The sequence below is a fragment of the Silurus aristotelis genome, assembly GCF_946808225.1.
Source record: "Silurus aristotelis genome assembly, chromosome: 6".
Lineage (NCBI taxonomy): Eukaryota > Metazoa > Chordata > Actinopteri > Siluriformes > Siluridae > Silurus > Silurus aristotelis.
In genome coordinates this window covers 12,241,230-12,529,587 of record NC_139579.1, presented here as the reverse complement: position 1 = coordinate 12,529,587, position 288,358 = coordinate 12,241,230, and the positions used below count along the sequence as shown (strand labels likewise).

The 288,358-nt window shown below is 38.7% G+C and overlaps 5 protein-coding genes across 34 annotated transcripts in view; 3 read left to right on the top strand and 2 right to left on the bottom strand.

Moving 5' to 3' along the window:
- adgrb2 (adhesion G protein-coupled receptor B2) overlaps window positions 1-38,192 on the top strand; it is a 345,493-nt gene extending 307,301 nt beyond the window's left edge. For 11 of the 26 annotated variants that reach the window (XM_083543184.1, XM_083543172.1, XM_083543171.1 and 8 more), the window contains 5 exons: window positions 1,837-1,876; window positions 3,742-4,472; window positions 9,337-9,372; window positions 10,419-10,532; window positions 37,298-38,192. In XM_083543184.1, coding sequence (XP_083399310.1) covers window positions 1,837-1,876; window positions 3,742-4,472; window positions 9,337-9,372; window positions 10,419-10,532; window positions 37,298-37,477 — 1,101 coding nt within the window. In that variant the 3' untranslated portion in view covers window positions 37,478-38,192. Of the gene's footprint in view, window positions 1-1,836; window positions 1,877-2,139; window positions 2,155-3,741; window positions 4,473-9,336; window positions 9,373-10,418; window positions 10,533-37,297 lie in introns of all 26 variants that reach the window. The other 15 variants (XM_083543174.1, XM_083543169.1, XM_083543189.1 and 12 more) reach the window with 3 other exon arrangements.
- Window positions 38,193-110,032: 71,840 nt separating this feature from the next.
- col16a1 (collagen, type XVI, alpha 1) lies at window positions 110,033-212,453 on the top strand. 4 transcript variants are annotated; one of them, XM_083543196.1, is made up of 69 exons: window positions 110,033-110,295; window positions 121,047-121,144; window positions 129,534-129,602; window positions 132,319-132,436; window positions 139,411-139,534; window positions 141,880-142,161; window positions 145,149-145,229; window positions 151,475-151,549; window positions 161,094-161,126; window positions 162,338-162,373; window positions 162,711-162,767; window positions 163,201-163,236; window positions 163,351-163,395; window positions 163,493-163,531; window positions 163,606-163,668; window positions 164,268-164,312; window positions 164,425-164,520; window positions 165,397-165,432; window positions 165,580-165,624; window positions 165,877-165,912; window positions 167,850-167,972; window positions 169,019-169,054; window positions 170,523-170,558; window positions 170,699-170,803; window positions 171,172-171,216; window positions 173,339-173,374; window positions 173,475-173,528; window positions 174,366-174,410; window positions 174,488-174,571; window positions 174,813-174,839; window positions 175,041-175,139; window positions 178,886-179,008; window positions 179,388-179,423; window positions 179,524-179,577; window positions 179,650-179,718; window positions 180,583-180,636; window positions 182,821-182,847; window positions 184,054-184,110; window positions 186,293-186,340; window positions 187,267-187,338; window positions 188,385-188,438; window positions 191,725-191,760; window positions 193,916-194,032; window positions 194,419-194,457; window positions 194,560-194,637; window positions 198,415-198,459; window positions 198,977-199,021; window positions 199,861-199,914; window positions 200,058-200,111; window positions 202,616-202,669; window positions 203,365-203,409; window positions 203,516-203,569; window positions 203,684-203,719; window positions 203,817-203,879; window positions 204,728-204,799; window positions 205,071-205,124; window positions 205,743-205,787; window positions 205,976-206,020; window positions 206,145-206,198; window positions 207,046-207,099; window positions 207,202-207,252; window positions 207,354-207,443; window positions 207,525-207,560; window positions 207,680-207,724; window positions 208,217-208,414; window positions 208,512-208,575; window positions 209,431-209,607; window positions 209,706-209,783; window positions 210,087-212,453. In XM_083543196.1, exons 2-69 carry the CDS (start codon window positions 121,069-121,071, stop codon window positions 210,281-210,283), a joined length of 4,656 nt encoding a protein of 1,551 aa, XP_083399322.1. In that variant the 5' UTR covers window positions 110,033-110,295; window positions 121,047-121,068; the 3' UTR covers window positions 210,284-212,453. The 4 variants fall into 4 exon arrangements, with proteins under 4 accessions (XP_083399322.1, XP_083399323.1, XP_083399324.1 ...); XM_083543197.1 differs by lacking the exon at window positions 162,338-162,373; XM_083543198.1 differs by lacking the exon at window positions 188,385-188,438.
- A 1,486-nt stretch (window positions 212,454-213,939) lies between these two features.
- Window positions 213,940-242,297, bottom strand: col9a2 (procollagen, type IX, alpha 2). The gene is made up of 32 exons (XM_083543291.1): window positions 242,015-242,297; window positions 241,113-241,187; window positions 238,502-238,537; window positions 238,255-238,317; window positions 236,322-236,375; window positions 236,001-236,036; window positions 233,765-233,788; window positions 233,104-233,157; window positions 231,440-231,493; window positions 231,027-231,077; window positions 228,666-228,722; window positions 228,502-228,555; window positions 226,061-226,114; window positions 225,905-225,958; window positions 224,847-224,900; window positions 224,710-224,763; window positions 224,583-224,636; window positions 224,243-224,296; window positions 224,096-224,149; window positions 222,637-222,681; window positions 222,488-222,541; window positions 222,353-222,406; window positions 222,161-222,214; window positions 221,511-221,582; window positions 221,085-221,120; window positions 220,915-220,959; window positions 220,795-220,827; window positions 219,100-219,246; window positions 218,114-218,168; window positions 215,619-215,807; window positions 215,127-215,204; window positions 213,940-214,932 (listed from the first exon to the last, which is right to left on the bottom strand). The coding sequence occupies exons 1-32, from the start codon at window positions 242,084-242,086 to the stop codon at window positions 214,727-214,729; spliced, it is 2,076 nt and encodes a 691-aa protein (XP_083399417.1). The 5' UTR covers window positions 242,087-242,297; the 3' UTR covers window positions 213,940-214,726.
- Window positions 242,298-245,352: 3,055 nt separating this feature from the next.
- smap2 (small ArfGAP2) lies at window positions 245,353-259,877 on the top strand. Its single transcript, XM_083544182.1, has 10 exons — window positions 245,353-245,855; window positions 253,777-253,910; window positions 254,068-254,153; window positions 254,256-254,334; window positions 254,422-254,481; window positions 254,558-254,633; window positions 254,729-254,832; window positions 255,888-256,071; window positions 256,572-256,864; window positions 257,508-259,877. The coding sequence occupies exons 1-10, from the start codon at window positions 245,753-245,755 to the stop codon at window positions 257,631-257,633; spliced, it is 1,245 nt and encodes a 414-aa protein (XP_083400308.1). The 5' UTR covers window positions 245,353-245,752; the 3' UTR covers window positions 257,634-259,877.
- Window positions 259,878-287,354: 27,477 nt separating this feature from the next.
- Window positions 287,355-288,358, bottom strand: part of phf14 (PHD finger protein 14) — a 78,090-nt gene continuing 77,086 nt past the window's right edge. For both annotated transcript variants that reach the window (XM_083543264.1, XM_083543265.1), the window contains one exon: window positions 287,355-288,358. This exon is cut by the window's right edge and continues 14 nt beyond it. In XM_083543264.1, coding sequence (XP_083399390.1) covers window positions 288,301-288,358 — 58 coding nt within the window. In that variant the 3' untranslated portion in view covers window positions 287,355-288,300.

Genomic DNA, 288,358 nt, shown 5'->3' with positions numbered 1-288,358 from the left:
AACTTTGAGGTAAAATGGAAGGAGGGAAAATGTGAGCGTCCCAATACTTTTGGTAATATCGCGCATGGGAGACATGCAGATGAATGCGAACGTAGGTAACATTACACCATGTATATATGTGTGTGTGTGTGTGTGTGTGTGTGTGTGTGTGTGTGTGTGTGTGTGTGTGTGTGTGTGTGTGTGTGTTTACTGTAGTAGCAGATCTCCGAGCACAATCAATGCCATAGTGTGAACGGATTAGCCGCTAATTAGATAACTAGCTTGCAGTCAGCAGGCTTTTACTTCAAGATTGTCAAATGTCAGGTTAAATAATCGCCGATCGATGTGAATTTAAGTGCATTTTTTTTGTAACTCTCACAAATTTGCTGCAACAAGTCATGTTCGTACAGTATTACTGAACCTTAGCGTTAGCATCAATCCCGCGGGTTCCTAGCGCTCTGGCTTTCAAACAGAATCCGGTCTGTTTCCATACACCACTCTAAGGTAAGACTAAGTGTGTGATTACCTTTGCAAATAAACCCGTTGGAAATGTAAAACGTGCGCTAATCGGCACGTACGTTGTGCCCCCCGGCCATATGCTTGTACGCTCGACGTATTCCACACGTATTACTAAAACGATCCTTTCTGATGGAGATCAATATTTTTCTCAATTTTTTTTGTTTCCCTCCTCGCAGGTATTGCAGTCGATTGTGGAGGTGTTGCGATAGACTTTCATTCTCGTGAAAGAGTCGTTTACGCTACCCACATTTTTCGTTTAAATATGCTCGCTAGTGCTCCGCCAAGGCGCCAGCTGCCTTTGTGCTCTCGATCCGCCTCTCATGCAACACAGAAAATCGCTAATTTCTGCATGCAAGCGGTGTATGGAGCTCATCTATGGAGTACACAAATATTACTCAGATTCATATCTCATTTATAACAACAGCACTAACATCTATAGAGTATGATCAAAGGTTTATGGACACCTGGGTATTCGTATAGGGATCGTTTCGAAAATCCCAATTCACATTGAGTCTCTTTTTTTAATTATATAATAATTTCAATAATTCTGGAACGATGTGATTTTGAGTTTGCTTGTAGAGATTTCAGCCAGATAGCAAAGTCAGGTCCTGATGTAGGTGAAGTGAAGAGGCCTGGGTGCAGTCAGCATTAAATAGGGTGTTTAATAGGGTTACAGAGCTCTAAAGCAAGAGATCTTTCACTCCAGACCATATAAAGCAAATCTTAATTTTTGTGCTGGAACAGCTTTGGGTCTCCTAGCTCAGGTGAAGAGAATGTTTCATGCTACGCAATTGTGAGCTAGCGATTTTCCGGGTCAGATGTCCCAATACTTTTGGAATGACATCTCACTGGTATGCTTCATGTACGGAAATTATTTGTTTTCCAGCAAGATTCCGTCGCACCCATCCTTGCAGCTCTCATGTTGCTTACATAATCGCCAAAAATTGCCAAGAGTCAAAGCGGAAAAAGAAACCAGAGGGGGCACTACAGAGGCAGGAATTCCTCAACAAGTGACAGTCCTTTGATTATGCAAACTATGTATATTTCAGTATATGCGACTTCTGTTTTTGTGTAGCGATCCCAATATCTCGATATCTGTATCTCCCAGAGTGGGCGTGGCCTAACGTGGAAAAAGAAATTCAATACAGTATGGAAATACGATTTGTACCCGCCTGTCTTTTGTAGTCCTGTAAGCTTTGTCTTCAATTTGTCATTGCATTAATAAATCAAAAAAAATTTATAATAAATAAATAAATAAATAATATGTGGATTATGTTATGGTATGTTCTATATTATATAATGTAATTATATGTCTCTCTTTACTTCACTCCCACGCAGGCCGATTTTGAGAAAGACGTGGACCTGGCATGTCAAACAGGTATGGATTTCTTTTCCTTTCGATTTTTTTTTCTCTTTGCTTCTTTTTTTTAATATCTCGTTCTCTCACACACCCACTATCTTATCTGTTGCTTTTCAGTTCCTTTGTCAGTTTGCACTAATTTATTTATTTATTTATTTATTTATTTATTTATTTATTTATTTATTTATTTATTTATTTATTTTTACGAACACCCCGGCATGGTCAATTTGTATGATACTGAACAGTGACGTTGCCTAACCTTGTCTTCCTGTCGTTTGCAGAAAGAGGACATCCATGTAAGTTTGATTTAAAAAATTGTTCTTGTTTTTTTTTTTTTTTCTCCTTTTGTTTTCCATTTCAACGCTTTATTTTTGCATCGAGATCACATAATTTTTGGATCGGATTCGACGCAGGTGCAGTAAATTATGGTCAATTTTGAAACGAACAAAAAAAAAACCTTTACAATTAAAATACTTTCGAAAGACGGCGCGTGATTTGCGTGGATGGTAAAGCCTAGAGACGTGCACCTTTATTACTTGGGTGGGATGTTAGATTTGTTTCTCAGGCTCAGCTTCGATTGGTTTAAGCGCGGGCTGCAATGAACAATCGAAACTATTGGCTTGCACTTTTTCTTGTACCAAAGAATTACGGGTATAAACCGATACCAAAAAACGTAATCGTTTAATCTAAACACTGTTTCATGAGATAAACTGAGGGGATCATCAGAAGGGATTTGATTAGAGTGGATCCGGAACTTACACTTTAATTTTCAGAATAGAGCAGATTTGTAATATTAATTTAAGAAAAATGGTAGAAATGATATAATGATCATTACTGCTTTTAGTTTTATTCATCTTCAAATACACTATATAGACAAAAGCATTGGGACACCTGACTTTTCCAGCCATTTGTGGTTTTCCCCACATGGTTCCCTTCACATTTACTAGGAGATCCAAACCTTTTCCAGCATGACACTGCCCTTTACATGGATTGTGTTAAGTGGGAGATCTGAAGTAGCTTCTTACACACATCTGACCTCAACCCTATTGTACACTGGTATGAATTGGAACTCATTCTGCCTTCTCGCCTTCTCACCTACACTTGACTTTACAAAAATCCTTGCAAATTAACGAGCCCAAATATCCAAAAGCACACTTCAGAATCGAGTGGAACATCTTCCCAGAAGAGTTTAGGAGCAAATGGGGACTAAATGTGGAATCAGATGTTTAAAAAGTGTCTCCCGCACATCTTATGGTCAGGTGTCTACAAAGTTTTTGTCCATAATCTATATAATTAAAATATCCATCACCATTCTTTTAGTATTTGCCTTATTTGGAGTCGTGTCTGATAGTAAGTTATTACGATGTTGAATGCTTCACCTCCAGGAGGATTATTGACTTTTTTTGTCCTGTGGAAAACTTCCTCGACACTCTGCCTCACTTCATACTCGCATACGTGCATGCTACAAATCCAACACGCTGTGGGGGGGAAATATGGCGTCCTTTCTTCTTTCATCACCCTGTGATTTCTTGGTGCTCAATGTACTCATTTCCTTTCTCTTATCTTTTCCTATCATCTTCCCATCATCATTATTTTTTCTTTCCTCACCGGCCTCTATCTACTCACCCGGGCTAACGTTGTGACCTTTGTGAACTTCTGTTTATCATACACATCTCCCTATCTATCCTTTTCCCTTTTTTTTCTTCCATCGTCCACTTTTTGCTGTTGCGCTTTTTTTGCGGTCTTTGTCTTGTGCACTCGACCATTGCTTCTGTCTCTTCCTCTCTTCCTGCCTTGTGTGCACTTTCTCTTTCTTGTCCCCCTCTTTCTCTTTCTGGGCTCTCTCTTTTTTCTGTCTCTCTTTCTTGCTATCGCTCCCTCAGTCATCTTCAAGGAGGTGAACACATGCAACCCGGCCAGCATCACGGGCACTCTGTCGCGCATTTCCCTGGACGACGAGGACGATCTGAAGTTAGCCACGCACCAAGAAGGTCTCAACTTTAGCAGTTTGCCTGGCAACATCCCCCCACCCAACCTTCTGGCACAAGTGTCCACTCTGGGGGCGTTAAACGAGCTTAACGAGACACCCCGCAAAAAGGAGATCAACGTGGAACAGGGCCAGCATCAACGCTCAGCACCGGTCTACCTGTGCACTGAGAGTGCACTAAGTTGGGCACGGTCGTCTACTGCTGCAACTGATCCAGCAAGCAGTGTAGGTGGGGGTGAAGAGGACTACATGGTACTACCACGGCGGACGGTGAGCCTCATACCCAATCCCATTCCGAAAGAGGAAAAACCGCTCAATATTAGTGTGGATGACCCACCTTTTCCTCCACCCCCTTCACCCATGACTCTTCACCCAGCTGAGAGTGAGCCATATCCAGCGGACTTTGCTAATGTGGACCACGTTAGTGTCAGTCTTAACCGATCCTATGGGACTATCAAGCAGGTCCCTGGTCTCTCCAGTGCCCACACGCTGCAGGTGAAGCAAAGTCGGCCCTCCATCAGGCAGATCTTCACTTCTGGCAAGGCAGAACGCACCAGGACCCTGCCCCGCAATTTGCGTGCCAACAATGCCAACACCAACACCAACGTCTCAGCTGGCTCCCTGGAAGTAAGTACCCCATTTTCTTGCCACTTTGGTGTCCTCTTTAAATTGGGACAAGGCCAGCTTTAATTACAGGTTTGCCTTACAGGTGATTTTGCGAATCAAAGATTAGTTCAAAGGGGGGGTTAAAGACCCTTTGGCTGCAATCGATGATACATCCCGTAGCAAAAACAAGAGCTACAGTCAATGCTATATAAGTCAATGAAAGCTAGCATTTAATAGAGTGGCAATTATCATAAAGTTTTATGGACAAATTACACAACCACATAGAGGACTTGTCTGGATTTTGGCTCTTTTCAGTTCATCCACCTTTAGTGTGCCTTTGTAGGGGAGAAACGGGTTGCAAGTACACATGTTTGGTGCTTGCATGGGTGCAAACATGGGGTATATGCAGTGCAAAGGGGCACCATGCATTGAGTGGATTTCTTTTTTGTAAAGGGATCAGGAAGGGGGGAGCCAACTGTAAGCTATCTTGTATACCCCTCAGCAAATATGGAGGTGGTACTTTAGTTTAGTGGTTAAGGAATTTAACTTTGGCTCCAATAGGTGTGAGTTCAAGTCCCAGCCAAAACAAAGATGGGCCCCTGAGCAAGGCCCTTAACCCTAAAGCTGCTCAGTTGTATGAATGAGACAAATGTAAATCGCTCTGTTTTATTTTCAAGCCCAAGCTTGAATCATCATTGAATTCAATGGCCAATAGGGTCAAAAATAATAATCCCTGATCATGATCCTGGATTAGGTTTGAAACCAGGAATCGTGGTAGTCATCCCAAGCTTCAAGACGTACAGTGAGTAAGAATTCTGGCATTTTATGATTTATTACATTTACAAGAAATTGAAGGCACAAAGATAAAGATCATTCAACAATAAATAAATAGTACTTAGACACCACAAATTACCGAAGTACAAACGCCGGTAATTTGTGGTGTCTAAATCTTTGTGCCTCCTTGGCAATTACAGCTTTGAGACATCTACAGTAACAAGTAATTAGGTTTTTTGCAGCACTGTGGTTCAATTTTGGATAATTCCTTTTTGGCAAACTGTCTTCAATTCCCCAAGGTTACAAAAGGGCTCTCTGATTAATGCGCAGTTTCAAAAATCCTCCATTTCTTTTTTTCTGTGCAGAATTCATTCCTGCAAGCTTTTTCTTGACTTATTTGTCTTGTAGAAATGCCCATATTCTCCCCAGAGTTTTGACTGATGAGATGACTCAGTCTTCTCTAGTTTCCATTCTAATCATCTGTTTCTATTTTCTATGATGGGTGTAATGCCATAGAATTGTTTCCATAGAAGCAGTCCTACTGTATATCATGATGCTACCACCACCATGCTTCTCTGTGTGGTCTGATGTTCTTTCCAACTGGTCAGAGGATACGTTTCAAAACAAGTTCTGATTTGTTTAAAATGATTGAAGACAGTTTTTTTGTAGCTATATGTAGCTATATATGTAACTATACAAGCAAAAGTTTGTGGAGACTTGACCATAAGATAGGTATGTGATTAATGAGCATCAGGTTCTATATTTGCTCTTGTAATAATCTACACTTCTCTGGGCAGATGTTTCAGTACATTTTAGTGCGTATCTAAAGATTTGTGCTCATCAGGAACTGATGCTGTTTAACAGGGTTGAAATTTATATCTAACTGTTACCACAAAGTTCATGGCACACAAGTAAACAGTATGTCTTTGGAGAATTAAATCCACTGGAACATCTTCCCAGAAGACTGGAACTTACTATAACTGCAAATGGGGATTAAAAACAACACTGAAACGTCTGAAAACGCTTGGATTAATGGCCAAAAGGGGATTCTTTCATGGATTTAGGAGCAAAATCCTACATAGATTCAAGATTTCCAATGCCAAACGCAGCCCTAAAACACAGAAGATGTTTTATTTACTTTTAATATAATCGAGTTGATGTGCCTTGTTGAAAAAGTTCCAATGTCGTCTCATCTGTCATTTTCCTGGAAGCACTGTGGCTTGTCAGTTTGCATTGCAACGAGTTTAAAGCATTACTATAATCCGGTTATTTCTTTTTTCTTGTATTTTGTTTTCTAGGGGTGGCAACACATTTGTCTATATCTGTAATTAAATATATTTCAATACACATAAAAGCAAAGAGGTATAAGTAGACAAACCAATATATGTTGTGAGGAATGGGTCAGGGATTTGATACAGGATCCAAAACAGAAACCAACCGTATGATTCTTGCCTCTGTGGAAACCACAACATGTGACAATTAGTTAGTTTTTTTTAGCTGAAGTCAATTATTGTGCATTAGGAGTTGGGTAAGAAAAAAAAACAATAGTGGACTCTAGTGTTGAACTCTTGTGTACAGGAATGCAGAGACTGGAATGGCAGAAAGGTGACAGGTAGTAGGGACAACAGGCATGGAGCGAGAGATTATTCGATATGACAGGACAGGAATAATGAGGCAAAAATAGTATTGTGAGACACAACCGAACAGTAACTTATGGAATAGTTTTAAACAGAAATGGAGAAAATGTCCGGTACATACAAACTGGTTTGGTACTGTAGCAGCAGCCTTGTATATGAATATATTGATTAATTATTTAGATTCTTAAGTGAACTTTTAATAGAATTAAATCTTAAACCATCATATTGTTATCTGTTTAATAACCCAGACAGATAGTTGGGTAGATCTTTGTACTTCTCACCTGGCTACTGTTATAACCTCCCCTGGCCTCCAAAATAGCCCTGTCCGGTCCTGAATTGTGTATTTCTTCATTCATGTGTGTTATATATATATATATATATATATATATATATATATATATATATATATATATATATATATATATATATATAAATGCCAAAAGATGTACCTGGTGTTCACCAAGTATATTTTGTTTAACATGGGATGCTAACACTTTTTTTACTTGAAAAATATCATGTTGTGTAAGAGACATTAATTAAAGAGCATCCCACAGTGGGAATTCAGAAAGTTGAAACAAAAATATGCTTTTAGCCTTTTGGGTGCATTAAAATATAAAAGTAAAGGTCATTTGTCATTTAGAAAAAAATCTGCTTATTTTAGTTTGAGCTTTTTTATTACATTTTCTGAGAATCATCATAAGTAAAATATATTTTTTATTTCAAAATTCTGTTGCAAATGAATACCCGCCAATCCGGCACACGCCCACCTCGTTTTCTGCTGGTGCGTGTCTAATGGCTGTTAGTGCACTTTGATCAATTAAATTAATTGCCATGACCGGTTTAACAAATATATATATATATATATATATATATATATATATATATATATATATATATATATATATATATATATATATATATATATATATATTCATTAAGGTTGAAGGAAAATTTCAGTGCGATATATACATTAAGATTATATTTAGGTGGGCTGAGGAGGAAAAATACCGGTTTACTTACTCATCACAGATGATCAGATGCTGTTCTTGGCACGTTTAGTCAATAAACAATTCGAATGTCTTCCAGCATGGTGTGGAATTTGTGCACTTTGTGGTGCTGAAATAATTTTTCTATGTAATTTAAACTGCTATGCTTCGGAAATGATGGAACCCCAAAACTGAGGACAATAAAACAATGAAATTCTGATAACTAAAATATAAATCTTAAAAAAGTATTAGCCTGGTCTATTAAATACGTATATAGTGGATATTTGGTATTTAGAGCTCTCTGATATATGGCAGACGTGGTGGTTCTGGTTTCCAATCATAAGGTTATAAGTTTTAAGCCTCAGCACTGCCAAACAGCCACAGTTGGACCTCTAAAGCAAGGGATTTATCCCTATCTGCTTCAAGGGTGATGTAGCCCATATGACTGACCCTGCACTCTGCTTCCAGCTCCCTGATAAACTAGGATATGCAAAACACTGCAGTTTATTGATACTCTGCACAATAAAACATAAAATTTAATTTAATATAAACTGCCCTATTTCCGGGTTTTACTTTATTTTAAGGCCTTCCTGAGAAGTTGCAGCTCTTTTAAAGGTAAGCTTTGAGAGTCATTCATGAAAAAAATCAAAATCAATCCATGTGCATGGACTCGTTATTTGACCGATTTCTTTACAAACCTGGCAACCGTTTCTGGCAAAGTCTATAGGTACAGACAAAATGTTACCAGATGCTACTCTGTGGTAACTAAGTCATTAAAATTTTGAATCTGAAGGTTGTGTGTTCAAATCCCAGCCACACAAACTGCCACTACCGGGTCCCCAAGCAAGACTCTTAACACCATACCTGCTAAGACGTATGAATAAGTGCTTCTGCCAGATGCTTGATGGTAAATGTGGACATATACTCATAAAGAGAGAGAGAGAGAGAGAGAGAGAGAGAGAGAGACAGAGAGAGAGAGAGAGAGAGAGAGAGAGAGCTGTGGTATGAAGCGTCTCTTGGAATATCCAAAGAACCTTCGAAGAGCGCTTTATTATAAGTGTAGAAGTATTATTTGCACAAATGCATCGCCCCAGCTTACATTAAAAGTAAATTAAAATGCAAGTCTTGCATTGGTTAAGGTAAATACGGGGTTGTGTATGAACAGCTACACAAACTAAGCTTTTTCTAACAAATATCCAGGATTACTGAGATAATTCCAGACCTAATCTCCGGTAAACAGCGCTCTTTATTCACAAATTATATTATAAACTGAAATGTAGGTAAACACTGCTAACACACAGCATAATTAGTTTACCTTGTCTCATTTGACACTTTGTAATATGTATTTTGAATTAATGAACTGCCATTATGTGAGTATTAGCGATTAGTGTAATGTACATTCACCCGGGTTTGGTTATTTTCCTAGGTTATTTCCTGACATACTGCTGTAATTTATCATGTCTTTTCTCCACTTCCCGTCTTTCCCAGAGGAAAAGAGTACGGTACTCTGAGCTGGACTTTGAGGTAAGATCTCGTACCCCCCCCTGTTACCCCAGCTTAGTGTTTGTGCTTCTTTTTTTTGGTTCGATTGCTGTCTAGAGGACCCGATGGCCTTGCTGCTTTAGTGCTTGTAACCTCTTTTTGCATTTTGTCATTCAGAGTAGTAGCCATTTAATTTATGGTAGAGTCGCTCAGTGTTTCATCAGCCTCGATTCCAATCTCCTGGAATTAAAAACGAAACTGAGGCGGCGTTTTCATGCGCCAGACAAACCCTGGATTTGCTGTAAAAAGTCAAGGCCGCGGAAACACTGGGCTACGAGTTCGTGATTAGTAAGAGTGTGCAAATAAGCCGCCCAGAAAATGACTAATGCTCTGGAATGTAGCAAACCTCTAGTCAATATCAGATTGAACGCTGCTTGCGTTGTAACCATGCAAAGGACTTCTGAAAATCAAGATTTTTTTTTTTAAACCAATGGCTGGAGTTTTGCTTTTCCAAAATGGAGGCATCCTCTCGAGCAAAAGGTATGTTACTAACAAAGCCAGTCGCTTTTAGTTGCATTACTTCTTCCATCGCGGACGGTGCTGCATGGTGTTTCTGCCTGCAAAGGAAAAAGATAATTGGTGCATAATACCTGGCAACCCTTGCCGTATCAGTATCCATTGGCAAGATATTGTTACGAGGTCACGGTGTTAAACTTTATTGGCGTCTGAAATCATAGCAAGATTTGACCCAGGTTGATCTAAATTTTATGGCAAACAGCCATGTCTATTAGCTGTAAAACCAAATCTAATCAAATCACGACTATTGGGGGGGGGGGGGGGGGGGGGATATTGTGCCCCCCTATAGAGAATGCCGCTGTCCAAGGAAACCCTGCTGTGGCCCTGACTCCATTGCCATTTACTCAGTGTTTCAGAAAACAACAAAACATTGTACTTTTTGAACAGTTGGCCAATCGTGCCAGCTCCATACCCCGCCTCCCAGTCTGTCTCTCCACCACCATCACCCCCTTCTTTGCTTTTTATTCTGTTTATTTTTTGTTTTGTTGCTTTTTTTTGTACCTTCCTTCCAGAAAGTGATGCACACTCGCAAAAGACACTCAGAGCTCTACCATGAACTCAACCACTCCACCAAGTTCCACACCATAGATAGGTATAGCAGGGACCCTGCCACAGCCATGTTCAAGGTAAGAGTCTAAACCATTAGGTTTTTGGGGGCAGGGAATACCTAGGGAAGGGATGGAAAGAGGGGGGTGGGTAAAGTGGCACTTGGGAAGTGTGGTCCTTTTTCACTTGTTGCATTGGCATTTCAGGGTCACATGTTCCCAGCAATTAATTATAAAAATTTTGATCTATAGGCAAAATAAATACATATATTTACACACTATATTATTAAAAGAATTGGGACACCTGACTTTAATGGTAATATGTGGTTCTTTTCCTAACTGTTCCCACAAACATCTTTTAGATGCGCTCTAATAAAATTTTGCATTCACTTGAACTTAAAAACCCAAACATGTTCCAGCATGGCAATGCCCCTGTGCACAAAGTGAGCTCCTTGAAGACCTGGTTTACATGCTTTGGAGAGGAAGATATTGAGTGGCCTGCTATAGAGCTCTGATCTCATCTCTACTGAACACCTTTGGGATGAATGTGAATGCTGACTGCACCCCCAGGCCTCCTCACCTACATCAGTACCTGCCTTTCATAACACTGTTGTGGCTGATGAACACAAATATAAATAAGCACACTCCAAAATCTGGTGGAACATCTTCCCAGAGGAGTGGAGGAAAATATAAAAGCAACTTGGAACTAAATATGGAATGCAATACTCAAAAACCACATATCGTACTTATGACCAGGTGACCCAATACTTTTACAAGCATTATATTAATAAACAAGTTACACGAATGGCCAATTTGTGGATTGTAAATAGACATAAATAACATTTACATCCTTTCATTTAAAATCTTTGATCTGATCATACGTTTTTTCCTGTGCCTTTTTTTTTCAGTTAAATTGGAACAACAATCTGATATACATAAAATTGCATTTTTGGTACAAGTTTGATCTGCATTTCATTCCACATATTTGCATCACTAAAAATGTATTTATTTATGTCTAATTTTGAGTCGATGCACTATACTTTTATTACATTTATTAATTACTTAATATTGCAAATATTGAGCAATATTTGATATGTAGATTGATTTATTCTTGCTCAACTGTTTCTCGAGCGCGTTCTCTCAGCACCACTTTTGCTACGTGAATAGGACGTATCACAACATCAAGGAGACCAAGGCGTGTCCTGAGAGTCACATAGAATACAGATTAACATGGCAGAGGTAGAGCTGTGACTTCCTGGAGACAGAACAGGAAAAGAACACTGGTTTACAGAGGTTAGAAGTCAGAACGCGCTTAATTAAATTGATGATTTGCTGTGTGTCTGAACCAAAGACATAAAAGCGATCTATCTGTACTATTTTCCCCTTTGCACTGTATTGCATTGAATCGTACTGAATCGCTTCGGTAGCTGCTTCATATATATATATATATATATATATATATATATATATATATATATATATATATATATATATATATATATATTTAATGTATCTTTAATGCATGTAAATTAGATCAGAACATTGTTCCTTTACCCTAGCAACATTTAGTTAACTGTCAAATTGTGTTTCCATAGCAACTGCATTCATTCTTAAACGTTCAAACTATGTCAATAATGAGCCGAACCTGTTCCGAGTGTGGAAATGTCGTTTTCTGTAATCGTAGCCTATGTTAATTTCTAGTAACTTGGTATCTACTTCTCCAGGGTCCCAATGGTTGTGGACTTCTCTTTCAGGCTTTTCAAGGCTGTAATAATGTCTACTAAATGTTATTAAAGTTCATCGTTCTATATCGTCATTTTGCCCTTTTTTTTTTTTTTTTTTTACCTGAATTAGATCCTAGATTAGAATTAGAATCAATTAGATCCTGATTATCCAAAATGAACAACATATATATATATATATATATATATATATATATATATATATATATATATATATATATATATATATATATATATATATATATATCCTGAAGATTTGTTGTCCTATTTGGACAATCTAAATCTAATTTAATCAGGCTTTAGCCAAAGGCAAAAATCTTTACACCCGAATTTGTTGAACGGAACATATTTATGTTTATGAGTCTTCTATCTACGTGTTAAAGTGTTTACTCCGGAGTGCGTCCGCCTTTAATAAAGTGTGCATTTAGAGTCCCATTAGGATCTCAAAGCAACCAGTTAATAAGTTCCTCAAAGATTTAGGTTTCTTATTTAATTGTTTCTTCTGCATCGTTTTCTCTGGTCGGTGGCAACGCTGGTGATTAAGGAGGGAATAAAACACAACATGGCTTGCCGTTATAGGAAAATTAGCAAGACAAGGTGGTAGGAGTGATTCTTACCACCCCAGAAGCTGATTATTTTCGAATAAAAGTGCATCCTGAAGTTTTTTTTTCTCCATTTTCGTATTCATAAGAGAACTTTTCTATCCTTTATATTTCAATAAAACGATGTAGGACATCCAAGGAAGTTAGTTTCTGGTTCTCAGAAGATGTAGCAGAAAAATGCTGGTCAGAAAGCGTGAATTCCTCAAAATAGAATAATTCAGAGTTCAGAGAAGAAATACTGACACTGACACATGCAAAATACATCCGATAGCAATGGTTTTAATCTACATCCTCGGAAGACGGAGATTGGTGCTCCTTCCTGTTTGAAAAGCTGCTGAATCTTTTACGGTCTGTTAAAAAAAGGAGCGAGAGACGTCATGCGCAATTCTCACATTCTTGTTTCCAGAGGGGATTTCCGTCATTAAGCTTTAAAAACAATTACCGACTCCCAGGGTTAATCTTCCCGAGCACTTCACACACGTTCACTCCTAGTTGGTTCGCGGCATGCTGGCTGCGCCGTATCTCATTTCCAAGCGAGTGACTTAGATTTGAACATTTTTTAGAAGCCTTGCCTGGACCGTGCCACCCTGAAACTCACGTCGCGACCGAGCGATCGCGATCCTTGATCCCGTTCGCGAATGTCTAATGACGTCCACGTCCGGGTCCTTAATGAGGGCGAAGTAGCAGAGTCCTGGCTTTCAGCGAAAATATCAGGCACGTCCTGTAATCTCTCACACGGGTAACTCTGACAAAGCAGTAATTGCGGTTCTAATGGCGCCTGAGAAACTGCAGAGGATAGAGATTATGCTTTGGTAATTACTATAATAATCCTGAGCCTACGCCTTGTGACAGTCGGGCATTTTGATGTTATCCTTAACTTCACTAGGTTCCTGGAGAAGACAGGAACGGAATAGATTCCGTATCCGAGATCGCGCTAATCCTTTGTAATTCTGACCAGGATTACACCACGTATTCATTTAATATAACACACACATGACTAGACTATGCACTAGGGGCGGGAAATTTCCAGTTAATTTTCAGGAAACATTCTATGAGAACTTCATCTAGGGAATTTGGGAAACGTTCCAGGAATGTTCCAGGAACTGTATATAAACTGTCATGTTCAAACATAATCATTTTGTTTGGTCATAAGTAGGGTTGCAAAGGGGTGGAAAATGTCCAGAAACTTTCTATGGAAATTTCATCTGGGGAGTTTGGGTAATATAACCAATAACCCAGCAATTTTGTAAATTCACAGTTGATTCTACTACCTTCAGAATGTGTAGCTCAGTGAATAAGGCTTTGGGGGTTGCTGTTCAGAAGGTTGGCGGTTCAAGCCCTGATTTTGCCAAGCTACCAATCGTGGGCCCTTGAGCAAGGCCCTTAACCTCTATGTGTGCTCGAGGGGTACTGTAACATGGCTGACTTAAAAGAATCGCTGGGATATGTGAGCAATTTCACTGTAACGTATATGTTACAAAAAGGGCTATTCTTAAAAAGATACAGTAGCTGATCAGGTGGTCATGTGGTGGTGGTCTTTAGACACTACACCATAAACTATATGTAGCTCACCAGCCCTCACTGGCAGAGCACCGGGTTCTAACTGTGTGCCTCTCGACTTAATATTAGTCCCCCCACTATTACCCCATTTAGTTACCATAACCCCAGCGTGTGAATTTACCCAGTAACCCTACAGATAATAACTTCAATCAACACATACTGTAAGTGAGTTTAAGCAAAATACTAATTTATTTATACTAAAATTCATATGAATTCCACAAAAGACAAAATCAATCGACAGGAATGAAATGACACCAATATCTAGGGTGTAATTCTTCCTTTGGAAAAACCCCAGTTAAGTAACTGTGCTGTACTTCACCTCGTCGAGTGTTGAGGGGAACCGACAATTAAATAATCTGAGGTTAATCGGCACTTGAACACAATCAGAAGCAACAAAACCTAATTTAAATTTACAAACAAACAAAAAAAGGGGAAATCAGGTCCCTACATTTATCTCAGGTCCTTTTCACAACACATATAATAATAAAAAAAACAACAAACTTCACTTGATGGTCAATAAAACTAATGAGATATTACAACAGCCAATGTACCAGTATGGGCCCACTTCGCATTCAAGTCTCGCTCGAACCTGTTGCAATCGTTGCTTGGGCGCATTGGGGCCATGAAACAACAAATGGCCTCTTCACTCATATGAGCAAAACAAAAGCAAACCGATCACCTGAACGCCATTCATGGCAAATGAAATCCGTGATTTCCTACTAGGAAGCGACACGAATCTCCCGGCCCCTTGGCCAAACACCCGCACCATCCTCTCTCACCATGCCGACGATACTCCAAGCCTTGTGGGGTGCAGAGTCATATCTACTACCGGTTCTGCTTAGCCAAGTCCTCCAATAAACTAAATGCAGTGACTGTGATAATCAGTGAAACCGAATGCTCTCGACAATAAATGTTTCATGCTGCGTTTAGCAACAAGCAAATCACAAAACAACTCTTATACAGAGTCTTACCCGAAAAAATCTAAACTGAACCCTTTTTGTGCCCGGAGGTGTCTTTCCAGCAGACTGCGACTCAAACCTGCTAGAAACAGACGCATTGTAAACCAATGCGTCACTGCCAAACTTTATAATTGAACTCTTAAAGGGGAAATACGAATAGTATAAGAATAGGGCACACGTATATCGTTTAACCCTGTTTGCTTCAAACCCTTATACAGTAAATACCCCTGTAAATAGGAAATAAGTGTACTAGAACATATTAATAACCTTAGCTGGGCTACACATATATACCAAAGACAATAGTTTCTTTAACCGTACCTGCTATGAAGTGTGCGATGAAACCGCAAGCAGCAGATGGCATTTGCATTCCTCCTGTTGCCGACTAGGTGCTGGTTTGTATTGGCTGCTTCCAGATTTCCGTTAGATTTGCCTCCAGATAGCTACAGAATACACATATGGGAAGATGCAGCCTTGTGCATTTCTTTATAATGATCAAAAAAGCTTTTAGCTTGCAATCTGTTGTATTTATAAATGTTGCCACCGTGCTCAGTATAGCTCACAAGGGAACACTGTGTACGCTTTGTATTAACCTCGGTGTCCCTCAGGAGGTTCAATTCCCCAGATTCAACTAAGAAGGATTGCTGGAGTGGCTGGTTAAGGCAGAAGAAGATCTCCCTGCTCAAACATGCACAAGATTCACATATATATAGGAAATGTATTGTCAGAGGTTTTTCTATCATCCAGGATGAATGAAATATAAAATACACTATATGGAAAAAATTGTGGACACCTGACCATTAGGTTTGTATGTACCTTTTGAACATCCCAGTCCCTATTAAGTTCCCATTGAGTTCCCATTACCTCTTAAAATAACCTTCAGGGAAGATCTTCCACCAGATTTTACCGTGTGCTTGTGGATTTGAGCTTATTCAGAAACAAGAGTACTGATGTAGGTGATGAGGCCTGGGGTGCAGTCAGCATTCATATTGATCCCAGAAAATGTCCAACAGCGTTAAGGTGAAAGCTCTATACCAGCAGATCTTCCACTCCAACTCATGGAGCTGGCTTTGTGCACAGTCATGCTGGAACATGTCTGGGACTTCTAGTTCATTTGAGAGGAAAATGTCATGCTAGCACATCCACAGATGTCCTATTTAATTGTGTGCCCCCAAACTTCACTATATGGGCAAAGGATTGTGGACACCTGACCATAAGATAATAGATCAGTATGTGAACATACATCCCAATCCATAGTTAGTTCCCATTTGATCTTATAATAAGCTCCACTCATCTGGGAAGCAGATTTGTGCAGATTTCTAAAATTGTATTTAACCAGTTAGTAAAGTCAGATACTGATGTAGGTGAGAAGGAGAGAAGGCCTGGGGTGCTAAGAACGTTCACATTTATCCCAAAAGATGTTCAATGAGGTAAGAGCTTTGTAGCCACTTAAAATCTTTCACACCATCCCTTATAAATGTTTTAAAGGAGCTTCAGCAGCTCGATAGTTCACATGTGATTCTGATTAATAACCTAAACATAAGGTAATATAGTAAAGAAACAATGTTGAATTTCCTACATGACCTCAATGGATGAAATTCTGTTCTGAAGGTCTCGCATTGATGCAATACGTTTTATTGCGATTTAGTATTGTTGTTATTGTCAGTGCATTCCACCTGGATTATCTGTCTATGATTGTTTTGTTTGTCAATACTTTACAATTGCTGTAGTATTCATAAGTATGTCTTAGGCTCATTCTGGAATTTGCATTGGTACATATGCTCACATTAAATATCCGTTTAACACCCTGTTTGACTTCTTATTCAATAGATGACAAGAATATTTGGCTTTGCGTCCTGTCCAGTTTTCTTCATCCATTTTTTCGTTGCACTTTCAACAACTGACATTGTCTCAAAGCCAGTGTGTGAGCCAGTGGCAACTGTGGCAAAGAAAAATCTCCCTGACGTGGCATACGGAAAAAACTTTGAGAGGAACCTGTCCTCATCCTCAGCATTAATTTTAGTTCCAACATTGTTGAGGTGCTGTTCAGTGATAGGAGCTTAAATGTGGAACTGTTCATCCAACCTGTGGTGCTAAACCATTATAGCAGACTGTTGATATTATTTCCAGTCCAAATCCCTATTCAAAGTTCTCAAGTTGGTTAGTAGCTTCATGGATCTTTAGGCTGTTGATGTGGAACAATTTCTAATTAAAAAGAACTTCATCTGGAGGGATGAATCTGGTGGCTCCAAAGAGAAGAAAAAGAGAGGAAAACTGGTCACGGGTACCTCAGGAGCATTTTTAACTGCACAAAGATGGATAGAGAGAGCGGGAGAGTGTCAGGTTAACAGAGAGAAAGAGAGAGAGAGAAAGAAGGATTATTAAGCTCTTTTTGCTTAGTTTATTTGTTTTTCCAGCAAGACGATAAGAGCAGATACCTCATAACTGGTTCATCAAAATATTAGCATTAATATTAAAAGAAATGCATAAAATAAACGCAGAACATTCCTGCTACTTAAATCTAAGTGGTCCATGGTACCCATGAGTACCTTTTCTTTAAATCCAAATTCAGTACTCATACTTTTTTCTGATTTGTGTAATACTGTTTACACCAGGGTCGTGCTTTCGGATGGACTTTCTCTAGATAACCACTCGATTTCTGTGTACTTCAAGTCTATTTTCTCCTCTATTCATTTTGTTCGCTGTCCCTTTCTATCCATTTGGTTCCCCCTTTTTCTTCTTGTACAAGCCATGTCATTATCTCCCCTATCTCTATTTTCTCCCATAACACATGGACGGATCCGTTGATGCCCTGCACGTTAGAGATGCTCTTTGAAAAGGCGTTTAACCTCTAAGCGATGATGCTGGATGCTGATAGCTTTAGTGGAGGCGGCCCTCATGTACGCCTCTAAATGGATGAAGAATCCAAAACCTTGCGTTCAATCTAGTCGTGGCAATCCAAGCGCAAATGAACACAGCAGGAGAGGCGGGCTAGTGAGGAAGCGAAACGGTCCGACTCCTGAAATATGGAGAGAATTGGCTATAACTTGTGCCCCATATCCTAGTTTATTGTGTACAATTTCTCTTTGCACGAACAATAATCAGCTCCTTGTCACTTGGTTTTTAAGGCAGGCAGAGGTGGCGAGTAACGTGTCACATTCCTCTTTTTTTAATAAATTAATAAAAACTATTTTATTTTGATACACATTCTACTCATTTAATTTGCGTTTTTTGTTTCTCTATGGACAATCACATCCTCATGATAAGGTCAAGTCTTATTTAATCTGGAATTAAGATTAAAGCAGAGACGGATTAACCAGATTCATTCCCAAGATGCGTAGCAGCTCCGTATTTTACATGGATTTCCGATTAATAACCTCAACAATAGGTAATATATTAAAAATACAAGACCTCAGTGTATAAAATCTAATTAAGCTTTTTAATAGGCACTTTTCTTACTAATGTTGATCTGTAGATTTATGAATTACATAAAATGCGTTTAAAAATATCGGATTTTTTTATATTATTCATTGTGATGTTAATATGAAAAGGATTTTCATAAAAATGAATACTGTAGGAAACACACTATATGGACAAACGTTTTCCATTGTATATTGTATATTATAATAATATAAAATATACTATATATTGATGGGTTAATAAAGTCAGGATTCAAACCCTATTCAACACTTTTGGGATGACACCGACTGCACCCCAGACCTCCACACATCACCTAAATCAGTACCTGACTTTACTCACTGGCTGAAATCTCTACAACCACACGTCAAAATCTAGAGGAAGATCTTCCCAGAAGAGTGGAGTTTATTACACGATGAAATGGGGACCAAAACGTGTTAACACTAGCAACCCAGAATATGTTTTGCATGCTAGATTGGAAAAAACTACATTTATTTTGATGCCATTATGGCAAACTCATGGCATTCTCTAATTCAGATTCATGAGGTAGTCACCTCAAATGGTTTTAAAGTCACAGGAGTTAATTTTTGACATTTCTTAGCTTATTAATGTGCTTTAGACCATCAATTTCTGCAAAGGAAGGGTGGGTACAATTGCTCTATTAACTTTTGTACAAATCCATATTATTTCGAGAAATGCTCAGTTAAGTCAAGAGAAAAGATGGCCTATTATTACTTTAGGAAAGACTCTTTTTTAAATATATCCCCAAATGCTGTTGCCCAAAAACTTCCAACTTTATGATGAAACAGTTTCTCATTAGGACCATCCCAGGAAAGAAAGACCAGGAGCTACCTCTGCTGCATAAGATACGCTTATTTGAATTCCCAGCATTCAAATTCATATTTAAATGACAATTTAATCCTTATAGCAACTAAAGTGATTCGTACCAGATTTCTACTGTATATCTAGGAGTTCATGCGTTTTCTTTACTGTTTAGAAAAAGAGCATATTTTCATAGACAAATTATGATTTCATGAAAAATATTTAAGGAAATATCTTTCTGCATGTTTTTTATTTAATTTAAGCATTAAATGCTAATCTACTGGTCTACACAGTGTTATGGCAACAGAAGAGATTGTAAGCTTCTGTATGGCTAAATTGTTGTATATTTGTTAAACAATAATCTTAGGATAAAAAGAGTATTTTCCTTCAATTCATAACTGAGTCTTTTTTATTTTAGATTTGTTTACAGTATATGGATACAAAGTAAATTAATGAAACCTGACTTTTCCAGGTATTATTTGGCTCTTCTTCAAACTGTTACCACAATACTGAAGCCACACAGTTTGAATAACTTTTCCCATCACTTGAACTAGGAGATTCAAACCTGTTCCATCATGACAATGCTCCTGTGCATGAAGATATGCTTTCATGGGTTGAAGCTCTCCAGCAATAGAACCCAAACCCTATTGGGATGAAGTTGAGTGCACTCCAGGACTCCTCACATTCTCCCCCTTGTCAGTACCTGGCTTTACTAACTGGCTGAATGTGTTTAAATCTCTAATAAAAGACTTCAAAATCTAGTGGAACATCCTCACCGAAGAGTGGAGGTTATTACATTATAAGACAAAATGGGAACCAAATGTGGAATGAGACAAATCTTGGTCAGGTCTACAATTACTTGTTTATATAAGGTATTTGGTTAGTTTTTAAAAGTGCATGTCCTTCCCATCTTCATTGATACATTTTACAATATGAGAACGTCCTGAAGTGTGTCTGGTGTTTTTGTATTTTTATTTTTTTATTTTGTATGTTTCTTAATTAATGCAGGGCATTGAGAGCACTGGATCCGGCTTTACGTTGATAATAGCTTGCAAAGGAAATCGTTTTCAGGGCAAACAAAGAAAGTTTTTTTTAATTTGCACGGATTAGTTATTTTGGGTCCTTCTAGTGGCTTTATCGGCTGGTTAAGATTTATTATTTAAGACATAATATTTTCAAATTTATGCAAACCTTAACCAACCTTTCTTATTATAACTTGTTCAAAACGGTCCTCCTGCTTTCACTTAATTGTGTGATTATAAGGGGAAAAATGTTTTTGTTTTTAAGAGTCTGGAAGTGGAAAACTGCATAAAAATTCGTAAAGCTTTTCTTCGTCTCATCCGAAGATTTATCCCAGGAGATCATACGGAATATCCCTTTTAACATGCTGGTATTTATTGATTTATTCTACGAAAGTACTTTGCTCACCCAGACAAGCGTTCCCCTTTGAGTTTGCTTCCTGTCGAATTTACTTCCTCCAATTTCCCCTCAATTCTTTCTCTTTTTTCGCTCATTAGGCATGCAAATCCACAGCCGGATTTCTGTGAAGCCGCGTTGTGCTCGTGACAATGTCTCCTGCTAAAAGCTCTATACAAATTGAAATTTAAACCATTATTCCTTAAATTTATATAAGCCACAGAAGGTGTGTTTACTGACAAGTCTATACTAATTCGAACTTACACAGACATTCTTCTGATATTATGATATCATTATTATGATTGTTAAATGGTTAATGTTTAACACCTGTACTGCAGCTCATTAGAACCAACAAGCGTACGTCCAAGCTCTGTAAGCGTTATCTAGTGAGCAAACAATCGTCTGGAGTGTTATCTATCACGCCCAGTCATCACACCTAAATCCTACTGAACTGCTCTAGGATAAACTGGATAATATAGAAATCTTCAACTAGTGAAGAACATCTTTGGCATGTTTTCCAAGAGGCACATCAGAGTATTTCAGCTGAATGTTTTTGGAGAAAAGAACTGTCCAGGTGCTGAAAGTGTATAAAGCTGGTAATTCATGCTCAAAAAGGATTTGAAAATTTTGTATGAACATTTATATATTTGGTAAGAAAATATATATATATATATATATATATATATATATATATATATATATATATATATATATATATATATATATATATATATATATATATATATATATATACACTTGACAAACTGCTAAATTTACAGCTACATGTTCATAAGTTTGTATTGACCATAGAATGTGTGTATAAAGAAGTAATCACCATCATCTCTATAATTGCTACTGTGTGGATGTATAGTACAATGTTCAATCCATATAACGAATTAAAAAAAATAACACAACTCCCATATGATTAGGTAAATTGCATGGTAAAGTTTTTTAACAATGTGCCTCAATGGGGCCACAAGGTGCTTTTTCACCAATTTGTCCTCTCATTTCCTATCCTTTAGCGGGCGTTGATCTTTTAAACCGAGCGCTTGGCAGCATAATCAAGCCATTAATTGAATAATTGATTTGGCTCATTAGCACGTTTCCCCTATGACACCGCACCCTCTGTCGTCCGAGCATGTCTCCGTTTTCGAGTTCACGCAAATTAGCCGTTAAATTGTGTTTTCTTACTGGGCTAGCTTAATGAGCAAACCGAGAGGAAAACTGGACTAAATTACACAAAAAAGAGGCGACAAAATGTTGTTAATGTAGACTACAGGCTCGTGCCAATTAAGAGGTAAAAACGCTTGGACTGAAAAATATATATAGAGCTGTTTACCATATTCTGCTGCCCCATTAATTTCATTTATCAGTGCTGGCTAGTTTTCTTATTATACGTGTTATTGAGATTAGACTGACATTCATAAGCCTTTGGGGGATTTTTTTTTTCTTCTGTCTCTCCTTTTTTATATGCTCTCTCTCTCAATCTAGTGCAAAAAGCAAAGAAAAAAGAATTGTGTGTATTTTATAAACTGAGAAGGTCAAAAAGTTAAATAGGTTCTGGGGTTTCCATTATTCTTTCCTGAGTATACATATAAAGATCATTTTTATCACTTACGTCCACTTGAAGCTCCTTGGTTTATTCTGAACAGCTTTCCCCTCAGAAGATTCCGATATTTCCCATTCGAATTCCGTTTTTTCAGGGTTTGCTTTATGTCCATTGTGCATTAATGAAATGTTTTTGGAATTCCTCAATTGTGAACCCACTTATATATACGTTGTAAAAATAGTCTTGGACTATGACTTGGTCTATGAATTTTGGTGGACCAATGAAGTCCAACATTTAACACAGTTAATTTACTGTTTAGTGAACTAAACCCAATACTGCAGGTGCCTTTTTCCAGGTTTCAGGAGATTAACCAGGGTTGCCAGGTCTCGGCAACATCCCCACCCAATTCCAAGCCTGAAGGGTGCTAGTTTCTGTCAGTCCCCATAGTCATTTAAAAAAATTGTAGGACATGCGCACTATTGAGAATGTTCACCAAAATTGACAGCAAAAAAAAACTTTTTTCCAAGCAAGATGTGAAACAGATTATCTTTTTACCGAGTTTAAGGAGGCACTTGACATTGATTTAATTGTGCACCAGCAGGAGAAGCCACAGGTTTCTTATTGAGACATTTTGGTAGTAGGAATGCTATCTGAAATGATCTATAAATAAATAAGGAAATTTATGCACTGAATATGTATTATTTTATTAATGTATACATTTTTTTAAAGGGATAGTTCACTCAAAAAGGAAACTTCTTAACAGTTAAAGGCTATTTGAATGTTCATTGAATTCATTGTACACGGAGTTCCCTCAATAAAGAGTAAATTAAGAAATTACATAAAACATGTTAGTCAGAATTAATCTGCCCCCTGGTATGAGGGAAACAAAAATAATACTGGCCCTCATCACTATGAAAGTTCCATCCTTGATCTATGCATTTGAGCGTTAAGGTGCTTGATTAAGCAGTGGTAAGTGCTTGGATTTGAACTCAAAAGCATCCGAGAAAACACCTTAACCACTGATATACCAGTTCCAGTACCATTTTGGACCTTTCTACTTATTCATTATTTAGGGATCGTTAAAAATCGGACATTTAAAAATAAAAATTTTATGCCCCAAAAACTTAAATTCGCTTTTCTAGGTCTTAAATAATTTAAAGCAGGTATTCATTGTCCGATGTCCACATTACACTAGCTTTAATGCTTGTTGAAATGCTCCTGTGCCACTTTAAAATGTTCCTTTTTTTCGCTAGTCTAAATATAATTTGCTGTATTATGACTACAAATGAGATCAACAAGCAACGGCCAATCAGCCTTCTGTTATTGACGGAAATCTCCCTTCCGATTGTACCAAAGTATTTGATTTTTCAGCTATGAATTTAATTGGTTAAGGTCAGTTTCTAACAACGTAATTGTAATTGTTATTATAACTGTTATATTACTACTTGTCCAAATGTCTGCTGTAAATGCCCGATTTGCGCTTTAGATCCAACGGATCTGTTTTTTACTCTATAGTTTTTCACTATCCAAGCAGACAGCATATCCGAAGGGCATTCAACAATCGGAGGTAAAAAACAAAAGTCAAATAAAAAATGCTTATCTAGAGAGCAGCAGGTTTGTCGTGACCCACCTCTGTAGTTCATTCGCTTGTTCTTTTTTTCCCTCTCTCCACTCAACAGTCTCACCCAGACAAACACAGATCTGAAAATAACTCCCTCACCTCTCTTTCTCCAGATAAACAGAATGCAGCTGTGATTGCTACTTTCAGCTTTATCTCTGCTATTTTTTTCCCCTCTGCCATTATATACTTGCTTCAGTCTCCCGTGTATTTAGTAATGACCTCTCTTTCCTTTGGGTTCGGGAAGAATCCAAAAAAAGCTGTACTTGTTCCCTTGCTTCTTTTCCCTCCATTTGCTTTCACTCAAATGCAGAGATTTTGGAGGGTTGGTTATTTTCCCTGTTGATATCTACAGTGGCAAAAAATAATGAACCAAAACATACCATGCTATTTGCTTAGCAATCATATGAGTAATAATACGCATCTGCATACGTTTGCATACAGCTAGCAAACTAGATAGCAGGTTTTGCTCTATAGCTAGCATAAACACAATGTACAGAGCACACCTCTTTGGGTTGTTTGCATTGTTTCCAGTGGGTTTTTCTAACTCAACCCGGGCTCTTTTTATGGTCTGGTTCATGTCTATGATTGTACAGACTTACAAAGTGCTTAGCATGAGGCAAGTATGGTTAGCTAACAAAAAATGACAAAATAAGATGTTATAAAGTTCTATATCCAGATTAACAACTTTGACTTTCCACTGACATTGAGAACAAAAAATAATAATAAACGCTTTACCTGCTCATGAAGGAACCCGATTTCTTGATTTCCTGATGGACTGCTGGCTCATGCCTCTCAGGAGACCTAAAATTGGGCCATAATTACACGATGATTCTCCATCCATTCACATTTTGTACTTCAGAGCTCACAGTAGGAGTCGGAAAATGGGAGCTCTAACTGTAACTATTGTAGTTTCCTTCTACCATTAAAAAAGTGTCACTGACACTGAGAAGATACCAATTATAATTCCTCAACCCTCTACCATACCGATTGCCATCAATATAGCTAGATATTAAAAGATATATATTGTATGATTATAATTTCTAGTACGTAAGCAAAAATTGAGCCTGGCACAAAAAATATACATGGAGATTGGAAAAATGCATTCTTTCTTTTCGGTAGTTTTTTTGCATAGATGTTAACATGGTGCTCGCGCATTTCTATTATACTGATTGGATTACCCGTTTCAATATATGTAAAAAAAAAAAAAATAAATTCTATGTTTTTATATGTCATTAAACACTGTTTTGTTTACATGCAGTCTATAGTGCAGCATGAGTCCTGCCCCAATGGACCTCTTTTGGCAGCTCTAATTCTTGTGCACTAGGTGCAATAAGAAATCTAATGGGGCAGTAATCTTAATACCCCACTGTACCGGCTGTACCGGCACTGTATAGAGTAACACCACCTTATTTCTTAAAGCATAATATTTGTTGAGCAGCAACTTGAAATGGCCTCCTGGACACCACTGGTGATAATTAGAGAAATCCCACTGTTGACTGAATAAACAGTCAAATTACAGTCAAAACAGAACCGTTGATTGTAGTCTAAACATCTAACGTGAAACACAATGAAACGATGTAAGAAGTTACTATTGAAATTACAGAATACCATAGGTAAACTAGTCAATAACTAGTTTCATCTATACCAGGGATGAGCAACTGGACATTCCACGTTTAATCCCTTTTTACTCCTATTATAGACTTTACTTCTTCTAGAAGATGTTCCACTAGATTTTGGAGATTCTGGAGATGCTTGGAAAAGATTTGTGCTCAGGAGGCCTGGGGTGCAGTCAGAATTCAGAATTAGGGTGCAGTAAGAAATTATGTATTCTTTCTGTGCGGCCCGGTACTAATTGACAGACGGACCGGTGCTGGGCGTTGGGGACCAAAGTCTTATACAATTGTAGAAGACAGTGGTCCTATAAGACAGAGGTTCCCAACGCCCGGCACTGGTCTGTAGGTCAATTGGTACTGGGGCGCACAGAAAGAATACATAATTCACATTATTTCCGTTTATTTATTACCTGATTCTGAACGATGTTTTATTTTGGAAAATGACTGGATTCTCTCCACCACATCTGTCTATGACTCACTCTTGATGCATGTCATGATGCCTCGGTCACATGTCTTACCTCCATCCGCTACCTTCTTAAATGGGCTGCTCCGGCTGCTAACACATAATACATCACCGCTAAATTTAAACCCCCAAGCGAACAAAATAACCAAAAAACAACACAGGGGATTTACTTTTTATTATTATATTTAGAAATACCAGTTTTTATGGTTGCATCATTTTATTTTGTTGTATTGATCCACCACTCCTTAAAGGCCGGTCCGTAAAAATATTGTCCGACATAAGATGTATACGCATTATCTATAATAGGACAGTACATAATTTTAGAAACTGGGAATCACCTGTTTGTACAGGAAGTTAAATACGGTTTGTGATTTATTCATTTTTCTATTGGAATCAGCAGGTTAACACTGCAGCGCTTAGGCCCGTCCTAATTTGTCATGCCTATAAATTAGTGTGCTCTCCACACTCGCACAAATGGCGACTTTTTCCCTTAATCCGTCGTTGCAGCGAGATTCATTTGAATCGGAAACGATGAGCTTCGGCGTCTCCCGAGATCTCCTCTTAGCACGTACCGCCGGGATAAGACAGCTAATTATTTTAACTTAACAACTAATTGTTTCGTTGCTGCTACCGAAGTTCACACAAAAGTCTTTTTTTTTTAAACTATGGTTTAAAATCCACATTTGCTGTAAACGTATCATTAAAAAAAGTGTCTCGTTTATTTTTACGACGCCGATGATACTATATAAAAGCAAAACAAATATATTTACAGAACAGTCAGCCAACAGCATTATCAGTCAATTAAGCACTTTACACAAGGTCAGAAATGTTCTCCGGGCCATTCTTTCTCTCGAACGGTCTCCTAATGATCGGAAGCAAATTTACATATTTACAGATAAATAAAACTGGGACTGTGTCTGGCACTTGAGTTACATTCTCCCTTTTGATTCCTTTCGCTTGGTCAGTATTTCAATTCTGTGTGTTTAATACCTTCTAAACTCCAATGCTATTGATAGACACTATATGGGTTTGTGGACACCTGAGCGGACACCTGAGATACATATGCATTTTTTTAACCATTTTGTTCTATACTTACTGTTATAATAATCTCTATACCTCTATGCAGATGTTCTTCTAGATGTTGAAATGTGCTAGTTTCTTAGCAATCATATAAGTAATAATAGAAGTATGTGTTATTAAGCTTGTGCAAAGGCTCACAACATCTACATATGTTTACATACAACTAGCAAACTAGCTCGCTAGCCAAAGGTGGTAGATTTTTCTGGTATCAGTATTTTACTCCACTATTTCTTTTTCAGACAACTTTTTACTTTTAATCATTACATTTTTATACAAATTTCTGTACTTTTTACTTCTTACATTTTCAAAACAGAATCGTTACTTTAGTTTTAATCCACTGATTTGGTGAAAATTTTTATTTTTTATTTTCACTGCGTGCCATTTTCAGCCGAACAACCGATTTCCTGCGTGTCTTTTTCAATCCACTGGTGTATAAAGTCCTGACTCTCACTCACCACAAATGTAAACTAGTTTATAGAGATAAGATTCAGCAGGCAGAAGGCAGTAAGAAGTCTGGGGTGAACGTGGATGAGACAGAGGGAGTCAGTAATGAGAACATGACTGAGAACAGACACATTCATGATCATCATCATCTTTTCTCTGCTTGTGTTCTATATGTGGATCTTCAGCCTGGACACATTCATTAGGTAACAACATTTTTAATTCGTTTTGTATTTATATATATACATATGTGTATGTATGTACAGTGGTACTCTTATTGCTATACGCTTATTGACTTTAATCCGTTCCTTAAAACCGGTCGAAAAGCAAAAAGGTCGAAGAGCGAATGTAATTATCCCATAAGAAATAATGGAAAAACAATTAACACACACACACACACACACACACACACACACACACACACACACACACACGGCAGTCCATAGAATCACGACAAAAGAGAGTGATATCCGTGGTACGCCCTGGAGGGTCGAGGTCCACATGCGAACGCACGGGAGGAAAAAGGTAATCCGGGGTGCCGTGGAGAGCGCGTGGAGTCCGGAAAGGAAGAAACGCATATGAATATGTGTGACAGTGAAACCACAGACAAACATGCACCAAACACCTTCACATACCAACAATAACCTACAAGGAGTGTGGCTGAATGAGGGGTTTATATAGGAGCTGGGGATGAGTGAATAATGAGCCTCTTTGAAGCCGGGGGTCTTCAGGGAAAGCGGAGGTTTTGAAAGCCACCGAAGGGGGCGTGGCAGGTGAATTTCTGACAATAATACAGTAAAAAGTATAAATTAAAAACATAAAAGTAAAAAAAAAAAATAAATGCTCCACGTGGGTCGGGGTGAAAAAAGGTCGATAAGCGGGCATTTGGTCATTCAGCGGGCGCAAATTTCGGACGAAAAACTGTTCGCTAAGCGAAAAGGTAAATGTTCGAACCGGTCGATAAGCGGGGGACCACTGTATATGTATATTTGACATTTAAACAATTTTAAACGACACGAAATTTTCTTAACGGCTATCAATTCAGCGCGCATTTCTGATTCACCATTTTTATAAAAAAAATTTAATACATAAATAAATAACTAAGAAAAAAGAGGCAAAATTTAAACCTTTGGCAAAAAATACATTTATCCACGACGTCCTTTCTTTACTTAGATCTAAAATAAATAAATAAACTCCAGATAAAATATTTGTAATCAGTAAACTTTTGTTTTATTTTTGCACCAAGTCTCAAATTAAACACCAAAATCCGCTAATCCATTAATCCTATAGGTGGCGTTTTGTGGGGTTTTCCCTCATAATGGCAACACAAACTTAAAATACTGTCTTTGTTGATCGTACAGATAAAAACAATACATCATTCAAATCTGTAAAATGTCTAATTTTATATATATATATATATATATATATATATATATATATATATATATATATATATATATATATATATATATATATATATATATATAAGCTTCCTGACTTGACTTGAAGAGGTGCAGTCTCTCCGGTGTCACCTCATTAACTGTCCGTGTGGAAACATAGCAAAGGCTCTTAATGATGTCCACACGTCTCTGCACTGTTATAGCCTTTATATTTAATCACTGTACATATGCTTCCATACAAATCACATGCTGTAAATATGATACATGTTTAACACCTCCAAGCTGCCAGTTTTGGGCACCTGAGCAAGCACTTAACTCACTACTGCTCATTTAGTAAATGAGATCATTAAGAGTCGCTCGGGATAAACACTTCCAACAGGAAGTGGCTATATCTCGCTATCTTTGTCTCTCTATTTTCTCTATCTAATTGTCTCTGTGTCTCTTTTAGTAAATGTCTCTGTCTCCCTGTATATGTCTCTCTCTTGCTGTCTCTCTATTTGTTTCTCAATCTTTCTAAAGCTGTGTCTGTGTCTCTTTGTCTTTGTCTCTGTCTTTCCTGCTTATTTACATGTCTAACAAAGTTTTGAGTTTTGAAGTAATGCCATTAGCGATCTATGATGAAAGACTTTCCTGGTTCGATTCTTACCTCTAGTTTCATATTGAACATTATAAGAAGTTTTTAATAACAGAACAATAAAAGGTCATTAAAATTGGTTGCTGGTAAATCATAGTATATCAGTGGTGCAGGTGTTGGAGATATGGTTCTTGTACCTGAGTCACTTCTTATCGACTTCCGGTTACTGAGAGAATGAACAGGAAGGAGAAGTTTTGACCCTCTACCATCATGATCTAAGAGAAAACACTGGTCTCCTAACTATAGAAAAGCCAAGAGTCCAATAAGCAAAGACTTGTTCGCCTCTCCTGTGTTGGTGTAATGGTCAGTGAAGTGGTCATTGCTATCTGACTCACCCAGTTCAATTCCTACCGCTTATTTTTCCTTTAAATTGTTTAAAAAGAACCAAAAAAGGTCCTAAAAATAAGGTCCTTGCAGGAGATCCTGTGGCTCAATTGGAAGAGCTTTGCCTCTGGGTTGAGAGGTTGCCGGTTCGAAACCCAGCCAGGGTTTAAAGTTAAGAGTGTGGAAGGTGTCAGGAATGGCTGCGTGGAAGGTTGGATGTGGACGGTTTTGACGGGCGTATCCTAAAACTGGGGTGCAATATCCGGGCATCTGCCCCCCCAGCGTCTGAGAAGCTGAAAACAGGGGGTAATGAAGCCAAAACGTCCAAAAAGTATCGACTTAGTTTTGCATATATAGGGAAAAATGCTGCCAAAAACCTATCACCCTCACTTTCTCTGAGGCTGTGAAGCAGCAGGTCTTCACAACCTTTGTTCACAATCACTCCATTGCTCACCACACACTACTTTCCACACAGCTTACCCAGAGTTTGGACAAGCCAGATTCGAAACAGCAACCTCTGAGCTCAGAGGCAAGGCTTTTATCACAAAGCCATTAAGTCCCACAACACATCTTCTTTTTTTGGGGGGTTTATCCTTCGTTTCATGAGGTCCCCTGGTGGTCTAGTGGTTAAGATGCAGCGCTCCCACTGCTGCGACCCGGGTTCGATTCCCGGTCAGGGAACCATCCCCAGCCACTCTTAGTGCCGGTCCCAAGCCCGGATAAATTGGGGAGGGTTGCGTTAGGAAGGGCATCCAGCGTAAAACATGTGCCAAATCAAAACGTGCGGAGGATCCGCTGTGGCGACCCCTAACGGGAGAAGCCGAAAAGAAAGTTTTAGGTCCCCTGGTGGTCTAGTGGTTAAGATGCAGCGCTCCCACGGCTGCGACCCGGGTTCGATTCCCGGTCAGGAAACCATCCCCAGCCACTCTTAGTGCCGGTCCCAAGCCCGGATAAATTGGGGAGGGTTGCGTTAGGAAGGGCATCCAGCGTAAAACATGTGCCAAATCAAACGTGCGGAGGATCCGCTGTGGCGACCCCTAACGGGAGAAGCCGAAAAGATCCTTCGTTTCATGCTTCAAAACAAGAAATTCAGACCAGACGGAAACACAGAATTCGAACCCTGAACCTCACCAACAGCGAAATACCAGTCTTAACCCACTGTACCATCAGGAAGGACCGGCTGTGACGATTGTTTAGAGCAGGTCTATCTTTTTGTTCAAACCATCAACACAAGAATATAATGCTAAAGACAGACGTAGGAAGCAAAACCATATCGTGACTAGCGGGGACAAAGCAGGATTCGAACCCTGATTCACACCATTAGCGACGCACCAGCATTAACCTACTGAACCATTAGGAAGGACAAGCTGGAAAGCTTGTTTAGAGCAGATCTTTTTTTTTGACCCATCAAAACAAGAATATGAAGATGTAGGTATCAGGAATTTAACCTACCTCATGACTAGCAGAGAGAAAGCCAGGTTTGAACACTGACCACCAACATTAGCAAAGTACCAGCCTTAACCCACTAAGCCATCAGGAAAAAACAGGATGGGAAGCTTGATTAGAGCAGGTCTATCATTCTTTTTAAACCATCAACACAAGAATTTAACGCTAAAGAAAGATGTAGGAAGCGAATACAGATGTAAGTAGCACAAGTTGAACCCACATTGTAACTAGCAGGAAGAAAGCAGGATTCGAACCATGATCCCCACCACCAGCTAAACACCTACGTTAACCCATAGAACTATCAGTGAGGACAGGCTTGGAAGCTTGTTTAGAGCAGGTCTATCTTTCTTTTCAACCCATTAAAAAACTAAAATATATTTATATTGGTAGAAAAATGCTGAAGATGGAGCCACCAGGTAGGAGGAAAAGAGGAAGGCCAAGGAGGAGGTTCATGGATGTGGTGAGGGAAGACATGCAGGTAGTTGGTGTGAAAGAGGCAGATATAGAGGACAGGGTGGTATGGAGACGGATGATCCGCTGTGGCGACCCCTAATGGGAGCAGCCGAAAGAAGAAGAAGAAAAACTAAAATATATCACTAAAGAAAGATGTAGGAAGTGAATCTTGATCGTGACCGGCAAGCAGAATTCGAACCCTGAACCCCACCAAAAGCAAGACACCTGATTTAACCCACTGAACCATCAGGGAAGACAGGCTAGGAAGTTTGTTTAAAGCAAGTCTATCTACCTTTAAACCATCAACACAAGAATATAAAGCTAAAGATTTAGGAAGCAGGAACATAACCTACATCGCAACTAATCCTTAATATCAAGTCAAGTCAAGTCAAGTCAAGAGGCTTTTATTGTCATTTCTACTATACACAGTGGTACACAGTACACAGTAAAAACGAGACAACGTTCCTCCGGAACCCTGGTGCTACCCTAAACAACAACAAGCTACATAAAGTGCATCGAGTGCAACCTAGTGCAAACAGTGCAGACAAAAAACAATACAGACAGACAGTGCAGACAGAAAACACAAGACAACATAAGACAAGACACAAAACCTGAGATAGCACCAGCTAGTAAATCTACTGTATACTCTGAATATACAGTACTGTATAAGGAGAAGTGTAAAAACTATACCCGGGACTGAATATAAACAGACACAATGTAGTGCAAAAAACAGCAGCAGTCAAGAGGTGCAAAAGACAGCATGTAAACGGTATAGTATAATAACAGTATAGTATAATAACAGTATGGTATAATAACAGTATAGTATAATAACAGTATAGGGTAATAAGAAACAGTAAAGGTGCAAAAAACAACATGTAAACAGTATAATAGAGCCTAAGGTGCAAAACAGCATGTAAACAGTGTAGTAGGGTAGAGTATAAATAATAATAAATAAATGATGGTGGAATGGGCTGAGATGAGTAATGAGTGTGTGTCGAGTGTTAAGTCTAGGACTTCAGTGAGGCACCAGCCTTAATCCACTGAACCATGGAAGAGATCAGACTGGGAAGCATGTTTAGATGAGGCACAAGCCTTAAACCACTGAGCGACCACTGCTGAAGAGCATGTGCTTTTTTGGAGGGTTCATACTTTGTTTCATGCCAGCGCAGTAAGAAAGAAGGCATGTAGGACTGGCTTTGAAACCTTATCACCGGCGTGGACTGTATTTTAAGGACCATGTTCAGGTACAAGCCTTAACCCACTGAGCTACCACAGAAGTGCTTGTTTTGTTTTGTTTTGGGTTTTTTTGTTTTTGTTTTTTGGGGGTTTTTTTTTTGGGGGGGGGGGGTTTGGTGGAGTTATCTTTCATTAAAGAGCAGGAAATCAAAAAAATAATCTAACACATAAAGGACAGAATTGAAATGTTTTCAGAGTGGACAAGGTCCAGAAGTTTTATTTACCAACACAGCAACCACCAGCTCGACCAGGAATCAAAGTCTGAAACTCATCCTCGTGGGGACCCTGACATTAACCCACTAGGCTATCACATCTATCGATCGATCGATTGATCTATCTATCTATCTATCTATCTATCTATCTATCTATCTATCTATCTATCTATCTATCTATCTATCTATCTATCTATCTATCTATCTATCTATCTATCTATCTATCTATCTATCTATCTATCTATCTTATATGGTGTGGGGTACAGTTAACAGCTAAAACAGGTAGAATAAATAACTACTTTTTACTTGTGTACATGTTGGAGCCAAGACTTCTTTACTTTCACTTGAGTAAAAAAGTATAATCAGTACTTCAACTTTTACCCGAGTATTTTAAAACATGAGTATCTGTACTTCTACTTAAGTAAATGATGTGTGTACTTTTGCCACCTCTGTCGCTAGCTCTACTTTAGCTAGCATAAACACAACGTAGAAAGAAAATTTTTTTCTTTTGGGTTGTTTGCATAGTTTCCAGAGGGATTTTATAATTGAACCTGGGTTCTGTGGACAGTTAATGGTTAATGTTATTATTTTTGATTCTCCAGACTGTAAACAAAAATAAAATAAAAACTTTTAGTATGAGGCAAATCTGGTTAGCTAGCGAATACGAGATGACAAAATGAGACGTGATGCAGTTCTATATCCAGCTGAACAACTTTGCACAAATAATCGATGTCCAAAAAAAAAACTCTTTTTGTTTATAAAGAAACCCGTTTTCTCGATTTCCCAGTAATTTTGTTAAATACATTTGAATTTACCATCAAATCTGTATACAGTATTCTCTCTGCTCTGAGAAATCGCGTACTCGATTTCATATTCGATCCAATTAGAATTTTTGATGAAATAAATGCATCATTTGAAGGACTTTTTGTGATTCAGGGCTTCCACTGTGCTTTTCAGAAACCTTAAACGAAAAAAAAAAAGAAATAAAAAAATCGAACTAGCACTTACATATGCTACTTATTCAAGTGGTGTTCAGAGCCCAGGGCTGTATACACGCTCCAGGGCTCGGGCTCAAGGGAATTCGGCAATCGAACCAAACCTAGCAAGGGGGCGCGTGAATGACAGCATAGTAAACGAAGCTGTTCGTAAGGACTTTCCTTGCCATAGCTGTTTACACAGGGATTATTCCTCTAATGATGCACAGCACACGCATCAATGTCATAAGGTCTCGCCGAGGACCACAGAGGCCTGGGTTGTTGTGCGGGTTAGATGCAGTCTGTACCAACATCTCAACCATCTTTTTTTTTCTTAGATATTACATTAAATACTGTGTTGCAAACAGTGTTCATGGAGAGCAAAATGAAATCCGTGCCCAGAGTAAACACGGGTACATGGTGAACGAAACAATCTGTCAGTCTGTCTGTCTGTCTGTCTGTCTGTCTATCTATCTATCTATCTATCTATCTATCTATCTATCTATCTATCTATCTATCTATCTATCTATCTATCTATCTATCTATCTATCTACACAACCATCCCTCTATCAATCCATCCATCCATCCATCCATCCATCCATCCATCCATCTATTCAGTTTCATCAGTTTTCATTGGTATGTTGCAGTCATGCTACACTAAAAAGCATTAATTGTTGGCTAAAAGATTTTATCTCTATGATTAATACCCCTGGAAAGTGATGGGAAGGTCATGAGTTCAAGTCCCCCCACCACTACTGGGCCCCTGAGCAAGGCCCTAAACCCTCAACTGCCCTGTATAAATACAAATATCCAAAGATAATTGTTGGATAAGGGCATCTGCCAATTGCCATAAATGTACTAAAGGTACCTTATGGAGTTATGTGAATTTTGTTTTTTTTAGGAATGTATCGTGTCATAATGACGTTCTCATGCTGATATTCTCTGTTTGCTTCTTCTTACACAACATATGTGCAGAGGTATTTGATTTTTTTGTGTCGTGCATGTAACACGTGTGGGAGTATGTTTCGCCACAGTGTATATATACAGAAGATCGGATTGCACAAGCAGCAAAAACCTCAAAAAGAGCAGCATGTAGGCTACAGGAAATGACTCCTCAATCAATCCTTCTTAAATCAATCCGGTTTAAAAAATGTTAGCAAAAACAAAAAGGTCATTCGATTTTAGTTTTTTAGGAAAAACGAATGGTGAAACGTATCGGTTTCTCTATAATATTGATGCTTTCTATGGCCGTGGCTTTATAATGACAGATTTAGAGGTGGATCAGATCAGGTAGGACACAGCTGAAGTGTTGGTTTCGAAACAGCAAAATAGACAAGAATGAAAAACGTCCTTGATGGAACTGCACCTTTTCTTCCATTCGATGCTTCCTCTGCACGGTCTTCTTTCTCCGGGTATCCGCAGCAAGTCTTTGCTTTTACAGTCTGTCGTTTTCTTTTACTGACTGAGAAAGAGACAGACAGAGAAACAGAGAAAGAACTGGTGAGAGCGATAGAGCCCTTGAAGACTCCACACTCATCAAGGTAGAAAGGGGCCACTGTGATTCCCCTATTTTTCTCGATCTCTCCCCTCTGTTTTCTTGCGACAGAGCGAAAAGCGACGGAGCATTTCATCTGCCAGAGGTGAAACGAACTAGCGGGGTGTAAGTAGTGAAAGAAGTGACAGCGAGAGATGGGCGGGAAACGATACGCAGAGTGGTTGGGAATCATTATGAAGCACAGGGAGACTTGAGAGAGAGAGAGAGAGAGAGAGAGAGAGAGAGAGAGAGAGAGAAAGGAAGATAAAAAGGGAAAAGAGAGAGAAAGAGGGGCGGCTGTGGCATGCCGCGTAATCACGTTAGCATGCTTCCCGGAATGAAGTTCCAACACTTTTCTGGAGTGCAAAATATTTCCTCTCCAACATTTAACATGCAAATCGTCTCCAGGATCTTGGCTTTTGTAATTTTTCCACCAACCGCAATGGCGGCACTCCCTGGTGGTTAGAAAGTAGAACAGCGCAGCAGGGTAGGATATCAAGCAACTCTTTTCCCGATTCTTCTGTATTCATTACTCTTTTTTTTTTTTTGGGCCGTGTTTTAATCCCTGTTGTTTTGTTCACACTCCTACTGCACTCCACGGCACACACTGATCTGCACCACGTGGCCTCAGCAGGGATGGAGGGAAATGATTCATAGTAAATGATAGTAAATCATCAATGACGTCAACGGACAGCAACTTTAAGACAGCTGGGGTATTAAATAAGGAAGTTGTGTGTGTGTCAGTGTGGGATAGAAGCCAATTCACCAATTATAGTATAGCATTTCCATAATTAATAGGACAAACATTGGTGGACACCTGACAATCTTTTTGAACATCCAATTCCACAACTAGTTCCCATTTCATGCTTCACTCATCTCTTCTGTGTAGATGTTCCACTAGATTTTGGATTTTGCTTGTGGAAAATTTTAGTCATTCTGCCACTCAGGTACTGATGTAGATGAGGAGGTCTGGGTTGCCATTCTAATTCAGGAACTATAGGCTCTATAGCAGGCCACTCAAGATCTTTTTCTCCAACCCATGTAAAGCAGATCTTTATAGAGATCACTTTTTTAATGCTGGACCATGACAAGATGGGTTCTCCTAGCTCAATGCGAAAGACATTATATACAATGGTGAATGCGGTGACATTTTGTAGAAATGGGTGGAAAACTCAGGTGTCCCAATTCTTTTGGGAAAAAAAAGATTTATTTTTCTATAATCAAAATACTGCAGATAGATTGGGGATGAAATCTGGCAACCCTACTGACAATGTGTAGTGCAAAATGCTATATTTTTTTCTAATGGATGCGTTTTTTTTTTCTGTGTGTACATGTGTATGTTCACACACAGGACAAGGCCACAGCAGACGATCAGCAATCCTGGGACAGCTTTAAGAAAATGATAACTGAGACATCATCTGTTTCGGGCGGACAGAAAGCGGATCGCGTCGAGCTGCACAGTAAAACCTGGGACGCTTCCACCGCAAACACTCCGGACACATCCGAGGGAGACTTCCAGACTGAAGTGTGAGGAAAAAAAACCCTTGCCAAAAAAAAAATACAAATAAAAACTGGAATGAGATGTACCAAAAGGAGAAACTACAAAAGAGGATTATACATTTGTTTACGAGAATAGACCATTCAAATACAAAAAAAAACAAAAACAAAAAAAAAACATATATTTTCACACGGACCCTTTCAGCCAATGAAAAAAAAGGGGCTCGGCGAGTATACGAGAGAATTTTTAATGAACTGTTTCTGAAAATGTCTTGATTTTACTCCGGAAAGGATTCTCTTTCACACATTTGGAAAATTTGGAAGAAAAAAAAATATTTCTGCACCATCGTTTTTTATAGAGATTTCAAAAAACAAAACAAAAAAAAAATATGAAACCCACCACCGTATTCATGTTTTCGCAACACATGACCGGCGCCGTAGTTATTTTTTTTCCTTTCCGCCTTTATGTCCTGTCTTTCCTAATAAATGACTTCTTTTGGAGGGGGGGGGGGGGGCAGGGAGAGGTTTAACACGATTCATTAATAGAATCAAGAAGAAAACCTCTTTTTGAACTTGTTTATTTCCATTTTCCTGATTCGTTTGCCAAAACAGTGGGAGATTAAACAAAAAAATCAGTGCAAGTACGTTTTTTTCCTGATGGATGGTTTTTTTTTTTTTTGGTATGTTCCTTTTTTAATTAAATAGCGATCGAATATTGTGTGTTATTCTAAGTCAATTGCATAAGAAAATAATCAAGGGGGGAAAAAAAGAAATATCGTTTCAATATACCCCAACGATTCTGTTCATCTTAACCGAAAACACTCATGAAGATCCCATTTCTGCGAGATAAAATGCAGTGCTCCTGCAGTATCTCTCTTTGCTCTGTGGTATCATTCACCCGCTGCTTGGAGTGCTTATTGATTCCGAGTTGATTCAGTGGCTGCTATCCACTTAAAATGGAGGAGAGAGGAAGGGAGGGGGGATAAAAAAGGCCGTTGCCAGTGACCCTAAACTATCCGTTAGCGAAAAGTCTATTTGTAATAGAGGCTCAATAAAGGAATTTGTAAAAGGCTAAGCAATGCCATAACACCAGAGCCTGCATCAGCATTGCTCAGAGAGATCTATTGCTCCTCATTTCTCTGTTGAAGTCGTACCGAAGTCATGGAAGTCGATACAAAAAAAGAGTGGTTTGTTCTTCCTGCACTTTGGGGGTTTCCTTAGGGTTCTCTGGTTTCCTTTGTCATTCCAAAAGAAGTGTGGCTGATTGCGCCATGTCCAAAGGGTCCCGAATGTGTGTGTATGAGTGTGTATGTAAAGACATGGCAACCCATCATGTCCTTAGGGAAGATAGATGGATGGATGGATGGATGGATGGATGGATGGATGGATGGATGGATGGATGGATGATCAAGTGCATCATTTTCTAATGCTCTATGGTACAAAACTGCACTGTTCCTTGTTGCAAAGTTGTTAAAAAATACTTGTACTATAACTATAAAGTAAACTACACCTAGAAAGGTATGCAGCTTTACTATAATCCAAGGTACACCATCAGCCCACTTTGGAGACACCCAATGCGATTTCTGAACATTCCATTCCATTTTGTCCCCATTTTCTCTTATAATAACCTTCAGTCTTCTGGAAAGATGTTCTACCAGTCATAGTTTTTGGAGATTTGGAGCCACAAGGGCATTAGTAAAGTCAAGGACTGATGTAGGTGAGGAGGTCTGGGGTTGTACGCAGCGTTCTAAATCATTCTAAAGGTGTTTGATAGGGTTTTTTAGCAGGTCATTGAAGATCTTCAACTCCAACTTATGTAAAACATATGAACACATGAACCAAATGTCTGCCTCCATATTGTTATTGTTTTCTTATCACAGACTTTTAATTAGAATCTTTGTTTTTTCAATGGAAAACACAAAAAAATACACAATTCAGATTCTAGCAATGGCCAATATTTGGAGAATATGGTTAAATACGTTCAAACTCACGTAAATGCTGAATCTTACACGCGGTTCAAAGATATTTGGCGGTCTGGGAAAACCGAGTTTGGTTTCGAAAGGTGCACATTAACAAAAAAAAAAATTCTAACAAACTTTATTATTATTTGTATTATTTAAGCTACGTTATAACCTTGTTTTGGCTGCCTGTCTAGAACGTTCAGAGCAGTTTAACAAACACCTAAATCTAAAATAAATCCTCGCTAGCGTGATTCCCTCACTGGTTGATCACATTGCATGGGGCACAGGAGTCCTCAAATAGATCAATGTCCTAATTAAAAGACATTGATTATACATTTTTTTCCAACAGAGCCACAAGATTCATTTTTCGATGCTATGAGTAGTATTTACCTCAGGTTGTGAGATAGGATGGGATGGGATGCTAACACAATCCCAAAAAGGAAAAATCTAGTGGAGTCGTGAATGAAATCTTGGAGATAACAATATACCATGTATAGTTTAGTGCATTCCTCTAGGATATTTTCCACAGGATAACACAAAGCTAGCTAAAACAAAGATAAACAGGATTTAGTGCAGCAAAAGGAACAGCTATTTGTGCAAAAAATGACTGCAATGATATGTATCAATCGAGCTTCTTAATGAGGAGAGTGACTGCCTGTGGGAAGGTTTAAAATGGTTGAAACTTGAAAAAGAAAACAGGACAAGAGATAGAAATGATTTTATAATAAAAATTGATTATGAAAAGAACCTGAAACGGGACTTGTGTTTCGATGTTGTGAGTAATTTTTACCTCATAAGATTCAAAAGTCTAGTGTAGGAGTGAATAAAGTCTTGGATATAACCCTATACAGTATAGTAGGGACCAGAACCAGGACTGGTGATGCTACATAAAACATAATTTACCACAGAATAACATAAGCTACATTTAGATGTGTACAAGAATTCAAAATTCATTCATTCATTTTCTCCCGCTTATCCGTAATTCGGGTCGCGGGGGCAGCAGTCTAAGCAGACCCCCGCCTTCGACTGCTGCCCAATCCTCACAGCACCATCCCTTACGGTCCCTCCTGCAGGTGGTGAGCCCACGGGAAGAAATTCAAAATTGGTCATCAAAAGTATAATTTTATAAGAATAACATGGTTTTCCCAAACCAGCAAATATTCTGGAACTATTTCTTTTTTTTTTTTTTTCAGCTATGTTTAGCCTGATCTTCTACGCTCTAGTGGAGCCGCTTTTAGTTAAAATGTCTCTTTGTGGCTTTCGTACTCATGCGCTAATATGCTTTGGTAAGCCGCAATGCTACGCCCCAAGGATTCGATCCTGGAGAATGTTTACAACAAAAGAAAAAGTACAATATTCTTGTTGGGTTCTTATAAACAAACACTTAAAAACAAACAACATAAAAAAAATCTATTTTTTTGTTTAATGCTAACACGCCACTGGCGAAGACTCGGGATGAATCCTGACGTCGCCTGAGTATCGAGGTCATTTTTGTTTCCTCCTTCCCAATGCAGCTCATACCAATTAGGCCAGTTGTGTAAGCTGACGTAACCGCACATGGAGGCTCGGCGAGAGAGAGAAAGAGCGATATAATTACCTTTAGGGCTGACAATTTGTCCTGACATTTTCCTGCCCGGTGCAACAACCATCTGCTCAAAGATCCCCGAAGTCACTACATCATATAGACACAGACCACAGTCCACGACGGCGCCCATTTTGACCTTAAGAACTCATCTGCAGTAATCGAGAACATGTCACTGGGAAACGACCCTTTTCCCTCCACTGTGATTAGAAGCGCTTTCCACTACAATTTGCTGACGGACGAGAAGCGAATAATTTTTATGCCCTCAGACGAACTATCGCTCGAGCCGCCGCCGTCTTTTGTCGAGTAACACCGCTTAGCTAGCGTTAGCGTCGCTTCGAATTGTAAGCGCGGCAGGTAAGTACGATTCACACGCTCCGTGTTTGCACTTGTTTGATTTAAATGCTCCTTCTACTTTTACTAACAGTGCCTGTGTTTTTTTTTTTCTTTTCTTTTTTTTTCATATTGTCACTCTGCTTTTTTACTTTTTTTTTGTTAAGTAATAAAATATTTTTGTTTTCATTTTCAAATTTTTTTTCGTGTCCAACAAACGTTTCCATGCGTTAAAACTTGTTTGCATCGACATTAAAAAAAAATTTCCGCCCCTCCCCTCCTCAATATATGCTTGTATTGATTTTTGCAAAAAAAAAAAAAAGAAAGAAAGAAAGAAAGAAAGAAAGAAAGAAAGAAAGAAAGAAAGAAAGAAAGAAAGAAAGAAAGAAAGAAAGAAAGAAAGAAAGAAAGAAAAGGAAAGAAAAACTTTGCCCTACATGACATTTCATTCGATTGCAAAATGTATGTGAAATTGTGTGCATATGCTTGTTGTGAATTGTATGATTGACAAAACAATGACAACCACACTTAATAACCCATCATGATTTTATAAATATATATAAATGATCCCCGCCACAAATCCCCCACCCCCCCTGATCCTCCATATTCCCCGAAACGTGTTTGAATCTCTTCCAAAACCAGCTGTTTTCCTCTAATCTGCAAATTGATGTCACAGAGCGTTCCCTTCGCCACATTTCTGTTTATTTTGTTGTTTTGCTTGTATTTTTTTTTCTTTTTTTTTTCTTTTTTTATACAACACACGATTGTACAAAGTAGTCCTTTACTGTTTTCATAGAGTGTCTTTTTATATGAAAATAAATTTTCAACCTGATGCATCTGTGCCTATTCGTATTCTCTTACACATAATCACAACAATGATGGTGATGATGCTGATGATTATGGCAACAGCAATAATAATTATAATTATCATAATGGTGATGAAAAGAAAAAAAAAGAAATAATGATCATAATGATCATGACAAGAACAACAATAATAATAATAATAATAATAATAATAATAATAATAATGAGTATACAAAAAGATTAAGAATTATGATAATCGTGATGATTGAAAAACGTGATGATGATTAATTATAATGATTAAAAAAAAGGAATGATGACCATGATATTGACGATGGCGATGGTGCTGATGATGGTAAAGTTGATGATTCTTATGATGATGAGAAAAAAAAAAGATTATAATGGTGGTGATGATCAAAAGAAGAAATGATGATATAAACAATAATAATAATGATGATGATGATGAAAAAAGGAAATGATGATGATGATGATGATAATGATGAGAAAAAGAAATGATGATGGTGATGATGATCAAAAGAAGAAATGATGATTATAACAACAACAACAACAACAACAACAATAATATCAATAGTAATAATATTATTAATAATAATAATTAATAATGAAAATACAAAAAAAGAAATAATGATGAAGAATACATATAAAGAACTGCAGTTTGCATGAACAGTTCTGTTTTTAAGAACCCATAAGTGAACAGTGCACCTGAACAGTGATGGAACGGTAATGAATGGACATCTGGTCCCACATACGGATGGGTTCCCTTTAAGTCTGGTGCCGCTCAAAAATGTCTTACTTATACCATCTCATGGGGGTTTTCACACTCCATTTCACTGATCTCTAATTTCAGCTACACACACACACACACACACACACACACACACACACACACACACACACACACACACACACACACACATATATATATAAATATATATATATGAGACTAAAATACATCTTTCCCCACAGAGTTCCATTTACACAGCATCCCCAATACACAGCATCCCCTTTACACAGCATCCCCAATACACAGCATCCCCAATACACAGCATCCCCTTTACACAGCATCCCCAATACACAGCATCCCCTTTACACAGCATCCCCTTTAAACAGCATCCCCAATACACAGCATCCCCTTTACACAGCATCCCCAATACACAGCATCCACTTTACACAGCATCCACTTTACACAGCATCCCTAATACACAGCATCCCCTTTACACAGCATCCCCAATACACAGCATCCCCAATACACAGCATCCACTTTACACAGCATCCCCTTTACACAGCATCCACTTTACACAGCATCCCCAATACACAGCATCCCCTTTACACAGCATCCCCAATACACAGCATCCACTTTACACAGCATCCACTTTACACAGCATCCCTAATACACAGCATCCCCTTTACACAGCATCCCCTTTAAACAGCATCCCCTTTAAACAGCATCCCCAATACACAGCATCCCCTTTACACAGCATCCCCAATACACAGCATCCACTTTACACAGCATCCCCTTTACACAGCATCCCCTTTAAACAGCATCCCCTTTACACAGCATCCCCAATACACAGCATCCCCTTTACACAGCATCCCCAATACACAGCATCCCCTTTACACAGCATCCCCTTTACACAGCATCCCCAATACACAGCATCCCCTTTACACAGCATCCCCAATACACAGCATCCCCTTTACACAGCATCCACTTTACACTGCATCCCCTTTAAACAGCATCCCCTTTAAACAGCATCCACTTTACAAAGCATCCCCTTTACACAGCATCCACTTTACACAGCATCCCCTTTACACAGCATCCACTTTACACTGCATCCCCTTTAAACAGCATCCACTTTACAAAGCATCCCCTTTACACAGCATCCCCTTTACACAGCCTCCCCTTTACACAGCATCCCCTTTACAAAGCATCCCCTTTACACAGCATCCCCTTTACACAGCATCCACTTTACACAGCATCCCCTTTACACAGCATCCACTTTACACAGTTTCCACCTTTACACAGCATCCCCTTTACACAGCATCCCCTTTACACAGCATCCCCTTTACACAGCATCCACTTTACACAGCATCCACTTTACACAGTTTCCACCTTTACACAGCATCCCCTTTACACAGCATCCCCTTTACACAGCATCCACTTTACACAGCATCCCCTTTACAAAGCATCCCCTTTACACAGCATCCACTTTACACAGCATCCCTTTTACACAGCATCCACTTTACACAACATCCCCTTTACACAGCATCCACTTTACACAGTTTCCACCTTTACACAGCATCCCCTTTACACAGCATTCCCTTTACACAGCATCCCCTTTACACAGCATCCCCTTTACACAGCATCCACTTTACACAGCATCCCCTTTACACAGCATCCCCTTTAGAAAACATTGTCTCAAAGCAGCTTTGCACAGATAATGTGGCGATTAAACGTAAATATGTTCTTTGTAAGTATGTTTGTCCCTGATGAGCAACTGTGGCAAGGAAAAACTCCCCGAGATGGCATAAGGAAGAAACCTTGAGAGGAACCAGACTCAAGAGGGAACCCATCCTCATCTGGGTTGCACCAAATGTCCATTTGAAGCAGATATACAATGATGCGGGGTACAGTGATGATGATCAGAAGCGAACTGTATTCCTGAGTCAGTGTAGCAGACTGTTGACATTAACTACAGTCCAGACCTGGACGAAGTGGGAAGATCCACTGAGGGGAGAGGGGCAGGAACAGTGGTCACTGGAGCCTCAGGAGCATGTTTGACTCGACCAAAAGAGAGAGAGAGAGAGAGAGAGAGAGAGAGAGAGAGAGAGAGAGAGAGAGAGAGAGAGAGAGAGAGAGAGAGAGAGAGAGAAGAGGGTGACAGGAAGAGAAGGATATGGATTATTAAGTGTCCTTATTGTTGTATGAAAGTTAATGTCACTGTGCAGTTTGGACTCCGGCAAGACTCGCTATGGCAGCATAACTAAAAGGGAGAACCAGAAGGTAACACAGACATGAGGGATCTCTGGGATAAGAGACGACCCACCACACCACTGTCAACAAACCCGAGTGAACGTGTGAATGTGAGGAGACGACAGCATACAAATATACCAGTTCACCAAACACTCTATATCCATGCTCCCTCCAGATCTGAGCCTTTACCTAAGAAAATAAATCTACTGATCAAAGGCTTGACTAAATAAATAGGTTTTCAACCTTGACTTGAACACTGAGACTGTGTCTGAGTCCCGAACACTGGTTGGAAGGCTGTTCCATAACTGTGGGGCTTTATAAGAGAAAGATCTGCCCCCTGCTGTAGTCTTTGGTATTTGAGGAACCAACAGATAGCCAGCGCCTTTTGATCTAAGTAGGCGTGGAGGATCATACTGGTACAGAAGTTCACTCAGATACTGCGGTGCGAGACCGTTAAGTGCTTTATACGTCAGTAGTAGTATTTTATAATCAATGCGAGATTTAATTGGGAGCCAGTGTAGACTGATTAAAACAGGGGTGATGTGGTCATATTTCCTTGATTTCCTTTACACAGCATCCCCTTTACACAACATCCCCTTTACACAACATCCACTTTACACAGCATTCCAATACACAACATCCCAATACACAGCATTGTATTGTGTATTGTGCCAATTGGATCCCACTGCATGTGTGGAGTTTGACATTGGATTTCCTGAAGTGTTTAAAAGCTCTGGCATGGAGAAGCTGATGCTGGATCTGTGATGATCACAAACATTGAGCTCAGTAGCTCCTACTTTTATACCAAAAACTGTTGAAAGAACATTTACTTATAATCTTATACTCCAGTACTCATGTTAGTTCTCACTCTCCAGTGTTCTGTATTGTTGAAAGATTTATGATCAAACTCTTGATGTCACCCAAATGAGGATGGGTTCCCCTTTTGAGTCTGGTTCCTCTTAAGGTTTCTTCCTCATTACATCCAAGGGAGTTTTCCTTGCCACAGTCGCCACTCATCAGGGATAAACACACGCCATTCACCTTGACTGTTGATTTCTGTTAAGCTGCTTTGAGACAATGTCTGTTGTAAAAAGCGCAATACAAATAAACTTGACTTGACAGCATCCACTTTACACAGCATCCACTTTACACAGCATCCCAATACACAACATCCCAATACACAGCATCCACTTTACACAGCATCCACTTTACACAGCATCCCAATACACAACATCCCAATACACAGCATCCACTTTACACAGCATCCACTTTACACAGCATCCCAATACACAACATCCCAATACACAGCATCCACTTTACACAGCATCCCAATACACAACATCCCAATACACAGCATCCACTTTACACAGCATCCACTTTACACAGCATCCCAATACACAACATCCCAATACACAGCATCCACTTTACACAACATCCACTTTACACAACATCCACTTTACAAAGCATCCCCTTTACACAACATCCACTTTACACAGCATCCCCTTTACACAACATCCACTTTACACAGCATCCACTTTACACAGCATCCCCTTTACACAGCATCCCAATAACCAACATCCCCTTTACACAGCATCCACTTTACACAGCATCCCCTTTACACAGCATCCACTTTACACAGTTTCCACCTTTACACAGCATCCCCTTTACACAGCATCCCCTTTACACAGCATCCCCTTTACACAGCATCCCCTTTACACAGCATCCCCTTTACACAGCATCCCCTTTACACAGCATCCACTTTACACAGCATCCCCTTTACACAGCATCCCCTTTACACAGCATCCCCTTTACACAGCATCCCCTTTACACAGTTTCCACCTTTACACAGCATCCCCTTTACACAGCATCCCCTTTACACAGTTTCCACCTTTACACAACTTTTCTACCTGTGATTATTTGACATAACCCACTTTCCTTTCTGTCCTTTAACGAACCAAAGCAGAGCCCAAACACTTTACAGTCAGCAAATGAATAAATATTCCGCTTGTCCGATGCTATAAAAAGGAATATTAAGAACATCCATAACAGTGATTCGAAAGGACAGCGTGCCGACGTCTTCCCAATTAAACAGCCACACGAGGCAACTCTGAGATGTAATTTGTACATGTTGAGCCGACCCTGGCTGGATACATGCGAGTGAGCGTGTGTGTGTGTGTGTGTGTGTGTGTGTGTGTGTGTGTGTGTGTGTGTGTGTTGTATTTAAAGACTAACAGCAGCATCAGCGTGTATATCATGTGTACTGGCTATAGCAAATATTACATTTTCGAAAATGAATTATGCATCCTAATTTAATTCGGCCTCACAGCAAACCTGTCGCAAATAGTTCTGATGAACTCATAAAAAAAAAAAAAAAAAAAAATGTGTTAATACACTATACGGACAAAAGTATTGGGACACCTGACTTTTTCAGCCATATGCTTCTTCTCCAAACTGTTACCAAAAGACTGGAGGCACCCAACTGTATCGGAGGTCTTTGGATTGCATACTATTTCCCCTTTACTTGAACTAGTAAACCCAAAATCAGAAAACGATGACATGATGATTTTGAAATAAGTCCAGTGTTTTTTGTGTTTTATTTCCAGCTTCTGTGTTGAATCAATTCTTTACAAAAGCGTCTCATTCCAAGGTCAGTTCTATAGTTTTATATATTTATTTGCATATACACTATGTACTATATAGAAAAACCAGTCTTTTCAAGCCATATATAGTTATTTCCCAAAATATACCATATACAGTATATACAGCCTAAATGAGATATTCCACCTACATTTATTCGTATATTCAGATGCTCTTATTGAAATTCCTTTAGCACCCTCTGGCTTTTTTTCACGTCCGATTCAGCCGAAATGAAGTCCACCGTGCTCTTGTGTTACTCAGGGTTTGACCTTAAAGAAGATAATGAGATTAAATTGACTTATTGATACTCGTAGGTTGCCTTGCTTCTTTCCTTAGACCACACTGAATAAATTTTTTAAGGTCAGACAATTTGTAAGTGTCAGCATGTTATTTATTTCTATCATGCCCTGCTTGACTTGGTGGATCTGCTTCATTATAGCTATAACGCATAAAAAAAAGAAAGAAAAAGAAACCAACCAGTACAATGTATTCAAGTTCTAAACATGGATTCCAGTGTGATGCGTTCTTGGGACCGGAAGAAATTAATGGACTGCGCTGGGAAGAAAACGAAATTCAAGAATCTCGACGCGCTTTCGGTTTGTTTCCCGCGTTATCGAAAGCAGCAGCCCTTCTTCAAACCTTCATCGCTTTGCGTTTTGAAGGAGGAAGTGAGCGGGGGCTCTCTTAGCACGAGGGAACCGGAGCGATTCGAGTGTGTTTGCATTTCATCGCGCTGTTAACTAGATGAGGTTTCTGCCGCCTGGAGGATGGCCAGGGATAAAAGCGAGCATGCCTCGCAAACTCGAGCCTTAGGGGTATGCTAACGTTCATCCGACTCAAAGAGCAACCCCTAGGCAAGACAAAAATAGATCTATAACAATAGAACACAAAGGCCCTGAAATGCGAAAAAGGGCGTTTGATATCTCGGAGCGAACGATGAAGCGAATTGGGGGACGTCTTACGGCAATTTGGCCTTCGGTTAATCCACGAACGACCGAAGACGACAACTTCAAATGACGATTTTGAACGACACGAGGCGTCGTTTTTAGTCTGGGGGTTTAGTCAAGTCGGCTTTGTAGGGTTCGAACCTATTCGACGCGGTCTTGTCCGAACGAGTGAAAGCCCTGACGCCTGAAAATCAAATCTGCTGTCTCTTATTATTATATTTTTGCAGAATTTGCACAAAAAAAAAATCCATTTTCTTTTTTCTCACATTCAAACCAAAAAAGCGGACATAAAAAGCACTCCAGGCTAAAAGAGATTTCTTCCACATTACTCTTGATGGAACGACATGAATCGTGGCACTTCCAAGTGATCAGAATAAATCTCGGAGAATAGGCAAATAGAGGGAGAGGGAGAGAAAGGAAAAAAAAAAAAGCTAATATGGAGTGGCCGGTCATCTTTCTTTCCGTTCTGCCTAGATTTGCTGAAAAGGGCTGCTGTCAGACTAAAGCTCAACTAATGGATTTGCTCGCAAAAGAGCTGTGTGCCTCTATATTGACAACTGTCCTCATTGCCCGTGGAGCATTCTTCAGAAAAGTCGGACACTCCAGGCGGTTCTTTCGAGCCCAAAGTAGTTTTTCATTACTTTTTTCTTTCTCGCGAAAATGAGTTTTCCGTAGACACCGGTGCACTTCAGTCCAGAAAAAAAAAAAAAAAAAAAAAAAAACAGAACGATATTATCGACAAGGGCCGCCATGAAAGATTATATCTGAAGGCAGCAGCTTATGATTACTGCCTGTTATAAAAGAGTAGGAGAGTGTAGAGGATATTAAACAAACAAACAAAAAAATCCTATGATTAGGATGGTTTGCTCCAATAGTGAGGGATTAATCGTATGTTATAACCAGGGCTGTAAACACGGCACATGACGCACTCACGACACATGAGCATTTATTCTCAATTCGCCCTTATCCAGAGTGACTTACAACAAAGCAGTTGAGGGTTAAGGTCCTTGCTCAAGGGCCCAGCAGCAACAAGGCTGCATGGTGGTGATCAGAGATGGGAAGTAACGAAGTACAAATACTTCGTTACTGTACTTAAGTAGATTTTTCTGGTATTACTTTTACTCATTACATTTTTACACAAATATCTGTACTTTTTACTTCTTACATTTTTAAAACAGACTCGTTACTTTACTTTTAATCCACTGATTTGGTGAAATATCAAATTTTTCCTTTCACTGCGTGCCGATTTCAGCCGAATAACCGATTTCCTGTTACTGCGCGTCTTTTTCAATCCGCTGCTGTATAAAGTCCTGACCCTCACTCACCACAGATGTAGACTAGTTTATGGAGATAAGATTCAGCAGGCAGAAGGCAGTAAGAAGTTTGGGGATAATGTGGATGAGACAGAGGGAGTCAGTGATGAGAACATGACTGAGAACAGATACATTCATGATCATCATCTTTTCTCTGCTTGTGTTCTATATGTGGATCTTCAACCTGGACACATTCATTAGGTAACAACATTTTTAATTCATTTTGTATTAATATATATATATATATATATAGCTGTCAAAATTAAAATATTTGTAAACAGCACTAGATGTTATTAACACGCTATCAATTCAGCGCGCATTTTTGTTTTTACCATTTTTATAAAAAAATGTAAATACATAAATAAATAACTAAATATAAAAGAGGCGAAATTAAAACCTCGGGCAAAACATACACTTATTCACGACGTCCCTTCTTTACTTAGATATACAATAAATAAATAAATTCCAGATAAAAATATTTTTTATCAGTAAACTTGTGTTTTATTTCTGCGCCAAGTCTCAAATCAAACACCAAATCCGCCATGTTTTACACAATTTACCCTCTAGGTAGCGTTTTGTGGGTTTTTCCCTCATAATGGCGACACGAACTTAAATGACTGTCTTTATTGATCGTACAGATAAAAACAATACATCATTCAAATCTGTAAAATGTCTATGATTATATATATATAAAAGCTACTTGACTTGACTTAAAGAGGTGCACTTTCTCCGGTATCACCTCATTAACGGTCCGTGTGGAAACATAGCAAAGGCTCTTAATGATGTCCACACGTCTCTGCACTGTTATAGCCTTTATAATTAATTACTGTACATATGCTTACATATATATCACATGCTGTACACATATGATACATGTTTATCTGCACTATTTGCACGATTGCTACTTTTTGCACTTCTGGTAGATGCCAAACTGCATTTCGTTGCTGTGTTCCTGTACTATGCAATGACAATAAAGATCTATCTATCTATCTATCTATCTATCTATCTATCTATCTATCTATCTATCTATCTATCTATCTATCTATCTATCTATCTATCTATCTATCTATCTATCTATCTATCTATCTATCTATCAAATATTAATATGGTGTGGGGTACAGTTAACAGCTAAAACAGGTAGAAGTAATAACTACTTTTTACTTAAGTACATGTTAGAGCCAAGACTTCTTTACTTTCACTTAAGTAAAAAGATATAATCAGTACTTCAACTTTTACCCGAGTATTTTTAAAACATGAGTATCTGTACTTCTACTTAAGTAATGGATGTGTGTACTTTTGCCACCTCTGGTGGTGATGGGGTTTGAGCTTGTGACCACTGATCCACTATCACCTATAGGAGATTAAGGCATTGAGAATTACATTGGAAGGTATTGGAATTCAAATCCCAGCATTGTTGTACATGCATGATTCCCACTTTGTCCAGGCCTGCCTCTGGATAGTGTTCTCTTCGATTGGAGGCCACTCTGTGCAGCTGGAAATGGTTTCTCATCAATGCCTTGGGTGGTACCATGAAATTTGAAAAAAAATTTTATTGTTAAAGTTTTTACCTCAGAAGTTTTAATCAGTATCAAAGAGATACTCGCTGCTCAAAAAAAGAGCAAGGCCCCTAATCCTCCATAAATTGCCAAATAACCAAGTAGCTAAAAATTGACTATTTACATTTACTCAACACCACTATTTCCATTTCTATGCAGTTCTACAATATTTGCATTGCAGAAATGTCCTTATTTGGACATTGGACATCTGTCTTTAAGACCCTGGTTAACACTCAGTCCACACGATGAGTTATCACGCTTCATTAAATGCTCAGAGGACTTCCTATACAGCATTTTTTTAATCCTATAATGTAATCCTACACTATTGGAGGCACCACGCGGTACGGTTTCATTCCTCGCCACGTCCTTTTAGCCTCTCGTCTCCCACTCAAGCTCTTTTGACCCATACACTGGCTGTTTTGGAGCTTCTGGAAGTGCCAAAAAAATAAAAAAGGATGTGTAACGGACAGGGACTTTCCAATCGAAAGCTATCTCCGAGCGCAGACGCTTGGCAGAGGCTAATGGTGCAGCATGGAAGCAAACCGAGTGCCTGCGGATGTGTGTAAACGCTGCCATCAGTGCATTCACACCACACACCACACACCTCATCCCTTTTTTTTTTCCCGTGAATAAACCCATAGGCTCGAAAATCTCTGCATGCTTCAGTCTGATTGAAAAAAAACCCAGATTTGCGCCGAAACCATTTGATTGGAGCGTCGGTTCTTTGACGACGTTCCAATTGAACTTCACCCCTTCAGAGTGTTAGGAAGCTTATGAAGGAGCGAGCGTTGAGATATCACGAAGCGGAAACCTCGGTTTAACATCGGAAAATGTGATCCTGTCTCTCTCTTTTATTTTTTTTCTCTCACACACACACCCATGCTGTTATCGGGACACCAGGAAGTGTTGCCATGACGCCGCAAACGAAACCGAATTCGATTCCCGAGAACGCAGAAAAAGGGATTAGAGACGCGTCGGGGGGAATTCAAAAGCGTTCGGTCTAAATGAAAAAGCATCAGGGTGTCATTTATATGCACCAATCGGAAGAATATTTCCAAAAGACCCTCTTTAGACGCCGCCCACCACAACAACCACCCCCCCGTTAATCTTTCACCCTGCTGCTCTGTCTGCCACATCACATTCCCTCTTTTTAAAATGGAGACGACATGATTAAATCTCACTGTCACGGTGACATTTATTACACACAGCGCATTGCGGACACACTCTTTGCTTCGGAGGATGCAGTTGGGTAATAGGCCTCATTTTTCTAGTTCAAGTGCCCAATTTTCGGCCAATGGGAGCTGATAAGGGCACGGACATAACGGCCAGGTGAAGAACACTTACAGCCAAATTGGAGCATGTTAAATATTCATGGGCAGCCAAACACGGTCAAGGCCCAATTATTATTCCTGGCTAGCGACTAATTAAAGTGAACTTTTCTTTCGTGTCTGTAAAAAAAACAGTCTATTGGAAAAAATCAAAGATTTTCCAGAAGTCATATCTTTCCTTTAGAACATTTTGATGTCAATTAAGGTTAAAGCTACGTAGCGTTCATGACCTTAGCAAGTAGCAGACGAGCACTGGATCAGCTCATCCTTCGAAATAGGGTAGGTTTTCTTTACTATAGGGAGCACATCTGAGTAAATCTAGATGTATATTTTGAATCTTTTAGCAAACAATCACATCACGGTAGTTATATTACGTTGCGACAATTAGAGCGATTCTTTAATTTGAAAATAAAAAAAAAAGCATCATAGCAATTGTAATTTTACCTTGCAATTCAAATCGCAACTTTATTTTAATAAATTTGCCGTTATACATTTTCCTTTTACTATCAGGTGGACTATTATACATTTACATGAACATTTGTTTTAAGATTAATAGAATTGTAATGTAATAATAATATTTATTATCATTTTATCATTATAAGTTTTTGTCTGTGTTCATTTCTGTTTTTTAACCAAAAATTATTTGTGATTCAACATTAATTAGCGGACCCCCCGCAGTACCAGTAGTTAAAGGTTGAAAGTATTCGAGCAAAAGTACTTTGTTACTGTATTTGTCATTTTCGGGCGACTTTATTATATTACTCAGTATGAATTTGAAATTCACAAACCCGCATCTGCTGCCCGTGAGTGACTTTTGTAGCACCGCTGGCTTCATTTTCAAGCCAAAAAAACGAGCTTGAATAAATTCCAAACACAAGAAACAGCTTTTGGTTGAAGTCGAATCAAATATCTCTGAGACTGCGAGGTGCATCAAATCACACAGCTTTGAATATTTGGTTTTTTCATTATCTAAAATGATTTTACTTAAGTTTTAATGAATACTAATGGTTTTTCTACATTCTGAGATGATGCTGTAATTTTATTGGTGCGTTGAAGATCCCTCCTTTTTGCAAGATAGCTTTAATGCTTTTTAGTGTTTTGCTCGATCTTGTCTTATTGATTTTATTGATTTTTATTGCAGTGTTGAGGTGTGCAATTTGATTTGTATTTAAGGAAATAACAAATAACTTCACAAATCAAAATTTTTATTAATTTTTTTTTACTAAAATGTCAAGTCAAGTTTATTTCTGTTGCACTTTTCACAACACGACATTGTCTCAAAGCAGCTTTACAGAAATCAACAGTTAAGGTGAATGGTGTGCATTTATCCCTGATGAGCAGCCATGGCGACTGTGACCAGGAAAAACTCCCTTAGATGTTATGAGGAAGAAACCTTGAGAGGAACCAGACTCAAAAGGGGAACCCATCCTCATATGGGTGACATCAAGAACAATACAGAACACTGGAGAGTGAGAACTAACATGAGTACAGGAGTGTAAGATTATAATTAATGTTCTTTCTACAGTCTTATACAGTCTTTATGGTTATAAAACTACATTTAACTAAAACTCAACATTTGTGATCATCACAGATCCAGCACCAACTTCTCCATGCCAAAGACTTTAAACACTCCAGGAGGTCCAATGTGAAAACTCCACACATGTAGTGGGATCTAATTGCCACTGGTACGTCCTACTGGTAAGTTTATCCCCAGTGGCGAGGAAGAAGCCTTGAGAGGAACCCGACTCACAATTGAACTTGTTCTCATCTGCAGCACCGCATATCTATTCATTACAGTTCCATCATTGTTGAGGTTATAGTTCAGCGATATCTAGACAAGGATAATTACATAATGGGATAACGCAAGGTAGAGATACACCAATACAAGCGGTTGTGAAAAAGATACGCTTAGAGATCACCAAGTGTTCAGCAGAAATCCGTATTGATTTTCCTTGAATGCCATTTTGGATTATTTTTCAATGTTTGCTTGTTCATCTCAGGCTCTATCATAAGGTCATAGGGTCAAGTTTCCTCAGAATGTTTTAATATTAATTTATGTCCCGTGTAATTTGACTGCATAATAAGTTTGAGCGAATAGTACATTCTGCTTATGTGCAACACAATGGGGTCTCTACATCCTTTTTTTAAGGTACAGTGACATCTGGCTGGAAAAGTCTCAATTCGTTTGTCCATAGAGTATAAATGTATCCTATCAACAGTACAGGATAGTGACATTATAGGATTACTCAGGTGAAGATACACCAAATACCATCAGAGGTCGTGTATAAGATAAGCTTACTGTTCAACAGAGCTCCGTATTGATTTTTTTCGAACGACATTTTGAGTTTATTTTTTTTCCAGTGTTTGCTTGTTGAGCTTGAGCTCTATCAAGAGATTCATTTATTTTATTACCATTTAAACCTCAGATCTCATCCTTTTACTCAACATCCATACCGAATAAATAAATAAATACAGGCACGAGTCAGGAGTCATGTCACGCTCGGAGGCACAACGGTATCTGTGTATCAGTTTGTTTGTGTGTGGCTGTTGCTCTCCGAGCCTTAATACTACCTATGATAACCGTCCTTGTAGAATAAGTGCCCGAGGCAAGACCCAATTCCGCTCTCGAAAATGGCGCCTGCGTTTTCTCCATTCCTGTCGCGATGTTACTTCAATTTTCTCATGCTGTAGCAATAACAGCCGTAAGCTTTCAAATCAACGTTGTACTTTTTTTACGAGGAGAGGACATGGAGGCTCGGGACAGGCGATGTTTCAGAAGAAAAGAAAACGGACATGCTAGCTCAGTGGATAAGATGTTCGACTGGACAATGGGACGGTCGTGGGCTCACATCCCAGTACCACCAAGTTGGATCCTTCAGCAAGGCCCTTAATAATGAATTTTTTTAGCTGTATATCTGAGATAACTGCAGGAAAAAGAGCGTCTGCAAAATGCCATAAACCGGCTTTCACGTTCATACAGGGAGGTATAAAAATATTTAACTGAAGCCTCTTCTGGTGTGAAACTTTAGCTTCCAGATGGCTCAAGCACCTATTTCGCTAATTAGCAAAAGGTTCTTTAGATCATATAACAATTTTTTCAATACTTTAACTTCTATTTATTTATATAGCACATTTAAATGCATCTTGGTTGCACAAAGTGCTTCACAAAATGTAAGAAAAATCTAAATACACACAAAACATTTAACACAAATAAATTAAGCTTATGTGAAAGTTCCCAAATCAACAATAAACTGTTATTTATAGCTTTAGACATGTTTTAATTCTTATAGAGCTGATCCAGGTGTGAATTAACTGACTAAACAGGAACGGACTAAATTCCTGGGGTTTTATTTACACGGTAAAAAGCCAGACTAGCTATTTTATTAAAAAATTATTCAAAGCTCTGTAGCATTCCCAACAAGATCTTCTACACCATCCCATGTAGACTATACAGGATTGAATCTGAAAAGAAAGTTTAATTCTGTCGCATTTAACGACAATTGTACAATTGTTTGCCTTAAATTTTGTGCTGACAGTTTACAGAAGAACCATGTATAGCCGGAAAAGTCGATTTTGTGATGCTAATATTGTGTGCAATGCAACGAACCTGAAACGTTCACTCACTGCGAAAATCATAAAGCATCTTTTTCTCCAGAGGGGAGATTTTAGGTACAGTAAGTAAATCTACTCCAAAAGCACTTTCATGCCTTTTGCACCGAATAGCAACAGAAGCCTTAAATACATCAGATTAAACAGTAAATCCTTCCGTCTGGTGGAATCATCTGGACGGCTGGGCGATTGATGCTATTTAAAGAACGATAGCTGTTGATCTGTTGCATAAACCTGTCCCTTGCCTGCAGTCATTTTCATTACCTTCATTACCACCTCCCACTCAGGTCCTGTTGGCTGCCTGAGTTGAGCCATGCTAACATTTTTACATTAAGTGACTATAAAGGAAATGAGAAATGACTTTTTTTTTTCATGATCTGATTCAGTATATTTCCCACTTACCAGCGAGGGGCTGAGAAGTTTAGTAGACTTTTAGCACTAAATGAATGGTTACAGTCATGGTGTCGAGAACATAAACTTCTCTTTGTTAATAACTGGAACTGTTTCTGGGAGCGTCCTAGGTTCTTCCGCCCTGATGGCCTGCACCCCAGCAGAGTTGGAGCAGCAGTGCTATCAGATAACATCTCTAGGATACTTCACACCATCTGACTGGTAAGACATCAAGAAATCTTCAACTATAAGAACACGCATACTACAGACCAAATAGTTACAAGTTCACACACAGCCCAGTTTATAGAAACCGTATCTATTCCTCGTGTAGTAAAACCAAGAATTACATACACAAGATCCAGAAATAATCTTATTGCAGTTAAAACTGAAAAATGCCAGATAAACAAACACAACAAAGTTCTAAAGTTCGGTCTTTTAAACATTAGATCACTTGCACCCAAAGCACTGATTGTAAATGAGATGATCACAGATAATAATCTCGATGCACTCTGTCTCACTGAGACCTGGATTAAACCAGGTGATTATATGGGTCTAAACGAGTCGACACCGTCAGGATATGTTTATAAGCATGAGCCCCGTCAGACTGGTCGTGGGGGGGGTGTAGGAACCATTTATAGTGCTTCTCTTAATGTTAGTCAGAGATTAGGATTCAGCTTTAAATCATTTGAAGTGCTTGTTCTTAAAATTGCACTTTCAGACATGCATAGAAAACTCGCTCTGGTCACCGTGTACAGACCCCCAGGACCCTACGCTGATTTTCTTCATGAGTTTGCTTGTTTTCTCTCAGACCTCCTGATCAGCTTTGATAAAGTGCTGCTTGTAGGAGATTTTAATATTCATGTAGATGATGAAAACGATGCCCTAGGATTATCATTTGTCGATTTACTAAACTCTTTTGGAGTTAAACAAAACGTCACCAGACCAACCCACCGTTTTAACCACACACTAGACTTAATAATATCCCACGGAGCAGACGTCACTGATATAAATATTTTACCTCAGAATGATGACATCACAGACCATTATCTCCTACTGTACACACTACCGGTAGAGCAGATTAACCGTGTTTCACCACGGTATCGACTTGGTAGGACTATTATTCCAACCACTAAGGACAGATTCATAAATAACCTGCCTGATTTATCTCAGTTTCACATTAAACCCATAACTGCTGATCATCTTGATGAGATGGCGAACAACATAGACCTTATCCTCACTAGCACTTTAGACACTGTTGCCCCCATCCGGTTAAAAAAGGTTCGAGAACAAGCACCTGCACCTTGGTATAATAGTCATACGCATGCCCTAAAGAGAACAACACGTAATCTGGAGAGAAAATGGAGGAAAACTAAATTGGAGGTATTTAGAATTGCGTATAAAGACAGTATGCTTAGCTACAGACAGGCGCTAAAAGCTGCTAGAGCTAAACACCTGAGCAAACTCATAGAAAATAACAAAAACAACCCCAGGTTCCTTTTCAGTACAGTCGCTAAATTAACAACAAATCAGGGATCTGAAAAATGTGTTCCATCACAGTTTAGTAGTGAAGACTTTATGAATTTCTTCACTGAAAAAATAGATAACATTCGAAAAACAATTGTGGCAGTTCAACCTCTGACAGCATCTCCCGACACAATCGTACTTACAACCCCACAACTACACTGTTTTACATGTATAGGACAGGAAGAGCTGTATGATGCTATTATGAAAGCTAAATCAACAACATGTCAGTTAGATCCAATTCCCACTAAACTACTGAAGGAAGTGTTATATACAGCTGGTGAGCCTCTTTTAAATATTATTAACTCCTCACTATCGTTAGGTCATGTCCCTAAATCCCTCAAGTTAGCAGTTATTAAGCCCCTCATTAAAAAACCTAATCTGGATCCAAACACGCTATCGAATTACAGACCAATTTCAAATCTCCCATTTATGTCTAAGATTTTAGAAAAGATTGTCGCTGCCCAGCTATGTAACCACTTGCAGGAGAACAATATCTTTGAAGAGTTTCAGTCAGGTTTTAGGCCCCATCATAGCACAGAAACTGCTCTAGTTAAAATCACTAACGACCTGTTTTTAGCTTCAGACCAAGGCTACATCTCCCTATTAGTTTTACTAGATCTTAGTGCTGCGTTCGACACTATAGATCATGATCTTCTCCTCGATCGCTTACAGAATTACATCGGTATTCAGGGACAGGCATTAAGCTGGTTTAAATCCTACCTGTCCAATCGTTACCATTTCGTAGATTTAAATGGAGAGCTATCCAGGATAATGCTAGTAAATTATGGCGTGCCACAAGGGTCAGTTCTGGGACCCCTGCTTTTTACAATATACATGCTTCCATTAGGAAATATTATTAGAAGGCATGGAATTAGCTTCCATTGTTATGCTGATGATACCCAGCTATATATTTCATCCAAACCAGGCGATACAGCTCAATTAGCTCGCATAACTGAGTGTGTTGAAGAAATAAGAGATTGGATGACCCATAACTTTCTGCTATTAAATTCTGATAAAACGGAGATTTTGCTCATCGGCCCAAAAAATAGTACACAGAAGCTCCAGCATCTCAGCCTGCATTTAGACGGTTGTTCTGTAACTACTAGTTCAACGATAAAAGACCTGGGAGTTATTTTAGACAGCAACTTATCTTTCAAAAATCACATCAATCAAGTTACAAAAAACAGCCTTCTTTCACCTTAGAAATATTTCTAAGTTAAGAAATATGTTATCTATATCTGATGCAGAGAAGCTCGTCCATGCGTTTATGACCTCTAGAATAGACTACTGTAATGCATTACTAGGTGGATGTCCTGCATCATTAATAAACAAGCTTCAGTTAGTTCAGAATGCCGCAGCAAGAGTTCTTACTAGGTCAAGAAAATACGATCATATAACCCCAATCTTATCGTCCCTACATTGGCTTCCTATTAAGTTTCGAATAGACTACAAACTACTGCTACTCACTTATAAAGCACTAAATGGTTTGGCTCCCATGTATCTATCCAGTCTCTTAACACGCTACAATCCGTCAAGCTCCCTGAGATCTCAAAACTCTGGGCTTCTAGTAGTTCCTAGAATAGCAAAGTCCACTAAAGGCGGTAGAGCATTTTCACATTTAGCTCCTAAACTCTGGAATAGTCTTCCTGACAGTGTTCGGGGTTCAGATACACTCTCCCAGTTTAAGTGCAGATTAAAAACATATCTTTTTAGCAAAGCCTACACATAACACACATCACACACATCACATCACAACCTTGTGCTCCAGAACATCTGATCACATGCACATTATCAACTTGTGCTGTTAATATCATGAACAGCAGCTACGCTAATTCCTCTCCACTGCTTCTCTTTCTCTCCCCATCCCGAGGCTTCCTGAGGTTTGGCCAGCTCCAGTCACGTCCCACCTCGTGAAGATTATGGACCTATGGATGATCATGGAGAAGTAGATGCCGAGTGTTTAAAGGCCCTGGCATGGAGAAGCTGATGCTGGATCTATGATGATCACAAATTGTTCTGTATTGTTGAAAGATTTATGACCAAACTCTTGATGTCACCCATATGAGGATGGGTTCCCCTTTGAGTCTGGTTCCTCTCAAGGTTTCTTCCTCATATCATCTAAGGGAGTTTTTCCTTGCCACTGTCGCCACGGCTGCTCATCAGGGACAAACGCACACCATTCACCTTCACTGTTGTTTTCTGTAAAGCTGCTTTGAGACAATGTCTGTTGTGAAAAGCGCTATACAAATAAACTTGACTTGACTTGACTTGAGTATATCCTGATATTTATATTGGCTTGTCTTTGTAAATATATTGTATTATAAAGCGTAGACAAAACACAGCCCAGCATCTGCCCAGCGCCGGGTGACTCCATCGCCTCTGGCTCATTTTCAGATAACGGCTGATTTATAACGGTTTTTTTAGTGCATTCCATCAATTCGACTGTGTTACAATACCATTCGTAAACACTCATATTCAGAGGAGCCTACTTTTTGATTTTTTATGTACATTTATCCAAAAATCAGGATTGTCATTTAATAGAATATACTATATTGACTAGGGATGTGAATATACATAACAAATCGCATCTGAATGCATAGCCAATGATACGAGTGCGATCCGATTTTGATTTGATTTAACTCAATGCGATATGATGCGATGGAAAAAAAATACGATGCTTTGCAATGCAATATTTATTTCTTTGGTTCAGACAGAAAGCAAGTCATAAATTTTCTGAAGTGCCCTCTGACTTTCAATACATGACCCCTTTCACAAAATAAAAAAAGATTAAATAAAAACAAAAATCCTGTTTTGCCTCTAAGAAGGTGCAGCTCTACCTCTGCCATGTTAATCTGTATTGTATGTGACTCTCAGGACACGCCTCGGTTTTCTTACTGTTGCGATACGTCATATGCATGTAGCAGCAGCGGGGCAAAGAGAACGAGCTCGAGAAACAAGGAGAAATTGATCTACATAAAAAAAAATTTGTCATATATTATTGGTCACTTTCTAAGTAATAAAAGTAAATCTTAACGCCTTGGGTGGTTCCATGAAATTCCGGAGTAGGAACGGGTGCTTTGAGGATGGATTGGACTGTAGTTAATGTCAACAGTCTGCTACACTGACTCAGGAATACAGTTTGCTTCTGATCATCATCACTGTACCCCGCAACATTGTATATTTGCTATAAATGGACATTCGATGCCACCCAGATAAGGATGGGTTCCTTCTTGAGTCTGGTTCCTCTTAAGGTTTCTTCCTTATGCCATCTCGGGGAGTTTTTCCTCGCCACATTCGCCAACAGCTCGCTCATCAGGGACAAACTTACTTATAAAGAACATATTCATTTTTAATCACCACATTATCTGTGTAAAGCTGCTTTGAGACAATGTTCATTGTTAAAAGCGCAATACAAATAAAAATGTATTGAGTTGACTTAAATTGCATCCACTAATATTTATATGTAAATTATTTTTAATTTTTTTTGTGAAGCAACTATGTAAAAACGATGCATCACGATATAAACATCCACACTTTTTCAAACTCTTAGAGGTAAGTGAAAAGCCAAAAACAGTTGATTTGCGAGGTTTTCGTTAAATATATATTATTCTTTAAAACTAATCTTCAATTAACAAATACAATTACAGCATCATGTCGCAATGTAGAAGAACTGTTAGTAGTAAACAAACAAATCAAATGACAGTGAATCATTTTAGAGGAAATAAAACCAAATATTCAGGACTGACTGTGAGTTGATGCACCTTGTCTCAGAGAGGGGCGATATTTTTATTAAACTTCGTTTTTGAAGTTTTGGGATTTTTTTTACTAGGTTTTATTGGACTACAATGGAAGCCAGCGGTGCTAAAATGAGGCCTATTGGCAATGACTTGAGGCTTAATGACATCTTCAACAAAATGTAATTGTGAGTTAGAATATAGTGAAGTAAAAAGAACATCTATTGAATCTTAAATGTAGTTGAATAAAGAGATTATATCTTTATTATATCTCTACTGATAAGTACAGTAACAAAGTACATTTTTCTCAAATACTTAACAAAACTAGATGCAAGTGCGACTTGTTAAAATGAGGGTGATTGCAAAGGTGCAGGTATGTGTTGAGATTTGGGGACCAGGGCAATCATTTTTAAAGGTTATGGTGGTAGAACATTGAGTTCAGCAATGACTCGACAATAGGGGGAGCAGGCTGTAGGTGGAAATTAGCAAGTGACCAAAATGTTGGTAAAATTAGCAAAAAAATAAAAACGGTTTGTATATACTGTATACATTGTACAGATGTATAAATATATGATCCTCATCTTTTTTTTCTATTGCCATCCATTATGTTTACTCAGTCCATCATCAGAGCTTGGGCATATTAGCCTTGTTGGAAAATAGTCACCCTGCTTGAGTCCCAAAGTCCCAAAGCAACGTCTCGCAGATTTGAGCTGCAGATTGATTCGATGAATCGTCTCTGAATGAAGACAAATTTTATTTAGGAATTTTATTGGACAACAATACGACATCACCAATGAACAAAAGGTCAGCTAGCCAGGGTCGTTAGGGATCACCGCTAGGGTGGAATTGTAACAATTGGAAGATGATTTTTGATGAACATTTGATGAGCCTGTCTGGCCTTCTGGAAAACTCTTCCAGACTTTGATAGATCTCTCTGGAATGTTATGACATTTTCCCTTGTAGCAAGAGTTGAACTTGAAATGTCAGACTGTCCCTTGTTTTTTTTGCTGCCCTACCTCTGGGCTTTTATTACTTTCGAGTGTCTCCCTGTTAAAAAAAACTAAACAAAACAAAATAAGATGAAGCACCAGAGTACCAAACTGACCTCCTGCTCCACCTTCTCACAGTTTCATTACACTGCTAGAAAGAAATGTCCCAGCCTAATTATACATGCTGCGATCATGGCCCGGTAAGGTCAATCTTTAGGGAAGGATTTACTTACCCAAAAACGTGAGAATTTGTTGTTGCTGTTGTTTTTTTCTCCTCAACAGTTTTGTATCGTAGTCTGGGAAAATAAGCCGAATCCACCGGCCATGTCTCGCTGCAGATGCTATCATATGGGATGATCGTGGTCATTTATTGCTGTGGTTCCACCCTGCTGACAGGGTTGAATCTTTGTCTAAAGCTCAATTAACCTTTGACTCATGATTAACTCAGCGGAGAAGTATGCAATTCCATTGTCAAGACCAGGCTCGAGTGGTTTGGACAGGCTGTTATTGCGAATTTTAAAATAAACCCAGCGTCTTGAAAGCTCTGGATGTGACACAAAACTTGTCATGTCCAAAGGCTGCATTGGGCATTTTTATTTATTTTTTTATAAGGGATGAGTCAGTGTGAAACAACTCCTTGGCAGGTGGACGATGGAATAATTATCAAGTAGGCACCCATGAGAGTTCTGTTGATCCTCGGAGTGGTTACACTGTAAAATTAAACATGTGTGAAATGCCTTGTGCAGCCGCCTCGCTGTCTGTCCGTCTCCAGTCCAGACTTTCGTGTCATTGTAAGTCATGAGTAAGAGCTCTGGCGACTGGCTTCACTTTTTCTTGTCGCTGGCGTGAAAAAGGGCAGAGTTCGGAGACACTTCCGTGTCATTTCCATTTCTTACATTCCAATTATTCCAGCTGTTATTCCAGCTTTAAACCATGAACTTCTTCATAGACACATGGATAGCTGAGGTAATAAGGGTGTTTAACAATAATAGAGTTGATTGGAATCATAAAATCAAACAACAAACAGCTATTTAACTGTTAAAATGAATCAGAAAAAGCTAATCTGACCAGATGTGTTTTGAGGCATGATTTAAAAGTGGTCAGACAGTCACAATCTCATATTGATTGTGGAAGGGGAATTCCTTAGATTTTGAATAGAGCAGCTAAATGCCCTAAAAACCCTATAGTGTCTAAACAGGAGGAAGGTACAGTGAGGGAAACAGATGAGGAAGATTTGAAAGTGCGCTTTGGGGTGTAGGTATGAAGTAAGCCAGAGATGTATGAGAGTGCATGATTATGGAGTGCTTTGAAAGTGAGAAGCAGAATCTTGTACTCTATTCGGAATTTGACAGGACGCCAGGGAAGATGATAAAGAACAGGGGAGATCTGCTCGATAGAGAAGGTTCTAGAAGTTATACGGGAAGCTGATTTCTGCACCAATTGACGTTTATGAAGGAGTTTGAGAGGTTACCAAAACAGAGGAGAGTTGCAATAGTCAATGCATGAGGTAACTAGTGCATGTACAAGAACAGCTGTGGAATTGGATGTGAGGAACGGACGAAGACGGGTGATGTTCGGAAGATGGAGGATCAGGGTGGATCAAAATGGAGCAAGGACAAAACCCAGACTCCTTAACACCCTGAGGAGATAAGGTGATTATAGAGTTATTAATAGAAAGTGAGAAACTATTGAATTGGTGCCAAAAAGAACCTCTTCATGTATCGTATCATTCCAAAGTTTGTGGTGGGTGAGCCCCAACAGCCAAAGACCAACACCTAGTTCCACTCAACTTCTAGTTTCAGTCATTTAAACTGGAAATTGAGACTACAGAAGGCATGGACTCGCTTAAACTGGAGAGCTAAAGATTGGAAAGGTGACATTGTTCCAATTTATGACATTATACTCCATTTATACCAATACACGTGTTTCTGAGGTCAGAGGAATTGATATATGCTGTATAAATGCTACTCTAGCCATCTCATCTCTGTCCTTCTGCTGTCATTTCCCATTGAACTCTTTCTACTGCCTACATTTGAGTCTGCACCAGGCACAAAATATAGAGATAAATGAGAATATTACTCATGCCGGTGCCAAAGGTAATGATGATAGGTGAAATGATAGTCGACAGTAAAAGTAGAGAAGCTGTCAGCGCAAATACGCTTGATTAAGGTTTAATCATTGTTTAAAATCTAACTCTCAAGTCCTTCACTGAAGTCCACTGAATTAACATTGACAGTAAGGCTGCCATTAGCACTGAAAGTCAAGCTGGCTTGCTTCAGGAGCTGCAATTATTACGAATATTGTCCAATAAAAGACCCTAATAAGTAGCGAACTAATTTATTTAACCAGGCTTTACCAAGGAGTGAGGATGATTTAGATGTAATGTCATGGACATTAAGCTTATCGTAAGCTGCAGCGCAGTTTTGGGACCCCTGACTTTTCCAGCCAAAATTTCATACAATGTCTTTTGATGTGGTGCATGACATTTTTCCTATACTTAAACTAGGAGATCTAGACTTGTTCTAACATGACAACAAGTTTTATGAAGATATGATTGGACGGGTATGTGTATATATTTGTAAGGGATTTCAAATGATGCATGATTTTATGCATAATAAACCAAAATCTACGCTAAGAAACATTGTGGCACATGCTAGATCATAAACTAGAACTATTTGGAAAAAGGACTTTTCCAGCTATACCTGGTTCCTCGTCAAACTCTGACTTGGAGACACGCAGGATGAATCTGGATGCTTCACGTCTAATAGGAGATCCAGATCTGTTCTAGCATGATGATGTCTTTGTGCACAAAGCAAGTTTCATGAAAATATGGTTTAATATAGGATGGAGTGAAAGTTCTTGAGTGGCTAAAGAGCTTGATAAGCATAAGGAACATATTTGTTTTGGACCCTAGGTCTCCTCACTTCACCTATATCAGTACCTGACATTACTATTTCCCCTCAATCAACAAAATCTAGTAAAAGATTTTTCCACAAGAGTGGAGGTTCTAATAACAATGAATGGGAACTACATGTAGAGATGTAGCAATTCTCATAAGGAATTAAATAAATGGTTGTTTTTCTTGTTGGAGATGGTGTGATGTAGCCTAAACAGAAGGGGGGAAAGCTATTTTTAGAATTATTTATTTCAGTTGTAGACCCTCTATTCATTAGGGTATGGCTCCTGGTGTGTTACTCAGTTGAGCTCTGATCAATGACCAGACTGCGATAGTAGAGTAAAAAACAGATGGCGAAAGGCCACAGTGATCCCTCTTTCCCATGACTCGGAGCATCGGTGTCCTCTCTGAGCTGTGCTAAATTAAAACAACCACCGTTTCATTGATTCCGGCACTGACAGACGTCATGCATCACCTGAGGGCTGAAGGAAAGAAAAAAACAGAAAGAGGGTCTAGCCTGGAGGAAAGCATTTGGGAAGGAGCATTCTATCCACAGGTACTACTAGATGTATATATCCGTTTAAACATGTAGGAAGTAGGATTAATCCAAAATAAACTACATTTCAACAGGCATGTTATTTGCCCTGCTCTTTTTCCCCACTGCTTCCTTTATTCCATTCAGTCTAAAGCTAGAAAAAGTAGGGCTACCATGGGAACAGAGGCATAGGAGCTGATTGGCCGGCTAATGACTGGCTGATCAGACAAATCACAAGGCTCCTGATTGAGCCTCTTTGATTTGAGCCAAGACGTTCAAATGGTCTAATGGAGCAATCGGAGTTTACAGAGTCTGTCATTAGCTCTTGCCCGGCAATCCGAAAGAGCTCTTCTGTACCCTTTTATTTGAATTTCTACATTCCCGCTTTTATTTATTTATTTTCTCGTCGAAGAAGGTGCACGAGTATGATTTTGAGTCAAGTGCTTATTTATTTTCAAAAATACATTCATACATACATTTATACATACATACATACATACAAATGCTTGTCAGTTGTCCAACTATAGACCAATATCAAATCTCCCCTTTATATCCAAAATTTTAGAAAAGGTTGTAGCACAGCAGCTCTGCTCACACCTACTTATGAATAACATTTTTTAAATGTATCAGTCAGAATTTCGGCCTCATCATAGCACAGAGACGGCGCTAGTTAAGGTGGTAAATGACCTGTTATTGATCAGGGTTTTGTCTCCTTACTTGTTTTGCTCGACCTTAGTGCAGCTTTTGACACCATTGATCACACTATACTACTTGCTAGACTTGAGAACGTTGTTGGAATAAAGGGAACAGCTCTCTCTTGGCTCAGGTCTTATTTGACTGATCGCTATCCGTTTGTTGATGTAAATGGTGAGTTCTCCACACTCTATTAAGGTAAAGTTTGGTGTTCCTTAAGGATCTGTCTTAGGCCCACTGCTTTTCTCTTTATATATGCTGCCTCTTGGTGAAATCATTCATAAACATGGGATTAGCTTCCATTGCTATGCTGATGACACACAGCTGTATATTTCAGCAAAGCCAGATGAGCGAGATCAGCTTAATAATGTTGAGAAGTGTGTAAAGGACATTAGACAGTGGATGCTTAATAACTTTCTTCTGCTCAACTCAGATAACACGGAAGTACTTTTACTAGGACCACATGCAGCTAGAAGTAAACTTTCCGATTACGTAGCATCTCTGGATGGTGTTTCTGTTTCAGCGTGTACGGCTGTCAAAGACCTTGGTGTGATTATTGACCTGAGTCTTTCCTTTGAGTCTCATGTGATTAATATCACCAGGATCGCCTTCTTTCACCTTAGAAATATTGCTAAAATTAGAAATATGATGTCATTACAGAATGCAGAAAAACTAGTTCATGCTTTTGTTACTTCTAGATTAGACTACTGTAATGCTTTACTGTCTGGTTGTGCGAGTAAGTGCATAAATAAGCTTCAGTTAGTTCAGAATGCAGCAGCAAGAGTCCTCACTAGATCTAGGAAATATGACCACATCACCCCTGTTTTAATCAGTCTACACTGGCTCCCAATTAAATCTCGCATTGATTATAAAATATTACTACTGACGTATAAAGCACTTAACGGTCTCGCACCGCAGTATCTGAGTGAACTTCTGTACCAGTATGATCCTCCACGCCTACTTAGATCAAAAGGCGCTGGCTATCTGTTGGTTCCTCAAATACCAAAGACTACAGCAGGGGGCAGATCTTTCTCTTATAAAGCCCCACAGTTATGGAACAACCTTCCAACCAGTGTTCGGGACTCAGACACAGTCTCAGTGTTCAAGTCAAGGTTGAAAACTTATTTATTTAGTCAAGCCTTTTATCAGTAGATTTTTTTTGTTAGGTAAAGGCTCAGATCTGGAGGGAGCATGGATATAGAGCGTTTGGTGAACTGGTATATTTAAATGCTGTCGTCCCCTCACATTCACACGTTCACTCAGGTTTGTTGACGGTGGTGTGGTGGGTCGTCTCTTATTCCAGAGATCCCTCATGTCTGTGTTACCTTCTGGTTCTCCCTTTTAGTTATGCTGCCATAGCGAGTCTTGCCGGAGTCCAAACTGCACAGTGACACTAACTTTCATACAACAATAAGGACACTTAATAATCCATATCCTCCTCTTCTCTCTCTCTCTCTCTCTCTCTCTCTCTCTCTCTCTCTCTCTCTCTTGGTCGAGTCAAACATGCTCCTAAGGCTCCAGTGACCACTGTTCCTGCCCCTCTCCCCTCAGTGGATCTTCCCACTTCGTCCAGGCCTGCCTCTGATAGTGTTTTCTTCGACTGGAGGCCACTCTGTGCAGCTCGGGACGGTCTCTCATCAACACCTTGGGTGGTTCCATGAAATTCCGAAGTAGAACGGGTGCTTTGAGGATGGATTGGACTGTAGTTAATGTCAACAGTCTGCTACACTGACTCAGGAATACAGTTCGCTTCTGATCATCATCACTGTACCCCGCAACATTGTATATCTGCTTCAAATGGACATTTGGTGCAACCCAGATGAGGATGGGTTCCCTCTTGAGTCTGGTTCCTCTCAAGGTTTCTTCCTTATGCCATCTCGGGGAGTTTTTCCTGGCCACAGTTGCTCATCAGGGACAAACATACTTACAAAGAACATATTTACGTTTAATCACCACATTATCTGTGTAAAGCTGCTTTGAGACAATGTTCATTGTTAAAAGCACTATACAAATAAAAATGAATTGAATTGAATTAATTTGAATTGAATTGATATGCACTGGATTTGCAATTTTGTGCTTTCAGTTCCAACCTAGAACGAGGATGATGTCATCCCCCACCCATTACTATTGTGAAAGCCCTAATTTAGTATCTAAAGCAACCTATTGCCATTAGAAGTCATGTGACCTCACTATACTTTAAATACACCTTTTCTTCGGATGTTACAGCATGACCTTGAAGTCTAAACTGTTCCAGAACAAAATTCTTGTCAGAAAAAGACAAGATCCATCATAAGTTCTTGGCTGAGAGGAACAAGATTTGGGTCCACTCCTGCTGTAGTCCATCTACCACTGAGCTTCGAGATGTTTTTCTGCTGCTCGTGTGTATAAAGAGTGTATTTGAGGCAATACGCAAGAGTTTTCCTGCCAGATTGAACTAATCAGCCGCAAACCCTTTTTTTCTTCAGATGTAGTAGTCTTGTGTACTTTCAGTATGTTCACATGGAAACATCCTTAGCATCAAGTGCTAATGTGACTCGTTTTTCTCGGTTCCTTCTCTACAACACCAGAAGGAATCAACCATTTCTATCCACACAGGCTGCTCAGCGCGGGTGCTTGTTCAGTCTCTTGTCATTTTGAGACTGGACTATTGCAGATCTCTGCTGCCAGGTTTACCTCTGGTACTTGTCTTCAACCTGCCCAAGTTCTCCCACACCACCCCACTGCTACACTTCCTCCCCTGGCTTCCAGTAGCTGCACGCATCACATTCAAAACACTGATGCTTGCCTACAAGACCAAAAATGGACCAGCACCTTCTTACCTCAGACCTCATAATCCTTGTACTGCACCACATTAGACCACATTAATTCTTTACAGATATTTTATAAAAGCTTGGGGCAAATGTGGCAAGGAAAAATCTCTCAGATGTTTAGATAGAACCATGAGAGGAACCAGACTCAAAAGGGGAACCCATCTATATACATTCAGTTGTGGAACCAGGAACTCCTGAGCAACTTGTACATAAGATCAACATCCAATAGATGACGGAGAAACAGCATATGTAGAAGTTTAAGGATTGATTAAATGGTTGTTTATCCTCAAAATTTAATGGAAATCCTCTGTAGATTGCTTGGGATGATTACGGGGTCTTTTTGAAGGTCTGAAATCTCAACCTCTAGATGCCTTGCGCTGGGTAGAAAAATAGAAGCAGTGGAGAGGAATTAGTGTAGCTACTGTTCATTATATTAAACAGCACAAGATCTAATGGAGCACAAGGTTATGATGTGATGTATGTGTTATGTGTATGCCTGGATAAGGAGATACGTCTTGAATCTCTGGTTACATTATTGCTCAGCTGTCCAGGAGTACAAGATTTCCTACTCGAGTTCATAATCGCAATTAAACCCACAGGTTGTAACGCTATAAAACGTGCCAAAGTTCAAACGAGTCCAAACCCCCTGTACGTACTCGCCGCTACATATGGTTTCATGAAGCAAGACAAGTAACAAGGCCCTGATAATCAGAGACACGCACAGGAGTCTTCGGCATGCATGTTAATGTGGGCGAGAATTAACATTTATCAGGTTTAAATACCTCTGGTAGCATGTAAACTCTCTGACAGAATTCAGCTCACTCAAACTCACACACTCACCCACAGAGGCAATTCAAAGCAGCAGGAAGTAGCTGACATAAGCAAGAGATCTCAAGAAAGACTAACCCCAGGGAGACAGAGGAACAGAAAGAGGCAGTGTCTGGGATTTCTGCATCTCCACCTACAATTAATTAAAGCAAGACCGCAGTTGAGTGACAGGTGGCCTCTGGGCTGAGCCTGGGTTAAGAACTTCAATGAATTATGAAGCAGCCGAGCGAGGCAGTGAATCATCGCGTCACGGTGTAATCGAAACAACATGGGTGCTCAGTTTTTGGCAGAGTTATCATGGAAAAAAATAAAACATACAATGTTTTTTATATAAATGTATTGTGCAGTTTGTTGCCTCATATATATTCTAAAAAGGGGAAAGAAAAAGCGCTTTCTTTCCATCTGCCTCTTGGATTACTTTGCTCTGCTCATGACCAATAATTTTTCTATGAACCTGATTTTCTTTCACAACCAGTAGGGGGTATGTGCTGAGGGGTATGCAAGATTATGGTTGGTGCATGGGGTGTATTCATAAATTTACCCCTATTTTTTAGACGTTTGTTCCTTAAATTACACTAAATGCAAGTGTGAAGATATCAGAGTTTATACGCATTTTAGTATGAAAGTATAAAAAAGTACAGAATTTAATGTGAGTGATTTCTAAGTCTTAATTATTATTGGGGGTGGGGGGGGGGACACTGTGTTGAAAAAACGTGCATTTTTTAAATATAAAATTAAGCATTTGTTAAAATATTTTTTTATAAAACTAAGGTTAAAACTACGCTAATCCGGATTTCACACTTTCGTTTAAACACGCTCCACATTCACACTTTGGTTTTCGATCATTTCCCCAAATTTGCTCATCCACACGGAAAGGTCTGAACGCAAAATATAAGATGCTTTGACCCGTGTTATTTTCGCCTGCTGTTTATTTACTATCTGGTTCGTTAAAAAAACGTCGCGGCGATGACAAAAAATGCGCCCTCGTTTTCTAATGCCTCCGTTTTCGCACGCAGTCCACGTTGTGATGGATGGATTTTGCAAAAACCGACGTTCTCGTTGACTGAAAACGCCGTCTCAGTGTTGCTCAAAGGGCCAAAACAAAGAGTATGCATTTTTAAACTAAAACATATTAATGTAAACATGACTAAAAGTGTTTTTGCTGTTAGGAGCAGATTCTCAGTGCTGCCAATAGATCGGCTCTTGACTGGATCTCCACAGCTATGATTAGTTGTGAGGCAGCAGTTGCCATGACGTTATAGCGCCCCCGACTGTGCAACTAAACCCATTGAAAACATCAGAGATTCTCACTTTGACATACATCAGTGAGTGTAGCATAATGTTTGCTATAGTTGGATTTTAAAATCATTATTTCAGATGTTATATATCCGCATATCTGCATACTGAAGACCTTTGGGATCAACTGGAACGCTGACCACATCAGCATTCTAATATACAGCAGTTAGAAAATAGGCTGAAGTAATTACAAAGAGCCGACGCTAACATTATCCTGAATACTGACAACAACAGATTAGCGACAAAGCAACAATCAGCTTCTGTTGTTGGTATTTAGATGACATGAGTCCACTTACTGCCTTACACAAAAGGGTCACTGCAAATCAATACAAAGTTTGTCCAGCTGATCACGTTTATCCTTTATCTTAAAGCTTTAAAATATACAGAGCTACACTAGCATCCTGCTCTTTCGTTCTCTCTCACTTTTACGCTGTTGCTCGACCTCTCTTTGGAGAAGCATTAATAAAAAAAAAATGCTTCGCCAATTTTCAGGACCATGAAAGAGCAGCCTTTGAGGGCCCTCCAGAGTGTGTGTGGCGCTCCACGAGGTGCTGGCCTTCATCTTGTCTTGCTTCACTTTAATTAGCCCGCAGAAAATTGGGCTTTTCTTCTTTCCACTCCTGGCTGACTCTTTTGTTCTGACGCGACGCTAATGATATAAAAAAAAATAAAATACAGATCTAAGGTTCCCTCAGATCCATAAAAGACGCTCGCTTTACATATGCTAGAGGGCAAATATGGAAGCGACAAGCAATTCCTTTATTTTTCTGGGGGAAAGTTAAAGTCGCGAAAGTGTCAATGAAAAAGACAATTTGTCAAATCTAATGCAACCCAACACGTTTATGGACATCGTTGGGTGGAAAATGTTTCGTCTTTGACAATGTCCGGTATTGTTTCCAATCTATGACATGAACCTGACAATAGACACAAGCGCTTTGAAACAATTTAATAAACGGATGCATCAAATAAACCAGACCGCTCCTCTAAGCCAAAGCAGGAGATGAATGAATGAATGGAGAACGTCAATCATTTGTATACTAACGTCATGGAAACCCTTTTAAAATGCTAATAAGCAAATAATTGTCCATTATCTCTCAAACGTTTCACAATAAATCAGGCGATGAACCGTATTAGTCGTAGAGCGCCGATCGCCTCGCTGTGACAGCATGGGGCATTTCGATCCAGAAAGTATAGCAATAATTATACAGGCACCAGAGCTGTGTCATGGCGTCTGGAAGATACCGGCTTTTCATTGTTTGTCTGAAAAATCGGTCTCCATTAGCCTTTCAGAGATATGCTGGATTTGCTTATAGATATGCTAACATCCTGGATTCAAGGATGTGTAGGAGCTGTTGGTGTTTTGCTGTTTTAAATCCATGTATAGGTTCAGATCTTTTAATGAGTAAGTCAGATGTGATATGACAATAGGAAGAAATCTTGAGCGGAAGCCAGAGCCTAATGGGGACATTTTAGTGATGAGACGATCGAATAATTTCAGTGACAGTTCTTTGAATCTTAAATCTCCTTCTTATCTGTAACCTTGAGCCTTCAGCATTGAGCTAGCACCTCCCCCAGCAGCTTGGTTTAGTGGTACTGGGATTTGAACTTGTGATCTTTTGGTCCAAAGTCTGTGGTACTTGGGTTTGAACTTGTGGTTTAAAGTTCAATGCCTTAACCAGTGAGCTACCACTTTCTGAATTGTTAAGATCCTTGCTCAAGGGCCCAAGAGTCTCACCTTGGCAAAATGGGGCCTAAACACTCAACCTTCTAGTCTGTAACCCAGAGCCTTAAACATTGAACTAGCACCTCCCCCAGCAGCCTGGTTTAGTAGTATTGGGATTTAAACTTGTGATCTTCTGGTCGAGAGGCCAATGCCTTAACCAGTGAGCTACCACTTCCCGAAAGGTTAAGACCCTTGCTCAAAGGCCCAAGAGTGTGACCTTGGCAAAATGGGGCTTGAACCCCCAATCTGCTAATCAGCAACCCAGAGCCTGAAGGAAAGTCCCAAGTGTAAAAGCTTGGGCAGAAGCATGAGCATCAGGATGAATCCGGTAGATCTGGAGCATAAGACAAGACACAGCAGTAAAAGTGTGTCATGAGCTGACGGCATCACATCCAGCAGCAGGAGTGCATGTAGAGCTTGACACAGAGAGAGCAGATTATTAGGTATGCTATTAACCTGCTGTGCTTCCAAATGATCTGCATTGTGGACCATGTGCAAGCAGGGATTCAGTGAGCTAATTGTATAGTACATCCAATTAGGTTTATTTATGGACAAGTTAATAATAGACCTAAATACTATCATAACAGTCATTCATGATGACCTTTTACAGTCCATTACCAAAAAAAAAAACCCTTTAAACACATAATTCACATAATAGAGACTCACACGTAGAGGACGCAATTACACAGAGCCACAATAGATGTTGCAGGATAATGGCAGAGATTTTGGAGTCACTTGATCATACAGAGGGGAACGACAAGACAAGCTGTTGAGAAGGCTAACCATTCTTTACAGCTGTGCTGAACATTAAAGCATGTCAGAGTGTGCGTTTGGTCCTGCGGGATCCCATGGCAGCCCTTTACTACAGATCAATCAAGTATTGGTGCTGACCATAATTGGCACAACGGATCCATTTAATAATGCATTTACATTTTTGGCAGCTGCAAGGAGATGCAGCTTGGTGTGGCTAGGATTCGGTGTCGCGACCTTTAGATCCAAAACCTTAAACACCCCATAATGCCTTCTTTTAACGTGCTAATGATGTCACAAGTGGCCTCTAACAGCTTCCTTGAACATGGCAGAGAGTTTGCTGAGTACTTCAATGACCTCCAGAGACTCCTAATAAAGCAAGCGTATGTGAGTGCGCTACTCCAGTGGGTTACTTTGTGTGGCGTGTGGTGACAATTTATATATTTTTTCCACCAAAGTCTCCAAGACTTGAGGCCAGTCCATTCTCCTTGTGACTTGACATTGTGCAGACTGCCTTGGGATCTGTGGTTAATTATTGCTAATGAACTGTTCCCTATAGCTTGTTCTTCTAATGTCTGGAGCATGGCCTGATTAAAATGTTCATTGTGTTCTGGAAGGATTTGACTTCATTATACCATGCCTAATGCCTAATAGGTCACCGGTTGATCAGGTTGATCCTACAGCAGGATCATGTAAATTTAATGAGTTTTACCCATAGCGCTGGGTTTCTACTTATAGTACAGCAGGATAACATCCAGTCTTTTTCCCCCCTGTAGACCAGCGTTGGCTTTGGGACAGACTGGAAATAAGACCGAGTGCAAGTAATACGATCATCACTCATAGTTAGCAATGGCCAAATAACATCAGAGCCATATCTGCTGCTTGCTTGGTTGACAGCCATTAATGGGTATCCATACAGCTGTTAATGACCAGTGATGGATGGATTGTTCCTCTGAGTCTGTTATTGTTTTCTGCTGTTTCCCTCTCTTTTTCTTTTTTTTTCTCCCCCTCCGCTCATTTCCCTCACGACCGCCTGTTGATGCTCAATGCAGCTGCTGGATAGTAAATGATTTCCTGTCTATGTTAAATACTCCAGGGGCTTTTTTGCCGAAATTTACTGCATCATTTGGCTCTATTGACTGACCAGCTGACTGCAGCTTTTCTTTTCTTTGTTTTTCATCTTTCAGCAAAAAAAAAGGGGGATGATCATCGATGTGCATTAAAAAAAATAACAAAATTTTTACCCTTAGAAGGTACCACAGGAGACACATGGGCCTGTATTGAATCCATGTGGTCCTGTATATGTATGGAAGAAAGATCCTTAAATAATAGAACTCTGGACATTTTAGGTCCAACAGCCTTTATAAACAGGAGATGAAAGATTTGAACATCCAAACAGAAGAAGTGACTAGTAGCTAAGAGTGTAAGAGTGTATATGTTAGGGGTGTGGCTAGGTATTTCATCATCAATACCTCTATCAGAACCTGAGCAGAAATGTTCACCAGGGTTTCACATTGGCCAGACCAACAGCCTAGTTGCCAATGGGCTGTTGGTCTGGCCAATGTAAAACCCTGGTCAAGATTAAACATTTTGTGGTGTTATGAATTGAATTAGACTTCAAGATTATGTCGTTCAAGCACATTTTCTGGAAGGCAATCTTATATATGTACACTGTTTAGGCTTAATGTTATACCGCCCTAATATTGTGTTGGTCCCCCTTTTGTGGCCAAAACATTCCTGACCTATCAAATATTACCAGCATTATCTTCATCAGCAATTTAAGCAGGTTCACCATTGTTCTTCCACATCTTCTTCCTTTATATGGTTTTCACTGGGTTCTCTGGTTTTCTCTTGCATTGTGACGAACTGGCTGTGCACCTTACTCCCAGTATGACCTGGATTAGACTTTGGATCTATCAGCTTTAGAGCACGAGCATGCTTGGATTTCTATAGTTCAAACCATACTATGGAAGGTAAATTATTTGAATTCGTAACAACATCGAAGCAAGAAAGCGACGGTTGAGTGTTAGTAGTGTTTCTGGTGTACTTTTGTGCTGTTTTGCATATATATTCTGATCTATTACTTCACAGCCAACAGAATAAGATTAAGTAGGTGGTCAAATTGCAGGTGCAAATTAAAAAAAGTATAATGATTACCAGGGTACATGGATATATCAGAATGTTATGCACTGAATGCAGGTCACAAGCTAGCATACCTTCACCCGATTTGCTTTTCTTTTTTTTTTCGGAGTAGCGACACAGTCATAAATCACTTGCCAATGAGCCCTATTTTACGGTTGGTGCAAATTATGCTGCTCGTATGTAAGCCATCAGCGCGTTGATGAATTAGCTGCCACGAATAAGTATTCCTGAATGACGCCATCACTGTGCATTAGCCCGCCACGCGGCGTGGCAAACTCAAGCCTCTGGATCATGCCCTTTTAGTTCGTATTCACATCATCAGATGTAAACCAGATGTTAAGAAAAATTTGTTTTTGGGGGCTTTTTTGTGATTTCGAGTCGAGCTGTAACAGGTAAAGATAATAAACACCACACAGGATTTTTTCTCCTCCTACGTTATTTGGTGAAGGGTAAAGAATTGGAGTTTGAAAGAGAAAAAGAGAGTTGGCTGCCTGATGGAACACATGTGGCCATGAAAGTTTATTATCTAATCATTCCAAGAAATGTGACGTAAATTAAGCCGTAAAAAGAATGTATACGCACAGTTTTCCAAGCAAACCTGGGCAGAGGAATAAACGTTGGCTCAAATCTGCATTAGCTGTCCGGTACCTCTGGAAAACTAGAGATAATAGACATATTCAGCTAACAAGCCATGGTTCATTGATATACATAGACTATCTGACCAAGTAGAGTGGCAAAGCTGATAAATACATAGGGAGAAAAAATTAATAAATACACCCTGGCTGTAGTTCAGTGACTCTCGTTTTGCTAAAACATGAACCAGTTCAGCTCCGGCAGCAAGCCTGCGTTTATGTAAATGATTTAGCCCAAGGCATCTAATTGGCCCATAGTCTAGATAGGTCAGAAAGCTTTCTTACCGTACATCTCAATCAACTCGCTAGTTCAACAGTCAGGGCACTGATTAGGGAGTTGGCCATTTAAAGAAAGGTATCAATCACAGAATACTTCCAGTGCAGTAGAACGTTCACTCATTTACACATCCCACAATGCACTGCAAAATAAATACAGGAAGGATCATTGCTCACTCTTTGTGTTCCTTTGGTGGAAATGGAGTAATTTTGTACAGTAGCTCTTAAAAGTTTACTTAGAGAAATTAGACACAAAAATAGGGAGCAGATTATTTTTCTGGAAGTACCTTGACTCAAACCTTTGTTTAAGAAATTCGATTGCGTAGTCATGTGACCGGAGTCATCATTAACTCAATATGTATTAAGACAAGGTCCAAACTCAAGGTTTGAGGACAAATGTCTGTTTACACCTCAACATGTGCATTTTGAACATCCCATTCAACATTTAGTCCCCTTTTGCTTTTCAGGGAAGGTGTTCCACTAGATTTAAGAGATTTGTGCTCATTCACCAACAAGGGCTTGTACTGATGAAGGGAAGATGTTAAGGAGGTCCAGGATGCTCTCAGCAGTCCAGTTTATCCCAAATGTGTTTAATAGGGTTCAATAGGGTTTAACGCTCTATAGCAGGTGACTCAAGATCTTCCACTCCATTTCCAACCATTTGGTTTGGGTCTGTGAAGAGAAGCTTTCATGAAACAGACATCCTATACAATTGTGTGCCTCCAATTTTGTGGTAACCATTTGAGGAAAATACCACATATGACTGGAACAGTCAAGTGCCTCGATATGTATCCATATAGTGTATACAAAATATAAATGGCTCATCTGTTTAAAGTCTGTCACAAGGTGGAAGCAAAATGATATTAGTAACTTTAAGTAACTACAATTATAAGCTTTACTAACTTAGTAAGAAAAGAAAAAAACAATCTTAAAACATTCGTAATAATTTTAGACAATCTGCTCTAGCATAGTATTTTATTCTTAAAATAAAATCATTTAATTTTATTCTAAAAAATAAGACTAGTCTTGACTGGATGAGAATTATTTTCAGTCTAAGATTAAACCAGGTATAAGGCAGCACTGGAATGACTAAAATAAGTACCAAAAAAAAAGAGTTCTTTTAAAAATAGTACCATAAAAACTCAAGCACAGCGTCATTTGCCTTTCGATCCCTTTTCATCAGTTGTGGCGTGTGGTAATATAGCTGTCAGGCTCAGCTAAGACTTGCACACTGAGTAGTAATGGCTAGTACTGAGCACACAGTGGCAGATCCCATGCTCCATTGACCAGCCAGCATCTGACAGTGGGCACCAGCCATCAGCTGTCTCTTTTTCTCCAAATCTGTTCTTTCATTCCCACAGCATGAAACCATGGCCTCCGGCTTGGCATATTTCCTCGTCCAGTCTCCTTCCCACTGGCTCCGAATTTGCAGGCCACGGCCTTGTCATGGTTGCTTTGAAAACCTGTTACGAACTCTAGATACAACATAATAACCTATAAAACCTTCCTCTTAAACACACACACACACACACACACACACACACACACACACACACACACACAAACACAAACACAACAGCAAATCCTCAAGTGTTTCTATTTCATTAAGGGTTAGAGTTTTTAACTAGGTGAACCATAAGCATTGACTAAACTCCCATTAAGCCATTAAGCTGTCATGTGAGCAGGGCTCAGGAATAAATCAACACACACCCCATTATTCAATCCCGCCCTTTTATTTGACCTACAATAAGGAACATTTCATCGAAATATTTTGCGACTTATTGTGGTAGTGTATGGACAGTCGAAGCTGGCAATCTTTCTAATGGCTTTGTCTTTTAAAAGGCTTTAATTACTCCAAAAAGCCTGGGGTTCTGAAAGAACAGCTCCGGGGCATGTCAAGGCAAGAGAACTGTGCAAGCAAAGCATGATTTATGACGGATGGAATGCAGCCATGCTTTTCTCCATGATCTTCACAAATCATGCCTTTTCCAACCTCATACAGTAAGTGAAGCAAAGTCATGGATTTGTCGTGGTTTTTATTTTTTTGCTCCCTGTGAAACCTCCTACCTGTCTCTGCCTCTTACCTCTTGCTTGTATCAGTAGTTGTTTGCTTACTCAGACTTTTTTCTTTTTATATATATATTCTTTTCCTCCTCCGCAACTCCCAGATCTCCAGCAACCCACTAGTGTTTTTAATCAATAGAGTTCAGTGGAGGCCCCAGGGGAGCGAGGCATGGTAGGTGAGGAGGTTAATGTGCTGGCAGTTTGAGATACGTCCGTGACATTTCAATCCAGCATCTGTTTTTATCAGGCCTGATTTAAAAGGTGGCTGACGGCGCCGCGTGGCTTCGGGAAAAAAAAAACTCAGAGCTCGCGCTAGGCGTGTGGTCCGGAGCGCCACATGCGTGTTTCGCTATGGAAATGTCACCTCCGAGTGGAGCAGGCGGGAACTGCAGAGCGAGAGCGCTAGCATCTAATCAGCCTGCTCAGTGTGAATCGTTTTGACACGTACTCTGTAGTAACATGTCCAACAAGCACCCAGACATACCATGGTTTCTATTCATTTTTTTTTTAACTCACAGTCAATAAATGACCTTAAATGTCCTATGTGCACGATTTCACTTAGGTTAGAATTGGAAGTCCTTATCAGGAACTCAAGAACCGCTTTTATCCATATACACTATATCACCAAAAGTATGTGGACACCTGGTTTTCAGTACAGTATGTGCTTTTTGAGCATTACACATTCAATCCCAATTTGCTCCACTCTTCTGGAAAGATGTTCCACTACATTTTGGATTGTGCTTGTGGACAAGGCCTGGGGTCTAGTCAGTGTTCTAATTCATCCCAAAGGTGTTCAGTAGGGTTGAGATCACTCAAGAATTTCTTGACGAAGCATGTAAACCAGATCCTTATGGAGCTCACTTTGTGCACAGGGGGCATTGTCATGCTGGAACAGGTTTTGGGTCTCCTAGTTCAAGTGAATGGAAAATTTAATGCTAGCACATGCAAAGACCTCCTATATAATTGTGTGCCTTCAATGTTGTGGTAAGAACCACATATGGCTGGGAAAGTCCGGTGTCTCAATATGCTTGTTCATATAGTGTATGTTCTATGAATGAGGAACTGATCCGTGTTTTTCTATATCATTTATTGGGGCATAGAGGTAGGGTTAATTATAGTTACCCCCACTCAAGTAAAAAAAAAAGACACAAAGTTTTGAAGAAACATACAGATTTACAGTATCATTTGTCTTAGATGTTTATTTTCTGAAGCGGAATGAATTAATACGCACATTGCATATAGCTAAGAACCATGTTATGACGATGAGAGAAAAATGTGTAGTGAGCGGAAGTAAAAGGACGATGGCGGCGGTAACTGGCCGGAGAGCTCAAAGAAAACAAGAGCGAGGATAAGAATAGCAAACGAACCGATAATTATTCGTTTCAGATTAGCAGCAGAGACACTCAGACCGCTCCTTAAAGTTCCGTTTGATATGATACGAAGCGCATTCGATACGATCTCTTTCACACCCACCGCAATTACCAGAGGAACAACAGGCACGGGGTAAATAGGCTGCAGCTCAAACGCTTTCTTTTCATTCGTCCTCGTTCAGCGCTGATATTGTCTGCAAATGTCAATTATCAAGAACAGAGAGGTGCCGTGGAGAAAGAGGACTGAGGACGTGGGGGGGGGGGGTTTCTATACTGAATACTAATGCAAATCGAAATTTCTTTCTTTTTATTATTCAGTAATAGAAGAAAGAACACTGACATTTTGAACTGCATTTGGACGTATAGATGTAGAAGGTTGAAGAATCTTCACAACCGCAACCTTTCGATTAGGTCCTTTACAGAAAGAATGATACTAGCTTAAAAAAAAAAAAAAAAGACATAATCATGTGGAACCAGAGATAATTTGCCTGATAGGAGAAAAAGCATGCTTTGAATCAGATGAGATGTCTCCAGAAAAAAAAAAGATACCATAATATTTGGATCCCATTCCAAATCTTTCGGCTTCTTCCATTAGGGGTTGCCACAGCGGATCATCCACATGTTTGATTTGGCACATGTTTTTACGCTGGATGCCCTTCCTAACGCAACCCTTCCCATTTATCCGGGTGGCTTGAGTTGGTTCCCTGACCGGGGATCGAATCTGGGCCGCCAAATCCCATTCCAAATCTAGTTCCCATTTTCTGTTTTCTCCTCTCACCTGGAAAGATGTTTTGCAAACTTTTGGAATGTGCTTGTGCAGATTTGTGCTCCTTTAGCCCGTTAGTAAATTCAGGTACTGATGTAGGTGAGGTGATGAAGCCTGGAGTTTTAGTTAATATTCCAATTCATCCTGAAGGTGTTCAATAGTAATTGAGAATTAAGATCTCAATTCTCAACAGGATCTTAAGATCTCAACAGGCCACAATCAAAATCTTCCACTCCAACCCATGTAAAGCATAACTTTATTGCACTGCCTTTGTGTAGAGGTGTGTTGCTCGAGAGGAAGAACCAAAGAGGAACCAAATACAGTATGGCTGGAAAAGTCAGGTGTCCAATGCTTTTGTCTATATTGTTTATATGTGTGTCCGAAAGTGGCTGGTTCTAGTTTCTGAAACCTACCACACTACCTATAGGAACAGAAAAAAAAAGTCTGAGGTAAAAATTCCATTCCTGTCAGCGTGATGTGTGGATTTCGGCTTTGGCAGTTCCTCATCCTCAAATACATCTCATGGATCGCAGTTGTTTTTCAATTTATCCTACAAAAAAAACCCAGTGTGTCCCACAGGATCTGAGTTCTAATGCACACCTCTAACTGCTCTGTAAACTTTTTCTTTGGCAACAAAGAAAAAGAATATAGGAAAAGTTTACCTCCTATAAATTGCTAACAATGCGTATTGCTTTTTGTTGAGGAAATTCAGACCCACCCCTAGGGTTCTGACTTATTAATGTCCGAGTAATATACGAACGTATCAACCGCTTTCGTTTACCGTTAAACTTTTTTTTTTTCCGGATAACAACCCCAACCCATCTCTGGGTAGAAAAAAGAAAAGGAGAGTAATAAATATTTCCAGCCTCCGTCAGAGCGCATTGCCTTAATCTTTCCCTAAAGGACAAAGAGCTGGGTAAACATCATGAAAAATTGAAGGGAGGAATCTCAGCTGACTTGCTAATGTAGCAGCTGCTGAGAGACCAAAAAAAAAAACGCAGCATGGGTCTCTGAGGGACTTTATCCCAATACGCCACTGCGATCTGCTCTGTATGAGTATGATGGACAATCTCCGAGACTAAAATGGATTTAAAAAAAAAAAAAAAAGTGATGGGATTGAAGTCAAACAGATGGTTTTGCGCCACCAAGCTGAACATGCTAGAACGTGCCAGAGCGCTGGTCAGAGAAGGCCTTTAAAAATTGGTATATTATTGCCTATAAGTAAAAAAAAATAATAATTTGCAGACTTTCAAGAAATAGAATGAAAGAGTGAGGTGAAAGGACCTATTTGTACCCTGGAAAATGTTGGAGCCATTCGAGGAACCTAGGAGTGTTAAAGACAAGTAACTGTGCTGCATTCTGGACCAGAGGAAGAGCTGCCAGGAATGAGTTGCAGTAGTCCAGTCTTGCAATGTTGAGGCACTGAACAAGCACCTGAGAGGCCATTTGTGGACAGAAAAGGGTGGGTCCTGAGATTTTGTAACGGCGAAATTTACAACAGTGTGTTAGATTAGCAATGAAAGAAGAAAAGTCTTTAATGAGTGTCTTAGAAATGTTGTGACCAGAGATTGAGGAACCTAGGAAGGTTGCAAACAGTCACAAGGCTGCATTCTGGACCATTTGCAGAGGTCTTTATGAGGCTGAACTGCAAGGAGTCAGTTGTAATAGTCCACCCTTGAGATGGTGAGGGACTGAACAAGCACCTGTGTGACTTTCTGTGGACAGAAATGGCTGTATTAAAAAGAAAAGTCTCAAAAAAGAAATTGTGGTAATGGATGGAAGGGTAAATGATCTATGGAACATTGGGGCAGTGGTAGAGGATGGAGGGAGCAGTGGGGCAGAGTTGATAGATGGAGGCGCAAAGGATGGAGATGGCAGTGGCGCAGTGGCAGTGGCTGAAAGGGTGAAGGATGGAGGGAGCAGTGGGGCAGTGATAGAGGATAGAGGTATAGGTAAGGCAATGGTAATGGCTAAAAAGGTAACTGATGGAGGGAGCAGCAGGGCAGAGATAGAGGAAGGGGGTGCAGTGGAGCAGTGGTAATGGCTGAAAGGGTAAAGGATAGAGGGAGCAGTGGGGCAGTGGTAGAGGATGGAGGGATCAGTGAGGCAATGGTAATGGCTGAAAGGGTAACTGATGGAGGGAGCAGTGGGGCAGAGGTAGAGGAAGGGGGGTGCAGTGGAGCAGTGGTAATGGCTGAAAGGGTAAAGGATAAAGGGAGCAGTGAGGCAGAGGTAGAGGAAGGGGGTTCCTCTCATTTCCCAGCTGTTATAAATTCTGTATATTTAGCCGCATAAATCTTAAGATCTTTTTAGGAAGTCCTTCAAATTCATTGAAATCAAGATCTACGTATCTGAAAATTTCCCTTTTATTACATTTCCCGCTCCTCCTTGAGCTATTTACATAGTTTTTGCTGAGAGGTTAGAGTGCGATGTAGTATTTACACTCACTTCGTATTTACATAACCATGTTCTCGTAATTTATTCCCCTCCACACACACACTCTCACACAAAACACAACCCACGGATCTTAAGCTTGTTTAATAAACAGGCTGATATCAAGTTGCTTGAAGTCTTCAGAAAAAGCCCCCAGCACTGGAATGAAGCGTGAATGCAGAAGTTTTCCATGTACGAGTGTGATGTTCAGCTCTCGCTTAACATTTGCAAACCAGATGCATTGCAAAGAAAAGGTGTTGTTATGAATTAAAGACCTTAATAATTCTCTCCTTTTTTAGAGACACTTTCAGCAAGTCACGCAAATATTTCATCGTTGCTGGCAACTCATCTACTGAAGCTTAAACCTAGCAAAACTGGCCTGCTGTCATCTCTATGTCAAGATCATGTAATCTCTATCAATAATTCTCTGATCGCGCCTTTGATTAACGGACACAACTTTGGGGAACCGTTTACAATCCATTGTCCATTTCTTCTTACATTGCTAGGAGTCTTGTCACATGTCCTTTCACTCCCCATCCCGAGGCATCCTGAGGTTGCTCCAGCCCCAGTCACGTCCCACCTCATGAAGATTATTGACCTTTAAAGCAGTAGTTGCCGACTCCGCAATCATCCCGTACCATCTAGAGATGTAGCAGTGCCAATTGGATCCCATTTTATGTGTGGAGTTTTGACATTGGACCTCCTGGAGTGTCTAAAGGCTCTGGCATGGGGAAGCTGGTGTTGGTTCTGTGATGATTGCAAATGTTGAGCAATTTTATGATTTGCTTAGTAGCTCCTAGTTTTATAACCACAATGACTGTATAAGACTGTAGAAAGAACATTACTTATAATCTTACATTCCAGTGCTCATGTTAGTTCTCACTCTCCAGTGTTGTGTATTGGTTTAAGACTATAATATCACTCTTGATGTCAACCGAATAACGATGAGGTTCCACTTTTGAGTCTGGTTTCTCTTAAGGTTTCTTCCTCATAACACCTAAGGGAGTTTTCCTGGTCACAGTCGCCATGGCTGCTCATCAGGGATAAATGCACACCATTCACCTTAACTGTTGATTTCTGTAAAGCTGCTTTGAGACAATGTCTGTTGTAAAAAGTGCTATAGAAATAAACTTGACTTGACTTGACTTGACGTCTAGCTTGTGACGGTTTCTCCTTTTTAACATGTAAGAAATCTGTATATTTCTCTATAATATCGATGCTTTCTTTAGCCACGTTGTCAAGCCGAGACTTTTATTCGTATAGTGAACATCCAGAAATCCGAATATTACTAATTCAATTCAACTCATGCAATGTCATGATCTCTATGTGATCTCATTTGCATTTAAAGCGCACGCCATTGATCATTTTATGTGTTATCAGCGTGAAGCTAGCTTACATTTTGACGTTCAGATTGCAGCATTGCACTTATTTAATTAGCATCTATCATTAACCCGTTGCCCATTTAGAATAGTAGAACTTGTGCATCCCCAGTGGCCTTTAATTAGCTTGAGCCAAAACCCAGGGAGAGCTGCTTAACCATCCACTCGATGCGATCGATAGCTGGGAGAAATTCAACGATGCCTTGATCCTGTGGAACTTGCGGCGAGATAAAGTGAGTAAATCTGTTCACTTCTGAAACCTGCGGCGTTGCAGTAAACTCAGCGGGAATAACAGCATTGTAAATCAGACGCTCTTACAGCAGTGATCAAGACAGCGATGTGTTTTTTAGCGCCTGGGTGCCAGTGTGTGTGTGTGTGTGTGTGTGTGTGCATGTGTGTGTGTTTGCCGTAAATAGTTCCGCATGTGAGTTATTAAGTGTTTTGCGACAATCTGCAGCAAAGTGGCGCTTAATGAAACGCGAGTTCATATCGTTCAAAACAATAAAAAAATACAGGAAAAGCATACATTCCAGGTTTTCCCGTCTCCGTCTCCATGGTCTTCTCCATGGTCCTGATTAAACGGACCGTTCTCCTGCAACCGCTCTCGCTTTTGTCACCTCCTTTTCCTTTGGTCTTTGATCAGAACCTGACAGGTGTAGCACCCGGGTCTGGGCTTATGTAGGTGTGTATGTGTGTGTGTGTGTGTGTGTGTGTGTGTGTGTGTGTGTGTGTGTGTGTGTGTGGGTCTCAGAACTAGGCCACTGTTGCATCTTGGTGCAGCGGAGCGTCCCAGATCCATCTCAAAGCCCATAAGGGAGCACCACAGTCATTTAAGAGACTTCCCTGTTTGTCGACTCGCACAGTCTATTGATATTGTGTAGCACGATGAGGGTTGAGCAATCAGGCCACGTTTAAAGGAAAAAGGTTTGATCCAAGATTGATTTAATCCTAAATTATTTGGACTCATTTGATTTAGACACAAAACAAAAAAGGAAACTGACACTGATCATTACAACAAATAGATTAAAACTAAAGCAAAAATATAATAAGTAAAAGTAAAAAGTTGTCCGAAAACTAAATAGTAAGGAACTGATACCAGAAAAATCTACTTAAGTACTGAAGGATGAAGTGTTTGTACTTCATTGCTTCCCATCTCTGATGTTTACTGAGCACAAATCTCCACAAGCACACTCCAAAATCTAGTGGAACATCTTCCCTGAAAAGTGGATGACATCTTATGGTGAGATGTCCACCAGCTTTTGTCCTTCTAGCAGAAAAACTTTATAATATTCATGACATTTCCTTTATAACCCTCAAACCTTTAAGTACATCAAACGAACGCATGTCTAATTATCACATAAATAATATTCTAATTACCAATTAATTGAATAATCTTTCAGAAATTGCAGAGAAAATTATTCCCCAAATAGCTATTAATACTGTACATTACTGTAATAATTATATTAGAATAAAGAGTATTGTATTTTAACTTACATTTTATTTTTTTAATTGAACAATTAAAAACGTGATTTTGCAGCAAGCCATTTTTTCTTTCTGTGTTTTTTTTACTTGAGAGTCTCTTCACAGTGGAATAGACATTTTAATTTGTTTCTTTTTTTTATAGTGTGAAAATCTATGCATAGTTAATTGAGCAAAGCTTCATTTGCATAAGTAAATGTCCTTTTCCGGAAAATTTGGTATTTTGGAAATTTTGCATTTCACAAAAAAAATTTGACTATCTATGGTATTAATTAGATAGATAGATAGATAGATAGATAGATAGATAGATAGATAGATAGATAGATAGATAGATAGATAGATAGATAGATAGATAGATAGATAGATAGATAGATAGATAGATAGATAGATATAAAAATAAAATAAATAAAAATATAAAGTAGAAATGTTTAACTGGAAAGTATAAAATATATAGTCATAATTTTTTTAACTTAAAAAAAAATATATATATACAACATGTTAATAGAAATATAACAGAATTGAAAAAATAAATATGACAACAACAAAAAAAATATATAAAAAATATATATAGCTCTATATTTATTTCTATAATCTCTATAAAACTGTTATACCGTCCTACCCAATCCATTAATATTTTAAATCTGATATAAACATTGTCAGGGTGCGCAGCTGTGACTGGAAATTCATGAATTCGAAATTAAGTTGACGTGGCCTAAAATTAGATGCCGCACTTCATAATGCTCTTCAAATGCGATGTCCATCTTCAAACCTTGACTTACATTAACTAAAGGTTTTTGGACACCTGACCCTAACCCTAACTGTATCACACGTGTGGATTTTTTTATACATCCAATTCCACAATTAGTCCATATTTGCTCCCATGATAACCTTTGAAGTATGGAAATTTTGGTTTATTTCAGGAAGTTAGAAAAGTCAGGTACTGATGTACACTGTATGAATAAAAGTTTTAGGGAAACCTGACTTTCCCAGCCATAGAACCCCAACCTCTACCCTTAATGAACACCTTTGGGATGATCCAGAACACTGACTGCACCCCAGGCCTTTTTACCTTCTCACTAATATTACATCAGCACTTTACTTTTGTGTCTGAATGACCACAAATGTCCACAAGCACACTCCGAAATCTAGTGGTACATCTTTCCTGAGGAGTAGCAGAAACTTTAAGAGCAAATTGGGGCTAAATGTGAAATGTGATACCATACTTATGACCAGGTGTCCTCAAACTTTTGCCAAAGTAGTGTAAGTGAGGTGAGGAAGTGTTGTGCAGTCAGTGTTCTAGATCATTTCAAAGGTGTTCATTAGGGGTTAAGTTCAGGGTTCTATAGCAGGACACTGAAGATCTTCATGGAGCTAGCTTTGTACACAAAGGAATTGTCACGCTAGAACAGGTTTGGGTCTCCTCCTATACAATTGTGTGCCTTCAAGTTTGTAGTAACAGTTTGGAGAAGAAACATATATGGCTGGAAAAGTCAGGTGTGCCAATACTTTTGTCCACATCATATACCAGTGTAATATTAGCAATGTTCCTTTGCTACATTTTGTTTGCTAAACTAAGAGTGAATGGTGCAACATTTCTTCTCCTAAACCACATACTCGTCTTTATAATATGACCAGACTCACCTTTAATATACAAAAAAAATCCGCTTCTGGTGTAACGTAAAGCCACTTGAGACGACGACATCATTTTTAATATCGCTTTTAATCACGCATCGCAATCAAAAGCTGCTCGTAGCCTTGTCGGAAAGGATACTTGATATTCAACGCGAAAAGTCTGTACATCTCTGAGGAGGAAGCCTCATTTGTATTTCGTTTTCATATAATTGTTTTATCTTCTCCGCCTGGTTGACCTTCGATTTATCTGTAGTGTAGTCCATCTTGCCTGGATTCCATCTTCTTTTGACCTCTTGATCTTCGAACTTGAGCGGTGGCCTGTTATTATATACAAAAATAAATATATATATATATATATATATATATATATATATATATATATATATATATATATATATATATATATATATACACACATACACACACATGCACTCACACACACACACACATTCACAAAACTGACGGGACATAAAATCTATCCCGCTGTGCTTTTGCATCTTCAGAAGCTGGGGTCAGAGCGCAGAGTGAGCTATGAGACAGCGCCCCTGGAGCAGAGAGAGCTAAGGGCCTTGCTCAAGGGCCCAATAGTGGCAGCTTGGTGATACTGAAGTTTAAACCTCCAACCTTTTAAACAGGAACCTTTGTGAACACCCCATTCCACATATATTCTGCATTTCCTGTTATAATATCCTCCATAGTTCTTTGAAGATATTTCACTAGATTTCAAACTGTGCTTCTGAAGATTCACTCAACCAGATACTGATGTAGGTGAGAAGAAAAGGAGGTCTGGGGTGCACTGATTCCATGTTTAGCTCTATAACAGGAGCTCTTCCACTTCAAACAATATCTTCATGGAGCTTGCTTTCAGGGGCATACCATGTCATGCTGGAACAGGTTCAGGTCTCCTAGTTATGGTCCACAAGATGTCCACAGAATGTTGTCCATATAGTGGGTTGAACAGTATATAGGTAAAGCAGATCTTCATGGAGCTGGATTTATGCACATGTTGGAACAGGTTTGGGGCTCCTAGTTCAAGAAAAATGAAAATGTTATGCTCTTACATCTAAATACGTTCTATACCAGGGTTTCTGAGGCGTCAAAGATATTAAAAAATAACAAATTTTCGGCCTTAAAAGGTTTGGTGTTCTAGATCTTAATCATTTTAAACAGGTTTTAATTTTCCAATGTCCGTGTTTTTGTTTGTTTGTTTTCCTTGATGATGCAGTTCTTTTAGCTTAGCGATACTTAGCTTTAAAAAAGTTTTGGTTAAGGCCAGTTGCTAACAATGTATTTGTGTGTTTTTGATGTTGTGATGTAGGTATTCAATTCAAGTCTTAAAATTGACTTTGTAAAACCTTAAGAAATCCTGTAATACAATTGCGTGCCTCCAAGTTTGGGGTAACACTTTGCAGAAGAACCACATATGGTTGAAAAAAACGAGAAAAAACCTTTTGGCATATAATGTATTTCCAGTGCAATCGTTTTTTTTGGTTTGGATTTGATTTCTTCGCTGAATTATCGATCGTTTACTCACATGAAAAAACGTATCAAAGTCGAAAGACCATTATTTTTTTCTCCTACTAATTGCCAAATACTCCTTTACTAAGACCGCTGTTTCCATGCTTGTGTTACGAATTAAAAGAAGAAAAAATTTCAGATGGTAAACTTTTATAAAAATGTAGACGAGGGTTCATCCAACGGCTGACCGAAGTCAAGGTGTGGATACAGAGGTGTTCCCGAGAAACAGATCGAGCATTTACGATAAAAAAATGACCTAAATACAATACGAAGCATTAATTAAACAGTTCAAAAGCATGGAACGTGAAGCGAGCTCAGCTTCGGGAGCGAATTCGCGCCTGTTACGGTTTAACCAATGCCATGCTTTTATGGAAATGCTTCGCTGAAGGCAACTCATTGGATCAGAAACTGAGCTAGAGGCCAAGAGTCATTAGCTCGGAACTTAATTCCGCAATTATGAAATATAATCCGAATCTGCAAAAGTCTCTCCTACAGCGTTGCCAGTATAGATGGAAGTCCTTGTATTAATTTTTTTGTTTGTTTGTTCACACCAAAATTACCATTGGTGCACAGTTATGTGTGCAGGTCATGTGACATGTAGCATTTGCCAACTTTATATAGAAATGGTTTGGGGCTCATAGGGCAAAATCAAATGACAATCCATATCTGTGTAAGAGGATCCGACCCACACTATTCCCCCATTCACCCATACAGGGTGGAAGGATCCTCTGGTAGATAACATTTCATAAAATGACATCTAAGGTGCTCTGACAAAGGAGGAAATAATGTAATAAAGTGTTCTACTAGCTATATATGAAAGAAATGCATGATTTTGCCTGCCTCCAGATGTGTTCTTTTTGATTGGTGGCCACTCTGTGCAGCTGGGGACGGTTTCTCATCAACGGCCTGGAGATCCATGAAATTACAGAGTAAAAACAGGAGCTTTGAGGATTTGGATTTAGACTATAGTTAATGTCAACAGTCTGCTACATTGACTCAGGACTACAGATTGCACTTGATCAGCATTACTGTACCCTGCAACATCGTTTATCTGTAATAACATTCGGTGCAACCCAGATGAGGACGGGTTTCTTTCTTGAGTCTGGTTCCTCTCAAGGTTTCTTCCTTATGCCGTCTCAGGGAGGTTTTCCTTCACCACAGTCACCACCGGCTCGTTTATCAGGGACAAACTTACACATAAAGAACATCTTATTTATTCCTTATCACCACGTTATCTGAGTAAAGCTGCTTTGAGACAATGTTCATTGTTCAAAGAGCAATACAAAAAAAAATTTATTGAATTGAATGATTTAAGAAGAAACAAACTAGAAACAAATTTTAATTTAACTGTATACTTTATGCACACAAGTTTGTTCACTCTAGATTTTGGAGTCAGAACGCTATAGCAAGGCCACTCAAGATCTTTCACTCCAAGCCACATAAAGCATATCTTCATAAAGCTGTCTTTGTGTTGTACCGTAATGTATATATATATATATATATATATATATATATATATATATATATATATATATATATATATATATATATATATATATATATATATATATATTGTATGGTCGTTTCACTTTCTTCTGATTCGAAGGGTTCCTTTTACGACTGTCAGAAAATCTAAAGACACACTTTTTTGACCCTTCACTAATCTGCTGAGTCAACCCCCTCTGCTCGAATCCCCACCGATCTCTTCATCTCTGGGCTTGAACCCTGAGCTGCTGTCTTCAGCAAAACCAAAAGGACAATCATAAGAATGTGGAGCGATGCTGAGAATGCTAATGAGCTGATTTAATAAGTTGTAATGAATGGACTTTCGGTGGCATACAGATGAGGATGAGTTTTGAGTCTGGTTCCTCTCTAGGTTTTTTATACCATCTGAGTAAGAACGTGGGGGAGGGGGCAGTGGCCACAGTTGCCACTGAAACAAACAGCCACTAAACTGATCATTTCTAATATTATAATTATTGGTTAAAGCAAATTAATCTGAATTGGATTGAAAGCTAATCAATTGTTTCGTCTATTTCATGGAAAACTTAGACGCCAAAAAACAGTGGTGCATCCAAGAAGAATCAACAATAATGAATGAGGTTCATTTGGCAAATAAAGGATCTTTCCTTTCCTTCCTCATTTGCACGATTTACCGCACTTGGCTGCATTTCCGATGTCGAGACTAATTTAGACACGAGACCCGACGTTGTCTCACCTGCTCTGTGCACGCCAAGGCTCCGATTGCTACTCGTCCTTCACTCTCGTTCGTTTAATGACGTTCTTTTGGACGGCTCGGCGTGAGCTGCCAAGCGGCGTCTCTTGGCACAAGGATAAACATGCACCAAAAACCTCCACCAATGTCTGCAGCTGCTCGCAATCAACGTTGTGTCTGATTCATGTCCTGGGTTTATTTACACTCGAGATCGTCTAATTAAACTGAAATTAACATTCGATCATTTGCTCGCACGCTTGAAACTGGGGAAGTCTTCCAGACAAACTCGGACACTTCGTGTTAAGTGTTTTACATCAAGACTCTTCTCTGTTCCGGCACCGAGGTGGTGGAATGAACTTCCCTTAGATGTCAGAACAACTGAGTCACTGGATATCTTCAAACGACGGGTGAAGACCTTCCAAATGTTTTGATGGCCACGGCATCAAGATTTCATTCATTGCAAGCAAACCAACATGAGGAACTATTTTCTTCAGCTATTTAAATTTTTATTTTTTTCAAAACTTAAAAAAATGTTTTATTAAAGGGAAGCAAAGACAACATGATAAATAACCTCATGTCTTTCGTATGTTCTTCAGCAAATCTATAAACTCGAAAAATGCTTGATTTATTTCTAGTCAAATCCTCAAAAAAAAAACTCCCTCCGCATTCTTGTGTTTTGGTCATCCAAAGAATGTATCGTTTTCCTAGAAACAAAACAGCACATACGATATGCATATGTTTTTCAAAGTCACATCCTACATGTGTATGCATTTATCTGTGTACCAGATTGATTATTCAAAACCCTCGCAACCGTCAATCAACAGTGTTCCTATTAAAGAGTCTACTTTGTGTTTGCATTGCTTGAAATTCTTTGATTAGTTGATCGACTTTTCATTTGTGTGCCGTTGTGAACGCCGTTTCACACCCGCGACAAAAAGGTTCCTCAAGGGTTCCTCGAGGGTTTATTGGATAATTGGTTCTTTGATTGCGTCGAGCCGTGACTGATACACTGTCATTGCATAAAAGCCTGTGAACATGACATCAATCATCACTCCATTTGCTCATATCATCCCACAGAGCATCTTGGATACAGATACAGTGTTTGCATTGGTTCCATTAACCTTTTAACATAAAGATCTAGCAAGGTGTAAGATCTGATCTAAGAATTTTAGCTGAGACACTCCTATTACTATCAATGACTCTATTTGGAAATCCATCACCATCTGACAAATACATGTCCCATTAGTAGATATTCTCTTTGATGATTCTAAAAAAAACCACATGGAAGAAAGTACAAAGTCTGTGGACAGAAAATTGTGACATAGAAACATCCTATATTTTAAGAAACCCAGAGTGACCCCAAGAAGCAGATGATGGTTGACCTGAGTGAGACTTAAAATCATATGACATTGTCTGTATGAGGTGGCATCAAATAACCATTTTGACCACATGCCTTACCACGTCTGCGATTTCATCACTGACAGCAAGTGCTAGTGAATTTGTACGTGAATTAGCCGAGATCGAGGTGTTTTAAATGTGGCTTTGAGAGCAGGAGAACGTCACTGGAAGACCATGAGAAATCAAAAAGACCTTAAAAACGTCTAAACTATTCGGCAACTTGTGCATGATGATCATCGGAGAACAATCAACATGATCTAACTTCCGTACCCACCCTACATGATTTCATTCCTGCAGACTTCGCCCTCTTCCCGAAGATGAAGATCTGGCTTGAAGGAAATATTTGTAGGAAATGAACAAGAAATGTTAAGTGCTTGCACTCAAGTGTCCATCATTAAAAAGCAATGATGGAATTCTGAGGAATGAAAATCGGGTATCACCCAGAGGAGGATGGGTTTCCTGGTTTCTCTCGAGGTTGCTTTCTCATTAAGTCTTTCCTTTACACCCTCACCTATGCTTTGCTAATTAGGGATAAATAATGATATAATAGATTTACAGGAACTTTTGGGAACACTAAAGAAGAAACAAAAATGGCGATACACGTATTAATACTTTTTCGCGAAATACCTCCTGGGTTCCTGGTTTGATCTTAAGCTCAAGTTACCTTCTATGTCTATCTGTTCATGTTCTCCATATGTTCCCATAGGTTTTCTCTCAATCTTCCGGTTTCCACCCACTGTCCTGTTTCAAAAAATGCAAAATCATCCCTCCAGTAGTGAATGAATGAAGGAATGTATGTCCTCAATGCGTCTTGCATCACAGACCTCATCCCTCATTCCATCATCCATTCCATTCTTTGCTATATGTAGAATCAATATCCTTGCTCAATACATCCTTTCTTCAAGGATTGCATCATCATTGTATCTTTGCTTCAGTTATAGTTTGTTTTATGACTTACTTACTTCATGTTAGATTTGAAGGACATTGTAGACCTGAGCTCCAACACACTCATTGAATCACGTTTCGCAGGTGATGGATTCTCCACAAGGGGGAGCTCTTACTTTAGCACATTTGTTTTGGAAAAAAAAGGGAATTAAGATGAACTTGCGTCAGAATGACCTGTCAAATGCACTTTTTTTTGCAAGCAGAGTGTGTATGAAGTAAAATACCTGCAATACACTCTATGCTAATTCAGATGAGGGTTTCACAGTACAACAGCAATTACTTTTTTTGTGTGATCGTTCTGACAATGCAGCCGACTAATAATAAAGAATTCACAAAGAGAATGTAAAGCAAACGTTGCTTAACTTGGCTCAGCTTGTTGCCAATCTATAACAGTTATAATATCTATAACAGAATGTTTGAGTAGTTATTATTATTATTAATATTTTGAGGAAAAAAGTCAAGCGCCGCTTTTAAACTCCTATCTTCCTGACAGTCACTTTAGAAACATCTCCTCTTCGAATCCTTGGTGTCGACAACTGGGTGCATTTCATACTGCACACAATTAGCAATTTCCTCAAAGTCTGTCTGATTTTATCTTCTGTTTTCTACAGTGCGTTGTCCGTTTACTAATTACAACTCTAAGCTGCTGCGACAAAAAACACAAGAAATGTTTCCAGCAATTAATGCTCTTAGACAGGTCTTCTTCAGAAAACAGTTTGTGGGTTTTCTTGTGAACCAGCTTCAGAAAAGGCTTCCTTCTGGGACGACGTTCACGCAAACCGACTTGTGGTGTGCGGCGTACATCTGAGCACTGACGAGCGGATCTCCTGCAACCTCTAAAGCAACGCTGCAGCACTCATGCGTCTGTTTTTTCAAGCAGCTTCTGCACCTGACTCACAGCACAAGGACTCAACAGCTTTGATGGACCCTTGCGAGGTCTGTTCCGAGTGGAACCCGTCCTGGAAAACCTCTGTATGACCCTGACCACTGTACTCCAAATCAATTTCAGGGTGATACCGATCATCTTATAGCCTTAGACATCTTTGTGGGAAGCAACAATTCTAATTCTCACATCCTCAGGAAGTCTTTTCCATGAGGTGCCAAGTTGAACATCCAGTGGTCAGTATGAGAGAATTGTACTCAAAGCACCACATTTGATCTGCTCGAATACAAGATACACATATTTGGATGGTCCTGTCAAGCAGACAAAAACATAAACATGATGAATAGGACATGTGGCTTTGCATGGTACATCATACAGCTCTTATCACTAAGGGTGTAGTCACTTTTGTTAAGTTCTTTTCAGAGGACAGTAAATCTGAACTGCTACGTTGACTACTCTAAAATGTATCCACGTCTTATTTCTATAGTATTGTCCCTCTAGAAGATACTGTATGTGTGTGTATATACACACACATACATATATATATATATATATATATATATATATATATATATATATATATACTGTATATATATTTCCACCCTCCAGTTGCTGAAGTAAATAAAAAATTCAAAATGTTACTGCATTACAATGGCTGCTGAAGTGGCACCACCAGGGTCATGTCCCCAGACTCAGACTGACTCCAGGCTATATCTTTGCTCTAAAGTCCATATAAATTATACACACAAGCAAAAGGAAGACATATAGTTCGAGGGCAGAAGGAACAGGGGATAGACCATTTGTGCACCTGCCATGTTGCTTTTGCAACATGTAGAATCCATTGTATAAAATTGTCAGCAGATAGAAAAATTTTCTCCTTTCAGACCTGATTAACGCATGCGAGTAAGCACCAAGTACCCATCACCCAAGTGACACCATTATCCACTCTCATTTGAGGGTAGAAAGGCAGATTTGTCTCTTGACTTACCGGGTATTTTGTTGCCGCAGCATGGTTTCTGCTTCATTTACATAACGCGTACTCAATGGTTGAACTTGAGATTAAATCATATCAGAAAATCTGAGGAAATACAGGACAGATTGATCACCGTTCAAAATGTGAATTGTCGAAGAGATTGTTTCAGGCAGTTAATTGAGCAATGCATCGGGGGCGGCGTCTGTTTCTGAAAAGCGGCGACGGCCAAATTTTGTTTACAAATGCGCTCCGATCGTACAGTGTGGGACGAGCTTCAAAGAATTTCGACGAATCCGTGATTTTTCAGGCCACCGACAAAAAAAACAAGCTGCCAAATATTATTAGTCCTGTTCCTGCAAGCCCAAGTGTTTAGGATTACTGTATAGGGTTCCTCCTGGAACAGAGACTCTATTTTAGAGACGACGTGGGAAGGCTTAATCCCGAATCATGTAAAGCACAGAAGTGGGTATCTGTCCTGCTTATTAAAGAGTGACATTAATATGTTATGACAGAGCATGACTTATTTTTATAACGAGTTTGGCAATTCTTCTGGAGAATTCTTCTAGGGAATGTTTGGACAGAGGGCTAATACGGGCTGGTTCAGTTTCTCAGCTCGTGGGCCAAGACGACATGGAGCTTTCTTGCTGCTAAGTCACAGCAGGGGTCCTCTTACAGAGACTTCTCTGATGGCGGTATCAGGAAGTTTTCGTACAAAACTTTTTCACTGAGCTCTCAAAATTTTGTTTGGATTATGATCCTGATTGCTATTATTAGTAGCCATTGAAGAAAAAATTTTTTTAAAGTTAATTTATAACCAAATCTAATAATAAATCAATATGGACACCATAAGATCCGTATGTGCTTTTTTGCACATCCCAGGCCTCATTTGCAGTATGGCATAAAAATCATATTATCGAATTGACCATGAAAGTAAGGAAGACGAGTCTTTATAAGTCTTTATAACCCTCGGATAAAAAAAATCTTCTTTCTAAAATGTTCACATGTTCTTAGAAACGCTACGCCGTCGAAAGGGATGCTGTGACAGCATTGCGGCTAATCGTTGAGCTTAAATCAAGGATTGCTTAGTACCCACCCAAGCAGCCAGGACCCATGGTCACATGATCAATAGGCTCAATCTATGCTTGTACTCAGAGGATTTGGACTCCATTAGCGACTCAGGCATTCAAAAATAAGGGGTCTAGCGGAAGGTGACTTCTTCTTGCCGATACAGTGACCTCGAATAATCTCCACAGGGGCCTGGTAAAGGGATAAGGTGTAAATATACTGCACATATAAAATGACACGAGTCCCTAAAGATCTTCCTGTAGCCTCGGTTATTCTGGAACATTCTGTCCTCCATGACCGTCTTCTTTATCTCAGTTTGATGGAGCATTTTCTTCCCTAAAGACACAAAATGCAATTTTTTTTTCAAATAGCTGCCATTTATTTATCAATGTATTTCATATTTTAGGATTAGTTGAGTCATGTCTGCTGGATGGCCGATTGCACTTCATCAGGAGGCCACTTTGTGCAGCTAGGGATGGTTAGAAACACAAACAATGAAGTTACTTGGTCACAAGAAAATTGAGAATAAATTTGGACTGTAAATAATATCAACAGTCTGATACAACGGTTCAGGACCACAGGTTGCATGAACAGCGCCCATCACTGGACAGTACACATCAACAATGATGGAACTGGTGTGAATGGACATTTGATGCCGAAGATGAGGACCACTGTGAGTCTGGTTCAGATTAAGGTTTTTTGTTTGTGCCATCTTACGGGACCACAGTCGCCACTGGAACAAACTTACAGGCACTGAGCTTATACATTATTTATACAACTTTTGGGTTTTTTTTTGTCAGACATAATAAAATTTCGTGGGAAGTGGTAGCTCAGTGGTTAAGATGTTTGACTTCTAAAAAAAAAAGGTTGTGTGTGCAAATCCCATCCTTTGAGCAAGGCTATTAACTGCTTAGTTGAATGAAATGACAAAATGTAAGTTGCTGTGAATAAGGGTGTCTGCCAAATACCATAAATTAAAGAATTTAGATTATTGCAGTGTGGGGTGAAAAGGCAAATGAAGGTCTGTTTTTTTATTTTTTATTTTTATTTTGGACTTTTTTCTTTTTGATAGCACAAAATCTTTAATATGGATGGTTCTGCGATGTCATTCATAGGTTTAAAAAAGCACGTTGGATAAAGTTGCCAATTGTATCACGATGCATCGTTTTTAACACATTTGCATTGGAAAAAAATATATATATTTTTTTATTAATAAATATTTATTAAAAATTAAATTATTCATTCATTCATTTTCTCCCGCTTATATGTAATTCGGTTCGCGGGGCAGCAGTCTAAGCAGGCCCCCGCCTTCGACTGCTGCCCAATCCTCACAGCACCGTCCCTTACGGTCCCTCCTGCAGGTGGTGAGCCCACGGGAAGGCTGCCACGTCACTCCGACGTCACGGACCTTGATATTTTCCTCCTAAGGGAAATTAAATTCATTAATAAAAAATTACAATAATGAATTAAAAATGTAATTAATTAATTGCAAATTAAATTTATTAATTGCAGATTAAATTAATTAATTACATTTAAAATTAATTTAAAAATTAATTTTAAATTAATGTTTAAATCATTTAAATGTTTTTATTAATTTAAAATAAATTATTATTTTATATTTATTAGTAGATAGTAGCTTTACTTTTATTATTTAGAAAATGACCAATGTTTAATGTGTAGATCGATTTCTCCTCGTTTCTCGAGCGTACAAATACGACGTATCGCAACACTATGGAGGCCGAGGCGTGTCCTGAGATTCACATAGAATGCAGATTAACATGGCAGAGGTAGAGCTGCATCTTCCTGGAGACAGGCCTGTTTGTTAAAGGGTCATGCGTTAGAGGTCAGAAGGCACTTAAATAAATGTATGATTCACAAACTATCTGTACCATGGATTTGAGAAAAGCAAACTTTAACTCAAAGCTACTCTGGTATTAAAGGCAACAATAGGTTTGGGCTCGACTTTAGAATGACATCCTGCAGCGTCTGCCATTAGAGTCAGGGTATTTTTTTTTTTTTGTGCGTCGCGTTTTGACTGCTTATCAGAAAAATGTTCGGTGTACTGAGAGCGTACTGTTACTGCCAGGCCTGAAAAAGCTGGACAAAAGAAAGAGGAAGAAAAAGGGACAAAACCTTCATGCTAGCGTAAGGCTAACTGCTGTGTACACATATTGATTTGATTACACCACAGACTCTATGCTTTATTGGCCATTAGACAGGGATGGATGGCGCCGGTCAGAGGAGAAGATTGCCTTTTGTCTTTCGCTTTTGGTAGCGTTTTATTACACCCGTTAATCTATTGCTTCATTTGGTTCTGTGGGTCTGTTTGGGCAAGATGGAGAACCTCTTTTTCTTCTGTGTGTGTGTGTGTGTGTGTGTTTGTGTGTGCAAGAGAGAGAGAGAGAGAGAGAGAGAGAGAGAGAGAGAGAGAGAGAGAGAGAGAGAGCGAGAGAGAGAATACTGTGACTGGCAAAGTATGCTTCATTTCTTTTTTCCTTGTGTGTGAGAGAGAAAAAGTGAGTAAAAAAAAGAAAGAAAGAAGATAGAGGGAGGGCATGAGAGTGTTTCGAGAAAGTGAGTCTCCAAAGGAGGTATGCTTTCTTTCTTTTTCTTCTTGTGTGAGAAAAAATAAGAGGAAAGAAAAAAAAGAAACAACAAACAAGACTGTGTTCTTTTTTTTTTCAATCTTTGAGATCATGTTTTTTTTTTCTCTCTACGTGTGTGTGAGTGAGAGATAGTGAGAGACAGAAATTAGAAAGATTGAAAGAGAGAAAGAGAGAGAGAAAGACAGATAGAGATGGGGGGGGTTAAGAAAATGTGCTTCCAATGAAGTATGTTTTCTTTCTTTTTCTTCTTGTGTGAGAGAGAAAAGAAAAAGAAAGAAAGCAAGAAAGAAAGAAAGCAAGCAAGCAAGCAAGAAAGAAAGCAAGCAAGAAAGAAAGAAAGAAAGAAAGAAAGAAAGAAAGAAAGAAAGAAAGAAAGAAAGAAAGAAAGAAAGAAAGAAAGAAAGAAAGAAAGAAAGAAAGAAAGAAAGAACCAGTGTGTTTTTCCCTATTTCTTTTTTACTGCTCTGAGAGACAGAGCATGCTTTCTTTCTCTTTTTATGCTTGAGGGTAAGTGTGAGAGAGAGAGAGAGAGAGAGAGAGAGAGAGAGAGAGAGAGAGAGAGAGAGAGAGAGAGAGAGAGAGAGATGAGTGTGTTACACCTTTTTTACTCCTCTTCAAAAGCATGCTTTCTTTCTTTCTTTCTTTCTTTTTTTCTTTCTTTATACTTCTGTGTGAGTGAAATGAAGATAGAAGATGAGAGAGAAAGAAAAAGTAATAGAGAGAAAATGTGTTGCAAAAAAAGTATGCTTTCTTTCTCTTTCTTCATGTGTGAGAAAGAGAAGAAAAAGTACATGTATTTATGAGAGCACATACAGTTTCACTCCTTATTCCTATTTGTGTGTGTGTGTGTGTGTGTGTGTGTGTGTGTGTGTGTGTGTGTGTGTGTGTGTGTGTGTGTGTGTGTGTGTGTGTAAGGAAGAGATTGGGAAAAGAAAGGTGGAGCGAGAGCAGCTGTGTTTAGGTCATAAGGGAATCCATGTGTCTCCCACTCTCTCTTTTAGACTCGACTTCCTGTGCATGTACAAGAGCGATGAGTTTTCCTTTCCATTCTGTGTGTCAGAGAGAAAGAGAGAGAGAGAGAGAGAGAGAGAGAGAGTGTAAGAGAGAGAGAGAGAGAGAGAGAGAGAGAGAGAGAGAGAGAGAGAGAGAGAGAGAGAGAGAAAAGGAGGGAGGAAGGGAGGGAGGGAGAAGAGAGCGAGAAGGGAGGGAGGGTTAGAAAGAGAGATATAAGGACAGAGAGAGAGAGGGAGAAGGGGGAATAGATAGAGAGAGGGAGGGACGAGAGGAAAGAGAGATATAACGACACAGAGAGGGAGGAAGGATCAGAAAGAGAAATATAAAGACGGACATACATAGAAAAAGATGAGAGGGAGAGGGAGAGAGAGAGAGAGAGAGAGAGAGAGAGAGAGAGAGAGAGAGAGAGAGAGAGAGAGAGAGATGGAGGGATGGAGGGAGGGAGTGGGAAGGAAAGAAAGAAAGAGAAGGAGAGAGAGGGAGGAAGGGAACCAGGAAGAGAGATCTAAAGACAGAGCGAGGGAGGGGGAGAGAAGTAGAGGGAGGGAGGGAATCAGAAACAGAGATATGTAGACAGACATACAATGAAAGAGGGGAGAGATTTAGAGTAAGAGAGAGGGGGAGAGAGGGAGAGAGAGGGAAAGAGAGAATGGAGGGGATCAGAAAGAGAGATATAAGGACAGACATATGCAGAGAGAAGGAGGAGAGGGAAAGAAAGAGGATTTAATCACTCCTTTTTCTTTATGTCAAGAGAAAAATAGTGAACTCTGTGCTTTTTCCTCACCTTTCTCACTCTCTCTCTCTCTCTCTCTCTCTCTCTCTCTCTCTCTCTCTCTCTCCGTCCATGTGTACTTGCCAAGTCCAGTCAATTTGATCTCATGACCTTCAGATCTGAAGAGCGTTTTACGTTTATCTCACTGAGGAGTGGCAGCTTGGTGGGATTTAAACTCATGACCTTCAGATGCAAAGTCCAATGTTTTATGCTCAGGTGTACAGCAGATTTCTTTAATATATTTCCTGTTTTGTTTTTGTTTTGTTGTTTATGCAAATAGATTTATTCGTCTGATAAAAAAAGACGAGCGGAAAAAAAAAACCTTTTTTTTAAAAGCACCATTTTTGCAAGTCAAAACAGATTTTCCGTAAAACCTTGCGGCGTGACACTTTTTCCCGACCCTTTTTTAAATCCCATTTTATTTTGTACCCGTACAGTGGGGTACAGGGGGCAACAAGTAAAGTAGATCATTTAGAGTCTAGCAGGATAAATCAAAAGCTAAATATGATCTTCTCAGCTTCTTTCCAACTCTTCATCGAAAAGTTTCCGAAACCGTTTTTTTTCCCCTTGTCTTTGTGTCTCTTGCTTTTTTATCAAGGGAACATTCCACGTCGATGTGCGGCTCTCAGCATTCACTCTATTTCTCTATTTATTTTCCTGAGGCGCACAAACCTACGATGGAAACAGGTCGGCTTCGGCACAACAGCCGAAGTACCTCCTTCGAAGTGCGTACGAACACGTTTGTGTGGCTGGTGCTGAAATTGGAAAATAACTGCCCTTCTTTTTCGGAAAAATGTATTCAGGTGGGACGCGTGTAAGAAAGTCATGGCGGGGAAAGATTGTTTGTAAGGCAAGCAGGCTGGAGTAGTGGGGCTTCATGTTCGGAACGTCATCGCGTTGCGTGTTTGGAGCGCTCGGTGGAAAATGGAGAAATTAGACCGAGGAAAGAATTCCCAGAGTGCCTGTGAGGTTTTTTTCTTTTCCTTTACTGGTCATGTGATTTGTTGCCCTGCATCTGTACTTTATTTTCTGGAGCCCATATGGTGAAATGCTTTAAACTGCAGATATTGTCGGTAAAGAAATTTTTTATTAACCTTCACGAGAACGACGGAGAGAGTGTTGAGGGTAAGAAGGGAAACATCTTCCCTGAAATGTTGATATCAAGAAGCAACCATGAGAATCACATTTACACCAGACAGTTTGATTATAAGTTTTTACAGCTGTATACAGTAATCCCCCGCTTTACCGCTGTTTGAATTTGTTTGGCTGGTTTTCCCGGTCTCTCGCGGATAGATCCATAGACCAAAAAACGTATAGGGAATTGTTTTAATGGAATTTTATGTCGAAATAATGTAATGTCTGAATAAAAATATAAGTAGTAATTATAAAACTAAGTAAAATGTTAATACAGTACAGTACCGTATACATAAAATAGCATTTTTTGGGGTCATTTATCGCGTTTTTCTGGGCGGTTTCGGAACGTAACTACGATAAACGGGGGATTACTGTACTATAAAGTTCTTCATCGGAAGCATGACCTTCAGGAAGAGTCCTGGGATTCCTGGGACGAATAACATTTACTCGCATTACTGTAATTGACGAGTTTTTTTTGTGTACTTCTACTTTTAATTTTACTTCAGAAAGATTTATTTGAAGTATTGTACTTAACTACATTTGAAATCATATCCAAATATATAAAATAAATGAGTTCATTATTTAAAATATTCCCTGGTAGTCTAGTGGTTAGGATGCGGCGCTCTCACCGCTGCGGTCCGGGTTTGATCCCCGGTCCGGGAACCAACCCCAGCCATTAGGGTTGCACTAGCTTTAGTGCCGGTCCCAAACCCCGGATAAATGGGGGGGGGGTTGCGTTAGGAAGGGCATCCAGCGTAAAAACATGTGCCAAATCAAACATGCGGATGGTCCGCTGTGGCGACCCCTAATGGGAGAAGCCAAAAGAAAGTTTTAAAATTTAAAATATTGCAACTTCAAAAAAAAAACGTGCCCCAGAAACGTATTGATCGGTGGGTGGAGAATAAACGTGTTCTCACATGAAAGAAAGATGGTGGCAAAACACACATTAGACTCATTGACTGTATTGTGTTTTTTTGTTTGTTTTTTTTTATTGCATTTTCATCTGTAAAGGTGTTTGTTTAATTAAAAACAACTTGCATTAAAGTAGCTTTTTTAGACTATAGACGGTATCTTGACTTGAACTTAAGTAATTTTACTTGAGTAGAATTTTTTAGTACTCTTTCCACCTCCGGTCCTCATTAACACAGAGGTCCTTTTTATGCACTGCACACGAAAGCGTCAATTTTAAATTCACGGAATTCTAATTGCACAATCAGCAATATTCAGCACAATCTGTAATATGCTCGGTTATAGCTGTGGATGACTCACAGCTCCTGTAAGCCCTCTTCATCCAGAGCGTTCCTGCAAACTCAGCATATTCCAGCCCCTTTTCTGTTTTAATGCTACTCATGGACAGATGGAAAAATACTGTTTGGTTTGACAGATGGTTTGAATGTTTGTCACTCTGCCATGTGCTGTTAATCCCATGATTCTCGCTCTGGCTGGAGCTTATGCAGCTTCAATAAGGAATGAAGACTTGCTCTTTACTCCATGTTTCCTTGTTCTTTATCCTTTCCTCCTATTTTTTAGACTGTGTAGAGTCCAGTTTCATTATGTAATGCACTGCAAAAACTAGTTAGACTTTAGTTAAAACTTATTTCTATGACTTATTTTCTTCATTCAATAACGTTTTATGCTGCGATCATTTAGTAAAAGATCTCACGTCATTTTTGCATCCTAACAACTGCGTTACAAGACAGTCTTCATCCGAATAAATAATCGTTGACTACACATGTAGGCGCGATGTTGATTTTGAAAAGTAATCTTGTTTTTTAGAATGCTTTCTCTCATTTAAAAAACGAATATACAGTATATTAAAAATAATGATGATTCTTAAATGAGGGATTCTGGTTTTAAGATCTATTTACACAAATTAGGAGAAACAAACTTGAAAAAAAGAATGAAGAATTGAAGATCGTTTGACTAAATCGGTGGCATTGAAAGACATGCTTTGGTGCTAATTTTAAGACATTTTTGTACTTTTCTAAAGACTAGTTTTATTATTTCAAGAAATTGGAATTTTTTCTATTCGGGTGCTTATTTTTCGCAGTGTGCACTGGAGGACATGTTGTTGGGGTTGTTGAGTTTTTGGACTTCTTGGAACCGAGCCTTTGCGAGAACCGCATCGTCTATTGATGCAATAACTCAGCTCAGTGAGCTGCAGCATTGTCTTTTCTCTGCTAGCATGCAGTGACCTGTCCTAGCTACAAAAACATAACAAAAGCCAGACGGATTGCAGAATTGTTTGCACTTTTTCAGTTATTATTGTGTGATTATAGGGACATAATGGTGCATCAACCAAATGTGGATTTTCCCATCTGGGTGTTGATATGCTGTGTGGTCCGATCCTACAGACGAGGTACTTTAGCTTAAATTGCTTAAGAAGTTAATGCAGGTTTTGATAGAAAGGTTGCCATATCCATCTAATGCCTGATCAGAGTACACCTCTGGTTCTACAATTAGCTTAAAATAAACAGCATTCCCAGCGATAATTATGTAAATCTACATGTATGGTATAATAATAGTTTATATAACACCACTTATATAAACCGTCTGGCAAAATCTTGGTCCGGTCACCGCAATCATTCCGAAGTTGCTAAAGAATATTTTTAACTTTCGGTATTGGCATCGTCGTCAGTCATCCCGTCAATGGCTCTGAGGAATGAAAGATTAAGGAGACAAAGTTGCACAAGCCTCCATATTCCACCAAGATTATGAAGTGTTTTTTTTCCCCTGCCAAAGCTCTGACATTATCTCCAGGCATCATGCCATTAGCCGAGAATACGGTGGGTGGGATTTCGCAGGGGGGATCCTTTTTCAGTAGGGATCTGCAAATGAATTTCTTGTCATTCCAAATCACCCTTAGGTTAAGTAGAATCGAATCCCCAATCGTTTATGATATTTCTCATGACTGATATATTTAATTAGATAGTTAAAAAGCTTCAGTCTTCCAAAACTGCATGTCTGATGAGAAAATTCTGGAAAGTTTCTCTGCACTTTTGACAAAGGATCTCGAGCAGAAAGGAGTGGGTCGTTCAATTCTAAAGATAGTAGCCATGTGAAACTATGTTGACAATATATTACTATATGCAACCAGAATATATTGAAACAGATTGTGGATATATTGCATATTATGGGGACTGAGTCAGAAAGGAAGTGAGTCTCTGGCTCAGGCTTTCCTCTCTCTCTCTCTCTCTCTCTCTCTCTCTCTCTCTCTCTCTCTCTCTCTCTTTTTCTTCTCTCGGTTTGTCTGTTCCAGCTTGAGAGAGTCTGGCAGGCTTTTTATTGGCCCCTTTATTTTCATTCCATGCAGTTTTGCACTCTTAAGAGGATGAGAAATGGGGGACACAGGGATCAGCAAAAGCATTAGGAGATGGGAGAAAGCAAAAAAAAAAAAGAAGCCTACCTCTTTCGACGGCTATGCTGGATTTTAAAATTGGATAACACGGGACGGTCAGAGATCACGGGGTAAACCAGCCATGTCAGCGCTCAACTGGATCACATTTCAAGACTGCGAGACTTGTTCACACTAAGGATATAATACAAAAATATACGACCGCTTTTTGAATATCCCATTCCACATTCAGCCCTCGATTGCTGTTAGAAGAAGGTCCACTCTTCTGGGAAGATGCTTCATTAGATTTTGGAGGGAGATTAAAGCTCTTTCAGGTAGTGATGGTAGGTGAGATAAAGTGGGCAGTCAGGGTTCACATTCATCCCAAAAGTTCTCAATAGGGTATAAAGTCGAAGCTCGATATCTGGCCACTCGAGATCTTCCATTTCAACCAGTGTAAATCATATCTTTATGGAGTTGGCTTTGTGCCAAATATTGTGAAAAACATTTTCCACATGGCTGGAAAAAAACAGCAAGCAGGCTAGCTAGGACTATCTATCCCGGCACATAGACAAAACATATGGATGGATTGAGCACCTGCCCTTTTTCTTCTTCGAGAGAAGTGGCCTTTTTTCTAGGGAGTTGTTTTTTTTATAATAAATGTATATATGTGTGCGTTTTGTGTTTCTGTTTGTGCACAGCTTTCCCTGTCAAACAAATAAAAATCATGTAGAGTCAGGAAATGCCGAGACTCCGACTCATATTGATGGGCACATCACAGGCAGGCAGAGAGCTGCAGATGTGAAGCCCTCCGTCCCTTTCCAGTTGTGCTTGTCTTGGTGTGGAGGTGAGAGGTGAGGAACAGATGATTAAGCTACATGTGCTTCGAATTTACAGCTAATTATCCAAAAGGCAAATTGTCTTAATAACATCCACGACTCATGAGCTTCCATGTGAGCTATTTTTCAGCTTGATCAAATCGACAAAAAATATGGGATTATGTAATTGCCTTACTTTTGTGTGATTTTATTTTTAAATATATCTAGCTTTAGCAGCAGTAATATGGAAACCTTTTTTTGCCCAATCATCTGGCAAAAAAAATTAAATAAATAAAAAAACACCCCGGGCCATTTAAATAAAATTTGTAGATTCGTTTTGATCAGTTTATGGCTATAAATAAGATCCTCAGCGTTTCCTCTCCGTTCTTGACAAACACCACAGAGCCTCTGCATCTATTTGGAGAGAGAAAGAGAGAGAGAGAGAGAGAGAGAGAGAGAGAGAGAGAGAGAGAGAGAGAGAGAGAGAGAGAGAGAGAGAGGTCATTCTTAGTTTCAGAGCTAGCTTAGTTTTTTTTAGATGTATATAAACAAGTCAGCATTTCAATAATCAGACAAGAACGAGGGTAAATAAAATGAAATATCCATGAAAGCTCTTTACTTTCTTGCTTGACGTCTCCATGTCTCTAGTGCAATCATTTGCACATCACTGGAAAAGCCGAGCTGGTTCATGTTTGGAAAACTTGAGTTGCTAAACTAGCACATTTTTGTTGCTTCTTGCTCCGCAATTTATTATTTTTTTTCTCCATTCCTCAATCCACTAAATTTTTTTGTTGGGTATGACGTTGAACTGTGGTCCGGCAGTTAATAAGCCCTGATCTACTAGTTTGCGACGCTCAGGATGCTGTTATGAAGTTTGTAGCCAATTTGACCCAAGCTGGATTTTTCAGCAGAAATATGCCACAGTGATATTTTGCCTATAAGTCTGTCACCTTTAGTGAATTGCAACCAATCAATGATCACTATTGTTTTCCAAGGACCAATTAGTGGCCACCGCTTTTATCGCCACTATTTACAAATAATCAATCACTAATCACCATTGTTTTTTAAGGACAAATCAGTAATCACCTCTGGACCAATCACTGATCACCACTGATCACCACTGTTTCCCCACAAACCAATCACTGATCACTGCTGTTTCCCCACAAACCAATTACTGATCACTGCTGTTTCTCCACAGACCAATCACTGATCACCACTGTTTCCCCACAGGCCAATCACTGTTTACCAATCAATTATTAATCAATTATTGATCACCATTGTTTTCTGATAGTCAATTACTAATGCTTACTGTTTCCCAAGGACTAATCGCTGACACCCAATGCTCTCCAAGGGCCAATCAATGATCAGAAGTTTCCCAAAGCCCAATCACTGATCACCAATGTTTCCCCACATGCCAATCACTGTTTACCAATCAATTATTAATCAATTATTGTTCACCTTCGTTTTCTGATAGTTAATCACTAATGCTTACTGTTTCCCAAGGACCAATTGCTGACACCCAATGCTCTCCAAGGACCAATCACTAATCCCAATTGCTTCCCAAGTGCCAATCATTGATCAGAAGAGTTTTCCAAAGATCAATCATTAATCACCAATGCTTCCCAAAGACCAATCAAGTGCTTCTTTATTATAATAACCAATTACTGATTACTTCTGTTTACTAATAATCAATCACTGATCTTAACTATTTCATATAATTAATCTCTAATCACCCGTTTTCAAATGAGCAAACACAGTCGTCCACTACTGATTCCTAATAATCAATCACTCATCATCACTGTTTCCAAATGAACCATTTCTTATCACTAATATTTCCTATTAATCATTGAAGAAAATCTATTGAAGAAAAATGGCTGGTTTCACAGGACAATTCACTGATCACCACTCTTTTCTCATTATCAAATACGGACCACCATAATTTCCTAAAGATCAATAATTTATTACAGTTGTTTTCCAAGAACCAATCACAGATAACCACTGCTTCCCAAGGACCAATCGCTAATTCTTAGTGTCTTTAAAGGACCAATCACTGATCACATTTGCTTCCCAAAGACCAATCAAAAGAAACCCCTCCTTACCCATGTATCCTAATAGACCCAAGTGATCATAATAAAAAAGTAGTTTAATAAATGTACAGATGTTATTTACAAGTGTACAGTTTACAAATGGACCATTTGGATTCTATGTACAAATGTGACAGTTATGATGGACAATGTGTAGTTATGAATATTTTAATTGTTCATGCTGAGCATGTGAGTATCCCATAACTGAATATAAGAAACGATGTATGACGTCACTACATGATGAATGGAAAACAATAGAGGTCAGTAATTGTTTATAAGGAAATAGTGGAAGTGATAAATACTGATAAGTAAATGATTCTTGATGAGCATTGCTTTTTTTGGGGGGGTTTCTTTTTTTTCCCTCTGGACAGAGTTAGCGGGCCCTTTTGGCGTTCCATAACAGGCGCGTCTTCCAGCAGAAAACTTTTTTCTTTTCTTTTTTAACCACAGTGAGGGGAGGGGAGACGCTAGAAGTTGGACAAGAAGGATTCCAGGGCTCTAACTTTCCCCTTCCCCCGTTTCACAGGACTAAGGGGAAAGTTTTGAAGAGCAAAAAAGTGGATTGCACCAACTTAAAAAAAAAAGATAGAAGAGAAAAGAAAAAGAAAGCAAAAAACGTTTTTAAATTCAGGACGCATTCGGTTTTTCTCTGGATTAATGCTGTTATTTAGTGGATTTATCGATTGCTTATAGGTATGGACAAACTTCTCTTTTTTTTCCCCTTTCACTGCATTGGCTGGAGTTTCCTTTTCTGTGTCCATCTCAGTAAAGACTTGCAGAAGTTTCTTTCTTTCTTTCTTTCTTTCTTTCTTTCTTTCTTTCTTTCTTTCTTTCTTTCTTTCTTTCTTTCTTTTTTTCTTTCTTTCTTTCTTTCTTTCTTTCTTTCTTTCTTTCCTTTTTTTTAAAATGTCTTATTTTTTTTTCCTATTTGTTTGTTCATTTGCACAAATTTGAACATCAATTATTTTATCAAGTGCAAAAAAAATACATGCACCAAAAAAAATGAATTGATTGCTCTATTTTTAGGTAAGAATTTAATCCGAATCTTAGTGCGCATGTACACATGATTGGCGATCCTCTCTAAAAAAAACAAACAAACAAAAAAAAAAACCCGTTACTTTGATACAGGTAGGTGTAAAAACTTTGACACGTTGCTCCCCCTGGTGGTTGGACTCAGCGTTGTGCCAAAACTTTTTTTTTATTTTTTTTATTTATTATATTTTTTAAGTTTGGTTATAATTATTATCTTAAATTATATTCTTTAGTAATAATATCTTTGGAGCCAGGCCTTGTCTTATCAGCTATTGGTGAATCAAAAGGACATGCATTTGAATCTCAGTAATTCCAAGTTGGCATGGTTTGGTGACTGAGTCAAAGGTTATTGAGTCCAGACACATTTGTTCCCTGTTTGTACTCAGCCAGATGGAAGGTAATTTGGAGATGCCTAGTATGGTCCATAACCATGCGATTTTGCTGAGTTGTATCATTCGATCGCTTATATAACTTCCTAGGTATATATCAGGTGACTTTTCTGGTACTCTTTAACCATGTAGCTCAACAGCGCTTTGTTAAACCATGAGTTTCGTTGATTCAGCAAATCGTATTGTTCAACCACTTTCAAATGTTTGTCAGTTTTCATTAGTGAGTAGAATTTTAAATTAGCAATTTGCAAAAAAAAACTATATTGACAGCCAATCCAGCCTTTTAGATGGGAATAATATAATCCTATCAGTGATTCATTAGTCATTTTGGTGCGATTGACAAAGGATTAGTATTTAAATGAATGATATTTGGAAGCAATTCCTTGGAAAATGTTTGGAATTTTAGTAAATTTGGCTTTAAAATGAACAGAAATTGTTCAAATGGAATTGACAAATTGAACAAAATTGACTCCCAAATGACACAAATATTTAGAAGAGAAAAACTTCACTCATTCTCTCAAGCTATTTATTTTTTTTTTTTCATCACACGTGTCTCAGATGCAGACTTGGTTCACGCTACTTGACTTCAGACTTGAACAGACTACTATACACGTGGCCAGCTGGAGAACACATTTCCATTTCACACCAGACGTGCGATTGTGCGATTCAGCTCGCCACATTAACTGCGATCCCACACGTTGTCGCTGTTCTCTACTGGCTGGCCACGATAGGATTTTGCTGAATCTGCAAAACCGGATCCGATACATACATTTCTGGGACTTTAAAGTAACAGGGACTTTAAAGTAACATTAGCATTTTTATTAATGACGTTTTTGTGCAAATATTTCGCTTAGTTCTTACTATGAGCCAATTCTGAAGTAGCATCTTTTTTTTTATTTTTATTTTTTTTATGTATTATATAGTACCTGCATTTTAATATCAATATCCAGACATCAAACATCCGTATATCTTTGTAGCTGCTGTGCTCATAATGAGCCTCCTATAATCATCCCAGGACAATTATACTTAACCTTTCAACACATTTCGTACTGTTTAACAGCTTCTCCATTAGAGCCTGGTTTGTTCACTATGCTCTTCCTGTTCGCTGATTGTCTCTGGTTTGCTCATTTGCCATATAATTACATGTCCATATTTCCTGTAAACGTTTTCCTCATTAAAATGTGTTTTTAAAAAAAAAATATTTTTTTTAGGGTTAGGGTTAGGGTTAGGGAACCCACTAGTAGCTTCTGCTGATTCATTACAACAAATATATTGATTAAGGAATTCGTTTTTATTACAACAGCAGACTATTCATGAATAGAAATCCCACATATGGTTCAGTTATGGGACCTATTAATATGACATTTATTTACGTCTTTACGACGATTCCGATATGATTCTAGCACTGATTATTACACTTGTAGCACAAGATCGTAAATTTTTTTGGACATCAAATATATCAAAAGGTCAACGCAGATGTGTGTATTAATGCAGTTATTATTATTATTGTAGGAACAATGGCAGAGGGAAAATACAAGTGAATATGCTATAAATTAAATTTTCAAAAATACACTTTGGGATATGGTTTATGTAAGTAAGAGCTGGTGCTTTTACATCAGATGGGTCAAAAACTGGTACCTGGCTGTCGAAGGGTTGGTGCTGGGTCACAAGGCGGTTCTGGGGAAAATGTCTATATCATGATATATATATATATATATATATATATATATATATATATATATATATATATATATATATATATATATATATATATAGTAGGGCTGTCAAAATTGAACGCATTAGTGCAAATTAATTTCAATGCACAAATTTTATTAAAGCGTGATTAATGTACCGCACATTTCTGTTTGACCATTTATATGTAAAAAAAAAAAAAACTTTTCTCCTAATGTATCAATTTTTGCTATGTTTCGCACGGACGATTTTAATCGCCAGATGTGTGCATCATAAAGGTTTTGATTTCGCCTCATTTATATTTATTTATGATGAATAAATAAATAAAAATGAGGCGGAATCAAAACCTTCAACGCAACACATTTATTCACAAACTCCATTCTTTACTCAGATAAAAAAATGTGATGCACACATCCGGCGATTAAAACCGTCCGTGCGGAAACATAGCAAAAAGTTCCGTTTGGTGTACTGATGATTTACGTCATTATACTTAATTACTTGAAAACATTTACTTAAAAACACATATTTGGTCTATAAGGAAGACATACAGACATACCAGACGTACACCTGGATAGGATTTGTTCTTGCTAGGAAATTGTGTGGACCACTAGTTACTACCAGATTTACCTCCAGAAAACTCTGTCCCCCACTATATGTATAGGTTTGAGTCACGATTTGTTATGTAGCTCATGGCTACGTTGCTGTTGCACTGGAAAGCTAGCTTTGTGTGGCATCATATCCTTTTTAGTGCCTGTTTGATAAGTTGATTAGGTTTACTTTTTTTTAAAGAAATAAAACAAGATGGCTGGCTTTTTGAAAGATAATCTAGACTTTGCTTATGCCCTTCGCCTCCTGGCTAAACCATTCTTTTTTCCAGTATGCTACAGCATATGACTCAAGGTGAATGTGTTTTTTCTGGTGCGTTAAATGATATATGTCTTTCCTTTCATGTGAGTGAGTGATGGAACGAGTAGAACATCCACTGCCCCTGCGGAATTCTCCACACTTTAGTAAACAAGGTGCAGAGACGGTTGTGATGTGCTTCAAAGTTTTTTTTTTTTTTTTTTTTGCTCCAGATGCTCCAGATGGAAAGTTCTCATCTGTTTTTGGCAGGAACTGTTAAAACATTTGGATCCAGAGTAAATGTGATTGAAACGAATGGGGCAGAAGTTACAGAGTTTCTGTTGGTTTCTTGTGTTTAACTCAATTAGGTACTAAGGAGGTATTCAGGTTTAATCCAGTTTGCCAGTTTCTCCACTCCAGGTTCCAGGGTCAGGTCTATTAATTTCAACCCTACAGATCAATCATTTTGTAAGCACAGGTCTATAAGGTAGTTCTAACTAGGTCTAAGTTCTTCTCTACAGGTTTGTCACGGTATAACAACGTCAATGAGACCATTTTCTTCAGGTCGTAATCAAAGGTCTTTGAGGTTTCTACTCTTCGGGTCTATCAGGTTCCTACTTGGGAAATAAGGTTCTTATTCTCAGCTGTCTCAAGTTATGGCAATGTTTATGAGACTGTTCGCTTCCTGTCTATTAGATTGTAAACACAAGTCTGTGAAGTTCTTCTCAGGTTCTAAACAAGTGTCCCCTCCTCCAGGTTCCATTCAGTTTTATCAATTTTATCTCTTAAGGTCGATCATTTTGTATAAGGTCTATGAGGTTCTTCTCGTCAGATTCTATCTACGTCGATCAGGTTTTTCTATACAGGTTTGTCGTTTTTAACAATATCTTGGCGAAAAGCCTATTTTCTCCAGGTCTATCAGATTGTAACCAAAGGTCTTTGAGGTTCTTCTCTTCAGGTCTACCAGGTTCCCACTAGGTAAATCAGGTTCTTCTCTACTGGTATCTCAAATTATGCTTACTAGTCTATGAGGCTCTTCTCTGGTTTCACTCATTTTCTCAGCTGAAGGTCTATCAGGTTGTTACCACAGGTGTATCAGTTTACTTTCTCCATGCATGTCAGGTTCAAACCAAGTCTATGAGGTTGATCTCTGCAGGTAGTCTTTGCCTTCTTGTCGATCAGGATGTAACCACAGGTTTTTGAGGTTCTAACCAGGTCTACCAGGTTTATTACTGTTGGAATATCATGTTTTTAACATATATAACACCCCTCTCCTCAGGCTTATCAGGTTCTAATTAGGTCTATTAGTTTTTTTCTCTAGTTTTATCAAGTTTATCTTGTACTTTCCTTTTGCTTATCAAAATTTAACCAGGTCTTGTGATTCAGTCATGTATTTCCAAGGTCTTCAAGAGTTGAAATATGCATTGAATAATCATTGTTTAGAGTTTTGTATTTATTTACAATATATAAATAACAGCATGTTAATGAATGTCATTTACTTCATTCAGTTCATGGTGCATAAATATTAAAACCCACCAGTAGGTTCAGCCTCAGTAGCTTTTTCTAATTAATTAAGGAATTAGTTTATAACAGAAAGTCATTAATGGGATCCTCAGTTAGGTTTCAGTTATATGACTTGTTAATGGGACATTTATGTACATGAAGGATTTATGATGATTCCAATATGATGATTATTACAATTATAGCATGATAGCTCAGTTGGAAATGCATTGGACTCACAAGTTTAAATCCCAGATCTACCAAACTGCTGAATACACTTTGGGATATGGTCCATGTAAGTAGGATCTGGTTCTTTTACATCAGAATAAAATAGATTGTAAAATTGTTTGTAACAGAAAATTGTAAATACATTGTTTTAACACACGCAACAAAGTAAAAAATATGCTAATTGCTATATAAATAACATCCATCTGCCTGTCTGTCTGTCTGTCTGTCTGTCTGTCTGTCTGTCTGTCTGTCTGTGTTATTTTTTTATTTAGATTATATAGTATAGATTTTATTTCAAATTTTACAATTTAATTGCTAGCAAGCAAGGCATGTGGGCTAGCGGAATTCCGTCTTTCATAAACACTATGAAATCGAAAGAGCAAATCATTTCAAATCCTATGTTTATCCGAGCGTGGACGTGCTGCGGCGTCTCATCTGGGTGAAGCAGAGTTCATCAGTAACAGTAATAACAGCAATTAAAAACATTTCTTGTTCCTCGTTGCGGACTTATTAAAAGTCTTTCGTTTCTTTCATCATATACGATTTTTCGCCGTGACTCGCGCAGCTGGAGATTAATTAGCAGTGCGTTCTGTGCAGGTGTTAAGGCAGATGTGCTCGGATTAAATTTGATTTGAACACGAATGCGGCAATAATTACGACGGAAATTCATCAGGTTTTTTCCGTTGTGTATTGTTTGCGTGTGTGTGTTGTGTGTAATGAATAATGTGAATTGTTTGTTAAAAGAATTTAAAACTAGCTGCTAACTACCTGGACATTCGGTCAATTTTTTCACATCCATCCCTTTTTCATGTTCATTCTCAAATGCTGAATAATGGAAAAGTCCTAAAGTTTGTTGACACCTGACCACAAGATTTGTAGGTGATCCCTTTTGAACATCTCATTCAACATTTAGTTCCCATTTGCTTGTTATAAATAATTAGTATTAGCATTAGTAGCATTAGTTATATACTGATGTAGGTGAGATGAGGAGGAGTTCATTCAGCATTAAAATTTATTCCGAATGCGTTCAATAGGGTTGAAGCTCTATAGTAGAAGATCTTGCTTTTCAACCTATGTGAACTATAACTTCGAAGAGCCGGCTTTGTGCACAGAATTGTCATGCTGGAACAAGTTTTGGTTTCCTGGTGCAAGTAATGGGAAAATATCAGGCTACCTCATCCAAAGACGTCGTGTTCAATTAGTAACTCCAACTCTATATTAAGCGTTTGGAGAAACACATATAGATGGAAAAGTCCCAATACCACAGATTTCCATTCAGTTAACAATCGTGAAATATGATCCCATTATTCCCACCCTCCAAAACAGTATAATGTGTTATTATTTAGTGTCCAACGCTGTCATTTTCATTCTTGGTCCTCTCTGTTTAGTTTGAACTAAAACAATAACACTGTACCCTCTCATTTGAGAATGATTGTAAGCCGTGTAAAGCCCTTTTTTTGTATGTTCTACACACCCCTACGTTCCTGAGAGACCTCGTTAAAGTCAATATGAGCGTAAATAATCTTTTATTTATGTCTGAATTCAAAACCTTTTCTTTTTTAACTGACTGTTGAATCAATCTTGCATTTTAGTGCATGGGTTAGCATACACGTTTTGGACTAGCGCTTATATTTCAATGATACCACAAGCAAGTCTTCATCTGAATTAAACAGTTCAGAAATATTTTATACTATATCGATCCCAGAGCAATAGCCTTGTAAAACTATATATGAATTTAGAAGTGAATAACATACAATGTAGAATTAATATCTCCCTAAATATCCTCAAACCTGTCCAACATATGGTTCACATGGGTTGAAGTGAAAGATCTTCAGTGGCTTGCTATAGAGCTCGGACTTTAATCCTACTGAATCCCAATCTCTTTGGGATTGAATTGGAATGCTGAATGCACCACAGACCTCCTCATCTTCTTACCTACATAAGCACCTGACTTTACTAACTGGCTACTTCAAGTAAATCTTCCAGAAAGAGTGGTGGTTATAATTAGAGGTCGACTGATTCATCAATTTTGCCAATTAATCGGCACTGATAGTTGTTTGCTGGAATTATACGCAACAATCCATACTGATAGTTTTTCCGAGTTGCGTTATACAGTAAGAGAGCGGCCTCTATAGGTGAATCACTGATGCTACGTGCTGTGTTTTTCAGTGTCTTTTTGTTCATTTTGGATTTTGTTGTATTTTTTTTCTTTAATATTTATTATTATAACATTTCTTCTAGTCAATTATTATGATTCAGTACTGTTTTAGAGTGTTATGATTTTTTTTTATCCAGTATCCATTTGAAAAACTAGTTCGGTTGATTAATTAGTTATTGGCAGCCTAGCTATCGGTATCGGTAAAAGTCACCTCTAATGGTCACTGGTTGACCTCTAGTTATTTAGTTATTATTATAGCAAATGGTCTTGCCCTTTCTCTTTTTTTGCATTCATGAGCACCTCGAGGCCCTAGGCTTTGCTAGCTACACTAGATCTTTTTGGATAGTGAGTCACATGTGAAATAAATCCTGCATTTGGGAATGGGCCATATGTGGGTCAGTTTGTGCAAATAAATTTTTTCCCCTCCTAATCATCCACATCAGGACATTTGAAACTAGCATACTTATTTTTTTTTTTCCCTTCAGTGTTTTGGATTTATTATTCCACTTGTTTTCTCAGGAGCGACGAGGTAGACATCCAATTTATTTTGCACCGAAACCTATCAAAATTACAGAGAGGCGGTGTGCATCCGTTCAAAAAAAGAAAAAGAAAAAAAAGGGCTTTTGCGGTAGCATTCATCATTTGGCAGCGAGTCAAGAGCACAACAAGCAATGCTTAGGCAGTGACATGAAAACAGCATGGTGTGTGACAGCCCTCCATCGCTGAAAAACAAAATCCCCACATGCTGAGCTTGGCAGCTCATTACATTTTACTACTTGTTTATTGATTGTTGGGCTTTGTCTTTTCCTTTAGAACTTGCTGAATCCTTGGCTTTTTTTTTTTTTTTTTTGAGGTACTCTCAATGCCGAAGTGATCGATTTTTAACTATGGGCTTGACAGCTAATGGTGGTGGATCACAGCAGATATCTGATCTGTGTCGTACGCCCGCTGGCGCTGTAGCCGTCGCGATTTCGAATTTTGACCACGCCAGGCAGAGAGCCAAGAGTGTGAGAGACACTTATCTGCACAGGCCAGATGGATCCTCCTTTTTTCAGTTCTTACATTGAAAACAAATTAAAGGATAACAAAGCAGCTGCACGCTTCCATTGTATCCCCATGAAATCAAACTAAAAATGAAGAGATGGCTCTGACACACCGAGAGGCTGCGATATAGCCGTCTCCCGCTCCTAATGGATGTTGTGGCGTTTACAAAGACCGGCGTTGACAGCGTTGAGGTGAAATTCGCAGCTCTGGACAGGACGTCAGAAAGGGAAGCGTTAAGCACTTTGACTTAGGAATGGGAAGTAATTACACAGTATAAAATTTCCCCTAGGCCTTATAGGGGGATGCCTGCGATACCAATGATGGCTTATTTTTTCCATGGTATCCGAATGGTATTATGCAGAATAGTTGGTCATTTTTTTTTTTCATTTTTGACAGGTATGTGAGATCAAACATGAAACAAGTTTGGCACAATTGTGATTTTGCTAAAGATCAGCAAGCAAATAAAGAAATGAGTCATACAAGGGGCCAGAGGTATTGCTTAAATGTCATGCTACAACCACCACCATGCTTCTTTTTTAAGGTGCGTGTTCTCAGTGTGATGAGCGGTTGGATTGCCACCATATGCAGATCTTTGAGACATGTCCACCTTATTAAGTTGATTATTATCACATGGAGGGGAAAAAAATGGCACGGCTATGACTCTGGTCAAAGAAAAGGTCAAAGGTTTTACTCAAGGTTGCGCCACCACCATGGTTTATTGAAAGAAGGATGTTCTCAGGGTGATTTGGTATGACCACATTTGAAAGTTAGTGACCAGGGAAGAAGGGTATGGTCAGAGAACCAACCAAGTGTAAATGCTAAACATGGTAATACCACCAGCATGGTTCGTTGTATGGACTGTAAGATGGTGGGTTTCTGGTGTCGGTATCATTTTGTAACATTAACTGGTTTTATAGAAGACATTATTTTGAACAAAACTTTGGCACAACCACAAGGGGAACACGAGGCTACCACCAACATGCTATGTGGTATGGGTCATTTTCTCAGGGAAAATATGCAGCATTGGGTCTCTGCCATATGTATCACTTTGTGCCAAGGTCAAAATGTTCAAGACAAATAGTTTTTTTTCCATCGAGTCAGGGGTAGCATGTGATTTCCCCAAGGTTTTCAAGTTTCAGTCAGGAGGATGCAGATTACCTTTCTGTGACATTCCGCTTGTAATATACAGGATAGCAATGAAGTCTTGTTCCAAGGCCATCCTTCATTCTGTCAGGTCTGTGTTGACATGAGGCATGTCATTCCGGGTCACTTTGACAGGAAGAAATGCAGACTAGGGAATGAAGTGCATACATATACATATATATATATATATATATATATATATATATATATATATATATATATATATATATATATATATATATATATATATATATATATATAGACACACACACACACACACACAAACACACACACAAACAATTTTTTTTTTTTTTTACTGACGCATTTTTAGCATTTTGAAATCGGAATCTAAAAACGTCACGCCATACATCAAAAGTGTAATTTCATGCCTTGGGGCAAATGTCTCAAATGTCTACAAATCCTTACCACATACTTTGGTGGTAAAAATTCGTTTCTGCAGGAGCACAAAAGGTGTAATTCGAATGCAGGTGTAATTCATGTATGGCGTATATAAATGGCATCGCTATGGAAACCGAATCAGTGGGGAAAAAAAACATTCACTTTTTTTGCAACATACTGTAATATTCGAGTCGTTACATTAGGGGTGTCATGCAAGCTTTTTAAGCGATCGTTCGATAAAAAAAAAAACTGTGTCAGGTGTTCATACTGAGACACTAAAAGTGGCACAGATGGGCATTATAATGGCAATCCTTAAAGCACATGGGTGACAAAGCTTTATAGGAACCATTATGGTCAATTAGGCCAGTTTACACATTTCCAAGTGCTGGGCTAACCTTAAAGCCACCTTCATTAACACCCCACCCCCAAAGCTACTTTTCTTCGATATTTATGTCCTTTACCGTGGGAGTATTTTCAGTGTGCTATCAACTTTTATCTTTCACTTTCTTTTCTTGCTTGACTGCTTTAATTATTCCTAGTGACTTCTTTCCTCTTAGTTAAAAATAATCATATACACTATATAAGCAAAGGTTTTGGGACACCTGAGATTATTTTAACCCTAAGTGGTTCTTCTCCAAACTGTTACCCAAAAGTAAGAGGCAAAAATCAAGATCCATGAAGTTTACATGGGTTGGAGTGGAAGATATTCCCTATTGGGATAAACTGAAACCCAGGCCTCTTTACTTTACCTACATCAGTACCTGATTTCACTAACTCCCATGTGACTGTGAAATCTAGAGGAACATCTTGCCAGATGATTAAACCTTATTATAATAGCAAAGAGATACTTATTGTGAATTTGGAACTTAAAATAAAAAATCTTAAGGTCAGGTGTCAACAAACTTATATAATGTACCAAACACAGATTTTGCAGGGTTAATTTTTTTTCAAGACAGATTCCAGTTTCCATTTTCATAATCTGGCAAATGTAATTTTTTCTCCTTCCATTTTTTTAGGTAGGAGTTAAAGGAGGGAGCCATGAGGATCATCTTGTGCTTCGTTGTGCTGCTGACCATCTGGTCAGGTCATGGAGTACGGCTGGAGACGGCTAAAGGTGAGAAGCTGCAACATATGCAAAGCGTTCATTAAATAACTTTATAGCATGGGGTTGTCGAATTCTTGAAACGAAACTTGCTCGCGAAGTGTTGTTAGAAAGACGGAATAAAAACATTGATGCGGTGAAGTTACCTGTATGGAAAACCGATGCACCAACTTTTCCCCTGTTACCACAAAATTAAGGGCACACAATTGTAAAGAACATCTTCAAATACAGTAGCATGACATTTTTTATTTCTTCACTTGAACTACCAGACCCAAACCTGCTCCAGCATCTTAATGCCCCTGTGTACAATGCCATTTTACATGGTTGGATCTTGAGTGTTCTGCAATAGAGCTCTGACTTATACTCTGACTCACCCCTATGAGATGAACTGGAACACAGACTGCATCCCCAGGTCTCCTTACATCACCTACTGTACATTAGTACCAAAGTTCTTGTGGCTGAATGAGCTTAAATCTCCAAAATCCTAAATCTGAAAGTACAGGAACAGTATTATAGCAGCAAATGTGGAACAGGATGTTCAAAAAGCTTATCATCAGGTGTCCACAAACTTATGGTGCTTTGTAAACAGGAGCATTGACATCCTGGAACCGGTTTGGACCAACTTTGTGGTAACAGGTGTCCCACGATTTTTGTCCCCATAGTCTATAACGCAGACATGATAATACTGATTACATGTCTCTTCTATTTCATACATGCAAATTGCTAGCAAGCATGCTAATTGCCTGCTATATTTCGAGTACAGTTTGGATTTGTGGATTGAAATCCTTTTCTGCAGGTTACATTCACTGCTGTTAATTTATTTATTTTTCTATTTTATACGCGTAATAATAAGGCTTCTTCGCACCAGAGGATTAGTTCCTGTGGGAAATTATTCTGTTAAAGCATGAGCTCTGGGCTAAGTGCCTCAGGAGAGCCACTCTCCGAGCTGAAACTAGCACTACTGACTAAACTTGCAGTGCCACCTCTCGTCGATAGTCACCTCTCGACCCTTCTTTCGAACTTCTTTTCCCAAGAATTCTGTTTCTCCAGAGATGCATGAGGTGGAACACAGACGGAGGCTAGCATGAAAGAGGGCTTGTAAAAGGCTAACCTTGCTCTTAGCACTTCTTAGTACAGATCGTTCTGGTGTCATGCTGCTTGGCATAATCAAGTCTCTGCACAGTCTGTACTTTATAGCTAGGGATTTTTTTTTCTTTTTGGAGAATGACGCCATTTTCGGATTCAGTATGCCGCTGAGATCTTTAATGGGTCACGGTGGGGCGAATGTGCAAAATGACATGTGGAGACAATGACATAGAGGATTTAGTGATATTTGGAACTACCTTTATGGTTATTGTTTTTTGTTTTTCTATGTAGAAATTAAATCACATAATTAATTAATTTTGTAATATATATTGGTTGTGCTTCCCGTGGGCTCACCACCTGCAGGAGGGACCGTAAGGGACGGTGCTGTCGAAGGCGGGGGCCTGCTTAGACTGCTGCCCCCGTGACCCGAATTACGGATAAGCGGGAGAAAATGAATGAATATTGGTTGTGTATACAAAACAAAGTATAAGTGTTCAACGGAACTAATTCAAAATCATTAACGCACAATTAATGCAGCATTTTTTATGACCATTTTTCTAAAAAATATAAATAAATCAATTCATTGACGACATCCTTTCTTTACTCAGATATTAAAAATTATAATTAACTCCACCAAAAATATCATGTTTAATCACTAAACATTTGTTTTACACCAACTCTAAAATCAAGCCCCGAAACACTCACACATCCGGCGATTAAAATCGTCCGTGTGGAAACAAAGCAAAAGTTCTGTTTCGTGTTCCGATGATTTACGTCATTTAAAAACACCATAATCACTTTCAAACAAGAATATTTTGTGGTAATGCTCTACGTTCAGTTCAGTTTCACTAATAATAAATATACATTTGCGTAAAGCTTTTATATTTGTACATGGCCATGTCGATTAGAGCATTAACTTGAACTATAAACTTGAAAAGTACATTTAGAACAGGTAAAAATGTGCGTTGAGTAACTCATGACTATCATGTGATTAATTTTGATTGAACATTTTAAATTATTGACAGCCCAAATATTTATATATATATATATATATATATATATATATATATATATATATATATATATATATATATATATATATATATATATATATATATAATGCTGTATAAACAAAACTATTAGAGACGGCTAACTTTTTCAGTTATGTAGAGCTTTCCTAAAAAGTTCCAAGCTTGTTCCAGCTCCATAAAGATATGCTTTACATGGGTCGAAGTGGAAGATCTTGAGTGGCCTGTTATTGAGCTCTGACTTTAACCCTTCTGAAGACCTTTGAGATCAATGTGAATGCTGACTGCACCACAGAAAACCTCCTCACCTCACCCACATCAGGACTTTAATAACCGTCTGAACGAGCACAAATCTCCACTCCAAAATCCAGTGGAACATCTTACCAGAAGTGTGGGGCTTATTATAAGGGCAAATGGAGATTAAATGTGGATGTTCAAAAAGAACAAAACTAATTTTTAGCTTAGGTGTCCACAAACCTCCAAATTGTGTATATCGATAGTATTGATATGCATAAGCAAAAGTTGGTCCATTCAGTGCATAGAAACGTATGTACAATGTTGATAAATGAGGTCTCTCTGATCTCGGGATTCACTCGAAGACGTAAGATAGAGTCAGGAAGACGAGGTCGGGCTGTTGCTTTAAATTTATCAGGCTTATCTCAAACTGCATACGCCTTTTCTTTGGCCGAGAAACAGAGGGAGACATGCCTCAAGCTGTTAGACTGCACCTCTACATGCTTGTGTATCAGACACTAATAACTTTAGCCTACCCCCCATTATGAGGTGTAGAGGTTAAACTAAGAAATGTTCGCTCGAGGGGTTGGATTGAGAAGGTCGGTATTTTCTGACGTTATATTTCGAAAAAAACTAAACATTTTAGTACTGATAGTAACAAAGGGGCTTGGTTTAGTTTTTTTTTCATTGGGCTGTTCAATGCATCCTTCAGATACTGGAAATCTCATTAAATGCAATGTGAACATGCCTGACCTGTTCCTTTCGTTTGGCTACCCGAACCTTCTCCTTTGAACTCACGATCGGTCTTGGTAAAATGCATCTTGCTGTTACAGCACAAGCTAGAATCGCCAGTCGGGATTCCAATAACGTTAGCAAACACGCCTCTCTACCGTTTCTGCAGCCCTATCAAATTGTAAAGCTTTATGTTGTACCGATAAAGCTGATCAGACATTTCTGAAGCTTCTGACCCCCCCCCCCCCCCCGCTGCGCTGAGCAGCCATCGTCCTTCTCTATAATGAGTCTTTTCAGACAATTCTGGAAGTAAACAGCATGTACTCAGGGAAATAAAAAAGCAACGATACTCAATTCTCATCCCTAGCGGGCGCAGGGTATCGACCGAGTTTAAGCAAAATTCAGACAGAACTTAATTAAGGCTATATTTTTTGAACACTTTGTCCAGGAAAAAACAATCACACGAGGTTGCAATCCCCTTAATACGTTGTAAAATGTTATGCAATACTGTAAATAAATTCAAATACTAATCCAAAATGTATGTGCTTATCACAGTATACTGTATCTTTTAAGGCTACTGGGAATTTTTTTTTTTTTTATAATATCAAACAATAAACCTGGTGTTGCTGTTGTGAACAAAAGTTTGTGGACGCCTTACCATATATACCATATGTGCATGTCCCATTCCACTTTTATTCCCAATTTGCTGTTATAATTATGTTCACTATTCTGGGAAGATGTTCCAATAGATTTTGGAGTGTTCTTGTATAGATACTGGTGCTCTATTGCAGGCCATGCAAGATTTTCTAAACCCATGTAAAGCATATCTCCATGGAGCTGTGTTTGTTCATAGGAGCATTGTCATGTTGGAACAGGTTTTAGTCTCCTAGTTGAAATGATGGGAAAATTTCATTTTATGCAACCATGTGCCCCATGTTCCTGGTAACTCTTTATGGACGGACGGACGGACGGACGGACGGACGGACGGACGGACGGACGGACGGACGGACAGACAGACAGACAGACAGACAGACAGACAGACAGACAGACAGACAGACAGACAGACAGATAGATAGATAGATAGATAGATAGATCTCCCTAATTTTTTCCTATACAATATTACACAATATTATATTCCCTATACAATTGTGGGAACAGTCTGTAGAAGAACCACATATAGCTGGAAAAGTCAGGTGTCCCAATACTTCTGCCCATAAAGAGTGTGTGTTTTAGCATTTAAGTCTGTTTTTTTTTTTTTTAACACCAATACGCTACATGGACACGTTCACCTTAAAAGGCACTGAACAGAAGTCCTTAACTTTAGAAAGAGAGAGAGGATGAGAGAAATTTATGAGACTGTCCACTGACCTCCCGAGACCACTGCAACATATCATCAAGCCTTCAGCCGTAAACCGATCAATAGAACGAAGGAGTAGCAAAGTGACTTGGTGGTCGTTTACACAATGGGTCCACTCAGGACCTGATATTATTTCGGCGGTGAATCATTTTCAGCACAGCAGTCGCACTGACACTTGCTATTCGGGCCAAGCGTGAGGACGCCGCTGATACACGGGTTTTTAAACACAACGGTGTCTTAACTGACTTAAGAATAGCCCACAATTTAATATACGTTGAACAAACATGGCCGCTGAACCACGGGTTTTTAAACACAACGGTGTCTTAACTGACTTAAGAATAGCCCACAATTTAATATACGTTGAACAAACATGGTGGCCTGGAAGATTATAACAGAAGGTTGCGAGTTTTAATCTCAGCGCCACCAAGCTGCCGCTATTGGGCCCTAAACGATCATTGTGAGTCGTTCTGCTGTAAATGCACATTTAAAAGGAGTTCTGTTACTATGCTAATGTTTATTGGTGCATATTTTTCCATGTATGGTAATTGCGTGTGTTGCTAATAGCTATAATAGCATATAGCTATAGTACTGAGCCAACTGACTTGTTGTTAAGGGCCCAAACAGGATGTGTATGAATTCATACCATACAATAATTACATTATATTAATATTTTTAGCACTGTAATACTAGACTTTTACTAGCTAAAAGATTTTCAAATAGATCGATCAATTTTTTGGTAATTTCCAACTTTTGGAGAGCGTTATCATGCTAGAACTTGGTTGAGACTTAGTACACAGACAATCATGTGCCTCTTACAGTAATGTGTGGCAAAAGGCATATATATGGGTGTCAAGGCCAGGGTTCATATATTCAATATGCACATCTGCCACGTATGTATGGCTAGATACAACCCTGTTTCTGAAAAAGTTGGTACACTATGTCAAATGTAAATTTAAAACAGAATGCTCATAAATCTCATAAATCCATATTTTATTCACAATAAAACAAAACAAACAAACAATAAACCATAGCAAATGTTTAAACTGAGAATGTACACCATTTTGAATTTGATGGCTGCAAAAAAATTTAAGACAGGACCATGTTTACCACTGTGTAGCATCACGTCTTCTGTCCGTAAACATATGATTTTAAGCTGCTCAACAGTTCCGGGTGTCCTTTGTTGTGTTTTTTGTTTCTTGATGTGCCAAATGTTTTCAAATGGTAAAACAGCAGGCAGGCCAGTTCAGCCCCTGTTTTCTTCTACTACAAAGTCATGCTATTGTAATAGATGCAGTATGCAGTTGTCTTGCTCTGAAAAAAAGACATTTTGTGGATCAGTTCATCAAATTTAAATTTCAAATGGTAAATTTATGGTTTAAACATTGGATATTTTTTAGATGTTCTATTGTGCATAAAATACAGGTTAATAAGATTTGCAAATCATTGCATTCTGTTTTTATTTACATTTTAGACAGTGTCCCAATTTCTTTTTTTAATCTTTGGTTAAATATTAGAATTATTACTAGTTAAATGACAATAATCAAATATACGTATATTGTATATTAATTCCATATTCATATCTCCAGTATGTCTCTCCACATTTCTGTTTGATAAACACAAATCACCCTTTTTTCAGGGCTGTTTTTGTTTCTTCTGAAACTGGAATCATACCTCGTTTTGTGATGGAAGATAGAAGCTATGAGTTCATCCATTTCTTTAAAGCTTAGAGGTATAACCCATCAGCTGGCTTCAGACCGTCTTTACACTCGTTCAGTCTGAGAGTCGTTGGTGATATCTGCACTTCAGAGAGCAGTGGAGGGATATTTTCGCTGAAATTTTCTGTAACATCAGGGCTAGATGGATACCTGCTGACTTTGATAATCACGCAAAGGAATAGAGTCTTCCTAGCATGTCAAACAGGTCGCTGTCATATCTCTGGAATATTTGTTTTGTATGGACCAAAATGTTCTACATGTTGTAGGTACCTCAGTGATGTGAAGAGTAAAATTCATCTAAACGCAGCCAAGTGCATCCTTTTCCTAACTGAATTTTAGGCTGCATCACAGCTTGAACACATTTGGAGGAATAGTGTTATCTGCTCTCTTCCACATAAACAGATCAGGCATAGCATTATGACATCATAACATTAAGCCCAGTGATTAAATAACACTGATTATCTCTTCATCATGGCACTTATGGGTGGGATTTATTAGGCAGCAGTTGAACATTTTGTCTTTAAAATGGGTGAGTGTAAGGATTTGACAGATTGTGATGTCTAGACGACTGGGTCTGGACGATGTCTAGACGACATTGATCCAACAGACGAGCTCCTGTAGCTCAAATTGCTGAAGAAGTTCATGCTGTTGATGTTCGACGAGTCACGACTGTTTTGGCAGCGAAAGGGGGACCAACAGGCGGTCATAATATTATGCCTGCTCGGTGGCCAAAAAGTTACATCGCTGTGATTGACACAGAACAGAAGAAATATCATACATCCCAGAGCATGGCTGTAGCATCAGTCCCGCTAACTCCATATCTGTGCTTCACCGGTGCCCCCGAATACACCTCTGAAAACTCTCAGAACTCAAATTAATCATATCTGAGTTGGTAGGAAACACATTATCTATTGCATTTAGATAATGGATTCATATTCAATTACATTCCTAATAAATTAGAATCTCTATTGCTTGCTGTTAACCTCTATCTTGATTAAAATTCCTAGACTACCTGACAAAAATATGGTTTGATTCACATTGTTAGCTGTACTGTGCTGGTGTCTTTCTATTTAGCGCCGTTAGCAAGGTTTCTTATTGCCACTGTTGCCTCTGGTTTGTTCAGATTTCGGGAATGATTAATGAGTACTGATGAATATTTGATAAATATTCAAATATGTCAAATAAATATGTTGCTTGTTTCCTTCATAGGTCAAATGTTTTAGCTTAATTTTATTTATAGTTTCTTCTGCAGCTGATCATCCTTCAGTCCTTTTTTGGTAATCTCATTATTAAGGAATTCATCTTCTTGAAAGCAAAAAGAGGTGAGAGGTAACTTTATAGAGTAGTGTCCTGGTTGACTTTAAAATAAAAAAGCGGAAAATTTGACAATGATGCAAAATGATCTCTTTGTCTGTCAGTTTTTCTGAGCAAGATATTTTCCTCCCAAACCCTCAGGTTGCTGTGTTAGCAGAAGAAGGATTTCAGATGTCTCAGGTTTGAGAAAGAGATTTATAGATCTTGACAAGGAGAACCAGGTTGGAGCTCCAGCTCTCTCATTATTCCTCCTCTCACCTCCCTTAAAAAAACCTCACCGAGTTGCTGGCTCTCTTGGTTACAGCTCTGGCGTTTGACACGCTTCTCATCTATAAACGTCTAATTGACAGCGGCACTCAGAGCCACACTGAACTAGCATGGAAGCACGTAGCGAGATGAACAATTTTTTGAGCCTATCATGGTATGTGTTGACCTAACTGTAATCCCTAGGTGGCGTTGTAATGTAAATCTACCCTGGTTTAAAGTCTTTAGATGTATATTTCCGGGTTTTCGTCGTGCGGTTCTACCTCCGAATCCCTTTGCGCCTTTTCTAGCTGTATGACAGACAGCACTTTGGCCCACAACGGTGTGTGTCAGCACGAGTAGATCAATCATGTACCGTCCACCCATCAATGGAGTGTCAAGCCAGCTGTCAGAGGCCTTGTCTTCGGATTATGGAGTGATTCTTTCAGACAGCAAGAATTTATTTTCAGCTTCGTATCTGAGACGTTATCTGTCTTCCCGGCACAAACTTTGATCGCTGCAACACATTTTTGCCCTTTGCTCAGGTCTAACATTTGACGGAGGTGTCCTTAGCTAGAGACTTCCACAGGAAAACTTTTATCATAGAAAGTTCAGGACATTGCACGGGTGTCTGTCTGTCTGTTCTTTTTTTTTTTGGTCTGTCTCATTTTATGTATGTTTTCTTTCAATAGGTGTGCAGTGTCCATCTATGCAGGTTGAAGACTGGAGGTTTTCTCAGACAGCCAGACACAACATCACAGGTACTGTACGGTGGGCCAGGTTATGGGGTTTCATTTAAGGCAGGGTTACGATGCTGATTTTTGCTGACAAATTATGGACAAAAGTTTGGCCATTATAATATACGTGTCTTTTTAAACATCCCATTTCGCATTTAGTCCACGGTTGCTGTTATATTATACTGAGATCCCAGTTCCACCAGATTTTCAAGTGGAGATCTGTGATGTTTTTTACGGTAAGGAGTCCAGGGGTGCGGTCAGCATTCACATTCATCCCAATTGGGTTCAATAGGGTTGAGTTCAGAGCTCTATAGCGGGAGATCTTCCACTCCAACCCAAGTAAACCATAATTTCATGGAGCTGGAGCTTCTGGGTCTATGAATTTAAAGGAATAATTTTATGTTCCAACATCCAAAGTCGTTCTATACAACTGGGTGCCTCCATAGTTTGTTGTAACAGTTTGGGGAAGAACCACATACGTTTGAAAAAGTCAAATTTCCCAATAGTTATGTCTAAAAAGTGTTCTAGTACAGTATATGACTTAGCATGAATGGTTTCTTAGCATAGATTTTGGTTTATTATACATAATATCCTGCATAATTAAAAATCTCCCATCGACACTTTATAATATTAGCATAATATTCTGTTAGTCTTTTTAGGCTGCTAACTGCATTTGATGAGCATAATGTAGCTTAGCCCTTTACACATGATGGCTTGGTGTAAATGATGTTGTAACTCACAAATCTGCAGTTTTCAGCTAATTAGCAATGGCTTTGGTGTTAATGAATACTAATGAAATGCGATTCTGGCTTTTTAAACTCCAGACAAGGCATACATATATTGTATTTCTCTCTAATTGAAGTTGGAAACATAAATTTTAGCCTGCAGGGCCTCTCTGTGATGATAAAATTACTGAAATATATTAGCAGCAAAATAGTCGAGGGTAAAGACTGGAGTGAAGCAACCTTTTACAATCAGGTCAAACGGGATATTTTGGAAATGTACAAATTGTGAGATTATTTATTAGCTCCTCAATTTTGTTTTCGTTGCCTGTATTTTTCTGTTGCATTTTGACATAAAAAAAAAAGGCTATTGAAATGCTCAGAGCTAGGAAAGCTAGCTTAGTCAACAGTGAATATATTTCACAATGGCCTACTACTTTTTTATACAGTTTACAACCAGCAGAATACAATCCAGACACAGCTTTTAAGGAATCTGAAGTATGCTTATACACATAGTTTATTTATTTATTATTATTATTATTATTATTATTATTATTATTATTATTATTAATATTACATTTTTGTTCACCCAATATGCAATTTATAATTTACGTATTAGCCTCGAGTAATCGTACAAATCTTTAGTGAGTTTTTTGTTGCCTTTATATTATTGCTTGCAGTATTAAGTTGGTAATGTATTCAATTACTATTTAACTACATTACTATGATGTTTTTAAGGGGGGCTTATAACTGGCTTAAACTATAGGTGATATAAAGCTTGCTGTACAAACAATGGGCAAATTTGTTCAAATATAATGCCCATCAATCTTTCTTTCGGCTTCTCCGTTAGGGGTCGCCACAGCGGACGAAGCTCATCGTCTTCAGACAGAATTACATGGTGTTAATGTATGAATTGGTTACCATGTTGGTTCCATTCACTTGGACTAAGACTTTAACCTTTTCTGCTCCAAAAAACTAAAATCATTAAGCTTTCACCTCCATGTTTGAGTGTGGGGGGTGAGGCAGTCTGCTAACATCTTCTCTCCTTGTCTCAGTCTGACTCAAATCAAGAGTTGTCAATCTGTCAACAGTTTTTGACAGATTTGACAGTTTTATTTATACATGCTTTAACGCAAAACCTTTATTAACGACGTTCTTTTTTTACTTTGATAAAGAAATACAATAAACTCCACCAGAAAATTATTCTTAATCACTAAACAACGTCCGTGTGGAAACATAGCTCAAAAGTTGCGTTTGGCCTCCTGATGATTTACATCATTTAATCACCGTAATTACTTTAAAACATTTACAAGAATATTTTGTATTCATGCTCAATGTTGAGTTCGGTTTTATGAATAATAAACATACATTTGCATAAAGCATCAATATTCGTTCATGTCCATGTTGATTAGAGAATTAAAAACGTCAAAAATATTAATTTAAGGTACATTTAGAACAGATACAAATGTGCGATTAAGTTGGGATAAATCACGATGAAATGTTTTGATCGATTGACAGCCCTAATATATATAATTTATTTAATATGTATTTATTTTGGTAATATTTGAAAGAATATTAGAATAAACAAAATGTTATTAGAAAATAGTAGGGAAAAGTAAAATATAAGTTCGAATGATGTAGCTGACTGTAGACAGTGTTTCCTATCACTATTGTGATAGGGTTTATAATGAATTAGAAAGAAAGAAAAGAAAGAAAGAAAGTTTTGGCACTCTTAGTACTTCATCAAGCACTTTGACTGTCTGAGAACCTACAAACGTCATGTGATGCATTTGAAAATGTACATTTTGTTCTCTTGTGGAGAATTTCTGAAGAGAGAGAGAGTCATTAACTCACGAAGAGATCAGGGCAAGATCACCTAAAGACAAAATCCCTACATTAAAGGCTTTTCTGCTCCACTTGAACTCCGTCAGTGACACACTGCATGGTGGCTGTCGTGCGGCAGCCTGCTGATTGATTAGCCTGCTGGATGTTTAATGAATTGATCAATTGATTCGCAGGTTTCAATCTGGTGCGGCGCTTTTCCCTGATGAAGAACAGTGATGTGAAGAAGATACGTAACCCGCGGGGGCCTGTCGTCCTACGCCTGGGAAAAGTTCGCCTCATCCAGCCCACTGAGTAAGCCTTTAATCTCTCTCTCTGTCTCTTTGTCTTTCTATCTCTCTCTCTTTCTCTCCATAAAACATTATGCGATTCCTTGGCTAGTTTCTAGGAGTTAGCATTCACTAGCCAATAAAAGCAACTGCTGTAACATCAGTCGATGCATTTCCAAAAGGGCAGCGTTTGCGTTTGTCTGTTTTTGTCATTCGCTTTTTTTTTCTTCTCTCTTTCACTCATCAATTGCGAGCACAGCTGTACATGTACATAACTTCCACAGTAATAAAACACGCCAGCACAAGCCTGTCTGAGTTTTAAACCTGGCCATGACAGCTAGATGTTGATTAAGAACTTTGGCCCTAAAGCATGGAAAAAATATTCAAGCACTGGGACAACCATCTGGAGATTGACTCAGCTGCACTCCTTCCAATATTGTACTTCTGAAAATCAGACTGGCATGCTTACTTAGCTCTCTCCACAGCCCAGGGTGGTAAAATGTTTTATTAACAATAATATTAAAGAGCCATCATTTTTTCTTTTTTGGTGTGACCATAAACCACGGTACAATTCAATACATTTTATGGGCTGCAGCTTTTTTGGACCATGCGTGCACTTGAATTGGCATAAAGAAAGACCTAAAAACCATTTAGTTTATGTTTGATGACTGAGAGGACACTTTGGGGATGTAACTATACGAGAATATGTTACTTTGAATAAAGATAAAACATTGTGTATTTGTTTGTGATTAGAGGTTCAAAGCTTGAATGTCCTGATTTATTAAAATAAATTTACACTACTGCTTGTAGAATGTATAGTATTATCTTTACTAGCTGAAAGGTCCGGGGCCACCATGGGATGGTTAAAAAATGTAAAAAGAAAGTCTTCCATGCACACTTCGAGACTAACTGTGCTAACCGCAACGAGTTGATCGAGGTGTTTTGAGTGGTTCTCTGAACTGTTACCAAAGATTTGGGGGCACACAATTGTCTTCAGTTTGCTGTAGCATGTGTTGGAGGGGAAGATCTCCTACTCTAGAGCTTTAACCTCAACCCAATTGGGATGAATTTGGGAAGCTGATTTACTGATTTCACTAACGCAACTTGTGGGGGAATGAGCGCAAATCTCCAAAACTCTAAAATCTAGAACATCTTCCCAGAAAAGTGGAGGTTATTTTAACCATCCTGAATGTAGAATGGGATTAAAAAGGACATTTTATGGTCAGGTGTCCACAAACCTTTGCCAATATAGTGCGTAATTATAACACAGAAAAAAGTCATTGCTGCAGATCCAGACAACAGCGTTAAATCTCCCATAATGCGCATAATCGTTTTTGTTTTAAACGTAATTTTGAGACAAAACAATAAAAGGAGATTAAAACGTTGGCCACGGATGAAACGCTGTCATGCTCTTTTAGACGCATCATCACCTTCAATCTGTCATGTATATCTCATGCTGTTAGAATTCCAGGAAAGCGCTATCGCTGGAAGGTGAAGATGTTTTGAGGACACAGAGTTTCAGCTAGAAACCTCCCTCCTGCCTTATTTTTTCCCGTTTTGGTCAGTGGATATCAGAGCGTGCGATCTGACAGTTTATTGGGGTATGATGACGACTAGCCCTTGGCTGACTTTTGTGAGAAAGCTTTCAGGCAGTCATAAATAAATATGGAGATGAGAGAGAAAGAGAGTGTGAAAGTGAATGTTTATTACTTCGGCTATGGTATTGAGTCAGATGTCGAATTCTGAGGCGATCTGCTGAAGTTCTCATGAAAAAGCATACCGACAATCGCAGTCAAGTACCGTTTTTATTTAATGAGTTCGAACGAATCTGGCAATTTCGAGATGCACCAAATAGGCCATGCGAAGTGCAACACAGCAGGCCTTGGGATACGTATCTAAAATTTGGCTTGGTAAACGCAACTACAGTGGTCCCCGGAAGTCACAGAGGCTACGTTCTGAGACCCCCCGCGAGTTCTGAGAATCCGCAAATTTTGGATGCACCCCTGCAGTCCATATGGTACCTTTGTAAATAACTTTATTTCGGCTTCCCCCGTTAGGGGCCGCTACAGCGGATCCTCCGCACGTTTGATTTGATGTTTTTACGCTGGATGCCCTTCCTAACGCAACCCTCCCCATTTATCCGAGCTTGGGACCGGCACTGAAAGTGGCTGGGGTTGGTTCCCTGACCGCATCCTAACCACTAGACCACTAGGGAACCTTTGTAAATAATGTTAGTTGTGTTTCAAATGAAAACCTGTGAATTTTTCCGAGCTGCGAAGATCTTTAGTGGCCTGACTTTACTAACTCCCTCGTAGCTGTAGCTGAAATCTCAAATCACCTCCAGAATCTGATGGAACATCGTCCCAGATGAGTAAAAGTCACTATAAGAGCAAATAATCGGGACTAAATGTGGACAAAAAGGATCACATATGAATCTTATGGTCCACTTTAGGAGTCCACTATAATTCTAGTAGTATTCAAAAACACAAAACAAAGAAATAAAACACAAAGCATCGAGGAAACCTTAGCATGATGATGAGGAGCATGAACAATTCCAAAAAACGTGGAAAAGACAAGTGCTGGGAAAGGTGAAATTTATATAAGACATTGTGATCCAATTGTTAATGATCATTGACATATTAGGTCACGTGATCTTGCAGTGTTTACAGTGGTCACCACCAATCTGTACTGCTGGGCCCTTGTGCAAGGCCCTTTACCCTCAACTGCTCATTTGTGAGTGGCTCTGGATAAGAATGTCTGCTATAAATGTAAATGTTAATGAGATGTCCTCATATGGTCACTGCCGAAATCAAGTTTTTTTCCATGGTTTTATAAAGATAAATGCACACTAATGGTATAGCACATCATTACATATGGTACAGTGGTTCAGCAGGACAAGTTGTACGAAAAATCCACACATTCTCGGCTATGTTCAGGCACTCAACATCATTAAAAATAATCATCAGGATTTAGTGGCTTGAGGGGGCTTTCTGGTTTCGGTGGACAGGATTACCGATTCAGGAAACAACCATTGGCTTGTATTGTGTCCTAATTAATTTTTTTTTGTTATAAAGGTAACAAGGAACAACATATCGTTGACAATTATAACATATGTAACATCAGCCAGGTCCACTATTAAATAACAACCTGTTGCCTAATGGTCCGAAGTGGTGGAAGAAGCATTGAGACTTAATTGTGCGACTTGTAAATATACGGAGGACCAGAATATAAAAGTTGAAGTAATGACATGTTTTTATGTAAATATACTTATATAACGGAGACATTTCCGCCTGGAAACATCATTCCGTCTGTGTAATGTCCTCGCGTCTGTGTACGCTTTTTGGCTACCTGGGGTAAAATATGACAAACGTTGTATGGTGGGAGAGTTTCAAAGATGGCTGTTGACCTACGTATGTCTACTGACTAGCTAATAATAATCCTACATGAAATAATTTATTGTGAATTGGAGCTAAAAACTGAATACAATGGAGGGAAAAAGAGCTAAACGGAATACCAGTACTTTGTCTAGACTTACTCTTTGGCTAGCCCTATGCTAATGAATGCTTCCTTTAAGCTATATTTAGCAAAATTAGCCTCCCAAGTGGGTCTCCTTTCCTTAGCCATGACCTAAGCCATATTCTTTATTGTTCTTCTCTCAGTTTGCAAAAAAATTTGTCAATGTTCGGCATACGTTTGTTCCAATATGTATGACTAATGCTAAGCAGTTTGCTGATTCATTAACCACAAATAAAATATCCTGAAGATAATATTATATATTGCAATATTTTTTACTTATTCCATGATGGTTAGTCATTGGTGCGATCGATCAGAGCGTGGTATTTATTCAGTATTACATATGAACTCATAGAGTTTGAAGCAGAGCTTTGAAGAACCAATTATACTACAATTTTCTACAGCCCACTCACCAGTTAACCCTCAGCGCCCACCTTTTTTGTCTGTTGACGACCTGCATGAGCGACCGTTCAAATTCCAGGACAATGAGCCCCCCCCCCCTCCCCGGAAGAGACCGATTGAGTGAAAGTCTTGTGATTGGTCTTCTATCGTTCTTGTAAGTTAGTTTGGATAAAACGAGTATACAAGTAGAGCACTAGCCACATCATTAATCAACGCTGTCTCAATGTCTTGAAGTGCCTTACGTAAGTATTTACCCCCTTGAACTTTTCACCAGTTAGAGCTGCACCAATCTCAACTTTTTTTAGCCATTTGTTATTGTGACTCAAAGGTTAATTGTTGTTCACCCTCCTGGGTCAAACTATAGCTGCAGATTTGCAACCTAACTAACAAACTAGCATGCTATACCCACTTGAATTATGTTAGCTGGCATGGTCAGCCTAGTCAGTTATAAATGGGTCATTACATTGGAGTTTTTAGACTGGATAGATGCTGTGTATAGGACAATAGATGTATACTGATACAAACTACTGTACAGTGACAGCAAATTCTAATCCCATTTTAGAAATGTAATTCACAACAAGATTACAGGTACTTTACTTTAAGATTACAGGTAACAATACAGGTACTTACGATGGAGATGCGTTCCCCATCAAAATTCGAAGTCGAGAAATGCCTAGCCTACTCTGGATTCTTAAAGAATGGTAGATCAGTCTGGAATAGAATACTGTAATTTGTTAATAATTCAAATATTACAGTATATAATTAAGCAAAACAGAGCTTATTAAACTACCGTAATGTATAAACTATACAGTATATATATATATATATATATATATATATATATATATATATATATATATATATATATACGCATGTGCCTGTGCAGGCGCATGGAAAATTGGGATTTGAAACACCAATAACACTCAAAAAATACACGCTCCAAATCCAAAACAACTGAACTCTGGCGAGCGCTGGTGTCGTGCCAGGTGGGAGATGTGTACATTTTATGCATCGGCCCAACATATTGTCCAAAAAGGTACAAACGCTGTGCGAAAATCATACAATACAAATTTTTTCCATATAGCTACCATCGTCGTGACACGTTTTTTTTTTTTTTTTTCCTGAATAAAATATAAACAGGTATAGGTAATGAAATCAAATGTTTCAGACCATACCCATGATTTACATTTATGGCATTTGGGAGACACCCTTATCCAGAGAGACTTACAAGTGAGCAGATGAAGGGGGGTTGAGGGGCCTTGCTGAATGGCCCAGCAATGGAAGATTGGTATTGGTTGCGATTTAAACTCATGACTTTCTGATCCAAGTCCAATGTCTTAACCAGTGATCTACCCACTTTCCCTAGTGCACCTTTTACAAATATGACTGAATTCTTTCATTTACATTTATATACAACCGGGTCACATGGTCACACGACGTACCACATCCTACGCGAAATTGCGATTCGTTACCAGTCTGCTGCGATTTAGACTTTCTTCACAATAACGGCGAAAGTGCGTTCGGGTTGCTGTTTTCTCTTGAAGGCAGAAAGTATGTTTTTCACACAGATTGTCAAAGCGAGCGTTTGGTCCTCGTGTGCCCTTAACGTCGTTGGACGACAGAGTGCTTTATCAAGATGCCATCTTTTACAGCGAGGCTACAGAACGCAGAGGGTTGAGGGGTGTGCGAAAGCTGCGGGGAAATTTACACAAAACTCAAGTAGGCTGACGTTTGACACTATATGAAATCCCTAGCTGCAGACGGACGCTTGACAGGTAGACGTACACATATACACACACACACACACACTTGCACACACTCACACACTCTTTTAGCTATTAGGCTGTCTCTCAATCAGGATGGATTTTTCACAGCCTTAGATGTCTTTTCCATTTAAAAGCTGACCTCTCGCTTTATCTCTCGCTTTCTCTCTCTCTCAACACTCATGCACACACACACACACACACACACACACACACACACACACACACACACACACACACACACACACACACACACTCAAAATCCACCTTGTCTTCTAGACAGGGCCTTGGAGAGCTTGTGTTCACAATTCATACTGTCAGACGTGTTTACCTTACACAGGATACAGCCTGCATTAATTTACCGCCGTTTGACTTTCTTTCCCCACCACCCACTCTTTTCTTTTTACTTTTTCTTTTTCTTTTTCTTTGGACTTTCAGGCTGATTATAAACAAGTGGTTCGCTTGAATTTTGGCCCCTTTTGTGCGTGACTACTTTCTTTTCTTTTTTTCGTTATCGCAGACTGTCATAAAGGTGCTACCCTTTCGTGTCATTTCTCCCTGACTTTCGCTTGTTTAATTCTGGAGTTGTGTGTGTGTATGTGTGTGTGTGTGTGTGTGTGTGTGTGTGTGTGTTTGAGAAAAAAAGAACAGAGAGACACAGATGGATAGAGAAAAATATATTTGTTTGTCTGTACATCTGGGTGCAAAAGGAAGTCTGAAAGGGGTCATAAAGGAATAATAGTGTCAACAAACAAAAGTTTTGGAAAATGAAAAATCACACCGTTTCTTTCTGTGTGTGTTTTAAAAAAAAAAAAAAAAAAAAAAAGAGACCTCGGTTGGCAGCTACTCTGTTATTTCCTTGGATTCCTTCAGTGTGTTGTAAATCACTGTCATACTTGTCTGCTGTAAAGACATGAACCAGCTGCCTGACTTCCATGTGATGGTACTTGCCTGTGTTTTCTGGTTACCCACTGTGTGTGTGTGTGTGTGTGTGTGTGTGTGTGTGTGTGCACTTATTTATGCATTCCCTCACCCCGTGACCCATGTACTGAGCTCGAGTTTACTGTGATTGTAAGAAAAAGTGTGTTTGCTACAGCAAACACATTCTCACAGTGTAGCTAGGCATGACCTATAAAGTCGCATACAGCAATAGGAATAGACACGAGGTGGACCAAACTTGTGTTTCTTATGAAAACTAGGGTCAGAGGTCACCCTCTTTTGAGCAGCCAAACACTGGAGGAAGAAGGAAAAAAAAAAAACCCCGCTGATGCAATTCTGTAGCCGTATGAGTGTAATCGCTTTCCATCCAATCTCTTCACAGTCAAGTGTTTCCACATGGGCTGCCTGAGGAGTTCACACTGGTCTTCACCCTGCTGCTGAAGGCCAAGGCTCTGAGGGATAACGTCTACCTTTTCCAGATATCTGACGGCCAAGGGTACCCACAGGTACAGAATCCTATTTCTTCAATCTTTTTTTTTTTGAAGAAGACGAGTCCGGGCACAGTTTGCATATAAATCGCAAGATGATGGGTAACATCAATTATTTAACCTCGTCAGACGTGATCCTGGTTGGTCGATTCCGGAGTCGGAGCGACCATAAATTTGTGTAATCAGTAAACATTCATTCTCAATGATCGTACAAATGCTTGTAATTATGTTTTAATAGGATTATTTTCTTTATATTGTTTCCCAGAAGATTGTGATGTGATCACCATAATAATCCGGATAAATGATTCAAATATAAGATCACAAAAGGCACAAAAGGGAAGCAAATCATTATGAATCTTTGTTTCCATTTATGTAAGGAGTTTCCACTTTCCAGTGCTTTGTAATGGTATGTTTTCCACTACAAGAAGGTCTTCAGGAAAGAGGATGATGTTTATAGTTGCTATAGCATGTACTCTAATTGTGTGCAGACATATAAAAAAAACCTCAGGACTAGAGTTGCAAAATTCTAGGAATTTCTAGGTAACTTTTCATAGGAATAAACAGGAAAATATGCAAATTAACTGGAATTTATTGGAATAAACAGAAATGTAGTTAAAAAGTTGCAGGATCATTTTAGTTCAAACAACCAGATTTCGAACAACAATTTCTACCCTGTACATTCAATCACATGGCCACTGAGGCCATGCCCCCCCATGCATTGTACATTCCTCCATAACATAACAGATCATTTCTTAAATCCTACACAAAATAAATGTAAAAAAAAATTATTTTTACGAATAATTTGGCGAATATTCATGTAAATTACATGAATATTCAATACATTTATGTTTAAAACTTGTGCTGTGTGGAAGCTGTTGTGCAACAAAATGATACCAAATAAAAGTACCAAAAAAATGTCATTCTAAAAAAAATTACCAACCAAAATATAGTTTCTCCAAACTGTTAATGTATTCCCATAAATTCCTGGAAAATATCTAACTTGGTGTATTTTCAAGATTCCCCAGCAAATTTCCCATGGAAAGTTTCGGAAATATAGAAAGAAACTCTAAAGAGTTTGTGCTAAAGAAATAACTAGATACTTTATATAAATATCATATATTTGATGTATATCTATACAAATTGAAGGTACACACTTGTATAGAGTGTCTTTAGATGCGTTAGTATAAAATTTTTCCTTTAAACTAGGAAACTTAATCTTGTTCCAGCATTGGAATGGTCTTGTGCACAAATCCAGCTCTATGGTTTACATGGGCTAGAATGGAAGATCTTGATTGGACACTAATTCAGACAGGAGAAGTGGTAGTTCAGTGTTCAAGGCTCTGATTGGAAGGTTGGTGGTTCAAGCCGCGGTATCGCCAAACTGCCACTGTTGGGCCCTTGAGCAAAGCACTTAGCCCTGTGTGCTCCAGGGGTGCTGTATCATGGCTGACCCTGAACAATGACCCCGGATTCCTTACATTCCAGATATATTTAAAGAAAGTTTCCCAAAGTAAATAGCCCACTTATCTTTAAAGCCCTGAAAAAGTACAAATCTTCAACCAATATTTAGTGGAACATAACATTCATCAGAAAATGGGAAGTCGGATGTTTAATCCACAAACTTGTCCATATACAGTAGTCTGTCAAATCTAGTGTTCCTTTTTTTTTGTTCTCAGTCTCTACAGCTGTAGCTCTGGTTGAACCTTGTGGTTTGAATCTCCAAAAACCACACTCACAAAACACTTGGTTCACTTCATGCAGTCAGAGTCAATTGAGGGTCAAAACACTTTCTCTCAGAACTCGTGCCACTATTCTAGAGTTCACATGGGACCAGATGGGGACCACCCCACCAACTCTGAGTGCGATTGCCCTGAGGGTTCTCAGCTGCACGAATGAAGCCCACTGAGGGACGAAGCACAAAACTGTTTGAAATAAATCCCATACCAGTCACCTATTGTATTTATGTACGTATTCGGTGTTGAGATATGGCCCCGTATGCGTTATTGTAAATACTTTCACTTTTAAAAATGGTGTTAAATCAACGGCCGAGACAAATCGTTACCTTCAGCTTCTGTTGGTGACAATTCATCACAATGTGCCTTTTCTATGACTCGGATCCAGGTTGCTGGTTCCTGCTCTATCTTTCGCGTCAGCATTCGCCATTAATTCCCAGACAGGCCTTTCATTAAACCTCGTCGTGTGAAGTAAAACAACAGGTGCCCATTTATCGCCTCGCTGATAATTAAAGCTTAAAGACCTCCGATGCTAATGAGCTAGAACTTCTCCTTAACTGTTATTCAGTCTGAACGTGAAATGGAGGTGTTTTATTATTATATTTTTTATGTCCCCTTCTTTTTACATAGCTCTCGCTGGACCTGAACGGGCCAGAGGGCACTTTGGCACTGCGGACATCCTCTGCAGGTCAGGATGCCTCCACAACAGGGTGTGTGTTCAGCGGAGAAGGAGTGGAGTCTCTGAAGGACCAGCGCTGGCACAAAGTAGCTCTGAGCGTGCAGCAGAACGCCGCATCGCTTCACGTAGATTGCAGCTCGATCGAGACAAAGCCACTGGAACCTCGGGGCCGGGTCCCGATTACCGGACACACGCTGATGTTCATGAAAGCCAGCAATGCCGCTCCCGTCGAGGTACCGTTGTCTTCATTATGTCGCAAAGTTCTTTTTTTCTAGCTCAATTTATTTATTACAATTTTTTAAAATACGTTCAAGGTCCCTGGAAGTGCGGCGATGTTTAGAATTCAGTTGCTTTAGAAAGAAAAAGCGAAATGATTCAAAACAAAACACAAACTGCAGTTTTTAAATCTACTATATTTTGACATTGCATGTCCTTTTTTTTTATTTTTAAAAAGATGTTCTCTTTTCACAATGTAGATAATGACCTTTAAAAAATAATTTGAAAACATCTCCGAAGTTCTCTCCGAAAAGTTCTTTTAACGAAAAAGTTAAACGTTTTTTATTGTTTTTGAAAGACACATTAATGTTCCTTTTAGTTTCTATATAACATTAGGTAATTTCATTATTTTAACAATAAATGTACCTTTAGTGGTCTTTTATGGTTTTTGAGAGACACATGGTTTTTCCATTTCGATTCAACGAACTTGGTAAGAGTGGAAAACACAAGAAATGGACAGTGACTGAAGGAAAAAAGTTCTCTATTAGTTCCTCTAATAGAACATGTGTAAGATGGAAACCAGAAGAGATGTTAGCAGACTGCCTCACTCCCACGGTCAAACATGGAGGTGTTTTGAGTTATTTTGGAGGTTGGAGACTCTGGAAAGTGAAAGGAATTCTGAACCAACATGGCTAACATTCCATACTTCAACTCATGCCATGCAATTCCATCTGACCCGTGTACGTTCAAGTTCTTTAACAGTCGTCTGGAATGGCCTGGTCAGTCACTGCACTGCACCCCCACTGCTATGGGATGATCGTAAAGAATTCTCCATCTACTGGAAATCAGCTTTGGGAACTTTTTCAAGAGGCATGTCAAAGTATTTCAACGTTTGGAGAAACGAACTATCGGGAATTATCCTGATACAACATTGTTTATCTGTAATAAATGGACATTTGGTGCAACCCAGATGAGGACGGATTTCCCTCTTGAGCCTGGTTCCTCTTTAGGTTTCTCTCTTATGCCGTCTCGGGGAGTTTTTCTTTGCCACAGTTGACACCAGGGACAAACTTACACTTATAAAGAACATATACATTTATTATTACCACATTATCTGAGTAAATCTGCTTTGAGACGATGTTCATTATTCGAAGCACAACACAAACATCCACTTAAAACGTTTTGATATGAAGGTATCAGGTTTCAATATGTAAATTGTGTTATACGAATCAATGTAATTAGAAAATTCATTTAAAAAATGTTATCTAAAAACTTAAACAAGTTAACATGGAGAGGAATTTCATGTGTAACCTTGTGTGATAGAAAAAGAAATCAGGAGCAGCTGACTTCCTGTTCCCCCTACTAATCATGCAGAATATTGCTAATGGTGTAGAAATGTTGCTTCCTGTGCACTGGCTACCTGCAGGCTCAGCCCTGGGCTTTGGGATATGTATGTGTGTGTTTTCCTGGAGGTTATCTAAGGAAAAGTCTGTGGAAGCATAACCACCGGCTCTGGTCTACTGGGTTTTATGTTACTCAGCTCTGAAAAAGCATGATGAAACTGGACCCTGAAGAGATTTAACAAGCAGCACCTATCAGCCATGATTTATTAATCAGTTCCTACTTCTTAACCAAATCAAGTCAAGACACACACCCAGCTGAATGTCAATTAGCTGGCCAGATCAGATGTTCTGTAAGAGGAATATGAGTTGCTAAGGTTCGATTTTTTACTCGAATTGACTGTATATACACTCTAATGTACTGCATTTTCCAAAGTACACCAGCCAGATGTGTTTTTTTTCACACAACTTCCAACCTTCACGCAATCTCCAGGCACAGAACATCTAGCCACTACTTTTTTGGGAAGATGTTCCACTAGATTTGGGCTTGTAGAGAGTCTTTCATTCAACTGATTATAGTCTTGTACTTGAAGTTCTCGAAGTTGTTCAGTAGGGTTGTGGTCTCATATTTTTAGCAGGCCAATAAAGATCTTCCACTTCAACCCATGTAAACAGTGGAGATCCCTATAGATCCATGAAGTTACTGAACAACTCAAGAACCCTGAGAATAGATTTTCTATATTGATTAATAATTATAGCCTACGCTTAAGCAGTGATGGAACTATATTGAATGGACTTTAGGTGCCAACCAGATGAGGATGGGTCCATGTTTAAGTCCGGTACCTCTCAGGGTTTCTTCCTTAATCCATATGGAGCTGACTGTTTGCACAAGGACATTATCATGCTGGAACTGGATCTCCTAGTGAAGGAAAATTTCATGCCCCCTTGTTCAAAGACGTCCTATACAATTGAGTACCTCCAAGTTTGTGGTAACAGTTTGAGGAAAAACCACATATGGCTGGAAAAGTCAGGCGTCCCAATACCCATGTATGGTAATACACTTTTATTGGCATATATGAAATATATGATAGTATTTCTTAATAAGTAGGCCAGATTAGTACCACTTTGGACAAGAAAACAGATATATTATTTAGCTATATGCTATTTGTTTACATTTGTTATTCCTACTTTTGTTCAAGTAGTCTATCTATAATTTAATGAATTCAGCTCTTTATGGATTGCATTGAAGTGTATTGTCATTATCTATTACCACATGGTTGCAAAGCAATGTTTTACTTCAAATAACTTTCTTGAAACTCTTTTACTTTTCTTGAATTGCCGCATGAGGCAGGGAAAAAAAATGCCTCAGCGTCGAAGCTTTTGACACGGCACGGCTTCAGGGACGTAGCGCTGCTTTGCTTATGCAAGCTGTCGGAATCTTTTTTAACCTGCTAATAAGCTTGCATAAATGAAAAGTAAGACGTTCCACGCCTACCCGTTGTCACGGTGAGGAAGTCTGTACAGTAGGAGCGCTTTTCTTGCCCGACATTGTTCTACATTCTACATCAAATTACAATCTATAGCTGGTTCATGTGATTTTGTTCATTATTTCAGGTTAATTCATACCCACAAAAATGTAACTGTTGTTTTTATTTACCCGTCAGATGGACATTCAGCAGGCGGTGGTGTATTGCGATCCATCTTTGGCCATCCAGGAAGCTTGTTGTGAAATTCCGGGAGCTCGGGTAAGAAATTTCCATTAAAAATACACTTTGGTTTGATGGGTTTATCTGAAGAAATATAAAAAAAGTTAGCATTTGGACAAAGTACAACTGAGTAGATGAGGATTAAATACAGGCTTGGCAGGGTTTGTATTTGTTGAACTTCTGGCCTTTTAATAAGGAGTCTGAAGCCTTTAACGACTTATACATGTTAAACCCGGAGGTCGTTGTGAAGAACAGAAAAATTCAACCTAAAAATGTCCCTGTACAGTGCGTTTATATACAACGATGAGACATGACATTATAACAATATGAGCGGTGAAGTGAATAACACTGATTATCTTTTGTAATATACTTATTAGGCAGCATGTAAACATTTTGACCTCAAAGTCGATGTGTTTGAAGCAGGAAAAATCGGCGAGCGAAAGCATTTGAGCGAGTTTGACAAATTGTGACGTCTAGACGACTGGGTCAGAGCGTCTCCAAAACTGCAGCTCTGAACAGTGGTGAACCCGAGGCTCATTGGTGAAGCGAAGGCCGGCCCGTGTGGTCCGATCCAACATTCGAGCTCCTGTAGCTCAAACTGCTGAAGAAGTTCACGCTGTTAAGGATCGACAGGTTATGACTGTTTTGGCAGCAAAAGAAGACCAACACAATATTAGGCAGGTGGCCATGATAGGTGACCATAAAGTTATGCCTAGTTGGTGTATACTGTATGCGAGGATTAGGTGGTATCTTTCCTGAGTTATGGTTTTGGACTCTGTATCAGAAACTTGGAAGTTCAAATCCGAGCAGCACCACAGCTGGGCCCTTCAGCAAAGCCCTTAACCCTTAACTGCTTGGTTGTAAGTTGCTCTGGATAAGGGTGTCTGCCAAATGCTGTAAATGTAAATCAACCATTGGCCCATTCTTCTTGGTAGACTTGCTCGAGGATGTTCAGGTTGGTTGGAGACGCATATGGACAGCGATTCTCAAAAAGTGTCACGGACTTTCAAAAGAATTAAAATCAGGAGTTAACTGAGGCACTGTAGAACATTTATCATGTTGTTCTTAAGTTATTCTAGTGCTGCTTTGACCTTGTGCTTGGGATTATTGTCCTGCAAAAAAAAAAGATTTCTTTTGAATGAAACAGGTTCTCTTCCACAATATCTTCCTCCGTCCATGTTTTCTTCCGTTCTGAGAAAATGCCCAAGCGGAATTGAATTGCAGTAATGTACCCAATCGCACATAAGTTCTAACTGCCGGCCTTCAGTCAATAATCCTAAACCTAATAAAATAAACGCTGTTCACTTTCATATACATGTAGCTAATGAAAATCCGCCATTATTTCTATCCATTCGGTAGTTTGGTGCTGCACATGTCAATGACAGCTTTAGCTTGGCAATGCTGGCAAAAGCCAATGGTATAAGCAGGAGAATCTACAGCTACTGTGGGTGCGAGCTGTTACATATTTGGAACCAATTTACACATATTTGGAACCTAATGTGTTTTTTTACGGCACGATGAACATTTGCGGAACAAATGATCTGTCATTAGTCAGCCTGTGGTTTTGTTTCCATCACAATCTAATTATTTAGAATAATGCATTGGAGTAGAACAACATCCGACACCTTGATGATCATTTCCTAGTTGTTGTTCGAATTCTTAATAGATTTGATTACCACAGGGAATTGAGCTTTGCATTGCATAAGTGTATGTAAACAGATATACTATGTGGAAAAAAATTATTGGGACACCTGACTATGTGGTTCTACCCAACACCTTGAAACACCTAACATCAAACTTGTTCCACGATGCCCCCATGCACAAAGCTTCATAAAGATATGCTTTCCATGGCCAGCTTTAGAGCTCTGACCTCAACCCAACACATTGAACACCTTTGGAATGAATTGGCATCGTCTTTATGGCTCAATGACCACAAATCTCCACAAGAAAGACTCCACAATCTAGTGGAAGATCTACCCAGAAGAGTAAAAGTTATTATAACAGAAAAACGAGGACTAAATGTGCAATGAGAGATTCTGAAACATTCACAAACGAATGGTTGCACACATTTTTATTTATGCAGTGTATTTGATTTTCTCCTCTGTAATACCTGTAATGTATAGTCCTCTTTATTTACGGCAAAAAAAAAAAAAAAAAAAAAAAAAAGGTTAGCATGGAATTTATTTGATAAATGGACCAAAATGTGGCTAATGTGTCATTTAAACTTCATTTTCGAAGCTTAGTCAGAGCGCGTTGGCAAATTACCCCGATATATTGATGGTTTCGCTCGAGCACACAGCAGCCAAAGTTTTTGGTTAAGAGTTCGAGAAAAAGTGAGATTGTCTTCAGGAGAGAAATGAGTCTCATTAGGAAATGGACATGCACAATATTTCTGCTGAATTATGCATTAAGATGAGAATACTAGCATGGCTGCATGTAGGGAAAAATGAAGTCTTTTCTTTTTTTTTTCTTTTTAGATCAATGGGATCTTTTGTTGGTATGTGATAGTGGGATTTTTTTGGCGGAATCAATTGACACAATGACGGAAGTATGTAAAGTGTAGTTAGTGTCTTGGAAGTGATAAAAAAAAGAAAAACTTCAAATAGGGGTGTAACTGTCAGGCTGATGGACAGGACGCGGAAGCGGAAATAACTCAATCATGGTTTATTTAGTCAGTTCAACAAAAAAAAACACTCACAGTTGCCGTGGCGAGAAAACAAACAAAGAATATCCGCTCGAGACGAGTAATCCAAAACGAAAGTAAACTGCAACGGCAAAGAGTAATCCGCACATGGACACAGAGTCTGAAAACAGAACCAGCGGGCAGGCTGGCGGTCGCGTGAACAGGAGATGACCAGCATGACAATTCAAGAACCAACAGCCTGTGACTCGAGAACGTGAGTTTATATAGTCTAGTCCTTAACGAGCCACAGCTGTCGGTGATCCTGGCAGGCAAAGTATAACGAGGAACCATGACAGCTACTGAGGGGGGCGTGGCAGGGTGAATATCTGACAGCAACTGAGGGAGGCGTGGCAGGGGAATCCCTGACAGTAACGGTAAACAAAATCTTGTCGTTTTTTAATTAACATCATTTATTATTATTACCATTTGTGAACAACAGTTACATTTTTTTTTATTTCTTTTTTTTTTTTTTTTATAAAATACCTGCTTGATTTAAATAAAAATACAATAATAAAGTAAAATAAATCAAAAAAATACAATACACTTTTTATTATATTAATTAAATTGAGTCATAGATAAAATAGGCAAAAATTAATTTGATTCAATTAAAAACAATTAAATTTATTTTTATATATATATATATATATATATATATATATATATATATATATATATATATATATATATATATATATATTTTTTTTTTTTTTTAAAAAACATTTATTGTTGGTTTGCAATTGCGTTTAAAGTAAAATAAATAAATAAATAAATAAATAAATAAATAAATAACAGCTAAACATAATGCAGTACTTAAAGTAATTGTTTAAAACTTCAAAATATTCATATCATATGATAATATATTAATATCATCAATGTGTTATACAATATATTGATGTTTATTTATCTTATATATGCATAGAAAGTAAGTAAAAAAAACCCCCACATATTTGTACATATACTTTATTATAAATGTCTCAAGCAACCAGTAGAATTAACAGTACAATGAAATTACAATGACACGAAGCGGAGACTAAACAAACTTGCCGTCTGCCACTTAATATGTTCCCGAGGGAACTTAAAAACTTTTTCAACTATGTTCTGCACATAAAACAAGGATTGCATTCGGTACATATTTGTACCGAAAGTCCTGTACCGTAACGGTTCGGTGTGAATACATATACCATTACACCGCTAATGTCAAATATATACCAGTCTTATGGTTTTAGACAATGGCTCAAGCAGTATTGCATCATGGCATCAACTTACATAAGCAGGTCCTGAGGGTCAAAACTAAACTTAAGTCATCCATGTGAAAGAAAAGGTTTTTTTTCCCTTTACTCCCTTTTTTTTTCAGGGACTAGCATGTGGTGGACCCCTCCCCAACACCCCCAACCTCTAAATTGATCAGAGCTCTGACAGGGTTCAGCTTGCTGAATTGTTACGGTTCAGAGAAATGTTTCGCTCCTGTGGAGCTCTTGCCAGAAAAAAAAACAGCACCCAACCTCCTGAATAAAGACTAGAAATTTTCCAAATAAAGAGCTCAGGAAACGCTACCTGTATGACAGGAAAAGGAAGAGAGCGTACAATCAGATCAGAAGATACACTAGATGAACAAAAGTAATGTAACCGCTTATTTTTCCATCTATTTTTCTGAAACCACTCTATTGTGTAGAATAGCTTTGGATATAAAAGGTAAAAACTTCACTTCATTTGAATAAGGAAAACAAAAACTGTTTTGGCATTCCAGTGCTAGTGGTCACAAAGCCAGCTTCATGGAGATGTGGTTTACTTGGGCTGGATGGAAAGATCTTCTGCTATAAAAATAAGACCTCAATACTATTGAACACTTTTGAAACACCGATTGCACCTCATGCCTCCTCACCTCGCTTAGAAAACTCCAAAATCTAGTGGAACATCTTCCCAGAAGAATGGAGGTTCCAATAAAAGAAAATGGGGACTCAATCTGGAATGGGATGTTCAAAAAACTGCCATACAATTCTTATGGTTAGGTGTAAATGTTTTATTGTAGCCAGTCAAGAATCTTTCGGTTTTTTAAGGGATTTTCCCCCATTCTTCCGTAAAACAGTCCTCCAGTTCTGTGAGATTCCTAGGCCGTCTTGCACACGCTGCTCTTTTGAGGTCTAGCCACAGATTTTCAGTTGGACTGGTGTTCTTTTCATAAAATTCTGTGCCCTTTGTTCTCCAAACATACCATTGCTCATTGCGGCGAAAAAGTTTTATTTTACCCACAGGACTTTTCAGACTCTCAATTTTCTGGTGAGGACACAGTAGAATGAAGGCAATCTTTGTACCAGTGTACCACTCCACAAATCGTCCGGGAGAACCTTTCCAGTCAAACAGGGGTTCTGATTTGCTTTTCCAGCAATCCTACAATATTTTTCTTGGTCTTCCAGACCTTATCTTCACCTCCACTGTTCCTGTTAACTGCCATTTCTGAATTGTATTCCAAACTGAGGAAATCGGTACATGAAAACACTTTGCTATCTTCTTACAGCCTTCTCCTGCTTTGTGGCCATCAATCATTTTCATTTTTAAAGTGCCAGGCAACTGTTAAGAGGAACCCATGGCTTCTGATTGTTGGGACAAGGTTAGAGAAGTCTGGGTATTTATAAAGCTTTAAAAATTAGCATCACCTGGAACGATACCTTGGTCCCATTCTTTTGCAGGGTGCTGCTTTTCCAGTTTTTTCACTCTAATATTGTAGAAAACAAAAACGATACATTGATATTGCTTAAAATATTGCAATTGAGTGTTACATGTTTACCTTTATGCCTTTTGGAGATCATTTTATATTCCACTTGCTGTTCACAAAGACCAGGGGTGCACAAAATTCCGCACGCCACTGTAAATAATTTCTTCAGCACTTTCTCCTTAAGGAAACGCTTCACGCTCTTTAAAAAAAACCTTATTTTATAAAAGCACTACATTACGCCGAGCTTCCGCCAAGTCTCAGTGTTTGGGTTGTTACTATAGAAACAGTAATGGAAAATAACTAGCGTATTAGCGTGCATCTAACATTTTTGTTAAAAGAAAGCGAATCCGCATGTTTCTATTTTCAGAAATTCAGCACCACTGTGGTGTAACAAAAAAAATATATAACAATTCAACAGATTCATGGATCTCCATGCATTATTCGGGAAGGCAGGCAAGTTCATTGTAAGCGTGACGCTAAACTACTCCCAGTCAGACATTTTAATGAGGCTTTTTAATGAGCCCTAGATCTTCAGCGTGTGCCGTTCTGCTGGGGCATATGCTCAGGGCTCCCTGAGAGCAGAGTTTAAAATGGAAACAAGGGCAACAGATGCCCCTAAACAAACTTCAGGAGAAAAAAAAAAACTGTCAACAGTTTGCCTTGCCAAGTTTTATAAAGGGAAGAAAGCAGTGTCTGTGTCACATGGTAAGAGGGTTACAGACAGTTTCGAAATGTGTTTTGAACTATCATCAGAACCAGGTGGTGGGATTATTTAATTTTTTTTGAATAGGAGCTAACTAGTGAGACTTCTTGGCAAGTTTCCGAAATTTTAGAGTTGGATAGGGAAACAATCAGCAGCATCATTTGTTTCTTTTGTTTGCTTTCCAGTGCCCTCCAGATGCCCCAAAGAGTCGGCGAGCAGCGGAGAACCTGGTGGAGATTCTGCCCAACATTTTTAGCCAGGTAGGTGTGACTGAAGTAAAAAAAAAACACAGGAGCCATTAGAATTTCCTTTTTTTAGTTCAATCATCGTATCTTGATTCAGATGGTTTTCTTTTCTTATTTCTTTTCTCTATCTCTCTCTCTCTCTCTCTCTCTCTCTCTCTCTCTCTCTCTCTATCTCTCTTTTTCTCTCTCTCTCTCTCTCTCTCTCTCTCTCTCTCTCTCTCTCTCTCTCTCTCTCTATTATATAGGCGATTAATGCAGTTTCCATGTCTCTTTCACCATTTATTCATGACGCCCTTTCTTTACTCGATTACATAAAAAAAACTCCACCAAATTTTTTTTGTAATCACTGAACCCTTGTATGGCTCCAATCGAGCACCAAAAATCCGCCATGATGCACACATCCGGCGATCAAATCCGTCCGTGTGGAAACATAGCAATACTTCCGTTTGGTGTCCTGATTTACGCCATTCAAAACACCGTAATTACTTTAAAACATTTCCAAGAATATTTTGTCTCCATGCTCTATGTTGAGTTCAGTTTCACAAATAATAAATTTGCATAAATCACCATATAGAAGAATATTGAAGAGAATAGACTTTATTTGTCACATATACATTACAGCACAGTGAAATTCTTTCTCTGCATATCCCAGTTTGCTCTGAACCTGGGGTCAGTGCGCAGGGTCAGCCATGATACGGCGCCCCTAGAGCAAAGAGGGTTAAGGGCCTTGTTTATGGGCCCAAGAGTGGCAGGGTATATAAAGGGTATATATAAAAAACGTTGATGCAGTGTCACTAACAAAAAGAAATATTAAACCTTTTAAAATTGTCTTTAGTTCAAAATTAAATGAATCCAATGTTTCAATTTTGCAAACTCGGCATAAAAGAAACCTAGCATGCATTAGCCGGTGTGCAGATGTAAGTGCTATAGTGGGTCATCTGCAAAAAACGAGAGACAAACACCGAAAGCTATGCTGCAGTTAGCAATATTAACGCCGTCCTCCATGACGTGATCCATCACAGCCCTGAGCAGGGTAATGCGCTTACTGGATCCGAGTGAGGATTATTATCAGACTTACAGGAGCGCATTTCTGGCAGGTGAACGATTTGCTTTACCGGTGATGCGTAGCCCAGATTATAGTTCTCATATGCCTTTTGTTTTTTTTTCCCCAATTCCTTTTCTTTCTTTCTTTTTTCCCTGCAATTCTTTGGCCTTCTCATTCTCTTTATCACTCCCAGCCTTTGTCTATTTTGCATTCAGAGTGAATTGTTGCACTTTGCTCATCTCCCCTTCTGTTAATGACTTGAGTGTGTGCCCTGTTCCCAGCTGCAATCTATTTGTTCTCTGATGACATAGCTTGCACTGCAAATAAAGCTGCTCCTAACATGCCTTTTACCAACCAGAGGTTCAGCTCAGCAGTTATTAGCAGATGTAAACCCACTGAACTTAAGTTTCGAAAGTCTCGCGCTCTTTATCTCTGTCCATCTCGGTCTATCTCTCTGTTTTTTTTCTCCCTTTATTCCACCCTCCTTGAGACTTTTTAGTTTAGGTTTTTTTTTTTATTTCAAGGCCAATCCAAATAGACAAACTTTTTTCCTGTTTTTTATGTTGTTTCTTGCCGGAACCTATTCATCTGCCAACAAAGACGTTGGAAACGTGTACACGTCGCAACGTGTAACACTTATTACTCTACTTTGAATTCTCGAAGCATCAAAAACACACCACTGGAGGACGTCTCGCTTTTGGAATTGTATAACTTTTTCCTGAGGCTTTTTTTTTTTTTTTTTTGAGCTGCCGAAAAGGTGTGATAGATGTTTGTTCCCATGAGAAAGCGGTAATGGGTTTAATGTGCTGTTGTTGCCTAGGAAAATAAGCATGACCAAGCGCAGGCTGAAAATGAACTGGGCAGGAAAAATATAGAAAAAAAAAATCCCTGGCTACTGGGTAGAGGGAAATACCTTGTAAAGGGATAAGGGGAAAAAACAATCGAGTGGAACTCGGAATTAATTTCGTTGTATACGTGTTCCGAGTGCTAATTGAATTCGTCCTTATTAGTATCCATAAAAAATTCCAGAAGAGCAGTGCAGCTTTATCAAATGCTCGTTTTTCCGCTACTTTACTACCTAGCTGATACTGTTCTATACTGTTGTTTTGTTTGTTTATTCTAAATGCAACTAGATTATAAATATCACTGACCATTACTAGCTACATTTATTTGTTTAGTAAAGATTTTAGGATCTTTGTCTGATTCATCCTGACTTCCTACTTCTGAATGGAGTTCTCTTCAGTTGGAGACCACTCTGTGCAGCTTAGGAAGCTTCTACAAGAACATCCTATAAAGTTACTGTCAAGAACTATGTATGGATTTGGATTGTATTTAATACCAACTGTCTGTTACGATGGCTCAGCGCCACAGCTTGCATGAACGGTTCTGCATTTAAGCGTACATTACTGAACAGTGTCCCTCAACAATGATGGAACTGTGATGAATAAATGCTCGCCACCAAGACCATTAGGTGTCTTCCTCATGCCATCTCAGGAAATTTTTCTTTGCCATAGTTGCCACTGACTTGCTCAATAGGGATAAACTTATAAAGTACAAATTTATAGGCACAAAATTTACACATTAATATGTTCCATAGCCTCGTCATCTCTATAAAGCTGTTTTAGGACAATGTCCATTGTTAAAAGGGTTCTACAAATAAAACTGAATTTAATTGTATTGAATCGAATTGACTTAAATTGAATTAATGTAAATAATAAAACCTTAAGTGGACATTAAGTAAAACATTAAGTGCTGTCTGAGACCAAATTGACCATAATTTTTTTTATATAATTAATAATTTAAAACTTAAAAAAAGACAACAAATATTATAACTATTATTATTATTACTATACTCTTTCAGCTTCTTCCATTTCCCCATGTCCTCTACATCTGCCTCTTTTAAACCAACTACCTGCATGTTTTCCCTCACCACATCCATAAATCTCCTTCTTGGTCTTCCTCTTTTCCTCCTTCCTGGTGGCTCCATCATCAGCATTCTCCTACCGATAAACCTCATGTCCCTCTTCTACACATGTCCAAACCATCTCAATCTGGCCTCCTTCACTTTGTTCCCAAAAACGTCTTACATGCACGGTCCCTCTAATAAGCTGATTTCTAATCCTGTCCATCGTCGTCACACCCAATAAAAAATCTCAACATCCTAAAGAACAAAAATTCTATCATTATATTTCTTTCTCTAGTACTAGCAAACTATTTATTATTCATTGACTCTATGCTTCTGTGGCTAATTAATGTAAGTTTATAACACAAGGTCTGTTTTAATTAGTCTATTTTTCCCCCAAATGTTTTGTGAACTATTTGGTCCTCCTCCTGAAGATTTTGAACAAAGTGCAGTAGCGAAAAACAGAGCAATTTGATTATTAGCCGGAGGTTACTCATGGTATAAGCGTATGCTTTTTGTGTGCATATGGCAGCAACCAGTGTGGGTCATCTAATAAGGATGTGTGTTCCTGAGAGATTTATCTTTCCCACTTTTTACATTTTAACTGTCTCCTGCCTTTAACTGCTCTTTTACATCTGCTATTTGTTGTTTTTCTCTGTCACTAACACACACACACACACACACACACACACACACACACACACACACACACACACACACACACACACACACACACGTGTGCCATAATCATTTCCAGAGCACTAATTCGCTCCCAAACACAAGTATTTACATGGGGTTTGTTCTCCTCTGCAACAAAAACTGGTCTAAATATGATCTGGAAAGAGGTACATCGTTGTTCCTGCCCCTTTAAAGGTCTTGAATAAAAGGGGAGAAACATGAAGTGAATTTATGATGGATGGAACGGACATGCATGAGACCCAGAAATGCCTTTACTTTCCATTTACTTTCACTTTATATTAATTATAAAAAATTAAGAAACAATTGGGGAAAATGTAAACAATCGCCAACTAGGATTGATGAAATGCAACCAGTACTGAGGTGTATAGCGAAGGTGGACTCCATGACAGAGCAGTATCTAAGAAAGAAAAGAACAACTTTCTTGCCATCGCCTTTAACCTAGTGTGTCTATATAGAGTAACACTATGGGAGGTAATGTAGAGGCACGCCCCAAGCTACCTGTCCACACAGCAGGTTTAGGACCAGCGGGGTAATGGCAGTGGTGTATGGTGCTGAGGCAGACTCTATAAACAGGTGGTTAAGGCTCTGAGTTAATGATTAGAAGGTCAGAGGTTCAAGCTCCAATTTTGCCACTTTTGGGTTTTGGAGTAAGGTCCTTGACCCTCTGTGCTCCAGGTTTGGTGTATCATAGTTGACCTTGTGTTCTGACTTGAACTTCCTAATAACCTCTGGTTGTGCAAAGAAAGAATTGCTGTAAAGTACTTGTGAAAAAAAAGCCCCTTAAAAGAGAATTCAGTAACTAGCAAAAATTGTAGGGCTCACAACGATAATGACAAAACACTTCACCATTTTGGTTGTTGTTGCATTGCTGGAAGCCACGCCTTTCTTGCGATGTTAGGATTGGTGCAACAATTTTTCCTGAACCAAACAATGAATAAAAACAGCACCTGTAATCAGCAAACAGAAGGTAGGATGTAAAGAGGGAGAGAGAAAGGTCACTGCAAAGCTTTTATTGCTTGTACTTTACAGTATATGTTGCCCTATTTACCCTCCTATAGTATAATTCTTAGCATGAGCAGGATTCAACAGGATAATGTTGTTGAAATTGGTTTTGCAAGAACCTTACTAGTTAATTTCTGCTTATTTAGGAAAACTAGCATCGACAAAGCTTGTGCTGGTTTTTCAGCTTGTGCACAGTGTCCTCAGAATGCATTAAAATCCTGCCGCAGAAAAGCTTTTTATTTTCCTTCTGTTACCCAGCAAGCATCGGTTGAACAAAAGTGTACAGTTCTGTTGCTGAGCGTATCTGGTGTGACTTCAAATATCTCAGATCCGCTTGTTTTGTTCCGTCTTGATTTTGCTTTCTGGGATCTGGGCTAACATTCATTTGTGCTAACATTAGCATGGCGGTCTATTGCCAATATGTTCCAAACACGTAATGAAATACGAATTTAGACCCAAATGTACTGACCTGGTGAGCATCCGCGATCAATGGAGTCCTAGAACATCTCTAAGACCTGACGTAGAGGCCAACACACAAGGGAACACACAGGTTCTAGGATTGTTGCTGGTCCCAGAGATGGTCCCAGAGTTACTTACGATCTATAGCGCTGATCAATAGATCAATGCTGATACAACAAAATAGCTTCCACATATACAAATGTTGTATATTTTATTCAGTACAGCAGTGGTGGACAGTAATAAGGAAAATGTAATTCGTTGTTGCTTACAAGTTGCATTTTTGTGTATCTGTACTTTACTGAAGTATTTCTATTCGGGGAGACTTTAACTTCACTACATTTCAAAGTTAAATATCTTTTTACTCGACCACATTTTGCGGAATCGGTCGTTAATTTTTATTTACAAGCAGATATAAATGTAACTGCTCGAACACGCAGCAAGCCGCCAATCAAAGCTCTGCTTTGAATTTGTTCTGATTCCCGCTTGATGGTATCTACTTAGCATGACGATCAGTTTTAGCATGCAACCAGACCATTTAGAGAGGAATAAATGATGGAAGAAAATCCTGACTCGAACTCGCAACCAGCTGCCTGATATTGTGTAGGTCCTCCTTTGTGCCACCAAAACATATCTGACACCAATCTATCATCAGATTATTTGAGTCCTGCTAGTTGTGAGATGGGCCCTTGATGGATCAAACTTCTTGTCCAAGTCTAACATCTTCAGATCTGGGGAAGTCGAAGGCTGAGGCAACACCTTGACAACTTTTTGTCAGTGTTCCTCAGTCTATTTTGTGTGGAAATGCAGTGGGCTTTATCCTGCAACCTCTAGGCCACTACCATTAGGGAATACTGTTGCCATAAAGGGGTGTAACTTGGTCTTCACCAAGGTTCAAGCCTTGATCAGGGGGTGTGTGTCAATGTCAAATCCGCATTAATGCCAGGAATCCAAAGTTTCCCAGCGGAACATCACACCGTCTCCTCTTCCATGATTCCAGACCAGTTTCTTCTAGCTGGGTTCTAAAGATGTCACATATCAGAGCCAGCATTCATTTTTTAGACCTTGGGCGGTCATCACTTTTGATGAGTTCACTGGTTGTTGGTTCTTCGACCACTTTTGGCCTCAGGTTTTGAAGATGCTCTCACCTGTGCTTTTAATATCCTCTTTTAAACACCTTTGCGCTTACTGGCTTTTTATAATGGGATTCAAAAATAGTCCTGGAGGGGGATCTAGCAAAGTTTTGTTATTTTTATTCTTGTTTAAAGACCAATGATTGAACTTTCTTGGGCAACTAGAAAAAAAAAACTTTGCAAGACTGTAGGACATGAACTGCTGAGCCCTGAATTTAAGAGAATGCCTAAACAAAATAAAAGGAGGAAGCTGTTTTATGGTGGCGTACACTTTGTTTGTGTGCATGTTTGTGCTTGTTTTAGCTTCTCTCTTGTGTGTGTGTGTGTGTGTGTGTGTGTGTGTGTGTGTGTGTGTGTGTGCAATCCTTTTTTTTTCAGTCATCGCTGTTGGATATTAGTGTTAATTCGACTCCTGCTGCAAGTGACTTTTATACGCCGGCAATTTATAAAAAGGAATGGATTTGGCGCGCATGGATTTGTCGGCTGCCTCTGCACTGCATGCGTGCGCACACATGCTCGCTGTTGCTCCTTACCCGAGAGCAATAATGTGGCATTGCACATGGAGTCTGTGTACACACATACACACCACACACACACATACACACCACACACACACAAAGTATGCGTGTCTGTGGCTAATGAGATGCAGGCGGCGGCTTGGTGACTGATGTATTCCCAGCATCATCGCATTAATCGCCTCGTGCGCTGCCACGCCGGCACGGCTCGAGCGAGATCATCGCGGCCGACTCCAACAAAGCGCCATGCATTATTAATGCCCGCATTCCATGCTTGCGTGTTCACAACACGTCACCGTTATGCTTTTCGGTCTTGTGCATGCCCGGAGCTGTGCGGACTGTTTACCTTCTGCTGCAGAATGTGCTTGTGTGTGTGTGTGTGTGTGTGTGTGTGTGTGTGTGTGTGTGTGTGTGTGTGTGTGTGTGTGTGTGTGTTAGTGTGATGCTTCACTTGGATCTTAATATGTTGCTTGGTCCTGCAGGCAGAACTGGAGATTAGGTGCTCGGCTCCATTTGTCATTGTGTTTGCATGACTTTTAACACATCATATAAAGGGAAATCAAAATCTCTGCACACAGTTTTAAGAACATTTTCAACCAATCTTCCTATCCAGAGCATATCGGCTTATCTAGCAAATCCCTAGCACATACTTCTGCCACAATATTGGGCAAAATGTAAGATTTTTTTAATAAACGGGTAAATCAGTGGTATATATATATATATATATATATATATATATATATATATATATATATATATATATACCACTGATTTACCCGTTTATTAAAAAAATCTTACATTTTGCCCAATATTGTGGCAGAAGTGTGTATATATATATATATATATATATATATATATATATATATATATATATATATATATATATACAGTGTGTATGTATATATATATATATATATATATATATATATATATATATATACATATATATATACACACATATATATATATATATATATATATATATATATATATATATATATATATATATATATATATATATATATATATATATGTGTGTATATATATGTATATATATATATATATATATATATATATATATGTATATATGTATATATTTTGTATGAATACCTGTCCAGGGTGTTAGTAAAGTTATGTACTGATGTAGGTGAGGTGAAGAAGCCTGGGTTGCCTTCCAATTCATCATTCATCCCAAATAGAGTTGAGGTCGAAAGCTCTATAGCAGGCCGCTCTAGATCTTCCACTCCAACCAATGGAAAAGCATATCTTCAAGGAGCTAGCTTTATGCGCAGGGGCATTGTCGTGCTGGAACAGGTTGGGGTCTCCGAGTTCAAGTGAAAAAATGCAGCCAGTGTTAACACTTGTGATGGGTCAGTCACGAACACTTCGTCCATTTTAATCACACACTCCAGTGCTCATGGTATTTCTCTCTCTCTGGTGTATTGTTTTTTATTATTTTATAATCGCACTCTCGATATCACCCAAATGAAGATGAGGTTCCCCTTTTAAATCTTGTTTCTCTCAAGGTTTATTGCTTATACCATCTAAGGGAGTTTTTCCTTGCCACAGTCGCCCCCAGCTTGGGAATAAATACACATAATTCACTTATGTAAAACATTTTTGTTCTATAATTCTTGAAATTCTATAAAGCTGCTTTGAGACAATGTCCAGTGCAAAAAGCTATAGAAATAAATTTGAAACTTGAGACTCAGATGAACGAGTCGTCTCAAAGAGTGATTTGTTTAGTTTCTACTACATGAGCAAATCATTGCAAAATCTCTGTAGGTTGTGTACAGGAAACGGAATAAAGAAGTTTACCTCTCGACTCTTCTAGTCCAAGTCGTTTGTTCTTTTGTCGTGACTTCAATAGAAAGTGATTCAAGAATAAAAGGAATGAAATGAACTAAATGACTCGAAAAAGATTAATTTACTCATTCAGTCACTGAATCGAATCTTCTTCCCGTCACTTTAAACCAAAGAGGATTTAGGGTTAGGGTTACTGTAGCTAGCTAGATAGCTAGTTAGGGAAGCTAGCTTTTAACACATTCTAGTTTCTTTTGCAGCTCAGCCTTTTGCTCCTACTTTAAAAAAATGGACATTAATTTCCTTATCTTTTCTGAGCTGATGATAAATCTGTATAAATGTACTTTAAATGCAAGTGTTGCTGATTTAATTCAAATGACGAGTGCAACATTTATGGCATTATTTAAGATCTTCCCCTCCAAACCATGTAAAGAATATCTTCATGGAGCTGGCTTTACATGCTTGAACAGGTTGGGTTTGGGTCTCCTAGTTCAATAAAGGTGAATGTTTTAACATTGTTTGCTTGAACTATCGGCTATTGGCAAAAAATCATACCGGTAGTTTTTCCGGGTTGCGTTATACAGTACCAGAGCGGCTACTAGAGGTGAATCACTGGCACTACGTGCTGTTTATTTAGTGTATCTGTTTTTATTTATTTGGAGACTTAATATTGATAGAATTTTTTTATCATATATAGTGTTATGCTTGTTTTTTTAATTTAGTATCCATTTTTTATCCATCGGTTGATTGATCGGTTATCGGCAAGTACGATCCAACCTAGTTATCAGTATCGATAAAATCCAGTCGAACCCAAATTTTTTTATGTTACAAAGACATTCTATACAATGTACCTCCATCTTTGTGGGAACTGTTTGAGGAAGAACAACATATGAGTGGAAAAGTCAGGTGTGCCAAAGATTACTTGTTATATACAAATTTATATATGATTGACATTTTTTTTTTAAAGAATTCTAAAAAACTTTCATCTCTCATTTTTTTGCAGCCAATCCATGGATCCAAAGACTTAGCGGAAAAAGTAAGTCTCGCAACCCGAACCACTAGAAACACTATTTAATCCTATCTTTAGCAAAGAATCTGCCACATGTGCTCCATTTGCTCGAGTTGGAGTCTGGAAGCTCATCCTTACACACCGCCAGACCTTTTGGCCTCCTCTGTAATTCAGAATAAACGGTAAGCCGAATACGAAGGCGGCGCAGCGGAGATCGAAATTTGAACACCATCCGAGATTGAAAATTGAGATAATACGCTGACAGCGGAATGATTTGTATGTTATTATGCAGCAGCGATCTTCAGGGGCTCGCTGGTTTCCTGCCTGTTTTTGTCGCTCGTGTGCAATAACCGAGTAGTGCTTCAAATTAGCATGCTAAACATCTCCTGTCAGTCTATTTCGCACTTCAGTTGCGTCAACTCGCAATCACTTATGGCTCAGCGAGGGAAAGCGTTTTTAAAAGATTTTTTTTTACCTGGTTTCAGATGAATTAAACATAAAAAGCGAACAGGTCCTAATGAATTCTAACAGCTCCATGAAACTTTAAATAATGGCGTCTTTTTCTTTTTGTCCGTGATGCCACTGAAGAGTTAAATCTCGACGATGATATATTTTATGTTTCCGCTCCCCCCTTTCCCCCCATGATTGGAAAGGATGAGTAAGTGCACTCTTCGTGCCAGGAGGGCGAAGACAAGGCCAGTTTTATCCTGCTTTCACGTCTCTCCTTGCTTTTTTGAGCTCGCTTCAGTCAGTATACATTAACAGCCCGGTCTCGAATCAGGCGCGACGGGTGGTAGATTTTGTTTTAATTACGGCCTCTTGCTGTAAGTGTCGGCTATTTATGACTTGCTTTAGTTCACATCCCCCCAACACCTCCTGGCCGTGTTGCTCTCCAGCTGGCGTGTGCCAGCGCTGCCATAGGGATCCTGCTGTTCTTACTGATCTTTATCTCCCGCGAGAAAGATAGGCCGCCCTAAAGAGATGCACTAGTGGCGCCCCCTCCCCACGTCCACCACCACCAACACCTCCCCTCTCTATCTACCCTATATCAACCCCACCCCAACCCCACCTCCCCTCCTCCTTATGTGCGTTGGGTTTTTTTGTTTGTTTTTTTGGCGTGTCCTTCGTTTTTAAACTGTGCTTTACTGCCATCCTCAGTCTGACGTGTGAAATTCCTGTGACATGATTTGGCATTTTTTTCTTTTTTTTCTTTTTTTTTTTTTTACTTTCTCTCCTAGTGTGCAGGCTGTGTGTTGATCACTGAGGATCAAAATGTGGGTACCACATATCGAGCATGTGTCTCGCACCATATGCATGCGTATGCATACCTTGGATATTCCACATCTCCGATAGTTTTTTATATTCTGTCCGATGTAAGATGTTTAGGAGTAAGAAAAATGATGAAAGAGGGTTGAGATGTGAAAAAAAAAAAAAAAAAACGGCGTCACCCTGCATGATGCATTTTCACACGGCTTGTATGAGCACGCCTTATAAATACAGTGTATATATTTATATTCATACATAGATACAGTATATGCATAAAACGTACACAAGGCCACACTGGGGTGTTTTGTACGGTTGTGTTAGAACAGGTTCTCTGCTGTGTTGCAGCTCGTCCAGGAAGGGGACGAGGGTCAACGTGGCCTGAAAGGAGAAAAAGGAGAGCGGGTAAGAATTAGCTGTTTGTTCACTATCAACGGCTTGCATTTGGCAACGCGCAAAAAAAAGCACAGCTGTCATTCACGGCCCGGACCTGCCGAGATTAGACGAGCGAGTCAGCGGAGTCAGCGAGTGCACGCGGAGCTTCATTTGTTTTGCCATCATTAAGCTCTGGCTCATTAGAGACTGCGCCTCTTTTTTTCTTTGCCAAAGCGTCTCTTGAATAGACTGACTTTTCCGGGCTTTCATTATTTTTGGCATTGTCTACTGATACAATAATAGCAAAACCCATCTCCTTAATGCGAGGCTATGAGAGGATCATGAGAGGATATTAAACTGTGCTCCTCTCGGTTCCAATCATTAGAATACCTTTTAAGAGGATTATATAATATTATATTATAGCGCCATGCACGATTCCGATCTAAAAAGAATGCTTTTGCAGGGTCTGGACTGCACCGGAGGAGGAGTTCCCGGACGAGTGAGTTCCTCACCTTTGCCCACAGCTTTCGTTTCAATTTCACTATAGATTGTTATCGAATAAAGTATGCTGTGACTGATGAGATGTTTGTGCTCGTCTTTTTTTTTTTCGCAGTGTCCAGAAGGAACGAAAGGGGAAAAAGGAGAGAAAGGAGAATCGGTGAGTTCAGGCGAGATCGATGGATTGTTCTAGAGGTTTTGTTTGAAGCCTGGGGATATATCTTGATCTTTCGTATCCTTATTCTCTTATGTTCAAGGGTCTGTCTGGAAATTGGGAAGCGGCTGTAGGAATTAAGGTGAAAAATAAAACAAAAAATTTTTGGGGGGCTTTTCTTTCACTCACTCATTCATTTATCTTGCACTTCCTTAGGGAAACAAAGGCGAGAAGGGTGAAATCGGATCCCCAGGTGTGACTGGAAATCCAGGCAAAGATGTAGGTCCAGAATCCACAAGAATACACCTTCATTTCAAATGTCCATCAAGTGTAATTGTCCCCCATGGACCTTGCTACCATTAAAGCCTGCAGTATGTACCCAAGCGATTCCTCGACGGCCTTCAAAATTTATACGTTCGCAGTACATTTATAGTACGCCGCTTATTTTTAAAGCGAATTATGCCGCCGTTGAGCTGTCCTCTGCCGCGCGTTCCTTCTTCACCCGAGATCTCTTTAGAACTTAAATCTCCTTAATGCCTCATAGATTACCTTAGACCAACAAAGGCCCGTAAATCAATTCTATTTCATTGATTCTTTTAAATGGAGAGTCGGAGCGCATTAAGCAAGATTTAAACACCCTAATCTTTTTTTTTTTTCCCGGTATACGAGTTACTCTAACACACTCCCTCTGCTTAGCGCGTGTTTACAGTTTTAATTTGTTTTCATTCAGGAATGGTTTATCTGGATAAACCAACCTTCACTGATGACCCTGATTGTTTTAGATTGAGAAGAATCGCTTTAGCAGCGTATTAGCGGTGTATGTCATTGCTGTCTTCATGCGAACCGGCGGCGTAACCTCGTTCTCTGCCTTGTTCTAGGGCCGCACTGGATCTATTTGCGTTATGGGTCCTAAAGGCCAGAAGGTAAACCTTGACAAATCCTTCGGAATCGATTTGAACATGTAGCGACTGGTTTTACATTTTGTGTTTTACAATTCAGCCTATAAATGCTTTTTTTTTTTTTTTTTTTTAAAAGGGAAACACAGGGCCTGTTGGTCCAGAGGGGCTTGCAGGAGAACCAGGCCTACCAGGACCCCCCGGACCTCCAGGCATTGGCAAACCAGGAAAATCTGTAAGTACTTAGCTAGCATTAATATGTACTCAGATTTGAGGAACTCCACCCAAGAGCTTTAGTTTAACATTCGACAAGATGCTGGAAATATCATGTTCACCTGGTCAAATAGCTATTCATGATGTGAACCTACTGTTCTACCACACCCTCGAAAGAGCACCATTGGATTAGCTGTCATGTGTCTAGAAATGCCTTTACTGAACTTTAATTTGTTAATGGAACCAGCTAAAGATGACTTTGTAACATTCAAGTGGTTCATAATCTAGTAGCTGGTAAGAGCCGGAAGGGGTTGCATGTGTTCAGGAACCCTGATAATGCTGAGAGATCCAAAAAAAAACATACACAGCACTACACTACCACCACCAGCCTGGATTGTTCTATTAGTACTATTGTTATATTGTCTTTTTACTCATGCTATTGAAGTCCATTTTTGATGTTCAAATGTCCCAAAAGTTGGTGCCCAGTATAGCCTTAGATTCTTGTGGTGACCAATAAGTTTAGAACCTGATCTGGTTTTTTGGTTAGCCGATTTTAAGATGCTTTTCTGTTCACTCCCGTTGGCAACAAGTAGTTATATTAGTTACTTGAGCCTTCCTGTCAGCTCGAAGTACAACATTATTCTGAAACAATAACAACTTAAATCTGATTTGGACTACATTCTGCTTCACCGTCGCATGTCATTTCCTCAGAATTAGCATTAATCTCGCGATCCTTTCTTTCATATACGACGCGTTCATTTCCATGAGCGATTAAGGTAAAAGAGCCCTTTGTGTATAATGATTTATGACACTTAAACGCATTTTTCTTTATTATAGCAATCCAGGCTGATGAACCGTTTGTCATCCTTTTCTTTATATATTTTCTTTTCTCCCTCAGGGAAGCCCAGGCTTGCCAGGATTAAACGGAGACAAAGTGAGTGCAACCGCATTCGACTGATTATTGTTACGAATTTGTTAAGAAAGTACAATTGTTTCTCTTCAGCTCCCTCTCCTCATTACTCTATCATGAGGCGTTTCAAAAAAAAAAAACGTGCCTGATCAAAGTAATTCACTGTTCCAGGGGGATTCTGGGATACCTGGGAAGGACGGGATGACAGGCGATCCTGTAAGTGTGATGATCCTTTCATGTAAAGGCGCTTCTTCTTCTTTTTTTTTTTTTTTTTTACATTTCAAACTCGTTATTATTCAGACGGGACCGAACGAAAGAGTGCGCCGTCTGCGCAGCACCATCATCAATGCCACATCAATGCTTGCCATTATCTCGCTAATTATAATCTGCAAGTACATTTAAAGTGGAAGCGGAAAAGCTGATGAACTCCCACGCTTTACTTTGACGATGTGCTTTGCGTGATTTCAGGGTCCGAGAGGTCCAGCTGGCTCCAAAGGTGAAAAGGTGAGTAGACACAAAACGAGGAGACATTTTTTTTCATTATTAATATTATCATGTGTATATTTAAATATAATTATTTTTTTCATTTTTTTATAAAAAATAATATATTATAATAATTTTATGATATATATATATATATATATATATATATATATAAAATAATAATTTTTTTATTATTATTAATTAATTAATTTATTTATAATAAAAAAATCATAATAATAATAATTATATATATATATATATATATATATATATATATATATATATATATATATATATATATATATATATATAGTTATTATTATTTATTTATTTATTTATACGGATAAGCGGGAGAAGATGTAATGTAATGTAATGTAATTTATTTATTTATTTTAAAACGTCACACTGTTAAATTTGACCATCTTCAAGATGCACACACTATAAAAGGCAAAAGTATTTGGACACCTGACTTTTCCAACCATATATAGTTCTTCCCCGAACTGTTACCATACAATTGTATTAGATGCCTTCGGAAAGGGGGTAGCGTTAAAATGTACCCTCTGGCAACTCCACGAACTGATGCTGTACATGGACTAGAAGATCTTGAGAGGCCATCTATATAGATGAGATCTCCACCCTATTAAACACCTTCTGAGATGAACTGGAAGGCTGAATGCACCCCAGGCCTCCTCACCTTCACCTACATAAGTACCTGAATTTAGTAACCGGCTGAATGAGCACAAATCTCCTCAAATCTAGTGGAGCGTTTTTCCCAGGAGATTGAAGGTTATTATAACAGAAAATTGGGACTAGCTACGGTATGGGATGTTCAGAAGATGAATCTTCGGGTCAGGTGTCTATAAACGTTTCTCCATAGAGTGTATCTTTACCTGAAAAGCATTTCTGAATAAAAAAAAAAAACAAGCTTCATGATTCAAAATGATGTACATTCTCACCTTTCCCTCACGTCACTTAATCAACCTGCGCCAGTGTCTGACTCCTGGACCAGACCGTCTACACGGATTAGCATTTCCCGCTGTTGTTGTTTGCATTTTAAACTGTAATAAAATCATATTTATATAATAATCATTATGATTTTTTCCTATAACGTTCATGCAAATGCTGATCCTGGAAATGATGGTTGATCCAGATTCCTTTATTTAAATCTTCGCCCTGAATAAAGAAGCATTCGGTGATTGATTGTGTTTTAATAACGTCTAATCTACTAAACTAACTGCAGGAGACGGAGCTGCCTCGTAGCATCTGGGCGCAAGATGATGTCTTTCTGATGTGAAATGCAAGGACGTGTTAAAGCTGCCATGGCGTCTCATGACGTTTATTGTATATCTGTATATTAAGATTTGTTTATCCACATTGCTAGATGCATTTCTGGTTAGACGACTTCATTTTCATTGGTCTAATCTAATCTAATCTAATTGCTCTTCAAAGTAGGAAAAAAAGGAATAGAAATGCTTTTTAAAAACAAGGGTGTATGTTTGGTTCTGCTTCAGTTATAGTCAAGTTTGATGGACGCTCGGAGTGACGTCTCATCACCACTGGAACATGAGTTTAAAAATATATTAGTTCATGTGAAAATGTGTCGCGCGACTGCAAAGTGTTTGGCGGTGATAGAAGCGCTGTAGAGCAGAAGCAGCAGAAACATGGCCTGGCTCTCATTAAAATTCCGAACTTCAGGAAAATTCAGACTATTTACAGTAGAAAAGGAAAAAAACGTTTAAAAAAATCACATGCAAGCAACATCTGGCTTTGATTCTGATATCTGCACTGTTCTCAGTCTCCATGTCCCCTGTTTGCTTCCCCTCTGTCTGACCCCAAGCTTTTTCCAAGTAAAAAAAATCAAACATAGACAAAATCTGTGTCAAAAACTCCGATGGTTCTATGCTTTTTTTTTTTTTTTGTATATTTACTGAATTTAATTTATTGGCAATTTAATCAAGGGTGAAGCCTGCGAAGTTTGTCCGGTGCTGCCGAAGGATTTACGCGGAGCCACGATCGTTCAAGGGAAGCCAGGTCCTAAAGGAGAACCCGGAGAACCAGGCAAAGGAGAACCAGGTTTAAATGTAAGTTTTTCCCCTAAAAAATAAAAAAAATTATATTTTGAAATGTACAGAATGTCTATTTTAAATCTCTCCATCAAAGTCCTATGGATTCACACCGACATGATAAAACCTGTTACACCGACACGCCATTGAAGTGTGAATTAAAGTCAATCCTACGGTCTCATGAGCACTCGGTTAATTTTATTAAAATATTTTTCAAAAAAAGGCCATAAACTCATGGTCTGGATTCCAGGACTTTTTTGTGCTGCAGAAAGTCAATACATTATCTTGCCTCGGCATGCTTCTCTTTCACATCCCTTTTTTTTTTTTTTTTTTTAGCTAGGTTACCTTGTGCTAGGCAATCCTCACCTTTTTTTTTTCCCTCTCTCTCTCTCTCTCTCTCTCTCTCTCTCTCTCTCTCTCTTTCTCTCTCATGCTTTTACTTTTTGAAACCAATGGAACGATGCTTCAAGCCTGCTGGGTTTATATCCAATGAGTAACGATGCTCTTATTCCGTTCGCCACCAACCAAGCCACATAATCATATTCTATCTCACATAATTATAGCCACTGGGAGCGGTTTTATAACTCATCTGTTGAGGCCTGGTGATTTTTCACTAAACAAAACCCCCATTCCATTGTCAACAGCAGCAGGGTTTTTTTTTGTTTGGGGTTTTTTTCACCTTACTTTTCATTGCGCTCGAGGGGGCAGAGATGAAATCTTCACAGCGCAATGTGTGCTTTTCTTTTTTTTTCTTTTACCTGTTTGGTCTTGCTGTCTGTTCCACTGTGTGAGGAGGATACGATCTGCCAAATAAGAGTCCGCGCGGTTATACGACTATAGTGTGCGCTTCGCTGTAACAATTTACAATAAGGTCGGAGTCGATTCCTCAGACGTGGGAGAAAGTGAGAGCAAAAAAAGGGCAAGATTGAGAGATTAATGGAGAGACGTATGAAATGTATGCGAGAATGAATACGTATGTCAAGTAGGTAAAGTGTTACAGCATCTTTGAGTATGAAATCGTCATGGAACGTCATGTTTCTTGTTTTTTTTTTTTTTACCTCTAGGGTGAGTCAGGGAAAGATGGAAAAGCGGGAGAAAAGGTTTGTACGGTTTCTTGTTCCTATTGTCACTTATTAAAGGAAAGGTTCGTAAAGTCGTTTTTAACTTGTCACAGGGAAATTCATTTGTTAGAACTTGTAGTCTGACAGGATACAGCACCCCTGGAGCAGAGAGGGTTCGGGGCCTTGCACAAGGGCCCAATAGTGGGAGATTGGCGATACTAAGTCTTAACCACTGACCCACTACTTTCCTTTAACTTACATGTTAAAAGGTGGAACTGTGGAGTAGTTCTGGGTCAAGTGGTGGGACAAATTAACAAGTCTATTAGTGGGCGGAGCTTATTTTTGTCCCAGGACATTTGTAGAGTATTAAAATGGTTATATGTCTAGACATCTAGACAGTGATGATTGTCGACACTTTTTTTCATAATGACATGCATATTCATGCGCATATCTAATCAGCCAATCAAAGCGCAGCAGCATAGCACATAAAAAAAGGCAAACAAAAATTTGACTTTAACCATCATCTTGAGGAAAAAATGTTATCTCTATGACATGGTAGTGATGGATAGGCTGCCTCGAGTATTTTAGAACCTGCTGATGTTCTTGGAGAAGTCTCTAGAATTTACACAGCATTGTGGGAAAAACCAAAAAAAAACAAAACACCCTGAGAGATCTGTGGGCTAAAACACTTTGCTGATGATAGATCTGAGGAGAAATATAAAAACGAGGAAGGAAGAATACACAATACAACTTGCTTGTTTTTTGTTTTCCGCACCATGCTGAGTCAGCTGTACAGGTTTTCTTTGTGAAGATCAGCGGTTACTGAAACACTCAAACACCCATGAAATCGATTTTTCTTCAGGAATTTTTCCAGCCATTTTTCTTTCTTGAACTAGAAGACCGTAATCTGTTCCAGCATGACAATGTCCTTGTAAATAAAGCCATATTTATGAAAGGGTATGGGTTGGAATGGAAGATCTTGATTGGCCTGCTATAGTGCTCCTTAATCCTATTGGGATGAATTGGATCGCTGACTGCACATCAGGCCTCCTCATCTCACCTACATCAAGACCTGACTGTACTAACTGGCTGAATGATCAGAAATTTCCACTCCAAAATCATCCCAGAAGAGTTTAGGATATTATAACTGCAAATTGAGACTTAATGTGAAATGGGATGTTTAAAAAGCACATGTCCAAAAACATTCATCCATATAGTGTATCAACTGTGATATGCTTTTCCAGTTCTGACCTTGTATTGTGATATACAGAATAATTATCCCATCCGTCCCCAGAAGAATCAAGCATCTATGAATCAGGGTCTAGAAGTCTTAAGTTCACCTCCAAGAAACTACAGTTATTAAATCATTTATCAAGACACTAGCACTTACTTGACAATGCAGCAAGTGTGTTCTGACAAGCCGTGCATGTCCTTTGTATCCTCCATCTTTATTTTTCCTGCTTTTAGCTGTGAAGTGCTGAATGTTTCATTACTGTTTGTTTCACAGGGAGAGCGAGGCCTAGAGGGGGCCAAAGGCGAGAAGGTGAGTTTGGAGATTTTTTTAGCTAAATTACAGCTTGAAAGAAAGAACAAAAAGACTCTCTCTCTCTTTCTCTCTGCATTTTGGGCAGAAATGCTCAGGCTAGATTCCCAAACTCATCTGTCTTGTTCTGTCCTTGTCAGGGTGAGTCGTGTGCAATGTGCCCCTCGAACGCCGGTATTCTCTCTCAGAAACTGGAGACGAAGGGAGAGAAAGGCGAGCCAGGGACTGGACAGAAGGGAGACAAGGTGAGTTATGGTACTCCTGAGTAGTTTGTTTTAAGATTTTTAATAATAAAAAACTGAAATATATAGACAAAAGTATTGGGATGCCCAACTTTTGCCCACAAAGCACAAAGCCAGCTCTCTTTCTGTAGAGCTCTGACCAAAGAGTAGACTGTATTTTAACAGAAAAGGTCAGATAAGATGTTCAGATGTTTAGCTTTTCTCTATAGAGTCTTCATAAACTAGACTACAGTCTATATAGGTATATTGAATTATGCAGGTGTGTTATTAAGCTGTGTATTTCCAATATACCATTTTTTTTCATTCTTTATACGTAACTTTTGTTATATATATTGTAATGATCTTTTTGTCCTTTTTTGTCATTTTTTTAGGGAGAACCAGGGGAAGTTGGCCTGACTGGACGCCAAGGGCCAAAGGTTAGCTTTACTTTCCTTTTTTTACGTACAAAAGCTGTAAGAAATACATAGAAATATAGCAGTGATCTTAATTATTATTACCTTGGAGGCATCATTGCTAAAACTGGTAAAACTCCGATAGCACGTGATGTATTATAAGCAGTGGTGGACAGTGAGGGAGTGAATGTAGTTCTGTACTTAAGTAGTATTTTTATGTCTTGTTTTGATTTTTTACAACTACATTTTCAAAAGATAGAAGAAAACACAAAACTCGTCACAACACCAAGGTTTTTGGGCTCATGATCATTGTAATTGAAATTAATCAGTGGTTGACTTATTAACAGTTTTCTATTAATAGATTGTTGTGCTGATAGTAACATTCAATTCTTTTGACATAAACTGAGTTGATAAAGCAAAAAGTCATATGAAAAAAATGCTACTGGGAACATTATAGCCATAATAAATCATAGTACTTCGGATACTTAAGTACATTTAAAGGCAAAATACAGTACATTTCTATTCATTTCTGTCCAAAATTAAGGAGAGTTTTATTAACCGAATCTCATAAAAAAAAAAAACATTTGAGCATAAAATAGTTAATGCATTTTGTTCAATATTTGGCAACCAGAATACCAGAAAAAAAATCCAGTCTCCTGATCATAAGATCCCATTCTGCGTGTGGAGATTTGGGCTCTTAGGTACTGACGTACAGTTGAGGTGAGTTTAATAAAGAACCATATATGTCTAGACAAGTCAGCCGTCTCAATACTGTTGTCCATATAGTCTTCAAATAGAGAGTTGATTAACATTGATTAATTATGCCTCCACAATTTTTTTCTTCACAGTATCTGATCAATTTAACCCATGAAATAAAGATTTATCCCAAGCTGCCGAGTGTTCCCGGTGCATACACGCATGTGTTTACTTCCACACAAGCGCAGTCGATAAGTATTGACTGAAATGAAGTGTGACTCGACACTCCGGATGAGACATAACACTATGGCTGTGTTTTCTACCGGATCATTGGATTCAATGTATTCCGAATATTATGATCGCAAACGAAATAGACTCTTCCATCTATCATTTATATTGTGACTGCACGCTGTGGAAATATTCCAGCCGCTCCGTATTAACTTCATATTATATAACCGCAAATGAAAGCTATGTATTACTTTGGGGATGGTATTAATATATGTCAGAGAAAAATTAAATATACAGTGGAACCTCGGAGCTCGCGGCCTCAGCGCTCGCGACCTCGCATGCTCGCGACTTTCATTCCGATCGGCGGCTCTCATTCAGATCGGCTCGTGAGCAACCGCGAGCTGTTTAAAACGCTAGTTCTAACATTTCTAATCAAGGTTTATCTCATTAAAATTGTCTAAAAATGCTTTAAAACTATTTTTATTATGTATTATTCTACTGTACTTCTCTACCGCATACTTTACTGTACCTTTACTTTATTTATTTTAATTAAGCATTGTAATTGCTGTTAATTTACATAAAGTATTGTTAAAATTGTCTAATAATTAAGTGTTATGAAGTGAAATAGTGTTATTTACTCATTTAAATCGATTTCGTATAGTGTTCTTTGGGTTTTTACTGGGTTGGAAGGGGCGTATCAAAAGGTCGCGAAAATTCGGAACTCGCGACCGGTCTTGGTCCCTAACCCTCGCGAGCTCCGAGGTTCCACTGTGTGTGTATATATATATATATGTATGTATGTATGTATGTATGTATGTATATGGAAGTCCTATAAAAGGCCATGAATTATATTCTTTTTCTCGTGATCTCGACATGACAAACATTGTTTTCTCGTGATCTTTTCTGAGAGTTTGGAACGTTCTAGAGGCAGAATCATTCGCTTTCATACTTTTTTTTTCACTTTCTAATTTTCTCACGATACAATTGCGTGTCCAGTGTAGATCGTGGGAAAAACAACTTATTTTGTTGTGAAAAACGAAAAAAATTAAAAAAATAAAAAAATTATTGCATTGGCCTTTTAGGACTTAATTGTATTTATAAAGTTTATATATATATATATATATATATATATATATATATATATATATATATATATATATATATATATATATATATATGTGTGTGTGTGTGTATGTATTATATCTATATTTTGTTTTTTTAGGGCGATGCAGGAGTCAAAGGCAGCGAGGGCAAAATTGTAAGTCTCTCAGCCTTCTTTCTATCAATATTTGTATTTAAAATAAATGGCCACATCATTCTCTAGTCAATAATTGTAAAAACCTTTTTTTTTTTTTTAGGGCAAGCCTGGTCTAAGAGGTCCGAGCAGCAAGGATGGCCAAAAAGGAGACAAGGTGATGGACTGTTGTGGTATAGAGGACGTTTTGCTGCATTGCGGAGTGAAATTTCTGGAGGAGAAATGCAACCTTGGGCTCTCGACTTCACAGTGGATCAGTAAATTAATGCGCCTGGTTGCACAGACTGTAAATGAGAGTATGCGCAGTGGCCTGGGAAAAACCTTCAACTGGTGGAATTTAAGCATTTACTTCCTCGATAGTACTAAAAACTCAAAATTCTCCTGATTTTATGGAGCTCTTTTACACATAAACTGTTTGGACGAAGGTTTGTGGACACCTGATCGGCAAATTCATTTGCTGTTAATGTAAGCCCCGTACTTTTTGGAATGATGGTCCACTAGATTTGCGATTGAGATTATTGTACACTATATGGACAAAAGTATTGGGACACTTGACTTGACCAGTCATATGTGTCATTTTATAAGATGTCTTTGGACGAAGCTTAAACTAGAAGATCCAAACCTGTTCTAGCATGACAGGGAACCTGTGCACAAATCCAGGTTCATGAAGAGATGATTGGTGGGTTGGAGTGGAAGATCTTGAGTGGCTATTAAACTCTATTAAACTCTTTTGGAATGAATTGGAGTGCTGACTGCACCACATCTCACTCTATATCAGTACCTGACTGTACTAGCAACTAGTGGAACATCTTTCCAGAAGACTCGAAGATAATATAACAGCAAATGGAGACTAATTGTGGAATGGGATGTTCAAGAAACACGAATATTATGGTCTTTATTGTGGGTCCACATGGCTAATTTCTGGGCTGCAAAGTTCTACGAAGTTCTCAAAACAATGTTTTATATACTGTGATAATGTTCTTTGAATTTTTAGGGAGATACCGGACAGTCTGGTTTACAAGGGATCAAAGGCGAAAAGGTGAGTTAAGAAGTTGTGAGGCGTATTTTCAATCGTTTGAGAGCATATCAGTGTTTTACCTTCATTGTGTATTTCAGGGAGACTCGTGTGGTGTTTGCTCAACCTCTCCGTCCGAAGCAAAAGGAGGCAAGATCTTAGTCAAGGTGCCAGGAGAGTCCGAGGTTGGTGATCTCAATCTTTCACTTACATTCATATTGTATTCATACTTACATGCATGTATGCAAATTCGGATCATCGAAGAAATCCATGCATCCAAAATTCAAAAATAAATAAATATTGTAAAATTTTGACTTCTTGGGTATAAAAACACTGAGATTTTGATAGAATCTAATTGGATCTAATCAAGATATCACCCGAGTGAATTCCTTTGAAATGAATCCCACTCTCACTCTATCTCGACAGGGACCTCAAGGACTGAAAGGAGATAAAGTAAGTTATTAGAGCTGCATTCCAGGAATGACCTTCTGGCCATCATGTTATCGTTACGTTGTCAAATAGTCATGAGTTTGTGTGTGTGTGTGTGTGTGTGTGTGTGTGTGTGTGTGTGTGTGTGTGTGTGTGTGTGTGTGTGTGTGCGTGTGTGCGTGTGTGTGTGTGCGTGTGCGTGTGCGTGTGTGTTCATGTCTGCAGGGCAATCAGGGTTTACAGGGAGAGCAAGGGCTCTCTGGATTGCCAGGATTCCCGGGATCACCAGGAGAACCAGGAAAACACGGCGTCAAAGGACAGAAGGTAAAATTATACTCGAGCACTGTTTATTTATATTGATGGATGTTGATGAAGATGTTGGACGGCTGCAAATGACATCACGAACAACCTACATAGAGGGAAGGGTATGGTGAAGGTTCTATTTAATCCGGGGAAAAAAAGTTTACATGTTACAAAAGTAACATTTATGAACCCAAAAGTATTGGGACACCTGATTTTTTTCAGCCATATATGGATCGTCCCCCAGACAGAATTGTATAGGATGTAGAGGTCTTGTGCACAAAGAGCACACAGAGCTATAAACCCTATTAAACATCTTTGGAACACCGTTATAGCTGAATAAATAACCTCCCAAAAATCTAGTGGAACGTCTTCCCAGAAGAGTGAAGGTTATTATAACAGGAAATAGGGATTACATGTGGGACGGTGATGAAAAAGTGCACATAAGTAAAGATAAGCCGTTTCATCCATACAATTAATGACTGAATGTTCGTTAATAGCTCACGGGTTGTGTTTTATAATTTTTTCCCTACGGGTAAATTTCCTAGCGTATTCCTTTTAAAAAGAAAAAGAAAGGCATCGGCACATCTATCCACTTCCGTTAGCGTTTTTAGAACCGATTTAAAACACCGAGATATGTAGCGTAGTTATTTTTTTGCCCTCCTGGCTATCCCTATTTGTTTGTCGCTATTGTTCAACAAAAGATCGCGATTGCTAGGAGAGGTTTTTAACATCCCTTCTTTGACACAAACAAGTTCCAAGAAAGGAGCTCAGGCATGTGGCGGAATACTCTGGGAATTCTCTTCTAATAAGCACTCCTGATCCATCTGTCAGCGCTGTAGCGCATCTTTCCGATGATTAAAGTCATGGTGCATTGCTATCAGTGTGTGTGTGTGTGTGTGTGTGTGTGTGTGTGTGTGTGTGTGTGTGTGTGAGTGCGTGCGTGCGTGCGTGCGTGCGTGCGTGCGTGCGTGTGTGTGAATTTAACTTGCAGGCAGAAGATGAATTCAAATGAAGTCCTGCGAGTCGGAATGGAGAGGGAAAGCTTTTTCTTTTTTTTTTTCGCGCGAAAATAGGATGTGAGCAGGATGAATTTCTTTCGATTGAAAATAATTCTAGGGGAGATATTATGCAGGAAGAGAGAGTAGATAGGAGGTTTATCGAGGCAATGAAAGCAAAAAAAAATAAAAATAATAATAAAATAAAAACGGACTGATTCCTTTGGTGATAGGATGTACAGTGTTTGTCAAAAATTTGGGAACACCTTGTAGGGGTGTTTTTTTATACGTCCAGATGTTCCACTATCTCCTTCAGCATGAAGAACAGCTTTACACACTCTTTAAAACTTCTGTAGAAGTTTTGTTCTTTACTAGTTGGAGAGTTCCCTATGATCCAGTTCATCCCAGGGCAGTTCAATAGGGTTTAGGTGCGGTGACTGGGCAGGCTGTTCCATGATAAATCCAGATGACCGTTTGCTCCCTAAATAGCTCTTCCAGAGCTCAGACGTATGTCTTGATGTATGATGAAGTCGGTTTCAATGAGCCACAGTCCAGTGAGGAATGGTATTTGGAATATGGTATATGGAATTAGCATGTTCTCCAAATGTGACATAGCTCCAGAACTTATATTTCATCCAAAATGTACTCTAACCTGACTTTTTCTAAACACTTTCTCAATATATTGTCTCATAATATAACTCGCCGCTTCAGTCGGTCTAATGAACAGAGTTTCGATTTGTAAACAGGGATGAGTGTTATTTATTTGAGCATCAAATGTTTTCCAGTACTCACAGCTGACACATCTGGAACCGTTCTTTACTAGCAATACGTGGCACATAGAGATAGTGCAACTCCATTGCTATAATTTGAGGAAATTATTGATATTGCTATTAGTATGTTTAGTATCAGTGTAATCATTTTCCATCTAAAGAATGTCAGATGTACTGAATGTTGCCAAAAGGTACAGTACAACGTATATGATCAACAATACAGGCGAACAATTTGTACCGAAATGATTGTATACTTGCATATTTTTGTGTGTTTTTGCACACTTACTGTAAGATATATTTTCTCTTTGTACACCTCCATCTTCCATATTTGAATAAAAATGACATCATGCTAATATGTGTGTATATATATATATATATATATATATATATATATATATATATATATATATATATATATATAAATATATATAAAGCTCACTTAAGCTTTTCATCGTACAAACTGTCACTGACATCTGAACATCTGACAAATAAACTTTAAACTCTTAGATAAAATGCCTCCATGTGCATGAGGTTTATTAACAACTAATGAAAACCAGATCATCAAAACAATGAACAATGAATCGAAACGAAAACCACCGCATTTAAAATCCCAGATCACAGAAAATAAGCTAAAAAAACCATCAGGACACGAAAACTATATAGACCAAAGGTTTGTGGACACCTGACTTGGGCTTCTTTTTAAACGTTTCATTTCACATGTAGTCCCCATGTGCTCTTCCCGCTCTGGAAAAGTCCACCGTCCCAATACTTTTGGCAATCCACCTCTTGATCTTGTCATTATGACGCCACGTCTATTGAAAGCATAAATATTATAGAGAAATGCAGTAGGTTTTAATACAGACAATGTATGTCATAAAGCAAGAAACCCAATGAGCACAATTTAGTGCTTCTCATTTCACTGGAGCCACAGCAGCCCCACCCACATGCATTATCTCTAGCAGAAACATCCATATTAAACCTCATTTAATGTCCCCGAGGTGCATTTTTTTCTGTACATTTTCAAGTATAAACGCTTTTTGAACCGACCTTTGCTCACGATGTCCAGCTTTTGTTGAAAAGTCCATGAAAACGTTTTGTAAATGCAACCAAATCGATTCCTTCCCCTCTGTAAACCGCTGTGGTATAAAAATAAAAAAAGGATAGTTATTATATAAACCTATATTATATAAAATGCAGGTTATCGAGCGCCTGCTAGAGGGACTCTCATTTGAATCTCGCTTTTAATTCCTGCTGGTTTTACTGCAATATGTGGTGAATTCTGATTGGATAGAAATTCCAGAGTAAAACCACACTCGAGGATAGAAGAAAGGGAATACTGAAATAATATGAAATTTACAGAATGAACTATTGGGAATAATTTAATACATTTACAAAAAAAAAAAAAAAAAAAGGGATTTGAACTTTAAGTAAATATAATACATTGGGATTAAAAAAAAGTGTTTATTAAACGTATTTTTGAAACCAAAATGAAGTAATATAACGGTCACTTGTAGCTTTTAAAAGCAATAATTGCTTTGTTACTGGGTATAAAGCAGACGAATGCGCGAGTGAACAGTGGGAAAGCATGCAATATGCATGGCGCGTGCTGCTAATTCACACAGGCCTGACTTGTAAAAAAAAAAAAAAAAAAAAGAGAGAACGTGACACGAAAAGTAAAACGCTCATGAAATATTCAAATGTGCCTGGTCCTGAACAGCAAACGCTGACAGATAATGCTTTCAGAAGTGTAAACAGGGACGACTGCAACAAATTCGCCCGGGACAATAAATAAAAGTAATAATAAAAAAATAAAAAATAAAAAAGGGTAACAGCAATGAAACTAAATGACTTACATCGCATTTACATATCCCATTTACACATAAGTGGCAGGCGCCAGCGCTTCTGAAGTGGCGTCAAAGCTGCTTATGCTAAACGCAGAGCCCTCTGGGCCCTCGTGTCTTTTTTTTTTACATTTTTTTTTCTTTCTCGCCTCTGTTGCCAGGGCGACGCCTGTGACAGCTGTCCGACACTTCCTGTGGATAACGGGGATGTCGTGGGCTTACCTGGACCCAAGGGAGAGAAAGGAGACGCGGGCGAACCCGGCGTTGGAAAAGCCGGAAAAAAGGTGAATTTTCTGCTTTTTTGTTTTTTTTGCATCTATTGAGTTTAACATGGGACTTTTAAAAAGCAGCATGTAGCCTTTTTTTTTTTTTTCAATCAGCAGGAACGTGATTAATTCACAATATATTTCGGTAGCCAGCGCGCTAATACGTGTAGCCAATCCAACCCACGAGGTAATATAAAAAGCTAATCTTATTAGCGCACATGGGGTTGGCTAACGCTTCTTGGATGCACCTTCGACTTTTAGACTTATTTATAAGATTTTTAATGAAATATATTTTGTTTTAATTGTGCACCTGTTGTGTTAGTGATTCCAAAAATTTGCATATCCTTCAAATTTTTTCCTCCTCACTAATCCCCTCCTTCACTCTGCTTCTATTTAGGGTGACCAAGGCCTGAAGGGTTCTTCTGGACCCGCTGTAAGTGCAAAATATTTGCATATTAGGTATCGCTTTACATCTTACTTGTAGATGTTACTTCTACACTTCATGCCATGACGTCTATAATCACCCCCTACAGGGTCCTGTTGGACCTCAAGGACCTTCTGGGCTTACAGGACCAACTGGACAACAGGTAACAAAGTAGACCCAGAATTTTTTTTGTGTGTACTTTCCTGACTAACTCTACTGAGCATGGTTCCTCCAGGGTCCTAAAGGTGAAATGGGGCCCGCGGGTCCTCAGGGGCCGACTGGCGTCAGCATAACAGGACCTCCGGTAAGAACAAGTTACGGATATATAAAAGGTGTAAATATCAAAATGATCAAAATAAAATTACGCTGAATTTGAAATGTTTTTTGTGGGGAAAAAATATCTGTTTACAGGAAGGTGAATTATTATTATTATTATTGTAGAGAATGATAATTAATGATATTATATTCCGATCTTACATTATTAAAATAAATACTGTCACACTATGGCATGTCTGGGCCAAAAGTATTGAGACACCCAGCTAATGGAAGTGGTACTCATTAATGCTCTGCTGTTACTGATCGGAAGGTCGGAAAATCAAAACCCTGGTATCGCCATGCTGCCACTATTGCTGCTCTCGAGCAATGTTTTTTTTTTTACCCTCTGCGCACCAGGGGTGCTGTATCACGGCCGAACCTGCGCTATGACCCTAGTGATATGTGAAGAAACAATTTCACTATATAATGTACATGGGACAAGGGTTAGGGTTAGGGTTAGGGTTATAAAATGTTATTTACTCCAAACTGTTACAACAAACCAGAAGGGACACATTTATATAAGAAATCTTTGGAAGCACTACATGAAACATGTAACATGAAAGTGAACTAGGAGACCCATATCTGGTCCATGACGACGTCCCTGTGTGTAAATCCGGCTCCATAGTGATATGTTTTACATGGGATGGATTGGAAGATCTTGAGTGGCCTTCTATGCTATTAAACACCTTTGGGATGCTTCTTCATCTCCTCGACTTTACAAGCACAAATCTGGTGTTCATAAAGCTTTATATATGAATCTTATGCTCAGGTGTCCACCAACCTTTATCCATATTGTGTATTATTAAAAATTAATGGGATTTTTGTTGTTGTTGTTGTTGTTGTTGTGTATTAGGGGAAAGATGGTTTCCTAGGCCCTCAAGGACTCCCAGGAGCAGATGGGATACCAGTGAGTCCCATGTTTTCTGCCTTTTCCTGCACTCTTTCTTTACTTCTTCTTCTTCTGAATGCAAACGCTATTGCAAACGCATGCATATCTACTAATATTGGTGAGTTTGAAAAAGTTGGATGTTAAAAAAACATTTGTCATTTGTTTTAAATTATTCATGAAAATGGGTATGGGTATTAAACAGAATATATATATATATATATATATATATATATACCAGGGGTCACCAACCTTTTTGAAACTGAGAGCTACTTCTTGGGTATTGATTAATGTGAAGTGCCACCAGTTTGATACACAGTTTTCAGTTTGATCTGAAATAACAAATTTGCTCAATTGACCTTTTATTAGATGTTATTACTAATAATTCATGATATTCATCTATGTGAAGACACTAATCATGTTAATGATTTCTCATAATAATTATCAACAATCATTTATTAAAGTAGGAAACAGCTAGTTTTTAGAAAAGGCCCGCGGGCTACTCATGTGGTCCTTGCGGGCTACCTGGTCTCCGTAGGCACCACGTTGGTGACCCCTGATACATACTATACGCACTTTGAGCACAGTGTCATTGTTGTTATTATTATTATTATTATTGTTAAACTTGAAAATGTACACAACAATGCCAGGGGTATAAAATAAGAAACTAGAGTTCCTACATTTTCAAGAATTAAAAGGAGAAAATCCTGACAATATCAAGGGAGTGAATGAATGAATGAATGAATGAATGAATGAAGGCTGGAAGGAATGAGGACATTTGTTAATGTAATGCTGAAATAAATAGAACAGTTAAGTAGAACATATCTTTAGAAAATTTCAATATCAAATGTAAAACACACACATTTATATACACATCTGTATTACCCAAATGGGGTCTAACAAATGTAAACTATTGATTTGAATTTTCCATTTATTTAGTTTAATTTAATACATTTAATTTTTGCTAATTTAATCAATATGATAAGTGCATTGCATTCATTTGGTTGATTATATTGTGTGTTAAATATAAAATATTATTTTGTATATTATTTAACTAAGGCATTTTCATAAAAAAAAAAAAAAAAAAAAAATATATATATATATATATATATATATATATATATATATATATATATATATATATATATATATATATATCAGAAGGTTGCGAGTTCAAATCCCAGCAGCACCAAAGGTGCAATTTGCTGGGCCCTGGAACGTAACCCACAAGTCCTTAATAGTGTGCATGAGGTCATTGTAATTAATAGTAATTGATGATGTTGTTATTGATTGAATGTTATTAAGTTGTGTGTTAATGCATTTTATTAATAATATAAATCTTCTCTTTTTTAATGTTTAAGGTCACAAAAAGATGATTTTCTTGTGATTTCTTTGCACAAACTTTTCCATCCACTTCAGCCTTTTTAAATTTTTTTAAACATCGTGTCTCTTGTAGCGTTCGGAAGGAGTCAGGGTTTCGTCGCAGAGCTTTATTTGTCAATTTATAGTCGAAGTTTACTCACGGTCAAGTGACTAAGCTGTATCTGGCAGCTCAATTTCAGTTTTTTTGTTAAACAAGATGCTTACACGGAGAGAAGCAGAGTAAAAGGAATTGCACGGGTCCTGACAGTGCCCATAAACAACGCCTAAATAAGGCTTGTGGAATGCCAAAGGGCCAAATAACTCGGAGGGGCAGTTTTTTTTCTTTTTTTTTTATAGCTGATGAAATTAAAACTGCTCTTGATATTCGAGCCTCCTGTAACTCATACAAGCTCATCAAAATTACGCTGCATGCGCTTGGCATCGGATGTGATCTTGTCAGCTGTGGGGACAAAAGGATGTGGGGAAAATTTATTGTCTTGGCAAAGCGCTTCTCATTAAAGAAACAAAGGCGACGCTGCCTGCTTTCACGGCGTCAGATGTTAATTACCAGGCAGTGCAGGAATGGATGGGGGTTTAGGGGTAGGGAGATACGGGCGGGGTTGTCACGAACGCCGCCTGGATCCATATCAGTGCGCTGTCTGCTTTCATCTCATCAGCTGTCCCCTCTCGTTCCTTATCTGCACTCATCTGATAGGGCCAGGAGCTTTAAAACACAATAGTAGACTAAAACTGAGGTGTGTGTGTGTGTGTGTGTGTGTGTGTGTGTGTGTGTGTGTGTGTGTGTGTGTGTGTGTGTGTGTGTGTGTGTGTCCTGTCTTTCAGGGAGCCATCGGACCTAAGGGTGACAAGGTAAGACTCCGGCTCAGTGGGCTGAGGAGGGGATTTTGAGGTCCTTCAAACCAAAAGCAGTTTGTGTTTGTGTGTGTGAATTTGTGTGTGTGTTTCTTCATCTTCTGTCAAGGTGCACATGTGATCCAGCTAGAAGAAACTGATTATTCAAGCACCACTGGAAGCAGGAATTGGTTTATTAATTAGGTGTCAGCTGTGAAATGTGACAAAGAACTTTCAGTGAAAGCGAATCCGTAAAACGAGGGACTCATCGGGTACACTGGCGTGTTCATTTTTTCTATTTATATATAGAAAAACGACCTGACATCATGTGATACTCTGTGACATAATTTGGGTGTGTATTGTCCATACTAATAAACAGACGTCGTATTGATAGCAGTCTGGGATCTTTCTCGGGTTCCGATCATGATATGGCGGTGGTAGCTGGACTTTAAACCGGAAGATAAAACTTCCACCGCAACATTCCCGACGTAATAAAACTAAACAACTAACCCGATCCGGCAAATAAAACCGTCCGTGTGGAAACATAGCAAAAGTTTAATTTTCAATCCTGATGATTGTTACTTAATTTAAAACACCATCATTACTATTAAACATGTACAAGAATATTTAGTCTACATGTTGAGGATTTATGGTGAGTTTGGTTTCACTAATAATAAACTGTTTTATGCAAATGTATGTTTATTATTAGTGATTGCCACGTGATTAAATATATTTCAATCAATTGACCATAACTGATGCAGATGCGATTCACAGTTTAAAGATTCAGTTTTCTCAAGTGCCTTCTGACTTCTAACACATGGCACTTAAAAAAATTAAGATTAAATAAAACCAGACATTCTTTTCGTGTTCTGTCGCTAGAAAGATGCAGCTCTACCTCTGCCAGCTGTACGCCTCGGTATTCGTAGTGTTGCGATACGTCACGTTCACGTAGCAGCCTGAGAGGACGCGCTCGAAAAACGGTTTAGCGACGAGAAATCGATCTACATCCAAATTGTTGTTTGTAAATTATGCTCGATTTCTGAAGAAGCGAAGTATATGATGAGTATGTAAATAAATTGTTTAGCAAATTTGGTCCAAACGATGCATCGTGATACAAATGGCAACTTTAACGCACACTTCTATAATCGATGCGTCACATTGTTTATCGATGCACCAATGGGAATCTGTCAAACTCACCAACGCTGTGTGTTATGTGTTTCGTAGGGCGAAGCAGGAGAGTGCAACTGTGTTCCTTATTCGATTCCACAACCTGGAAAACCAGTACGTACCATCACAGCATTGTTTTTTTTTTTTTTATTGACTTGTGATAGGAAAGCTTTTCTATGCAGCTTTAACTACAGAATTATTGTCACCCTTTAAAGCAGTCTGCAAGAGGTCATGCTGTTAGAGTCAAATATAAAGACAAGCTGGTGGGGCTCTGTTATTACATTAAAATAGATTATTTTCCAATATTTATATATATATATATATATATATATATATATATATATATATATATATATATATATATATATATATATATATATATAAAACTGAGGTGTGTGTATATACATACAGTGAGGAAAATAAGTATTTGAACACCCTGCTATTTTGCAGGTTCTCCCACTTAGAAATCATGGAGGGGTCTGAAATTGTCATCGTAGGTGCATGTCCACTGTGAGAGACATAATCTAAAAAAATAAATCCAGTAACCACAATATATGATTTTGTAACTATTTATTTGTATGATACAGCTGCAAATAAGTATTTGAACACCTGAGAAAGTCAATGTTAATATTTGGTACAGTAGCCTTTGTTTGCAATTACAGAGGTCAAACGTTTCCTGTAGTTTTTCACCAGGTTTGCACACACTGCAGGAGGGATTTTGGCCCACTCCTCCACACAGATCTTCTCTAGATCAGTCAGGTTTCTGGCCTGTCTCCAAAGATTCTCTATTGGGTTTAGGTCTGGAGACTGGCTATGCCATGCCAGAACCTTGATATGCTTCTTACAGAGCCACTCCTTGGTTATCCTGGCTGTGTGCTTCGGGTCATTGTCATGTTGGAAGACCCAGCCTCGACCCATCTTCAATGCTCTAACTGAGGGAAGGAGGTTGTTCCCCAAAATCTAACAATTCATGGCCCCGGTCATCCTCTCCCTAATACAGTGCAGTCGCCCTGTCCCATGTGCAGAAAAACACCCCCTAAGCATGATGCTACCACCCCCATGCTTCACAGTAGGGATGGTGTTCTTGGGATGGTACTCATCATTCTTCTTCCTCCAAACACGTTTAGTGGAACTATGACCCAAAAGTTCTATTTTGGTCTCATCTGACCACATGACTTTCTCCCATGACTTCTCTGGATCATCCAAATGGTCATTGGCAAACTTAAGACGTGCCTGGACATGTGCTGGTTTAAGCAGGGGAACCTTCCGTGCCATGCATGATTTCAAACCATGACGTATTAGTGTATTACCAACAGTAACCTTTGAAACGGTGGTCCCAGCTCTTTTCAGGTCATTGACCAGCTCTTCCTGTGTAGTTCTGGGCTGATTTCTCACCTTCCTTAGGATCATTGAGACCCCACGAGGTGAGATCTTGCATGGAGCCCCAGTCCGAGGGAGATTGACAGTCATGTTTAGCTTCTTCTATTTTCTAATGATTGCTCCAACAGTGGACCTTTTTTGACCAAGCTGCTTGGCAATTTCCCCGTAGCCCTTTCCAGCCTTGTGGAGGTGTACAATTTTGTCTCTAGTGTCTTTGGACAGCTCTTTGGTCTTGGCCATGTTAGTAGTTGGATTCTTACTGATTGTATGGGGTGGACAGGTGTCTTTATGCAGCCAACGACCTCAAACAGGTGCATCTAATTTAGGATAATAAATGTAGTGGAGGTGAACATTTTAAAGGCAGACTAACAGGTCTTTGAGGGTCAGAATTCTAGCCTATAGACAGGTGTTCAAATACTTATTTGCAGCTGTATCATACAAATAAATAGTTTTAAAATCATACATTGTGATTTCTGTATTTTTTTTTTTTTAGATTATGTCTCTTACAGTGGACATGCACCTACGATGACAATTTTAGACCACTCCATGATTTCTAAGTGGGAGAACTTGCAAAATAGCAGGGTGTTCAAATACTTATTTTCCTCACTATATATATATTTATATATTAAAATTTGTTCTTATTGTCTCTGATATAAAAAAAGTAATAATAATAATTTTAAAGAAGCTTCGGATTTAAAACCTATCGAACATCTGTGGTCAAATTTAAAGACCAGAGATTAATATAAGAAAATGAATATGTCGAAAAGATTCGGCAGGAAATGCGTTAGTGTTCTACTTTTTAAAACAAATCTCTATTGTAAGGGTGTTAGTCGTGCACAAATCTTGTGAAAATATGTTCAGGATAACAAGCTAAACAAAAATCGATTTGCAGAATTCTGTTGTTTTTGTTTCACAGGGTGTCCCTGGTGGTCATGGTGGGAACTCGTGGCAGCCTGGTCCTCAGGTTTGACCCTTTAGATCTCAGTTAATAAATGCACTGGTTATTAAACTCTTAACTGCTATTTTTGAGCAGCATGCTTATACAAAGATCAATCATAGTATTAAAACTAACATTGTGCATGTCTTCCTTATGCCATAAAATAGGAAAGTGGTTTTTTTTTTTGTATCTTGCACCAAAATGTTAGCAGCAGATACTTGAGGTTCTGTAAGTTGTGTTTTAAAATTCTAGAGTATACTAGGATGTTCTGCTGAAAGAGACCATTTCCCCTTTTTTTGTCAATTGGGGGATGTGGAATGGGGTGGGGGTTCTTGGTCTGCAGTAATGTTCAGGTAGGTGGAACGTACCAACGTAGCATCCATGTGAATACCAATATCCAAGGTTCCTCACAGAACATTGTTCAAATCGTCACTCTAGCTTGCCTTTTTCCCATAGTGCATCCTGGTGTTATCTTGATGTGATTCATCAGACCAGGCCATGTTCTCCCATTGCTCCATGGCCTACTTTTAATGCTCAATTTTTGCAGTGCAGCACTATGGGTTGAAGATCCGGGTTTTTTTTAGGATGGAATTGGAATGTGACCACAAGGATCTCTGTTTGGCTTCCTTGTCTTAATCTTTATTCGAGGTCAGGAACTGTGGGTTATGACTAAAAGAATAAGAGCAGCGTTAGACATTAAGTTCCTCCTTGGAGTTGCTGGGATTCCTCATCTTGATAGTTTAAAGAACTCCACAGTTTATGTAGTGGAGGTAAATTAAATATGCCCCACTAGTTGGAGACATTGAACCAAAGCAAAATTGAGAGAGAAGATAGCTTTCTCACAGTTGGCCTAAAAACATCAAATGATCTCCCTGGAAAAAATATAGTATATATTGTTGTATTAATATATTGTGCTAATCCTAACCCTGTTCCTATTGGATGTGCTTCACCAGGGGCCTCCAGGACCTCCGGGTCCACCAGGACCTCCAGGGCCCCAAGGATTTACAGGGTTCCCAGGACCACAGGTTAGTGCTTACCAGTGTGGTTGTGGATCTCTCTTGTGAAACAGAGGTCTTTGGTATGGGATTTAAACCTGTGTCTCTGTGAGCTTCTGTGTCCTCTGCTGTCTTTGGTGTCTCGCATTGTCTTAGTATGTGGCTTTTTTTTATGGTGGAAGGCGGCGTGCATGGGAAGCTGTGGCCTTTGGCAAAAGTAAAAAATTTTTTATAATCATTATAATGAACCAAGTGAAATTTAAACCACTGTTCTATAAACTAGACAAATCAAATAATGTAAATATACTTCATTAAATACTTCATTAAATTATAATTAAGTTTAAATGTAGCTTTTAATGTAGCTGCTTCTGTTAATGCTGCTGAATTAATCCTTAAAGTCGTGTTAAACTGCCCTGCCTATATGTTGAAGTTGCACTAACACTTGGAAGGGGGCCTGGGAATGTCGGCTCGGATATATCTTAAACCGTAATGTAAAGTAGAAGTAAAATGTATTTTTTAAATATGAATTTTAATAGTTTTTATTTTAAAAAAGTAATGTTTAAAATTAATCTTGATCCAATTAAAAGTAATGTTTGTATTGATATGTATATATATATTTTTATTTTTTTTATTTAAAAACCATGCCAAGCTCACTGTGAAGTTCTGGAATACTCTGGAATTCTCTTGTTGGGGTGCCCCACCTATAGACTTTAGTCATTCCCAAGAAGAATGGCTTGTAAATTTGATAAATTAGGTAATTTGGTTGAAGTAGCATTTTTATTTCATTTATTTAATAAAAAAAAAATTAGACTGTGGGAAAAGAAGTGTCTCAGCAAAGCTTCACTGTGGGCAAAGCTTGGTCTTTAACTTGGTGTTGTGTTGATTTTCCAAGCTTGATTGAGAAGATCTAAAACTTAAAGCAAGTCAGATTGCAAGCTAAACCTAAACAGTAGCCTACGCACTGGAAACACAAACCAGGTCCCGGATCTTTCGGCTACATTTTCCATACCACGCTGGAGATGGAGGTGTCCAGAGCCTGGCTGAAGGCTAAATTCAACCTCAGTTCCTTTTTGCAGGGTGACCCTGGCAATGATGGCTTACCAGGGAAACCGGGTCCGCCCGGCCAACCAGTGAGTAACTGAATAGTGGGAGGAGCTCATGGAGTAATTTCACATAAATTCTCAAGAATCTGGTTGGTTGACATCTGCCTTGGGTTCCATTCTGGAGTCGTTGTTTTTATCACACCCTTATGATCTTCCTCTTCCTCCTTTTTTATTGAATTTTAGCACAAAAGGGTATGGTGTGGAGAATTTTTGCAATTTGATCTAGTTTTATTTAACCCCATTGGACCTACTGCTAGATCTCTAATGTGCTTTGCAATGTTACCAATCACTTAGAGATGTTTCCTTAAATAAGGTACAAAACCAACTGTTGTATATTTCAAAGTATTTCAGCGCCTCCTGGGCGAGTCCTTCTCTTCCACTCTTGCGGTGTTGTTGACTCGAGTCTCCTGAGCTAATAATTAAATCACTTGAGCTAATAAAGTATTTAAACCCTTCTTAAGCTACATTTTTTTTTCTTCGCCCCTTTATGAAGTGGCAAGGGGAAGTCATTGAGAGTGTGTTAAAAATTTGAAACACAGGGTTGCTTTGGATCTGGAGCAGGCTTGGCTTTATACGAGCTATTAGTGGGATTAATGATGTGGAGAGACAGAGTTCACTAGTGCAGCATCTTGAGGACAATAACATCGCACCGTATATTTTTTTATAGGGTTTTTTTTTTTTTCGAGAAAGAAAATGGTAAGCATTCGCGAGCGTTTTAGCTTGGCACAACTTGAACGGTCTCAACTGCGCCATATTCATTAGGAAAACCGATGCTGGCCTCGTTCTTTCGGCATTAACTTCATTTTTTGTTGTTGTTGTTGTTGACTTGCAGCGAGGGTGGCTATTAAGGTAACTGATGTGCAGTAAAAAAGGTATTAAATTTCATTTAGTGCAGCTTACTGTAGCGTCCACTTTAGTGTCTACCTACCTGTCGTTTTTGCCTTGGTCTTTTTTTATATTTTGGCTGACCATAGGACTTCTTTTGCTTTTCATTTGCCATGAAATAATTCTGTCGGTGGCAGAAATCCTGCCTCTAAGTCCTGCTCCATTTCTAAAATTTCCAGATTCAAACCACCAGGTCAACAATTAAACTGCATAAATGTCCATCCTCTTAATAGTTCAATCACATCAATATTATAACATATTAATTTAACCACCGACGAAACAAATACAAATTAAAACCCCCGAGTTTGCTACGAACAATCACTCGAAATCATGATAAAACCCCACCATAAATAGCTAAATATCAAACCCGCTAGTGTAACCGGAATATGTAGAACAACCTTCGGAAGACGTCGTAATTATGACGTCTTTGTAAGATCCTCTAATTGCGCACGGTTATAATCAAAAGTTAGTGCAAATTGCTTCAGAAGCACAAATTACAACCCCTGCTGATTACAGCAGTTTCGCGCGGAACAAGTCGGTTGGATAGATATCGCGGCAGTGCAAAGTTCGCCAAGCGCTCAGGAGTAAAGCACTCCAGAGAGTCGGGTTCAGCATTTCAGACCACCCAGTAGTGACAGGAGAAATATGAACTTTACATCTGCTTAGAGACTGCAGACACCTGCTTTATTTTTCACACCCGTAGGCTTGCGGTGCCAAATCCTTTCCGGTGCTGTACCGCACCGAGTCGAGGCTGCAGGTTAAAAGCTTACGATAATTGATGCGTTTTTATAGAACGCTCATTAAACAAAAAAGAATTGCAACACCTCTCTGTATGGAACACAGTGTTTTAGAGCAATTTTTGCTTCTAAATGATTGCTATTATAGTCATTATACTGTAGGGTTTAACTTACTTCCCATAGGCTTACATTTGCATTCACGGCCTTGTACTTTTGCAGGCATCAAAATAGATTATTGATTGGACTAAAGACCTTCTGCTCTTTAAAAGACTTTAATTACCTATGTTTCCATACACCTCAGTAATTCAACCAAGGTGAATTTTAAAAAAGGGTATCAGACTATATCTCTTGTTCTCACTGTAAATGAAATGTCCTCAAATTATCTTATTTAACCGATAAACACAAAATAAAGAGATACAAATTTCCAAACAATTTGGGTCAAAAGCTCTTTTTGTTTAACATTTCATTCCACATGGAGTCCCCATTTGCTCCAATAATTCCCTCCCACTCATCCGGGAAGAGCTGAAGCTGGAGGGTGCCTGCGGAGATTTGGGATGATTCAGTTTTAGTTAGTGAAATCAGATAATGATGAAGGTGAGGTTGGGAGATCTGGGGTGCGATTCAACTCCATTTCAGGTGCTGGATGGCAGGCATCAAAATGGTTCATTGTTCGGATTAAAGACGTTCCTGCTCTCGAAAAGAATTTAATTACTCATGTTTTTATACATCTGAGTGCTTCGGACAAAGTGAATAGAAAAAAAAAAGGTCTCAGAGTAAAATAAAAGTGTACCAGACTACCTGTTTTTGTTCTTATTATACAAGAAATGCCCTTGAAGAAATTCCCAAGAAATGAACACAATATAAAGAGATAAAAATCCGCAAACAATTCGGATGTAGGCCACTCAAGACCTTTCACGGAGTTCTAAAACAAGCCGAATCTCATAGTTCAATTGAAGGGAAAATTCCTATCTTCCATACTGAAAGGCATCTATACAGTTGTGGGCCTTTTGGTGTAACACATTGGAGAAGAACCACATATGGCTGGAAAAATCAGGTGTCCTGATATTTTTGTTCCTATGTAACTAACAAGCACGTTCAGATGTTATGAAGCAGGAAAGAAATGTTTTAATGTAGTTTTAATAGAAAAAACTAGTTTTACTATAGTAAAAATTCAAGCTTTAAAAAACGATTGAACTTGCGCATTGTGCAAACTAATATAAAAAAAAAAATCAATTATTATTAATAATAGTAGTATCTTTACTTATATTTTTTACAAAAAGCAATGGCTGTGAAACACTGTGAATGTGAAAAAACAAATTGAGGAAAATCTATTGTTTAAATGGGACTATACAATATACAGATGTGTTGTAGTCTTTTGAATATGATGTAACTTCAAGCAGATGTATGACCTCCTGTACTGCTGTGTGTGTTATGAAACAAAGGTTTGTGTATAATGTATAATGCTTGGTTTTGCATTTCAATGATAATTACAATACATTTATGAAGTGCACTCCAAAACGCTACTGAACATTTTTTTATTATGATTGAACCTTCATTGAGCTTCATAACCGTCATAACCTCAGAACCTTCATAAAGTCATTGTTCAGTAACAGTTTGGACTGCACTTAATAGAAATACAGCACAAATGTATTTTCCTGAATATTCTTTTTTGATTCCCTTCCATCTCCTAGATTCCGATCGATATTGAGTCTCCCAATAACAAAAAGGTAAGTATCGCTATAAGGACATTTAAAAAAAAAATTTATTTACATTTTTTTAAGTCAGTTCCTGTACTCACAAACATTCTCAGCACTGACATAAAGTTCAGCCTTCAGTATGTCCATCATGCCCACTCTTTTCTCTTCGCCGTTGTAACACTTGGGACTCTGTGTTCTGAAAGAGCTGAACTTTCAGAGTATCTATTTTGAGTATTCAGAGTAATTTTGAACTGCACACTGATGAATGGTTCTTTTTATCCGCGTAAATATGCAACGATAAAATCTACTTTTTGGATTTCAGTGGAAGGAAATGCATTCGCATTGCTGTCCGCTTTGGTTTAGAATAAATGGAAGGAGATAAGAATGTGGCTTTGTAAGTAGAGAAGATGATGTCGCTAGGTTATTAATATGTACCAGTGTACGGTAGATTATATAAAGAATTTAAAATAAAAATGAAGAATTTTGGCACTGATTGGCAAGTGATTGATTTTGATACTTCGGAAGGTCATGGGTTCAAATACTAGCTCCAACATGCTGCCACTGTCGGGCCCTTGAGCAAGCCTCTTAACACATTTGCACATGAATAATTCATCTTTGTAATGTTCCAAAAAATATATTTTGTTAAATATTTAATTTTGATTTAAATGACATTTTGGAATGGCAAATTATCACTTATGTTACATTATTTAATTTCCATTCTGCTCTTATATTTAAATAAATAATATAATAATAATGTCACATTTATTTTCATGTATTTACTATTACATAATATAAAGCTTTAACTCTGCCCCTGTCCAGTGCTGATCTCTTACTCTAGAAATACAGTGCCAGTGAAAATGTCTTGAAACACCTAGTCATTAATCATTTTTGAGAGAAACATACATGGTTCTTTTGTGTCTTTGCAACAGACTAGGTGATGTAATGTTATAAAGATTGACCAAACAAAGATAAATGTAGATATGTTAGTCTATTTTTATTAAATAATTCTCCTTTAGCATGAATACCAGATTTAAACACTCTGGACAGTTCATTTCTGAAAAAACATTTAGCTGAAATACTTTGCCTGGCTTATTGTCAAATGTGTTCTTTGCTATTTGGAGATTTCTTTCTTGCGATCCAGTTCATTAGCGGTTCATTAGGATTTAGGTGCAGTGTCTGGGCATGATAGATATGATAGATATCACATATAGTTATGATAGGTAACACTCCAGAGGACTGTTTGCTCTCATTGCAGATGGAATTGCACGATGTTGAAGTACGGTTGCCATGTTGGTTTCTTTTACTTTCCGGAAAAGTCTTCAACCTTCCCTGCTCCCCGGAAAAAAATAAAAAAAAAAAACTTTTTATCTTCCACCTCAATGTTTGACTGTGGCTTTGAGGCAGTCTGCTAAAATCTTCTCTCCTGTTGTCCGTCTTATATAAGCTGTTCAGTTAGAGCAAAAACATGTCAAATATAATCTCATCACTCAACAGCACTTTCTTCCACTCATTCACTGTCTTGTGTGGTTTTTGCCTTTTACCGAGTTTGTTGCATAAAACCAAATAGAAAATGCATGCGTTTCAAAAAACATGAAAGCCTCGCTGTTTAACAGGTGCTGCAATAACACAGTGTATTATAGTATTAATAAACCTGTCAATGAAAATACAGCCAGGACTCTCGGCCCGGACATGCCGCTACAGGAGATTAATCAACATATTCCGAGCAACCCGTTTAAAAATCTGTGGTCTAATAAATGCATTAAAAAAACGGGTTGCTTTTTTTTTCCCAGCATTTTGGTAGCTTAATTGCATTTTGCTCTCAAGAGGCGGAAACTTCAGTGACCAAAAGTAATTATTCATCGGATGTCACGGGGTCACCGGTCACTCGTGCATTAACGCCAATAATGTTTGCACATCTTAAACTTCGGCTCGATCTATTCGTCACGCTCGGCGGTACCAGAGATTCTTTGGGTCTCAAAGCTAATATATGGGTGCGTTTTATTTGGTTTTTCTGTTCATGCTTGCTGAACTGTGTAATGAATAAAATACTCCCGTGGGCTGGGCCACGGCGCCACACTATACCCTTTTTTTTTTCTTCACAAAATACCTCTGTATGCTGTAAGTTTCATAATAGCAAAGTACCTATCTGTAGTCGTGTGTCTGTCATGTGTGTGCTGTGCCCTAGACGGACTGCAGCGACTGTTCCAAAGGCCTGCCAGGCGTGCCCGGTGTTCCCGACACTAAACCTGACAAGAGAGACCACGGCAAACCCGGTGTTATTTCTTCGGACGGATGCGAGAAGGTGAGCGCGTCGCTTTTTTACTGCACTTTTGTTCTCGCCACTGCTCCGTAACATTTCCCAGCTTTATTGCATTCATGGACTTGTAAACCCCATGAAGTCTGTATTTGTCGATCTATAAAACCTGCAAAAAATTTTTGTCCTTAAAAGACTATATGGGATACATTTTGTTCTGGCATTATATTCGTCCAAGGTGCAATATCCTGCGTAATCACAGCCACAGATCAAAATATGAAGCTTCTTTTATTGGCAACTGACTGCATAGTAAACATTCATATTAGCTTCTAGTCACACAGGCCTTGATGTACTGTTGTGCCGGTTCGTTTTATTTATGGATGCCATGCAAATGAGCTTGGAATGTATTACCTGATTAAATTTTTTTCATTCAGTGTCTTGAGAGGCATCAGGAAGAGGAACCACAGAGACCTGTAAGTGTACCCCAAACACTTAAAACAGTAAAAGAATCATCTTTCATCAGGCTTGCTTCCGTACATCTTTATGCCACCTTGTGTTTGTGTATTCTGTTCTAGAACATCAATAACAGCCCTTGCCCAGGTGTTCCAGGATCACCGGGGATCCCTGGGCAGCCCGGGATTAAAGGAGATCCGGTGAGAAAACTTTTAATCATTAATATATTTTACAGATGATTGACTACATTTATTTAATTTATATAATTTATTTTTATTAGTAGTATATCTACTAATATCTATTAATAATATATCATAGGTGGAGTCTGATTTCATGGAGATTTTGCCTTTGTTTTAAATGTTATAAGTCTAATTCGTTTCCACACAAGAACATCTGCCAGTTTTAGAAACCACATTGGCTACCACCAATTATTATTATTTTTTTCTACAATGGCTATTTACAGTTGTTGGATCGGGTGGGTCAGATGGTTTTTATCTCCTAGCTAACACATCATAACCTAGTGGTTGGTTTTATTTCTACTGCGAGTCAAAAGAAATAGCTGGAAATAATTTTTTTTTTTTATTTACTTTTGCTTCAATGAAATTTTACTTAAGTACAAGTAAAGTTACGGGTTTTAAAATGTACTGAGGTAAAAGTAAAAAGTAGCTCATTTAAAATGTACTTTTACTGTTACTTTAATTAACAGCAGGAAAGGACAAGGGGATAAAAATGTCAAACTAGTTGGTTTAAAATTAATGTAAAATATGCAGTAAAAATAAAATTGTTTATTATAATGAAAAAACTGCGAGTGCAGATTTAGAAATCAGACAGCGAGCACATACTCAGAACAACATTCGATGCGTCTGCGTTTCGCTTCAAGCTGGGTCTCCATCGCCGGCGTCTGCAAACTTTTGTTTTGGAATTTCTTTTACTAATTAACGGATATCTTTATTATATGTAGTTATGTACAATACTTCAAACAAAACTTACTTAGTAAAAGTAAAAATTATGGATTTTAAAAACTACTTTATAAAGAAGAAGTACACAAAAAAGCTACTCAAATACAATAAAGTACAATTTAATAGTTCCTTTTTTTTTTCTTTTTTTTTTTTTTTACCTCTGGCATGTTTTTACTGCATGGTTTCAGTAACAACTCAGTTGAACACATCATCTATTAAAGCGAAACATGTGGCCATGTTCTATTTTTATTTCCAATTTCGTCTCTTTCAGCCCAACAACATTAGAGTTTAAATTCACACTTTCATTCACACTGTTTTTTTTTATTTTTTATTATTAACAAATTTTAAATGGATCGCTTGCAAAAGCAAAGACAATCATCTGGATACCTTCTTGTGCATGTGCACAATAATAACAAAGTGAAATTATTTTACATAGAATTTCATGTAAATATGATTATCGTATGTCTCAAATTCCTGTATGAGGACTTGCTCCTTTCTGACAACTATTTCTAGTGGTGCAACTGATCACAAATCTTACGGTTCGGATAATTTTTTGGATCAGCAAAAAAGGGGAGGTGGCAAATATAATTTGCTTTCCATTTATTACAAGAAAATTTACAGCAAATTACATACATGTGTTTTAAATGATGAGGGAGAGTTTGCAAGCTCCTCCTCTAGCCATTAATGTTGACTAGTTAACACGTTTACGTATGTAGTTGAACCCTTAACTATTTGAGACGCCACCATCAATGGTGACACCGAAACACCGTCAATATTCTTTTTATTTGCTGAAAAGGCCACAATTCTTATGTAGTTTTGGACAATTCATTTTATAGCAGTTCCTGCAGATAGAACAGCAAATGTCCCTTGAACTCAGGGTCACAATCATCTACCTGCTCTTTACTCCCAAAAGGGGCAGTTAATTTGGTCGAAGGTGCCTATTCATTTGGTCTATTTTAGACAGCAGATGTACTCATGGCATCTTATCCACTAGTTAAACAAAACAAGGCATTGTGGGTCATGTTTTGATCACATCCAGGACAACTCAGCAGACTACAACTTTGCTCAATGAGTGGAAGAGGCAGAAAATGGATATAGGATTCACAGAGGCCAGTTGAGACTCCTGACCTGGCAGATTGTTCAGCTGCGCCAGAGATAAACACAGTCAATAGTGAATCGATTTGGCATCTGGGAAGAGGTCCACATATGCCTTGCCAAACTTCCCATTTCTGGGACATCGCTTCTGGGTGCAGATGCCATTCTGCAGGAGTTGGATTGCACATAGTGGCCTGCCCGAATTGTACTGGCAAGTATGATAATGTCTGTCCTCACTTTGAAGGGACAGGGCGGGTAGGTCTTCTCAATGAATCTGCATTTCTGCTGATAATCTGTATGGCCTGCTTCGGTACTACCAGTTTTTTTGTAGGAGACAGAGCAGCATGATGTGATTCCGGACAGACCTGCTTAAGCGATGTCCTACAAATGGGTAGGATTCGGAGGGCAAACCTCAGAAAGCAAATTATGTGCTCTACTATGGAGGATAACTGATCTGAACCAGGTGTGCAGTTGCAAGGCAGAAATAATATAGAACAGTCAATTGTAAGAACCAATTCACTAAGTCCAGTGTTCAACTGAGTTCCCTCAAATGTGGTGAAAACCACTGTCCTTTTATTGAACTAGGAAATATAAGCAGGACCCTTGTCCTGAACCATCTGTTGATTGTCTTATTGGAGGAGTGTGTTAAACTTGAGGGTATTCTGAGGGGCAGTGCATTTGGCTGTGCTGGTTTCTAGTTTTTGAGACCTGTGTTCTTCCACAGGCTCAAAGACCAACTATAGCACATAAGGGTTGAATTGCATGTGTCTGGCAATGGAGGGTGTGCCATCCACAATTGGCCTGACCATAAAATAGATTGACAGAGCGCAGCCCTGTGTCCTGGCTTCGGTCTCTCGCTGACAAGACCGAAGTTTATATCAGCTCCTCCACAGAGTGATTGTTCCAGTAAAAACATGGCTAATGGAAGACAATGTCAGAAGACCTCAAGAGAACTCCATAATGACATGATGCTTGTAATCCAACATGGGATGAACCACAGAGCTTGGGCACAGCATTGTAAAAAAATAAAGTCTAAAACCTCCTATAAGGCTTTTAGTAGAGTCTGGAGCGCTGTGAAATCCTAGGAGATTGCTAACTCAGAAACTGAAGCCTTAACGATACATATGAAAGATACATATGAAGCAACTACCAATGAGATTCAATGCATTTCACCCAGATAAACGAGGAGAAAACGTTCTACATATCAAATATTGGTCGCAAATGATGCTTTCTAGGTCATAAAAGTGTAGCGCATCTGCTAATAATTCGATGTAAATAAATAATTTTTTACTGATGCAAATATGTTGAAAACGATGCAAAAACCCAACTTGTATCCAAGGCACACTTTTTAAATTGGACACATCACACTGTTAACTTGTGTCTTACTATCTCTGTAGAGTTAGCATGCAATGGTCATGTCCGCAGCAAACGCACGTTACCTGGCACAGAGAAAGTGTGTTTAGGGACAACAGCCCCAGAGCTGTTAGCATTCTGCCAAACAAATGCTGTTAGCTAAGATAAGGGTTTAAAGCCAGAGGTTTACCCTTTTATCATAATGAAGAAGCATGGGATGTACAGCGAAGGTGTGGGGGTAATGCAGTGATTCGGCTAACATCAAGCTAACAGCAAGCTCAACAAAGGGACGGTGAGCGTTTTATTGAGGGAGGCCACTTAACCGTGTTAGGTTCGCTTAGCCACAGGATTTCTAGTCAGAAGGTTAAGAGGAGTGGAAGATTGAGCCTACGCTCTAACATAGCTAGTCTTTTTGTATATCTTTTTAGCTAATCTTATTCTACGATTCATGACCACTGTTTTCTCGGCAGCTCTGAATCCTAATCCCGCTACATGTGGACATTAGCGGCAGGTGTATTTTCCTAGTGTTGTATCACTTGTTTATATTTGTGATAATTTCTTGTCTTCCAGGGGGACAGGGGTGAAAGAGGTCCTGCTGGTCTTCCTGGATCCCCGGTAAGTCTGTGATTTTGTTTCTTTCCTTGTTATGCCTTCGTCTTTTTCTCGCTTTCAAAATATTGACTATTCCTCCGTCTTCTCCACGCTCGTCGAAGACCAGATGGCGGGGACGCGTGTCGTAACCGAGCGAAAACGTTCTCGTTTTAGAAGTGAAGCGGACGCTGGAGTGCTCTTCATGCCTCGATTTAGGCATTAACATTTAGTCCCAGCGCACTCCGCTTGTTTACGCAGGCCAGTTTGTTTCACTTTCCCTCTTTTCTATTGGGAAGTATATATATATATATAAAAAATAAAAAAAAATCGAAAGAAACAGGGTTTTTGCAGTGAGGCTACAGAGCCCTCTTGTGTTTCAATTTAAAACTGCAACGTACCAAGAACACAAGAATGGACATTTGAGTAAGGCATAATGTGTGAAATATTTCAGTCTAAGTTTTCACATTCAATTATTATTATCATTATTTTAATTCAGTGTGTTTTTTTATACTTTTCTTTCTAATTTTGTCTCCTTTTATAGGGTAATATTGGTTTCCCTGGTCCTCAAGGCCCCCCGGGACTCCCTGTAAGTGTTCTTTACTCTCTCCAAAATGCTGTATGCTTTCATTCCTGTTCAGCTTTCACTTCCTGCAGTGTCCGTATTTAACATCCGGGAAAGAGAAAAAAAAACTACGCTGATCGGGTAGCTAGCGAACTCCTAATCTTAGCCGAGATTTGGGTTTTAAGACCAGTGATGGACGAAATACAAGAACCATGTGCTTGGGTTAAAGTCGAGATACACTATAAATAAAATATTACTCCAGAAAAAAACTCCCTTTAAACTTTGACTTGAGTAAAAAGTCTCCAAATGCAAAGTACTATGATTTCTACAATCTCATCAACTGCTTTTAGACGAACCGTAAAATGTCAGAAGAATCGCAGCTGCTGTTCGGAGCTGATTCGGAGCTGATTATAAGCATTTACAAGCCTCATGTTGTCGCTTAAGACGTTGCACGTAAGACGTTTAACGGATAACGACGGCCGATATTCGGTTCGTTTTGGTGCGTTTTGGCTTCCTGTGATAATAAAAGTAATTTCTTGGTGTCATTTGTTTGTTGGGGGATCAATAATTCATCCGCCCCATTATAAGAAGTAAATAACAAGATTGTGTCAGGATTTGGCGTGGCGTGCGGTGTTAGCAGCGAACGTCGCAGACGTGAGATCGGAACAAGAAACTATAAGAGAGCTGGAAATCAGATTATATATATTTATATATACGTAGTGTTTTTTCATTTTCTTTTTATAATTTTGTACAATTTGTAAAAATATTTACCTTAGGTTTATGTAGTGCATTTTGTTCTTGATTTCATTGAGAATTGATTCCTACGTAATATTTGATTGCGTATGATTTTTCATTAATTATAGGGTCAGCAAGGTGAGAGAGGACAACCGGGACATCCTGGACTGAAAGGAGAACAGGTGGGACAAATTTCTTTTCTTTTCTTTTTTCTTTTCTTTTCTTTTTTTTTTTTTTTTTTTTTTGCATAGTTTGGTTGTTTTTACATGTTTTTTAGATACATATATATTCTTAATTAATTATGATTTTTTTTTTTTTTTTTTAGGGTCCACCTGGAAATCCTGGATACCCAGGCGGCATGGGACCACCTGGTCTTTCAGTAAGTGTAGATCTACAGTGGGTACGGAAAGTATTCAGACCCCCTTAAATTTTTCACTCTTTTTTATTTTGCAGCCATTTGCTAAAATCATTTAAGTTCATTTCTCTTCCTCATGAATGTACACATAGCACCCTATATTGACAGAAAAACACAGAATTGTTGACACTGTTGCAGATTTATTAAAAAAAAAAAACTAAAATATCACATGGTCCTAAGTATTCAGACCCTTTGCTCAGTATTTAGTAGAAGCCCCCTTTTGATCTAATACAGCCAGGAGTCTTTTTGGGAAGGCTGCCACAAGTTTTTCACACCTGGATTCAGGGATCCTCTGCCATTCCTCCTTGCAGATCCTCTCCAGTTCTGTCAGGTTGGACGGTAAACGTTGGTGGACAGCTATTTTTAGGTCTCTCCAGAGATGCTCAATTGGGTTTAAGTCATTGCTCTGATTGGGCCATTCAAGAACAGTCACGGAGTTGTTGTGAAGCCACTCCATCGTTATTTTAGCTGTGTGCTTAGGGTCATTGTCTTGTTGGAAGGTAAACCTTCAGCCCAGTCTGAGGACCAAAGCACTCTGGAGAAGGTTTTCGTCCAGGATATCCCTGTGCTTGGCCGCATTCATCTTTCCCTTGATTGCAACCAGTCGTCCTGTCCCTGCAGCTGAAAAACACCCCCACAGCATGATGCTGCCACCACCATGCTTCATTGTTGAGACTGTACTGGACAGGTGATGAGCAGTGCCTGGTTTTCTCCACACATACCGCTTAGAATTAAGGCCAAAAAGTTCTATCTTGGTCTCATCAGACCAGAGAATCTTATTTCTCACCATCTTGGAGAACTCCATGCGGGTTTTCCATGTGTCCTGCACTGAGGAGAGGCTTTCGTCGGGCCACTCTGCTATAAAGCCTCACTGGTGAAGGGCTGCTGCAGTGATGGTTGACTTTCTACAACTTTCTCCCATCTCCCGACTGCATCTCTGGAGCTCAGCCACAGTGATCTTTGGGTTCTTCTTTACCTCTCTCACCAAGGCTCTTCTCCCCCGATAGCTCAGTTTGGCCGGTCGGCCAGCTCTAGGAATGGTTCTGGTCGTCCCAAACGTCTTCCATTTGAGGATTATGGAGGCCACTGTGCTCATAGGAACCTTAAGTGCAGCAAAAAAATTTTTGGAACCTTGGCCAGATCTGTGCCTTGCCACAATTCTGTCTCTGAGCTCTTCAGGCAGTTCCTTTGACCTTAATGATTCTCATTTGCTCTGACATGCATTGTGATCTGTAAGGTCTTATATAAACAGGTGTGTGGCTTTCCTAATCAAGTCCAATCAGTATAATCAAAAATTTCTGGACTCAAATGAAGGTGTAGAACCATCTCAAGGATGATCAGAAGAAATGGAGAGCACCTGAGTTAAATATATGAGTGTCACAGCAAAGGGTCTGAATACTTAGGACCATGTGATATTTCAGTTTTTCTTTTTTAATAAATCTGCAAAAAGGTCAACAATTCTGTGTTTTTCTGTCAGTATGGGGTGCTATGTGTACATTCATGAGGAAAAGAAATGAACTTAAATGATTTTAGCAAATGGCTGCAATATAACAAAGAGTGAAAAATTTAACAGGGTCTGAAAACTTTCCGTACCCACTGTACTTCAGAACTGACTCTAAATGTTACTAGATGCCATAATTTGCAGATGTCCATATTTTTCTGTTTATTAACAACCCTGTTTCCGCCACGCAAAAAAAATTCCGACTTTTTTTTCTGCCGATTCAGAGTTCATTTTTAACAACCAAGAAGAAGCATGAAAGACAGTATCAGTATCACTTCTGCCCTAGCTTCAATGTTGCTATGCCATGCAAGTACATAGCAGACAGGAGCAATTTATCGAAATAATGTCGGAATTAGCATAAATAAAGTCGGATTTTCGAGAAATAACGTCGGAATTGCCAGAAAATCAGGCAAACTTTAGTTTTTTTTGTTTTTTATGTGGAGGAAGTGTATGGAAGCCCGTTTCCACCACTGAAAAAAAAAAGGTTATTTTCACAATTGTGTGATACAAATTGGCAATTCTGAAATTTGTTTCTCAGAATTGTGCGATATAAAGAAAAAATTCTGAATTGCAAAAAAAAGGCGATTGTGGAATACGAGCGCGTTTGTAACTCGTTTGCGACACTTTCACCTTATCATAAGGAAAATTTCCTGATTGCATACAAATTTCTGTTTATAATAAAATGGTACCTCCAGTAATCTTGTGGTTTTCTACTGCATGGTGCTTTTCCAGAAAGTGTCATATCTCGCAATTTGGACGTTTTTCCTCGGAAATCGGATTTTTTTTCTCACAGTTCTCATAATAACCTTAATAATCGCAATGACCTTTTTTTTTTTTTTTTTTATCAGTGGCGGAAACGGCTTCCATAGAAACGGGCTTTAATACTTATCACTATAGGCGAGTTGCCATTGATTCAAACTGTTCGATAAGCTGAATAACATGGTCTTATATACATACACTGCTTTAGGGACTCAAAGGAGAACGAGGCAACCCAGGCACCGTGGGGCAGAAAGGAGAATCGGTGAGAACATTTTTTTTTTCTTTGTCACTTGTTATCCCACAACATTTAATAGCCACTGGTAGCTGGATTAATAACGGTATCACCAGAAAATCTATTTATTACTAATTAAGGCACTTCCTGAGCAGGTTTATTCCTCTTAATCCACCCACAGCATTAATATTTTTTATCTATTTGTTGTTACATTTCGACTACAATATAACTATGTTACTTAGGAGTTCAGAAGTTTTAATTAAAATAAATAAAAATCATAAAAATACTTTTTTTTTGGTGCCTGAAGACACTTTCTGGCATTTATGAAGCACTGGAACTGAAGACTCCTTCCATCGATCAAGAAATACCTTAGAATGTATATTGAGACACCTGTTTTTTTTTCCCCCAAGTGCACAATTTTAACTCTATGTTGATCCATGTTGAAATGGTTTGCATTAACCTGTTATAATGTTCTAGAATGTTCTCTTGAACCCCCCCTGGCCTCTTCACCTCACCTACCTGACTTTACTAAGTGGCTAATCGAATCGCCATATATCTTTAATATCTACAGGAACGTCTTTGCAGAATAGTGTAGATCATTATACCAGGAAACTATACGGAATCACAAAACATGTCCATATAGTGTAGGGACATGGACAGTATCAGAGCTGCTGTGGAATTCTTCACTGGAGAATACGCTGGTCATTTGTCTTTCTGCTTTTCAGGGACCACCGGGATTCCCGGGTCATCAGGGAACGCAAGGCTTAGCTGTAAGAAAACATTATCCGAAAATGGTGTATCACATCAGTACAGGTTTATGTGCTCATATATACTGCAATTATTTAAGCTCCATTTAAAGACGCTTGTGTGCTTCAGGGTGCCAAAGGAGAAATAGGAATGTCAGGACCCTTAGGACCAAAGGGAGATCAGGTAAGTTTGCTTAAACTATTTCTCAGCCACAATTATCAGCACTTCAAATCAATCCCAGGATCGATTATCATGACCGTTTCTATTCTTTTCAATTGTTTTGTATCGGTTTTATAGGGTTTCCCAGGACCACCCGGATTTCCAGGACAGCAAGTAAACATGCATTGCTCGAATGTGTTTTATTTTTCATTGGTTTGCCTATTTATGGTTCCCCCCCCCCCCAAGTCTAACAGGAATTTTTTTTGTCTAGGGACCTCCCGGAAGCCCAGGAAAAATTGGTCCCGTCGGACCTCAAGGACCAAAAGCAGATCAGGCAAGTCGCAACTTTTATATTAAAATCCCTGTTCCATCACGAACGTATTAAAACACGATTTTGTTCTGCGACTGAGCAAAATCGCTGCCATTTTCTGTCATAGAAAACGATTTTACATCAGATATGGGTTCTTTTGCGGGGTTTTTCTGCAGCATCTCTAAAAAAGGAGAAATTCCTGACAATTCAGCATTTTGAAGGAATGAACGAATTAATGAATGAAAGATGGAAGGAATTAATTTATTTGTGAATATATGTGAGGAAATTGAACAAATAAATTCTAATCTATTTGGGTTTTTTAAAATGCAGACATTTCTTAAGTATGGTGAAATAAATAGAACAGTTATTAGTAGAACATCTCTTTAGAAAATTTTTAATTAAATGCAAAAACACACACACACACACACACACACACATACAGTATGCACATCTGTACTACCCAAAATGGGTCTAACAAACTATAAAAAAAAAATTATTAAATTTATTTCATTGTATTTAATTAACATAATTTGTACCTATTTAATCAGTTACTTCATTTAATCAATATAACAATAAAGTTAATTTGATTTCTTTTATTTTTTATTTATATATTTAATTTATTATTTAAACCAAACAGGGATTTTATTTGAAATAGTTTTAATATTAAACAACGTAAATGAAAAAACGAAAAGCAATTTTATGTTTTGCATTTTTTCCACATACACAGTAAACAATAGACCAAAAGGAACAAGGTGTATAGACTCAAAGACTGTTACAGATCAGATGTATAGAAAGTAGTGTCCTCACATATCTCGCTGTATTCCCTGTTTCTTTTCCGTGTGTAAATAACTTGTTATTTCGGGTTTTTCCAGGGGAGTCCAGGACTTCAGGGTGCACAGGGATCGACGGGGCCTCCGGGACCTCCTGGAGCTCCAGGATTGCAGGTAAGGGTGCCAGGGTAATGTTTTGAAACTGTAGCTATGGAAAGCTGACATGGCAATGTGTTCTCCAGAGAATATCCGGTGCTCCTCAGGGAAGCATTTAGTGAAGATGTACAGTCCATTATTTCCCTGCCAGGGAGGAATCTGTAAACTAAATATGAATTTGTCATTTGTTTGCACTTGTTTGTGTGTGTGTGTGTGTGTGTGTTTGTGTGTGTGTGTGTGTGTGTGTGTGTGTGTGTGTGTATGTATGTTTGGCTTTCCATTTTTCTAGGGTGCACCTGGGATGGATGGACTTGATGGGAAAGATGGCAAACCAGGGATTAGGGTCAGAATTGCAGAATTTGTATTTTTGTCTTTTCCTTTTTAGAAATGGAATTTTATATTTACATATCTATCTATCTATCTATCTATCTATCTATCTATCTATCTATCTATCTATCTATCTATCTATCTATCTATCTATCTATCTATCTATCTATCTATCTATCTATCTATCTCTCTGTCTGTCTGTCTGTCTGTCTGTCTGTCTGTCTGCTTGTCTGTCTGCTTGTCTGTCTGCTTGTCTGTCTGTATGCCCATTACACTATCTGTCTGTCTGTCTGTCTGTCTGTCTGTCTGTCTGTCTGTCTGTCTGTCTGTCTGTCTGTCCATTACACTGTCTGTCTGTCTGTCTGTCTGTCTGTCTGTCTGTCTGTCTGTCTGTCTGTTCATTACACTACCTGTCTGTCTGTCTGTCTGTCTGTCTGTCTGTCTGTCTGTCTGTCTGCTTGTCTGTCTGTATGCCCATTACACTATCTATCTATCTATCTATCTATCTATCTATCTATCTATCTATCTATCTATCTATCTATCTATCTATCTATCTATCTATCTATCTATCTATCTATCTATCTATCTATCTATCTATCTATCTATCTATCTATCGGTCTGTCTGTCTATCCAGGGTGAGTCGGGTATACCTGGCCCTATCGGCCCCAGGGGAATCCCGGTACGTGTGAAGTTCTTCCTCTTCGTTCATGTACATTTAATCTTTTAATGTCAGCATCAGATGATCAGAACGTCACAGCTGGACATAAAATCTCTCAAAAACTAGATTTGAACTTGACAGATGGTTTGTTCTCACTGTGTGTGTCTCCATGTTACATGCTGATGATTTGGTGCGTTTCCTCATGGCAGGGTTTCAAGGGCATAAAAGGACATACCGGCCTTCCAGGACTAAAGGTGAGAAAAAGAGTTTATTCATTTTGTCTTTTTTTTAACACAAACTAAATTGGTTAAATATCCAACATATAGCAGTATCAAAATCCCATTTTTTTCATTTATTCTGTAAATGTGTATTTTACAGGGAGACGTTGGACCTCAAGGCCCATCCGGAGCAATTGGAAGACCAGGACTTGAGGTGATTTTCAGATTTATCTGTCTGTCAAGCTTAACTACGAGGTTTAAAATAATAGTTTTAATTGAGTGCTCGATGACGGGCAATTCAAGCAGGCATGATCGTTAAAAGGCAGAATTTATTCATGGGCGTGGATCGGCCATGCGAGTGAAGCAGCACTTCAGTTTGACAAGCCAACGGTATCGAGACGCTAATTTTTTCAGAGACTTCGAGATGAGAAGCCTCTCAAACCTGGACCAGTTTCTTTATAAATAAAAATCTGGAATCTATCTGTCTGTCTGTCTGTCTGTCTGTCTGTCTGTCTGTCTGTCTGTCTGTCTGTATGCATGTGTGTAGTATACACACTTGTTGTCATTCTTGCTTAGATTTTTGCAACTTTACGAAAAAAAGCTACACGGTTACGCTTTTACGTTATGATGCGTAAACGCTGCTTGTTAAATAGATTCACAGTTCTAGCTTTCTTTTTTTCTGTTTCCCTGTTTGGATGCCAAATACAGACTACTGCCACCTGCTGGTATGGGAGAGTTCTATTCTCTTACACAAGCGCAGATTGTTTACACACGGTCTAATAATTGGGCTAATTTGCAGCACAATCGGCCGATGACGATTAATAAAAAACTGAAAAATTCGGTCCTGATAAATCGTCCGGCTGATCAATTGTTTGATTTTTTATCTTGGGATAGAAAATAAGGACCGAAGAAGAAATGTCCAGGGTTGTAATCACAATGTTGAGCTTGTGTTTAGGTTTTAAATTTCGAATTCTGATGAACAGTTTCAGGATCTTATTTCATTTTTTAAATGATTTATATGCCTGATTTGTATTCATTTTACCTTTGGTCCATTCACACAGGGTGACCCTGGTCCACCAGGGCCACAAGGACCACCTGGTGCTCCAGGACATCTGGTAATTTTTAAACAATGCCTTCCTTCGCTTTATTTTTAATGCAAAAAAAAGCATGAATGTTAACATATGTGCTATTAAGTGTGTGTTTAATTCTCTCTGCAGGGTTCCGCAGGCCCCCCAGGTCCACCAGGACCAGCTGGAGCTCCTGGCACGGTGAGCGATCAGGCCAACGTGCTAATAATAGGCCCGCATGATAACGATTTAATATTTGGTTCTACAAAGATCCTACTGACTCTTCTTGTGTTGACATGCAGGGTATAAAAGGTGATAAGGGAGAGGCTGGAGAGAGAGGGTTACCAGGCATGCCTGGGTCTCCAGGGGCCCCCGGGCATCCAGGACAAATGGTTTGTACTTGAAGTTATTTAGGAAATAACTCCTTATTCTTACCATGTTTTATTAACGTGAGGATTTATTTTGTACTTTAGGGCGAACCAGGCAGCGATGGTTCAGCGGGGAAAGATGTCAGTCATACTTTTATTCTGTTTCTACTCTCTGTTAAGTAGCTGCTTTTGTCTACAACGCATCCTAAAGATTCAAACTGACTAATGATTTTCTCTCGTTTGCTGTCTGAATCTGAAAGGGAGCAGCAGGTCTTCCAGGAGAACCTGGTCAACACGGACAGAAGGTGTGTATATATGTTTGTGTATGTATTTGTGTGTGTGTGTGTGTCACGCGTTTCAATACACAGTAGGGATGGTGAGATTCACTGATTCGCATCAGTGCAGCGGCATAAAATCATCATGTGATGCACTGATTAAAAAAGTGCCGTAAATGACGTATTACAACGCTATGGAGACCGAGGCTTGGTCTAAAAGTTACATAGAATGTAGAATAACATGGCAGAGGTAGAGCTGCAAATCACTCCGAAATGTAAAAACAAATAGGCAAGAACACAAAACTAGGAACCTCAGAAATTATGGCTTGGATTACTACTGCTGTGCTGTGCCACAGAAAAACGACATAAAAAAGAAGACCAATCAAGAACTAACACAAAACAGGTGAACACAATCAGGCAACAAACCAACGACAGGATCTCACAGGAAATGGTAAAAATGATTATTTTATTTTGACCAACATATTGAAGCATACTGAGTGTGTCGTCTGTTTCATCCTGTAGGGTGAGGCTGGATCCGCAGGTCAGAGGGGTCCTCCAGGAGAACGTGGACGTCCTGGGCCCCCTGGAGGAGGAGGATATAGCTCAAAAGACTCTGGAATGGGACTAATGGGACCCGCAGGTCCGCGTGGAGACAAGGGTAGCCCTGGAACACCTGGGCAGTCCGGGCCTCCTGGAACACCAGGATTACCAGGAACTGATGTAAGACATCTTGCCTTACTTAGTGAAAGGTGAAATGTGTAAGGATTTAATTTAGGACATGCTTTTTTTTAACTAGCTTTGGTTTTCCTTTTTTCAGGCTGTCGTCAACTATGATGAGATCAGGTCTTTCATCAGGCAGCAGGTTATCAAGATCTTTGATGGTGAGTCCAATTTCTGGTTAGTTAGAATTACAGTTTTCTCAGTTGCTTCAGAGCAATTCTCGATTTATTTCTAATATTTGCAAACCAGTAAGTGCATTTCTTAAATGAAGAGTTCATCAGTTTTGCAGATCAATCAAATTTTTTTTTTCGGATGAAACTCTTTTTATTTATTTAAAGTGTTACTTTTTGTTTCGGTTTGAAAACATGTCTTTTATTTTCCACAATATTTATTCATATAATTAACATATTCATTTTTATTTAATTTTTATCAAACTCGTGACTGAGTACTGTTTTTCATGTGGTGTTAGTTTTTTTTTTTTTTTTTATCCAGTATCCATTTTGAAAACTGGTTGATTAATCGGTTATCTGCATGTAGGATCCAACGTATCTATCGGTCAACCTCTATTTAAAACAATTAGATTGTGACAACTGGTTTAACCATCTTGCCTAGATATTTTTGGGAGTTAAAACTGAACCAGTAGGTGAAAACCAGTATATTTTTTGCTCAAAATGACAAACAATTGATGATGTAGGAAACAGCAGACAGCAGCTTTGTAGATGCTGGAGATTTTTTGGAGAACTTCATTTCTGATCTGAGAAACGCTCTGAAACAAAACTGTCAGTCAAATGAGAGATTTCTAACAAATACAAATTGAATTGTTGTTGAAAAATTGGCAGTAATACTGAGCCCCTTGAAATGACTGTTGAAATGTTATGGTGGAAAAAAAAACAAATTTGTAGTTAGTCTGGCAATGTCATCGCTTTGGCTTGCAGCGTTTTGCATTTTCTTTCGTTTGTGAATTAAGGTCATTTTGTCGTTGACGAATGCTTACTCATCTGTACTGTTCTCCCCAGAGCGAATGGCCTATTACATGTCACGCATGCAGATGCCAGTGGAAATGGTAGCACCTCCAGGCAGACCTGGACCCCCAGGCAAAGACGGCACTCCAGGAAGAGCTGGAAACCCAGGGCTACCAGGCCGTCCGGGACAGATTGGACGAGAAGGGAGACAAGGACCTGTAGGCCCTCAGGGTAAATTCAACACTTTTTTTTTCTACAGGTTGAGCAGACTTCTTTCGAGGTTGTCATATGTGTTTGAATCCTGATTGACATTCTGGTTGCAACTGCAGGTCCTCCGGGCACCAAGGGAGAGAAAGGAGATAAAGGCATTGGAGAGATAGGAGACGTCGGACCTCCTGGTGCTCCAGGTAAGAACCTGATCATCTTTTATTTTCAGTATGCAAACGTCAGGACCAATTTTTTGAATTTAAAGTTTGCTTATTCAACAATAAAATCATAGAGCAGATGATTTTAGCGCATTTAATCCATACGATATTGTAGAAAGTTATGAGGTAAGTTTGTAACAGCTGTTCAGAACTTTGTTAATAAGACAAAATTATTGACGCTTGTCATGTTACAAAGAAACTGCTGATTTCAGCAAATTTCCGCCAAATCATGTCATTGTGGGCTTCTCTTTTTGATTCAATCCCGCTTTGTTTTTCTCGATTTAGGTGTTCCTGGACCTCCTGGTTATGGGAAAACGGGCGCACCAGGCCCTGTAGGTCAACAGGGCATCCCTGGTATTCCCGGACCACAAGGACCTAGTGGAGCAAAGGGCAAAGATGGGCGTTGCCATCCATCCGACTGCATGAGTGGACCTGTTGATTACAGCCCCAAGGGGCCGCAATTTAAAGGGCCCATGTACTAGAGTTTAAGTGAGTGAGGAGAGAAAAGGGGAGGGTACAAAAATAACCAAATAGACAAGAGCCAAAGATCAACAAAACCAAATCGAAAATGGTTTATGGGGAACCAGTTGAGCTAAAGTTCTAATGGAGTTTAATATAGTCATGGCTGGACCAGATTGGTTTTTAAATCCCACAAAAATGATTTCCCTTTGCAAAACTAATACTAGTGTCTGTGTCCGATTTCAAACTTTCGCTTTACCCGATAGTTTACGACAAAAAAATGCTAAGCTAATAGAGTTCTCACTTCAGGACTTTACTTCTTTAAACACATGATCCCTCAGTTCATTGGTTATGATGGAGTTTGTCTCAGTAGGTTCAACCTTTTAGCTGATTTTACACTGTTCAGCCCGGAAAAAATACACAAAATTCACAGTTTTTCTACTTCTCTCCAGAGAGCTTTCGCTTTCAACAGTTTTGTCGCAACACTACCCATTACCCATTTTACCCAACACACAATGTGGAACCAGCTCGAGTTTTTTTTTTCAATAGCAAAATCCTTTTGTAAAGCCGGGTTTCCGTCGTGTTTTTCATGGCAGCTGCTGAATTTTACATCACCTCCGAAAATTAAAAAAAAGGAATCGTTTTGAATCGTATATTTTTTTTGTTCCTCCATTCTCCTAAGATTATATAATGTAGCTTGATGTAAAGGCACAACCTGAGATATAATTATTCCTGTTTCCTTCAAAGCCTTGTGTTGTACATATTAATATTTATATGTAATGGCTTTTTTTTTTTTTTTCCTTTTTTTTTTTTTTTTTTTTATTGATCATTTTAAATAGATTGGCGTCAGCGTTCCGGTCGCTCAGATTGACAGCTCGGATATTGTGTTATTTTTTTTAATAGCACTGCACAAAAATTTGCAAAAAATTTGTTTATTTGTAAATTGGTGGAATTTATATCAATTGAAGTTCGTATTGCAGAAAGAAAGTGTCATATTTATTTGAGTTTTATGTCTCTCTCTCACCACGACCTTGTACATCGGCATTCCAGACCTCCCGCCTTTTTTAGATCTCTTTACAAACTTGAATAAATATATAAACATTTTTTTTGACATAGTCAACCACTTTTTTGGGGGTAAAACCATGTCAATTTTTTCTTCTGGATAAAGATTTGTTTGCTTAATGACTTACGTGTCATCCAGGCTTCAATGAGAGAATTTCACCATCAGCACTTTATTCTTTCTGTCAGACCTTCGCAATACGTGTGTGTGTGTGTGTGTGTGTGTGTGTGTGTGTGTGTGTGTGTGTGTGTGTGTGTGTTTTCCAATCTGTATATCGAATAGGCAGATGTCATCAAGTGTGTAGTTACATGTCTAAAGAAAATCGGTTTAGTTTTTTTATTTAGTACAAAAAATAAATAAATGTCGTGTGTGAGTCAGTACAGAAATACAAGAGTTCTGGAATGTGTGTGTGTGTGTGTGTGTGTGTGTGTGTGTGTGTTGTGGATGGTTTGTCAGATTCTCTCAAACCTGGGACTTAAAAGATGCACTACATTTACATCATTTGGGAGAAGCCCTTATCCAGAGCGACTTACATTTATCTCATCCATCCAGCTGAGCAGCTATAGGGTTAAGGGCCTTGCTCAGGGGCCCAGAAGTGGTAAGCTTTGTGCGGCTGGGATTCGAAATCCCGGCCAAAGTCCAATGCCGTAACCACTAAGGACCACATCCTCCTCTTTATGCAAAACACAATCCGCTTGTATGAACGGTTTTACGGCTTCTTTCAAACTTCAACGAAAAAGCAAATCTTTTTTTTTGTTTGTTCATTTTGTTTGTTGTTTGCTTCCAAACTTCCCAAACAGATTCCCGCACAGTGCATTTATGAACGCGTCCTTTGCGTCATCGGTGCTAACGGCGACGTCGCGATTCTGTCAAAAAAACGAGAATTTGACTGAAATTCAGGAGTACATTATTGGGACCGTACGTCTTTTGATTGACAGTAAATGGCTGTTTGTCCTTTTATTTTTGTTATATGCTTTATAATAGAAAAAAAAAAAAAAAGAAGCAATTTAATGGAAAAAAAATTGCCACCATTACGTATAGATCCATTTGTGTCGTTCATGTGTTTGTGTGCAACTTTTTTTTCTTTTTAAAGAAAACTAGGAATGGCAATAAAGTTCTTTTTTTAAAGCAGATTGCTATGGATTTGTTCATTGAAATGCCAACAGTCGCCATTCAAGCAGTAATGTTTATTGATCAGTGCGGGGGGGGTTGGAGAAAGTTCTGGAGAAGTTCCCTCTCCGGCTTGAAAGGTGAAGCGCTTAAGAAGAAAAAAAAAAAAAGAGAAAACGATGCTTCCCTTTCCGACACATAAAAATAATTTTTTTATCACTAATAATTGAATTATTCTTTATAATATATAAATACCTTTTATATTTGACATCAATTTCTAATGAATTATAGATATAAACATGCACTCATTGGAAAAACATTGACCGTAAGATTGGTATGTGCTTCTTTTTGACAACCCAATTTTACATTTAGTCTTCGTTTTCTCTTCTGTCAATTCTTCTAAAAAAGGTGTTCCACAAGATTTTGGAGTGAGCATCCAATTCATTCAATAAGGTGTTCAATAGGGTTGAGATCAAAGCTCAATAGCAGGCCATTAAAGATCTTCCACTCCAAACCATGTACAGCTTATATTCATGGAGCAGGCTTTGTTCACAGATGCATATAAATAAAAATACTTTCTTTCAGCTTCTCCCATTAGGGGTCGCCACAGCGGATCCTCCGCATGTTTGATTTGGCATGTTTTACGCTGGATGCCCTTCCTAACGCAACCCCCCTAACACTGGGGTTGGTTTCCTGACCGGGGATCGAACCCGGGCCGCAGCGGTGAGAGCAGCGCATCCTAATCACTAGACCACCAGGGACCCTTGTTTACAGATGCATATATATATATATATATATCCTGCTTCGTTCATCACCAGGGAACCACTACAACCGGTATCGTCGAAACACCATTCGAATGTTTTACTGCTAAGCGTCTCATCGAGTCTTTTTCGGAGCTCCACAAGTTAGACGCTTTCGCTCACAAAAAATCTTCAGCACCACAGGCTGTTCCATGTGCGCACTAACACTGTTGTCTGCAATCTTGATTAATGGCCTCTGGACTGATCCACGACATGTGCGTTGATTATCAGTAATAGGACACAAAAGCCACTTACTACTGCGTGTTGGACCTCCACACTAGCATTAATTAATTAATTAATTAATTAATTTATATATATATATATATATATATATATATATATATATATATATATATATATATATATATATACACACAGTATATACATATTTGCTTTTTTTTTTTTTTTATTTATATTGTCTGCATGCACCAAGACTCATCATAACCCACACATAACACACACACTCCCTGAAGCACCTACTCTTTTTTTAATACGATTAAAGTCATTTGTTTTCCACCATGAAATAAGGCTGCACGTCTAAATGAATGCATTTTGTTTATTTTTTTTTCTCTCTCCAGAAAGAATTTCCTTTTTTTTTTTTTTTTTTTTTTTTTTTGAAGCGCAAAGGAAAAAGAAATGCAGCTGAGGCCATGCCCTTTGTGTTCTTTCTGCTTTCAGACTTTCACAAGATGCGGAAGAACATTCAGTCTTACAAAAGGTTCCTCTTTATTGTTTCGAAACGGACCATGAAAAGAGTTTACAGATAAATAACCAGATCTTCTGAATGCTTCGTCTATAGATTATAATTTGTCCATATTGCAAACCCACTCGTTTTTGGTATTAGTACAAAAGAAAAAAAAACAATTGCATTATCATTTACAAAGAATTTACAGTACTGGTTGGATGAGTAAAGTGTGGAATAGGTTGTTTTATTTCTAGGCTAATACAGAGGGGGCGTAATGTACATAGCAACTACGAGCTTGAAGGCTTTTCCATGAGGTAATTAACAATAAGTTACAAAATTAAACACTATTCTTATGGGTTTTATGATTATTATTATTATTATCATCATTATTATCAGTCAACCCTTTTAAATTCTTTGCCCTGTTTTATCAAATCACAGAAAAAATCTTTGAATTCTACTACCAAAAACAAACATCAGCTTTGGATTGGATTTCAATCACTGAGAAGAAGTCGTCATCCGGATGTCCCTAATGATGACCTTTTCACATCTCGTTGCACTCGTGGTGGGACGCCGCCGAGCCTAGATTACTGTTTTGATGGATCCTAGTCACCACTCGTTTATGCACACACAATCGCACACACACACACACACACACACACACACACACACACACACACACACACACACACACACACACACACACTGGGCAAAATGTCAGACTAAACTGCAAAGTCAGTCAATCAGGATCATTCCAACATGCTGATGTCCCATGAAAGGAAGGGCTGCGTGTCTCTCTGATGATTCGAAGGCGTTAAGTGGACGGGCCCTTGACTGTGCCGGCTTCCTGCAGTCGTGGGGAAGTGTAAGCCGAGGCTGCCAGGCATGCTGCCATTTCACAGAAGCCAGGGAGGCCTGGAGGGCCTGCTTTTCCGGGATAGCCTGGTTGACCCGCTGCACCCTGTGGCCCTCTTTCTCCTGGCTTGCCATCACGTGCAATTCCATCCAGACCAGGAGGACCTGAGGAAGAACAGGATGTTCAGTCGACTTAATATATAAACCTGAGCCTTGTCCTGAAAAAAGCACTTTTTCATGCATTATGGAAATTTGGAATGATCTAATAGAAAGCATGCATATGTGACATAAAGGTGTGGCGGCTCCATTTCCCCCAGTAATGCTTGATAAATAAATCTTTCTCCCTTCATAAAATGTACCTGGAAGGCCAGGTGGCCCTGCTGGACCAGGATGAGGGTGACCAGGGTCTCCTCTTTCTCCCTTTGCACCTATCTTTCCTAAAAGATACAGAACATACATAAGAATGAGAATGTGTTCCACCATGATCTCAGCATTGGGATGTCCTCCTTTATACATTTATAACAAACATACTATTCATTCAAATTCATTTTATTTGTATAGCAGCAAATAGTATGAGGTAAAAAAAAACTAGAGAGGAAACACACTCATTGGGAACCCTTGAAAAATTTCACTGAAGTAACAGTAGAATATTTTAATACTTGTTCAATGAACACTTGAGTACTTCAACTGCAGAATTTGTGGCATTTAGTCCTGCGCTACTGTAGCGGACTGTTGATATTCATTATAATCCGATTCCAATTTATGGTTCTCCAATTCATAAATCTTACGGTTGTTCCTCAACATGATTTCCAAAAGCTACTCACAACATTAGTCTTAAAAAAAGTCTTTACCTTTAAAGCCGGTGTTTCCAATTTGGCCTGCAGCTCCAATTATGCCAGGAATGCCTCGGGCACCAGTAATGCCATGGGCTCCCTGAGGACCTGGAGGTCCGGGAGGTCCTGGAGGGCCTGGGGGTCCCATTACTCCGGCTCCTCCTAACACTCCCCTTTTAGCGCTCACTGCCAGAGCAGCTAACCTTTCTGGGAGGAATAACAGAGTGGACAGTGAGGTCAGTGGCTTATACATGCATTTAGTGCAAGGACTTAGTGCAGTATATAAAACTAACAAGCACTCCTGAGCAATAATTGCTGCGAAATCCATCACTGTATAATCCGTTTCTTGATAAATAACGCTTGTGGACACCTAACCATAAGATCGGAAAGTGCTTTCCAAGCATCCTATTCCACATTTAATCCCATTTGCTCTTCTCATAACCTCCACTCTTCTGGAAAGATGTTCCTCTAGATTTGGAAGTGTGCTAGTGGAGATTTGGGCTCATTAATGCCCCGTCCACATTCGACCCCTGGTCTCTTGCCTTGCCTCTTTTTACAATACTATGTAATAATAGTATATGTGATCTCTGTATATTCACCTCATGGTCCTATGGTCTGATTTTAAGATTAGATTGGATTAGTTTAGATTGTCAAGTTGCAAAACATGATCCAGAAATGGCGCCATCGTCTCTGGGAAAAAGCTTGTTTAACATCTGCTAAGGCAAAGTGAAAAAGGATCATGTTTACGCATACCTTCATCTTTGCATGCTAGAGATTTAGCCTGATGACATGGCAAAATGTGTTCACAGACAATGTGTTCTTGAGGTGTTAAAAAGCCCATGCGATGACTTTCATTACAGAATCATGACATAATTGATTCAATGATAACGACTTTCGCCATCTGGATTTCTCCAGATTCTTTTAAAGTTTTGATGATATTATTTACTGTAAATGTTTAAGAAGTGAAGAAAAGAGTGCAGGCAGGGTGGAGTGGGTGGAGAAGAGTGATAGCAGGAGTGATTTGTGATAAAAAGTTTATAGGACTGTGGTGAGACCTGAGATGTTGTATGGTTTAGAGACAGTGGCATTGAGTAAAAGACAGGAGGTGTAGCTGGAGGTAGAAGAGCTGAAGATGTTGATATGTTCGTTTGAAGTGACGACGATGGACAGGATTAGAAATTAGTTAATTAGAGGACCAGCACATGTAGGACATTTTGGAGACAAGGTGAGGAAGGTGAGATTGAGATGGTTTGGACATGTGCAGAGGAGGGACATGGGGTATATCAGTAGGAGGATGATGGAGAAAAAGCGGAAGACAAAAGAGGAGGTTTATGGATGTGGTGGAGGAAGACTTGGAGGTGGTTGGTTTGAAAGAAACAGATGTAGAGCACAGAGTAGTATGGAGACGGATGATCTGCTGTGGCGCCCTCTGAAGGGAGCAGCCAGAAGAAGAAGATTTACTGTAAATGATAAGCTTTTTAAACTGTTGTTTTTGGGTTTTTTTGCAATTTTTTTTTTTTTCTTTTGTAGATTGGTGAAGCTCCACCCATCTTTTCTATTAGAGAGACTCTGCCCTGCTAGGATACAATTTTTAATTGTCCAAACTTTTTTGAGACTTGGTGCAGCCATCAAAGTCAAAATGAGCTTTTTTTTTATTTAATGTTTTTAACATTTTATTTGTTTTCTATGTTCTATTGGGAATAAAATATGGGTTTATGAGATTTGCAAATCATTGCATTCTGTTTTTACACTGCCAACTTCTTCAGAATTGGGGTAGTATATAAATATATATGGAGTATTAACAGCCGAAAGAGCACAATTCTCCAGAATCTAGTGGAACATCTTCCCAGAAGAGTGAAGGCTATTAAAAAAGCAAATTGGGCGTAAATATAATCTTGTATTTTCTTTATTATTGTTTAAAAATAAATGCAAATTGGTTATTTTGGCCAATGCAGTAATGTTAAGATAATGTTAAGCTGACCAGGTGTTACAGCACACACACTCTGCCAAAAGGTCTCAGTGGCCAAATCTAATCATCCTCACTGCAGGAAAGATGGCATCTTCTTCTTTTCACAAGCTGTTTGTTGTTCCGCCTCAAAATTGTGTGCGTGTGTGGGATGGCAATTCAAAGGCAGGATTACTTTTGAAATGATAAGGGCTAACACAAGAGTTATCATGAGTCAGTCATGGTCATCTCGAACAAAATAGGACAAGCATACAAACGCTGGGTAAACTGAAAAGGAGAGAACGAGGGAGGAATAAAGCAGGGGGAAAAAGGCATCAAACCTAAATAAAGGCGGAAAAAAATTGCTGCGGTCGGCACTATTCATGCTGTTCGGCAGCCGAGATGTCCCTCGGGAGTGATGGGTTTTTCGCGTTAGTTCATTTCTATGGATACAAAGCATGGATTTAGCAGCACACGTTCCAGCTGCTGTCTTTTATACGTCCAGATCGCAGTTGGTGTTACGTGTGGTGTGGTTTTTTTTGTTTGTTTTTTTAACGATGGTACTCACCCTGCAGCATCTTCAAGACCACTTCGATGATGTGCTGATCAGAGGTATCACGACCCTAGAAAGAGGAAACGAGGTTGAGAGGGATATATGCAGAGCCGAAGGATAGTTACTGTAGGAATTTGCTTGGGTCTGTCGAAATTTTCATGGAATTCAATGATGCCAATGAATGCAAAAGTCTATTATTCTATTAAAGTCTATTATTTTTATAAAAAAAAAAAAAAACATTTTTACACACAGAGTATTAAATGCATATGAAAATCATTTACAATTTGTACATATGCCTTTATCCAGAGTGACTTATAACTAAGCAGTTGAGGTTTAAGGGCCTTGCTCAAGGGCCCATAGTGACAAATAAGCAGTGCTGGAGCAGTATGTCCCAATACTTTGGTTTGTATATTATATCATATAATGGACTCTACAGTTTGAGTGGTCTGGGTTCTGGTGGTCTGGGAAAGCATGAATGATGTTGCTTTGGCTGAAATCAGCTATTGTATTTTTTATAATGATATAAATACATTATACTACAAACAACATGGATTTGTTTTTATTGTTCATTGCTTTAGATCAGGGGTTGAGGGCCAAATTGTTTATTAAGATTTATTTTTTGGCTGAAGCTGTAGTAAACCTTTCCTGCTGCAAATGCAGTCTGCCTTTTCAATCTTGAACATTTTGATAAGGATATATTTAGCATTATAGGGTATATAAAGGTAATATTCAGCTCCATGTTTGGTGTCAAAATGGCAAAGTATATTGTGCTCTTTTACCACAGACTCTGCCTCATAACACAAAATACACACCGGTTTGTCTTCTTAAAGCACGGTTATTCTAACTGCAAATATATATATATATTTATACACAGTATATATAAGGAAATTGTATTTCTGATCATATTGTGATTGTGCAGTCCTATTTACTCGGGCTGGAATTAAATCTCTCTGCGAGGGCTGCGATGCCAAATTACACTGTGATGGGCGACGGATACTCACAGCTGGTCCCTGTATTCCTGGCATACCCGGCGCACCTCGCACTCCATGGAGGCCTCGAGGTCCAGGAAGACCTGAAGGACCCTGGTCTCCCGGTTTTCCGGGATCGCCTGTAGGCCCATTGTGTCCTTGATCACCCCTCACTCCTTGCTGTCAGCGAAAGAACAAGAGAAAGATTGCATGTAAGAAAAGATCTTCTAGATTGTTCTTGTGTATCTCTATGGATTGATATTTCAGATCTATAGAATGAATCGCAAATTGAATTCTCGAATCTAAATTTTGTGCAATTTTGTAGCAACTGTCTCACGTAAATTGTCGAAAGAACCAACTATGGTAGCGGGGGGTGTGGTTTGTGACTTGAGGGCGGAGTCTTGGAAGGAGCCCCCTGGTTTCAGTGCTTTATAATAAGCTGTATTTGGTTAGCTAATTACCTTCAAGGCGGAGCAAAGAAGCAAGTAAGTGATGGATTGACTGTTTACAAACTGTAACATAACAGTAGACATTATTATAGCAGAAGGCGAACAAACATTTGGGGATTAAAGTGGTAACAATGCGATTACATCGCTTCAGAGTTGATTATTTTATTTATGACTGCATGTGTTGTATCCCCAAATCAATTTGCGCCAGCACTCATATATTGCTTATATTGTAATTATGTACAATTACACAAGTACAATTTGCTTTGATGTTGCCCGTAACGTATTGTATCCTAAGTGCACTTGTCGTGGGAATTTATTGATTTGTGGTGCATGTACTTATAATTCGATTGTAACCTTTGATACAACTTTTTATATGGTTACAACTTACTGTAGACATACACTATACGGCAAAAGTATTGGGACGCCTGACTTTTCCAGTCCATGAAGATACTTTACAAGGGATCTCCTGCTATAAAGCTCCATAACCCTATTAAACACCTTTGGGGTGAATATGAAGACCACAAATCTCAATAATCCAGTAGAACATTTTCTCAAATTGGAAGCTTTATGTTATATAATAAAAGCTTATATATAGTATGTGGGTTATAATAACCTTAAATCAAATGGGGTCCTAGCATAGGATTCTGAATCTTATGATCAGATGTCCACAAACATTGTCCAGATAATGTATTTTCCCCTCCATCTGTTTCATTTAATTTACATATAATCCTAATTAAAAGAAATATATATTGTATTTCTGATCATATTGTGTGTGATTGTGTGAGGTTCACTAGCCCTCAGGTAAACATGCACTCCCTTTGGTGAACATGTGCCTTATTTCAAGTATAAAATAAATAAAAAAGAAGAAGATGAAAAAGAAGATGATGATGTTGATGATGATGATGATGATGATGTATATTTATTCTAGGATATAAATAACATCAGAAAAAGCACTGGTAAATAACAAAACAAAAAAAAAAATGTGATGAGGTTCTTGTCTGCGCATAATAATATAATGATATGATATAATATGCGGATCATAATGAGATTATATATATATATATATATATATATATTTCGATTTTATATAATAAGTATTTTTAATACAAATTGTACATATTTCAAAGTAGCTATAGTGTATTATTCCTATATTTGTGAATAAATGCAATATTACTAATATACTAAGAATCAAACTTAAAAATTACATTGAAATGAACACAAAGGAAGTTAAAAGGTCATAAGTATTTACTGATGATTCTCAAGGTGCATTTTTGCTTACCTGTCCTTTAGGACCAGGTTCACCAGACAGACCCTGTTAACAAAGGCGATCATTGGTGTATTACAAATTAATATATAAATGTCTTAATCTCAATTTAAAATCTATAGAATGCTTTTTTACCTTTTCTCCTTTTTCTCCAGCCAGTCCCTCCACCCCTGGATCACCCTATATTACAAAAAAAAAAAAAACGGATAAATTCCATTCACTTTGTGTTGTAATGCATTTTACGACACAGGATTCTTATTACACGCCATAACCTGGATCATCTATTTATTCGAACATTTACTCACAAAGTCTCCCTTTGGTCCCACTTTGCCTTGGAATCCCTACAGAAAGAAGTACAGAAATGGACATCCATCACAAGCTGTAATGGCTCAGGGAGAAGCTTTTTATTGTGCACAATGTCTTTGTTTAACCGGATACCACTCTAAATAATCAGTGCCAATGCCCAATAGCTTGCATTAAATGGCCAGTATATTACAGATAAAAGGACAACAAGCATTAAAGTGTCCATAGGCAGATATTTCATCTTTGAGAAAGCAAATAATCTGACAAACCAGCGCATAAATAACGCAGAAGCTAGGGAACCATTTTCTAGTGGAAGAAAAAAAAGGCAGGGCACAGCTCTTTTTTTGAGTGCATGGGCTAATAGTGCCACTGCATGGCTATAACATTTAACTGCAACATCAGATTTTATTCAACCTCACTCGACTCACCTTATCGCCTTTGGTGCCAGTAAGGCCTTGAGGTCCTGGGACACCATTTGGTCCTCTTTCTCCTTTATTTCCCTTATAGAAAAAAAAAAAAGATAAAAAAAAAACTTTGAGGTCTATTTGCCAGGATCATTTTTTGCTAATATGTACATATATATATATATACTGTATTTTACGAGGTCGTATCAAAACTTATATTGTAACATGCCAGCAGATGGCAGCACAAGGCTGCATGCAAAGTCACCGGGAGCACCGACCTAAGTCGGAGTGCAGAAATACATCGTCCTGTGTACATCGGGAGCTATTCTGACCACGTGCGTTATCACTTTGAGCTCTTTTTACACGTGAGTTTCTCTCTGCAAACAACATGACCTCACTTTGCACCCACCCTACTAGCTAGGTTTGAATTTTGCGCACTTTACCCTCTACCCCTAAATGAAGATCCAGCCCATAGGTAGCTGCCACTATTGAGATCCACCGTGAATCCCAGACTCACTTCGAGAAAAAAAAATCCAGAAGTGGCAGGAACGCTGCCACAAAAAGGTGTGGATATGTAGATCCATAAAAAACTTTCTTGTAAATAGAGCGAGTCTCGAATCTTTTTGATATCACCTAATGTATGTATAAAATGTAAATACTCAGTAAATACTCACAGGCTTGCCAATAATTCCCTGAGGCCCAACAGGTCCTCTCTCACCCCTGTCACCCTGAGGAAGAAGATAAATTGTAGAATCAGACTGCTTAGTATTTTTAGTACTATTTTGTCGGTCATCATTTCATTTTATTGAAACAGTATTTATGCTTGAGTCTAAACATTAGGAAAGCAGGTTGGAGATACTTGTAACCTTTTGCCCAGGAACTCCGACCATCCCAGCTTCACCTGGTGGCCCTGGTTCACCCTTGGAAAGAAATATACGGGTCAGGAGGAGAGAAATCAATAAGTGACAAATAGAATGATGAAGATAAACGCAAATGTATACCTGAGGACCTGGAGCTCCGGCCGTTCCTATTAAACCTCTAGGTCCTGCTTCACCCTAGAGATTAAAAAAAAAAAGTTCTCATTAGCAGTATGTGTAAAATAGTCGTGGCTGAAATGCTCCAATTAACAAATTGAGTAGCAAAGTGTCACCTTAACCCCCGGACCGCCTTTGGTGCCAGGGCTTCCAGGCAAACCCTAAAAAAAAAATCATACAAAAAAGGAAAGGTCAGAGAGGTGAGAGCTGAGATTCAGTGAGGATCGCTTATACATGACACAATTGCCTGAGAGAGAGAGAGAGAGAGAGAGAGAGAGAGAGAGAGAGAGAGAGAGAGAGAGAGAGAGAGAGAGAGAGAGAGAGAGAGAGAGAGAGAGAGAGAGAGAGAGAGAGAGAGAGAGTGATAACTTGTGCTTCGTCAGAAGGCTCCTCCATTATGCCTAGTGCTCAGCTCAGTGATGGTTTGGATAATACCCAGCATGCTCCATTACTCCCAGTCACAGGAAAAAAAGAGTCACTTTTGATGATGATGAATTGTTTGCCCAGAAAGAGAGAGAAAGCAATTTCAAGGTGGTATAAATTCGAAAGTAATCAGGCAACTGGGGTCAATCTGGATCAGTGTACTGAAAACATGCCTTCACTTTAGCTTAATTATTTCCTTTTTTTTTTTTTTTTTTTCTTTTTCTTTTGGCTTTCGTTATTGTTGCTAAGAGGGGAAGAAAAAAACACAATGACTTTGCGACGACGTGAGCTGAGTAAAAATTCCTGTCCTCGGGCATGTGCTGACCGATCCTGCCCCCGTCGCAGTGGAGTAAGTGTTGGAGGAGATGATGGTATGTGGACATAAAGCTGATTTATAACTCTGATGCACAATTGCAAATCTGCGTCACAACACGGAGACGTTTTTTATCCATAAGCTGCATCGATTTTCCTCTGAGACTTGGATTTCGTATCTTGAACGAATAAAAATGAAACGAATCTTTTTCTTTCCTTTAATCCTTTAAGCACCTTCATAGCGTCTAAGGGAGACACGTGAGAAAAGAACGAACGACTCGGACAAAAAGGGGTCGAGAGGTAAACCGCTCAATTCTGTTTCCTGTACATAACCTACAGAAATTTCATGATGCTTTTAAATAATGTATGAATCACTCTTTGAGACAAATCGTTTTTCTGAGTCACATTAAAGACTTGTCATTTAGTTCATTTCATTCCGTTTATCCTTTAATCACCTACATAGCATATATGGGAGTCACTTAATAAAAAATAATAATAAAAAAAGATGCCTCTAATTCGTGCCAATAAAAAACAAAAAAACTAAAAAAAAGAATAAAGTCGGAGCAATAGAAGAAGTCAAAATATTTTGGAAATCAAATTGTAGCAATGTGAAAATAAAGTGGGAATATTTTGTGGGAAAAAATCACAGAATTGTGAGAAACTTTCACTGTTTTCCATAAAATGGATGTGAATGATTACTATTTTACTCTCATTCTCATAATTCACATAAATCCCGTTTATCTCCTAATTCTAGATTTAAAAAGTCTTTTTTTTTTAACGTGACACGAAAAAAAAAAAAAATCATTGTGGTATAAAAACACTTTTTGACAATCTACTTACTGCTGCCCCCTGGTGGCCAGGTGGACCAGGTCTTCCATTCTGGCCTTGAGCACCCTATGCAAGAAAACAAGCGTATTTTCATGAGAGTGTAGTTTTGATGATAATTGTTTAAGCATAACAAAAACTTTGCATTATTTATATTGATACCTTTATTCCTGGGATGCCAGGGTTACCATCTTTCCCATCAATACCTGGGAGACCCTAAATAACAAAAAGGATTCTTTTTCAAAGAAATGCATTAGAAAATCCACCACAGGGTCATCCTTTTTTTTTTCATTTTCTCCCGCTTATCCGTAATTCGGGTCGCGGGGGCAGCAGTCTAAGCAGGCCCCCGCCTTCGACTGCTGCCCAATCCTCACAGCACCGTCCCTTACGGTCCCTCCTGCAGGTGGTGAGCCCACGGGAAGGCGGCCCCACGTCACGGACCTTGATATTTCCCTCGTAAGGGACCACAGGGTAATATTCTAATTTCAGAAATGTCTCTTACATTTTCTCCCTTCTTCCCAACTGCTCCCTGTAGTCCTCTAATGCCTTGGTCACCCTATAAAAAAATGAGTAGTAATTAAAATGTGGAAATGTAAAACTTTTTGTCAGTTCAGATAAACGGTTCTTACCTTATCACCCTTCTCCCCAGCGTCCCCTGGAGGACCTCGAACTCCCTCTTTCCCCTGTATGAGAGAAAGTAGATCTTATGCTTTATGTGATTTGTGCAATTGAGAATTGAAAAAGAATTTAACAGCATTGAACTTACAGGGATTCCAGGGAGTCCAATGGGTCCAGTAATACCTTTGTAACCTTGAGGGCCCTGCGAGACATTATAAACAAGGTGATTTATGAAAGAATGGGACGAAATGCAACATAAATCTGTTGGATTTGAATTCAAACAGCTGTCCTCAGAGATGGCTTGGAAATTGAAGTGGTGTTTGTAATTGTAAAAGCAGTCTCAATGGACGTACTACGATTTTGGTAATACACAGTAGCATGCTGTATTATGCTCGGTTGGTTTACTGGTGGGGCATAAAATAGTCAGGGAGGATTTTATACATATACTATATGGAAGATGACTAGCCTTTTCCAGCCATATGTTGTTCTTCACCAAAATTGTTAACACAAATATGGAGATGCATAATGTTTTTTGAAATTTTCCCTTCACCTGAACTAGAAGACCTAAACCTGGTCCATGGCAATGTCTCTATACAAAAAAAAAGCACAATAAAGAGATGCTTTGCATTGGTTGGAGTGGAAAATCTATAGAGCGCTGACCTCAACCCATGCTAACTCATTATATTCATGTAGGATAAATGGTGAAAGGAATCCTGATCCAACATGGCTAGCATTCCATACTTCAACTCTCACAATGCCTTTCCGTCTGGATTGCGGCTCATTAGAACTGTTATCTATCACCTACCCAGTCACCGCAACTGGGTCGCAACAAAGAAATCTCAAAAGTATTTGAGCCTAATGTTTGGAGAAAGGAACTGTCCAGGTGCTGAACGTGTGTAAAGCACATTTTTCAATGAAAATAAAGTCTGTACACTTATATATTTGATTAGTTAAAGGAAATCTTACTGTAACATGACCAAGTTTGTTGCATGGAAACAAACAGAATCTCAAAAAACATAAAAAACTAGGTGTTTCCATACTGTACATTCTTCTCATTTTTAATTGTCTTTATTTATACGATTCGTTGCTTTTCAGGCTCAACATTTTACATGAATGAAAAACAAGCTTTCACATAGCAGTGTGCTCCTTATGCAGAAAAACCCATCGTTTCACTTTAGCAGCAGTTGTAATTGGTATATGACTCACCGTCTCTCCTTTGCGCCCAACCATGCCTGGATAGCCTCTCAGCCCCTGTGGACCCTGAAATACACAGCAAGGAACAACAACATGATTTTCATAGACTGCAAAATTCAATGTGTTTTTAATTTCTATATTACAATCAAACATAAAGGAATGCATTACCGGAGGGCCTGGTATTCCTTGCTCACCGGAGGTACCCACTTCTCCCTTTGTGCCCTATGAAAAAGATAGGAAAATGAATTACTTCCTGTATATGTGCCATGATTTTTTAATTATTCTAGTTAGATTGACAAATGAAATGTTCCTGGCTCCCACACATACAGAAAAAAATGAACAAGGGGAACGCTGCTTGATTAAAAATGATGTTTATTCTCCACTCAGAGCCCAAGCTTCATTTGCATTTAATTTGAGCTACAACGCTCTGGCGAACCCGACCCCTATCATTGTAATCTCTCTATTGATTTGCTTATTAGTCATTGCTTTGCAGTGACACAAAACAGAAAAAATACACAACAAATTGCTCATCTCCTTCCAGTTGCATGAAATTTCTCCCCCAAAAAATGGGAAGTCTGGATATTTTCATTTTAAGCTCGGTTTCAGATATGGCTATGTAGTGCAATGCGAGAGTAAAACCGGCGCGTCCCTTGAGGCGGCCCTGCTGTCTGCGGGGTGCTCATTAAATACGATTAATACGCTGGAGCTCCTCTTCCCTCCTGTAATACCTGACATCCTCCCATGCCTTTTTTCGACTGAGTCAGTCCTGACTGCTTACACTCCACACAGATTAATGCTGCCGGTGTGCCTCTGAGGGCTTCATTAGGCCTAATCCACTGAATGAATGAGTGGGTGTACGGTTGAGCATTTTGTTAGAACCATTTGTTTGTTTGTTTGCTTGGAATGCAATCCATATATTATCTAAACGCAGACTCCTGGAATTCCTCTACAGGGCGGTTTAATTAAATTCGCCTGAAATATTCTGCTGAAGGAAATGCAAAGGTGTCTGATGTAAATGGATTCGGCTACACCTTTAACAAGCAATCCATCAAACAGACACCGATGTATTCAAAAGAGTGCATTTTAGCACTAGTCTGTAGGTTTGTAGGCCTGGTTTAGGCAAAAGGCAAAAGTCTAGTTCTAAATAAAAAAACTTTCTTTCGGCTTCTCCCATTAGGGGTCGCCACAGCGGATCATCCGCATGTTTGATTTGGCACATGTTTTTATGCTAGATGCCCTTTCTAACGCAATCCTCCCCATTTATCCGGGCTTGGGACCGGCACTGAGAGTGGCTGGGGTTGGTTCCCTGACCGGGGATCGAATCCGGCCCGCAGTGGTGAGAGTGCCGCATCCTAACCACTAGACCACCGGGGACCCAAAAGACTAGATCTAAATGTTGTGTTAATATTTAAAACAAGGCCCTATATTTTGAGGGGGATTTTCCTTCAATTTGGTCTAAATGGTTCAAAAGCTCATTTGTTAAGCCATTAGAAATCTGATCACAAGGTTGTGAGGTTAATTCTTAACACCACCAAGCTGGGGCCATGATCAAGGCCCTTATTTGCTCAGCTGTATCGGTTATTAGCTTATCATAAATCGCTTTTGATAAGAGCAGCTACCAAATTTCATAAATATAATTGTAGATGGGATGGATATTCTTGCTATGATTTGGCTACCCTGATTCTGTTTGGATGCATCTGTCAGTGCATGTCTGTGTTCAGTAGAGAAATAGATTTGTTTTTTTGCTTTCGTTGCATCATCAAGCAAATTGCAAACTGTTTGTCTGTTTCTGCTTGACTGCCAATCCAATCAAGTTTACGAGGCTGCCAGACTAAACATAATTACAGATAACATCGGATTGCTAAAACGCTCTGAATGAAAAGGCTGCGTGCTCTTTTTGTGTAAATCGTCATTATATGTCTATTATATTAACTACTTTGTTAGCCTTTAACATATGGTTACAGGAACTGCATGGCAGGTTGAGAAAACCTTTCGAATGGTGGACATTTTGACATTTTTCTTCAACTGGAATATTTCACTTGGCTCTGAACCACCTGTGAAGTTTCGAAAAGTTTCGAAAAGTGGACTTGTGGGGGTGCATATAATGATCCCATTCAGACCGAAGCACAGAAACGTTACAGACATTTGGACAGCCGGTATCTGATTACAAACTGAACTTTTCTGGCTTATGTCCACTTTGCTAAAGCATGCAGCTATCCAACAATCTGATCAAATCGTAGCATTTGCTAAGCGAGGAATTCGTGGCATTTTAGTCACACTGCATTGACGTACACTTTATGGACCAAGGTATTGAAACACCTGAATATGTGATTCTTCCCCAAAGTGTTACCACAAAGTTGGAGGCACACATTTGTATATGGTTTCTCTGGATGATTTAGCATTTAATTATTAATTATTCAATTAGAATGGAAGATTTCCTGCTATAGAGCTCTGACCTTAACCATATTGAACACCTTTGGGATGAATTGTAATGTTTCACCCCAAACCTTTTCACCTCACCTTCATCTGTACCTGAATTTCCACACTGTAAAATATAGTGGAACATCTTCCCAGAAGAGTGGAGTATATAAAATAAAGACATTTATTACCATCTTTCCAATGTTCCCTGGAGCTCCCAGCATTCCAGCATGTCCTTTATGACCCTAAATGAGCGACGAAAAATCGAATCAATCAATCGATTTAAAGAAAACCTCATTATCCACATCATCATAGGCTAAAACAATTTTTAATGAAAGTGTGCACCCTGACTTACCTTCATGCCATGCAGGCCTTGAGGACCTTTTGGTCCAGGAGGACAGTTAGTTGGACACTATAAGAGAAATTCAGACATATAGGTTTACAAGTTGAGCATTAATTGCACCAATCATTTATACAAACAAGTATTTTTTTGTCCTTCATAAAATATAATCCAAGGGGTTGCTAATGAGTGCAGGCATATGAATGCATCTGAGATGATTAAAAGACGTATAGCAGCCAGAATAGGATTACATTACAGCTCATGGTTACGTTCACTCACTCATTCATCGACATTTAATACATCTCAGAGCTGTTACACAAACATATATGCTCTCCTGGATGGGAAGGATGCCATTATTTTCTCGAATATCACAGGCACCTGTGAGCTCATGTATGTGGAAAACAATAGACGGAGCTGAAAGCATTGTTGCTTTCATTTCAAATATCAAGCTAGTCATTTTCAGGTCTGTTCTGTGAAGCTGTTTTATATATGAGGGTTTTATTTTAGTGGAATTTAAAGCTGTACAAAAGTCACACAGGCATCAGTTTAATCAAATTCAGAAGAAACTTCAATCTCCTTCAATGCTTTCAAATAAATATAAAACAAGATTTGTTACAAGATCCAATTCTGGAGTGTGTCATCGTCCTGGGATGAACAGCCACAGCAAAACCCGGCAGCATCCCAGTGAGAGCCGTGTCAATATAATTAAATGGATACCCAGAAAACATTTCACACTCATCTTCAACACTTGTTTGTTTGGCAGTTACGATTTGCCCAGTGTTCCAAAATACCATTTAATTTCAGGGCTTACTAACACTTTATAAAGCTCTCAGAAGAATGTCAGAAGAAACCAGGATTCGGCTATTCTGTCTATATGAAATTATGTTTTATATTAATGATATCTATACATGATTTCAAGTTGTTGTGAGGTCATGTGATTCAAATCGTAACAAAGTCCGATTAGGTAAAAAAGCTTTTTGCTTGTCACATGTACATTCTTTCTTCGTAAATCCCAGCGATGTTAGGAAGCTGGATTCAGAGCGCAGGGTCAGCCTTGATATAATGCCCCTTAGGAACACAAGGTAAAGGCCCCTGCTCAAAGACCCAAGAGTGTCAACTTGGCAATACCAGGGCTTGAATCCAGCTTTGCACTTAATCCCAGTTTGCATTCAGAGCTTTTCATTTCAATAAGTAAAGAATTCTTGAATCAGATTGGGCAGAAGATGAGGATTCAAAATTTTCTATAACAGCATCTAATATAATAAAGATTTCTGCTTATATTACATGTAGTTATCAATTATATAGTAACAACTATGAAATTTGTGCATGATTTTTATTCAATCGGAGACATTTAGCATCTTTGGAATGATTGTCATTGTCAGGACAAGAAAAAAACGGAAGGCTTGTGAAGGTATGATTGTTTGTAGCTGGTATCATGTAACACTTTGAGATCACTGACAGACTTGAACTCGATCCCTCTCAAGATCCCACAGCCTTCAAACATGGCCGCCCTGCACTCCAACTCCCAAAACACAAACACGTTCTCATTCTGACTCTCCCTTTTATAACACACTATAACACACATTTAGACACACACAGACTCACAAACATTTACACATATTAAAGGACCTTCATTCAGAAAAAACACACAGTTAAACACTTTCTTCACTGGTTTATGATCTAGGTTGCCCTAATCTACTCTGTGAAACGACTGAATTCTCCATTTTCATTCTTCGCATGACAGATACGGTGAAGTGACTTGAGCATAAAAGGCTGCTGTAAAGTTCAAATTCATGTCATTAATTAGCAAATTACAGCTGCAGTATAAAAGAAATTAAACATCTGGATCTCTGTATGGTCTGAGCATCTCTACAGTTATTTGTTGGCCAAGATTTATGTAGTGCCATATGAAATGTGTCAGTTGTAAAAACTCTATAAAAATCATTAAAGACTCCCACAAAAGCGCTATAAAAATATACAGAATAAGTATTTGCTAGATAGATATATATCAGCCGGGTGTTTTTTTCAGCCAGTCACGTTCTTGACCTCCGTGCACCAGATTCCCTGCGAGGCGTCTGTTCCATTGTATTAATGTGCATTAATGAGCCGTATTCATTCCGTCTATATTTATCATTGACTTTTCGCCTGCTCTGTATTAGCCCATATTACTGACCTAACGTGCTTTGCTTGTTTTTCTGAACATTGTTGTTGAAAAAAAATCTAAAAGTGTAGGTAACAAAAGCATTTGTTGTAAGGGTTAGGCTTACCACATACTGACATATAAATAAATATTCCCTTGGCACATAATTACGCTTTGTGATAAATTTGTACAGTCAGGGAAGCATTGGCAGTTTAGTTTATCTAGAATAATCTCACCTGGAAATCAGCACTGCCTTCTTCTAAACCCAAGAACTTCCCAGGCGGCCCCTGAGCGTGGTGGAGAGATAATGAAATTGTGAGAGAAGGAAAAAAAAAAAGATTCATGGAACGAATAATAAAATAATAATGGTTGATGGTACTGAGGCACACAATACATTTACAAAATGAAATAAATGTTATAATGGATATTTTGCAGACATCCACACATCCAATTTCTATATCTGTCTATCCATCCATCCATCCATCCATCCATCCATCCATCCATCCATCCATCCATCCATCTCTCCATTTATCCATCCAAGATCATCATGCTGTGTTTCCACATATACCCTTGAGAATACTTGAGTACAGTAACAGCTTTGGTATAATCACTTTAATACATTTTAATTTGATCAAGATGAAAAACTTACAGGTTTCCCTGAAGGTCCTGGTAAACCTGGAGGTCCGGGAAGTCCAGTAGCTCCCTGTGAATGGGTAAGAATACAAAAGCCACAAGATATAACGTCAACAATATGCATCAAGTCGAGTTTATTGAACCCTCGTATTCTGTTCGTCAATTTACAGTTTATTTTGTTCCTACTGAACTTGGACACATTATGATTTTGTGGTATTGTGCTTCATGTTGTTGTATTACACTCTGCGAAACGATGAAGTAGCCGAAGAGGCCCGGTTGTCCTTGAATTTGGATCAAGACGACAGCAGGACGTTATTAATAAGTGTGGATGCGAGGGGTTTATTCACAAAAGACTGGTTGTGTTTCAATACACATATGATGTGTAAAGAAATACACAAGAGCAACTGTTGGTCCGGTGACTGAAAATGTCCGTGGGGGTACATGATCAGACTTCCAGGTCAGGTTCCCATAGACAGAGGAGTCACGGAAAATTAATAGGAACTTCCTCTGACTGATCTATACACCATTTCCCTACTGATAGAAGTGGCCTCTAAGATGGCTTAATCCATCCAATAGTCTGTTCATTTTATAGCTTTTCTCTCAGTTGTGCTGATTCTTGTAGTGTATGTTTATATTAGCAGTTCTATCTATTTATATTTCAGCCATCATGTGTTGCCAAAGTCAAAGAAATCTGCGGATTTAGCAGTGTGGTCTCCTGTAGCCTACAATACAAGCAACAATTCTGTTGCTTTAACCCATTAGATTTTGGTTTGGCCACACCAGGGCCATCTAGCAGGATCAGAGAGCGCACTAGTCAGAGCTCACAAACCGCATCTGTAGCAAAGCATACATTCATGTGGATTTAATAGCTTTTTTCTCATTTTGAGAAGATGGAGAAGAAATGGATTTGCAAAAACACTAAGAAGGGCATTTTTACGCAGAAATTTGAAAGCTGAACATCATATGCAAAGGTCAGCAAAAACAGTTCACAGTAGTTGTTGAGCTTTTTCCTGAACAATTTACACTTTTGCGTTTTCTTTCTCGTACATTTTGCACAAGAACATACACTTTACATTTCCCAGGAAAATGCATGTAATGCATAGATAAAAATGCACAAAAATGCATGGTTTAATTTCGATGCTTCTGATAGAGATGATGTACACGGGCAGCTGTTGCTACAGTGAAAATAGACTTGTTGAATTGTGTTCATTGGGTTTCTTGCTTTATGGCATTTATTCTCCATGTATGAGGTTCCTGTCTTTGATGCAGCGCTCTGTTATTTTGCGTTTCTCTGTAATATTGATGGTTTCTGTAGCCGTAGGGTTTTTAATGATGGTATTAAGAGGTGGATTGATTCAGGCAGGACACCACTGGAGGCCTCGGTGTTGAAATACACAGCCTGTAACTGGCAAAATAGTGTTCATCATGTTCAGTCCATTTTAGTCCTACTGTATAGAGCCTTGATGAAAAAAAGGCTTTTTTTTCCCATTCATTTTTTCACCTGTCTATAGGCTATCCAATGTTCATTATGTTTAGAAAGAATTGTACAAATCATAGATTATAGATAAATGTATTGTGACCAACTAAATGTGTTTTATATTTTTAAACCCTAGTCGATTCAGCCGTACAGTGACATATGATATCTGCTATTCAGTGGGATGTAAAAAATTTTTTACTAACCTTGGGTCCAGTGAGTCCAATTTCCCCAGGAAGCCCAATTGAACCTGCTGGTCCCTGAAGAACAAACAGACATGTCTGTGTGAGCAGTATTTGAACTTGACTAACCTCCACTGTTTACAACCACACATAGTGCCATTTACTTTTATCTTACACTGCTTACAATGTCCACTTTAGATTACCACAAGTCTGCTGGTGTATCAGTAATGTTCACACACACACACACACACACACACACACACACACACACACACACACACACACACACACACACACACACACACACACACACACACTCAGTGTATCTATTACACACAATATCTGTTTTTGTCCTTTAATGTAAATTACTTTATTATCCTTGTACTGTGCTGCTGTAATAATACTTTTCTCTGGGATCTATCTATCTATCTATCTATCTATCTATCTATCTATCTATCTATCTATCTATCTATCTATCTATCTATCTATCTATCTATCTATCTATCTATCTATCTATCTATCTATCTATCTATCTATCTGTCTGTCTATCTGTCTGTCTGTCTGTCTGTCTGTCTGTCTGTCTGTCTGTCTGTCTGTCTGTTTCATATAAAACGTGTCAATTAAACCCAGCTAAGTAGCAACCTGATGATTTTCATAGAAACAGACTGCACTAGTTTATACTTACAGGAAGTCCAGGAAGTCCGGGTCCCTGCGGAAAAATAGAAAACAAGTAGAGCAATTGATAAAACAATTGTTAAAAAATGGCCAGATTTTTTGTAGATACCTAGATTTTGCTGTATGGATGCTCTTCTGATGACAAATTGGATTATTGGCCTCAAACAATAAGAAAAAAAATTTCTAGAAGAATATAATTTTTTTTTAGAAATGATCAGAAGATATCTATAGATACTGTACACAAAGGTAGTTATCCATATTTCTACTTGAACTCACTGGCGTAATTATGAGAATTAAATTGGGTTTAAACTTTTTTATGGCTGCAATTATTCTTACACAAAAACAGGAAACACAAAAAAAGTTACATTTTAGTAATTTATGAGATAATTTCCAAATAAGAGTTGAAGCTAGGTTTAAATAATTGGCCAAATTGGCCTGATAATGATGTTTATCTACTTATATACACTATTTTGACAAATGTATTGGGAAACCTGACTTTTCCTGCCATATGTGGTTCCTCCTCAAAGTGTTACAACAAACCTGAAGGCATACAACTGTATAGAATGTTGCAGAAAACGTTAAATTTTCCCTTTCACGTGAACTAGGAGGACCTGTTCCAGCATGATATTGTGCAGCTCTATGAACATATGGTCTGCATGGTTTGGAGTGGAGGATCTGGATTGGCCTGCTACTGAGCTCTAAAACCCTATTGAACCTCTTTTGGGTGACTTGGAGTACTTGACTTTACTGATGCCTTTGTGGCTGAATGAGCACAAATCCCCACAGCTACACTGCATTATAAGATCTAGTGGAACATCTTTACAAAAGAGTGGAGGTTTAAACAAAGTAGTCGGGTTTCCAGAAACTTTTGTCAATACAGTGTGGGACTGAAATTTGGTTTACAGCATTACAGATTTTCTCAGTTGCTTTGGTGCATTTCCCGAATCATCCTTAATATTCGCTCAAGTACATTCTCAAAATTAAATTTCACATTGGATTTATTGCTAAAGCCTGTACTGTTCTCAAAATCCTTAGTTCATCTCTCAAAAGTAAGTATGTCTATCAATGAACATCTCACTGCCTTCAGAAAAAGTCTTTTTGTCGAACAAGATCGTCAGAATGTTTAGTCATGTTTGTCAGTAAGACACGCACAGTTTCAGTATTTCTTTATATAAACTACGTTTTGGATTAGAATGATTAAAATTGCACAAATCTGAATATCTACAGTACGGCGTCTATGAATGTCTGCACTCTACTGTTATGGTGTCCATTTCTCGGTTGTTTATTTTCAGAAATTGTAATTGTGTTTTGTCGCCAATTGAAGGTTCACGAGATTCACGTTCGACCTGCTTTAGAGAACTAGTTAATTATTGGTTGGTCCGATGCCGTACACTCGACTTCATTGGTGGCATTTGCACAATTCATCAATTCAAGAAACATTTACAAAACAAAATATGTTTAATAGACATTAAACCTTGACAGATTCTGACAACTGGTTTAACTATTTTGCATTCAATGACTTGTGCAATGAACTGATGTCCAGATGTTTTGGGGGATCAAACTATTCAGGTAACATGAACATAAACAACTGATAATGTAGGAAACAGTAGACACTTGTACAGAATCAGTAAAATAAATGTACCAAAGCGTTCGCAATTTGATCTAAGCAATGAGAAAATGTTTTTATGATGTGCACAAGTGACTAAATGATGGAGGTTGAACAAGTAGTTTTGAGAATTTCATTTCTGATCGGAGAAACGCTCCAAAGCGACTGGGAAAAACTACAACCTCAGAAATAAATGATAGAGATGCAAAGAAAAATTTGTGATTTTGTTTATAATTTATTATTATTATTATTATTATTATTATTATTATTATTATTATTATTATTATTATTATTATTATTAGATAATTTACAGAATTGCAGTGTGAAGATCAAAATGTGGACAAATTCCCTAAGATATTTTGTCTACACTTTTTTTGGGATAAAAATGCAAATTCCTATCCATATTACAAAATATCCTACAAGATAAATGCAAGTCAAAGGTAACAAAATTACAGCCACAAAAAAGATGCACAAGAAGGCAACTATGAAGGCTAATAATGAAAGAGCATCAATGAAACATTGGCTACTAAACATAAATGCACTGTTGTTTTTCTTATTTTGTTCTTTTTTCAGGTTCTACATCTTTTATATAGATATGGATATGATATAGATTCCTAAAACATATTCATATTTTACTTACAGGTGGTCCTGCTCGACCAGTAGGCCCTTGTAGACCCTGTGGAAATAAACAAACTATGTTATTGTGATAAAAATATAGTCCAAATGTAAAGGGAAAATTATTACACAATATCTTCATAGAATGTACAACTTTAATATGATGTAACATAAAGAAAGATTTAATATTTAATTCAGCGGAAAAATATTATATATAAAATATATATATATATTTTTTTAAATAATCCTCCTAAAGAAATAGTGAATTTAGGGGGATTTCTTTTTTCATTTCTTTTTCACTTTTTTTTTTTTTTTTTTTACAAAATCAAAATTAAATCTTTCTAACCTTAGGTCCAGGATTTCCAAAAGGACCTCTTTCACCTTTTGGTCCAGTCAAACCCTGCAGAGGAAATATTTTTAATAAGCATCGGTTTGGTCATGATCTGTCCACAAACATCTCTATGACAGAAATTGATCTTTAGTTTAAATTGTTAATAATATAAAATAAAATAAACTCATAACCCAAACAGTGAAAATACAGGCAACATGGTATCGAGACTTTTTTGCTTCTTTAGGCACAATTCAGACTTTTGGAACGAGCATTCCAATGTGGATTATCTGAGCAAATCCTTGGATCTTTATTAAGCTGTACTTTGAATGTGTGCCAAAACATCTATGATGTGCTATCATTAAAGAAATTGGACACTAAACATCAAATTAAATGTCTATATAATGCTATCAGTGCAGCTATAATAGTATGTGGTCCTATATATTATAGGTTTGTTTATTAGTATATATTAGTTTGTATATATTAGTATAAGACTATACCTTTTATGATGTTTAAGACATGCACATGTTCCTTTTGTTTCTATGTGACAAACTAGTTAAGAAGCAAAAACACACAAGAATAGGGCACTACATGAGTGGAAGAAAGTTATTAAGAGACCAAATTGGAAATGTTTGTCTCTAAAAGAAAAACTTCTGTAAGAACTTCTGTCATCCTTCAACACCATGCAAATCCGCCTGGACTGCAGCTCGTTGGAACAACAAGACAATGAGCCAAAGCGTACGCCCAAGCGATGTTATTTAGAAACAAAACATCAGTCTGGAGTGATATCTAGCATGGAAAGGTCTGCCCAGTCACTGCACCTAAATCCTATTGAACTACACTGGGATGAACTGGATCACAACACAAGAGGTTACGATAGGTAAAACAAGGCAAAAACATTTCAGCTGAATGTCGGAAGAATTCAGCATTATGCCGAGTTGAAAGTATTATGCCGAGCGTGTTAAGATGTTCTTTATGCATTTTTTAATGAGTATAACCTTGAAAATGTATACAGTGCAACCTCGATAATCGAGGGGGGTTACGTTGTATGACCCTTCGTGAGTAACAAAAAATGTGTGAGGTTTTGACTCTGTTTTATTGTTTACTTTTTTAAGGGGAATTTTACATGCACTGTATTGTAAACTCAACAATTATTGGGAATTACTACTTTAAATGAATAATACAATAAAATGGTTTTTCAAACAAGTGTATGTCATTTATTGGTACAAACTCTGTTTTGAAATGTTACTCCGAACTTTTGAGCCACTCACAATTTCTTACAATCAGATCTTTCGAGTTACTCTCAGTCCGGTTCCAAATAAAAAGTCGCCAACTCTCGAGGTCGCGAGTATTCAAAGTTCCAGAGTTAGAGACAAGTCTTTATACTTTTACATGGCCTAATTTGTTGCATAGAAACAAAAGGAACATGCGTCTCTTGAAAACTATAAAGGACTAGATGTTTCCAAACTTTGACTGTGTATATATGTATATATGTATATATATAATATAAAAACTAAATATATAAAACTATATAAAGGTGCCTGGGGGATCCAATAAGGGTTTTTTCACAGCAATGCTATAGAAAACCATTTTAGGTTCCCCAAAGAACCGTATGTGTGTGTTAATTAATCTGTTTTGCAATCAGTTTTGATCCAATCGTGTTTAGTCCCGTTTAGTGAACTGCTTTATGAGATCATAAATGGTCAGCATTTGAGATTTTTTAATTCTTTTACAAAGAATGGAATGCAAAGGTTCCATTCTTTGTATTCTTGTCCATATTTAAATGATGACCTACACCTGTATCTGTTATATCGTGTCACTGCAGTTCACCATCACAAGCCTGATCACCACCCAAAACTTAATCCAATGCTGTTTTCTTTCATTAAAACCCAAAGATAAAAATTTCATGAGACATGTGATCAGGCTTTCCCTGAGCTTCGGATAAACTCACATCAATTCCATTATCCCCAGGAGGACCGGCTGGACCCGGCTGGCCTGATTCTCCCTTCTGACCCTGCAAAGTGAATCACAGAGACAAAATTAAATCTATCGTGCAGAAATAGCCTACGGTTTGAAAAGGTTGTATTAAGGACACTGAAAGAAAATATATATAAAGTCTATAAGTCTATATACAAAAAGACTTTTATCAAGAGCTGCCACAATGGGTCACAAGGACACTGCTCATTGGAAGTACTTACAGGAGGTCCAGGAGGCCCAGGAGGTCCTTTTTCACCCTGAAAAATGAAATGATAAAGTTGAGAAACATAGGAATGAATAGATAGATAAGTCATGCAGAAAAATATGATTTTCATTGAGTGGTGAGATGAATTGTGGTTATTAAAATGTCATATTACTAATCAGATCTAATCTGATTATGGATCATTATATTATAATTATGATTATTTTATATTTAATATGTTGGTTTCATAAATTTTTTTAAATCATAATACAGACTACAGATAACAATATTATTATTCTTTACTACATATAAAACTACTATAAATAAAACACTTACATATGGTACGATACATACGTCTAGACTGCTGAATTTTCAAATCTGACCTAATTCCCTATAATATCTGCTCGAACAATAGTGCAAACTATAATCATTTACATTAATGTCAGTTACTGAGCTATTAAGGGTTAAGTGCCTTGCTCAAGGGCCCAGCAAACAACAACTTGATGATGCCGAAATTCAACCTTCTAAACCATTTTAACATCTTATCCACTGGACAAAGCTTGATTTTTATTTCAGGACATACATTTAATCGAAATTTCCCAGGACTTATAGGGACTTATTCATTTGAAACTTTTTGGAAGGAGCTTCCAGCTTTCATCAGCAACATTCAGGTAACTTTCAGAGCTAATGCTAAAAATTTAAGCAGTTTTCAACAATAGGAATGTCTTAAAAACAATGTATTTTATTTTAGATATTATGTAAATTGCATGAGAAGATTGTTTTATTTGCGATATTATTTGAAGCTACAGAAATTAGAGGATGGTAATAGAATGGTAATGCAGTAATGTTTGCGCTACACCATCCAATCAGGGAAGTGTGTGTTTTATTCCTTACATAAATACTAACTAATAATTTAAAAAAACTGTTATAATAATACAATTAGTATAAATGAAATTCTGTGTATGTACATAAATTAGTAAAGTAAGTAGTAAGTAAAGTATGTAAAGATACTCTATATATGTATAAACACACACACACACACACACACACACACACACACACACACACACACACACACACACACTCACACACACTCACACACATACTTGTTTTTTTGTTGTTTATATAATATTTTGCACATTTGTGTAGTAGTTACTTCATAATTTGATTGTATTAAAGTTCTGCATGTGCGTTGGTGATAAAGTCTACTTATGTTTAATATCAAATAGACTTTTAATTTTTATCCCCACAGCAATGAAATTATAGTTATTATCCTCCAAACACTACACATTACACCGTTTTATGTGCAACATGACGACCCATAAAGCATGCCACGCCTTATTTTATATATATATATATATATATATATATATTCATTATTTATTTAATATATATGTATGCAGTTTAATTAAGCCTTTAACCAGGGGAACTCTAAGACTAAAATACTGGATTCAACTGCACTTTTGTAGGTTATAATCATAAAATAATTCACAGAATGTGAATGTAAAATAGTGCCACGTGTTCACTCCATATCGTTTTTTTCTTGTTTCTATTTTTCTTTATATAATTCTAGTTTTATTGTAAATTCTACATGATCATTTTAGTTCACCGCAATTCTATTCAACTTGATTCAATTGTCATTTCTGTAATATTCCTTAATTTTTGTTCTTTCATTTTAGAATTTAGATTCTTTCTTCTGATGACTATCATACTCTGCATGCATGTGAAAAATAAAATTAGATTTTGAAGAAATTCGTCTGAAATATAGATTTGGTCAGCCATGATACACTAACCCTGGAGGACAGAGACTAAAGGGCCTCGTTTAAAGGGCCCAAGGGTGGCAGCTTGGCGATATTGGATTGTCGAAACCCCAACCTTTCGAACGTTAAACCAGAGCCTCAACCACTGAGCTAGAAATGCGTGTTTTTTCGACGAGGTTAAAATATTTCTGATTAAACCCATTTCAATTCCAAATCGTAACTACAGAATGTAGGAAACTTTAAGGACGAGGTGAATAATTATGCAACACCCTGGAGGGAAAAACTCCAATGTTAAGTTGTTAAGTAAGGTTTAAATCTAACGCATAATACATGTCGTTGACACCATTAAACTGATTGTACTAATCCATTTTTGTTCTATTTGCCATTGTACGAAGTCTAATCTGAAATGAATTAAAATACCCTTGCATTACGCTGTATACAGTTCACACATGGCATGGATTTTAATAATATTAATAATTATCATCATGGATTCATTAGAGCTTCCTTACTATACAGTACATCTGAGTAGATTCTTAAACCGAACACAATGGAATCTAACCACATTACGATCACACTGCAGATACCCATCAGCACTGGATCCTCTACATGCTAAAAGCCGATTATACAACGTCTGCCACTCTGTCTCAGCGCTATTAAATTACCCGGGGCCTCTCTCACAGGATGAGAGAACATTTACCCAGTCCTCCGCATTAACAGGAGGTTATTGTGTGACATCTTGTTTACATTTCATGCCCCCTCTATGGGTAAAACTTTGAAACTGCAAGAAAAAAAAATTGTGCACACAATGAACATCTTTGTACTGGATCTAGTGTTAGACTTGTGGCACCAGTTAGAGATCATGATACTCACATCGATGCCATCGGACCCGGGGGTTCCTGAAGGTCCAGGGGGACCGCGAGGGCCCTGAGATCCAGGTGGACCACTCTGAAATGCGATTTGAAGAAAGCGTAAAAATAGTAAGCATGAATACCTCCTTATACAGTGTGTTGTGTCACTGTGTGAATGATAAAAAAAAAATGATTTTTATGGAAAAAATTTCAATTAACCTAGGTCTAATATGACCTTTTTCGGTTTTGCATCTTTTGAGACTTTTTTGTTGTTTTGGTGTGACGGATGCTGGGAATTCGATTAAGATTCTCTGGATTGAGTGTCGAATTTCAAAGAAATCTTAAAGAAAATGCACAACGAGTAAGGAAAATGTGTCCTGGGTCTTTGCTTCCAGTCAAACAGAAATAAATGTGTGTTTTAAGGAAATACTTCAGGTTTTAAAAACCTTTTGTTCGTGCAGTGCGATTTCGGTTTTCGAAAATGTCGCATGGAAGTGTCAGGAGCTGCTGAGTGCACCTTGAATTGCCTGAAAGGAGTCCTTGTACACGGTGTGTGTGTGTGTGTGTGTGTATGTGTGTGTGTGTGTGTGTGTGTGTGTATGTGTGTGTTTTCCTCACTCAAGCACCACATTCCTGGGTGTCCAGGCCCAAGTCTGACATTCTGATCATTATTTCTACACTGTCTCAGACAATATCTCGCTTTTATATCCAAAAAAAGACCCATAAGGGTGCATCATCAACATCCAAACCTCAATTTGAGGCAGTTGTGAATTGTACAGAGTTGTTAATAGTCTTACAGCATGTCTATCTTGACATGGGCATCTCAAAGATGAGATGATTTTCCCCCGAAATAAATAACTTTCCAGGATTTATCAGGGCCCCTGTTTTTGCATCTCAGAGCCCCTAAAGAACAAATGCACTCACCACTTGAGCCAAAACCAGACACAGCACCTGCAGGAGCACAGCAATTCTGAGGATGTTAAAGTCCCGAGCCATGATAAAGATCTCAGATCGTCTCAGAGGAGCCTCTCTCCTCCAGAAACACTAGGACTGCCGCTCCTTTCCTCTCCTCTCCTTTCCTCTCCTGGCTGCTCAGTCCAGAAGTAAAGTTCCAGGTGCATGAAAGGTCTGTGTGTTTGTGTGTGTGTGTGTGTGTGTGTGTGTGAGAGTGTGTGTATGTGTGTGTGTGAGAGTGAGTGGGGGGGGATGTAAAAAAAAAAAAAGTGTACTGCCAGCCCCTGTGAGAAGTGAGAGCTCAGGGTCATCTGACTCAGCACAGAGGGCGGAGCTTCTGCCTCATTAGCATTCTAATGAATATTAAATGAGCTTGAGGGATCCAGGAAAGCTGGATGGACGTGTGTAAAAGAAGAGAACGTTTCTCTTCACCACCAAGCTGCAACTGTTGCAATATTGAGTGAGATGGAAGGTATTGGGAATCCAGACATATGTGGTTCTTTCCTAAACTGTTGCCACAAAGTTGGTAACACAATTGTGGAGGGTGTTTTTGGTAGCATGAGATTTTCCCTGCAATTGAACCAAAATTCACAAACTTGGTCCAGCATGATGATCCATATCTGGTCAAAACTTACAATCGTATTGATAACCATAAACATAGATATCGATCTTATCTTAGGAATAAAACAATATGCGAGCGCAGATTTTGTACGATTATTATGATTGTTTTAATTTTTTTTTTCTTACTTACCTTAAGGCTTAAAGTGAGTTATTTGATCTGGAGCTTAATTACTATCAGAGACGTCATTTGAGGCCTTGGATCTTTGAGACTTTATTTTAGCTTTAAAAACTGTCCAGTAATAAAATGCACAATAAACACGCTTAGTATTCCAGACAGAATATATAATGATGATTCCTAAATTCTCTTGTTTAGTAGCTCTGGTTTTATTGAGTAAAAGACAGGGGGTGGAGCTGGAGGTAGCAGAGCTGAAGATGTTGAGGTTTTTCGTTGGGAGTGACGATGATGGACAGGATTAGAAATGTGTTTATTAGATGGACAGCACATGTCAAGGTGAGGGAGGTGAGATTGAGATGGTTTGGACATGTGCAGAGGAGGGACATGGGCAGAGGTGGCAAAAGTACACACATCCATTACTTAAGTAGAAGAACAGATACTCATGTTTTAAAATACTCGGGTAAAAGTTGAAGTAATGATTATATCTTTTTACTTAAGTGAAAGTAAAGAAGTCTTGGCTCTGACATGTACTTAAGTAAAAAGTAGTTATTACTTCTACCTGTTTTAGCTGTTAACTGGACCTCACATCATATTAATATTTGATCGATCGATCGATCTTTATTGTCATTGCATAGTACAGGTACACAGCAACGAAATGCAGTTTGGCATCTACCAGAAGTGCAAAAAGTAGCAATCGTGCAAATAGTGCAGATAAACATGTATCATATGTGTACAGCATGTGATATATATGTAAGCATATGTACAGTAATTAATTATAAAGGCTATAACAGTGCAGAGACGTGTGGACATCATTAAGAGCCTTTGCTATGTTTCCACACGGACCGTTAATGAGGTGATACCGGAGAAAGTGCACCTCTTTAAGTCAAGTCAAGTAGCTTTTTTATATATATATATATATATATATATATATATATATATATATATATATATATATATATATATATATATATATATATATATATAATCATAGACATTTTACAGATTTGAATGATGTATTGTTTTTATCTGTACGATCAATAAAGACAGTCATTTAAGTTCGTGTCGCCATTATGAGGGAAAAACCCACAAAACGCCACCTAGAGGGTAAATTGTGTAAAACATGGCGGATTTGGTGTTTGATTTGAGACTTGGCGCAGAAGTAAGTTTAAGATTACTGATTAAAAATATTTTTATCTGGAGTTTATTTATTTATTGTATATCTAAGTAAAGAAGGGACGTCGTGAATAAGTGTATGTTTCGCTGGAGGTTTTAATTTCGCCTCTTTTATATTTAGTTATTTATTTATGTATTTACATTTTTTTTATAAAAATGGTAAAAACAAAAATGCGCGCTGAATTGATAGCGTGTTAATAACATCTAGTGCTGTTTACAATAATTTTAATTTTGACAGCTATATATATATATATATATATATATATATATATATATATATATATATATATATATATATATATATATATATATATATATATATATTAATACAAAACTAATTTAAAATGTTGTTACCTAATGAATGTATCCAGGCTGAAGATCCACATATAGAACACAAGCAGAGAAAAGATGATGATCATGAATGTGTCTGTTCTCAGTCCTGTACTCATCACTGACTCCCTCTGTCTCATCCACGTTCACCCCAGACTTCTTACTGCCTTCTGCCTGCTGAATCTTATCTTCGTAAAGAGTGAGAGTCAGGACTTTATACACCAGCGGATTGAAAAAGACGCGCAGTAACAGGAAATCTACTTAAGTACAGTAACGAAGTATTTGTACTCCGTTACTTCCCACCTCTGGACATGGGGTATATCACTAGGAGAATGCTGAGGATAAGGGCACCAGGAAGGCCAAGGAGGAGGTTTATGGACGTTATGAGGAAAGAAGTGCAGGTAGTTGGTTTGAAAGAGGCAAATGTAGAGGACAGGGGGTATTGAGACGGATGATCAGCTGTGGCGACCTCTAATGGGAGAAGGGAGCATTTCACACAAATATGGAAACGCAAACAAAACAAACAAACAAAAAAAGTAACAAGTGAGTTTTAAGTTAATTCGACTAAACCAACAGCTTGGAATAAGTGATTATTAATTATTTTTTAAAATTTAGATATAACAACAGATTCAGATCTATCTATCTATCTATCTATCTATCTATCTATCTATCTATCTATCTATCTATCTATCTATCTATCTATCTATCTATCTATCTATCTATCTATCTGCATCGCAACAATATTCCACTAGGTGTCGCAATTTCGCATTTTTTTTGTAATGCAGTCTAAAAACGAATGTAATTTACTTTATTCATTATTTCACACATTTTTAAAGACATTAAAAAGATAAACACAATGTAAAGTCCAACTCTTGGGCACAGAGGAGAAGCAGAGCAGTAACTGGCTCTCTTTTTCTTCATATTCTGTATCTGCTTTCTGATAGACACCTTTTTCTTTGTTCGGATTAGATAGTAGGTTTTTTAATGTTGCGCTCCGATTGGATGGACGGCTATCAATCAGGGCAGGACGACGGCGTGTTGGCCAATAGGCAGCTTTAACGCGGAAGGCGGGATTTGTCGGTGTTAAAGGAAGGGAACGCTGAAGTGAGTAGCTGACGGTGCGCCCCCGTGGATAAACAGGGATGTGAATGTGGCGAGAAAAGAAAATAGAGAAATAAATAGAAACAACAAAGGAACGAGAGAAAGAGAGGGGATAATAAATCAATATTTTTAGACAGACTGAGGAGAAAGTTGAGGAGGTTCACACAGCTAGCGTTCACGCGCTTAGCCGGTCTACAGAAGAAGCGGTGTCTCTTTCTGAGGTAAAATAATTGTCGTTTCTTTCTTTTTTTTTTTTTTTTTTTTTTTTTTTTTTTTTTTTGTCCCTTTCTGTCGCTTTTTGGGGCGTCGAGGAATCAAGAGACACCGAGTGTGAGGAGGAGAAAAAGAGGGCTGGAAAGGTGAGGAACATGACGGGGAAATCGGTGAAGGATGTTGACCGTTATCAGGCGGTCCTGTCATCACTGCTCGCCCTGGAGGAGAACAAGTTCTGCGCCGACTGTCGAGCTAAAGGTGAATGAACCTCTACACACACACACACACACACACACACACACACACACACACACTCTCTCTCTCTTCACTTGACACATTTAAGGTCAACTTCAAAAAACAGGGGTTATTTAACTTATCCATCCATGTTTGAACCTCCAATATGACAAAACATTTTATGTTTATAATCAGCTTTCCTTCTTTGATGATTCATCCAGGACTTCTGTCTGTCCAATCAGATGCTTCGTAGACAGCGTAAGTCCCGCCCCCTAGGGTCTTCAAGAGCAGCTACATTCAGACTAGACTTATAGAAAGAAGCAATAACATTGATATATTTATTTTTTGGGGGAATCATACAGATGTTTCAGGATCATACGCATATTAGTATTGATATTGATATATGAAATAGTTCCTATTGACGGTCGGTGGATATTAAATCGACCTCCCAGGTAAGGTCGGTATTTTAAGGTGAGAGTCGATCCTCTCGATATAACGTTAGTATTGATCCTCAGGATGGAGCTGCACATCCCAATAGACTTTCAGGAGGAGTCTTTTTTCTTAAACCTGCTGTGAATTTGACACGGTTACAATCTCTAGTTCGTGTCTGCAGTAATGCTGCAACACAGACGGGTTTTAGTGTGTATTCTTGTATATATCATAATATCTTACAAGGTCATACCCTGATCTATGAATCAGTCGCTCGTCTAACCATGATACCAATTCGTAGGTCAGTGTTTACCGGACTTGAACTTGGTAGCACTGGGCTTTGGAGTGTAGGGGTGTTGAAATGAATTGTTTTTACCAGGCATCAGGATACAGCCGTGGGGCGATTCGGTATCGATTATATCCTACTGATGTCATTCGTCGCGAAGCTTGTCGTGCTAACTTACAGATGCGAATGCACCCAGTATGTTAAAGTCCAAGATCTGGGCATATTTTACCTTTCATGAACAAACTGCACAAATAACGTTATCAACATATTTTCTAGAAAAAAATGAAACGTATTCTGGTGACTAATTACTTATTTTGTGTCTGTCCAACAAAATGCTCTGTAGAATGCACATGTCCCGTCTTTAGTAGCAGCTCAGCAGTGTGCATCTTTACACTCCTTCATCCTTTCATTTCTTGGTTGGATTAATTGATAATTTGTGTGGTTTTGTAAGGTTTTGCCAGGGTTCAGTGGCGAGATGCTGAGTTTGTCTGTATACATGGTGAGCTCCACTTTTGGAAAGTTTGTTTTGGTTCAGAGGTTCAGTTTTACTAAAAAAAAAATTAGGGAGAAGCGTGTGTGTGTGTTTGTATGTATGTATGTATGTATGAATATATATATATATATATATATATATATATGTATATATATATATATGTGTATGTGTATATAGGGCTGTGCAAAGAAACATGTCAACAACACGTTAATTATATTTAAGTGCGATTAATGGACTGCACATTTCTGATTAATATACTTAATTATATTAAAAATATACATAAATATGTATACGCAACTCACATATATTAACGACATCCTTTCTTTACTCAGATATAAAAAATTTTTTATAAACTCCACCAAAATGTATTTTTTTTATCTTTTTTATCACTTTTATTTTTTCATTTTTAAAAACATTTGTTTTAGTCTCAAATAAAGCAACAAAATCCTCCATGACGCACACATCCGGCAATTAAAACCGTCCGTGTGGAAACAGCAAAAGTTCTGTTTTATTGTTATTATTATAATTATAACTTATTTATTTTTTCAGTTTCAGATCGTATTTAATGCTCAAGAGAGTTGAATATTTAAAGTGCTTTACAAAGTCAATGTGCGAGTGTTTAGTTGTTTTATTTTTAAAACCCCGTTTTGGTCACATGCCCACATCCTGTTTATTGTCATTGAAAAACATTTCTTTTGCACCAAGCAAAAAAATATATGTATATATAAAAAACTATGTATATATTATATACTGAATAAACTTAATCTGGATTTTTTTCATATATATTTAAATGTGTATATATATATATGAGTTGAATATTCAAAGTGTTTTACAAAGTAAATGTGTGAGTGTTTTTAGGTGTTTTTTTTATTTTTTATTGTGGCTTCCCACTTTCTTGTCACATGCTTGCATCCTGTTTATTGTCATTCAAAAGCATTGTTCTGCAGCACCTCACACACTCAGGAGCTGATATCTGTAATCTGCTAAAGCCAGCCCATGTAAAGTCCTCTGCTGACCGGCGGGCAGAGCCGTTCCCCCGTGCTGACTCCGATCTAGAGTACCGCCTGTACAATAGTAGCTGCTGAGCACACGGTTTCTGCTGTACACAGTGTTCCAGCTGAATATGTCCTACAGAAACGCTACACAGAGGACAGTCAGGCAGCCAGCTGCAGTCAGGCAAACAGTTTTGACAAACCTCAGCTGTATAACTCGAGTTGTGTGTACTTTTGCTGTTCAGCATCAGGAGTTTTTCATCTGGGTTTTGTCATGAGCTCGACTAGTTATCTGGAACCTGAAAATTCTCACACTGTTGCTACCTGAGTGAGACTTTACATTGACACTGACTGCTTACATGAGTTGAGGGTTTTCTAAGGACCTAGCAGTGGCATCAAAATGGTGCTGGGATTTGGACTCATGGATTAAAAGTCCAAGATATTAACCACTTCAGCTTCACTCGGAGAAAGTTTTCGACATAAACGTGAATAACGTGAGTGCGATTGGGTGTGCGGTTATAGGAAAATAATCCACAGCAGCTCTTTTGCAATGCCGCGTTTCATCACGTCGTAACGCAACAGTCCTGAAAGAAAACCCGAAATGTGAACATGCCTTTGAAGTTGCAAAGTAAGTTGACACGCTGGATTGATGCCGTATACAATATCACAGTCTACAAGTTTTCTGTAGACACTTGTATATTGTGCTCGACACATTGGACTGTAAAAGAACCGATCAGTTGTTCTTTCTTTCCTTACGCCTCCTCACTCCTCGCCTCCTTACTCTAAAATCTGCTGGAACATCTTCCCAGAAGAGTGGAGGTTATTATAAGGGCAGATGGCGATGACTAAATGTGGAATTATGCTCAGGTGCCACAAACTTTTGTCCATATAGTGTATGCATGATATGGGAAGAAGGAAAAGCTGGATGGTAGAATGGAAATCAGCATCTGGATTTACAAGATCTTCAGTGAAGGATCTCAGGATTGGTTCCCAGCTGTGCTCCTGCAGAAGCAGAGTAACATGTTTTGGTTCATATATTTCTGTTCCTGTGCTTCTTTTTTTGCTCACCCCTAACCTCATTAGTAAGAAGTGTCATGTTGTTTGTGTGAGAGAGAGAGATGTGAGACGATGCAATGCGAAATGTCAGGCCAGACTTTTAGACACACAAGAGAACATGCAATGAATGTCCAAATGTCCTATTCTAGATTTTGTTGTTATAATAAGCTCTGTTGATCCAATACTTGTTTTCCGGTTGGGGCTATGGGGATTTGTGTTTATTCAGCTACAAGAGCATAATGTGAGATCAATTGATCAATGATTTTGGATGAGGGGTTCCATGGTTTACTCAGGGCTCATCTGTAATGCATCGTGTCTTCATGGAGCTTGGCTCAGGTTCAGCTGTTTTAGTTGCGTTGAATGGAAATTGAAATCTTTAAATATGGGTATGATTGTCAGGTGTCCGCATTATTACCCTTTCCCCGCCTCAACGCCTTGCATTTCTCATGCATGAACTTCCTCTTTCTCAGATTCTCAGCTTTAAGGCTGTGTACGCCCATTATTTAAAAAATGGAAGTGAAACATTGATCAGGAAAACAAACGATACCCACACAAGGACAGTTTCGCAGTTGACATTTCTTGCCACAAACACCTCGAGCAGCTCATTTGCATTCTCCCGTTGTCATGGATACCTCCATTCATGGTGGCACGGACGAGTCAGCGAGGTAATTAGTGGTGTGCGGTCAGCGGTGTGACGTTCACCTTAAACGGTATAAGTGCCAAAATTACTGCTGATGCAATGCAACAGATTAAAATATTACATCATATTAAGTCATTCATTTGTTAAGTGTTATTTGATGTTGCCAGATTAATCAAAACCACTCCAAATGAATCCAAATGAAAACAACGTTTATAATCGGTCATTTACAAAAGTATTGGGACACCTGTATTTTTCACTTTCAGTATGACTATGCCCTTGTGCACAAAACCAGCTTCATGAACATATGTTTAACATGAGTTGAAGTGGAAGATCTACTGCTTTAGAGCTCCAACCCTAATAAACACCTTTGGGATGAAATGGACTACATTAGTCCTGACCTTTTTAACACTTGTGGCTGAATGAGACAAAATTTCCACAAGCACACTCCATAAGCTAGTGGAACAGATATTTTAAGAAGCAAATGGGGGATTAATGGTGGAAAGGGATGTTCAAAAAATCACATACAAATCTTATTTTCAAGTGTCCACAAACTTTCGTTCATATATAAAATGCACGCTGTGTTTTAATCAGTTGTGTTTGGTTTGAAGTGTTTGTATGATGATCGGTAGAAATATGTGGATTTTCACTCTCATGGCTTTTACATGTGCCTGTGTTAATAACGTAGGTTAATTTAATTGACATGGAGGTGTGTATGTTTGTTTGTTTTTTTTGGGGGGGGGGGGGGTGCCTCATGAACCTTTGGATCACGTGTCTTGTTTTTATTTTTTTTTGCACTTGAGTGAGTGAGTCACTCGCTAAGAGGACCATAAACACTGTTCTGTGTGTGTTTTGGTGTGGGAGCGTATCTGTATCGGTCACTGTTTGTTCAGTACACATCCTCTCCACAAATCACAGCAGGTGAAGGCTGAAAAAACGACTAAAGTCCATGTTGTGTTAGTGTGCTTTCTTTCTCATTCACTTTCCCTTTCCTCTTTCATGTGCTTGTGTATCTGTATGGTATGTTTTGCACCTCAAAAACCACTCGGACTACGTGGGAACTATATACACTACAGTATATGGACAAAAGTTTGTGGACACCTGACCTGATTTGTATGTGCTTTTCGAACATCCCATTCTACACATTGTCCCCATTAGCTGTTACAATAATTTCCACTCTTCTGCGAAGATGCTCCACTATATTTTGGAGTGTGCATTTGGAGATTTTTGCTCATTTAGCTACAAGGGTGTTGGTGAGGTCAGGTGCCGATGTAGGTAAGAAGGTGAGGAGGCCTGGGGTGCACTCAGCATTCCAATTCATTACAGTAGGGTTGAGGTCCGAGCTCTATAGCAGGAGATCCTCCACTCTAACCTACGCAAAGCATATATTCATTGAGCTGGCTTTGTGTACAGGGGCAATGTCATGCACACGTTTGAGTCTCCTAGTTCAGTTAAAGAAAAAATGTGATACTCCCACATCCCAAAGACGTTTTTTACAATTGTGTATCTCCAAGTTTGGGGAAGAACCACATATGGATAGAAAAGTCCCAAAACTTTTGTCCACATAGTAAATGAATTTACCCGTAGGCTGGAAACAGTCAAAAAATTGTCATGACTGCATATTTTTTAGTTACAGAAGCAAACCCAAGGCTGCAGTAAATAAGTGTCCTTTAGGGGTATTTTTTTGCTGAATGCACAATGACAATCTGTTCCATCTTCTCCACAAATTGCTTATTCAGCAGTCTTTGCTTATATTTTCTAAATGTTCCAATACAACGCAGTGTAAATGTTACACTTCAGTCTAGTGTGTATCTGTTTGTAATCTGCCAAACCTCCAGTTGTCTGAGTTTCCTCAGCTGTGAAAGACCCTGCAGGATGTTCAAGAAACCATCATCCAGTCTGATCGCTTTCACCTGTTGTTGATGTTAATGTACGCACTTCCTGACTTCTTCCATAATCGTGTTTTCCATAATCATACGTAATCATAAGTTCAGTATTATTTTACACTTTAATGTTTTTTTAATCCAGTATCCATTATAAACACATTATTGGTTGATTAATCAGTCATTGGCAAGCACCAATATCGGTATTCTTACTGTACGGCCCGGTAATGTACATGACAATTTATATACAAACAAGCAAAAAAATTTTTTACTACACATCACAACACCTGCGAACCCTAAGCAATGTTTTGGAGAATTGCACAGTCAGCCAAACACATCTGTTCCTGGATAAAACCTGAAAAGCCCGACTGTAGCTATGCCTGGAAATATCCCAGTCTTCCACTAAATCTTGAATATAAAATCCAGTGTTGTGGTATTGATAGAGAAGATCAATCTGTATTCGGTGTGTGTGGTGTTGGATTACTATCCGTTTGTGAACGATTAGGATAACGTGCTTCTTCCTGCTCCAGTGTTCAGTAGAACAGAGTCCTGGGTATTGTTTCAGAAGATCTGAGTCAGATCTGCGTTTCAGAAGAATCTGATCCGCCGGTGTCTGCTCCACGTGGGAGTAAATCCGAGGCGCACATGTGCGACCACACATCTCCTTTCAGGCGAAGTAATCCTTCACACAGACACACACACACACTCCTACTGGCTCTCATGCTACTAGCGTCCATCCAATTTTATTTGTTAATGCTTCTCAATGAGATTACTTCAGACCAGGCTTGTGCTGATGGATTTCATCCTTCTCAATGGCTTTTGAGACGAACAACATAAAAGCCAGAAAACATGGACGTACATTTAACTGATGTTCACACATCAGATGACTGATCTCTCCCATCCGCTCAGTGGTTTCCATAGCAACAACAATGGTTCAGCTATCACTTGGCCAAGACATATTTGACATTTTATATACTGTGCTGTGTTTCTATTATTCTACAAGGCTGTGATTCTATAGCACCAAGCCTCCTCTATGTCACAACAGCCCATGCTGGACCATACCAGCAGTCTGTGTCCTTTGGTGATAGCATGCCCTATATGAGTGTAATCTAAGATCTTGCATGACAACAAAGCCAACACGGACATCCTTGTTTATTATCAAAAATTATTTTGCTAAATGCCTCCATTGTTAGCAGCTACTCTAACCACTAGAGAGTAAATGCAAAACTCTGGAGGGAGTCTTTATTGGACCTTGGGGACCAATAACATACCCACGAGGCATTTCCTACATTTACCAAACATTGTAAAACACCTGAGGCACATGTGGTGACATGCTTGTTGCAACCCACAGAGATGGACAAAGAATAAATGTTGCCACAGCACTGGTTTGTGACTTGATGACATCACCGATCATGAGGCAGAGTGCTCGAGTGTAATACGTTCTGTAACACGGTGCTGCCATCTAATGGCTTCTTTATTTCTTTTTTTTTTTCTTGAGAAGCTTACCCAATAAACTTCAGCATTCTCTCTAAAGCCATTTTTTTCTCTGTGGCTTATGAAAAGGAGAGTTATCATCATATAATTTATCATTTATTATAGGAAGGCAAGAAAAGGAGTATCTGTTCTCGTATTCATCACAATGCTGCTGTCTGGAATGATTTCTGTGAGATTTAATTTTGTATCGGCTGATGCATTATAAAACTGAACACATGATGCTCCTCTCTTCCTGGTACCCAGAGAAATGGTGGGACCAGTGTTTGAGGATCTGAGGAAGCATGCTGCAGCGAGGTGTTGGGTAAAGGGGTGCTGGTCCATATTTTGGCTTTGTAGGCAAGCATGATGAGTGGATGAGCAGCACCAGGAAGTCAGTGGAGTGGTGTGGAGGACCGTAGGAAGGTTGGAAACGAGTCATGTGGCTACATTCTGGATCAGTTGCAGAGGTTGAATGTCTTTCAGGAGCGAGTTGCAGTAGTCCAATTTATAGATATATTTACCGGAAATTTTCCATCCCTTTGCAACCCTAGTCAGGACCAATTGCTTTCCTTAAACACGTAAATACATATATTTTTTTGCAGGATAAATGTATATGGACTCATCGTTATGTAGAGCACATGAGTGGGAGTATTCATCCTGCTTTTTCTTGTTTTGTTTTTTTTATCCCTTAAACAGGTCCCAGATGGGCTTCCTGGAATTTGGGAATCTTCATCTGTATTCGCTGTGCAGGAATCCACCGGAATCTCGGTGTTCATATATCCCGCGTCAAATCTGTTAACCTGGACCAATGGACACAGGAACAGATTTTGGTCTGTTTTTCATTTCTGTCACAAATTGATATAAACTTTATGGACATATAAAGCGTCTTGATTTGTCTTGCAAAATCATATGACTAGCATACTAGTTTTAAGGTTTGCATCGTGTGTAAGCGTTTTTTTATTATTATTTTTTTTTGTCTGTATTTAGTGTATGCAGGAGATGGGGAATGCCAAAGCGCGCCGCCTCTACGAAGCCTTCCTACCTGAGATCTTCCAACGTCCAGAGACAGACCAGTATCCTTCTCGAATAATCCTCCAGTGTATAATTATACACATGCATCGAATCACACTTTATTTTTTTTACCGATCCGGTTTTCTTTAACCCACTTTATCTAGATCGGCCGAGCTCTTCATCCGGGACAAGTACGAAAAAAAGAAATACCTGGACAAATGCATTGACATCCAAACCTTCCGAGTAAGCCTCAGATTCATCATTCGTACTAGAAAACGTCGGTCCAGCTTGTTAGCCGCGTTAATGATTTAAACCTTTTGTCTCTTACAGAAAGAGAAGAGTGAGACGGTAACAAAAGAGCCACCTGTTGTTTTTGAGAAGATGAAGCCGGTTAGTCGTGTTTGTTGATTCGAACAGTGTGTTGCTCTTCATTTCGGAGAGAATGAGAATGTCTTTTGTCTTGCAGAAGAAGGAGGAGCCTCAGCAATACAACAGTACTCCAAAGAAGCAGTCTCAGTCAGTAAATGACCTTTTAGGACTAGGTAACATCCTGGCATTCGTAATTAATATGTATAATACCTAAAAAAATAAATAAATAAATAAATCCTTACACGTATGTGTTTTGTATGTTTTACAGACGCTCCTCCTGTAGCCAACGGCAGCTCCAGTCCCGAGAAAGGGTTTGCACAGGATCTGTTCAGCTCCTTGCCTACAGCCACCTCGCATTCTGCCAGAAGCACAGTAAGACTTCTGCGTTACTCCAAAAATGCTGATTTTGCGTTATTTGTAAACGTAGATCTTGAATACAAGTTTGGAGATGTGATGAGGTTTCAAGTACAACAGGAAATGACAGCGACCTGGACTTTTTTTACTATTTATAAAACAGCACAGGTATGTTTTAAACATAAATGTATGAAATACTTATACTCGCTCAAATAGCCTTTTTTTTTTTTTTTACTTTATTTTGTGTGCAGGATTTCGGAAATGATTTGTTACGTTCTGAAGGAATCTAGGGGGCGTGACCTCAGTGGGTTTTTTTTTGTAATTTTGCAAGATTTTTATATTCTAACCACGTTTCAGTTCCCTGTTATAAGCTAACAGGCAATTTGGTAAATTCCCAGTTTATTACCATTAATATGCATATATTCCTGTTAATTCCCATAAAAAGTTTCCAGTCTTAAAAAAAAAAGGGAATTTTGCAGCCCTAATAACCAGTGAGTCGTTTTAGACAGTCAGCATTCGGTCTAAAAGAAATTCAAGCCCAGAGAGAACTCTAATTTATGTGAGTCTTAAATGTTTATAATCTTTAAAGCTGCTGCATGGTATCCTGGGAAAATAACGTGTGCAGCATTTGTACAATTCAGTTCAGTTTAATTAAATATGAAGTTGGAATGTATACGTTTAATGCCTATATTAATTATATAATCCTTATTGAGTGAGCCAGTGGTGATTGTGTCAAACGGGAAACTCAACCTGAGATGGTATGAGGAAAAAAAACAGACTCAAAAGGGAACCTATCTTTACCTGGGTGGCACCGAATGTCCATTTACTACAGATCCATTATTGTTGGGCTTTTACTGTTCAGTGATACAAGAACTGTTTTAATGGATACTGTGTAAGGGACAGGAACACTAGTTACTGGGAACACAGGAGATTTTTTAACTCCATAGAGAGAGAGAGAGAAAGAAAGAAAGTTCACGATCAAGGAGCACTTTACAGCAGCATTACAGGATTGTGACGGCGTCAGTGAATAAACTCAAGCTGATGAGATTTCTTTGTTTTTTGTCCCACTGTAGCCCGGCTCCAGTTCTGTGTCTGGCTCGATGCCTAAAGGCCGGGCCGCAGCATCAGTCCCGGAGAACCTGAGCCTCTTCCTGGACCCGCCCACCAAAAACGACGAAAGCAGCAAAAAGATGTCCAAAGACTCCATCCTGTCACTGTATAGCAGTGTAACACCTCAGACCAACATGGCTGCTAATGGTACGGAAACGATTCAGAAATACTCCTAAAGCCCAAACACACTTTTAATTGTAATGAAAAGATTTTTTCTCTTTTTTAAAACACCACTGCAGGTGGTGCTTTTATAAATCCAGTAAAACATTTCCTTATCAATATATTTTGTTAACGTACGCAAGTATAACTTATATATACTATATGGCCCAAAGTATTGGGACACGTGACTTCTGTTTTTCCTTCCCTAACTGTTACCCCAAATTCAGAGGGACACAGGTGTATAGGACGTCTTTGGATCTTTGGTAGCACAATGTATTCCCTTCACTCAAAGTATGGACACTTTGGTGTCCACAAACATTGTTTTGTCCATATAGTTTCTTTTAGAAGACATTTGTGGCTCAAAAGAATTTCATGGAAATGAACTAATATGCAAATAATTTTATTCATATTCGCAAAAGAAGATGTAAAGATCTTTACACCAAACTCTATGATACATTATTCTGGGAATTGTTGTGTGTTGTTTGAAGCTGGCATTTACATGGGGGCCGCTCAAATGGGATATGCCCCTGCACCTGCCTACGGGCACTACCAGTCTCTGGCCACACAGCAAGCAATGATGGGAACCATGATGGCCCCTCCGGTGAACATTCTTGGGCAGCCAGGTGTCATGGCTCCAGCAGGAATGGCCTCTCCATCTGCGTACATGTCGGGAGTGCAAGGGGGCATGATGGGAGTGCAGGGGGGCATGATGGGAGGTGTTCTGCCACAGCAGGCGTACACAGTGCAGCAGGCTCAGCAGCTTCAGTGGAACATCAACCAGGTGAGGGCTTTATAGGGTCAGTATGTGTAATGGACAGACGTAGGCTGCTTGGTATTGAGTAGGGGCAGAAACTCATCTGGGAATTATTGTAAATATTCCAAGTTGGAATTTATTAGAATTTATGCGAATAAATTAGAAATTTAGGAAATGTATATAAACTGTACCATACAAACTTAAATATTTTGTTTGCTCATAAGCTGACATGCATGCAAACAAAAACAGATTTTAAAAAATACATTTCTGACCTAATTTATTAAGTTGATAAATTTAATTATGATTAAATTGTTAGTATCATTTTGGTGCACAATTGATTAACTACATTCAAGTTCCCTATTCTAGGCTTTCCTATTAATTCCCATGGGAAGTTACCAGTCTTTCTGGAATTTTGCAACCCCAGTATTTGAGTAATGTAATGATTTAAAACATACAGTGTATAATGTCCCGAAGCAGCTTTGTTTTATTCCTGTATACAACAGCTACGTCTTAACGGTTACAATTTTTAATGTATCAACACCATCTGACCAATCAGAATCAAGAATTAAGCGGCACCGCGGTATAAAGGATCGTATCATCCATAAGGGATTAGGAGCAATCGCTAGTCGAATACGCTCCTCATTACAGTTTTGTGCACTTGTGTTTTCAGATGTCTCACCACATGGCAGGTATGAACTTTTACGGCCAGAACCGCACGCCGGGACACGGACAGCCCACGAGTGGCGCCTCGGCTCCCGGGACCAATCAGACGCTCGGCTCTCATGCATGGAAGTGAAAGCATGCGCTAAAAATAAATGAAGAAAAATGGGTAGGTCGGTGATAATAACTTTAAAGGGAATGGAGACTTTTCCATACTCTTCATGAAACATTCCTTCAGCAGTGAAGACGAAATAGAGGATCGACCTCAGGAGGAAGAGTTTCTACCTCCTGTGTTTTACATACCCATTTTTTTAAAATGATGTGATCCAATAGTGCATCATCTCTATCTATCTATCTATCTATCTATCTATCTATCTATCTATCTATCTATCTATCTATCTATCTATCTATCTATCTATCTATCTATCTATCTATCTATCTATCTATCTATCTATCTATCTATCTATCTATCTATCTATCAAACACAGAGACTCCTCAGCGTTCCTCTCTTCCTCAGATGCGTGATACCCGACAATTCGTTTGCATGCAGGTTCTTGCACGTGTGCGTTCATTTCCACGCCATCGTCAAGCCGTTACACGCTCCCTACTCGTACGCACTTAATCTACTTGCATGCACCGATTTACTAACCTACCTGCATAAAAATGACCAGGAGAGACTTTATAATCTGTCAAGACATACGTACCTTAATTAATGTGATAATGCTGCTGTTTCAGGCGCTTTTGTCTCTCTTTTATTTCTCTCCAGCTGTTGTGGATGTTAAACAGCAGGGCGTGTTATTTTAGGGTACTGTGATTGAGCCGTAGCTTCAGCTACTCTCCTTCTTCTCACTCAGCAGGGAATTGTAAGAAGTTCTACAAGTGTTCTCGTGTTATAGAGAAACCATAACCAAAGAACGCAGAACGGGGTTCAGATCTATCATTGTTTTTGATTTCGTGACGAGCTTTCGACCGTACCCGCGATCTATAAATGTATAACCGATGTACGTATGTATCACCTTCAAGCACTCAATGCCACATTTGATTGTACAAACAGAGCACTTTTCTTTCTTTCTTTCTTTCTTTCTTTCTTTCTTTCTTTCTTTCTTTCTTTCTTTCTTTCTTTCTTTCTCTCGCTCTCTTTCTTTCTTTCTTTACTGTATATAAGGAACTCTCTTTGTGATTGAGAGTGGGCGGGATATTTTTTTTTTGGTTATAATTTTTTACAATTTTTTGTGACATCAGGGTTCTTTTTAAACCATACCTCTCGGCTCCAGGCTGTACAGAGACCAAATGAATGTTTCTCGCCAGCATCCTGCGCTTCAGACGGCCGGTGGTGTTCACGTGGTCGGTTTTTAAGGTCGCTCAACCCCCTTAATAACATACACACACCCTCAAGTTGATGATGAACGCGATCGTGAACATGGATTATTGCCGGAACGCACACTTCATAAGGGATTTGTTATTTTTTGGGGGCAGTTTTTAGCTTCCACTATACACAGGACATTACGTCTGTTTATACAATGTCTTTCTCTCTTGTAAGATCACATTATATGGGACTGGATGCTTGGCTTGGTTTCATTTCTATGTCTAAATGCGAGGGGGGGTTGAACGCATTCCGTGCGATACTTCGTGTCCGAACATCTTGAATATTTTATTTTCACATAAGCATCATTACGCTATTCATTAAAGGAGAAATCCGTAAAGTCACACTGTAAATCTGTATACCGTAAAGCCACTGTTTTTTACATCAGGTCTCCGATGGAAAAATGTGACCACCAAACTCTCAGAAATACTGTGATCGTCAATGTTTTAGGGCGAAGTTTTCCCTTTTAAGGCATTTTTTCGTTGAAGTAGGAATAATCCGGGATTTCGACCAACACTGTTGGGTAGTAGAAGAAGAACTGCAGCTTGATCCATAAAATGATTCCGTATGAAAATGATCTTGCATTGATCTTTTATACATAAAGCAATATAAACAACCGGACTAACAACAGAAGCTGGAGTACACCTGCATCAGCGACTCAGAGTCTGAATATCATTAAAACGCCAACAGCTCGCACGCTTTTCCTCGGACACTGCGGGAAAAACTTCAGTGTTTTTTGGTGCTAATGTCTGTTTGGACCACGTGACTTTAATGATGGAGGAGTTTCTGACCACATTTATATCAGTTTTCAGTACCAGAGCGAAGCAAAAGCCAGTGCTGCACTTCAGATTTAATCATCATGATGGACGTATGTGGGGAGCTGAACATGTCATGCTTAAATGTCTGCTTCCAATTTGTTTTGTTTTTCCGATTTTATTTTATTTTTTTATCGAAAAATTGTATATTACGATGGCTGGATTCAATAAAAACGTAATAAAGAAATGTATTTTATCCTCACTGCACCTGTTTCATTCTTTTTCTTTTTTTTTTTTGAGGTGATTACTTCTTGTCATGCTCGATGTCCCGTATAGCATTCAGGAGAAGCACTTCTGTCTAGAGGTCAACCGATTCCTAGTCAATTGCTGGAAGTGCTATCGGAAAAAAATCCTCATTAAGACAGCGCCCTCTAGAGGCGACTCACTGACACCAGGTTTGTTTTCACATGAGAGGCTGCACAGAGGGCGCTATATTATATTTATTATTTATTATATCATTTTGATATTTTCTTATTTATTTCACTTTCATGATTATTGTTTATTTTTCGATTTTTCTTCCCTATTGCTAATCTAGTCTTGACAAATCAAAATGTTTTGATGGCTCATATTGAATGTTTTATTTATTTTTTCCTTTGTGTATAAAGAAATAAGCTGTGGTAAAAATATTAACAGTACAATATAAATCCTTTAGCCAGGTGTAAAGAAATGCTGTTAAGTAAGAATGCTTTCAAAAATATATATTTTTTCTTTTTTATTCAATTTACAAACTGCATTGTGAGGCGGGTGGTCACACCAAATAATGATATTTATATAACATTTTATGTTACAGCCCCATTCCAAAATGGATTAGATTTTCTCTAAATTCTACAAACGATACTCAGTAATGACAAGGTGAACGTTTGTTTGAAATCTTTGCAAATTTTTAAAAATAAATGAATAAATAAAAATAAATTCACATGTACATAAGTATTTACAGCCTTTGTCATGACAAATTAAAAATTGAGCTCAGGTGCATTCAGTTTCCACTGATCCTTGAGATGATCCTTGAGATATTTTTACAACTTGGAGTCCATCTGGGGTAAAATCAGTTGATTGGACATGTTTTGGGACATGATTTAGAAAGGCACACACCTGTCTATATGAGGTCCCACAGTTACAGTTCATGCCAGAGCATGAACCATGAAGTCAAAGTAATTGTCTCCGAGACAGGATTGTACCGAGGCACAGATCAGGGGAGGAGGACCTTAGTCAGGTAGGTGACCAAGAACCCGATGGTCACTCTGAAAGAGCTCGAGTGTTTCTCTGTGTAGAGGGGAGAACCTTCCAAAAGAACAACCATCTCTGCAGCACTCCTCCAATCAGGCCTGTATGGTAGTGGCCAGACGGAAGCCACTCCTCAGTTTAGGGGGAAGGTAACAGCCCACTTTGGGTTTACCAAAAGGCACCAGGTGGACTCTCAGAACATGAGAAACAAAAATTTAACTCTTTGTCTTGAATGCACCATCCTGACAGTGAAGCCTGGTGGTTGCAGCATCATGCTGTGGGGATGTTTTTCAGCAGCAGGAACTGAGATTGGTCAGGATTGAGGGAAAGATGAAAACCTTTTTCAAAGCGCTCTGGACCTCAGACTGTGGCGACGCTTCAGCACACGGAAAAGATAACAAAGGAGTGGCTATGATATGACTCTGTGAATGTCCTTGGGTGGCCCAGACTCGAACCCGATTGAACATCTCTGATGAAGAAGAATTGGAGAAACTATAGAAAAATAAGTGGCCAAGCTTGTAGCATCATACTCATAAAGACTTGAGGCTGTAATTGATGTCAATGATGCTTCAACTAAGGTTTGAGCAAAGGCTTTGAATACTAATACATTTTCCAAACACGCTTCAAGTCATTTTCACGTAGCAGCAGCTTTAAGATTTAAGGATAACCTATTATAATAATTAATTGTGAATATTAAAAGTCTAGGCCAATCAAAACAAGTGTGTTTAGATACACTAATTTAATATTTAAGAATAAACCTTTATAATTGATGTTAAAAATATATATATTTATTTTTTTTCCCAACAAAAAATACTGTGTCCACCAGATGGCAGTCAAGATCTATAAGACATTAAATGATACTCATATGAACACAAAAATGGAAGAATATATATAATATAAATCCTGATATTCGGTATCGTTTTTAAAGTACACTACATGGACAAGAGTTTGTGGACACCCGAATGTAAGATTTGTGTTTTTTCAACATCTCATTTCACACACAATTTCATGCTACCAAAGATCTATAGGCATTGTGTAAAAATTGTTTCCTCCACACAACCCCCATTTTATGACTTTAATGCATATTTGTCTGTGTTTTAATTCTTTAATCGGTTTTGATGGGAAGAAAAAACATACACACACTTTAATTTTAACCTCAACATTAATAAACCAGATTAACAACTGCAAACATAAAGAAAGGTGACACTAAGGTTTAAAAATAAATAAATAATGAATAATAATAATAATAATAATAATAATAATAATAATAATAATAATAACCTCATGTTGAGGAGCAAAAAGCTTTGTGTAATCCTGCATGCTTTGTCCCCCGCATCCGGGTCCTATTCAACACCAGTTAATCCACTTAGGAAACAAGTTACCTGGCTGATTTTGTCGGCTACAGCTAGACCCTTTCTCAATACCAACATTTCACATTTACATGCACTTATTGAATTTCGAAAAGAACAAACACTTCTTTGGGTATTAAAAACATAATTGAATATCCCTGCCTCGACCACTAGAGGGTGTAAACTCTTCTTGGGTAAATTGCATAATCTGGACGAATTATGCAAAGAAACAAATGAATTTGTATATACACGCTACATGAGCAAAAGTTTGTGGACACCTGACCACAAGATTCCACTCTTTTTTCAGGGAGGATGTTCTCCTGTGAACTTCACAACATCTTATTCTTTTTGAGATCAGTCATGCAGCTTGTCTTTCAACATCATTCATATGAAATTAAACATCGTTTCCTTTGAGAGGTGACTGATCAGAGTATCTGATTTCGCTCAGTGATACGAGTCTTTCCATCCATCCTTTACTGTAACTGATTGGACATTGGATAGTTCGCTTCTGCATCAACAATCAAAATTGATCAAATGAACGTACCCACGCATTCGCAATTTGCTCAAAGCAACAAGAAAAGTTTTTATGATGTGCACAAGTGACAAAATGATGGAGGTTGAACAAGACCTGAGAATTTCATTTCTGATCTGAGAAACGCTCCAAAGCGACTGGGAAAAACTGTAACATGTAGTCGGATCATCATCCGAGTTAAAATAATACACCGGAACATTATGACCAACAAAACAGTTGTGACTTATTGAGTTTTAACAGCATGAACTTCTTCAGCAGTTTGAGCTACATGAGCTCATCTGTTGGAATTACATTTGGTGGAAGTTTTTTATTTTAATACAACGACAGCGAATTCACAGCGAATCAGAAGGCTTTCTGTCTGATCCTGATGGGCGTGGTCTTTTTCCAGAAGGGCACGAGGTGGTTTTACGATAGTTATAGTGAAAGATGGAACTTGATACTGGTATGTTTTGATACTGATATGTTTTTCTGCCAGTTTTAGAATTCGGCCCGTCATCTCTGACGGACGGAAATGAAAGCGGATCTTCACCGGAACGCCGGCAATTGTTCCGGCGATCGATAAAACCGTTATTGTTAAATAATTAGGAAGCTGCCCGGTGGATGGAAATGCATTTAAGCAGGCATGCCGGATCCTTTCATCCGTCCCAGGAGCCTGCACGCCTGCCATCTCGGCCTTGGCACGTCGGCAGGCCTCCCTATTGTCTGCGGGCTCTTTTCAAGGCCGGCTGCGGCGATCGAGCCGAGAAATCATCACGCGCCCTTTTGTTTCAATGTGAGCAAATAAATGCATGGTAATGAAGCGTTATCGTGGACGGTGCAGATGCGAGCGTGATGCCAGTCAGCCTCAAGCAGCTTTGCCCTTATGGTCAGGTGCCAGTTTGATTGCGCTCCAGCGGATCCTAATGCTCATGGCTTCACTCCTCGCTTTCATCCCCCCACAATTCCCTCCTGGTACACACTTCACAGCCTAGGGATGGTAGGAGATCAGTTTTTACATTAGATGTGAGCAGGTAGGGTGTGTATAGGGTGTGTGTGTGTGTGTGTGTGTGTGTGTGTGTGTGTGTGTGTGTGTGTGTGCTAAATGCCTAAGATACGGCTTTCATTTCTCAGCCTTTAACAGCATGCCAAGCAGTCAATCCGTTCAGCTTTCAGATCCACCTCAAAGCCTTTGGTGAGAGATCAGACAGTCTGACTTTCAAGACGCTGCTAATGAAGAAACAACTACGAAACATTTGATCAACTCGAACGTAGGGTCTGATCATTAAGCTGCATTCAACAGTTTATTTATTTTTTTGTTTGATTTGGGACGCTGTATAGACAATATTTGTAGACACCTGACCATATATGTGCTTTTTGAACATGGTTTGCTTTTTAACCATTTCACATCTAGTCCAGATCTTCTGTTAGAATAACCTTCTGGGAAGATGTTCCACTAGATTTTAATGTGCTTGTGAAGATAGTAATGTCCGGTACTGATGAAGTCAGTGTTTCAATTTATCCCAAATGTGTTCAATAGGTTTGAAGCTCAACAGGCCACTGAAGATCTTCCATTCCATCCCATGTAAAGCAGATCTTCATGGATCTGGCTTTGTGCATGGGAGCATTGTCATGCTTGAGCAGGTTTGGGTCTCCTAGTTTAAAGGAAAAAAAAATTTAATGCTTGTGCATCCAAAGCCGTCCTATACTATTGTGCGCCTCTGATTTTGTAGTAACAGTTTTTTACCACTGTCTATTGTAGTGAAACCTGTACGCTTCTTTTTTTTCTTGTGAGGAACAAACAAATGTCCCCACATTTCCATATGTCATATTTCTATCCTTGTTAGACTTTAACATGTTTTAGTGGGAAGTTGTATCTCAATGTTTAAAACGTTGGACTTCTTATTGAGAGGTTGTGAGTTCAAATCCCAGGAAACACCATGCAGACACTTCTGGGCGCTTGTTTTTTTTTATTTTTACATTTTCTTTAGATTCTATTTCTGTTTACATGTTGGACAGCCGGAAAAAGCATTTGACTACATGTCGTACTCTTTATGAATGTGTCAAATGTCGTAAATTGGATGTATACTAAAAAAACTGCACAGACACCTTCAGCTTATTCAAGCCCCCCCCATCTGCTTCCGTCTGGCTTTCAGACGCCGCACCTGCAGCAGCACCGAACCTCTCAGAGCCTCCCGCTGTCACTTCACTGCTAATTCCATGATGAATCGGAGCAATTGTGGATTTTACGGCCATTGGAATGAGCCCTGTGCGCGGGTTGGACAAGAGAGAGTCGGCGTACGCTCATAAACAACACTTGCCGTGACAGATCAGCCAATTCGCCCAAACGAGTCGCACCATTACCGGCTCTTGTAAAACCACAGATGACCTTTAAATACATGGCATGCCGGAGCTCTGGCTGCCATCCGGGTGGGAAACGATGACAAATCCCGCATCCCTGCTTTATCTTGTCGTCTCGCTTAACGCAAATTTCATTTGCGTCGCGTGGAAGACGGACGAGGGCGTCCCAATCTACGATGCGTATACTATCGATACGTCTCACATAGCTGTGCTCCGGTCTCCCTGTTCGTCCTAACGGGCGTCATTAAACGTTTCCTCATGCACACTTTGCTCGGTTTTACAGCCGACCTTCTCGCACATTTTTGATGGGCAATTTTGAAAAAAAAAGGTTTTTATATCGTACGGTATAAATACGCCGGATGCGAATACAACAATCTCGAGGATGACTATGAATCCTGAACGGGTTGTGGACGTGAAAGGAGACACGCTCGCACTCCTGCTTTTTTTTTATTTTTTTTCCTCCACCACACCTCGGCCCTCGTTTAGCTCTTTTGCCGATCCCATAAAGTCAAACCCGAAGAGACACAGAAGCAGCACCTCTGTCTCTCCACATCAGCAAACTGGCAAATCACACTGACAGAGCTGTGAATGAGCATGGCGAGCCAATTATGCACAGCTGGCCCGCATAGCCGCCTGAGACAGGGGGAGAAAAGCACAGAAAGACTTATGGCAGCCCAGTTCGGGGCTCTCTGTTTTTTTCTTTGGCTCCCGGTTCGTCAGGATGCACATGCCTACCTCATTTAGGGTAACAGTATTAGTCCTGTGGGTTGTCTACGGGCAAAGGATGGGTACAGTTATACGCTGCCTTTTTTACTTAACTGTCTCGTGGACACTTTTAGTGGAACACAGAGATCTAGTGAATCATAGAAAAACACTATCGCATTGTCCTTAATATTTTCTTTATTGGTATAGAATACGATAGCAGTTCCAAAATAGCCTTTTTTTCAAATTTAAAAACCAGACACTAAATTGCTAACAGACCAGTGCAGACCTGTCTTTGAATGTGGAGAGAACAAAAGAGATGGTTGTGGAATGTGGAGGAGATACAGAGATTCTCATTAGTGACTCTCCTGTGGAGACCTGAGAACCTCACCTGGCCCCTCAAATCAAGTTCCATATCCGGGAAAAGCCCAGCATCGGCGTAAATGTTGACGATTTTAAAAAGTGCAAATTGCCATTTATGATCGCGATTTTATTTATATATAGTTATTAATAGACGGCTATATTTTTACTATTTAGAACATGACCAATCATTTGTGACCATCATTCGCTAAACTGCTTCTCGAACGCATTCTCTCTCTGCTACGTGAATACGGCGTATCACAACACTACAGGGACAAAGGTGTGTCCTGAGAGTCACATAGAATACAGATTAACATGGCAGAGGTAGAGCAGCATCTTCCTGGACACAGAGTAGAAAGAGAATGTCTGGTTTTATTTGCACTACAAAGACGTGTTTGCATGCATTATTATTATGCACGAACTATCATGCATTATTATTATGCACGAACTATCTGCACCATATTGAATTGCAGAGCGTAATTTTTTTTCTGAACAAAATCGTACATTGGTAGCTGTTTCTTTAACGTTGGCTATGCACCGAGATGCAAATCTCGTCGGCCTCAGTTATAGAGATGCACATCCCTATTATATATAGTGATGGAGATTTCAAGGCATTTTTGTATTTCGGTCTGAATAAGGACGTCTCGAAAATCCCATAAATGCAACAGCTTTAGAATAAGAACTATTATCTACAGCTATGCAAAAACAAACAATATTTTGCAGCCAACAAGAGACAAGCATTTAACACTATTAAAATATTTGACGTCTTGTCGAATTTGTCCTTTGACACAAAGCCCAACAACACGGAACACATCAGATTTCACACCGCTGATTTAATCACAACCATCCATCCAATAGGCGTCCATCTTTTTTTTCAGTTTGAAGTCATTTAAACCCAGTATGAGTGTAAAATAAATAAATAAATAAATGAAATACCTGTCAATCTGGCAACCCAGGAACAATTTCTTTATTGCGGTGCCTGTAAAAGTGGTAACAGTTCAGAGTAATTTCGCAGAATGGGACCTGTGTCTGACTGGCAGCTGTCAGTCATCATGAGTGTGTGTATATGTGTGTCCAAACTGGGAAACCAATTCACTGTTGATTGGCACCGCATTCACCTTCTGGTCGCTAGCTTGTATTTCTTTAGTCTTGTACGGAAATGTTTTTGTCTTTACAAATTTGCTTAATAGACATAAATTTTAACAACAATAGGCAACATTTTTCCCATCATGCGCTAACAGAAAGCTTTTCATTTTATATTGAGAGATTGTTTTATATTGGGATTAGTTTGCAGAATTAGCAAAATCGCTAGCTAGACATTGTTCATTTACACTGTAACTAGCAAGAATAGCTGAAGCCCAAAAACATCTTACGGGCGTGAAGGGCATTCGACTGCTTCTTCTTCTTTTGTTTAAAGATTTAATGTGGCCTCATAAGTGAAGATAACAAAATCTTTGCATAAGAAGAAGCCGATTTTCTTTTTCTTGTGATCAAGAAATTTGGATGGCACAGCGTTTTGAGGACATGAGGGAGAAAAATGGCAAATGTTACAGGACCGAATGTGTTTATAGCGGTACCTTGGAGAAGTCCCCAAGTTATGGTGGTTCGACTGACGATTTTCCGATCTTGCGATGATGATAGCGATATGACTAAATTGTACAAAGTTACGATATGTTGGGATGCTGCCAGGATGTACACATCTCCTGCCTCGTGAGATGCCTTAATCTCGACAGAGGTCGACAGAGTTCAGTTGTCTCTGTGGTTAGAGCATGTATTTCTTCAGTTTTTGGTGATTCAATGCCCAATTTTAGCTCTTGTTTCTCTCCTTTTTATCGGTGTCAGCATGAGCGCACCCTTCTCCGCCTTCTACTCATGAACTGGAGCTCAGCCAAGTGCTTGCTGCCACATATATACTGTATAAGTTTATACACTACGCTACAATAAAGTGCACTGTTTTGCTAAATGATGTACTATGATTTGTTCAATTATTAACAAATTACAGTCTACTACCACATACTGATCACCATTTTTTAAGACTCCTGGGGAGGCTAGGCCATGTCTCGACCTGCACCGGGTCACCACCGCTAAGCTGCCTCTGCTGGGCTCTTGAGCAAGGCGCTTAACCCTTAACTCCTCAATTGTATGAATGGGATAACTGCAAATATCTCTGGATAAGAGTGTCTGGCCAAAATAGTATAAATATTAGAACAGTCTGGGGGAAATGTCTACAGACATGCCTGTGCGTGTCCAAAAAGTTGGAGACCCCTGCTGTATCGGAAATGAACTACATCGTTGTTTAATGAATTCACATCAACTCGTTTTATGTTTGAGACACATCCTGCCCAAAACCAGACTAATTTTTTAAACCCTCCTTTTTCTCTATCCTTAGGTGAGTTGTTGATGTTGGGAAACACTCTCCTCAGGAGTCAATTCAAATCTCTATTTTTAGTGGGAGCTCCACAACAGCCCTCAAGGCAGCAGATGGTTGTTAGAGGGGAACAAGGTGCAGTTTACAGTAAACAGATTTTTTACCCTTGGCAGGTCATGGGGAGCGCTAGAACACCGCAGCCATTTAATACCAGACCATTCCGGTTCAATCGGTACTTTGAATGCGCTGGGGAGATGTGCACATTTTCCTGAGTCAGATTAACACCTCCTGTGTACAGTCAGCTTTTAGAAAATGATAAGAACAAGGAATTTGTGTCTGGTTTCTGCAATCTAAATTTGTGGTGCATTTAACAGGCAATGCATAGCAGTGCTGGACTGGAAAAGTGTACATGATGACAGGAAGTAAGATTTTAGCACAGTGACGGTTGGGCGAAGGTATGATGTTGCACAAAGCAGAAGAAATAGAGTTAGTGTAGTAATGGATTGAGGTTATGCGAGGGTGCTATCAAAGTTAACGACGTGATGCATCGATTTAAAAAGTGTCACATTTGGCATCATTTTGAACATATTTGCACTGGTACAAATGTATTTGTTTATATATTTAATAATCAGTAGATATGTTATACTTTTATTAATTAGAAAGTGACCAATCATTTGTTACGAGCATTCAGAGATGGCAAATGTGCACACATCCTTCACTTAAGTAGAATTGCAGATACTCCTGCTACCTGTTTTAGTGTCACACTGGTAACTGGACCTCACATCAGAGGTGGCAAAAGTACACACATCCTTTACTTAAGTAGAAGTACAGATACTCATGTTTTAAAATACTCGGGTAAAAGTTGAAGTACTGATTATACATTTTTACTCAAGTGAAAGTAAAGAAGTTTTGGCTCTGACATGTACACAAGTAAAAAGTAGTTATTTATTCTATCTGTTTTAGCTGTTAAATGGACCCCACATCATATAAGATTAGATTTTCACGCTTTTCAGCAGTGGTTGCTCAGTGGTTTAAGGCTTGTGCCTCATCTAAACATGCTTCCCAGTCTGATCTCTTCCATGGTTCAGTGGATTAAGGCTGGTGCCTCACTGAAGTCCTAGACTTAACACTCGACACACACTCATTACTCATCTCAGCCCATTCCACCATCATTTATTTATTATTATTTATACTCTACCCTACTACACTGTTTACATGCTCTTTTTTGCACCTTTACTGTTTCTTATTATACTATACTGTTATTATACTATACTGTTATTATACTATACCGTTTACATGCTGTCTTTTGCACCTCTTGACTGCTGCTGTTTTTTGCACTACATTGTGTCTGTTTATATTCAGTCCCGGGTATAGTTTTTACACTTCTCCTTATACAGTACTGTATATTCAGAGTATACAGTAGATTTACTAGTTGGCGCTATCTCAGGTTTTGTGTCTTGTCTTGTGTTTTCTGTCTGCACTGTCTGTCTGTATTGTTTTTTGTCTGCACTGTTTGCACTAGGTTGCACTCGATGCACTTTATGTAGCTTGTTGTTGTTTAGTGTAGCACCAGGGTTCCGGAGGAACGTTGTCTCGCTTTTACTGTGTACTGTGTACCACTGTGTATAGTAGAAATGACAATAAAAGCTTCTTGACTTGACTTGACTTGACTTGATATTGTGGATCAGGGTTTGAAGCCTGCTAGTTGCGATGTAGGTTATGTTCCTGCTTCCTAAATCTTTCTTTAGATTTAAACCATCTTGTGTTGATGGTTTAAAGGTAGATAGACCTGCTCTAAACAAACTTCCCAACCTGTCTTCTTTGATGGTTCTGGTGTCTTGCTTTTGGTGGGGTTCAGGGTTCGAATCCTGCTTTCTGCCTGCCAGTCACGATCAGGATTCACTTCCTACATCTTTCTTTAGTGATATATTTTAGTTTTTAATGGGTTGAAAAGAAAGGTAGACCTGCTCTAAACAAGCTTCTGAGCCTGTCCTCGCTGATGGTTCAATGGGTTAACGTTGGTATCTCACTGGTGGTGGGGATCATGGTTCAAATCCTGCTTTCTTCCTGCTATTTACAATGTGGGTTCAACTTGTGCTACTTACATCTGTATTCGCTTCCTACATCTTTCTTTAGCGTTAAATTCTTGTGTTGATGGTTTGAAAAGAATGATAGACCTGCTCTAATCAAGCTTCCCATCCTGGTTTTTCTGATGGCTTAGTGGGTTAAGACTTTGCTAATGTTGGTGGTCAGGGTTCAAACCTGGCTTTCTCTCTGCTAGTCATGAGGCAGGTTAAATTCCTAAAACCTACATCTTCATATTCTTGTTTTGATGGGTCAAAAAGAAAGATAGACCTGCTCTAAACAAGCTTTCCTAATGGTTCAGTGGGTTAATGCTGGTGCGTCGCTAATGGTATGAATCAGGGTTCGAATCCTGCTTTGTCCCCGCTAGTCACGATATGGTTTTGCTTCCTACGTCTGTCTTTAGCATTATTTTCTTGTGTTGATGGTTTGAACAAAAAGATAGACCTGCTCTAAACAATTATCGCAGCAGGTCCTTCCCGATGGTTCAGTGGGTTAAGACTGGTATTTTGCTGTTGGTGGGGTTCAGGGTTTGAATCCTGCTTTTTGTGTTTCTGTCTGGTCTGAATTTCTTGTTTTGAAGCATGAAACAAAGGATAAACCCCCCCAAAAAAAGAAGGTGTGTTGTGGGACTTGATGGCTTTGTGATAAAAGCCTTGCCTCTGAGCTCAGAGGTTGCTGGTTTGAATCTGGCTTGTCCCCACACTGCGTAAGTAGTGTGTGGTGAGCAATAAAGTGGTTGACTGTGAACAAAGGTTGTGCAGACCTGCTGCTTCACAGCCTCAGAGAAAGTGAGGGTGATAGGTTTTTGGCAGAATTTTTCCCTATATATGCAAAACTAAGTCGATACTTTTTTGGACGTTTTTGCTTCATAACCTCCTGTTTTTAGCTTCTCAGACACTGGGGGGGGGCAGATGCCCGGATATTGCCCCCCTGATTTAGGATACGCCCTCCAAAACCATCCACATCCAACCTTCCACACAGCCATTCCTGACACCTTCCTTACTACAGCCACCGGAACCTTCTACACTCTTAACTTTGAGCCCTGGCCGGGGTTTGAACCGGCAACCTCTCAACCCAGAGGCAAAGCTCTTCCAATTGAGCCACAGGATCTCCTGCAAGAACCTGATTTTTAGGACCTTTTTTGGTTCTTTTTTAAAACTTAAAAAAAAAATGTTAAGGAAAAATAAGCGGTAGGAATCGAACCGGGTGAGTCAGATAGCAGTGACCACTTCACTGACCATTACACCACCACAGGAGAGACAAACAAACCTTTGCTTATTGGATTCTTGGCTTTTCTATAGTCAAGTCAAGTCAAGTCAAGTTTATTTGTATAGCGCTTTTCACAACAGACATTGTCTCAAAGCAGCTTTACAGAAAACAACAGTGAAGGTGAATGGTGTGCGTTTGTCCCTGATGAGCAGCCGTGGCGACAGTGGCAAGGAAAAACTCCCTTAGATGATATGAGGAAGAAACCTTGAGAGGAACCAGACTCAAAGGGGAACCCATCCTCATATGGGTGACATCAAAAGTTTGGTCATAAATCTTTCAACAATACAGAACAATTTGTGATCATCATAGATCCAGCATCAGCTTCTCCATGCCAGGGCCTTTAAACACTCGGCATCTACTTCTCCATGATCATCCATAGGTCCATAATCTTCACGAGGTGGGACGTGACTGGAGCTGGCCAAACCTCAGGAAGCCTCGGGATGGGGAGAGAAAGAGAAGCAGTGGAGAGGAATTAGCGTAGCTGCTGTTCATGATATTAACAGCACAAGTTGATAATGTGCATGTGATCAGATGTTCTGGAGCACAAGGTTGTGATGTGATGTGCGTGATGTGTGTTATGTGTAGGCTTTGCTAAAAAGATATGTTTTTAATCTACACTTAAACTGGGAGAGTGTATCTGAACCCCGAACACTGTCAGGAAGACTATTCCAGAGTTTAGGAGCTAAATGTGAAAATGCTCTACCGCCTTTAGTGGACTTTGCTATTCTAGGAACTACTAGAAGCCCAGAGTTTTGAGATCTCAGGGAGCGTGACGGATTGTAGCGTGTTAAGAGACTGGATAGATACATGGGATCCAAACCATTTAGTGCTTTATAAGTGAGTAGCAGTAGTTTGTAGTCTATTCGAAACTTAATAGGAAGCCAATGTAGGGACGATAAGATTGGGGTTATATGATCGTATTTTCTTGACCTAGTAAGAACTCTTGCTGCGGCATTCTGAACTAACTGAAGCTTGTTTATTAATGATGCAGGACATCCACCTAGTAATGCATTACAGTAGTCTATTCTAGAGGTCATAAACGCATGGACGAGCTTCTCTGCATCAGATATAGATAACATATTTCTTAACTTAGAAATATTTCTAAGGTGAAAGAAGGCTGTTTTTGTAACTTGATTGATGTGATTTTTAAAAGATAAGTTGCTGTCTAAAATAACTCCCAGGTCTTTTATCGTTGAACTAGTAGTTACAGAACAACCGTCTAAATGCAGGCTGAGATGCTGGAGCTTCTGTGTACTATTTTTTGGGCCGATGAGCAAAATCTCCGTTTTATCAGGATTTAATAGCAGAAAGTTATGGGTCATCCAATCTCTTATTTCTTCAACACACTCAGTTATGCGAGCTAATTGAGCTGTATCGCCTGGTTTGGATGAAATATATAGCTGGGTATCATCAGCATAACAATGGAAGCTAATTCCATGCCTTCTAATAATATTTCCTAATGGAAGCATGTATATTGTAAAAAGCAGGGGTCCCAGAACTGACCCTTGTGGCACGCCATAATTTACTAGCATTATCCTGGATAGCTCTCCATTTAAATCTACGAAATGGTAACGATTGGACAGGTAGGATTTAAACCAGCTTAATGCCTGTCCCTGAATACCGATGTAATTCTGTAAGCGATCGAGGAGAAGATCATGATCTATAGTGTCGAACGCAGCACTAAGATCTAGTAAAACTAATAGGGAGATGTAGCCTTGGTCTGAAGCTAAAAGCAGGTCATTAGTGATTTTAACTAGAGCAGTTTCTGTGCTATGATGGGGCCTAAAACCTGACTGAAACTCTTCAAAGATAAGAGTTAGGAGTTAACTCCTATAGTTAGGAGACCAGTGTTTTCTCTTAGATCATGATGGTAGAGGGTCAAAACTTCTCCTTCCTGTACATTCTCTCAGTAACCGGAAGTCGATGAGAAGTGACTCAGGTACAAGAACCATATCTCCAACACCTGCACCACTGATATACCATGATTTACCAGCAACCAATTTTAATGACCATTTATTGTTCTGTTTTTAAAAACTTCTTATAATGTTAGTATAGTTAATATAACTAGAGGTAAGAATCGAACCAGGAAAGTCTTTCATCATAGATCGCTAATGGCATTACTTCAAAACTTTGTTAGACGTAAATAAGCAGGAAAGACAGAGACAAAGACAAAGAGACACAGACACAGCTTTAGAAAGAGTGAGAAATAAATAGAGAGACAGCAAGAGAGAGACATATACAGTGAGACAGAGACATTTACTAAAAGAGACACAGAGACAATTAGATAGAGAAAATAGAGAGACAATGATAGCGAGATATAGCCACTTCCTGTTGGAAGTGTTTATCCTCAGCGACTCTTAATGATCTCATTTACTAAATGAGCAGTAGTGAGTTAAGGGCTTGCTCATGTGCCCAAAACTGGCAGCTTGGAGGTGTTAAACATGTATCATATTTACAGCATGTGATATGTATGGAAGCATATGTACAGTGATTAAATATAAAGGCTATAACAGTGCAGAGACGTGTGGACATCATTAAGAGCCTTTGCAATGTTTCCACACGGACAGTTAATGAGGTGATACCGGAGAAACTGCACCTCTTCAAGTCAAGTCAGGAAGCTTATATATAGAAAATTATAGACATTTTACAGATTTGAATGATGTATTGTTTTTATCTGTACGATCAATAAAGACAGTAATTTAACTTTGTGTTTCCATTATGAGGGAAAACCCCACAAAACGCCACCCAGAGGGTTAATGGTGTGACTCATCACGGATTTTTGGTGTTTGATTTGAGACTTGGCGCATAAATAAAACAAAAGTTTACTGATTAAAAATATTTTTATCTGGAGTTTATTTATTTATTTTAGATCTAAATAAAGAAAGGACGTTGTGGATAAATAATTTTTTTGCCAAAGGTTTAAATTTCGCCTTTTTTTTTTTATTTAGTTATTTATTTATGTTAATTTTTTTATAAAAATGGTGAAACAGAAATGCGCGCTGAATTGATTAATAACATTAATTAATGTTAATAACATTTTTACAATTTTGTCAGCCAAATATACATATACAGTGGTCCCCCGCTTATCGACCGGCTCGGACATTTACCTTTTCGCTTAGCGAACAGTTTTTCGACCGAAATTTGCGCCCGCTGAATGACCAAATGCCCGCTTATCGACCTTTTTTCACCCCGACCCACGTGGAGCATTTTTTTTGTTACTTTTGTAATGTTTTTAATTTATACTTTTTACTGTATTATTGTCAGAAATCCACCTGCCACGCCCCTTCGGGTGTCTGTCAAAACCTCCGCTTTCCCTGAAGACCCCCGGCTTCAACAATGCACACCTGGGGCTCATTATTCACTCATCCCCAGCTCCGATATAAACCCCTCATTCAGCCACACTCCTTGTCAGTTATTGTTGGTATGTGAAGGTGTTTGGTGCATGTTTGTCTGTGTTTTCCCTGTCACACGTATTCCTATGCGGTTCTTCCTTTCCGGACTCCACGCGCTCTCCACGGCACCCCGGATGACCTTTTTCCTCCCGTGCGTTCGCCTGTGGACCTCGACCCTCCAGGGCGTACCACGGATATCTCTCTCTCGTTTGTCGGGATTCTATGGACTGGCGTGTGTGTGGGTGTGTGTGTGTGTGTGTGTGTGTGTGTGTGTGTGTGTGTTTTTTGTGTAAACTCTCCGTGTTTTCGTTAAACCAAAGCAAACTGTGCTCCGACTCCGCTTATTGCGCTGCATAACAATTATATACAGTATTATTTATGTACCTGTATTATTTAGTATTAATGCTGCTAAAAACAGGGCAAAAATTGTTAATAAATGAGTATCAGTGGAGGTCGGGAACGGATTAATTGGTTTTCCATTATTTCTTATGGGATAATTACATTCGCTCTTCGACCTTTTCGCATTTCGAAAAATGTAATGAGTAAAAGTAAAAAGTTGTCTGAAAAATAAATCATGGAGTAAAGTACTGATACCAGAAAAATTTACTTTAGTACAGTAACGAAGTATTTGTACTTTGTTACTTCCCACCTCTGCCTCACATTATATTAATATTAATACAAAAGAATTTAAATTTTGTTCTCTAATAAATGTATCCAGACTGAACATCCACCATATAGAACACAAGCAGAGAAAAGATGATGATCAGGTGATGTCTCTGTTCTCACTCATGTTTACATCACTGACTCCCTCTGTCTCATCCACGTGAACCTCAGAGTTCTTGTTGCCTTCTGCCTGCTAATTGCTACTGTAGCTAGTCTACGTCTGTGGTGTGTGAGAGCCAGGAAATGATACAGCAGTTGTAGATTGAAAAAGCCGCACTTACAAGAAATAGGTTGATGGGCTGCAAATGCGATGAGAAGTAACAATATTGATCATGTAAACTGCAGATACCAGAAAAGATCTACTTAATACAGATTAACATGGCAGAGGTAGAGCTGCATCTTCCTAAAGCCAGAACAAGAAAAGAACGTCTGGTTTTCTTTTTTCTTTGTGAAAGGGGATCGCACTGCATCGTATTGGGGTGAATCGCATCACATCGCATCGGTATTTGATTCATTTGCATCTTTAATGTAACGTATAGTTGCTATGAATCGTAAAGCCAATCGCATCTGCCTCAGTATGTATATATTAATGTATATATTTGCATATTGACATTTTTGTCAGAATAAAGCTGCCTTTTCCATTTACATAAACTAATTAAAGAAGTTTACTGTGTGCACAAGTTGACTGTACATTAGTTACAGGAAATAAGAGACAGAGAGAGAGAGAGAGAGAGAGAGAGAGAGAGAGAGAGAGAGAGAGAGAGAGAGAGAGAGAGAGAGAGAGAGAAAGGGATGTTGAACAGATATTGAATGCATTAAACTCTGGCATTTGCAACATTGTAGTGAGCACAGCATGATAGCATCTTAGCACAACATTAACTGGCTCTTAGCTTTAATGTAAGCTGACAAAGGGCATCTAAATGAACCCCAGCGATCGCTGCGTCACGCCGCCGAAATGGTATTTTTGAACCACTGGCATTTGGAGTTCAGACGGGCGTTGGAGTAAAAAGTGCAATAAAACATTTGAACAACTCTTATTATTTGCCTTTTTTTTTTCTTTTTGACTGATCGTTAATATATTTGGATATCTACTCAGGGGAATATGGTGGAGCATTCAAATCTGACAGGAAATCAGCATTTGGATGATAAAAGAACACTATACTTATGAATTTCTTGGGGTTTTTTTTCTTTTTTTTTACAATCTTTATATTTGATGACTGTCTGAACGCTATAGTGAGAAGCAAGACTGACCAATCAGGACGGTTTTCCTCCATTTCTGTTTGAAATCTAGTAGCTAACTAGCTAAACCCTAAAGCCACATGTCCTTTTCATGTTCATGTTTTTGTATGTTTCACAATTCCTACAAATTTGTGTATCTTTGTACAATTCTCTCATACTGATCACTGGATGTTCAACATGGCACCTCGTGGTAAAGACTCTCCGAGTCTCCTGACTCTACTGAGGATGTGAGAATTAGAATTGTTGCTCTCCACAAAGATGCCGAGGCTGTAAGAAGATCAGTATCACCCTGAAACTGAGTTACAGTACAGTGGTCAGGGTCATACAGAGGTTTTCCAAGACGGGTTCCACTCGGAACAGACCTCGCAAGGGTCCATCAAAGCAGTTGAATGCTCGTGCTGTGAGTCAGGTGCAGAAGCTGGCAGAAGAAGCGTGAGTGCTGCAGCATTACTTTAGAAGTTGCAGAAGTGGAAGGTTCGCTCATCAGTGCTCAGACCGTATGCCGCTTGCATGAACGTTGTCCCAGAAGGAAGCCACTTCTGAAGGAAGCCTGCAGACAGTTTGCTGAAGAAGTGCATGAATTAATAGAATCATGTCCTGTGGTCAGATGAGACTAAACTTGTTTGGCTCAGCATGTGCGGTGATGCCCTGGTGAGGAGCATCAAGAAAATTGTGTCTTGCCAACAGTCAAGCATGGTGGTGGTAGCATTGTGGTCTGGGGCTGCACAAATCCTGCTGGTATGGAGGAGCTGTGGTTCATTGAGGGAAACATAGATTCCAACATGTACTACGACATTCTGAAGCAGAACATGATGCCCTCCCTTGAGAAACTGGGCTCCACCACACCACCAGGATGACAACTGCCTTGCTGAGGAAGCTGAAGGTGAAGATGGCCAAGTATGTCTCCAGACCTGAACCCTATTGAGGACATGTATTCACAAATATTCACACTTTGGACACAGTTTTGACATTCACTTAGGTTATGTATACATATATATATTAACAAAAGTATTGGGACACCTGATTTCTCCACCTTGTTACCACAATCTTGGAAGGGAGGTACATTGTATAGGATGGCTTTGGATCTTTGGTAGTATGAAATGTTCCCTTCACTTAGAGTTGTTTCAGCAAGGCCAGCTCCTTCAAGATATGCGTTGTATGGGTTGGAGTGGAAGATTTCGAGTTTCCTGCTATAGATCTTTAATCTCAACCCTTTTGTGTTGAACTGGAACTGTGACTGCACCCCCATGCCTTTTCACCTCACCCAAATCAGGAGTTTTCATAACTGAGTTTACAAACTGTCTGAATGAAATCTCACAAATCTTTACAAGGACACTTGAAGATCTAGTGGAACATCTTCAGAGAAGAATGGAGGTTCTTGTATTATCACATGACTAAGATGTTCATCTATAATGAAAATTGACAACTAATGACCAATCAGAAGCAAGAACTGGATGCAATATACTGTAAGCAAACTTGACAATGTCCAGGGTCCGAGCTGAATGATTAGTCCCAGGAAGAACAGGATGTTGTGAAGTCAACTGTTCACAAACGTACAACTTGCCAAATGTACACAACGAGATCTTGTTGGATTTCTCTTCAACTCAAGCCATAAGGAATTTCTTTCCTGATTATTGAGAGGATACTGTACACTTCACTTCATGTATAAAATTACCGGACATTTTTCCATGAAGTGCTACTGTACACTGTTGCAGTGCATCTGGAATCGGGCGGAATGTCAAAAGCAGGCGCGAGTCGCAGCAAGGCCACATGGAATCCGTCTGAATTACACCAGCCATAAAACGCGTAATAGGCAAACGATCAGTAGCTCATATCAGTGAAGTCTCGCGGAGTATTTACCTTTTTATAGGGCTGTAAATTTTACAGCTACTGAACACAATGAAGAGCAAAACAATGTTTTATAGGAAAGCCTGTGCAGGAGAACAGTCTGTTAAGGTCTCACACACACACACACACACACACACACACACACACACACATTATTACTTTAAAGTAAGTGAAACCTTTATAACAAAAATGGGTTAATAATGATTAAATTAGTACAACTAAATAAAAAAAATTAAGAATAATAATAAAAAAATAAAAAATAATAATCTATTAGTGCTAATATTTGTGTTAGGATCATTATTATTAGTCACTTTTTTTAGTATAATAATAATAATAATAATAATAATAATAATAATAATAATAATAATAATAATAATAATAATAATGATAAAGGAAAAATATTTGGAATTCTTATTAAAAAACCTTTGCAAATTTAATTATGGTTTATTCCTGGAAATATTTGACACTGAATGCCAAAGAATATATATATATATATATATATATATATATATATATATATATATATATATATATATATATATATATATATATATACATAGAATCTGGCAATAATAAAGTGATGGCTAAAAATGTTAAATTTTTTTGTATTATGCTTTTTTTTTTTTTTTTTTACCTCTTATTAGCCTCAGGCGAGAGAAACGAGGGATATTGCTGATGGAACAATTGTAAAAATGAACAAACAGGAAAAACAGGACAAAAGTCCTAATTTTTTATTTATTTTTTATCAAATGTGGGCAATTAATGTTTTCATTCATTTCTTTGGCTCATAGGATTGATTATAAACTCTTAAGGACGTACGTTCTCGCAGGTTGAGAATCATCTCCCACTGTTGACTTTAGCACCTGTGCTAGAAAACGTCCTTGTCAATTATATTCACAGACTCAAATCATCAACATGTTCAAACTCCAGGATGTCAGCGACCCTTTTAGGGCCTCGACTCCTAATGAGCGTGTACTTCGTCTCGCCGAGGTGTTGAGAGGCAGAGATTAGCACCCTGCGATACGCCGAACGCACTCCGAGTGCATTAAAAGGAGCCGCAAATGGCTCTGTCACAACAGGGCAGACTCTGGAAAAGGTCAGCAGAAAAGCTCATACATGATGAAGAGATGTTATTTTAAGCATTATTCATAGCAATTAAAACACAGAGAGGTGGAGAAAAAGTGGAAGGCAGCACGAAAGGGAGAGCGGAGGGTAAAAAGGGGGGATAGGTACAGAATTCAAAGCTCTAATCAAAATGTCACTTCTGTCTCTTTAGTGAATCCTGGCGTACAAGTGTGTGTGTGTGTGTGTGTGTGTGTGTGTGTGTGTAAAACATTTACAAGAATATTTTGTCTTCATGCTATGTTATGTTTGGTTTCACTAATAATAAACATACATTTGCAGCGATATTTTTTTATGGCCATGTTGATTACAGTATTAAAATGTGTGATTAATCGCGATTAAATCGGTTTGGTTGCGATTAGTCGAGTTCGTTTTTCTTTGCGATGATTTCAAACAAACGTCTTCACGTTGTCTTTATGGGGTATTGTTTATAGAATACTAACACTATATTTGCAAAAGTATTGGGTCACCTGGTCATAAGTACGATATGTGATTTTTTTTTTTTCATTGCATTTCACATTTAGTCCCAATCTGCTCTTATAATTTCCTCCACTCTTCTGGAAAGATATTCCACTATTTTTTGGAGTGTGTTTATGGATATTTGTGTTCAGCCACAAGGGTGTTATAAAAGGCAGGTACTGATGTAGGTGAGGAGGCCTGGGGGTGCAGTCAGCATTTACATTCATCCCAAAGGTGTTCAGTAGAGATGAGATCAGAGCTCTATAGCAGGCCACTCAATATCTTCCTCTCCAAAGCATGTGAACCAGATCTTCAAGGAGCTCACTTTGTGCACAGGGGCATTGCCATGCTGGAACAGGTTTTGAGTTTCTGAGTTCAAGGGAATGAATAAATGAATGAATAAATTAATTAATGAATATCTATCTATCTATCTATCTATCTATCTATCTATCTATCTATCTATCTATCTATCTATCTATCTATCTATCTATCTATCTATCTATCTATCTATCTATCTATCTATCTATCTATCTATCTATCTATCTAGGAAGTGAGAGCAGCGATGAAGAGGATGAAAAGTGGAAAGTCGGTTGGACCAGTACCAGTAGAAGCTTGATTTGGAAGGTGAGAAGATGCCTGAGGAATGGAGAAGGAGTTTGCTGGTACTGATCTTTAAGCATAAGGGAGATGTGCAGACCTGCAGTAACTACAGGGAAATTAAGTTGATCAGTCACACCATGAAGTTATGGGAAAGAGTATTGGAAGCCAGGCTGAGAGAAGAGGTGACCATCTGTGAGCAACAGTATGGTTTCATGCCGAGGAAGAGAACCACATATGCATTATTTGCTTTGAGGATGTTGATGGAGAAGTATAGAGAAGGACAGAAGAAGTTGCATTGTGTGTTTGTGGATTTAGAGAAAGCGTACATCAGGGTGGAGAGAGAAGGTGTGGTATTGTATGAGGAAGTCAGGTGTGTCAGAGAAGTATGTGAGGGTGGTGCAGTGTGCAATGAGGGCAGTGTGACAGCAGTGAAGTGTGCAGTAGGAACGAAAGACTGGTTCAAGGTGGAGATGGGACTGCATCAAGGATCGGCTTTGAGCCCTTTCCTGTTTGCAGTGTTGATGGACAGGTCGGCGGACAAGGTCAGACAGGAGTCTCCGTGGACCATGATGTTTGCAGATGATATAGTTATTTGTGGTGAGAGTAGGGAGCAGGTTGAGAAGAGCCTGGAAAGGTGGAGGTACACGCTGGAGAGAAGGGGAATGAAAGTAGGAGTAAGACAGAGTACATGTGTGTGAATTAAAGGGAGGGCAGTGGAGTGGTGCGGTTGCAGGGAGAAGAGGTGGAGAAGGTGTATGTAGGATGTTTTGGAGACGAGGTGAGATTGAGAAGGTTTGGACATGTGCAGAGGAGGGACATGGGGTATATCAGTAGGAGAATTCTGAGGATGGAGCCAACAGGAAGAAGGAAAAGAGGAAGACCAAGGAGGAGGTTTATGGATGTGGTGAGGGAAGACATGCAGGTAGTTGGTTTGAAAGAGGCAGATGTAGAGGACATGGGGGTGTGGAGACGTATGCGCAGCTTTAGCGCCCCCTAGTGAGAGAAGCCAAAAGAAGAAGCAAAAATTGAATATACAAACATTGAAAACAAGAATTTTGAAAACAGAAGTTAACTGTTGTAGTAGACAAATGCTACAAATGCTTCTTTTTTCGTTCCATGTAGAAACCTTGACCCTCAGCATGGAGGAGAATGTGGACCCGTTTTCCTCAGAAGAACAGCTCAGCTTCTAGACGCACATCGTCTCCATCCACAACATAAAGATCTATTGGTAACGAATGACTCGTTTTCTAACTTGATGCCATGCTCAGTTAAATGAAATTTCTACGACATGTTTAAAAAATACTGGTTTGCAGCGTGAAATAGAAAGTGTAGATTCCAGAAACGTGTACAACTGCAATAGGGTATAGTGAACATATCAATATTTGAGTCTTTCATGCCTTATATTGTCTAATAATTTAAAGAAACGAGGTCAGAATATGTTGTGATTACACAACCACAATTAAGAAAAGAAACCATTCATAAAGAGACAAAATGATGGAAAAAAATGTATATATATATGATAAAATTTCTATACCATATAATATTATAAAATACTGATTTCATTGGTTTGGTAACAGCCAAAATGTCGTATTATTCTGAATGACTGATTTAAATGTAAGAATCTGACTCAAAAGATGATGCACACACAAAAAAAATGGTTAAAAATTCCCATAAAAATCGATTGAAACTTATTGGACATGATGAATCTCGGTCTGAACGCAGGTTAAAAGGAATATGCTGAAATACTCATAATAAAAATATGAAGAATATCGAACATTTTCGGAGTAAGCTGTTCACGATAGTCCCAGCACAATAACGCACTCAGCAGAAAATCCTGCAATTATAGTTATAAATCCAAAACATACTGAGGGAATTTATTGTTAATATCGCACACCCCTAATTTGGACACAAATATAACAGGGAGGCAAATGATCACAACAAAGTGAACTAAATGAGCTCCAGTTTATTGGCTGCTGATTTGTAGCGGTTTCTGAATTCTGAGTGAAAAAAAAAAACATCCTACAAAAACATCATTCACTCGTTCATACCCACAACACCAAGACAGAGTTCTGTACGTAATGTGTGTACATAATGTATTTATTGATTTATTTTAGAGAGGTTGAGGTCGGATTGCAGTTGTCGATAACCGATTAATAAACAAAAACATTTTTTAATGAATACTGGATAAAAACAAACGTATCACTCCATGTAAAATAGCACTGAACTATTCCAAAAATAATAAAATGTCATTTCAATGCTTCAGGCCTTTTGTGAAGACGTATAAAGATGGCGGTTTTAAGCATGATCGTCGATGTGAAATGGTACCGCTTTAAAGTGAGATTCCATTTGTAGCGTTAGGTTAAAAAATGCTTTAGAAGTATTGTTTGTTTGTTCATTTCAAAATGTACTAAAAATTTTTCAAACTAAGTTCATTCTATATGTTAAGTTGAATGACTTTGAACTAACATTAACAAGGTACAGCGCACGGTCTCGCAGCAGGAAAAAAAAAAAAGCACGTGGCAGCAACGATTCACCTCTAGAGGCCGCTCTCGTATTGTATAATAACAGCGGACCTCCAGCAGAGATGCAAACCGGAAAAACTATCAGTATGTTTTATTTTTTTTGTTTTTTGCTGATCGAAGATAGTTCCAACTATCTTTTATCAGCAAAAAAACCCCAAAAAACATACTGATAGTTTTTTCTATAACAGGCTAACCTGCAATTGAGTAAATTCCCAGTTTATTTCCATTCATTTTCTTTGTCTTGAACACTCCTGGAATTCCACAACCCTAACGGTGACGAACAATAACCTACTGTTTCTATGACGCAACCCAGACGTCAGTACGAGGTAGGCGTAACCCCCATGACGACATCGTATTGACGACATGATATTGATGCCAGGGTCCAAGTTTGCGCACTCATTTTCATGCCAATTGCCAGGTGTTGTATAGTGAATGAATAAACAATTAGACACGGCAGTAGCTTGTTTATTTTATCATTTTAAATTTAATTATTATTATTAATATACATTTTTTTTTACTATTTTAATAAAAAATGTGCTTTTATTTAAAATAAATTCTCAAAGGTGATCGTTGGTTGGGTGGTTGCCCTTATATCTCACCTCAAAGGTTACAGTATTATGACACATAGGGCAAAATCAGGTCACTCGTTCACTCCTCCCTATAAAGCGTATGGCATAAAGTTTACTTGGTGTGAAAAAGGGAATGAAAACAAGCGAGCGGATTTAGAGCCTGGCGTCAATATGCATCAGTGAGCATTTTTGTCACAACCGTTAAACCTTGAGTACACCGTAAGTACACCCTGTATCGATGCCTGGGGGTGTAGAAACATCGTCAAACAATTTTTATGTATATTCAACATTTATGTTTATTATATAAACTTACATTTTATATTTTAAAAAAATGTAGGATGTAACCAGACTATGTACAGGGCATAATCGCCGGGTTTCCTGTCTGTGTCCTTGAGTCGACGGCGCCAAAGCTACTCGTTTTGGTTTTACCGAATCTTCTATTTCCGAGGATAATTTTGTGGCTACAAGCGAATGATTGACTGTAGCGAATGAAGTCCTTTACTCAAAACTCGGACCCCACTAATGTACCTTCTATATAGTGCACCTCATACGTAGGAGACACTAAGCGGTTTCTGTAATCAAGTTCAAATGAAGAATGGACTCATCACGGAAATTTGATATTAAAAATTACCATTAATATCAGACTGAAAACACGTCATTCCTGAATAAAATGCACCTTTTATTCCGCAGCGGAAAGTAAAGGTAATACTTTGGAAGTAGCGTTGCCATGGCAGTAATACTGGTGACATCGATCACGGCATACAGTCATGGCCGGATTACATTTAATGCCTCGGTACTATTCAAGACGTTGAATGCATGCTAATAAAACGTAATGACAGTGGGTGACAGATTTTCGTCTTTTAATACTGACCTACTGCTACTTGAAATCAGCAAGACGAAAGAAATCAGTGACGAAAGTGTACCCGAATTTGAAACGAAAGGAATTAAAGAGCCGCACACTTTTTGTGTACCCCTGCAATACCTTTCACTGGACAGTAGGGATGTGCATCTCCATAAGTAAGATACTTTAAAGATACATATGAAGCAGGGAAGGAAAGGATCCAACATGGCAACCATTCCATACCATGCAATTCCATATGGACTGCGATTAATTGGAACTGACTGCACCATACAAGTCAATGAGCCGAAGCGTACTCCAGCGTTTTCCTGCTGGAGACCGTGCGCTTGTTAATCTTAGTTCCACTCTGCCATCTTGGCCAGCTTGTTTGCATCTCTAGGTCTAAGGCCACCTACCTAGCTTAGTCCTGCAAAGACTGCACTGGATACCACAAGACTGGAAGGACATTTTTAACATCTTGCATTAAAAGAACCCGGGTATCCCTCAAAGTTGTCTCTTCATCGTTTTCCTGTACACAGGCTCTGAGCTGACCTTCCAATCCAACCTCAAGATTCAGCCATTTAAAGATCTTGGTTTTGTTAATCATCATTACAACCATTTTTTTTAATTTTTGTTTAACTAAAATGCGTATTTCATTTCAGGGATCGGGAATGTGTGCTCATCAAAAAACGATTTGATATTCATCGTACTGGTGCATTCAAGGATGTTCGGACCACTCCTCCATTAGCATGCCCTTAGCTGCGATCACGGCCCTAATGACATTCTTGTTGCATTGCATGCTGGGAAGAGGGCTGCAAGGTGCCGCAGGGGGCCTTCAGGAATCGGCAAAATCTCATCCGAGTACATCAATCGCCAGCATTCTTCCTGCTTTGGAGTGAGGGAAAAAAAAAAGACAGCCTTCCAGATAATGTCTTTCATGGTTCAATAGCCTTCCAGGGGTTCTGTTCCTGCATGACGGGGATACATGGGCAAATTAATGTTTGCATTGAAACAAATCGTTCCCTCCGTGCATTAAATACGAAACTCTGCAAATGTCTATTTAATACATATTTGATAAACTACATAAGGGGATGTACAGAACGATATGAATGATGCATCCAGTTCTTTGTGCAATACAGATCCGGTCGCTTTTGCTGAATGTCCAGTATCACCAAGCTGCCATTGGGGGCCCTTGAGCGAGGTCTACAGATGCTCAGTTGTATCAATGAAATTAGTTATTCACTCTGGATAAGGGAGTCCGCCAAATCCCAATGGTGTTATCAAAAGTTTCAAGACCAATGGTGCTAACTGGTGCTATTCTGACAGCATGTGGGAACAAACGTGAAATTTGGTGTAAAACTGGGCAAACCTGCCACCAAAACGTTTGTCATGACGTACGTTTGACATACGCCGAGTAGCACGCGCACTTCACAAGGCGGAAGAACGTCACTGGAATGCGATGAGAGGTCAGGAAGACTTCGGCAACTCGGGCATGAGCTGCTCTCAATCTTGTATGAATCCCTTAGAATGATATCAGTGTAAAGAACGAAATGTGAAGTTAACCGTACTGTTCCTAACATTGTTGGCAGACGTGAAAGGAGATGTTGGCGTAAGGCCTGGTTCAGTCTGCTGGAATTGCGGGGAAACTGGGCATCGGTAATGGAGGTGGACCACAGATGCGCCGCAGACCACCCCTGATCGAGCTAAGACGTACCGTATACTGGTAAGGTACGTGGATGTGTTTGAGTATTTCTTTGTCACAATATGATTCAGGGGGCATAAAATGGAGGGGGCGGGTAGTCCTTGCCTCAGCAGCCTCACAAATTTTGGGCACAAATTGGGCAGTTGTTATTAACTAGAACGTGTGGACGGTGCTTGCGACAACATACCACGGGGTGGGAGGACACAACGAGGTGTTGCAAAAAAAAATAATAGACAGACAGAAAAGCAGCAGACCATGTTACCGTCATGTTGGCTAGAATAGATTTTTCCACATAGGTTTTCCCGAAAAGTACTTCATACCCCTAACCAAAAACATAATCTCCGACTTGAGTGCTTTTGCCGTAATTCCAAATGCAGTCAAGACAGGTTTTTTTGTTTTTTTTGCTCTCATGGGACACCAAGCAAATGTTGTGCAGTTGTACCATTTCTAGTCTTTTTCCCTAAACACTCGGAAACCCGGTTTTGCATTAAAGACGCCGTTATCGTTCATCATCGTTTATTAAGAATGACATTTCCAAAGTACCTAAATACAGACTCTCGTGTAAACTCTGGCACCGGGGGGAGGGACGCGTCAATCTGAAACTCTGCACCACAGTTCGGACAGAAGCGAGAATATAGAAATTCATGACAAAATATGAGGCGGTGTGTGGAGGACACTCCCTGCTCCTCTCAGCATCTCCCTTTAGAATACTGTACAAATGTAAAAAATAGTGTTTGCTCTGATATTGCAGCGTCTTCCATCAGGAGCTCGAGAATAGATTAGAAAATGGATTTCAAAAGCAAAACTTAACACAGAATATTTAATAATAGTACATTTCTCTCTGTACAAAAGAAACGATATTGCTAACACATCAGTATCGCATGATAATATATCACACAGGATGTTCACATTTCGGAATTAGCGCCGGTAGTGTACGAAAATATTGTTTCCTCGAAGCAGTCGATCTTTGCGGCAGTTCGCGGCTTCGTCCGATTTTTTTTCAGCAGCAGTGTTTGGGACAGAGGAGACAGACGGCCTTCAGGTTTGTAGGCCAAATCGTGTAGGGTTGGGGGATTTCATTCACAGCTAAACATCCGGCCTGCGGAAACGCGTGCACGATGCTGGGAAGCAAGAGCGTTAGTTTGTAAACTTCGTCGTGGCTTAATAGGTACCTGGGGGGAAAAAAAGTTGATATGGTAGCTAGTTAGCAAACTGGTTCCTCTAGATAGTGACATATCGGTACAGCAGGAATCCTTTTACTCAAGGCGGTGTGTTGTGGATTGTGTCGAATTGCCGGGATTTTGAACTCGCAACCATCCAGAAGCGGATTGCTTCATAGCGAATGAACGGATTGCTTCAAGAGAACTTGTAAAACAGACTGAGGAATTAAAGGGGGGGGGGGAACGAACAGGGTGTCGGCACGGACACAGTGCCGGTGAGGTGATTCAGTCCGGGATCTCTTGCTCAGTTTCCTCGTTCACACACTCTGCTCCGGGTTCACGC

Excerpts from the sequence above, each read along its gene's own strand:
- col9a2 (XM_083543291.1), bottom strand. The coding sequence starts at position 242,086 with ATGGCTCGGGACTTTAACATCCTCAGAATTGCTGTGCTCCTGCAGGTG. Across the intron at positions 228,556-228,665 it reads AAGGCCTGCATGGCATGAAG|GGTCATAAAGGACATGCTGG; the intron begins GTAAGTCAGGGT and ends TCGCTCATTTAG. Across the intron at positions 225,959-226,060 it reads AAGGAATACCAGGCCCTCCG|GGTCCACAGGGGCTGAGAGG; the intron begins GTAATGCATTCC and ends TGTGTATTTCAG.
- smap2 (XM_083544182.1), top strand. The coding sequence starts at position 245,753 with ATGACGGGGAAATCGGTGAAGGATGTTGACCGTTATCAGGCGGTCCTG. Across the intron at positions 254,482-254,557 it reads TTTTTGAGAAGATGAAGCCG|AAGAAGGAGGAGCCTCAGCA; the intron begins GTTAGTCGTGTT and ends TTTGTCTTGCAG. Across the intron at positions 256,072-256,571 it reads GACCAACATGGCTGCTAATG|CTGGCATTTACATGGGGGCC; the intron begins GTACGGAAACGA and ends TGTTGTTTGAAG.
- col16a1 (XM_083543196.1), top strand. The coding sequence starts at position 121,069 with ATGAGGATCATCTTGTGCTTCGTTGTGCTGCTGACCATCTGGTCAGGT. Across the intron at positions 145,230-151,474 it reads GTGAAATTCCGGGAGCTCGG|TGCCCTCCAGATGCCCCAAA; the intron begins GTAAGAAATTTC and ends TTTGCTTTCCAG. Across the intron at positions 207,444-207,524 it reads CCGGGCATCCAGGACAAATG|GGCGAACCAGGCAGCGATGG; the intron begins GTTTGTACTTGA and ends TTTGTACTTTAG.